Genomic DNA, 254,297 nt, shown 5'->3' with positions numbered 1-254,297 from the left:
CCCTTCATACTGAAGCGCAAACCCTGGCATGTTCAGAAAACCTAACATAGTTAAACGTATCTGACTGCCCACTTCTCTACCTCTCATTCCTCATCACTTACCGTACTCAGTAAACAGGTACAGTTGACCCCTGAACACTGCAGGGGTTACTAGGAAGTAGGGGCACTGACCACCGCACAGCTGAAAATCAGCGAGTAACTTGACAGGGGGCCCTTGGTATCTATGGTTCTGCATCTGCAGATTCAGCCAACAGTAGATGATCTTGCAGTACTGCGCTACGTATCTTTTTTTAAGATTTATTATTTATTTATTTATTTTTGGCTGCGGCTGGGTCTTAGTTGCGGCACCCGGGATCTTTGTTGAGGCGTGCAGGATCTATCATTGTGGTGCGCAGGCTCTTTGTTGTGCTGCACGGGTTTCCTCTTCTCTAGCTGTGGCGCACAGGCTCCAGGGCGCGTGGGCTCTGTAGTTTGCAGCACGTGGGCTCTAGTTGAGGCGTGGGCTCAGTAGTTGTGGCTCATGGGCTTAGTTGCCCTACGGCATGTGGGATCTTAGTTCCCCGACCAGGGATCAAACCCACATCCCCTGCATTGTAAGGCGGATTCTTTACCACTGGACCACCAGGGAAGTCCCTGTACTATGTATTTAACAAAAAAATCCGGGTGTAAGTGGACCCATGCACTTAAAACCCTTGTTCAAGGGGCAACTGAATTTTTTTTTTTTTTTAAAGCCTGGTGGGATTTTTTTTTTTTTTGGCTGCGTTGGGTCTTCATTGCTGCACGCAGGCTTTCTCTAGTTGTGGTGAGCAGGGGCTGCTCTTTGTTGCTGTGCACGGGCTTCTCGTTGTGGTGGCTTCTCTTGTTGCAGAGCACAGGCAACAGACACACGGGCTTCCATAGTTGTGGCTCACAGGCTCTAGAGCGCAGGCTCTGTAGTTGTGGTGCACGGGCTTAGTTGCTCTGCAGCATGTGGGATCTTCCCAGACCAGGGCTCGAACCCATGGACCCTGCATTGGCAGGCGGATTCTTAACCACTGTGCAACCAGGGAAGTCCTGAACTGAATTTTTTTTTTTTTTTGGTCTTTTTGATAAGTTTCATGAGAGCAGGGACTTGGTCTGTTTTTCCTTTCCTATTTGTTCACAGTGCACCCTGTAGAACTCTTTGAACACAAAGACTTTTTTTTACAATAACTGTATTTTTTCTTTTCAGATTTAAACGTGCTTTTCACACGTTTCCTCCAACAGGCTGCATGTGTGAATGTGCTGACCGTTCTTCTTCCGCAGTATGCCTGCCGCTGGATGGAAGGGCTAGAGTCTTGTACCCCTGGCTTCTTTATGTAAGAGCATGCAGGCTTTCCACTAGTATAGCCTCCCTCACATTTACCATAGGTTTTTTTAAAAAAAGCATAGTTGCTATCTTTTTTACCACATGGTATTAGAAGTCCAGAAACAATAGTCACCTTTTGTTGTTGTTGTTGTTTTATTTTAACCAGACCTCAGTCTTTGACTTGTGAAATTGTTTATGAATGTATCAAAGTGCTTTCAGCTGCAAGAAGCCAAAATCCAAACTCAAAGTGGCTTAAGCCATAGGAAATGTGTTGACTTATGTAACTGGAAGCCCAGAGGTAGAGTAGACCCCAAGGGTGACATAATGCAAATCTAGCTCAGTTACCCTCTGCTTTTCGTGCTGTCCTCCCATTTGTTGGTTTTATCCTCCAGCTGGATCTGAGATGAGTCCAGAATTTTCAGGACTGACATGCATTTGTGACCATGTAGAGAAGAAGAAAGAAACCATCTTTCCTCTGGTGTTCTAGGAAGCTTTCCTGCAGAGTCCCCAGCCAACTTCCTCTTGGTTTCATTGGCCGACATTACATCGTGTACCCTATTCTCAAACCAGCCAATGCCATGCACTGATTTACTAGGCCTAGCTTGAAGGATCAGTCATCGGGGAGGGTGGGGTTGGTAGGATTAATGTGATTGGCTTGGACCAATTGTTTTAGAAATGATGGGAGGTGCTGCTGGCGGTTAGTGGGCAGGGCCCATAGATGTTTTATGTCTTACAGAACATGGGGCAGTTTAGCACAACAAAGAATCATTCCACGTCCCACATGATTCTTTTTTATTTTTTTTTGCTGTACGCGGGCCTCTCACTGTTGTGGCCTCTCCTGTTGCAGAGCACAGGCTCTGGACGCGCAGGCTCAGTGGCCATGGCTCACGGGCCCAGCCGCTCTGCGGCATTTAGGATCTTCCCGGACCAGGGCACAAACCCGTGTCCCCTGTATCGGCAGGCAGACTCTCAACCACTGTGCCACCAGGGAAGCCCCCCACATGATTCTTGAATGTTCTGCTGGTCATTCATATGGGTGGTTTTTTTTTTTTTTAAGTTTGTTATCCGCGCCTAAACCCTAACTCCATTTTACATTTTAAAGTATTTTTTCATACGGTTTTAATATACCCTGAATTTTCTAAGAATACAACCACAAGATAATTGAGGGGAGATTCTACTTGATTTTGTTCAAAGCTTGACCAGGAATTATACCTCTTCCAAGAAATCTTGTCATTGAAGGCGGTGTTACTGATGATAATTGAGTCCCCCATATAATTCTCTGTGTGGCTACTGATGACTTCATTGTTTATTCTAGTGTAGCTGTGCCTGGGTCTTCACATACTGAAATGCACACTTTGTTATCAATTACTTTCCCTTTATTTTTCCTGTATATTACATGATTTATATTAAATCATTTTATTTCAGCAGTTGTTACTCACTTTTATCTGGGATGTATACTAGAGCTTCTTTTAGTCATCTTGGTATACCTTTTCCTAGTAGTTTATCTTGGAGGGTACACCAGGAAGTAGCATTTCTCAAAGTTAATAGAACACTGGGGAGAAGAAAAGTAGCCAGCATCTGGTTAAACCTTTTAAAATTGTTCAAGCTGAAACAATCCCAGCTGTGCTAGATGAAGTAGGACTTTGGGATCAAGCCCATTCCTTTGAGCTCTGAAGTCGATTCAAAACAGTTTTCTAGGGAGGATCTTGGCCTTGTTATGGGTACCTCCTTGGCTCCCCTCAAAGTGCAGATAGGCTGGCACTCTGTTCAGTCGCTCATGTGTTCATTCTGTTCATTTTACATCACAAACGGACAGCTCCACATAAGGCATAGGGGTCTACGCTCATTAGGCAACAGAGGTTTGGTCACGCTCCAGTTAGATGTCAAGGAATAATAAATACAGTGTGGAGTTCCTTGTTGCCTAGTAGGCATCAAAAACTTAGCTGATAACAGTATTAAGAGAGTATTCCTTGAAAGCTCTTTTAGGTCAGCACTGTCCAAATTTTCTGCAGTCATGGAGATTTTCTGTTTCTGTGCTGTCTGGTGTGGTAGCCACTCATCATTGTGGCTACTCAAATTAATTTAAATTAAATTAGAAATTCAGTTCTTCATTAGCACAGTTATCTGAGCCTGAAACCCCACTCCATTTTACATTTAACAAAACTAGCCACATTTCTAGTGTTCAGTAGCCACAAGAGGCTGTTGTATTGGACAGCATTTTTGCAGAAACTTCTTTTGGACAGCACTGTTCTCAAATCTACCTTGGGCTCGTCGGGTCTGGGTAGAGCTAGCTACGGAACTGTATTAAGGCAGTTTCCACCGCATTTGCTTTTACTGAGCTCTTTGTTATCAAGTGGTAACACTGTAACAGTGCTTATTAACTCACTTAATCCTCAGCACATTGCTGTTGTATCCCCACCTCACAGGGCAAATGAGGTCACCCTGAGGCAGGTTGGAAAAACGCCCCAGGTCACACAGCTATTAAGTGGCAGAGCTGGGGTTTGAAGTCTGACAGGATAGGACTGGAGTCTCTTCTAACCGTTGCGCTGTGATGCCTCCGTCTGCTTAGTTGTGGTGCCGTCATCTTGAAGTACGAATCATCTCGAGGACTAGCCCAGTGTGTTAACCATTGCATCTATTCTAAGGAAAGTTACTGAGCATGCTGTTGGCACAGTTCTTCAGTATGAAGACCCCGATTGCTTTTTACAACCACAGATAACTGCATTTCTGCTGAGCTTTGCTTCCATCTTATGTTCTCTATGAATTATGTAGTTGATCAGGTAGAATCTCTCTTTCACATCAGATGCTGAAAAGCTTAATGCCAAATTTGGGTTCCACCAGAAGCAATTGTAATATTGGTCATTATGGTGATTTATTAGAACCTCATTCCTGGTTTATTTTATATCCTCATCTTTAGTTTTATTTTCCTATTCTAAATGTTCACTCTGAATTTATGCTATTCTGTATTATTTAAGCCCCCTTAAATCATTTTTGGATCATGATGGGGGGATGGATAGTTAATTAGACAGTTATGAGTTTGGATTGAAAGAACTGCCGCAAAACTACCTGTCAATTTCTGGAAACTAATGACAGAAAATGCATTGACCTTTTGCAGTTGGAAAAAATAGTTTGTGGCCTCCTATTCAGAATGCAGTTATGGTTTTTGGCATGGCTGCAGTTGTTAGTTTACCTCATTTATATATCTCTCCTTGTTCTGAAAAGGATTTGAGTTCAGCTGAATAAGCAGGTATTAGTCTAAACTTTGGAAATCAGATGTCCTAGTTCTATTCTAGCATTTTGGTGAATCATTTGAGTGAAGCCTGAAAAGTCAACATTAACAAGTACTATAATCATAGAATTTTAGAGATGGGGGGCCATTAGAAATCATCTAGAGAGGGTAGAAGACCAAGAAGAACTCAATGACTGTGGTCCCTCAAGTAAGAAAGGGGCAGAAATGTTAGGTGAATCCACTCTATCACTCTTACATCAACTACAGTGCCCCTTACTCACATGGTCTCCATCCCTCCAACCCCCACATGCTATTCTAAATGTTATTTTACAATGTGAGTATCTGGCGTTAGATACGTAAAGATAAACCTTGCATTGTGTTCTGTGTATTTTAATAATTAACCAAAATACTGACCTGTTTAGTAAGCTGATGCTGTTATGAGCCAAGGATGTATTTTCCTGTCACCCAAGTCTCCTTTTTTTTTATGAACAGGAGAATCACCATAAACTATCATCTTCTCTTGATAAACATTTTAAGTGAGAAATCTTTTCACTTCTCAAAAAAAAAAAAAAAAAAAACCTGCAGCAAATAACGGACTTTCTCTGTAAAGTGCCTTACACCGTGGAAATGCTGTGAGGAAGCTAAGTAGAAAGTTCCAGAGTACTACTGTGTCCCTGGTAAGTCACAGTACTTCTTCTTTTGTTGTTTGTTTGTTTGTTTTGGCCACACCACATCGCTTGCGAGATCCTAGTTCCCGGACCAGGTATTGAACCTGGGCCCTTGGCGGTGAAAGCGCAGCGTCTCAACCCCTGGACCGCCAGGGAATTCCCCACAGTACTTCTTACTAGAACAACTATTTCTTCAATACTACTGTCTGTAACATACTTTTCATTCAAGTTAGGAGATTGATGGTTACAGGACCATTTGTAAACTCAAGCCCTAGAGTTATAACATGCCCTGCCTGATGGTGTTTAACAAGGCCATTCGCTGCCTGGTTCCCTAGTGTGTCAGGGATGTCTTGTGGGTGTTAATTGAGCTCTTCAATAAGTGTTCCTGTGTGTCCTTTCCCACATCTTTGGAAGCATCTCTAAGGAGAGAAATGTGTGAAGATAGGAAAATAACCCACACCAGGATAATGCTATCACTGTATCTGCTTAGGAATCACTCATCTTAGGGGTATTCACTAGACTCTTCTCCCCCCTTTCTTTTCCCGAAGGATTTGTTTTGTTTTACTTCTGGGCTACTTTTTTCATGTCCAGTTAGTCTGAGGATCAACTTAATAATAAGCTCTGACCAAGGATAATTCCAACTTGAAATGTGCAATAGTAAATCTATTCCTGAGATTTAAAAAAATAATAAATGGATAATTTTTTTATCTGCTGGAATCATTACAAATTAATGTATGCATAATATATTTCAGCAAACTTTAGTTGTTTTCTTTTTCTCTTTTTTTACAGTACCCCTTGATGGGCTTTTAAAATTATATGGTATGCAGTGTTAGCACTACAGAATGCTTACGTTTTGTGTGTGTCCATAAGCCAAATTCCTTTTTTGGAGGTTCAAGGATAATTGCTAGCCTAATTCTCTTGCATCTTCATGCTATAAATTGCAAGTATTTAGAAGTGCGGCATTGCAGAGATAGTTGTTTCTTCCTATAATTGGGCTATGAGAAGGTTATTCTTTGTCACAATAAAAATTAATATTCCCTTTCTTTGGGGATTAATTTCTAAATTTGAAGACTCTGGGTCGGAGTTGGCTGGACTGTTGCACTGAAATTTCAGCCCCTAAGAAACAAAAATAGGTTTTGAAATAGTTTCTAGGTTACTGGCACAGAAAGCTGGCTAAAAGCTATAACTTACTTTGGATAGTCCTAGTTAGTACAATTCCATCAGCACAGGCTGTTCTTTTAGACTCTGACTCAAATTTAGGAGAAAATAAAATGTAAGGTTCCCTAAATTCTTATTCTGTATGTTTAGGCTTGGGTGATTCTCCTTTATTTTAGTAGAGCCCCTGATTTGGGGAGGGGAGACATTTAATCAGATATCAGTTCTGTATTTCACCTTACTGAACTATCCACATTCATTTGTTATTTTAGTTTAAGTTATAGTTTGGATCAGATGGTGCAGGCTGTAGTTATACTGGAAAATGTGTAGTCTTGGAGTTGCAAGATCCTATCTCTACTTGATATGGACTGACCTTGCTCAAATAATTTAGGTTTTCTGAACTTTTGTCTTTATCTGTAAGACGGAAATAATACCCTCCTCAAGATACTTATAATTAATAATAATAATAAAACTGTCTTCTTTGAGTGCTGTGTGTTTGCATGTGTACTAGGCCCTACAAGGGTTGATGCTGTTGTTATCCCCATAAAGAAGACAAGGCTTAAAAAGTTAAGTATGCTTCCTAAGTTCATGGAGTAGACCAAACCAAGATTCTGTCTAATTCCAGTGATTTTGCGTGTGGCCATTAGAACATGGTGCTTCTCCTATTAAGTGAGTTACCACATCTGAAAGTACCTGGTACTTTATAGGGACTCAATACAAGTTACTTCTTTTCTCTCAGCAAAATAAATTATGTGATTTACTGACTGAACTCTAGCTTTTTCTTTTTTTAAAAAAAATTTATTTATTTATTTTGGCTGTGTTGGGTCTTCGTTTCTGTGCGAGGGCTTTCTCTTGTTGTGGCAAGCGGGGGCCACTCTTCATCGCGGTGCGCGGGCCTCTCACTATCGTGGCCTCTCTTGTTGCGGAGCACAGGCTCCAGATGCACAGGCTCAGTAGTTGTGGCTCACGGGCCTAGTTGCTCCGCGGCATGTGGGATCTTCCCAGACCAGGGCTCGAACCCGTGTCCCCTGCATTAGCAGGCAGATTCTCAACCACTGCACCATCAGGGAAGCCCTGAACTCTAGCTTTTTATGAGCGAATGATCTACACATTATCACACAATTTCTGATAAGGAAACTTTAATAACTGCTTTATTAATTACAACCCTCATCCATTATTTTTCATACCAGTGGCCTTATAGAACCTTCCATGCGTCATCTCATTAGCTCTGTTAGCCCCTCCTCAGTAAAGGAGCCTCTCGGCCATCAGTAGAGCCCAGAGACCTCTCCAATGATAGGGAGAAGGGAAATGCCCTGGCTTATAACCTCTGAACTGTGTCATCTCAGGTATACATTGGGAAGGGAAGTACCTTTATAATCACCTGTGACATTTAAAAATTCCAAATGCGCACCTTCTAAGACTCAAGAGGGTGATTTCCACTGAGTTCCGTGAGAAAAGATCCAGATGTTAGTGGCCATATTTGCTAAATTCTTTTCGAAGGGATTCCTCTAATAGAAGTGCTCTTGTTGCTAACTTGGAAATGAGAATTATGGAAGCTTATATTTTCTTTCTAACTGAGCTTGTTTTCTGTTGACACTTTTCTCTCCTGGTGTTTGTATCTGTGATTATGGTGGTGCTGTCATGACACCATCTTGCCTAACTACACAAATGTTTTCTCGGCTGAGCTTAGAAACCCACTACACTTCTTATGATCTTCAAAATATATGTGTTGGTCCATGGTATGGGAACACACTAGGTCCTCAGTCAACAAACCTTCAGTCATTCTGGAATTCCCATTCTGGAAAGTGGCAGCCCCGGCCTCCAACACAGAGAAGCAATGCCCTTTCTTATTTCTCCTTTGACAAACCCTATACCTTTCCAAGGCCTGCCCTGCCCTAGTCTTGAGCTGTAGTTAGAGGAAAGAGAGATTGAGACTTGGAAGGCAAGCAATTATCTTGTTCTCTGGTCCTGACTCAGATAATGCTATGAGTAGAAGGGGCCCGGAGCTTCCACTCCCCAAAATTACGATTCTCTTTCTACAAACTAAACGTCTACTCCTGCTTAGAACACAACTTCTATCAAATCAAGAGGCTTGTTCTTATTGGAAAGAAATTACTCCAATTCCAAAGTTACGTGGCTGTCCCCTTTTTCTCCTGCTGGTTGAAATTCTTTATTGTCTTTAATGGAGTCCTATGACCCAGACAGTGGTCCAGTTTTGGCTCCCTGGCTTACAACTGCTCAAGTAACATTCTCAGCTGTAGAATAAATATGGACTGTCAACTTATTTTAAATGTCAGCCTTGGGCTTCCCTGGTGGCGCAGTGGTTGAGAGTCCGCCTGCCGATGCAGGGGACACGGGTTCATGCCCCGGTCCAGGAAGATCCTACATGCCGCAGAGCGGCTGGGCCCGTGAGCCATGGCCGCTGAGCCTGTGCGTCCGGAGCCTGTGCTCCGCAACAGGAGAGGCCACAACAGTGAGAGGCCCGCGTACCGCAAAAAAAAAAAAAAAAAGTCAGCCTTTTAAAATATGTATGGATATATGATATTTCTTGATCATTTAATTCAGGTAAAATAAGTTGTAACAGAGTCAACATTGTGCTTCCAAGTGGCAACAATGGATATGAAAGGAGGAGATGAGGTGCCCCACCTTCAGCACCCAAGGGAGAGAGAGGGAGAGGGAGAGAGACACACACACACACACACGCACACACACGCACACACACACAGAGTCTCCCTGCCCTACCATTTATCAGATTCATATGAAAACAAAATAAACAAGGCACACCTTTGCACAGTCAGCTTCTTTTTGTGACCAGTAGGCAAAATGGTGTGGTGGTGAAACACCTGGGCCTTGGAGTCAGGCAGACCTGGTTTGGATCCCAAGCCCACTGTTAGAACTGGGTGGCCTTGGGCGGGTTACCCACCCCCTCTCCCAGCCTCAGGGTCATCGACTGTTAGCTGACAATAGTAACAGTAACTGGAGGCTGAAGGAGACAACGCATGTCAGGGGCTCAGAGTGGGGCCTGGTGAGCAGTGACTCTCAATTATAAGCATAATTATGCGACTGCCTCTCCTTTAGGCCAACTGCTACCTAGAACTGTGGCAGCCCCTGCCCTCCACTTTCAAAAGCTTTTATTTGCAGAAAGAGAGGACAACTTCTGTTCTCTTGTGATTGGTCAGGCCCTCAGGTGCTGGCTGATTGGGTTCGCAGATGACCGGATGGCTTCCCCTCTTCTCTGAGCTTTCATTAAATAATACCTTCCTTCTTAGCTCAAGAGGATGTGGATCACAGTCGCTGCCAGTCCCCCCAGAACCCTCCTGTAGGGTTCTGTAAGGAAGCCAAGGGTCTTGTAGCTGAGGAACTGCAGAACACTTCCCTCTGAGTGTTGAGAGATCTGAGGGCAAGAACAAAATAGGCCTGTGCTTTCCAGGTCCACACACTTATTCTTCTCTTGTTTGGTCCAAGAGCATCTCTGTAAGGTAGCAGAACTGGGTTTGTTTGTTTTTTTTACCCTCCCCACCTTTACAGAGGGGGAAACTGAGGCTTAGAAGTTCTGCAAGGCAAAACGGAAGCTGAATCTAGGCCACCTAACCCTCCAGGTCAGCTCTCTCTGCACCCGGCTGCCGTCACCAGAGCATTGGAGGCTGAGAGAGGAGGGACACGGGCTAGTGTCCCTGGCGGGTGGGGCTGTCCCCGGCACGACTTATGGAGCAGCATCTCTGCAGTTAGAGAGACCTCCCCACCAGGCCCTTCCTGTCCAGGCCCGCCCTGCAGGCTGCTCAGCGCACCTGCCACCCTCCTCCCTGCCAGTTCCCCAAGGCGAGCTCAGGGGACCATCCCCTCCTCTGCCAGGGCAGGATGTGAAGACCTCCACCAGGCAAATCACATCCATTTGATATTGAATAAAAGGCTGCTACGGTGTCTGAAGGGACAACTCCCTGGTGGGTGATGTCACGCTGTTTTGTTTGTCTCCATGAACTGTGGGGATCCGATTTCAGTTGTGAAGAAAATAGTCTGGGGAAAAAAGTTACTTCATTTGGAAAATTCCAAGAAGCCATAAATACAGTTTGCAGCTGATGAAAGTGCAGTCACAGGCGGACAATGGCTTTGGGATGGAAGCAGAGCTCCCGAGAGGCTGGGTCCTTCACCCCGCCACTGCCATCAGCAGCCCTGCTTCCCTGGTGCTTCTGGCAAAATCCCCAGCAATCCCCTCTCTGCTGAGCAGACCCCATAACCCAGCGGTGAGCTGCCTGGGGACGTGTTTTCCCTGGTCTCCATCCTAAATTGCCTCCTGCCCAGTCCATCCCTGGAGTACCCGGCACAATGGGGCCTGCTTCCCTCTCGTAAATGGTTGACCTGCATTTCTGAGTTGCTGTTAAAGCAAATTAAAAAGAATATCTTATTTTGTTGTTTTCCTTTCTTATACACTTTCTAGCCTTGCAATCTCTTGCGAATCCTTTTTGCTTTTCATATTCTTCTTTTTTCCCCCTACAGTTGGCACAGTGAGTGAGAGAGAGAAAAGAGAGGATGAAATTCTACTTTGCTTTTCATGAGAAACTAAAGACTGTAATTCCCAGTCCAGATCCCCAGCCCTGAGTCAAGTAGGAATAACCACTTATAGCCAGGCAAGACCAGAGGCAGATTGCTTACATCCAGGGGCAAGTTTTCAGGAAATGCATCTCTCTCTCTCTCTTCAATTATATCAAAACAATATGGCAAGATTACAGAATTTTGGAAGACAGGAGACAGTCTCCCCTACTCAACCCCTCCTTCCATCCTTGTGTCTACCTGGCGCCACGTCCCTAGGTCACTGAGCCCCTTACACTGTCTTCCCTGTCACCCCAACCTCCAGTTTTGGGACATCCTCCGCCTGGGGCCTGGCCTCCACGGTACTCCCAGGCTCTGGGAGCTAGTCTTCCCTGACCCTTGCTCACAGCCTCACATCTCTGTCCCTGAATCAGTTACCAGCAGCACCGGGCCTCTTGTGCTCGTGCTGATTACAGGAGCCCTTCCCCTTGGCCTAAGGTCCCAGCAGCACAGGTCTGCCAGCCTGGATGCCCACAGTGGCGGCCTACCACTGCCATCCTGTAGGTGTGAGCGGGGGGCCACCTCAGCTTTGACATTGCCCCAGGCACAGCAGGCGCCTGCCAGGCCACAGGGTCAGGGCAGGGGCTCTGGGACAGGGCGTGGAGCCGGCCCTCCTCTACCTCCCAATCCCGTCCTGTTCCACCCTGTTCCTGGACACGTGGGACTTCAGTAAACATCTGAGGAACCACAGGGGAGGGGGGAGACCTGTGTGTGTCTCTGGGAGGGCTTTCAGCCCCTCAGGCAAAACATAGCCAGATGATAGAAAAATAAACACAAAGCCAAGCTTCTTTAAAAGTCCCCATTAACCCAATTAGTCAAATCCTGAAGGGGCCTTTGTCTTAATGGAATTCTACTATATTTCAATATGACTTGAAATAAAGGAACCGTCAGTTTGCATTTAGGAAGTGTGGATTTTCAGGCTCATGGGATTTGACTTCTAGACATGAGTAGTTTTTCCTCATAGATCAGGCTGTCCCATAGAAATACAATGCAAGCCACTGAAGGAATTTTTAATCTTCTAGTAGCCACATTTCTAAAAGGTAATAAGAAATGGGTGAACTTAATTTTTAAAGTATATCTAACCCAGTACATCTAAAATAGTAAGGTGGAATCAATATTAAAAAATAATGAGCTATGTTACATTCTGTTTTGTACTAAGTCTTTGAAATTTTACCCTTCCAACACACCTCGGTCTGGACCGGCCATGTTTCAAATGCTCAGTATCCACATGGGGCTAGTGGCTACTATTGCTGAACAGTGCAGTTATAGACAAATGTCACCTATCCTGGGAAGGTTCCCTTGAGATACGACCCTAGGAAGTGGGCACTGGCTCTGAGAACACAGCTGCAGCCCAGCAAACCAGAGGCCCTACTCTGAGATCTTAGGACACAACCAAAATCAGGAGGAATCCAAAGCCTCCCCCAATTTTCGCAGTCCTGACATGGGGTGGGGTCCCTCCAGACTCATCTTTTCTCTGTAGTCTCTTGTTTCAGCCTCGTCAAGTATGGGTTGATAGGCCAGGAGTGGGACGTTTTCTCCTTCTGGAGAAACTTCATTAATTTACTCAACAAGTACTTCCTGGGCAGCTTCTATGTGCCAGGCACTGTTCTAGGACTTGGGATACAGCAGTGAACAAAATAGATTCCTGCCCTTGAGTAGACAGACAAGAAAAAGTAAACAAAATAAGCAGATCGAAGGGTATATTAGAAAGTCATAAGTGCTATGGAAACAAAGGAAAAAATAGAACAAGGTAAGGAAATAAGTGCCGGGATGGGGCAGGTTGAAGTATTAAATTTCATGGTCAGAGTAGGTATCCTTGAGAAGGTGAGTTTTGAGCAAGTCTGTATGCAAAGATTTGAAGGAGGCAAGGAAGTTGGCCACTAGAGCATCCAGACAGAACAACTAGAGCAAAGACCCTCAGGTGGGCAGGAATATACCTGACACTGTTGTTCGGGAAACAGCAAAAAGACCAGTGTGTCTGGGGAGGAATGGCAAGAGGGAGAGTATTAGGAGATGAAATCACAGGGACAAGGTGGTGAGGGGCTAGATCACGCAGGGCCTTGCAGGTCATTGCAAGGACATTGGCTTTTCTGAGAAAATCATTAAATAGAGTTTTGAATAGCATTGCTCTGACTTAAATTTCAACAGGGCCACCCTGGTTGCTGTGTTGGGAATAGAGTGGAGGAGGGCAGGAGGAGAGGCAGGAGGGCTAGTTAGGAGTCTGTTTCAACAATCCAGGTGAAAGATGATGGTGCTTGGACCAGGGTAGTAGCAATGAAGATAATGAAGAAGAATGTTTTCAAGGTAGAGCCAATGGGAGAAGGAATAGTCAAGGATGACTCCTGGGTTGTGGGTTTTTTTGTGGTTTTTTTTTTTTTTTGGTTGCACTGGGTCTTAGTTGCTGCTCACCGGCTCCTTAGTTGTGGCACACGGGCTCCTTAGTTGTGGCATGAGAACTCTTAGTTGCGGCATGCATGTGGGATCAAGTTCCCTGACTAGGGATCGAACGTAGGCCCCCTGCATTGCGAGCATGGAGTTTTATCCACTCTGCCACCAGGGAAGTCCCGACTCCTGGGACATTTTTTTTTTTTGCGGTACGCGGGCCTCTCACTGTCGTGGCCTCTCCCGTTGCGGAGCACAGGCTCCGGACGCACAGGCTTAGCGGCCATGGCTCACGCGCCTGCCCGCTCCGTGGCATGTGAAATCTTCCCAGACGGGGGCACGAACCCGTGTCCCCTGTATCGGCAGGCGGACTCTCAACCACTGTGCCACCAGGGAAGCCCTCCTGGGACTTCTGATTTGAGCAGATGGTAAGATGTCAGGGCCATCGACAGAGATAAGAAAGGCTGCACGTGGGCAGGTTTGTGGGAGACCAGAAATTCAATTTTGAACGTGTTGAATTTGACATGTCTGTTCAACATCCAAACAGGAATATCAAGTAGGCAGTTGGAATTATGAGTCTAGAATTTGGGAAAGAGATCAGGGCTGGAGATACAGATTTGAGAGTTTCCAGCATATGGGTGGAATTTAAAGCCTTGACTCAATGAAGTCATCTGAGAAGTGAGTACACAAAAGAGTATTCCAAGACACTCCAACATTAAGATGTTGGGAAGATAAGGAGAACCAGCAAAGGGGATTGAGGAGTAGTGAGGAGGAAAACCAAGAGACTATTGTGTCCTGGAAGCCAAAGGAAGAAAGTGCTTCAAGGAAAAAGGTGAGAACTGTATAGAATGCTCCTGACAGGTCAAGTAAGATGTGACTGAGAAATGGGATTTGGCCATTGGATTTAGCAACATGGAGGTCACTGCATTCTTGATGAGAGCAGTTTCCAAGGCACGACAGGAACAAAACCCTAACTGCTGTAGACTTAAGATAGAATGTGTGGGACAGAATTGGAGACAGTGAGTACAGATAACTCCCTCAGGAGTCTTGCAAAAGGGTAGCTGGCAGGGTAAGTGAGGTCAAGAGAAAGCTTCTTTTAAAAATCAACTTCAGGCAATTCCCTGGCAGTCCAGTGGTTAGGACTCGGTGCCTTCACTGCTGCGGCCCAGGTTCAGTGTCTGGTCGGGGAACTAAGATCCTGCGAGCCGTGCAGCGTGGCCAAAAAATAAATATTGAGGCATAATTTACATTTAACACATTTGAAGTATACAGTTCAATGGGTTTTGACAAATATATACATCCATGTGACCACCACAACAAACAAGGTATATAACACTTTGATCAGCCCCCCCCCAAATTCCCTCGTGCCCCTTCATGGTCCTTGTCACCGTAACTACCCCCGTCCCCAGCACCACTGATCTGCTTTTTGTCACTGAGATTAGTTCTGCCTTTTCTAGAATTTCATATGTTAAATCATACGTGAGGTACTCCTGTGTCTAGCTTCATTTGCTCAACATATTTTTGAGACATAGCTCCATCTTTTATATTGTTAAGTGGTATTCCATTGTATGGATATATCACACTTGATTACCCATACACTCGTTGGACATTTGAATTGTTTCCAGTTTCTGGCTATTACGATTGTTTTGGCTATGAACATTTGTATACAAGTCTTAGTTTAGACATAAATTTCACTTTTCTTGGATAGATATCTAGGAGTAGAATTGCTGGGTCATATCATAATGTATAATTTTATTTAAAAATTACCAAAATGTTTTCCAAAATGACTAAATAATTTTACATTTTAACCAGCGATGTATGAGTTCCAGTTGCTCTACAGAGTTACCAAACACTTGATACTGTCAGTCTTTAAATTGTAGAGGAAGTTTGGTTGGTTTGTTTACAGAGAGTTCTGGTATACTGTTGGCCCAGCTTTCCCTAATGTTACCATCTTACAAAGCCATGGTATATTTGTCAAAACTAAGAAATTAACATTGGTATGAGGGGCTTCCCTGGTGGCGCAGTGGTTGAGAGTCCGCCTGCCGATGCAGGGGACACGGGTTCGTGCCCCGGTCCAGGAAGATCCCACATGCCGTGGAGCGGCTGGGCCCGTGAGCCATGGCCACTGAGCCTGCGCGTCTGGAGCCCGTGCTCCGCAATGGGAGAGGCCACAAGAGTGAGAGGCCCGTGTACCGCAAAAAAAAAAGAAAAAAAACATTGGTATGATACTAATAGCCCAACTACAAACTCTGATCAGATTTCACCAATTTTATCACCCATGTCCTTTTTCTCTTCGACACCACATGGCATTTAGTCAGCATGTCTCAGTCTTCTCCCATCTGTGATCATTTCTCTGTCTTCTCTTATTTTTCATGACCCTGACAGTTTTAAAGAGTACCAGTCAGGTATTTTATAGAGGGTCCCTCATTTTGAGTTTGTCTAAGGTTTTCTTATGATTCAACTGGGGTTGTGGGTTTTAGGGAAGAACACCCCAAGGGTGAAGTACCCTTTTCATTAGATCATACCTGGGGGGTACATGGTAACCACATGGCTTATCACTGGTGGTGATGTTACCTTCATTACTTGGTGAAGATGGTGTCCACCAGGTTTCTTTCCTATAAAGTTACTGTTTTTCCCTTTCCATATTCTACTCTTTGGAAGTCAGTCACTAAATGCAGCCCACACTCAAGGAGAGGGGACTTAAGCTCCACCTCCTGGAGGGGGGAGTAGCTACATGTATTATTTGGAATTCTTCTGTAGAAGAGACTTTCCTTTTTTATTAATTTATTATTTATTATCAGTTACTAATACTTAACAATTTGTTAAATCATTTATTTAAAGAGAAAGCTTTCTTTATAAAAGATGGGGAAAATAACAGCCTGTCTGTATGCTGCTAGAAATGATCCTGTAGAGAGCTAAATATTGTAAGAGTATCTGGCTTCTTCAGTAAGTGTTGAAAATTTTTTTCACTCTTAGAGTCTCTGCCATTGCTCATAATAATTTCACTTTTACCCGTAGTTAATTTCCTTAGGCTCTATTGGAAGTCAGGCGACCTGAAATCAGGGCGGTTTGCCCAGATGACCCCATGCTGGCTGAGAGCTCCACGGAACCAGGCGTCAGGTCTGGTCATCCAGCAGAAGCCCTTGGTGCCTGTGGGAGCGGGTGGCCTCTCTCCCAGGCTCCTCAGCCATCAGGAGCGCAGTGCAGCAGGGAATTCCAGGGCTGGGGAAGAGCCCGTGTTTTCCTTTGGGTAGGAAAGAGCGGGACATCTGCCATGGGGAGCTGGAGCAGCTGGAGCCCTCTGGAGGGGACCGTGAGGGAGAATTCTAGGAGAAGGAAACAGCAGATGGAACCCCTTGGCTCCAACTCAGAATCCAGAACCATGGGCCCTGTGTGTCTTCCTTCCCCTCATTGGAAGGATGGAGCTCTGGGAACAATGGCCAGGGCTCCGAGCTCTGGCTGGGGGCTCAGAGAAAAGGGAAATCTGAGCACCCCAGGGCAGGGGATGAGATGGGCATGAGCTTGGAGGCTCAGGCTAGAAACTCGGTGAGGGAAGAGACAGCCCGGGAGAGAGAGGCCCGGGACAGGCCCTAGGTCACTGCCAGCCAGCTTACCAGCCCCGCCTCTGCAATCCCTGCCCTCAGAGAGCTCTCCTCTGGTTCCAACTGGGGAGTTCCAGGCCCACACGCCTGGCACCGCAGGGTGCAGGGGTGGTGGAGAGAGTGCGGGGGACAAAGGTGACATATCCTGGGCGGCAGAAATGACCTCCAGGCATGTGTTTTGCAGAGGCTAGCAGTATGGTGTCTGCACAGATGCGTGTATCTGTAGATGAATCAATCCACACCCTGCCGTGACACCAGCACTGCCACCATTGAAAGAAAGGTGGTACATCCCCTCTCATTCAGAGAATACCTCTCTTTTCAACCAGCGGCCCACGGGTTTCTCATCAAGATAGTAATTCATTGTGCAGGGAAGGGAACTTACCATGTGGAAATTCCCACTTCCTCCCCAGAACAGCGCATGCAGTGTAAACCTCAGTAAGAATCCACCCCACTGCCCCCATGCCTCCGAGGGCAGCTTTGCTTTTTGGAAGACCAGCCACCCTAGGTCTTATCCAAAGTCTCAGCCCAAGTCTGAAAAATGCCTGAGACATACCTAGGAGCCAGTCTCCCAAGCACCAGTAACCTGATTGATTGGAGCAGGTATCTAAGGTGCTTTCTGCTCTGCATCTCCTTCTTCTGACAGCAGCACTTCGGCTTTCCGTGGGGAGCGCTCTTCAACCTTCTCTGTTCCTGTGCTTCTGTAGCAGCGCGTGGCCCAGGCCCCAGGGGTGGAACCAGAACCCAGGCTGGGCCAGTCAGAGGCAACTTCAGCAGGCACTGCTAGACTCGAGTTAGGGCACAGCCTGCCCAAGAGTGGAGCTGATGCTGAGGGAAGGGAGGCCGAGAGGAGGGCAAAGTCCTGAGAGCATCCTCGGAGCTCCGGCTGCAGCTGGTCTTTTCATTAGAGAACCAGGCAAGTTCCTCTCCATCTCTCCCTCCCCATCTCCTTCCTTCCTCCCTCCTTTCCTCCCCTCCTCCCTCCTTTCCTCTCCTCCTCCCTCCTTTCCTCCCCTCCTCCCTCCTTTCCTTCCCTCCCTCCCTGCCTTCCTCTCCTCCTCCCTCCTTTCCTTCCCTCCCTCCCTGCCTTCCTCTCCTCCTCCCTCCTTTCCTTCCCTCCCTCCCTGCCTTCCTCTCCTCCTCATTCTTCTTCTCTCTCTCTCCTACTTATTTTGCCACAGTCCAGTTTGAGTTTGGTTTTTGTCTCTTGCACTAGAATTGTTCCAAAAGATACTCTAATGGCATTTCCACCTCCTGTGCCAGCAGAAGCCCCTCTCCCACCTTCGACACTTACGCTCAGGTTCCATGAGGCTACTGAACCATCACCAGCCCACAGCCCCTTTTGTCCCCTACAGTGGGAAGTGAGAACATATTTTTAAATTGAATACACGTATCTTTCTATTATACCAATAATACAAACATTTATTTTTTTAGTTAGAGAAGAGGGGGAGAATTACTCATAATCCAGCTACTGTGAGCATTTTAGTTTATTTCCTTACAAAGGTTTCCCCAGACACACTTACATAGTTACAGCCCAGCCCACACACAGTATATGCTGCTGTTATCACTGTCATCATCATCATACAGGTATTATCATTAGCATTTCTCTCTTTCTGTGGTTTTTCAAAGTCTATTTTTATCGGCTTCCCTTCAGTTGTTGTAAGATTGGAAAGTAAGTAAATCACAATGTAAACCCAGTTGTTTAGGTGAGAGCTCTTAACTATAATTAACCAGTCTTTTATTGTTTCCGGGAACCTGGGTTTCATCACCTGGAGTTTTATACTGATGCCTGGGTCGCACCCCTAGAGATTCTGATTCAGAAGGACCCAGGGTGGGTTCCAAGAATTTATATTTCCAAGCAGCTGCCAGGTGATGCCAGTGCTCAGGTCTCAGCGTGTGAAACTCACTTGGGGCTACAATGCATTTGCTATTCAGTTGATTCACAAGCAGATTCAAGCATGAGAAGCGCAGATACAGATGAGTCCCAACTTTCAGGCTGAGTCATTTACTAAACCACTAACTCATGCACCTGTGGTCTTTCAGAAGCCTACGATTTCTTGGGGGCCAAGTTTCCAAGGGGGGTATGACCTAGAGCTTCACGCCTAAAGCCTCTGGGATCCCCCAGTTTCACAGAAGCTGAAAAGGGGAAACATTTGTGAAGGGTTTCTTTCATTGCTCTTTTCTAACCTTCGCCCAGTTGGTTAGAGGTTAAGGGGCAGCCCACAGCCGTGGAAGATTGGAGCCTTCAGTTCACTTTCCTATTTATTTAGTGTGGGGGACTCTTCAGGGGATGCGATGATGAATAAAACATGGTTCCGGCCTGTAGGAGCTGATGACCAATGGAAAGATGAACACAAAATAAATAAATGCCATGTAACCTGAGAAAGAGTGAGGGTCGAGCAAGGCAGGGTTCCCTGGCAGCACAGAGAAAGGCACTCGGGCTGCCTCAGGGGGGCGGGAGGCTGAGCTGAGTAAGACTTAGCAGTTGACCCTTGAAGGGAGGGGGAAGGGCACCGTGGCTGATGGAACAGCAAAGCCAAAGAGGTAGGAAGCATCGTGGTGCTGTTAGGTGAGGGGTGCTGAGAAATGGGGCTGGAGGACAAGGTGGGGCGAGGCCCAGACAACCTCAGCTGGAGGGCGGTTTGGAACCTCTCATGTTTCTGGTCCTTGAGCCCAAGAGCCCAACGTGGAGCTAGCATGGGACCGTTTGAGGATTTTCAACCAGTCTGCTAAGTGGAATGACGTGGTTCTCCGCTCAAAATTTCACCTCGAAGGCAACACATTTGGTCAACCGTTCCCTGAGCTCCTGCACACACCCAGCCACCGCAAGGCCCCGTCAATAGCTTCTGTAGTGGGAACCACATGTCCGTCCAAGGACCAGGTATTGGATTGGCTTGCTAGTAATAGAGAACCAAATAGCAGTGGCTTAATTGAAATACAGGCATATTTTCTCTAGAAAGCAGTCCAGGGTTCACAGAGGGGCCCTGTGGTCAAACTCAAGTACTTCTGCTGTTGGAATCCACTGTCCTTGACTGCCTTGCTACTCAAAGCATGGCCTGATGCCCAACTGCGTCAGCATTGCTGGGAACGGGTTAGAAACACAGATGTGGCCTACTCTGTAGCCCAGAACCACAGTCTGCCTTGTAACGAATTCCCAAGTGATTTACTTGAATAGCTGTAGTTGAACAGGTTGGCCTAATCACTTACTGCAGCCCAAGTCCCCAGATGGCTCACCCTGGGAACTTGGGCTTTGGTTAGGGGAATTTGGGGAGGGTCCAAGAAAGCAGGGGTTTGCTCTGGATTGGGTGCTGTCAGGAAACGGGGCAATTCTATGGTCAAGTATCTTAGTAAGTCTTATCTGTAAGGAGGGCAGACCAGATCAAAGCTAAAGTTACAAGTGGTAAAGAAGCAGCTGTCATTCATATTAGCCAGGAGAGGGAGATGTTCAGTATTTTGTGGTTGTTTTTGTCTGTGTTTGGTAAAATTATGAAGTGGTCCATTTGACTCACTTTATTACAGTCACAGAATGACCTTGTCTGACATTGGTGTTCTGTGAGATGGTTTATGTCTAACAAGAGACATCTAGGGACTTCCTTGGTGGTGCAGTGGCTAAGAATCCGCCTGACAGTGCAGGGGACACAGGTTCAAGCCCTGGTCCGGGAAGATCCCACATGCCGTGGAGCAACTAAGCCCATACGCCACAGCTACTGAGCCTACACTCTAGAACCCGCAAGCCACAACTACTGAGCCCACGTGCCACAACTAGTGAAGCGCACGTGCCTAGAACCTGTGCTCCACAAGAGAAGCCACTGCAATGAAAAGCCCACATGCCGCAACGAAGAGTAGCCCCTGCTCGCCGCAACTAGAGAAAGCCTGCGTGCAGCAATGAAAACCCAATGCAGCCAAAGATAAATAAATAAAATGAATAAATTAAAAAAAATCTAGACCAGGTTCTAACAAAACTAAGGCCTAGCTGAAAGTGTCAGGCCAGTTTTCAGATGTCAGGGGCTGCTTTTTTCTTTCTCGACTTCAAAGACTGAGAACCAGTGTTTTTGTTTGTGGCTTCCTTTTTCGAAGTTGCCTCATAGTCCAAGATGGTTGCTAGAGCTCCAGCTATCACATTAGTGTTCTGGGGCAGAAACAGGGGAGGGGAGGGTGGAGAGACATTTCCCATCTCCCTTAAAGAGGTTTTTAGGAAGCCCCACCCAACCCCTTGCATTTATACCTCATTGGCTGTCCCTAGTTTCAAGAGAATTGGGAAATACAGTATTTTAGCTGGGTGTGTGGCTGCCCCTCCCCAGTCAGTTACTTTCAGTAAGGCAGAAGGGGAGATGGGGTATAGAGTAGGCACTGGCAGTCTCTGTCTAAGAAAGGGAGGCCTGGGCTCTGGATGGGGAAATTCTAAGGCCTGGAGGGTGACGAGATTTCATCTTCTCCTCCTTATCAATATTTAACATTCCTGCTACTGGTTGGCCAGAACCTTCACATTAAAGAAGAATAAGCCTGTCTCCAGGGTCAGCAAGAAATTCTTGCAAAGTAGAATTTGCTTCTCAGGTTTTCCATACCACTCGCCGGAAGAGCGGGAGGTGTGTAAATACACAAGTTGGAACTCCCCCCGCCGCCACAGGTGGGAGAGCTCTTGGAACCGGAAAGGAGATCTCGGAGAAGAGTTGTTCTGCTCTGGCCCATCCTTAGGGAGGATGAGCAGTGGGAAGAAGACAGCTGGAAACAAGGTATCGGAGCTGAGGAGAAGGAAGCATGCCTTCTTTTTTATTTCATACACCAGCACAAGAGTGGGCATCCCAAAGGTCAGCCGTCTGCATACACAGTGGTGTCCTAGTAATGCCCACTCACAGTGACGCACCCCACCTCCACCACACAGGTAACCACCAGCTCAGGTAGAACTCCACTCCCTTCAGAGTGTCCCCAGTCATTTTCCGGAAGCCCCCAAAGGGACTCGTCACCCGTGTCCCTTTATTGCCAGGTTTATTGCCTCATTTAACAGAAGTTTACTGAATGCCTTCCGAGACACCAGGCCCTGTGCTAATGATGTCATATGAATGATTCAGGTGTCAACGAGAGAGATACATCACAGACGGTAGAGGGCTGACAGCTTACTGAGGGAAGACACAGAATAATCTAAAAAATATACCCTCGTAAAGTATGGAAACGCTGTGATGAAAAAAATCTGACAGTGACCAACAGGAGATGGGGTGTTCCTTAAAAATACCCCAAGCATCCGTGAGTGTTCCCGCTTTGGGGCACAACTTCTTTCTGCAGGAAGGAGTTTCCCCCTACACATGCCCGTGACTCACTTCCTTCAGGTCTTTGTCCAAATGTCACCTTCTCGATGCCGCCTTCCCCGGCACCCACCCCCAGCCCCTGACTCCCTAGTTCCCGTCCCTGCTCTATATTCTCTCTAGTTTTACCACCTACCATCTAACATCTTATATCCTGGTTTATTGATCATCTCCCCTCCCCTCCACTAAAACTTCCTTCTAAGAGATGAGGGTTTTTGTCTACTTTGTCACTGCCCCCAGGGTCTAAAAACAGCACGTGATAGGCCTTCAGTGAATGTGTCTTGGATGAATGAATGAGAGAGTGCATGAATGCGTAGCACAGGAAGGGGTCGCCAGGGAGGATCCCTGGGACCACGATGGGGAGTTTGTTTTTGCCTCCTTGGGAAGCTGATGAAGCAAGGGCAAAAGTGATTTGGTTTGTGCCTTATCACTGCTCCTCTGGCTCTTTTGGGCAGAATGGCTTGGAAAAAGCCAAGGTGGAAATGGGGGCGTGGGTCAAGGTGGGCAGCCATGGCAGTGGCTGAGGCAAAAAAACGGCCCTTGGATAAGACGGCTGGACGTGGCGCTGGAGGACACCGGGCAGATCAAGGGACCGTTTGGAGGTGGGTGGGACGAGATTGTGCTGAATGGGACGGGTATGGGACAGGAGTGGAACCTGACCCCTAGAATTCTGGTTCCAGCTGCTTGAGACACGCAGATGGGAGGGAGAACAGGTGGGGGCAAGTCAGGAGTCTCCCTTGGGAGGTGTTTTCCCTCTCCTGCTCTGCCCCCCCCCGTCAACATCTGCATCCTGCGAAGGGGCATGGCCAGAGTCTCAGCGCAGCCGCCAGGATGGTGCCCATCGGGGGGTCCTACAGCCGTTCAGGTGTGCGTGAAAATGTTGCCTTGTCACATCCGTGAACCAAGAATGTTGCCCTGTGGCCGTCAAGCCGGCAGCCAGCCGCCCCCAGCTGTGCACCCTGAGGGGATTCGCGATGGAGAAAAGCAGGATACCGGCCCTAGATCGCTAAGGTGCACATCAAAGGCACGATTTCAGTGAGCCCAGACTCTTGTAGCTTCGCATACATTAGGAAAGCGCTACATTCATTAACTTGAGATGTCTGGTTTTCTCTAATTAACAGTAATTTTTTAGTGTTCTGACTACCTAGTTTTTGTTGCAAAAACTCCTATATACTCTGGCTCCTCCCTTACGCCTTGGGAGCAGTCCCTCGGGGCTATCCAGAGAGGCTGTCTTCCAGGCTTAAGTCCTCAGTTGTGTCTGCCAAATAAAACATAACTCTCAACTTTTAGGTTGTGCTTTTGCTTTCAGGCTGGGCCTTGACCCCTGCTGAGGCAGCCATACTAGGTTCCAAGCAGGGCGGGGCTCTGCCCATCCCCCCACCTCTCTGACCCTCACCCCTCTAAGGTCCAGGGCTTCACCCCAAACCCTGTCCCCCTCCCTCTTTCCTCTGCAGCGTCCCTGCTCCAACCCAACCTACCTGGCTCCACTGACGAGAAAGACCTGCTTTACACGCCAGTGTCCCAGGGACAGACGCCTGGCCCATCCGCTTGGGAGCTGTCCAGATAACTCTCAGCCCCCAAGGCAACCGCCAGCCAGCACTGAAGACGGTGCAGGAGTCAGAAGGAGTAGGGAGAACTTGCCAGAGCCAGGAACCCCCAGGTGACACACACTCCAAGGGCCCAGCCTCCTCCCAGGGCTCTGTCCCCCGTTCCAGGGGGACCAGAAGAGGCCTCTGATGAGCCCCCGTGCCACAGAGCTGAGTCCAGTCTCAAGGTGTGCACGTTCTCACTTTCTCCACTTTCCTTCCTGGCCCTGCCTTCCGTTCCCCAGAGACGCTCCCATCCCATCCCCACCCCACCTCCTCCTTGTCCTTTGTCCGTGTTCTCCTCTGGGTTCTTTGGCCTCTGTATCCTTATTTCAGAGTTTGGGGCTGTGTGTTTCATCTCCTGCTTCTTAATTCCTACAGGCTGGAGGGTGTGGGTTACACTACTACAGAGTGGAGCTGGCGAGCACAGACTGCAGCTGACAGGCCTGCGTTCAAGTCCAACCTGCTTCAGTGTGGCCTTGGGCAAGGAAATTAACTTCTCTGTGCCTCCCGAGAAGTGAGGACACTAATGCCTACTTGAGAGGCTCCTGGGAGGGTTCAATGAAACCCTGTTTGCAAAGCACCCAGCCTGGTATCTGGTGTGCAGTAGGGACACAGCTATTATTCTAGGGTGACAATACTCGACAGCACACCAGGTATTCAGCAGGTGCACAGTGAGTGCTCGGTGGCCAGATGGGCTGAATCTGGGTCTTTGGTTGCCTCTCGGGGATTAGGCACTAGAGCATGTGTTTCCATTTTTCTCTGGACCTGTCTCATATCTGCAGGTGTGGAGAAGTACAGGCTGACCTCTCATTTCCTCAGAGCCTGAGCCGGCAAAGACACAGCGGGTCAAGTTCATGGGTAAGTGTAAAAACTGACACTGGCCCCTCTCAAGGGGTGAAGAGAATCTTTCTCACAAAAGTTTTCACTATTCATCCCATGCTTTTTCCCCCTAAAAACATCCCTAAAGCAAGAACAGGCTTTGAGGCAAACTTCTGCCTCAAAGACAGATTTTAGACAGATTTTAGAGACATTCTTTGAAGATCTTTCTGGTCCCATGTGACCTGTTGCAGTGACTGAGGCCCTAATAAAGAGGAGTGAGCATCTCCATAGCAGGTGGTCATCATGACACCTCCCTGATCGACCCTGACCTGGGCACCAGGTCCCGGACCAGCCCCAGGCATATTTTATATCCATATATATCCTCCTGTCATCCCCATGATAACCCCATTCTACAGGTGAGGAAACTGAGGCTTGGCAAGGGCACCCAGCTGGTAATTAGCAGAACCAAGTAGTGCAGTCTGTTTGACCTGTCCCAGCCCACACTCCTGCCATGGGGCCACTCCCTTTTGTAATGGGGTGAGCACTGGCCTAGAATCTGAGGATCCAGCTCTGAGCCAGTGACACATGCTCTCCCTGGAACCTCAGCTTCATTACTTTCTAAACGGGGAGAGGAAAGGCCACCCTCCCACTGCCCAGGTGAGGGTTCTGGGTGGGGGCAGGAAGAGAGTAGAGTGAAAATAAATTTCTTTTAAATTTATAGCTAACCAGATTTTCTCTTGCAGCAATTTATATCTGTTTTCCCTAATTCAGGCAACTGTGAATATGAGAAAAGCATTCAGCCGTTTGAAGAGTGCTATTTAACTCATTACAAAGAACAATTCTTCTGAATCTCTGAAAATTTTCTGGAAGTCACATGTCATTTTCACTTTCACCTATTAAAACTGAAGCTTACATTCAGCGTTTTAAAAAGCGTCCCGGTGCAGAGGCAGCCAGTAGCTGGCGGCACAGGCTTGGTCTCGGGCCGAGCCAGAGGTCATCCCTCCCTGGGAGCACAGACCATCTCAGCAAGTTGCCGTCTTAGGCTAAGACCTGAACTTATTTTGAGAGAAAGAAAGACCTGAAAAAGGTCACAATGAACCAACAGAAAATCTTCAATGTCTGTCATTATCTTGACTCACTGTGGGCTTGGGAGTGGGCTGCACACATTCCAGCAGCCCAGCAGGAAAAAGCTGGGCCGTGAGGAAATGGAGTTCCTGGGCTGGAGTGGAGCCCAAGGCCTGTATGAGATCCCTTCACACATCTGCTTCCCTCATAAGGGATCCCTAACTCCCAGGCTCTGCCAGGTAGAAACCAAACTAGCGCTGGGCCAGGAGCCAGAGCAAGGGCTTACCTGGTAGGAACATCTGCTAAGCTCTGAACCAAATGCAAAAGCTGCTATTTTAATGATCATAAATTCCTACAGCAGGTTCCCCCAGTACCCTGGCTACCATGTTAATGGAATCATTTTTCAATTTACTGGGTACAGAGGAGACCCAGTGCACAGGGCTGAGCAGATGTGTGTGTGTGTGTGTGTGTGTGTGTGTACACGCCTGCATTTTTCAGGAGTAAGGATATTTGCATAACACAGATATCATTGCAGATACCAGATAAACAGGAAGTTTCAGAACCGATGCTGCTTCCTTTTGCTGTGAATCAGCAGCCTCTTTCTTCGCATACAGAAATGGTGAAAATCACAGGGTATGGCTCTGGAATGTGCAGTACAGGAGAAAGAGCACAAAGGTTTCCAGTCCCCTTTTTTGGTGGAGGGCTTCCCTGGACACCCAGCCCTGCGCATGCTCCTCAGGCCCGCACTCTCCACCTGCCTGGCTTCCTACAGCGCTTCAGGAGATGCTTGGGTGCCAGCCCTAAACACATTAGCCAAACAGTGTCCAGCTGCACAACAGTCGTTTCACCAGTGCTTGGAAGAAGCCCAGCCAGGAGGGTGAGGGAGCCCCTACCTCCTGGTTCCTGGCCCCAGGTTTGTGTCACAGGCCATGCGGAGTAAGGAGCACGCCCTGGACTTGGCACCAGAATCCCTGGGTTCAGACCCCTGCTCCAGCCAGAGAGACCTTGGGCCACCCACTTTCCCCTCTGAGGCTGGGTTTCCCTATCAGTTCCGTGGGGCTGATAATGGCCGCCTGCAGTTTGGGGGCTGTAATACATGTGAAAAGCAGGAAATATAAAGCAGCAAATAAAAAGCACACGTTTTGAAGTCAGATGTCTGAGTTCAAAACCCAGCTCCATTGCGTTCTGGCTATGAGACTTGGGGCAAATTACTGAACTTTTCCAAGTCCATTTGCTCATCTATGAAATGGAGATAATAAGAATAGTCTAACGGAACCCTCGTACACTGTTGGTAGGAATGTAAATTGGTGCAGCCACTATGGAAAAAAGTATGGAAGTTCCTGAAAAAACTAAATATAGGACTAGCATATGATCCAGCAATCCCACTCCTGGATACGTATCTGGAAAAAACAAAAACACTAATTCGAAACATTACATGCACCCCAATGTTCATAGCAGCACTGTTTACAATAAGCAAGACATGGAAGCAACCCAAGTGCACATCAACAAATGATTGGATTAAGAAGCTGTGGTATATATATACACAATGGAATAATACTCAGCCAAAAAAGAAAAAGAAGAAATACTGCCATCTGCAGCAACATGGATATACCTAGAGAATATTATGCTTAGTGAAATGTCAGAGAAAACAAATACTGCATGATATCATTTACATGTAGAATCTAAAAAAAGATACAAACAAATGTATATGCAAAGCAGAACAGACTCACAGAAAACAAACGTGGGTACCAAAGGGGAGAGGGAAGGTGAGAGGGACGAATTAAGGGTATGGGATTAACAGATACAAACTACTATGTATAAAATAGGTAAGAAACAAAGATGCACTGTACAGCACAAGGAACTTTAGCCATTATCTATCCTGTAATAACTTATAAGGGAGTATAATCTGCAAAAATACTGAATCACTGTGCTGTACACCTGAAACTAACAATATTGTAAATCAACTATAATTCAATTGAAAAAAAGAGAATAATCTACCTGACAGTCCGTTGAGAGGGTGAAATGACATATCACTTAGCACCCAGCACAGGGTCTGGCTCACAGGAAACTCTCCACTGTGTGAACCAGTTTCCCCACTGCCTTCTCCCCTTCCTCCATCCTCCTTCCGCCTGCCTCATCCAACACTGAAAGACCCGTGAGCTAGGGACCACTGCTGAGCTTCACCAGTGACTGCCCAGCACCTGGCTTGGCATGTAATAAGGCTTAACAAATCAGTTGAATAAAAGAACAGATGTTCCTGGTTCATAGCAGGTGCTGAGGAAATATAGAATATGTATGTATGAAAGCCACAGACTGCATCATGCTCTAGTTTTGAAATCCCTAAAAAGGGGCCAGTATAGAATAATGATTACAGGCATCACAGGCTTATATAGCAGTCAGATCTGGTGTGTCCTTTAACTTCTCTCAGCCTCACTTTCCTGATCTGTAAAATGGGCACAGTAGTAGTAACTCACCCACGCTGAGTTGTTTTAGGGTTAAATGAGATAATACATGCAAAATACTTAACACAGCGCTCTGCACATAATAAGCATGTAGAGGAATGTGTCGGAGAAATCGCAGCTTCAAGACCCTAGAGGAAGATTCAAAGACTTGACTTTTTTCCCCAAGAGGACAAGCCTTGGGCCTGGCAACCCTCTTGCCTCGTTTCTCTTCATTCCCTCCTTCCCAGCAGTATCTCTCTTCCACCTTAGGCCTGGTGGTCTTTTCTTGTTGAAGAGTTGGTACTTCTGAAGCCCTGCTCCCACCACCCCTGTGGGATTTCTGCACAGGACAGCGAGCTACGCCTCACTGACCCCACTCTGCTACTCTGTGCATGTGTGTGTGGGTGCATGGGTGCAGGGGTTTGGGAGGCTTGTCTCTGCAAGGAACACAGCACGCTGATCCAAGTATTTACTCTGGGGCTTGGATACATTGGACGCAAGGGCGAAGCACCAAGGTCTGTACTCAGATAGCCTGACTTTGCATCAGAGCTCTGCACGGACAAGCTGTCTGATCTCAGGCAAGTCTGCTACCCTCTGTCAACCTCAATTTCCTAATCTGTAAAATGGGGATGTTAGTTATAGGACAATGAGCACAAAGCCTGGCATGTTAACATCTCACTTGTTCCCTCCATGAGCCCCATAAAGTAAGTACTATTATTGCCCCATTTCACAGATGAGTAAAAGGAGACCTGGGACTCCAGCTCAGATCGGCTGCCCCCAGAGCCTGTGAGCTTCCCCACTGCACCATCCAGCCTCCCTTGTCAGCCCTGCTCCTCTTCACTCATCTCCTGCCGGGGGAGGCAAGGGCCAGGGGGCTGAGGAACCCACGGCCAGTGTGCGGGCCATTGAGTGGGCCAAGCTCCGGGATGCAAGCCCTGCTGGCTCTCCTGGCAGGTCAGAATTCTGGGGCTGGTGTCCTACTGCCTCCTGCCAGTCAGTGCCAATGAGGGGTGACTCCCCGTAGCTCAAATGAAATAGTCAGGATGACTGCTGTCAGCTGCACTGACGGCTCTGGATTAGCCACTCGAACTATTAGATTGACACCTTGGGAGCTGAAATTAGAGGACCGAGGACTGAACAACCTTAGCAGCAAACACAGAGCTCTGCCATATCCTTCTGCCTTGCCCCAGTTTCCCCTATTATTATCACCTTGCATTAGTGTGCCACATTTGTTATAAATGATGTAACAGTATTGATACATTATTACTATTATTATTATTTTTTGGCCATGCCACGCGGCTTGTGGGATCTTAGTTCCCTGACCAGGAATCGAACCCAGGCCCTCGGCAGTGGAAGTGCGGTGTCCTAACCACTGGGCCGGCAGGGAATTCCCAATATTGATACATTACTATTAACTAAAGTCCAGAGTTTACATTAAGTTTCACTCTTGATGTAGTACATTCTATGGCGTGGACAAATGCCTACTGATATGTATCCACCACTACAGTACCGTACAGAATAGTTGCACTGCCCCCCAAATCCCCTGTGTTCTACCTGTTTATCCCTCCCTCTCCTCCAGTCCCCCACCTCTCACTTCCTGCCCCAATCCCTGGCAACCACTAATCTTTTTATTGTCTCCATAATTTCACTTTTTCTAGAATGTCACATGTAATAGTTGGAATTGTACAACATGTAGCCTTTTTAGATTGGCTTCTTTCACTTAGTAATATGCATTTAAGATTCCTCCATGTCTTTTCATGGTTAGATAGCTCATTTCTTTTATCACCGAATACTATTCCTTTGTCTGGAGGTACCATAGTTTATCCATTCACCTACTGCAGGACATCTTGGCTGCTTCCAGGTTTGGGCAATTATAAGTAAAGCTGTTATAAACATCGGTATACAGGTTTTTATATGAAAGTCAAGTTTTCAAGGAGAACAATTGCTGGGTTGTATGGTAAGAGTATGTTTAGCTTTGTAAATAGTATTTTTAACTTAATTTTACTTTGGATATTATGTGTTTTAATGGGAGTGCTTAAGTTGTTCTGGGGATTTGCAATTCTTGCAGCAGGAGCAGGAGATTTCTCACATACAGAGGTCTAGCTCTCCATCCTCTCTCCTGTCCCCACCTCTCAGCCCCTCTGTCCTTCTCCACTCTCCGGGGACACAGACAAATCTGCTCTCAGACCCACCAAGCTGGGGTTCCATGCCAAGGCCTGGTTCGCACCTTCTCCAGGACAGGGAAGTAATTGTACGGCTTTTACAAGCAGTTAAAACTCAGCTTCTGCTGAGTGTACACAAAGATGTCATTTATGTCAAGCTAAATCGTTTAGAAAGTCAATAGGATTTACAGTAAATTTTTGGCATAATTCTGGAATATAACTGAACTCATTGTACACACATTATTAGGTTCTTGAATTTTAATATATTTCATTTCTCTTTCCTGAATGTTTTCTTATTGAATTGTTCCGTCTTCTTGATACACATACCTGTACTTTGGAAAATCACACTCATTTTTTACTAGCTCAACAGGGCAGGAGGTAGGCCTTGTTTGTCTTCGTAATGCCTAAGTAAATATTTATTGAATGAATATTTTGGAGAAAACTATCTTGTTTTTTCCTCCAGTTTGAAAATGTCTTTCCATGGGAGTCAGTCTTTACAGATATATGTATGCATGAGCATCATTGCAATGTCATTCACATACTGATTTAACATGTTTTTAAATGTCCTCTTTACTTCCCCAGGTCACAGTCTTAGAGGAGACAGTCAAGTCCATGATCAAGGGCATGAGTTCAACCTCAAGGGCATGTCTCTCGGATTTCCAAGCCCCTGAGTCTCAGGCCTTTCTCACGAGGTTCTGCTGCTGTCAGGGTCCTTTACACACAGTCCCTTGGGGCCCCACTGGGGCCAGCTGCTCCTGACCCCACTGAGGGTCTCTGTGTTCACGTTCTCCAGTGGTGCCCTTGGGGGACCAATTTATAGCGGAGCCCCTGGTACATTGAGCCATTGGTACTGCAGTCACCTGTAAGCTGACAGCTCTTCCTTGGGTTTTCATTCTTACCAAACTCCTCAAAGGAAGCCAGCTGCGTTTGATTTGTTTGGCTGGTTTGTTTCACCTCTGGGTCCTTCCAATGAAGAAATGGACCCTAATTTCCAGAGAGCGTTTTGAATGACTGTCACACTCAAAGTGTCTCCTCCTACTGTCCCAGGTGTGGCCCAAGAAGAGCCCTGCTCACTGAGACCCTCCTCCCCGCTCAGGAGGGGGACAGCCCACCATCCCCTGCTTTGCTCAGGGGTCCTGCTTCTGGTGTCCCGGGTCTTGATCCTCAGCCCCAGTGTCCCTTACGTCTTTTCCCCGGAAGCCCTGGGAGTGAGCTCTCATGAAAAGCAACGTTTCTGTGACCCTCCCTCCCATTGCAGAATTCCTGTGGTGGGCATGCTGATTGGCCCTGCTTTAGTTAGGGGAGGCTGAACCGCCCAACAACTAGACCACCAAATGCATTGACTCAAATACGACAGAAGTGTATTTCTAGATCAAATAGCATCCCAGGGCTATAGTCCAGGTCAACAGGTGGCTCTAAGCCACATGGCGATTCAGTGACCCAGGGTCCTTCCAGCTGCGGCTCCATCATCCCCAAGGGCCCTGAGCCCGTGAAAGGGGAACAAGAACAGAAAGGAGTCACGCTGCTGTCTCGAAAGCTCCGCACACTGCACTGCCCGGAAGTCAGTCTTACAGCCGCCCCACCTGCAGGAGGGGCTGGGAAATACTGCCCGGCTCTCACCCAGCAAAAGCGAGAGAGAGATGGGGTTTGGTGGAAAGCCCACAGCCCCGCCACAGGCACCGTTCCTCTTCCCCCATTCCAGTCCACCCTCCTTTGCCTTCCTGCTCTCGCCCCATGTGCCACCCTTGCAATGTGACATATTGAAAATGTTACAACCTAGGAACTAAGACAATCAAGAGTTGGCCACCTACGGCTTCTAAGGAGCAGATAATAGAATCTGCTCACACATCATTGCTGTCTTAGTAACACACGCCATATCACAGCACTGGTCTGCATTAGCATTCTTGGAGTTTTTACTTTGTTTGCTTTAAAATTTATTGTCTGTGCTGTTATTCATTATCCCCAGGCCTCACTGATGTGTACCAGCTCCAGGGGAAATAAAAACCAAACATCTTCCCTGAGCACAAATGCATTTCAGAGCTTGGAGCTCAGCATCAGTCTTGTGATATTAACCTTTGGATAAGTTCTCAGGATCCCATTCAGACACATTTGCCTTCATGATACTGTTAATGGAAAACCGGACCAGACTTGGGGTTACAGGCCTTGACACCTCCACCCCCATTCCAGCTGAGGCTGGTTCCTCCTCTACCAAGGTACCAGAGAAGTCAAGTCAATTTAGGGGAGCACTGGATATTTATTGGGTGACCTGTGGAATAATGTGCTCTCTGGGCTTGGAGATGGGGGAGGGGGGAAGGGGGGATCCAATGTGGCACCTCCAGAATCTGTAGTGGTCCATGGGAATTTGTCCAGCTGGAGGTAGCCATCTGCCTTAGGCGACACTCACCAATTTTTTTTGTCACCTTAGGCTCCCTTTTCTCTTTCTAATTGTTCCAAGTGTGAGTGCATCCCAGCCGGGCCCGCCTTTGCTATTAATCCGCTGACTGACCTCTGCTTGTCCTGACACCCATGCCTCACCGTCTCAGGGCTTAAGAACTTGCTGGCACTCTTCCGTGCGTGACTTTGGTAACCACACCCCACCTTTCCAGGTTCCGCCCTCTCATCTCGACTGCCCCCTGCCTGTATCTGTGCCTGAATTCCCCCGTGAGAACTTCCCGATGCTGCCCCTCCCCCAGGCCGGCCCTCAGGGGAGCCAGTGCCTGGACAGCAAGCGGACACCTGAGGGCGTGGACATCGCTAGAAGCCACCCTCCTCCCCCTCCTCCTCAGTCTGCAGAGGGATTAGTTCTTCTAGCCCCAAAACTCTCTGTTTACTGTCCTCTTCCTGCCCCACAGCCAGGGGCCTCCTGTGTGTGCTGCGTGACCTTGGAGCCTGCACAGGTAATGAGGGTCACTCCCACCTCAGAATCCTCTTTCCTGCTGTTTTTCCTAGCCTGGAATTCCTGATCTGTCCCTTTCTGCCCGCGTCCTCCAGAGAGCCCTCTCTAATGAGCTCACCGAGATTTCTCGAGTTCTAACTCTGCTCAGGTAGCTATTGCTGAAACCGCACAACTCAGAAGGGACTCGAACCCAGCCAAAACCCAGACTGGGACTTGAACCCATGGGCTGGGACTTGAACACACTGTCTTTTTTTTTTTTTTTTTTTAATTTTTTAACATCTTTATTGGAGTATAATTGCTTTACAATGTTGTGTTAGTTTCTGCTGTATAACAAAGTGAATCAGCTCTACATATACATATATCCCCATAGCCCCTCCCTCTTGCGTCTCCCTCCCACCCTCCCTATCCCACCCCTCTAGGTGGTCACAAAGCACGGAGCTGATCTCCCTGGAACACACTGTCTTTTAATTGAAATCGCACACCTGGTCTCAGGAGTTAATGAGGCTCAGGTTCTTTGTGTCTCAGTGCAGAAGGAATTCAGTGAGAGGCAAAGTGAAAGGTAAGAAGAGGATTTATTTAGAGAGATACGCAGTCCATAGACAGAACTCAGCCTGTCTCAAAAGGCAAGAGCGGCCCTGAAATGTGGCGTGTTTAGTTTTAATGGGCTGGGTAATTTCATAGGCTAATGAGTGCGAGGATTATTCCAACTATTTCGGGGAAGGGGCAGGGATTTCCAGGAATCGGGCCACTGCCCATGTTTTGGCCTTTATGGTCAGCCTCTGAACTGTCGACACTGGTGGGTGTGTCGTTCAGCATATGCTAATGTATTACAGTGAGGGTATAATGAGGCTCAAGGTCCACTGGAGGTTGAACCTTCTGCCATCTTCGGCCTAATTGGTTCTAACCAGTTTATGTCGTGTCCACAATGGCTTGTTTTAAAAGTTCTGCCCTGCCCCCTTCCCTCCTGTTTCACTACCAGGCCCAGGTGAGCAGGCCTTAAGCAGAATCCTCTACTGGGGCAAAAACTCTAGATTTTCTGCAGGAAGAAACTACTGGAATTATATCAGAGACAATCAACTGCCCCTCCCTGTTAGTTAACAGAAGAGTTTAGCCACAAAAGGGTGGAAAGCACACCTTGCAGTGGTGGAGAGTGTAGAGGTACCAGGTGAATCCACTCTCTAGTGACTGTGGTCAAAAAGGAGTAATCCCTCCCTTTGTTTTGTGGCTGTGTTTGCAGCCTCAGTCAAACCACGCTGCAGATGGGACTCGAACACAATCTTCCAACTGAAACTGCACAACTTGTCTCAGGACTTAATGAAGCTCAGGTTCTTTATGTCTCGGCACAGAAGGAATTCAGCAAGAGGCAAAGTGACAGGTAAGAAGTAAATTTATTAGCATCATATGCTTTGTAAAGAGGTTGTGGGAAAATGGGGCCTAAGAGTGAGACAGGAAGGGGGCAGGGCACAACCTTTAAAAGAATGACATGGCGGGCTTCCCTGGTGGCGTAGTGGTTGAGAGTCCGCCTGCCGATGCAGGGGACATGGGTTCATGCCCCGGTCCGGGAGGATCCCACATGCCGCAGAGTGGCTGGGCCCGTGGGCCATGGCCGCTGAGCCCGCGCGTCCGGAGCCTGTGCTCCGCAACGGGAGAGGCCACAACAGTGAGAGGCCTGTGTACCGGAAAAAAAAAAAAAAAAAAAAGAATGACACAGTCCGACGACACGACATTGGACAAGTCGACCTCCACTAGACGTTGAGCCTCAGTATACACTCACTGTAATACGTCAGCATGCTAAATGACACACCTGCAGGCACCGTGACAGTTATGAGGCCGACCAGGGAAGGTCAACAAGTGGGTGGGGCCCAATTCCCAGAAATCCCCACCCCTCCAAACCTCCTACTCATTAGCCTATGAAATTACCCAGCCCTATAAGAACCGACAACCCCGTACCCCCGCTCTCTTGGCTTCTTGCCTCTCTCACCTTCCGAGATGGCCCACGCTCTGTCTATGGAGTGCGTTTCTCCCTGAATAAACCTTCTTTCTCTTTCCTATGGCTCGCTCTCGAATTCTTTCCTGTGCAAAGCCAAGAACCCAGACTCGAAAGCCATCCCAGGGACTTGGACGTGACCTGGGATGTGCCCATCCTTCTCACCCCACTCTCTCTCCTGCAACAAGAGAATGGTCATGTCCCAGGTCTCAGGCGAGTTCCTGGGACGGGTGCCAAGTGAGGGTCCTTGGCTTCGAGCGGGAGAGAATTCAAGAGTGAGCCATAGTAAAGTGAAAGCAGAGATCCACATTCCACAGGCAGAATGCAGCCCATTTCAAAAGGCGAGAGCGGCCCTGAAATATGGAGTGGTTAGTTTTTATGGGCTGGGTAATTTCATAGGCTGAGTGGGAGGATTATTCCAAATATTTTGGGGAAGGGGCAGGGACTTCCAGGAATCAGGCCACTGCCCACTTTTTGGCCTCTTATGGTTGGCCTTGGAACTGTCATGGTGCCAGTGGATGTGTCATTAAGCATATGCTAATGTATTACAATAAGCGTATAATGAGGCTCAAGGTCTACTGGAAGTCGAATCTTCCACCATCTTGGAGCTATTGGTTTTAACCAGTTTATGTTGTATCCTCAATAACTATGTCATTCTTTTATTTTCTTTTTTAAAAAAATTTATTGAAGTGTAGTTGATTTACAGTGTTGTATTAATTTCTGCTGTACAGCAAAGCAATTCAGTTATACATGTACATATTCTTTTTCATATTCTTTTCCACTACAGTTTATCACAGAATATTGAATGTGGTTCCCTGTGCTATACAGTAGGATCTTGTTGTTTATCCATTCCATATATACTAGTTTGCATCTGCTAATCCCAAACTCCCAATCCTTCCCTCCCCCATGGCAACCACAAGCCTGTTGTCTACACAGTAAGTCCCCTACATATGAACAAGTTCCATTCTGAGAGTGCGTTCATAAGTCCAATTTGTTCGTAAGTCCAACAAAGTTAGCCTAGGTACCCAGCTAACACAATCGGCTATATAGTACTATAGCATTTTTAATCTTACAGTACTGTACCTTGAAAACTACAGTAGGACAGTACAACAGCTGGCATACAGAGGCTGGCAACGAGAGAACAGGTAAGAAGAGTTACTGACTGGAGGAGGGAGAGGAGGTAGGAGATGGTAGAGCTGAAGGATCATCAGCAAGAAGATGGAGGGCAAGCTGCAGTTTCACTCACACCTGACGTAGATGGCAGAGGTTCTGGTTCTTTGCTGGAACCAGATGCATGTTCGCATCTTTGAAAGTTCTCAACTTGAAGGTTCATATGTAGGGGACTTACTGTATCTGTGAGTCTGTTTCTGTTTTGTAGATATGTTCCTTTTTGTCATATTTTAGATTACACAAATAAGGGATATCATATGGTATTTGTCTTTTTCTTACTTCGCTTAGTACGATAATCTCTAGGTCCATCCATGTTGCTGCAAATGGCATTATTTCATTCTTTTTTATGGCTGAGTAATGTTCCATTGTATATATATATACCACATCTTCTTTATCCATCTATCTGTTGATGGACATTTAGGTTGTTTCCATGTTTTGGGTATTGTAAATAGTGCTGCTATGAACATAAGGGTGCATGTATCTTTTTGAATTATAGTTTTGTCTGGATATATGCCCAGGAATGGGATTGCTGGATCATATAGCAACTCTATTTTTAGTTATGTCATTCTTTTCAATGTTGTGCCCTGCCCCCTTCCCTCCTGTCTCATTAAGAGGTTTGGGTGAAATTTTTATTCCCGATGCCTCCAGAGGGGAAAGTGTCTCTGGGTGTGGTCCTTGGACCACCTGCCTCAGAACCACCAGTGGCTCTAGTTAAAATGCAGATTCCTGGTCTCCCTCCCTAAGACCTGGTGAACCAGAGCCTCTGAAGGTGCGGCCCTGGGAGTCTGCATCTGTATCAGGCGTTGTCTCAGCTTGGCTGTAGCTAGCTGTCTGGCACAGGGTGCTGTCGCCTTGGCCCTTCCACCCCAGGTAACTTGCAGCATCCCCTGGGATCCTAGGGCCTCCTGTTTCCGTAGCTGAGAACTGGTAGACCCACCTTAAAGCTCCAGGCCAAGATTCACCTCTGGCTTTGGCATATCATCCTACACAATTTTGCCTAAGTGAGCAATCTATAAATATTTGCTGAACTGACCTAGGACCTTTGAGGGCAGGGTCTTGTCTCCTCTATTTCTTTGGGGCCACCTCCTGGCACATAGTAAGTACTCAATCTATCCCTGACAGTAGGTTGATTGATGAGGTCACAGATCCAGGACACACCTGCAAAAAGACATGGAAGAGGAGACAGTAGCTGTAATTAATGCTGCCCTCTCCACTCCTCGGAATCTTTCTAGAGGAAGAGGAAGCTGCGTTGCTTATGCTCACAATCCACAGATTTGCAACTGGGCAGGGACTCTTGGTATGAGTCAGGAAAGGCAGACATCAGCACAGGTGTGTTTTCTAAGAAAAAACCAATACTGGTGAGTGAATGAGGTTGACCTCAAGTGTCTTGACAATGGCTTGGCCAGACTGAACTTGTGTACACAGTTTTGGGTTTTGTTCTCTGGGATCAGGGCCATGTTGACAGTCCTTGGTGTGCTTCCTGGGTCTCAGCTTAAAGGGAGAAGACAGAGCCCTGAGACATGCAGGGAGGGAGCCCACCAGTCATGGACATGGCTGCAAGAACACTTAAACTTTTATGGGTAAAACAAGTTTGCTCTTAAGCTAAAGACCAAAAGGAAGTTGGAGAAAGCTTAAGTGAGCCCTCAGACAACAAGCTAAGAGATAACCAAAGGTGAATGGACTCTTGTTGTAGCTAGAAAATGCACATAAACACACATGGGAACAAGTGGGAATTATTGGCTCATAAAGATTGTTCAGGCTTGTGGAAAGCAAATTACCTTTATTAGCAAGTATTTACAGAGCAATATTACAGACTAGCCTCTCTGCTGGGATACAAGAGGTATTCGGAACAGCCCCTACCTCAGGGGATTTACAATCTGGATGGAGAGCTAAACTCTCTGGAGAGAACTACACAAAGGACCTCAAAAGTAAGCATGCCTGTCTAAATGGCCAGGAAAATTCTTGAAGGGACAGATTCTGGGTCTTACGTTGAATCCTGAATCTTTAATTTTTTAGTATCTTAAACGCTTGTATAGATCACCTCTACTTGTCTTAGGCTACATAATTGCAAGCAACAGAAACAAACTCTGACTGGTTCAAGAAGAAAAGAAATGTAGAAAAGTATAGTTGGGAACTAGGCTGATAAAATCAGCAGAAACCACAAGAGGCTGGAGAGTGGGAAGTACAACTGTATAACCCTATAGGAACAACCTGGTAAGGACACCACTGTCACCACTGCAAGGCTAGGATTCTAGGGCTTCCAATTCTAAGTCATGCCTACCTTCTAGCTGCAAGGGAGGCTGGAAGGTTCTGAATTTTAGTGGGAGGTGGGGACTCATGCATGAGATGGGGAATTCCCCAAATATTGGAAGGGGGTTCAGCTTCAGGGCAGCCAAAACAAATGACAGATACTCACCATACCTTCCATATCTAGTACAGGAACAGAAAGTATGAATGTGAAAGAATAAACATTTCCAGTTTTAAAAAAGGAATACTGCAGAAAAGGAATCATGCAGGTTACCAATGCAATAAGATTCTGCTCAGCGGGAGTTGGGAAAGTCTTAGGAGGAAGGGGAACCTTAAAGAGTTTGGAGGAATGGAATAAATGGGGAAGAGGTAGGGAGGGTTCCCAGGCTGGGAAACCATCCAGAGGTCAAAATTAGCTACATGGGTATGGGGGTAGGAAGGAGAAAGCCCAACCTCCCTACCAAGCCAGCCTTCTCCAGGCTCAAGGTCTGACATGGGAAGACCCATCTCATCCAACATCTGTTGTAGATTCTTCAGCATCACCCAGAAGTCCTATTTATCATAGTTATATCATTTATCAAATAACATCAAGATATTAATTATCGTGAGAGTGGCATCACCAGTACTCTGACAATCTTTCACTTTTAAGTGAATGTTTAGTCAATTTATATTTAATGTAATTAATGTATTGATGTGGTTATTTGTTATTTGCTTTTAGTTTGTCCACTCTATTTTTTATTCCTCTGTTCCTTTACCCTCCTTTCTTTGGAGTTAATTGATTTTTTTTGAATTATATTTTAATTTATCTACTGGCTTTTTAGCTATCCCTATTTGCATTCGTTTTCTCTCTCTTTTTTTTTTTTTTTTTTGGCTGCGTTGGGTCTTCGTCGTTGCATGTGGGCTTTCTCTAGTTGCGGCGATAGGGGGCTACTCTTTGTTGCGGTACACGTGCTTCTCATTGGGGTGGCTTCTCTTGTTGCGGAGTACAGGCTCTAGGTGTGCGGGCTTCAGTAGTTGCAGTGCATGGGCTTCAGTAGTTGTGGCTTGTGGGCTCTAGAGTGCAGGCTCAGTAGTTGCGGCACATGGGCTTAATTGCGCTGCAACGTGTGGAACCTTCCTGGACCAGGTCTCGAACCCGGGTCCCCTGCATTGACAGGCGGATTCTTAATCACTGTGCCACCAGGGAAGCCTCTGCATTTGCTTTTCTTTTTTTTTTTTAAGTAGGTGCTCTAGGGATTATAATAAATATCCTTAACTTTCCACAATTTACTTAGAGTCAATATTGAACCACTTCACAAAAATGTAAGAATTTTGCAACCATATAGTTTCATTCGCTGCCTTTTCTACGAGCTATAGTTGTCATATGTACTATATCTACATATGTTGTATACTTTACAATACAATGCTATACATTTTGTTAAGAGAAAAATAGACTCTTACATGTACCCACATATTTAACGTTTCTAGTGGCCTTCATTACTGATGATCTGAGGTGTTATCTGATCTCATTTCCCTTCAGCATAAAAGAACTTTCTTTAACATTTCTTGTAGTTCAGGTCTGCAGGTGATTAATTATTTTATCGATAGTTTTCATTTATATGAAATTGTCTATTTAGCCTTCCTTTCTTTAAGTGTATTTTCTCTGAATATAGAATTCTGCTTTTTTTTTTCCTTCCGGTACTTGGTACACAGGGTTTTGGGCAAAGTTAATTCTCACCATTTTACAAAGACTGAAGATGCCAAAACTATAAACAGAAGTCAGAAATTATGGCTCCAGGCCTCTTGTTCTTTGCTAATTTACTCAGTTGTCATCTTCCCGTCACCACCCATCACCCTACTCCTTCAATGAAATGAGCTTGCCTAAGAAAGTGTATCACGAGTTACGTATACTGGGCTGGGAGGACCCCCCACCCCCAACCTCTTGTTAAATAAGGACATCCTGTTACGAAGCTTTTTTTTGTCTTTTATTTATATTTGAAGGGCTACAACCTTCCCGTTGCCTAAGAGGTTTGGTTTATCATTAACAATGTTCTTTAAACTTTATCTACATCTTGGCTGGCGCAGCTGGAGGCGGCAAGGAGTGAGAGCTGGTGTTGTCGAGCCCTCAAGCCTATATACACCAGGAAGCTTCTGGCACCTGCTCCACTCAGACTTTTCCTCTCCAGCGCCCCCCATACCAACTTTTTAAAAAGCCACAGTGGTGGGTTCTCCTTAAAAAAATACCCCTGCCTTCTGATGAAACTGTGAGAGAAGGTTGATTTTGAAAAGAGCTTAGTTTCATCAGGGTTATAAAGTTGGCCTGAAGGCTGCATGGGATGTACTTTTTAGACATTTGAATTCAAATGCTTTTAGAAAGGACAGGCACCACCCATCTCTATCAGGTTTTGACTGGCTCCTGCAGGCATTTAGGTTTGTAACCCTTGTAGCAAGTTCTATCTGGGGGCATCTAGAAGAGGACAAGGCACCCAAGATTTTGGCTCAGCCATTGGCACCTGAGTAAAGGGTCCAAAGACCAGAGAGCTCAGCAGTAGTAGGTTCGTATCTGAATATAATCATCAAAGACATAGAAACACACTCCCTAGGCCCCAAGTACCAGCCCACCAGTTCCAGGCCCAGCTGCTATCTCAAATTATTTAAGTTCCTCTTTATGGTTACACAAGATAGAGTTGGAAAAATCTACCTGCACAGCCTAATTTTATATCTCAAAACTCAAGCCTAACACAGTCACATTTGTAGTCAATTATCATGAAGAACAAACTTGGGTACTCCTATACAAGTCAGGAATGTATTTAACTGAGTATTCAGTATTTACTTGAATGAAGTGAAACTGAGCTGAGTCCTTGGAACTTCAGAGGAGATCTTTGAAATCCAACGGGAGCTGCTAGAGCCACAGACCCAGGGTTGAATGTTGGCTTTTTCAGCTTCTAGGGACCACCTGTATTCCATGGCTTGTGATCCCCTCTTCCATCTTCAAAGCACATCACTCCAGTCTCTGCTTCTGTGGTCAACCTACTTTCTCCTCTGCTGAAGTCAAATCTCCCTCTTGAAGGACACTTGTGATTATATTTAGGGCCACCCAGGATAAACTCTCATCTCAAGATCCTTAGTTTTATCACATCTGCGAAGTCGCTTTTGCCATATAAGGTAACATTCACAGGTTCTGGTGATCAGGATGTAGACGTATCTTTGAGGACCCACCAACCTGGCAAATGCCCATCAGCCCTCTGGGTTCTGCTCAGACTTTCTTTTTCTCTTCTGAGAGGCCTCCCGCATGTTCAGGGGTCAGACTCCCTAGTGTAACATGTCACACACCAGCTTGTAATTGTCTTTTTGTCATTCTTCTCTCTCTTCTGCTTGAGAGCTGGGATCTCACCCATCTTCTTCCTCTTGGTACCCCTAAGGTCTGGCACATAATATGTGCTCAATATATGTTTGTAGGAATGAAAGTGCCCTCTGACAGAGAACTCCAGGATGAACAGCCCTGATGAAGTGGGTACAGAGTTCCCCTGGTCAGGGTGATAAAGGGCCTGCAGAAAGCAGGCCCATAACTGGGTGTGCTGGCTGGACAGGTCACATTATGCTCTGGAGGGGCACCCCTTGTGTTTGGAGCTGAGAGCTCTGCATAAGGCGTAGAACAGTTCACCAGCAGTAGAGCTCTGGGCTTCTCAAGCCACGTGTGCTGATCACTGCAGCTTTCCTGTTGCCCTGACCCCAGGAACACAGCCCCTGGGAACAAGCGCTCGGAGGCCAACTTCACCGCACGTCCATGGTGGTCTGTGACTGGCTCCTTTAGTCATTGATTAGCTTTCCAGGGAAATACAGTCATTAGGTAAATTCCACCCACCTATCAGGGAAGATATAAACATAAATAAACATTAACCTAGACACATGTTTACAACCCACAGCTGCCCGTGGGTACATGGGCGGTGCCAGCTGGCCCTGGCTCCCCTAGCTGCTTGGTTGAATGAAGGGAAGCTGACCGTATCATGCTTTCAGTTTACTCCAGCAGATACGGGAACGTGACACCTGGAATGTGGATTTATACATCACCAAGCTTTACCTATCTGCGAGAAACACACGTACCCCCCAAAGCTACAGGGTAGCACAGCTGCCCACGTTTATTTCTGACAAGGCTAACCGAGCTTTCGTTATTTATGAGAAAACTTATAAGCCAATAAAAACGTCCTGCAGAATGGGGGTGCAAAGGGAAAGAAGTCTTGGTAAGCTGAGACCTTGCTACAGCAGACATCCTGCCCTTAACTCTTGCCGGCAGCAAGCTGGGGTGTTTACTGGTGCCTTCTTCTGCTGTGTGGTTGAGATCGAGTGGGTGTGAGTTTCTCCTTTGGGTGGTTAAGAGTGGAAACAGGGCTGGGGAGTCTGGTCAACCCCCAAGAAGCATACAGCTTTTGGAGACCACAAATGCCAAGATGGTGTAGGACTGACCACCCACTTCCATTTAGCCCACCAGGAAGCCATCCTCGGCCCCTTTGATGTCTGGGTGCTGGTGCCGGGACATTCTGGAACAGACAGTCAAACTACTGGTCCTCTTGGAAGCACAAAATCATCATTCCAGGATGACCCCTCAGCTGACCCTTTCTAGACAGTTCAGAGAACGTTCTCTCTCCTTACTTCCCCAAGAAGCTCCTTTCCACCCTCGACTTTCCTCCCTCCTGCCCTCTGCTCCATCTTTAAACTACTCCTTCACTCTCTCATATCCTCCATTTGGAGTCCTGTGCTTGCTGGCATCCTGGGCAAGGAAGAAAGACAACCATGGGAGAGGGACCTTGGAATGAACCAGAGCTGTGTACTTGCTTCTGACATGTCACACAACTAGCATCAGTGATAACACTGGGATTTCTTTTCTCTTTCATCAACCCTGACTTGACAGGCAGTTTAAAGTCATGATTAAGGTCATGGATTTTCAAGTCAGAAATACCTCGGTTAGTGGTGGTTCTGGCACTTATAAGTTGTATGCCCTTGAACAAGCTAGTTTGCCTCACTACTCCTTAGTTTCCCCATCTGAAAAATGGAATAACAGTGATACTTACCTCACGGGGTTGTTATGAGAACTAAATGAGATTGTGCACGCAAAGGGCTTAACAATTCCTTGCATATATAGCAAGTTATCAATAAACATTAGCTATTGTTATTATTGGCACTTATAAGATTGTGGGTAGCCTATGAGCCACATATAGAAACTTTGATTAGACAATGCTGGTGAATCAACCACTGTGGCATTTCTATCTTATATTCAGGACAAATGGTGGTATGTATGGCAGGTGGAAAGCTTTTCCAAGGGGTCAGGTCATGTAGGATGGAATTCTAAATGTCTGCTCTCAAATGCTGCCTGGATCTCTAAGCTAATGAGGAGAATCATATCTTGACCCTTCAGTGTTTTTGTTGAGAATCTGGCCCACAGAAAAGTATTTCAACAGAAACTGTCACAAGTAGGGTTAGCACCAGAGGAAGAATGCTGAGCCACCCTCTAGGCAGGAGCTGGGCCATACAGCTTTGTATCATAGGTCAGAGAAAAGAAGAAAATGATTCAGGGATAGCTTTACCTCCTGAGCCAGCAGCCTGATGGGGTCAAAAGCTACTTCCCACAGGTATCAGGCCAGAATCTTGAAAGAAGGAATTTCTCAGGGCTGAAGTAACCACAAACAGATCCAACTGGTTCTTGTGGCAGGTAATGTTTGTTTAACATTACATCCAGATGTCTAGATTGTGAGACACAGACATTGGCATCAGAAAGTGTTTATAAAATTCTTTGTTGAACTCCATACTGGGTTAGATACTGGGACAAATCAAACTGAAACCAAACTGCAAGCCCCACGCTTATGAGGAAGTGCTGGAACTGGTCCCAGGTTTCAAAAAAGCGGACAAGAAACCAAAAGACGGGAATCATATGAGCAAGTAGGACTTGCCCGGCATTCTTAGCTGTTTTCCAATTCCAGGAAGAATGCTAAGTCGTGAACATGGCAAAGTAATCAGGGGTTGTCTTAGGATCTGGTTTCCTAGGTGAGCCCAGGACAGTGAGAAAGCCCCCTCCCTGGGACCACGTGGCTTCTTCCCATTGCCCGGCAGCTAATGAGCTACTCTCCTTAGCAACCTCCCCGAGAGGGTGGGAAGCGACTACTCCGCCCCACCCTCACCCCGAAAACTGGCTTAACTGTGCTGGGTTCCTTTTTCTTGGTCTTTCTACCAAACTTTTTGTTGTTGTTGTTAATATGTCCAAGTAAAGTTTATTCCAAAGATGCAAAAATTGTTCCAACATTAAAAAATCAATCAGCGTCATTCAGTTTCTACCAAACTTAAGCATCAACATTCTCTATTGGGTGATGATTTCCTGTTCTGGCAAAGAAGTAGAAATGGTTTTAATAGTTGTTTTTTATGTTTGTTTTTACCCTGGTGTTGGCTACAAACTTGGGGTTTGTATTTTTACATTTGAATTTGGATAGCAGCAGAGAAAAGAGTGAGACCAGGCCAAGAGCTCCAGCACAGAATCACCTCAGGCCAACATTCACGTGGCTTCTGGGGGATGTTCCCAGTGTACTGTCCTAAGAAGGGAAATGTCCATAAATGTCCTTCCTGTGAAAAAAGAAGAGGTATAGATAAGAGATTTCAGATAGGGGGCTCCATCAACTTAATCTCCACAGAGTCCAGCTTACATCTGGGCCTCAGAACAACGACAAAACCTTTCTCCACAAACATACTATGTTTGAAGCATCTGAAAAATCATTTAGTTGTAGCTCACTATCAAAGAGCTCTATGACTGAGAGGCTGTTATCTTTAAAATAGTCTATACATTTCATTCTTCCTTTGGTGGATATGGGGTGAAGCGATTGGAAAACAGAGGAATCAACCTCACCCTACACTACTCCACTTCCCACCAATGTTTAAACTATTCAGGCAAACTTTCTTAGGCAAACTTTCTTTGGCAAACTGAAGATAAGTCTGAAATAACCAGAGTAACTGAGACAAAGTTTTCCTCCTGGCAAATTAAAGCAAATACTTTTGCTGTCAAATCTTTACCACTGAAGTCACATGGCAATCCAGAGCAATTTTCCATCGAAGAAATTGCAAAAGTGGGTCCAATGTGCTTAGAGTGAGGTTAGAAAACAGAATATTTGACTGAAAAGATAAGATAGAAAATTGAGTCTTTGCATTCTGTTGAAGGAGCACAGAGAGAATTTTCTAGATAATTGGTTTTTAAAGATTGCGTTTGTGTGAATGGGGCATGCCAGGGTATAAGACTAGAGTAATATCCTAGAAACAGTGAGTCTCGCTGGGATATATAAGTTCTCATGGTGCCTCCCATTGGGTCTCAAATAGGTGCTCTGAGACTCAGAGTGAAGACTGGATATTTTGGGTGATAATAATATTTGAGTATTTGTTCTCATACACAGATATTCGAGGGGCCCCAGAAACCCTCCTGTCTACCAGATGCGGAGCACCCAACGGTTAGGGCTGCGGGCTCTGGCGTCAGCTGGACCGGGTTACAATCTGGGTACCACCATCCACTAGCCAATAATTTAATGCCTCACATTCTTCATCTGTTCAAATGGAGATTATTATATGACTAATATCCTTCAAGGGCCTTGGAGGATAAACGAGTCTATGCATGCAAACATTTTCCTGTGAAATCAGCCACACACTAAAAGTGACTTTGACATGAGACTCTCCACAATCTCCTGAAGGCCATGTGCAAGGGGAGGATGTCATGGGAGGCCTGTGTTTAATTCACAAGGGCATTAAAGACCAGTTTCAAGCAGGCTTGAGACCAAAGATGTCAATATGCAGGGTTGCCCCTCCATTTTTTTTTTTTTAAAACGAGGTGATTTGCAGACAGTAGAGATCTGGGGGATCTTCCTCGAATAAAAATATCTTAAGGGTCAACAAATTTTTATTAGGGGTGGTGCCAAAATTGTCACAAAGGGGTGACCCATTTTTCTTCCCTATGGCCTTATATTGGACCTCCCTCACATGGCTATAGGCTTCTAGAATAGACGGGTAGAAAAGTTTTGTGTGTGTGAAACTCTCAAGACACGACAAATTTCCAAAGTCATATTGCTTATTCCTACCACTGTGCGTTTTAGACTATTATCCGGCAGAAGGTTTGCAGTATAAATAAATTCATTCATTTATTCATCATTTATTCAACTGCGATGTATTCAGCACCCTGTGTGTGCCAGGAACGGTTCTAGGCACTGGATAAATCCGTCAGGGAACACTTCCCTGTCCTCGTGGAGTTTACATTGTGTTAATACTTCTAATCAGAGGCAAGCAGAAATCACCTAAGTTAGTGGGCATTTCTTTGGATTGTCTCATGGGCTAGTGGTGAATTAACTAAACAAGAAGAACTCAAAGGCTCTGTGAATGGAATGATGGCCAGGCATTCAGAAGCTGAATGGAAACCCCAAAGTGGCTTCCTTTAGGGAGCCATTCTAGAGGAGCACCAGGCCTCTCTCTCCAGGAGCGAGGGACTTGAGTCTCTCTAAGGACAGGCTGGCTCTTTGAAAACAGGCTGAGGACAACTCACGTGGTCACATGGGGTTTAGAGACCACTTCTGCCCCAATGTGTTTCCCCATAGCGTGGCTGTTAGCTTGGCAATGTGAGAAGACAGGTCCAAAAGGAAAGTATGGGAGGCATGGATCTTACAGGCAGAAAAGAAATTTGCAGAGGGAAAGGTGTGAGGAGGGAGACTCCCGAAGGTCTGGCTGAGACCCCCGCTCCTTCTGCGGCTGGAGATCTCGGGGCCAGAGCGTCTGCGAAGAGGAGGAGTAGACTTGGTAGTTGGCTGCTGAATCCTTTGGGGCCCTCCACTGTAAGCCACAGAGGCTGATTCTGGTCATCAAGCAGAAGGAGTTTATGAAAAGGAAGTCAGCTAGCTCACAGAATCGGTGGGAGCCTGGAGAACCAATCTCATGGAACAACCTCCAAATCTACACTACAGAACTGCCCTGATGAAGAGGCTGCTGCCTTGTGGCTGCCCCACCAAGAGGCAACAGATATTGCCAGTCGACTGACACTATTTCTACCCCATTTCGTCTTAAAAAAAAAAAAAAAACAAAACAAAAACCCTGGCCGCCCCATTCCAGCAAAATGATTTCCACCCAGAGCCTTTTTCCTTAAAGTCCTCACTTCCAAGTCAAATGTAACTCTGATTTGTGGAACCCAGTTCATATGTCTGCACTCTAATTGCGGAGGAGTTGGGGAACTGATTTTTTGGTTTCTTCCTAATGAAAGTAGGACTCATAAAGCTGGAGTTTCCCCCAAGAGCAAAGATGGGTTAAAAAGTTGCCAGACAGCCAGGGAACATTGCAATTGTCTATTTCACTCAACCCCTTAGCCAACCCAAGGCCAGCATACACCACCCACCAATGTCATGCACAAGGTCAACTACAAAATTCCCTGCCTAACGCAGTTCAGCATTCCTACGTGCAAGCTAAAACAACTCATCTGCCTGAAATGGGTATAACTCAAACTCAAACGGTAGTGGGCCCTCAGAAGTAAAAAAGCAAAAAATAATGGGAGCCATCTCATCTTTTATTGGAGAAAACTGGCAAACAGTGATGATGGTGTAAAACCTTCAGGGGGCATTTTTGTGTGTGATTAAGGAACTATCAAGTACTCACTGGGTACCTCTCCTTTCCAGCTACATTATTCCATAGTCTCATGCCGGAGAGAGGAGTATCCCAGAATCCTCTCTCCTCTAAGCCTCATAAGGGCTCAAAACACAGTTGTCCAGAACATCAAGCATGTTATGACTCTAAGCTGTGAGCGCTGACTTTTCTGTGTTGGGCAGCCCCGAGCCAGATAGTAAAGTTCCCTTTCAGGGCTCCCAGTCTCCCAATTCCTTGTTGCATCCATTTCCCCCTAAGCTACACTCTGGAAAAGGACCACAGTCAAGTGTGAGGGTCATTCATTCTTACCTGTTTACCTTGGAATCCTGGCCGCCCCTGAAGGTCCCTCAGAGAGGTGTCCTGTGACCAGTTTGAGGAGGCTGTCCACAGTCTCTCAGGAACTGACCACAGAACTGGTACTGGAATCCAGTTCTTCACTCTCCCATGATGGTGCCTCTTGCTGCAAGATATTTGCGTTTAATAGAGGACAGAGACTGAAGCCAAAGGACTGAGTTTCCTCCTGTAAACTATCAGTCACCTTTGAGCCCTCGTGCTAAGGATCACGGAGTGATAGCACAATGTTTCCCAGGAAGCCACCCGGAGGGAGGGATGGTGCAGCGAGCAGAGTGGGCAGTCCCGTGGCACCTGGATGAACGCCTGATGTCCTCAGCTCACAGGTGATTAAGAGCACGGGGGCGCTTCCCTGGTGGCGCAGCGGTTGAGAGTCCGCCTGCCGATGCAGGGGACACGGGTTCGTGCCCCGGTCCGGGAGGATCCCACATGCCGCGGAGCGGCTGGGCCCGTGAGCCGTGGCCGCTGAGCCTGCGCGTCCGGAGCCTGTGCTCCGCAGCGGGAGAGGCCACAACAGTGAGAGGCCCGCGTACCGAAAAAAAAAAAAAAAAGAGCACGGGGCTGGAGGAGGAAGGGAGCCCATCTGGAACTTCACTTGCTCTCACTCTTAACACTCAGGGAAATGCTGGCCTCCGTCCCACCAGCCCAGTTCAGATTCTGTTACCATCTCAGCTTAGCAAAGCGTGTGCCAGAGAAGGAGAATCCATGGTTTTTCAAGTTCCCTTCTGTCTAAAATAAGGGAGTTGCACTCTATGATCTTTGGAGCCCTCTGGGCCGGGCTCACAACCCTGTGAAACTGTGGGCAAAGGAGGGGTCCTCGACGAGGAACTGCGAAGATAGTTTCTGTCAGGGCTTAGACGCCTGCGGGCTGTGAGCGCATCTGGATTCTAATCAGAACCTGAAATGGGACCAGCGATCAAGGCACCGATGCCAACAGCCCAGATATTCGGACGATAGTGACAGTTTATTCATCACAACAGGAGAGGAATGATCTCAGACTCTTGGGCTTGGGGACGTCTGTCTTTGTGCTGTCTGCACTGGTCTCTGCTCATTCAATATTTAGAGCTAAGAGCAAGGCACAGGCCTGTCACCTCCTCGGAAACCTGTAGCCTTTCTCACTATATTTCTATACCTGTCACCCCAGCCGTACCCCTCGATCCCGTTACTCAGCTGAACAAATGCTGCAAATTTAATTTTAACTTAAATCTTCAAATAATCTTTTTAATCTGAATCTAAAACTAATGTCAATCTGTTATGCAAAAATGTATAATGACCCTCTTTAAGCTGTGGCCCACACGGTCCAGTTTCAGAGTAAAATCATGATGCATGAAACACCGTCAGCCACCAGGAAGCAATTCTATGTAACTTGCAGCCCTTTTCTCTTCCATCTGCTTCCTTCTTACCTCGCACGTGCTCTAGCTTCTTTTTCCTCTGAGATCCTGGGGGAAACCCTCTCCAGTACCCGTCTGGGGACTTCTTTTCCTTCTGCCCGCTTTGCTTTCCTCATTACAGAAGCTCCTGAGAGCTGGTCTGGCAACCCAGTACCCTGGGTAAGGCGAGGGAGGGCAGTGCTTATACAAGAGGACAATAGTGCTTGCACAGGATCAAATCTACCAAAGCAGATAATGTGCATTCAATGCACATGGGGGCCCACTTCCTTAGGATCTGCCTACTTTCTCGTTCTGCAAAATACTTTTTTCTAAGTTTGTTGTAGCACCTCAGGTGGGGCGCAGAAGGTGGGGTGACACCTGTGGAACAGAGGTAGAAGAAATAGCAATGCCTAGGAAAGAAAATTGTTGTGAATTACTGGCCGAAGTTGTCGGCATGAAGAGAAAACAGGAGGAGAGAGGAGAGTCGCAGTGAGGCTGATTGGCTGCAGTCTGCGTGTGTGTGATGCCAGAACAGGCTCAGGACATAATGACAGTCGTGCTCATCTTTACTGGGTTGAGGACGTGTCAGGTACTTTACACAGAATGTTCCGTTTATTCCTCATGACTCTGCAAGAGAATATCCCTCTGTTGTGGAAGGGGAACTTAAAGCTCAGAGAGGTTAAACCATTTGCTCCCGTGTTAGGAAGTGGTGAAGCTGGGATTTGAACCTGGGCAGTATGACTCAGAGACCATGCTTTAACTTCCACTCAGGCTTTACTGTTTCCTCACAAAGGAAGGTTCCATTTGGGAGCATGGAAAGAGAGAGACACAGAGACGCAAACAAGGCCACCGGCATGTGGGCAGGACTGTTGTTTTCGGCACGAAGCAAGATAGGAGCTGGGGAAAATCCCGCTCATCACAAGACACGTTGCTTTAGGAAATGCTGCATCGGCATTATCTCAGTGCAGGCCAACGGCTGCAACAAACAACCCAGTAGAGGAACAGCTGAACACAAAAGTTTACTGCTCACATCAACTCTTATCAGACAGTCCAGATCAGGCAGCCCTCCCGGGCCCAGGCCCCTGCCCATTAGTGATAGAGGGGAGAGGAGAGTGAGAGGGACACACCAGCTACTTAACTGCCAGAAAGTGCTGCATCCCTTGGGCTCATATTTCACTAGCCAGAATCAATCACCTGGGTGGGATGGAGGGCTCAGAAACGTAGTCCCTGGCTGGTCAGCTGCTTCTCAACAGCAACTCTACACTCTGGGAGAATGACTCTTCAGGGATCAACCAGCCATTCCGCTTACAGGCACACTTGGCAGACGGAGTGGAGAGTGATACGATGGCCTGGCGAATGACACTGGTGGAGGGCACTGGTGAATGGCACTGGAATTTCGGCATAATATGGGCTGCATTAGAAATGGGATGCTCCAGGAACTTACATGGGGGCTTCTCTCAAGGAGTGGATCTTGGAGGTCAAGCCCATTCTGCAAGCATCTGTGGCTGCTGAATCTTGGCCAAGCCTCTTAGATCGGGGTCTGCACTGGCTTGTGGTCCAGTGTCCCTGAATCTGACCCCCAAGTTCTGCCAGAGAGCTGATTTCTGAGAGCAAGACCATCCTTCCTGTGGGTTTAGCTAGTATCTGTTACGTCTGGTCACACGACTTAGGTTTTTTTTTTTTTTTAATAAGTTCCTATTGACAGGCCACTCTGGGAGTCCAGGCAAGAAATCTTGAATCCCAGGATCTAAATCTGCAGACTAAAGACATTTACAGAATGAATTTGAATAAATGCAGCTGTCAGAAGGGAAAGGGGCCAGAAAAAAGGGTGGACAGATCCTAAGCAAAAAAAAAAAAAGACAAAACAAAAAAACCCCCAAAACACCAGACTGTTCTTAGAGTCATATTTCAAATCCAAGTTTTTATGTCTTTTTTTCCCCCAAATTGTCATTAATTATGGATTGTGTGTCCCTTGGAAGTTTGTTAATATTATTAGTTTTGGAAAGGCGTTTCCTGCTTCTTTTCCATATGCAACTGTTTATTTAAGCAGCTGGTTCTCATTTCTGAGGGTAATTTCAGCAGTCCAGCTACAAGATAATGGGCTGAAATGTCTCAAACAAAGCTTGAATAAATAACTAACTTTGATATTGTTTTTCAGGAGTCGTTGAATACACTATTGAATCTATTGGTATGAACCTGGCCCCTCTTTAGGAAAATGTCCCTAGATGGAAATAATAGTGGATTTGAAAACTTCTGAGTTGCATATTTTCTGAAACGCCAGCACTCTTTTTGTACATCTGACACTTTGTGCTTGGAAAATGGTCTGTAACTACTCTTCAAAATACTCCTCAGAGGAAAACTGCAAAATTTCCCTTAGTTTCCAGATGAGGAAACAGGCATTTCTCCCAATGTCACAGGGAGAGCATTGAACTTGGAGATCCCGAGTCCCAGTTTCTCACCCAGTTTGTCACTCCACTCATCCATCCCACTGTTGGGAGACTGCTTTTCCTACCAAACAGCCAAAAAGACTGTAGGGTGAACTCAGACCTACTGAGGTGCTAGGAGAGCAATTCCAGAACAATTGTAGGAATTTGCCCTTGAAATGAGTGCTCAGTGCCCCAAGCACTGAAGGATGCGGAGCAGGGTGCACAGACAGTCCACGTGGGGGCCTGCATTTGACCCAGGCCCAAGGTCTCAGCTTAGCTGTCACTTCTTGCAGGAAGCCTTCCCTGATCTTGCATGACTGAATTAGCGGCCCCTCTTCTCTAGTGTATCCTCCGGCATGGGGACAAGGCCTCTGTGGCCACGCTTGCCTCCTGCACTATCATCACTCAAATTTGCTTCTTCTCCCCACTGTGGGCTCAGCAGTGACTTTGGCCTGCTCACCTGTGCGCCCCAGGGCTGGACATCCAACCCGACACATAGCAGGTCTCGAGAGCTCTACTTGGATAAATGAATGAATGAACAAATAGACACAAAGGGTCCCAGGGCAAGCAGACTGACAAAAATATTCCTGCTTCTCATCCAAGCATTTAGATTCTCACAGCCACAAGTCCCACTGAGCAGCCCGCCCTGCCTTCCTTCCTGCTCCAGGGGTGGCTGCTCAGGGTGGCGGACTGCTGCTAAGAGCTGGGCTACATCGGGGCCAAAGGAGGACCTGTGAGCAGGCCCCCTCACCCTTTTAGGATCCCCAAGGCTTTCCCAAGGGAGTTTGCATACCATCTGGAACGAGGGTACCACAGAAATGCTCCTCTCAGCAGAATGTGTAAGTAGCGGCTTTTCTTACCGAGGCCTGTCCTCAACAAGGCAGGCACTGGGGTCACCCGCCTGGCTCCAGCCTGGCCCCTCTGGACCCCCCTTCCTCACTGACACAAGATCTTCCTGCCCCTTCCAGGCCTGGGGCTGGGGAACTCTCTCGGGAGTCTCCATGGGAAACTCTAGGGGAATTCCAAGCCCCAAAGAGCGCTGCCATCTGAATTTGGCTTCTCTCACGGTTGCTCAAGAACACTGGCACACAGATTGGGAGGCTCAGCACAAAATGCCTGGGTTTTCTTTCCCCAGCACCGTCGCCCCGGCCAACCCCCAGGACTCAGAAACGCCTTATTGTGTAAGCTGGAAACAAGCAGGCCAAGCTGTCATCGGTTTTGGCACAAAGTGTAAAATCAATATATAATCACCTAACAGGCCCAAGGTCGTTTTCTATGAGTTTCACACTGCGGCTTCCATCGGGCCAAGTTGTTTCTGTGAAGCAAGGCAGGCAAAACCACAGTCACCAGGGCACTGGGCAGGGCACAATTTCCAGACTCAGCCCTTCCCAGCTGGGGAAAATCTGGGCGTGGGACGTGTACCTCCAACCTGTACTCTTTGCACCTCCTTTTCTGGATGCGAGATAGAGCAGGAAACACTGGTCAAAGCAGTTACAGTGCCGAGAGAGCCGGGCGACTCTTGTTGGCAGAGATAAAGGGCTTTGTGCTAATCTATTCTCTGGAAAACGCCGGTCAGGGAATGTTCCGGGCATTGAGGGCAATGTGGGCCCTCAGATGTCCCACAATAATAAAAGTTCACCGTAAATGACACTGTTGGTGTGAGATACAAGGAACAATGTAGCCAGAGGCTGACTAAGGCTGCCGGGTTCAGGCTGGGTGGTGACCCATCTCCATATTGCCCTTGACTGAGAACAGCCAGGCTGCGGATCAGCCGAGGAAGCTGCTGCCTTGTAGGCGTGATCTGAATGTCATGACAGGACGAAGACTTAGAGCCTAGCCCCGGTTCTTCTGCCAAGACCTGTACAAGTCCGAGGCCTGAGTAAATGGAGAAAATACCATCTGCGCTACCTCTCAGGCTGGTCACGAGGTTTAAACCAAGTGACGGAGTGTATGCGACGTGCCAGCTGTTAAATGCTATTGTTTCTCATTTCTAACCCACCTGGAGTCTATGATGTTTGGATCTACAAACCACGTTTCTCCCTTGCTGGCTGCTCCCTGTCCATCCTGCCAATGGCGAGGACTAGCTACAGGCCTGGCTCGAGGCAAGCAAGTCACCTGGGAGGCGAAGCTGAAGGCAGCACTGATCTCAGTTGTGGATTCTGCACCTGCACGACCCCCCTGAAATGCTCGCAGAGCTTCAGACTAAAGGCTGTTTCTTACCGCCTCAGTTTACAAACACACGCCTCGGCCTCACTGATGGAGCGCCAACCTCCTGAACTCTCCCGGGTAGTTGTTTTAATGATTTTGGTTTCTTTGTTCCCTCCAATGACAATAGACACGTTGCTTTTAATCAACCAGGGAGCATTCAGGGCTTCAGTTTGACTGCAGAGATTCCTGAAGGTGGTGGGAATGGGGAAGTCCAACTCCTCAAGGCAGTTGGGCCTGGGCTGAATAAAAGGAGAAGATGACTCAAGTGACCTGGATCCTGCCGCTGTCATCATCCACGTGCCCACACATGGCCTAGCTGGCCTGCCGGAGGAGGGAAAGCAGAGAGAAGGACGTGAGCAGTCAGCAAGGACGGGCTTGGAAGAAGGAATCCAATCCTTGGAAAAGGACTCAGAATTACTAAGAAGGAAAAAGAAATCACCTGGCGTTCGGAGTCTGCCAAGAGCAATCAAGCCATTCACGTGGGCATTGTTAGCCTCAGTTCCAAGGAAACCATGACTCAGTCTGGTTTAGGGAAAAAAAATCTATAGGGTTTAACGATTTTGTTCCCATAATAACGCTAAATGAACCAACAACATCTTAGCTCTGCTTGGAGAAAAACACAAACCATTCTAAAGGAGTGATGCTTAAATGTGAAACTCACTCCATTCACGTCTGCCTGCTGCGCTCAGACCTACTGCTCTAACTGATATTGACATAACAAATGCCAAATCATTAAGCTGTTGATATTACGCTCTGGGGCATCTTGGTTACAACTGCCACATGATCTTTATGTCTGTTTCATCTGAGGCCTAACCTGGGCTAGCCAAATCCCACAGATGGCAGCTTAGGGCCAGAGTACAGCACATACAGTTGATTTTTTTTTTCCATGCAAGAAAATGATAGAAACAGAACAAACGTAGTAGTTTTCAGAAAGGTTCCTTATCTCACACTGTTTAACAGGCAATTTAGAAATATACTCTCTTTGTCAGTAGTACTGTGTTAGTTTGCTAGGGCCACTGTAACAAAGTACCACAGGCTAGGTGGTTTAAACACCTAAATCAAGGTGTCAGCAGGGTTGGCTTCTGCTGAGGCCTCTCTCCTTGGCTTGCAGGTGACCGCCTTCTCCCTGTGTCTTCACTTAGCCTTTACTCTGTGTGTCTACATCCCAATCTCCTCTTCCTATATTGGACTTGGGCCTACCCATATGACCTCATTTTACCTCAATTACCTCTTTAAAGACCCTATCTCCAAATAGTACAATCGCACTCTCAGGTACTGGGGATTAGGACTGCAGCATATGAATTTGGGGGTAGGGGACACAATTCAGCCTGTAACATGTACTAGTGATGACAATTACATAAATAGTTGACACACGGGCTTCCCTGGTGGCGCAGTGGTTGAGAGTCTGCCTGCCGATGCAGGGGATACAGGTTCGTGCCCCAGTCCGAGAAGATCCCACATGCCGCGGAGCGGCTGGGCCCGTGAGCCATGGCTGCTGAGCCTGCGCGTCCGGAGCCTGTGCTCCACAACGGGAGAAGCCACAACAGTGAGAGGCCCGCGTACCGCAAAAAAAAAAAAAAAAGTTAACATTGCTTGAATGGTTACTAAGTGTTTGGAATTATACTGCACAGTCAACTTGAATTTAACCCTTAAAAACAATTTCATATGGTAGTTGCATCATTCTTCTCATTTTAAATATTAGTGATGAAGGCTTTAGGAGTCTAAGTGACTTGCCCAAGGTTATATTACTAAGAAGTTTAGAATAGGAAGTGTAAGGTATAACATAATGTGAACCCAGGTCTGTCCAGCTCCAAGGTTCAGAAGATCCTGCAACTATTTCCCTCTCTGGCAAACCAATGAAAACAACTTTCTAACCCTTAGTAATTACACAATGAAGAGAATAAGATGAAATATCTTTGAAAGAGAAATAATGTCTTGGGTATTTCAAATTTTAAAGGAAGAATATAATATATGCCATTTCTGGATGAGAACCAGTTTCACAATTGAGAAGTATTTTAAAGAATAAGCTAAAGAAAAAGAAAAGCAATGAATAATTAAACTTTATTTGTTGAAGTTCTTGGCATTGCATTAGAAAATAAATGATGATTATCCATTTTGGAGAAAACCCCAGATCTCAAGAACATACTTTGTACCATGAAATTTGAACCTTACACAAAGATAGGAACAAGAGCTAAATTGAGTAGGTAAGAAACATCTATATTTATTTTTCTCTAATTATAAAATCATGTGGCTTTATTGTTGGGCTAGACCTATCGCAAGATTATCTGGTTTAACTCTTTCATTAGCCTTACCTGTCTCAAGATTCCTATTTATTGTAATTTATTCAAAACAGTTTATCAGTGATCCAACCGTATCACTTTTTTTTTTTTTTTTGCGGTACACGGGCCTCTCACTGTTGTGGCCTCTCCCATTCCCGGAGCACAGGCTCCGGATGTGCAGGCTCTGCGGCCATGGCTCACGGGCCCAGCCGCTCCGCGGCATGTGGGATCTTCCCGGACCAGGGCATGAAACCGTGTCCCCTGCATCGGCAGGCGGACTCTCAACCACTGTGCCACCAGGGAAGCCCCAACTGTGTCACTTTTAATGTAATATCTATTTTACCTATTTCTTTGCTCTCTGCCCCTGCTATCTGACCCATCCTAGCTAGATATTAACCAACTAATCTTAACAGGAAGTAAAATGAGTAAATACGATCTGAAATGATTCTTGAACTGAATATTTCAAACATTCCAGATAAACCTAAATTGGGATTCAAAATGTTAGAAATACTCAGCAAATGTGGCTGGTATTTGAATTAACTAGTTAATGTCAGCCATAGTTCTGTAATTAGCAGCAATGAATATGCAATTATCATTACAAAAAGTATACATTCAACATCTGCATATGATTTTTCAAAGTTACTGTAAAAAGCAAGATGGAAAGATTTAGTTTATACCCTTAAAGAGTCAATAGAGCAGTATTTTTTAAAATAAATTTATTTATTTTATTTCTTTATTTTTGGCTGCATTGGGTCTTTGTTGCTGTGCATGGACTTTCTCTAGTTGCGGTGAGCAGGGGCCACTCTTCCTTGTGGTGCACGGGCTTCCCATTGCGGTGGCCTGTCCTGTTGCGGAGCATGGGCTCTAGGCAAGTGGGCTTCAGTAGTTGTGGCACGTGGGCTCAGTAGTTGTGGCTCGCCGGCTCTAGAGCGCAGGCTCAGGAGTTGTGGTGCTCTGGCTTAGCTGCTCCGCGGCATGTGGGATCTTCGCAGACCAGGGATCGAACCCGTGTCACCTGCATTGGCAAGGGGAGTCCCAACCACTGTGCCACCAGGGAAGCCCTAGAGGCAGTATTTCAAGATCAATAAAGTGCCTTGTATATATTCTGGTTAAAGATCCAAATTGGCATAAATTGATACTAACCTGCTAACCTTGAATTTATCCGCAAAGAGGGTCTCAAGACAGAAACAGAGAGAAAAAAAAAACATAATTCTTAACTGAAATCTTCAGTGTGATCTGAACATAAATCCACTTAATGCTAAGTTCCTAAATACATAATCCAAATTGATATTAACCTGTTAACCTTGAATTTATCCACAAAGAGTGTCTAAAGACTGAAACAGAGAGAAAAAGAAACATAATTCCTAACTGAAATCTTCAATGTGATCTGAACATAAATCCACTTAATGCTAAGTTCCTAAATACATAATGCACAGTAGCTAATAAAAACATTTGATAGAAGGATTAAGTGACCAGAGTCAGTAGTGGCTACATTAGGACTTTAATTGCCACAAATGTTAATCTACAAAACTCTCCGAGGAGAAATAGTCCCTTTATGACAGAATCAATATTGCTTTTTAAAATCATAAATAATGCAATGTAGGGTCAATGTCTCTGAGGAGAAATAGTCTCTTTATGACAGAATCAATATTGCTTTTTAAAATCATAAATAATGCAATGTAGGGTCAATGTCTCTGAGGAGAAATAGTCTCTTTATGACAGAATCAATATTGCTTTTTAAAATCATAAGTAATGCAACGTAGGGTCAATGTCAACATCAATTTTACCACAAAGATACACACACACACAGACACAGTTTCACAATTTTACACAACAAAAATACCATTCTGTTCCCGGTTTCTATTGGTCGGGAGGGGGGTATGTCGCAGTTGGCTCTATTTGCAGGAGTAGCTTGGAGGTGTACTGCATACCCCATCCTCACCCCCCGCATGGAGAACCCCCCTCCTCAAGCACATTCTAATGTCCAAACCCCTTCTCCCTTCCTTTAACTACTCCCACTACACCCTATAATTCCCAAACACTTCTATTTTTCTCTACAACATGTGGGGTTATTATCTCCTCCTTGCTACACTATAAGGTCTAGGAAAGCAGTTGGAAATTGTTCTGTTAACTTTTCTAGCTGCCCAGAACTAGTAGTCCTTCCATAAATGTTTGTTTAATAAATGAATGAATTAGTGTCTTTTTTTTTATCACATCCAATCCCTCCAATCTCTTGTTGGAAGCATATACCTTTACACCAAAATATGATTTCTTTCCCTGGTAATAACATTTCTAATGACAAAGTATATTTTAAAAATGCATCTTCTTTGTTGATAGAATGATCACTGTACACATTCAGCTACTTTGCTGAATATTAAGCTGGCTTATCAGAATAAGATGCAAGTAAACTAAAATTAGATTTTTTTCAATAATCTAGAGTGACTAAGTCTCTCTAGTATTTAAAGAAATGGACTCAGCAAACAAATATTCTTTTTAATTTTTCCAAGAAGAAAACTTTGGGGGACACTGAATAATTACTCTTGCATCTTGCTATGTTACTCAGATTTTAGGAGCAATATGACAGAGTGGGAGTAAAACTGTGGGAAATCCCCCAAAATGGTACTTGTGGTCCAGCCCATTGTGAAATTCTGTGGCATGGCATAGACCTGTTGCTAGGCAGCCCTGATGATGAGACCATGACTCTCTGCCTCAACAAAGCTGTGCTCCAGCCCAAGTAAACAAGCCTGCTGCTTTAAGCAGGCAAAGGGCTGTCAACAGAATATTTTCACTCAGCTCTGAAAACCTACCAGTTCCAGGCTTGGAGGGTACACAGTGCTCTCTTACTAAGAGGAATCTGCTACTTAAAATAAGATGAGACATATTTAAAAGCTAGGAGGTCACAGACCATATGACTCTCAGGGCCAAGTGTTCAGAAAACAGGATCACCATTTTGTGCTTGAGTAGTTGTTTTTCTGTTGAGCCCAAGTGAGGAATATTGAATACAGGTGTCCACATTTGCATATGTACCTCGCATGTTGCAATTCTGTTTGCCAGTGTCATTGGCCTGTTGGGTTGTTTCTAGTAAGCAAGGGAACTGTTTGCACTGAGCAAAGCTAACTGGGACGCTCTGCTCAAATCGCCTGCTTTTAATGCAAAGTCCTCCCCAGGACTTGAAATCCTAACTTATGGCAGAAACTTCTGAGGGCAAGAGAGTGAAGGGGGCAAAATCAGACCCATTTTATGCCCTCCTCTCTCTGTCAGTATCCTAGGAGATAGATTTTAGATGTAGCACTCCTTGAGTTAGGGAATTGTTATATTATTGGAGTTCCCTTAAGCTGTTTTTGAGTAATTCTCCAAATAAACCAGGAAGCTCCCTTTCTTCCTTTTCTATTGCACACACACACACATACACAACATATGTATTCTCTACCTTCAATTCTGCATAACATTTTTCTTTTTTTTTGTAAAATAAGTCAGTACTTCGTGTGACTCAGATAATTTTAGGGTTCAGGGGGCTATTTTGAAGTAGGCACAGTGCTATGTGGTGGTTTTTTTTTTTTTTTTTTTTTTTTTTTTTTGCGGTATGCGGGCCTCTCACTGTTGTGGCCTCTCCCGTTGCGGAGCACAGGCTCCGGATGCGCAGGCTCAGCGGCCATGGCTCACGGGCCCAGCCGCTCCGCGGCATATGGGATCCTCCCGGACCGGGGCACGAACCCGTATCCCCTGCATCGGCAGGCGGACTCTCAACCACTGCGCCACCAGGGAGGCCCTATGTGGTGGTTTTAAAACATATTCACAAATTCTTTGGCATGCCTCCCTTCAAAAGGTAAAACCTAATTTCTCCTCTCTTGAGTATGGGCCAGATTTAGTGACTTGCTTCAAAGGAATAGAATGTGGCAGAAATGATGCTATGTGACTGAGTTTTGGTCATAAAAACAGTAGCTCCTGCCTGGCACACTCTTGGATTGCTTTCTTTGGTGGAAACCAGTTACCATGTTCTAATGACACTTAAGTGACCCTATGGAAGGGGCCAGGAAGAGAAGGGCTGAACCTCATGCTAATAGCCAGCATCAACTTCTAGCTATGTAAGTGAGCTTTCTTGGAAATGAATCCTCCAGCCTGCCAAGGCTTCAGGTGATTACAATCCCAGCTGACACCTTGACTGCAACTTCATCTGAGATTTTAGAGCCAGAAACACCCAGTCAAGCTACTCCCATTTTCCTGACCCATAGAAATTGTGAGAGTTGGTAATTGTTTGTTGTTGATTTAAGCCACTAAGTTTGTAGGTAATTTTTTACACAGCAACAGATACACACACTGACACTCCTTCCTCCTATGCCCAGGACAAATAACACCAATTGATTATGGAACTCTTGTCCCCTGAGCCTGGACATAGCTTTGTAACCCTTCACAACTGCATCAGGCAGCCACCACCAAAAGAGATTAAATTAATTTGCCAACATGTGTCTAGGGGACCGACTAGAACTGTTGACCATTCAAGCTAACATTTTAGAAAGTGTCATTTTACTATTAATTGTAAATGAAGATGAACTTTAGCAACCCTTCTCTTGCAATGTAGATACTGTTACATAGTATTTACAACCGTGCACAGGTAGAAAGTATGGCCTGTGGAGACTGATTTTTAAAATTTATTTCTGGTCTGTTTCGCATGGCCTTTTAAACTTACTCTACAAAAAGATGGTGTCATACACCAGTTCAAGGATTTGGTCAAAGTGGATTTTGTGAGTATAACCCAGTTCCTCAGGCCACAGTAATAGAGAGGTAAAAATAAGATCACTATCAAAAATATAGCTGGGGAGTGATGTCAGCAACATGGTGGAGTGGGTAGTTGCAAGCTCCTGTTTCCCCACAGAAACACCAAAAAACAAGCTGAAACTCTCAGAACCAACTTTGTTAGAACTCCAGAAAGCAGTCAAAGTTTACAGCGACCAAGTAAATGCTGAATCGAGAAAAAAGCAACTTGACAATGGAAAGTCTGTGGCATGTTTACTTGCCCTTGCCCTATTCCCTCCCCAGTGTGAAGGCAAGTTTGAAGAGATGGCTACCTGTGTTCCCAGTGTGGTTCCAGAAGGAGCAGGGCAAATCTTGTTCACACATGGGGTTACCTGTGTGCCTGTTCTAACCTCTCTGGGGGCTACCTGTGTGCCTGTTCTAACCTCTCTGGGGGCTACCTGTGTGCCTGTTCTAACCTCTCTGGGGGCTACCTGAAGGTGCTTGTCTCAGTTTTGCCTAGCTCAGACCTCAAGCCAGAAAAGCGTTGGACATTGCTTGAAAATGTTGGTGGGTAAACTAACAATCTGTAGAAGTCTAGGGCAAAAGATTATGGTCCAGAGATACAATAGATTACCTAAGGCCCAGGAGGAAAAACTGGGGAAAATTCTTTGGGAAATTGGGACATCCCCAAAGCACCTGGGTATACAGAGGAATTTAGAAAGCCATGCATATGCTCAAGGCAAGATTCATGCTCAGAAAAGACCGGAGAAGATCCTAAGCTTTCACCTTGTGCCAATCCCTAGGCTCAGTATAAGCCTGACTGAGTTGGAACAACCCAACAGAAAGCCAGTCTGTGAAGAATGGGAGAGATGTTTGCTTTCTTGTGTTTATCTTTTTCATGATTTGTGTTTTATTTTTGTTTTGCATTAACTTCTGGCATTTAAGGAAACTTTGTCAAACATTAGCTGGACGTAAGCAAATGGAACAGTGACCACACATGCCAAGGAATATTATTTGCAAAAATAGTTTGGAAAGTCACTAAACAAACACGCAATCATAGCCTTCAACAATCAGCAAAAAAAAACGCAACAACAAAAACAGCAAATCTTGGGGAAGGAGAAGATTCTGATTTTCAGAGTTATGACAGTATAATATTCAAATGTCCAGTTTTCCAAAACAAACACAAAGCATGCAAAAAACAGGAAGGTTAGGCAAATTCAAAGGAACAAAATAAATGGGCAGAAACCATCCCAGAGGAAGCCCAGACATCAGACTTATGAGACAAAGACTTTAAAACAACTGTCTTAAATATGCTCAAAGAACTAAAGGAAAATGTGCACATAGAACTGAAGGAAATCAGGAAAACGATGTATGAAATAAAATGAGACCGTTTTAAAAAGGAACCATTCTGTAGCTGAAAAATACAATACCTATAATGAAAAATTCACTACAAGGGTTCAATAGTAAATTTGAAGATGCAGAAGAAAGAATCAGCAAACTTGAAGATAGGACAATAAAGAAGTATCCAGTCTGAGGAGCAGGAACAAGGAAAAAAAAAAAATCAGAGCCTAAGGGACCCGTGGGACATCATTAAGTGGACCAACATATGCTTTATAGGAGTCCCAGAAGAAGAGAGAGAAAGGAGTATAGAGAATATTTGTAGATTAATAGCCACAAACTTTCCAAATTTGATTAAAGACATGAATCTACATACGTAAGAGAAAAAGAGAGCATCCCAAAAGCAGCAGGAGAGAAGTGACTCATCATATGCAATGGATCCTTTATAAGATTAATTGTTGATTTCTCATCAGGGACTGTGGAGGCCAGAAGGTAGTGGGATGATATACCTAAAGGGCTGAAATTAAAAAAAAAAAAAAAGTCAACTGAGAATTCTATATAAAGCAAAACTGTTCTTCAAAAATGAGGTAAAAATTAAGACATTCTCCGATAAAAAGTAGAGTTATCAGTGTGATAAAGCCCACAGCTAATAGCATAGTCAATAATGAAGGACTGAAAACTTTCTCCCTAAGATCAGGAACAAGACAAGGATGGCTGGTTTCACTGCTGCTATTCAACATTGTGCTGGAAGTTCTAGCCAGAGATACTAGGCAAAAAAGAAATAAAAGGTATTCAGATTGGAAAGGAAGAGGTATAACTATCTTATTTGCAGGTTACATTATCCTATATGTAGAAAATCCCGAAGCATGCACAAGGAGGAAACATACTAGAGCTAATAAGCAAATTTAGCAAAGTTGCAGGGTACAAATCAACACAAAATATCAGACCCTTACCTTACACCATATACAAAAATTAACTCAAAATGGATCAAAGACTTACACTTAGGAGCTAAAACTGTAAAAGACAATAGGGAAGACATTAGGGAAAATCTTCATGATTTAATGCCACTGAGTTGTATACTGAAAAGTGGTTAAAATGGCAAATTTTATGTTATATATACAGTTGACTCCTGAACAACATGGCGGTGAGGGACACCAACCCCCTGCATAGTTGAAAATCTTCTAATCTTTGTGTAATTTTACAGTTGGCCCTCCGAATCCATGGTTCCACACCTGCAAATTCAACCAACAGTGGATCGTGTAGTACCATAGTATGTATTTACTGAAGAAAATCTGCATATAAGTGGACCCATGCAGTTCAAACCTGTGTTGTTCAAGGGTCAACAGTATATATTTTACCACGATTTTTAAAAATGAACTTTAAAAAAGTATAGCTGAGATAGAGGAATAGGATCTTTTGCCCTCCCTGAGCACATTCCCCTAACGCACTGCTTTGGCAGCATTCTTTTAAAGGGTAGCTGTTGACATAGCAATTGTTAAAGCCACAAGGAAAACCCAGTAGAGGAAAACAAGACAGGTCTGCTTGCTTACCCACCAACCAACAGGGCAGGCCTCAGTTCCTTGGGAGAACCCCCATTCTCATGGCCCAGCTTCCAGGCTATGCCTCAGGTGGCCACTCAGTAACACACTGAGGTCTTCAATAAATGTTTCCTAAAGAGATCTAACATCCCTAGAAAAATGTCCCAGGTGTGCCTAGGTAATCCCCTCAAGTACACATGGCTGCTGTTTCCCTCCTCTCCTTCTCTCCCTACGGCAAAGCCTGCCTTGTAGGTACTGCAGTAAGATACCTTCTCAGTTCCTGGTGCCCCGTTCTCCAGACTCCAGCAGACACCCTCAGGGGGCGGGGAAGGGAAGTCCCCTTTGTTCCCCTGGTGTACAGCAGGTTAAAAGGTTACAAACCAGACTGCCTAAAGCTCTCAAAGTCTAACAGAGATTTTAGGAAATGGAGTTTTAGTTTTGTCACTCCCTCCCCTAGTGCTCAGGCAGGAGTCCCCGAGGACTAGGCAGAGGTCAGTCTATGTGACAGACACAGGGCTGTGCTTAGAAACCTACTTTGACCTACTGCCGCTGATCTAATTTGGGAACTTCAAGTCTCTTCCTTTAGCACAAATTCTCTCTCAGGAGTAGCCTCAGATCTCCTGCAAATACAGCCCAAGTGGGCTGCACTTCCCGATCCCCTGACTTGCTCGGACAAGCCTGCATCTTAGGGGGTGTCCACTTATTATTAATAGTTAAGGTTCATGCTGCCTTTCTCTGTGCCAGGCACAGTAGTAAAAGCTTTAGACACACTAATCTCCTTACATTTTTTTAATTAAAAAAAATCTGATTATGTTTTTGATATCTACATGTTTTGGAAAATGTGCAGTGTACCAAAAAATATATAAGATCATTAAAACTTGCCCTTAATCTTGTTGCTTATTATTTCATTTAATCCCCACAAAAATGCAATGAGGAAGATCTAATTGTTTCTGTTGTCCAGGCAAGGAAATCTAAGCTTGAGGAGATGTTAGGGCCCTGGCCTGAGGTCACACCTAGGAAACGGATTTGCACTGGGAGAGCCAGAGCTCCTTCCCATGGACCACACTGCCTTCTCAAGCTGAGACTGCAGCTCCATAAGTTAGTGCACAGATTCCCTCATGCTCAGAGGTTCCTTTTACAATATTCTATACCTGGTCCTTGCTGAAAAAAAATGGAAGGGAACCCCAACTGTTGCTAGCCACAGAAGCAGCTGCTAACTATGGACCTTAGGCAAGATGACTTCCTAAACATTTTTTAACTGCAAAATGATTACCCCCATAGTGTTAGCTAACACCTCCATAATGTCATGTAATTGCTATTTCTTTTCTATGGTGAGAACATTTAATATCTACTCTCTTAGCAACTTTCAAGTATAAAGTACAGTATTATTAATGAAGACTTCCTAATCTTAACTGCGAGAGTTGGAATAGTCCAAAGACCATTAGAGATAACATGTAACAGGCCTAAAGAATTGCTTGGTATTAATACATTCTTAGAAATTTTGGTTGCACGAATAAATGAATGTCCCTTACAGGACAAACGTTCAATGACTGTTCCACATTTTGGTGTCTGAACAACAATTCTACCCGGATCGCTGATATTAGGGTCAAATTGAAATGGGAAACACCCCATTCACACAGTCTGACATCCTGAAAATTATAGGGGAACATCCCACCTGGGCCATAGTTAAGGTAGGAGAGGTAGTTCCAAGAAGAGCAGTTATTTTGCTTCTTCTAAATTCTACAATGGTTCCTTTTTTTTTTTTTTTTACCATTTTGCTATCTATCTCACCAAAGCCAGTTTCAGGTTTCTTTCAACTCTATTGCACTCAAGGGGTTTGGGAGTTCTCTCTGAATCATAGGCATAAAGATTTGCCAGAAAGTTCCTGAGTTAGCTTGGTGATGAATTCCTCCCGCAAATAGTTTTAAATCTTCTCCAGGTGCCACTTAGTGATTGTGTGACCAGCCCACAGAATGGAGTGCCAGATTTCTTCTGCGGGTGAGACATCCTGGCTTTGGCCATATCTGGTGAAGGACTTCATAAGTTCTCGAAAGTGGATCTTTCTTCCACAATCCTCAAAGTCACCTGCAAGCATTGGTGAAGATGTTTTTCCACTTAAAAGTCACCTCCCCTCCCAAAGTTGGCTTGGCGTCCCTGCTTCATGCTGTCACCATAAGAGAAAAAAACCCAGCTTCAGGTTGAGTCCACACCCAGCCCACTGCTTCCGTAACAATACAGCTGGCCTCTGACTCATCGTCACCTTGTGAATGATTCATGCACACGAACAAGCTCCGTGCATTCCCCCACCCCCGGCACTGGAACTCTCCTCAACAATACTCTACCACAGCCAGAGCCACCAGCGCCCTGTCCCCCATTCCGTTTCCTCCTCTCCACCCTTCTTAGGGCTCAGAGGACCTAAATCTTGGAGACGTCCTCCCCAGGCTCTCTCAGCAAAAGTCACTGATACCAAAAGGCAGTAGGCGAAAGTTTTCTGCAGGGTTTTGCATTCAGGCAGGTCATGGTTCAAGTTTGAATTCCTTCAATTGTTGGCTGCACGGCTTTAGATACATCCATTTATGTATCTCTAATCCTTGTTTTCCTCATCTGCACACTGGGGAGATATCTGTACTAATTCCTTAGGGGGCTTATGAGGATTGACTAATATGAGGCATGGAAAGCATGTAGCACGTAGGAAGTGCCTCGTAAGAGGTAAGTATTATTATCGTCATTAGTACCCAAAGACGCAGCTCCACGCAGAGGCGCTGGTGGCTCAGCCCGCGGTGGACAGCCCTAGGCTCGCATCAGTGATCTGCTCCTGCTATCTCACACCTCATCCCACTTGCTCACTCTCTCCAGCAATTTCCCAGAACAAGCCATCCTCCTGCTTGCCTTAGTGACAGGGCACCGCTGCTTCCCTCTGTCTATAACACTCTTCCTCTTCTTATCTCCTTTGTCCCTTTCCCCTGGCTGACTTCTCATCACTTCCCGGGGAAGCCCTGCTGAGCTCCCCCAACACCCCTAACCAGATGTGATGAAGTTCCCTCTAAATGCTGTTAACTGCCACACCTCTGTGGAACACTGTCTACAATTATAATTATTTCACTACAAATGTAACTGTTGTTGTGTGTCTATCTCCCCCCACCCCAGACACACACACAAACATAAGCTCCATGAGGGTAGGAGGGTAGGAATTGTGTTCATTGTGGTATACTCATCACCTAGGAAATGGCTTGACACAGAATGCAAATGAATGAGAGAGAGAAAGAGAGGGAGAGAGAGAGAAGGGAAAAAAGGAAAGGAGGAAGGGACGGAGGAAGAGAGGGAGGGAGGTGATTGATTCTTGGCCACAATGTGAACCACCCAAGTCATACCATTAGCCACACTGGCTCAGCTCACAAGACTGGGATTCTGTATCAACTTGCCTAGACAACCTGAGGCCCAGTTTCTGGATCTCAGCCATCACTGTGGAGCCTAACACCAAACCAAGCTCTTCCAGACCCTTCCTTGGAGTATTAGATGCTGCTTTCAAAAGCACAAGGTAGTGCCTGAGGTTGTGCGGGGTATAAGATAAACCCCTTGAAGCATACCCCAGCCACCTGCCTGCCTTTGCCTATTTCCTTCCACCTGATCCTCACTGTGGTGCCCTACCCCCTGGTTAGCCATAGCCATGATGGCCGCCTGGACCTTGGCTAAGTTCCCACACGTTAAAGACATTAGACGCACCCCCAGCCCCATCCTGCAGTGAAGCCGCAGGTCTCTCTTCCACCGCCGTGTGGCCGAAGCCCCAGCAGGCCTCATGCTTCTGATTCTGGACTCTGGGGGAGACAGGGTTCAGGGTTACCATTAGTACTTCTAGGACAGTTGAGGAACCTAACTCTCAGCGTAACATCCAGGGAGCATTGCTCACCAACTTCCCATGGAATATTGTAGAAACCTGACATTTCTATGAATTTTTAAAATAACTCATTTGAAAAACATTATTTTTTTCAAAAAAAATAATGTAACCACCTAAATGGGAAAAGAATTTGAAAAAGAATAGATGCATGTGTATGTATAACTGAATCACTTTGCTGTACACCTGAGACTAACACAACATTGTTCATCAAGTCTACTCCAATATAAAATAAAAAGTTTTAAAAAAAGGAAAAATCGTATTTTTTCATGAAGCTTCTAGGTTTCATGAAACTTGCTTAGGGTTTCCCTACCACAACTGCGTTAAAATAACCCATGTACCAGCCTGACCCCAGCTCAACACACCCATATTTTAGTCTTATTCCACCTATGCTAACCCCCATGTCTAGCTTTGTTTCTATGGGAAAACGCATGCTCAGAGCCAATCAACCACTCTGAATACCAGTCTTGGAACCTCAATCCTTGGCAAGTGGAGGATTGGCTGCCTGTCCACCAGAACATAGGCCTCCCTACAGGTGGGAATGGGAGAAAGTCCAGGAGGGGTATAGTTCATGTTCAACTTTAAATTAATGAGACTGGTTGAGGTACATGTCTGGGGAAATGGATCACTCGCCAAGTGGCCCTCTTTTCTGTTCCCCACCATGTGGCACCATCCCCCACCCCCACCCCCAGTCTTTGTTTACGCTGATGCTCCTCAACGGGATTCCTTCTCCCTTCCCCTCCACCTGGTTAGACTCAGCCCATCTTCTAGGTCTACCTTGAAGCTTCCTGAGACTTCTCCAGACTGTACCCACCTGCCCTTCTGAACTCTTAGGTACTTAGCACACATCCCCGTCTCAACTTGTTCTAGAATTGTCTCATAAACATTTCTCCCAATCACATTATAAACTCCTCAAGGGCAGTGCCATGTCTGATGCATCTCCACAGGGTGAGCTCATATTGATTCTCATAAACCCTCGATCCTTTCATGGAATTGGAGCTGAAATCCTGGCCATCTCCTACCCGTCTCTACCATACATTTTCTAGCTCTCCAACCTCACAGGAAAGGGGAGGATGAAATATGACCACCCAGAACACCCCGGTGTCATGTATGTCAACTAAAGGTGTGGTTGTTTATATCCCCCAAAGATTTCTGTTGTGAGTGGGAAACCACATGCTTTCCAGGAAGGAAGGACATCCTATCAGTTCAACAAGCTCAGCTATTGTGTTGTGTGGGGGTGATGGGTACAGAGGACAATCAGACAGGCCAAATGATTCTGTGTAAGAGAAGCTGAGGGAGCTACCCAGGTGAAGGAATCTTCTAGGGAGAGGCTGGAAAGAGGAGGGAGCTGGAAGGAGAGCCTGTGTGGCTGCAAGTTTGAGGAGAGAGACAGGACCTGGAAGATAGAGATGGAGAAGGCAGCCGGAGAAGCCAGTGCAAGGGGCGAAGCTGTGGGGTAAAGAAAGATATGTTAAAGGTCAATTTTAAAGAAGGTCATGCTGTGTGACATAGTATATATACCCCCACTCCCCTCCCTTGGAAACCTTCAGTAAAAATCGACATCATTCCTTGAAATTTTTAGAATCAGATATATGGAGTTTGGGCTTCATTTTTTCAATAAGGCCACAGGAGTTGTCGTGGTGGGAGGGGGTGAACGCAAAGACTTCCAACAAAGCCCAGCTTGGGGACAAATGGATAATGTATTCTTTATTTTTTTCTTTTTTTTTGAGAGTGTCAGAGTCATCCATCATTGGTACAAAGACTAAATAAGAAAAGTACAATTTGTGAGAATAAAAAAGAAAAAGTTACCCTGAGTCCCACCAGGTTAATAAAATTTTTCCTTATTTTTTTTTTTCAAATCCTGATTGAACCTTCAAGAAACGCGTTTTTAACCCAGGTCCTGGGGAGAACTGAGACAAAGGAGGATCTCCATCTTTGGCAACCTATGTTGTGCCCATGGACAGCTGATTGCTGGTTATGGCTCAGTTAGCAGGAAAACCCCCCAAATCCAACAGTTCTGAAGAACGCTTGGCTGTCCCTTCTCGGGGAAGCCCCAGGGCTGAGCAGGAGCTCCCCACCTTTGGGGGAGAGCATTTGGCCCCAGCAGCCGAACCCTGTGGGCTACAGAGCATGCTCACGCCTATCATTTTAATTCCAGAAACTGGAGCAAGCCAAGAGCAACAGCCTGTGATCTGTGGGTGTCAAACACAGCAGAAAGTGGTCAGCATGTAGGTAACAGATGGGAGGGGAGGTATTCCTTGGCTGTGTTGGGGGAAGGCTGAGGGCCTCTTCCATTTTGGAGCCTGTGGTTTTCTCTGTCGAGGACAGCTGGCCACACAGGGGCAGCCTTTGGGAAAGTCTGCCCCTCAGGCCTCTGCTCCTATAGGTCAGGCGTGGTTACTTTAAAAATAAACTCTGGTGACTGTAACCCTGGCTCAGCTCATGCGTTTGTGGTCTTGGACTCAAGACACTGGCTGCAGCTATGATTTGCATTCACCAAAATTAGTCATTTCAGCATGTGAGAGTGAGCTCAGGAAGAAAGAACCAGGTTCAACTGCTGACTCTTGCTGCTGTTTTTCTCTATGGAACCAAACAAAACACCTCAGTCCTCCCTCTTCCCTCTTGCTTCAGCCACACCTGCTCAGGCTTAGCTACCTTCACTCGACAAAAGTTTATTTTGGACCATTTCACCACACCAGACACTGCTAGACACTGGGAATTCAAAGGTGAACAAAATAGACATGGCTCCTGCCCTCAAGGGCTTTAGAGTCTTATTGGGTGTGTATTAGTTTTCTGTGGCTGCTGTAACAAAGACCAGGCATGCGGTGACTTAAAACAATAGAAATTTATTGTCTCACAGTTCTGGAGGCCAGAAGTCCAAAATCAAGGTGTTGGCAGGGCTGGGCTCCTTCCAAAGTCTCTACTGAAGAATCCTGCCTTGTCTCTTCCTAGCTTCTGGGGGTTGCTGGCAACCCTTGGCATTCCTTGGCATGTAGATGCCCCATTCCAATCTCTGCCTCTGTCTTCACATGGCCTTCTCCCCTGTGTGCCTCTGTGTCTGTGTCTAAATGTCCTTCCTCTTACAAGGACACCAGTCATACTGGATTTAGAGCCCACCCTAAACCAATATGACCTCATCTTGACTAATTACATCTGTAAAGACACTCTTTCCCCATAAAGGCCACATTCTGAGGTTCCAGGTGGATATGAATTTGGGGGGAGGGTGGCAGACACTGTTCAACCCAGTACAGGGTATTGAATGGTAAATCAATAAGCACAGAGATAAAAAGATATGGGGCACTATTATATGGTAAGTATTAACCTGGTGGTTTTCTGTATGTTTCTATCTCCATCCTCCTTCTCACTAGTACACCTGGTCATTATACAGCAATGCAGGAAGATGCTGGGATGCATGAAGCTTGTAGAGTCTGTTTTCCTCTCCTGGATAAGAACCCGGATAAGCCAGGGCCTGGAGAGAGGACAGTGAGAAGACAGCATGGCAACAAAGAATAGGGGCAGTGGGGGGAAGGGGAGTGGGGCAGTGGGGGGAAGGGGAGTGAGGCAGTGGGGGGAAGGGGAGTGGGGCAGTGGGGGGAAGCGGAGTGGGGCAGTGGGGGGAAGGGGAGTGGGGCAGTGGGGGGAAGGGGAGTGGGGCAGTGGGGGGAAGCGGAGTGGGGCAGTGGGGGGAAGGGGAGTGGGGCAGTGGGGGGAAGCGGAGTGGGGCAGTGGGGGGAAGGGGAGTGGGGCAGTGGGGGGAAGCGGAGTGGGGCAGTGGGGGGAAGCGGAGTGGGGCAGTGGGGGGAAGGGGAGTGGGGCAGTGGGGGGAAGGGGAGTGAGGCAGTGGGGGGAAGGGGAGTGGGGCAGTGGGGGGAAGCGGAGTGGGGCAGTGGGGGGAAGGGGAGTGGGGCAGTGGGGGGAAGGGGAGTGGGGCAGTGGGGGGAAGCGGAGTGGGGCAGTGGGGGGAAGGGGAGTGGGGCAGTGGGGGGAAGCGGAGTGGGGCAGTGGGGGGAAGGGGAGTGGGGCAGTGGGGGGAAGGGGAGTGGGGCAGTGGGGGGAAGCGGAGTGGGGCAGTGGGGGGAAGGGGAGTGGGGCAGTGGGGGGAAGGGGAGTGGGGCAGTGGGGGGAAGGGGAGTGGGGCAGTGGGGGGAAGCGGAGTGGGGCAGTGGGGGGAAGCGGAGTGGGGCAGTGGGGGGAAGGGGAGTGGGGCAGTGGGGGGAAGGGGAGTGGGGCAGTGGGGGGAAGCGGAGTGGGGCAGTGGGGGGAAGGGGAGTGGGGCAGTGGCGGGAAGCGGAGTGGGGCAGTGGGGGGAAGGGGAGTGGGGCAGTGGGGGGAAGCGGAGTGGGGCAGTGGGGGGAAGGGGAGTGAGGCAGTGGGGGGAAGGGGAGTGGGGCAGTGGGGGGAAGGGGAGTGGGGCAGTGGGGGGAAGGGGAGTGGGGCAGTGGGGGGAAGCGGAGTGGGGCAGTGGGGGGAAGGGGAGTGGGGCAGTGGGGGGAAGCGGAGTGGGGCAGTGGGGGGAAGCGGAGTGGGGCAGTGGGGGGAAGCGGAGTGGGGCAGTCTTCACATGGAGAGGAAGGGCTGCCTTCTGTGGGGAGGACTAGGGAAGGGAGTGGCTGGGCTGTCCTTGAGGGCCAGTCCCCCACCACACACACACACACACACACACACAACTCCCCACCTCGTCAAGCATCCCAGGCACTTGGAGACCCATCTAAACCAAGGGGAGGAGACTTGGACACCGCTGTGGAAATGGAGTAGTAGGAGGAGCTGAATAGAACCAGCTGGATTTTCTGTCCGAGCTGAGGCCACGGTGGACACAGCACCACTGTCTAAGTAGTTGCAGATGGCAAGAGGAAGGCCACAGGTGCGCGGACAGAATAACAGAGGGGGCTGCTCTCAACTGAGGGCCAGAGAGTTGCTCTTCGAGGAAGTGGCTGCTAAGATGGGACACAGGATAGGAGGAAGTTCACGGGCAGAGGGGCAGGGGTGGGGGCTTGTCTAGCAGAAGGAACAGCTGTGTGCAGGTCCCGAGGAAGCAAAGTGATGGGTCCTCTCAGTCTTCTGTATGGAGGCCCTGAGCTGGCGGGAAGCAAGCAAGGGAGAGAGACACTAAGTGGGGTGAAGAGGGAGGCCCGGGCTGGAGCCTCAGGCCTGGCAGGTCATGGTAAGAAATCTGGAGGTAAAATCAACCACAAATAGAAAAGGAATATATTTACCTCATGGGCTACTGTGACAACTTTATGAGATTTTATATATAAAATATATAAAAAATTTTAATATATAAAATTTATGTATAAAATCTCATAAAATATACATATCTATTTGTCTGTCTGTATGTATGTATATAAAGTACTTAGTTCAAGGCCTGGCATAGAGGGAATGACTGTTACTGTTACTGTTTGTTAGCAAATAGCCCTGGAATGCCTGTCTGACCCACACACTGAAGAGACACCCGAGTCCCACCCTGGTGATTCAGGAATCTTGGCATGAGGAGGAAAACTGTAGCCTTTAGGGGTCACACAAGTGAAGCTGACCAAGCCAGGACCTGGAACCATGCCTCTGAGCCCCAAATTATAAACTCATGGCCACTAGCACCACCCGTCCCCTGACCCCTCGGTCCCCCTGTCCTTGCCCCGTCTCAGGCTGCCCCAGTCACCTGACAAGTAGCCAAGGCCTGAAATAGCCACCATATCCCTTGGTCTGAAAACGCTTTCCTGCCTATTTGATATTTTTGTCACTGTGAATGCCTCCTATTCTGCATTTAAAACGTGAAAACACTTATTCAGGCATCAGCAATGTACTAGGCCATGTTCTCAAGGTGGGGTCCCTGGACCAGCAGCATCACCTGGAACTTGCTAGAAATATAAGTTCTCCCATTCCACCCAGACCTATTGAATCAGAGACTCCAGGGGTAGGACCCAGCCATCTGCTTTAACAAGGCGTCCAGGTGATTCTGATGCGTGATAAGGTTTGAGAACACCTGCAACGCTGCGCTGGGCGTTGTACCAGAGGTCAAATGCAGGCTACCCTCACCAGGTGGATCGCAGGGCTCATTGGGAATGAGCTTACTACCCTGTCTCTTCCTCCTACTTTCTGTGTGGTCAGTCACACAGGATATAAGGCTTATTAATTAATTAAACAAATACTGAGAGCCTATTCTATGCCAGGGACTGAGCCAAAAAGTGGGGTATAGTGGGGAACAAGCCACTTGGGGCCTGGCCTCACGAAGCTAAGAGAAGATTTTCAACAGATCATCACCCAGTAAGTAATAGCTTACAAGACCTGCAGAGTGTTTTTTTTTTTTTTTAAATCAGGGCTTCTCAAACTTTAATTTGCATACAAGTCACCTGGGATCTTGTTAAAATGCAGATTCTGCTTTGGTAGGTCTGTGGCGGGGCCTGAAAGTCTGCATTTCTGGGTTTTTTAAAATTTTTATTTTATATCGGAGTTGATTAACAATGTTGTGTTGGTTTCAGGTGTACAGCAGAGTGATTCAGTTATACATATACATGTATCTATTCTTTTTCAAATTCTTTTCCCATTTAGGTTATTACAGAGTATTGAGCAGAGTTCCCTGTGCTATACAGTAGGTCCTTGTTGGTTATCTATTTTAAATATAGCAGTGTGTATATGTCAGTCCCAAACTCCCAATCTGTCTCTACCCACCGACACTTCCCCCTGGTAACCGTAAGTTCATTCTCTAAGTCTGTGAGTCTGTTTCTGTTTCGTAAACAAGTTCGTTTGCATCACTTTTTTTTAAAGATTCTGCATATAAGTGATATATATTTGTCTTTTTCTGTCTAACTTATTTCACTTAGTATGATAATCTCCAGGTCCATCCACGTTGCTGCATATGGCATTATTTATTCTTTTTAATAGCTAATATTCCATTGTATATATGTACCACATCCTCTTTATCCATTCATCTGTTGATGGACATTTAGGTTGCTTCCGTGTCTTGGCTATTGTAAACAGCACTGCAATGAACATTGGGGTGCATGTATTCTTTCAAACCACATTTTCCTCTGGATATATGCCCAGAAGTAAGATTGCTGGATCATATGGTAGCTCTGTTTTTAGTTTTTTAAGGAACCTCCAAACTGTTCTCCATAGTGGCTGTATCAATTTACATTCCCACCGACAGTGCAAGAGGGTTCCCTTTTCTCCACACCCTCTCCAGCATTTATTGTTTGTAGACTTATTGATGATGGCCATTCTGCCTGGTGAGAGGTGATATCTCATTGTAGTTTTGATTTGCATTTCTCTAATAATTAGTGATGTTGAGCATGATTTCATGTGCCTCTTGCCCATCTGTATGTCTTCTTCGGAGAAATGTCTGTTTAGGTCTTCTGCCCATTTTTTTGATTGGGTTGTTTATTCTTTTGATACTGAGCTGCATGAGCTGTTTGTAAATTTTGGAGCCCTTGGAGTCTGCATTTCTAACAGGCTCTCAGGTGAGTCTGAGGGTGCCAGTCTGAGGGCCACACTTTGAGTAGCAAACCTCTTAAGGCAATTTTGTATCTGTTATCCCATTCTAGCCCAGCATTTCTGTGATAGGAAAAAGTGGCAGGAATTATGATGCTCATTTTCAAGTGAGAAAAACCAAGGTCCTAAGACTTCCTTACAACAAGGGCTTGCACCCCAGAACCCAGGAACTCCTCGGGCCTCTGCCGAGTTATCAAGAGGTGCTGACAGACCAGACAAAGGAGGAAGGCAGCTCCCTGATTAGCTCCCAGCTCTCGTTTTATCACAGAACCGCAGAGTTCCCCCTGCACCCGTCCTGAAGTGGGGGAGAGAGCTGCTGCGTTCTCCCTCCTGTCCAGGACTTTGATAAGAAAACAGATGCGAATTTGCGATGCCTCCAGTCAAAATGAGCTCTCGGGCCAGCGCTGAATGATAAGGAAGGCGTACTCCCCAGTCCTGAAGGAGGAAAAATAACACTGGCACTTTGCAGCCCCTCTCACTCCCTGGCTTTGAAAAATAAAAGCCTCCCAATCTCCTTCCTACAGCGAAGGGAAAATGGGGCGCAGGCTTTTCTTGGCTTGTTTCCAGTCGGGGCAGCTGGAACCTATTGGTCATTCAAGCAGTCAATCTTTCCCACGATGGGCTACCTGGATAACTGCTGTGTTTCATTTGAGAATGCTATTTCCCCTCTTGGGCCTCCCCACTCCAGGCTGAGGGGTACCCCATCAGGGTCACCCTTTACCTCTAGTGACCTGGCTCTGTTTCTTGCCTACACTGAACTTTCTCAAGATTTGGGGAGGTGGTGTGATTCCAAGGGGTTTTAGGGATTCTTCCTTTTGGAGACTTCACCCCACATCATATCGAACATAACAGAAAACATCCACATCTCATGTGTTCAATATCTGGCCAATTCGAACAAATTATTTAATATTTTGGCTGTAAAAATATGATAATGACTTTACTAATTCTGCTTTTGAAATGGTTTTGCCTACAAGGAATAAGTTCAATTTACGATGGGCCATGATTTCTCAACAATCATTATGCAAACTAGAAAATCTCTGCAAAGTAAGAAAAGCAAGCCTTATTGTTTTGAAGCATCATGAATTTTTTATGAATTCCAAATTTAACTATTCATGAAGCTTAGCATGATTTTTTTGCAGGCATTTAATCGAACCTCCATTTCAATTTTGTAGTTTTCTTTTCTTCCTATGGCATTCCCTACAAATTTTTTAGAAGAGCTTTAAATATTTCTGTAGGCTCTTGAGGGTACTTAATGAGGTAGGGTGAGGCTGGTGAGAATTTCAGTGGATACCCCTTGAAGGAACCACTTACCGGCACAGCGGGTCTTCAAGGCGCTTCACTTAATTCCTGCGTTTCTTTACCTCCAGGGATCCAGTTTCATCTAAAAATCTGGTTGCCATGGTGCCGGGGAATCTCAAACTGTATGGAGAAAACTAGAGGGAATCATCAGGTTCAGGGGCTTTGTTCAAATCGACTAAATTTTAATTATAGAAAGTGTGCTGGGCAGTGGGTAAGGGAAGTACGGCCCAGTCTGGTTTGAGAGGGGCCACCGAGATGGGGTGGGACAGGGTGGCAGTGGCTGCGGTGCGGGGGACAGCTCTGTGATGGTCCTGCATGTAGAGTGTTACATATACTGTCCTGTGGGCCTGGATGTCAGATGGAGTTTCAGTCCTGGCTTGTCTTCTTTATCATGCGACCCTGGGCAAATAACTTCCCTTCTCTGCCTTGGTTTCATCTGTATAATAGGATAATAATTGTAATGCCTGCGTCTGAGGGCTGTTGTCGGGATTAAATGAGATACGGCATGTAGAGTGATTAGCATAGTGCTTGGTAGATACCAGATGCTCAAATATTATTTTGCTCATATATGTGTGTATTTATGTTTATTGTATTCTATCAAAATAATGCCTATTATATGATTTATTATTTGTATTATATTTTTATTATTTTTATTGTGGGCGGGGTCCCTCTCAGTGTCTCTGCCCTTATATAGTATGACATGACTTAGATCCTAAAAAATGCTTTTTTTATTCTGATCACTCCAGTGCACGTTAGGGCCCACAGACACCCACAGCTCTTATCTGCTCACAGGTAAATCCAATAGCAAACACTGGCTGGAGGAGGGTTTTCTAAGAGAACATTTAAAGGACCAAAATAACATTCCATGGTTGTCAACCCCCCAAGAAACATCAAGTCAGGTGATCTTGCTGTAGCCAGGGCAACGAGGCAGCAATTAAAATCAGTATTGATTGTTGGTGGTTCTCAATCCCTCGGGTCCATTGGAATGTTCCCGGGGCCTCCACTGGATCCTGGGAATGGACAGGAAGGGAGGAGGATTTCGAGGGCAGTATTACGGGCCAGGCTTAGAGGAGACTGGCATTGCTTCCTCCCCCATCCCTTCGGTCAGACTCAGGCACATGCCACCTCTGAGTGTGAGGGTGACTGAAAAACGTGTCAGTCACGTAGCCAAGAGGAAAACCAGCCAGTCGCTGCCACAGTGGGTGACCTTAATACACAGTTAAGTTCAAAAACTGCTCTCCTGGGGCAAAAGGCAAAGAAAATTGAAGTTTCAAAAACTGCAGAAAGAGAAGGAAGCACACAGAACAATATTTGATGGTGGAAGAGAGACTTATTGTTTACAACATTATCACAAATGCCCATTCCATGTCCCAGATAAGGTGTCACAGGCTCCAATGCACCCTTCAAAGTCCTACAGCCCGTGGTCCAGGCTTCCCCTCCCCTACCCAGCACACTCTGGTTTATGGTGTGCCTGCACGTCTCCTCCAGCATACTGTAGGCAAGGGTTTCAAAGTATCATCCCTGAATCCCAAGTGCCTGGCACAGTGCTTGGCACAGAGTAATCAGCGTTGGGTGAACGTGGTTGCATAGGAGATAGTTGGAAAATAAGAAAATGAGAGACAGATTCTGCCGCTCAGTAGCTGGGTGACCTTGGACAGGTCTCAGCCTCTCAGTGCCTTGTTTGTAATATAGGGTTCATAATTGCACCGACATCGAATGCTTGTTGTGAGGATGAAATGAGTTCGTATATCCAAATGTGCTTATAAAAGAGTGTCTGACTCATAGTTAAGTCCCGGGTAAGCACTGTTGCTATATTTGTTAGTAAGACAATAAGAAACCCCACAACTGAAAGGATGTGGGGGCAGAAATGAGCAATCACAACAAGAGGGGCTTGTTTGCACACAGAATGGGGGGGTGAGGGGGAGTTTGATGGAGACAAAAGTTTCCCCAGGTACCATGGCTAGGAAACTTCAAAGCAAGTAAACATCAGAGGGTGACATTTAACTTTTAGCAGAGTAAATGGAACATCACCGTTCCGCCCCATGCCAGCTGGGGCAGGAAATGGGGCAGGCAGAGCTGAACGGTTGGTTGACACAGGTGAATTGAGGAGTCCCATGGTGCCAAGTCGAGGCTGGTGTTTTGAAGGGGATATGAGCTCGGGGGAGGTGTGGGAGAGAGATACACCTGGGGTATCTGAGATCTACCAGATAATACTTGACACTGTGGCAGGCAACAGAGAAGCTTTATTGCATTAAAATTTCCATAATTCAAAAGATGTATTACAGTAGCTACATGATAATATTTCAAAGATTTGAAGGAGACTTGAAGATATATTAGGGAAAAAACCCTGCATGGTAAGACTAAGAGGGAGGTAATGCCATGAATTTCAGCTTAGTCATTCAAGGTTGAAGTTTCTTTCTCATGAAAATGGAACACAGACCACTTCTGATGACAGCAAGAAGGGATGTCTAATTTGTGGATTACCTCGATCCTGCTGGCTCTTTTTCCATTCATCAGCCCCTCTCAGTAGGTGATCAAGAGATGGAAAACATGGTGAGATACCAATTATCCAAATCTGATAAAAATGAAGGAAATAGTTTGAGCCTGCCCTCCAGAAGAGCCTGGGTGATGTGGGCTATGGCCCAGGGAAACTCCAAGATCCCTGCTGTTCTTAAGACCCTAGGATTCAAATCCTGAGGATGGAGCTGTGGTCCCCCATCAGGAAAGTAGGCACCAGGTGCTTACTTGACTTCCTTGGAGATAAGTCTGATCCTTTGTGAGGTGTGTGACCAGAGTTGGAAGAATAGCCCATGATTAAAGAATGTTCCACCAATTCTCTCCTACAATTCTGTAGTCAGATAATCAGCCCTTGTCTGCAGGCTTTAACTACCATTACAGGGCAAACTCCTGGGAATGTCTTCTGGCCTCTTATGATTGAAACTTACTTTGAGGGCTTCCCTGGTGGCGCAGTAGTTGAGAGTCCGCCTGCCGATACAGGGGACACGAGTTAGTGCCCCGGTCCAGGAGGATCCCACATGCCGCGGAGCGGCTGGACCTGTGAGCCATGGCCGCTGGGCCTGCGCGTCCGGAGCCTGTGCTCCGCAGCGGGAGAGGCCATAGCAGTGAGAGGCCTGCGTACCGCAAAAAAAAAAAAAAAAAATGAAAAAAGAAGAAACTTACCTTAGAAATTGAGGGACCTGAGGAGAGGAGCTGAGAATATGGTGGGGAGGTGAGGATGAGGGGGAGACAGGAGAATGAACACCTTGGAGAGGAGTGAAAGGGAAACCAGAGTTGCCAAAGTCCTTCCTCACGTCTCTAGTCTGTTTAAATTCCTTCTAGCTCTTTACTGCCCTGAGAATGAAATCCACACTTTCCACCATGGCCTTCAATCCCCTGCGAATTCCACCTCATCCTTTGCCACTTCCTGTTCACCACTCTGAAGCTGCACTGGTCTATTTGCAGTTCCTTGAACATAGCGAGCTCTTCCCCACCCCCTTTCCACATGTCACAGCCTCTGCCTGGAAAACTTCCTGCTGCCCATTACACAACTGACTGCTCCCAGGTTTACCCTTTTTTTGAGAGGAGGGGACATTTTCACCACCAGAAGGGATCTTGCTGTCTTGGTAATCTTTGTACCCCTGGCACCTGGCACATCTGTGCAGTCACCATTCGAGTGGTTGTTGAATGAATGAACTTGTTTCACGGTTTGGTTTGGTTGGGCAAGTCCCATAGCTTGGTTCCCAGTAGGATCAGACTTGGTGAGTGGGTTGAGTTTCTATAAAAGTCTTCCTCCTAGGTTCCAGTTTTGGTGAAGCTATCTTTGTAGGCACGAATGACTGTGTTCACCACTCCGATTCATGTCTCTAATACCCAGCTGTGGACAGGGGAGCTGTGCCCACAGAAAAAGGCCTGGTCCTACACTCACCTTTCATCTCCTTCAGCCGGAGGCACAGTGGGGTGCCACCTAGTTAGAAACCCTAAGAAACAGGGCTCCTGTAGATGGTCAGGATCTCAATGTTACAGATGATTAAATATCCTTGACTCATGCCTCCGTTGTTATATTGAGAGTTCTAAAGTTAGATTCTGAGCATAAAGAGTAAAATGAGAATAAGAAAGCTGCTAAACTTCTCACACAGAAAGCAGTTTTCCCCTCCTGGGACCCGGAAGCACTTTCTACCGTGTGAATCCTGAAGGTAGAAAACGGGGCTGCTATCCTAGGGTAGAGAATGCCGGTAACCCTTATGTAAGATGTGTGACACCCAGGTAGGAGTGAGCCTAATTAAGAGAACCTATAAAGGGGACTGTTTGCCTGTTTTTGCCTACTCTGGGTACCAGAATTTTTATAATTAAAAAAATTTTCATATATAAAACCACCATTAAATCCTCTTGTATGTATATGTATATATTTGTGTATGAATATATTCGCGTGTGTCTGTATATACATGTATACATAAAATATGCAGGAGAATTTAACAGTGGTTATTCGTGACAGGTGGGGAGTACAGGTATTTTTCTTTTAATCTTAGCTGGATTTTCTGAAGTTTCCTAAATGAACATGCTTATTTCTGGAATAAGGGAAAAAAGCAATGAAAATAATTTGAAAAAAATAATATGCTCTCATCAAAGAGAAACATTGGAAAATAAGAGTTACAAAGGAGGAAAAATTACTCAAATCAACTACTCTTCATATTTCTGGTTTTTTTAATTGTCTTTTTTTAAAAAGTAAACTATTTTGTCTTAGCATAGTTATAATCACACTATATGCAAAATATTTTTGGCTTGCATTTTTCAACTTCATTATTAACCACTTTCCCTGTTATTACTTAGTCTCAGCACCATTATTTTAACTTGAGAATAATATTGTAACTATTAAGATATTATAGTTTGTTTCCTCATTAGGGAACATGTGTGTTTTTTCTAATGTATTACAAGTTACTGAGTATAGTTCCCTGTGCTATACAGGAGGTCCTTGTTGTTTACCAATTTTATATATAGTAGTATATATATGTTAATCCAAAACTCCTAGTTTATCTCTCCTGCCCACCCCCTGCCCCCGCTAGATTTTAAGCAGATGAGTGACAGTTGCATTTCCATTTCAGAAAGATGCTCTGGCTGACTCACCTGCAGGGTGAGGCCGAAGGTAGGCAGAACACAGAAGCCAGGGCTGACGTGGAAACCTCCTTCATCTCTCATTTCACAGAAATCTAAACCCACAATTCCATTCCTGCCTTCACTTTACACGGGGTTATAAAAGTTAGGGGCACTGTGGAAATTTAGGAGTTCAACTTTCCCATTTTACAGATGGTCAGAAAGGCTCGGAGTTTGTGACTTCTCTAAGGTTCCATAAAGATCTAGAGGAAAACTGTAACCAGAACACAAGACTTCTGATTTTAGTCTCATGTCCTTCTCTATAGAATACTGTAGCAAATAACATACCTTAAATGTCCTTTGGATACTTGGAACTGGGTTAAATTGAAGAGGGGTTTATAATTATGTAGAGAAAACAGGGCTGCTCAATGACAGCAGTGGTGACGGCAGTGATGATGGTGATAATTCTTTTTTTTTCTTTTGAATTTTATTTAACTTTTTATACAACAGGTTCTTATTAGTCATCCATTTTATACACAAACTGGTTCATTTGTACCATTTTTCTAGGTTCCACATATATGGGTTAATATACAATATTTGTTTTTCTCTTTCTGACTTACTTCACTCTGTATGACAGTATCTAGATCCATCCACATCTCTACAAATGACCCAGTTTCGTTCCTTTTTATGGCTGAGTAATATTCCATTGTATATATGTACCACATCCTCTTTATCCATTCATCTGTTGATGGGCATTTAGGTTGCTTCCATGACCTGGTTATTGTAAATAGTGCTGCAATGAACATTGGGGTGCATGTGTATTTTTGAATTATGGTTTTCTCTGGGTATATGCCCAGTAGTGGGATTGCTGGGTCGCATGGTAGTTCTATTTGTAGTTTTTTAAGGAACCTCCATACTGTTCTCCATAGTGGCTGTATCAGTTTACATTCCCACCAACAGTGCAAGAGTGTTTCCTTTTGTCCACACCCTCTCCAGCATGTGTTGTTTGTAGATTTTCTGATGATGCCCATTCTAACTGGTGTGAGGTGATACCTCATTGTAGTTTTGATTTACATTTCTCTAATGATTAGTGATGTTGAGCATTCTTTCATGTGTTTGTTGGCAATCTGTATATCTTCTTTGGAGAAATGTCTATTTAGGTCTTCTACCCATTTTTGGATTGGGTTGTTTGTTTTTTTGATACTGAGCTGCATGAGCTGCTTGTAAATTTTGGAGATTAATCCTTTGTCAGTTGCTTCATTTGCAAATATTTTCTCCCATTGTGAGGGTTGTCTTTTGGTCTTATTTATGGTTTCCTTTGCTGTGCAAAAGCTTTGAAGTTCCATTAGGTCCCATTTGTTTATTTTTGTTTTTATTTCCATTACTCTAGGAGGTGGATCAAAAAAGATCTTGCTGTATTTATGTCAAAGAGTGTTCTTCCTATGTTTTCCTCTAAGAGTTTTATAGTGTCCGGTCTTCCACTTAGATCTCTAATCCATTTTGAGTTTATTTTTGTGTATGGTGTTAGGGAGTGTTCTAATTTCATTCTTTTACATATAGTGGTTCAGTTTTCCCAGCACCACTTATTGAAGCGACTGTCTTTTCTCCATTGTATATCCTTGCCTCCTTTGTCATAGACTAGTTGACCATAGGTGTGTGGGTTTATCTCTGGGCTTTCTATCTTGTTTCATTGATCTATATTTCTGTTTTTGTGCCAGTACCATATTGTCTTCATGACTGTAGCTTTGTAGTATAGTACAAAGCTTTGTAGTATAGTCTGAAGTCAGGGAGTCTGATTCCTCCAGCTCTGCTTTTTTCCCTCAAGACTGCTTTGGCTATTCAGGGTCTTTTGGGTCTCCATACAAATTTTAAGATTTTTTTGTTCTAGTTCTATAAAAAATGCCATTGGTAATTTGATAGGGATTGTATTGAATCTGTAGATTGCTTTGGGTAGTATAGTCATTTTCACAATATTGATTCTTCTGATGCAAGAACATGGTATATCTCTCCGTCTGTTTATATCATCTTTAATTTCTTTCATCAGTGTCTTATAATTTTCTGCATACAGGTCTTTTGTCTCCCTAGGTAGGTTTATTCCTAGGTATTTTATTCTTTTTGTTGCAATGGTAAATGGGAGTGTTTCCTTAATTTCTCTTTCAGATCTTTCATCATTAATATATAGGAATGCAAGAGATTAACAAGTCTGTGCATTAATTTTGTGTCCTGCAACTTTACCAAATTCATTGATTAGCTCTAGTAGTTTTCTGGTGCCATCTTTAGGATTCTCTATGTATAGTATCATGTCATCTGGTCCTGGACTTCTGTTTGTTGGAAGATTCTTAATCACAGTTTCAATTTCATTACTTGTGATTTATCTGTTCATATTTTCTGTTTCTTCCTGGTTCAGTCTTGGAAGGTTATACCTTTCTAAGAATCTGTCCATTTCTTCCGGGTTGTCCATTTTATTGGCATAGAGTTGCTTGTAGTAGTCTCTTAGGATGCTTTGGATTTCTGCAATGTCTGTTGTAACTTCTCCTTTTTCATTTCTAATTTTATTGATTTGAGTCCTCTCCCTCTTTTTCTTGATGAGTCTGGCTAATGTTCTATCAATTTTGTTTATCTTCTTGAAGAACCAGATTTTAGTTTTATTGATCTTTGTTATTGTTTTCTTTGTTTCTATTTCATTTATTTCTGCTCTGATCTTTATGATTTCTTTCCTTCTGCTAACTTTGGGTTTTGTTTGTTCTTCTTTCCCTAGTTCCTTTAGGTGTAAGGTTAGATTGTTTATCTGAGATTTTTCTTGTTTCTTGAGGTAGGCTTGTGTAGCTATAAACTTCCCTCTTAGAACTGCTTTTGCTGCATCCCATAGGTTTTGGATCATCGTGTTTTCATTGTCATTTGTCTCTAGGTATTTTTTGATTTCCTCTTTGATATTTTCAGTGATCTCTTGGTTATTTAGTAATGTATTGTTTAGCCTCCATGTATCTGTGTTTTTTACATTTTTTTCCCTGTAATTGATTTCTAATCTCATAGCGTTGTGGTCAGAAAAGATGCTTGATATGATTTCAATTTTCTTAAATTTACTGAGGCTTGATTTGTGACCCAAGATGTGATCTATCCTGGAGAATGTTCCGTGCGCACTTGAGAAGAAAGTGTGATCTGCTGTTTTTGGATGGAATGTCTTATAAATATCAATTAAATCTATGTGGTCTATTGTGTCATTTAAAGCTTGTGTTTCCTTATTAATTTTCTGTTTGGATGATCTGTCCATTGGTGTAAGTGAGGTGTTAAAGTCCCCCACTATTATTGTGTTACTGTTGATTTCCTCTTTTATAGCTGTTAGCAGTTGCCTTATGTATTGAGGTGCTCCTATGTTGGGTGCATATATATTTATAATTGTTATATCTTCTTCTTGGTTTGATCCCTTGATCATTATGTAGTGTCCTTCCTTGTCTCTTGTAACATTCTTTAATTTAAAGCCTATGTTTTCTGATATGAGTATTGCTACTCCAGCTTTCTTTTGATTTCCATTTGCATGGAATACCTTTTTCCATCCCCTTACTTTCAGTCTGTATGTGTCCCTAGGTCTGAAGTGGATGTCTTGTAGACAGCATATATATAGGTCTTGTTTTTGTATCCATTCAGTGAGCCTGTGTCTTTTGGTTGGAGCATTTAGTCCATTCACGTTTAAGGTAATTATCAATATGCATGTTCCTATGACCATTTTCTTAATTGTTTTGGGTTTGTTTTTGTAGGCCCTTTTCTTTTCTTGTGTTTCCCACTTAGAGAAGTTCCTTTCACATTTGTTGTAGAGCTGGTTTGGTGGTGCTGAATTCTCTTAGCGTTTGCTTGTCTGTAAAGCTTTTGATTTCTCCTTTGAATCTGAATGAGATCCTTGCTGGGTAGAGTACTCTTGGTTGTAGGTTCTTCCCTTTCATCACTTTAAGTATATCATGCCACTCCCTTCTGGCTTGTAGAGTTTCTGCTGAGAAATCAGCTGTTAACCTTATGGGAGTTCCCTTGTAGGTTATTTGTCGTTTTTCCCTTGCTGCTTTCAATAATTTTTCCTCGTCTTTAATTTTTGCCAATTTGATTACTGTGTGTCTCGGTGTGTTTCTCCTTGGGTTTATCCTGTATGGGACTCTCTGTACTTCCTGGACTTGGGTAGCTATTTCCTTTCCCATGCTAGGGAAATTTTTGACTATAATTTCTTCAAACATTTTCTCTGGTCCTTTCTCTCTTCTCCCTCTGAGACCCCTATAATTCAAATGTTTTTGCGTTTAATGTTGTCCCAGAGGTCTCTTAGTCGGTCTTCATTTCTTTTCATTCTTTTTTCTTTATACTGTTCCACAGCAGTGAATTCCACCATTCTGTCTTCCAAGTCACTTATCCGTTCTTCTGCCTCAGTTATTCTGCTATTGATTCCTTCTAGTGTAGTTTTCATTTCAGTTATTGTATTGTTCATCTCTGTTTGTTTGTTCTTTAATTCTTCTAGGTCTTTGTTAAACATTTCTTGCATCTTCTTGATCTTTGCCTCCATTCTTTTTCCGAGGTCCTGGATCATCTTCACTATCATTATTCTGAATTCTTTTTCTGGAAGGTTGCCTATCTCTACTTCATTTAGTTGTTTTTCTGGGGTTTTATCTTGTTCCTTCATCTGGTACATAGCCCTCCACCTTTTCATCTTGTCTATCTTTCTGTGAATGTGGTTTCTGTTCCACAGGCTGCAGGACTGTAGTTCTTCTTGCTTCTGCTCTCTGCCCTCTAGGTGATAATTCTTTACAAGAGACAAAATGCTTCCATGACTGTGAAAGTCATTTGGTCTTCAAAATACCTGAAATAATAGTGCCCATGATTTACTTCCAAGCTGGGCAGCATGTGAGATATTTTATAGACATTATTTTATTCTGTTGACACCATAGCCCTGTGAGATTGCTATCAGTCTTCCCATTTTATAGATGGGGAAACTGTGGCTTAGGGAAATGAAATGACTCACCCAAATAAGTGAGGAAGCTGGAATTAGAACTCAGTTCTTCTAACTGTGAGTTCTATCAGGATTTTTTCCAGGATTAAACATTCAGACAATACTTCCTCTGGCAGGTCATTTAATCAAAGTATTGAAAGGCATGGCTGAAAAGAAGAGAGGCAGACTGGCTGGCCAGGCCAGGTGCATGGCTATTGAGTATAGGCTGGCCACCCCTTCCAAGGATGACACCTCCTCCAAAGAATATACAAGACAAAAGTGGAGTTCCACACAGCAACCTTATCCAAGAACAACTGGCCGTAGCTACAGAGCACCAAATAAGCACTGAACTGTTTTGTTATCAATAAGAATGCCATCTCCAAACTCAAGGTGTATAGGATATGACAGGAACATGAGTTGCTAGAAGACAGAACTCTTGTTTTAACATTGAAAACCTCTAAAAATTTATCACTTCTTACAGCCTCCTATATCAGCCTAAATCTAAACACTTGTTACAGACAACAGTTCGAGTTTGTGGGTCAACAAAACTGCCCAACACAGATAAGCTCTGGAAATGTGATAGCAAAATTCATTATTGGGTTATTTCAAAGTGAAATTATTTGAAACAACTATACCTTGTTCAGGTACATAAAAGCAGCTCAAAAGTTACCATTCATGATTGATTTACTGGGAAAAATGCAGGGCACCAAGAGAAGAAATGTCACATTTGTCTTTATTTCCTGGCATAAACAAACCATAAGTTTAATTGTCTGCCTCTACTGTGCTGGAGATATTTATCCTCCTATAGCTTAGGGAGATGGAAGGATAAGTGTGATGATTGCCGAAAGCACTAAAAGTGAGAAAACATAGCTCCTTCTTAAAAACAAAAACAAAAACAAAAACAAAAAAACCCCTCATCCTTATTCAATGAAGGAGAAAATCAAGGACCACCTGGAGCACTTGTCTGTATTTCAATTCAGTCATTATTACAAACTGGTTTCCCAAAGTCACGGGTTTTGCTAGCTGTGCAGTAATGGGTTTTCTCTTCCCCATCCCACCCCCAGTTGGCAGCAGGAGCTCTCTACTCAAGTGTCACCTTCCCAGTTCTCTATCTAAAATCACACAAAATCTTTATGTCTAAAATCAAAATCATTATCTAAAATCCCCTCAGCACTACCTATTCATCCTTCCTGTTTTTTAGCTTCTTAGCATGTATTACTGTTTTACATGCCTTGAATTTTACTCACCTATTTTGTGATGGTTGTCTCCCCTACTAAAATATAAGCTCCACAAGAGCAGGGATCTTTGGCTTTCTTTTGTTTCCCCAAACAAACACAGTGCCTAGCACATAGTTGGATACATATTTGTTGAACAGATGAATGAAGGAATGAATCCATTTCTTCAATAAAGTTGTTGAGAAACTACTAAGAGCTGTGACTAAGGAGTAATGGACAAAAATGTCTCTTATTCAGCCTCTGTTATCTACTGGGCACTGGCTAAGTGCTTTCCATGTCTAGGGTAGAAAATTCAATATGCTATTTTGAAAGATGGCTATAAGTTGTACCCCTTGCTCTAGGGGGTGGGGGTGGAACCCATCCTAGGGTTGAAACTGCTCTGATGCTGAGCAAAACATTCAGTGGCACTTTGGCTATGCAAAGGGGCGGGTAAGATGGGTTGAGGCTGCGCTTCATAAATGAGGTAAAATCATGATTATGATTTCTTTGGAGGGCGTTTTTGTGAGGAAATTTTCAGTTTTCCCTGACAAATGTTTGAGCTGAGCTGAATGTGGGTGGGGGGTGGGATTCTAGACTTGAGAGTGGAAGTAGATTTGAGAAGGAACTCAGTTCTGAGGGAAGAGACCCCAGAATCATGGCGGCTAGCTGGTCCCTGAGGAGAGAGACCACCAGTGAGGGGTTCCTTCCAATGGGGCATGACTGATAGGCTTACAGTCATGTTTGAGACCTAATTTTAAGTTGCCCCAGCAGTATCTTCACTGCTTCAGCAAATCTGTTGCACAAGACTAGTGAGTACATACAGTATAGCTATACTAGGTGTTAAAATATTATTAAAATATTGGTAAATTAGCCTCTGTCCTGAGCCTTCTCTCCCAGTTCCCACCAACACTGCCTTGAGCACCCAGGCTCCCAGCCCCAGGACCCTTTAACCACCCCAATGATCCAGACACTAATGGACTCTGCCTGACACAGCCAGGATCCTTTAGGATTGACTGGCTATGCCCTGGGCCAGAGCAGCTGTTAAATATGTTGACTCTCATCCGTACCTCCACACATACCAGCTTGGTTTTGGAGGTGAGTGGGGAATAAATGAGGGGGCTGTGTCCACGCTTGTGTGGACAGAGATTAGTAGCATGGAAAAGAGTGATGGGACAGCCATTGACAGAAAAGCAAAAGGTGCCATGGGTGGGAGGTGGGGAGTAATTGACATGCAGCACCTGGGCATGCAAGCACTTGCCAACCCCCTCAGAAATATCCAGAGGGGACTGGTTTCCAGCAGTCATGCAAAACAAAGATTCAGGCTATTAAATTTGGGTATTAAAAAGAGGAGCTTACAGAAGATCTGGAAACATGGGGATACTGAGATTATGTATCAGACAGAATATGATAATTTCAGCTTCATATCAAAGAATAGTTTGTGCCAGCAAAGAACAGGCTGAAAGAAAACAGCATAATTCCCCTTGTATTTAATCAGATGTTCACCTGCACAGGGCGTACACGTGGCCCTGGCTGGCTCCACAATGCCAGTTTCAAATATGACACGTTCCCCAGGCATGAGCATCCCGGGGAGGAACACGGGCACCTGCTGTTTATTAGACTCTCTGCTCAGCTCCAGCGATCTTGTCTTTTCTCTTAATATCAGGAAAATTAATGGGAAACTATGAGCAGAAATACAAGCAATCATTTTCAAGAGGTCCAAGAAAATGTTGAGGGGCCGGGGGAGAGGGTACTGTTCTACCGTCTTCAGCACTCCACCCTTTACAGGCTTTTTGTCTTAGAGTTCTCCCTCCTCCCTTTGTCCTCCACACTGGATCTTTCCTTTTCTTCTCATAGTAGCATCTTTACCTTATTGATGAGTCTCACATCCCACTCACTGACAGCACAGTTGGCCCCTTGCCAGGCACCGGGGACAGACTCTGCCCTGGGCTTGCACAAGGCACACAGATGTTCCCATCTCATTGCAGAAAAACCAGCTTAGCCCCAGGAAGCCAGAAAGTAAAAATGGCACTTCACCCTGATAGCTAGCACTCAAGAGAAAGAACAATCAAAAAGCCTGTGAGGGGCTTCCCTGGTGGCGCAGTGGTTGGGAGTCCGCCTGCCGATGCAGGGGACGTGGGTTCGTGCCCCGGTCCGGGAAGATCCCATATGCCGCGGAGCGGCTGGGCCCATGAGCCATGGCCGCTGAGCCTGCGCGTCCGGAGCCTGTGCTCCATGGCGGGAGAGGCCACAGCAGTGAGAGACCCGCATACTGCAAAAAAAAAAAAAAAAAAAAAAAAAAAACCTGTGAGAAAAGAGGGTCCCTTTGTCCCCCTTGCCCTACAGGACGGTAAACACTTTCAAGAAAACATCTTTCAGACCCAAGAGGTATGTCCGCCGTGTCGTACAATATTCACTCCGAATATTCCAGAGCAAAATATCTTCTCTGTCGCCTCTTGGACCTTCTCACCTACAACTCTCCCCTCACTGCACTCTGGCCGCACTGACCTCCCCTTGGTTCCCGGGATCTGCCCAGCGTATTCCTACCCCAGAGCTCTGCACCTCCTGCTGTCCCTGTCTGGAACACTCTAGAGGTCAATGTGATACCCTCTCTCACTTTCCTAAGGTTCCCACTCAAATATCACCTTCTCAGGGACCCTCCAGGATGACTGTATGACAAATAACATATACCTCTAGCACTTTCCCCACCAGACATATCTGACATTTGTTTAATTTCTGTCTCTCTCCACACAAGCTCTAGATATAAGGCACGTGTCTGTTTTGTTTGTGGCAGAGACTTCAGTACCCAGAAAAGAAGTTGACACAAAACAGATGCTCAATAAATACTGTTGAATGAATGACTGAATGTTCCCCCCAACTCTTTTACCACCAAATAATGTTTTATTACCAACTTTCCTCCCCAAAATATTAGAAATTCTTATTATATCACTGAAAGCCTGTCTGAGCATCTATGAAGCAGAAACTAACTGACGTGCCCTCACTCACTTGTTCTAATTCCAGCCACGAGGGTCTTTAGTAGACCTTGTTAGCTTCATCCCAGGTCAAAGAAAAATTTATATTAGCTTTTCCAGGCCCCAACACCCAGGGAACAGGAGTGCCAGGGCTGGGAACCGCTACTTCACCCATTCAGTAATATCACTTCTTCCCACTAAAGGAACACACAATGTCCACACACAGTGTGTGTATATACCTGTCGACACCCTATTCAGACTCTACAAGTACTGGACTACAGAATATCCCATTTGACCTTCCCGTTTCAAACACATATTTTCCAGGCACCTGCTGGATGCTAGCAATGCAGCAATAAATAACAGACCTGTGGAGCTTACGTTGCAGAAATTAGACAGTGAATGCTCTTTAACTTGAACTAAAAGTGACCTCGAAATCTAGAATCTTCAAGACATGAACCCACGTTAAAATTTTTCATTCTCAAGGTTCTGGAAATGGATCGTGCTGGTGGTTGCACAACGTTGTGAACGTACTTCATGCTACTAATTGTGCACTTAAAAATGGTTAAATGGGGCTTCCCTGGTGGTGCAGTGGTTGAGAGTCCGCCTGCCGATGCAGGGGACGTGGGTTCGTGCCCCGGTCCGGGAAGATCCCATATGCCGCGGAGCGGCTGGGCCCGTGAGCCATGGCCGCTGAGCCTGCGCGTCCGGAGCCTGTGCTCCGCAACGGGAGAGGCCACAACAGTGAGAGGCCCACATACCGCAAAAAAAAAAAAAAAAAAGGTTAAATGTATATCTTACCAAAAAAAATTTTTTTTTCATTCTCTTCCCAAGGATATGCCTTAAATGTGTCTTGTGGTGTGCGAACCTGTACTCCGCTTGCTTAAATTTCTTTGGTTAAGTGGGAAAGGAGTATACTCAAAGGGCACTGGGCAGCTCACAGAATTGTCAGGAGGACTGGAGGTGTTCCGAAGGAGAAGCATTCACAGCCAGGCTGCAGAACTGTGCTGTCACCATGGCCACCAGGCACTGGTGCTCCAGTTGGTAATGTTGCTACTTAGACGGGGAACTTACTTTAGTAAGTGCCTTTAGTAACGTACTTTGGTAAGCAACTGCCTTCAGCACCAGTGGCACTTCTGCATCAAGAACTTCACCTTTCAGCCACTGCCACTGCCCCAAATCCTCTCTACCATCTTTCCCAGAAAATAGATTCTAGATGGTGCTGGCCTTCTTACATTGCCTACTTTCAAAGAAAAGTTTCAGGCACGTTTGGTGGCTGATTGGTAAAGGCAAGGTCACATGCCTGTGCATTAGCTGCAAGGGAGCCTGGGAAAATGTTCCATTCTGGGATCCAGGGCTCATGAGGCAGGACCTTCTCCAAACACAGGAAGGGTTTTCAGTAGGTGCTGTGCATGCAGCCAGGAAATGTGACAAATGTCCCCTATGGATAGGCTCTCATTTTGCTCTTCTTTTTTCCTCCTAGCCACATTTTCACCTCTCCAAAGCTTCACTTATACTTTGCTTCTTCAGACCCCTATAGAGAGACACTAGAATAGTTTGGAGCCTCCCCCAAATTTCTCTGCGTACAGATGCACAAAGGGTCTTGGGCTTACTGTAGGCTGGAAGAAAATCAGAATACAGAGTAGCTTCTCTGCAAGCCAAACTCCCAAAGTGCTTAGTCTCTAGGCCAAATTCAGAAATTTGGGACAGACTGTAGGATGCAGTAGATAGACAGAGGTAGAATGGGCTGGATGACAATTCTTACCCTGGAAAAATGTTGTCAACCTAGCAGGTAATTATGAAGTACCTCTATTCTATGTTCATTCATCAATCCAACATTTCACATTTATTGATTGAACAACTTTTGTGCTCAATGGGTCAAGCCCTGTTATATGTGCTGCGGATTCAGCAGTTGACAAAATAGACAAAATTTACCACCTTCATGTACATTCTAGTGGGGGAAGACTGGCAAAAAGAAATAAAAATACAATGCATTAGATAGTGGTAAATGCTGTAAAGAAAACCAAGCAGGAAAGGGGTATATTAGTCTGCTAGGTCAGACTGGGTGGCTTTAACAATAAAAATTTGTTTTTCTCACAGTCCTGGAGACACACATCCAAGATTAAGGTGTTGGCACATTTGTTTCCTCTGAGGCCCGTCTCCTTGGCTTGTAGATGTCCATCATCCCCATGTGTCTTCATGTGATCTTCCCTCTGTGTGTCTATATCCTAATCTCCCCTTCTTATAAGGACATTAGTCATATTGGAGTAGGTTCCCACTCATATGACCTCATTTTACCTTAATTACCTCTTTAAAGGTCCTGCCTACAAATAAGGTACTGGGGCTTAGGGCTTCAACGTATGAATTTCTATGGGACACAGTTCAGCCTATAACAGAGGGAGAGTATTGAATGTTGCAAATTTGTTTAATTTTTTTTTTTTTTTTTTAAAGAGGAATTCCTGTCTGAGAAGTTTTAATTTTCTTAGGCTTTTTTTTTTTTTTTTTAATTTAATTTATTTATTTATTTATGGCTGTGTTGGCTCTTCGTTTCTGCGCGAGGGCTTTCTCCAGTTGCGGCAAGCGGGGGCCACTCCTCATCGCGGTGCACGGGCCTCTCACTATCACGGCCTCTCGCTGCGGAGCACAGGCTCCAGACGCACAGGCTCAGCATTTGTGGCCCACGGGGCCAGTCGCTCCGCGGCATGTGGGATCCTCCCAGACCAGGGCCCGAACCCCTGTCCCCCGCATTGGCAGGCAGACTCTCAACCACTGCGCCACCAGGGAAGCCCTAATTTTTGTTTTAATAATGTCTATTTGGGGTTTTTTTCTTAAAATTTTTATTATGAAAATTTCTAAGCATACTCAAAAGGAGAAAATACACACACACAATCAACTATTAATCACCAGCTTCAACAACCACCACATTTTGCCAGATTTATTTTACCCTCTCCCTCTGCTTTTTTTTTTTTTTTGCGGAACGCGGGCCTCTCACTGTTGTGGCCTCTCCCGTTGTGGAGCACAGGCTCCAGACGCACAGGCTGAGCAGCCACGGCTCACAGGCCCAGCCGCTCTGCGGCATGTGGGATCTTCCCGGACCGGGGCACAAATCTGTGTCCTCTGCATCCGCAGGCAGACTCTCAACCACTGCGCCACCAGGGAAGCCCCTCCCTCTGCTTTTTTTTTTTTTTTTTTGATGGTTGTTTTATTTATTGCTGGAATATTTCAAAGAGATTCCAAATATCATGTCATTTCATCTTTCAAAACTTCCACATGTGTCTCCCTGAAAGGATATGTCCCTATATAACTATAAGGCCATCATCACACTTGCTAAAATTAACAATTAATTCCTTAATAGCATCTAATACCAGGCCATATTTAACTTTTCTCACTTATTGAAATTATCTTTAGAGTTGTTTGCTCAAATCAGGATCCAAATAGTCCATCCACTGTGTGTGGTGTTTACATCTCTTAATCTCTTTTCATTTAGAAGAGTCATCCCTGCACATTTCTTTACAAGTGATTGACTTGTTGAGGAAACCAAGTCAGCTTCTCTGGGGTATCTTACATCCTGGCTTTCACTGATTCCTTTTTCATGATGCTGTTTAACATGTCTGTCTCCCCACTTGATTTTCTATGGCCTGGAATTTAGAATTAATGGCTGGACTTGGCCCAAATTCAATTTTTCTTCCAAGTACACTTCACTGGTGATCCTATTTAATTCATTTTACGTCCTGTCTGGAGGTATACAATATTCGGTTGTATTTTTAGTGATGCCAAGATTGCTCAGTGACTTTGGCTGGTAATAGCTTGCATGCTCTGTTGTAAAGTTCCTCATCAACCTCTACTTTACCCTCTATTGATGATCGTCACTTGTTTCACTTTTTCATTAGGGTCTGCAAAATGATCATTTTCTAACTGTGTCATTTCCTTCATAATTCAATTCCTCCATAATTTCAACATAGAAAAATCTTCCTTCATTTACTAGGGTTGTTTGGTTACTCTGGAATTTGGTTCATAGTGAAAATGCAGGACAAATTCTGGGGATATTCTGGAACAATCCATGAAATCAATGTTTTCATTGAGTTACATTTTGAATGCACTAAAGGAGCTGGATTTTGAAAGGATATCTGCATCAAATCTTTGAAAAAATAAGCAGATGATTCTTTGGTATTCACTTAATCCCCAAATATCAGCTTTGAAAACCTGGATATACAGAATTGGTTTTCCTTAAGTGAAGCACAGAGTTTTCAAACAAGAAGACCCTGGATAAATACTGACCAATATACTGATGGAATGACAAATAGATAATCTAGTAGAGTGGTTCCCTGTCTTCTTTCTATTATAAGACATGTGACCAAGGACAACCAATACGTCCAAAGAGATGACAATAGGGTAGCACAATTATGCGCTAGGCACTGTGCTAAGAGCCCTACACACATGAACATATTTAATTCTCACTACAACCTTCTAAGATACACTTATAGCCTCCATTCCACAGATGAGGAAATTAAGGTAAAGAAGGTAAAGGTAGGGACTTCCCTGGTGGTCCAGTGGTTAAGACTCCACGCTTCCAATACAAGGGACTCGCATTCGATCCCACATGCTGCACGGTACAGCCAAAAAAAAAAAACAAACCGTAAAGATAGTCACACAGATAGCAACCGGAGGAGCCAGGAGTTAAACCCATGCAGGGTATATGCTGATAAGCACACTACACCACAGCGTAGCTCACCAAAGCTGATGGTTATGTATAATTCCCAGAGAGTTAACTACGACTAACTTTCTCTACTATTCAGAGAACAACTTCAAATCCATTCTAATTTAATTATATTTAAAAGACATAAACCAGTAGAAAATACGTACTCTTTGAACAGAGAAGAACTCATTGCAACATATATTACATTGGTCATGACAAACTGGTGGAGACTGATTTACAGAAGCTTGGGGAAGATGGTCCCTTCTCACAGGCTGATGCTGTCCAATTCCAGGTGCGTTTGGGGGCGTCTCCAGAGTGAATCGAATTGCCTCACAGTAATAGCTATTATTATATAAGGCTGGATGCTGATCTAAGCTCTTTAAACATATTAACTCCCTTATCTACCTAAAGGGCCTCCCCCACCCCCAGTGGACTCCAGGCCATGTTCCCATGTACCTATACCTTGAGAATGCCCCCAGGAGACCATGGAGGGTCTGTCACAAAAGTTGTGTTTATTCAGTTTCTTGAAGGACCTGTCAGCCAGCCCTGCCTCGCAGAAGTCAGTTCTGGAGGGAACAGTCTCAAGGACACCTTGGTGGGCTTCCCTGGTGGCGCAGTGGTTGAGAGTCCGCCTGCCGATGCAGGGGACACGGGTTCGTGCCCCGGTCCGGGAAGATCCCACATGCCGCGGAGCAGCTGGACCCGTGAGCCATGGCCACTGAGCCTGCGCGTCCAGAGCCTGTGCTCCGCAACGGGAGAGGCCACAGCAGTGAGAGGCCCGCGTACCGCAAAAAAAAAAAAAAAAAAAGGACACCTTGGTGAGCCTGAGGTGGCCTCCAAGAAGGAGAGAAGGTCATTCCCCCTCCCTGAAGCAGCTTGCCCACTCCCCTCCCCACCCAGGAGGGCACTCTTTGATTGACGCTAGGATGCTTCCAAACAGCCATCTGCACACTGCTCCATGCTCTGTGGCATTAATCAAAGAACAAAAAATCCTGGCGACAAAGCTGACAGGTGTGCCTATTCTGACTTCACAGCGTTCATGTCTTTGTCAACCTGTCTTTCCCTATTTAGGAATCATCATAGCTCCAGCTTTCCTCCTAATACCATGGTAAACATCCATCAGTGACTCAAGCCAGATATTGGTTGCTACCCAAACTGCTCCTATGCAGGTTCTCTTGTGATCCCTGAGTCATCATCTCCACCTGTCTGACGAGGCCTCCCCTTCTCGTGGCTTCTTGCCAAGGCCGCTCTTAGCCTGAGCTAATTAGCACCCTCCACCTACACCCCCTCCTCTGCTCTCCCACCCACTCGGGCAGGCTGGAATTGAGAGGGAGAGTTCAAGAGCTGTGAAAAATGAGCAAAGCTTGGAAAACAGGAGAAACTGCCAACCGGGAGCCCTCCACACCACTTGTAGGGCAGCCCCTCCCTATTATGAGAGCCATAAAAAAATAGCAATTTATGCATTTAGAAGCCAATGGTCCTTTCATCTGGAGTGGCTGGTGAATGCAAAGCACACTCCACCGCTGAGGGCTCCAGCCTGAAGTGCACGCCTTGCTGCAGCAGAGAAAGGGCTGCCTTGCTGAGCCACTCCTCATAAAGCAGCTGGAAGCAGCGTGATGGAGCAGAAAATCGCCTGGTGAATGCGAGATTTCAGTCTCCACTTTTGTGTCCTGAGAATGTTCCCTTCCAGGGGGCCTGCTTCGGGGCCCAGTCACGGGAGCCTTAAGTATAGCCTGACTGTGTGATAGATAAAGAAGGACAGTGAGAGACGGTGATGGCGGCACTTGATCACTGGGATCATCAGCAGGGATAAGACTGGAGATTTGCTGTCACCAGAAAAAAATGACCTTTATCAATACAGTGGCCACAGGAGGCAACTCCATCCCCTCAGTGTGGCTGATTCTGAACCAGCTAGGTTCTGGCTATTCCAGCGTGATTCAGAGACCATGTTAGCATTAGAATCGCCTGTGAGCTTATTAGAAATGCAGCTAGTTGGGTCCCACCCAGAGCTACTGACTCCAACTCTGTATTTAACCAGACCCCCTGCTGATTCTCCTGCACACCCTGACTGAGCGGGGAGATGAGCTCTAGGCTCCCCTCTTTGCTGTGAAGAGAAAGCGAGAGAGCTGAGCTGTGATGCTCAGACTCTTTTCTTTGCGGTCCTGCATGTAGGCCAGGGAGAAAGTGGGCTGTGAGTAACTAGCCAGCCCTTGTTGCCTGCGGGGAAACTCGCTGACAGCCTGACACTTCAGCGGTGAGTCACTGGCACTCTTCTCTTTCTGAGTTCTACCGGGTTCCTCCCCTCTCCAGCGAGGTGAAAACCAGAGTGAATGACCCAAGTCCTTTCTTTATGCAAACTTCTTTATTCTCTTTCGCCTGTTGGAAACCATGTTCAAAAAGCATTCATAGAGGCTCCGACTGCATTCAAATGAAGGGCGCTCTGCCTGTTCAAGACCCTCATCACCACCCTCTTTCCAGGCGCAGGCCTCATCCTCAGCCATCTGAGACTAGCGGGCAGGTCGACCCTAACCACAGAGGTCGCTGGCAAACTTCCATAGACGGGGGCCCCCCTTTCATTTTCCCCATGTAGCTCCCCACCAAGTGCGAGGAGCAAAGAATTATATTACAGAATTTATTTTAAAGGAAAACCTCCCAAGCATTTTTTAAATCTTGTAACTATTTCAGGAATGTCTGTGCTGTCAAGGCTGTGAGGAATGTCTGCTTCAGCATCCATCAACATCCTTTTAAAAATCCACCTCTGATGTGGTGAATGTGAAAAGTAGGGTCTATGAAAGAGAAGTGGGGCTTTTCTTTTTTTAACATCTTTATTGGAGTATAATTGCTTTACAATGGTGTGTTAGTTTCTGCTTTATAACAAAGTGAATCAGTTATACATATACATCTGTTCCCATGTCTCTTCCCTCTTGCGTCTCCCTCCCTCCCACCCTCCCTATCCCATCCCTCTAGGTGGTCACAAACCACCTATCTGATCTCCCTGTGCTATGCAGCTGCTTCCCACTAGCTATCTGTTTTACGTTTGGTAGTGTATATATGTCCATGCCACTCTCTCACTTTGTCCCAGCTTACCCTTCCCCCTCCCCATATCCTCAGGTCCATTCTCTAGTAGGTCTGTGTCTTTATTTCCGTGTTACCCCTAGGTTCTTCATGACCTTTTTTTTTTTCTTAGATTCCATATATATGTGTTAGCATATGGTATTTGTTTTTCTCTTTCTGACTTACTTCACTCTGTATGACAGACTCTAGGTCCATCCACCTCACTACAAATATCTCAATTTCGTTTCTTTTTATGGCTGAGTAATATTCCATTGTATATATGTGCCACATCTTCTTTATCCATTCATCTGATGATGGACACTTAGGCTGCTTCCATGTCCTGGCTATTGTAAATAGAGCTGCAATGAACATTTTGGTACATGACACTTTTTGAATTATGGTTTTCTCAGGGTATATGCCCAGTAGTGGGATTGCTGGGTCGTATGGTAGTTCTACTTTTAGTTTTTTAAGGAACCTCCATACTGTTCTCCATAGTGGCTGTATCAGTTTACATTCCCACCAACAGTGCAAGAGTGTTTCCTTTTCTCCACATCCTCTCCAGCATTTATTGTTTCTAGATGTTTTGATGATGGCCATTCTGACCGGTGTGAGTTTGATTTGCATTTCTCTAATGATTAATGATGTTGAGCATTCTTTCATGTGTTTGTTGGCAATCTGTATATCTTCGTTTCTTTTTGTAACGAAAACCAGTGGAGTACACATGTTCATCTCTCCTTACATAGAACATGCTGCTGGCCCCAGTCCCTACTAGCCTTGCCCTCCCTTCTCTGTTTGCTTCAAAGAGGCAGTCAGGATGGGAATGTTCATTTATTTGAGCAGAGATGTGTCAAAGTTGGATTTGTTTTTAAACAAACGTTGCTGATGAGAAAGGTATATGAACATTATCTTTAAGCCAGCTGATCGTACAAAAAGTTTGGTCATTTTCAAGTACGTATTAGGTGTTTGACAGAAATGGGACACTAGTGTCCTAGCATGTGACATGGAGGATCTCATGCTATTCTCCATCCCCAAGCCCAGCACAGTCCCTGCCACAATGTAGGCCCTCAGGGAATGTCTGTGGCCACAGGGGGCAAAGGAGTGGGAGAAACACAGCAGATACTAGGCAACACATCTCACAGGGCCTCACCTGCTTCTCTCTGCAGGGCAATGTCGGGCACCAAAAAGACTGAATATTAAATATAAATCGAGGATGAAATGGAACAATGAAGATTTGCCATAACAGCCATCTGTCCTCCTGGTCTGTAGAACCCCACTGGGGTTGGGAGCCTGCCTTAGGCCGGGTTCCCTAGAATAGAACTTGAGACAGGGATTCTTGCGCAAGTGATTTACAGAGGGTGCTCCCTGGACAAAGAGGGAGGGAGGGGAGAAGGAATGGGTGGGGAAGGGGGAGCTAGCAAGGATGTAGCCTCCCCGAGAGCTCAGGGAGCACAAGTTATACTACCAAGTTGACCCCACCTTGAGGCAAGGGGCCATCAATAGTCACTGAGTCATTGACAGGGCGAGGAAGAGTTGGGGAGGGTGAGGAGGAGGAGGGTACACCGGCCCTAAAGGGGATCTGGGCGGGGCACCAAGAGCATCCACTACATTCCCTTCAAGGTGCAGCTGCGCTCACCTGTCAGACTTGTAATAAATACGTAAGTTGATTTCTGTGGCTACATATAATTTAGGAGAAATTTTAACACCCCTCCATCCTGACCCCCTTACCTTGTTCTATTTTCTTCCCACCACACGTATCACCATCTATCATGCTATATAATTCACCTATTTTTACATTTACTAATAGCTTATTTATTGTCTCTGCTCCCACACACTAGAATGTAGGCTCTATGAGGATAGGTATTTTTCTCTCTTTTGAATGATGTGTCCCAAGAAGAGTGCTTGATCCATAGGAAGTGCTGGGTGAATACGTGGTAATGAAAGAGTATTCTGAAGAGTGTATTCTGCCTGCCTGATGTTGTTCAGGGACTTCTGCAGTGATTCTTTGGGTCCAAAGCAATCAAATTCTGGCCTGCATGAACAAGCAAGGAACTATAACATGTTGGAGGGGGACTGTAGAGTCCCATGATTCTCAGATTTCAGTGTGTTTAAGAACCACATGGGAATCTGGGTAACAGTGGGATTCTTGGTCCCCACCCCCAGAGATTCAGATTCAGTAGTTCTGGAAGGGGCCCAAGAATATGCACTTTAAAAAAGTATAGGGGCTTCCCTGGTGGTGCAGTGGTTGAGGGTCCGCCTGCCGATGCATGGGACATGGGTTCGTGCCCTGGTCCGGGAGGATCCCACGTGCCGCGGGGCGGCTGGGCCCGAGGGCCATGGCTGCTGGGCCTGTGCGTCCGGAGCCTGTGCTCCACGACAGGAGAGGCCACAGCAGTGAGAGGCCCGCGTACCGCAAAAAAAAAAAAAAAAAAAAAAATATATATATATATATATATATATATATAACCATTGATTTTGATGTAGGTGACCTGAGGCACATACTTTGAGAAACACTGATGGAGTCTGAAACACTGGCTCAGACAATTATAAATAGCTTCCCAGACCTCCCAGCTGATGAGCTGCAGAGCTGGGGTTAGACCTGGCTCTTCCAACTCTCAGCACTGCATGTTTTCCACTCACAGGCCCTCTTAATATATGTTTACAAGCTTTGCATGTACATTGGTTACCATGGGAACATAAAAGCCTGATGAAATCCTACAACTATAACTGGGCTTTGAGGCAATGGTTAATAGCTATCTTCAGAAAAATTCAGCTCCACAGTTTATTGTGGCTTGTATTCCCCTATGTTCCTGTAGATTCTTCTAAAATTGTAAATGTGCTTTTGTGATGTGCTGATGCCATAATCATTTGACAGGAGGGAACACAGTGAGAGCCAGGAACCAGGGCCGTTGCTCAAACTGATTTGGGGGTGGACTAAAAAGATACAGGGAGGCAATATGGAGAAACTGGAATGAAGCAGTATGATTTAATGTATGGTGAAGGACTTCGAGGTGGCCATTAACTGATTGAATGAATGAATGAATGAATGAGGGTTGGCTTAAAGGTATTTCGATGAAGAATATTTCATTCATCATAAACCCTCTGGCTGAGAGCATTGACCATCCTTAGAAGGAGTGTGCTTGGGGTAGAGCTTAGATCCCACTTATCAACAGTGGTTGATAAGCCACCTCCCAAGAGTAAATCGTTAAAGTAAGAACTATATTACCAGGTGTGGCATTTACAGTGTGCCAGGGTCTACGTTTTATATATTATCCCTCTTGACCCTCGTAACAATGCTCTATGTAGATACTATTATCCTCATGTTACAGACGAGGAAACAGAGAGGTTAAGTAGGTTGCCTAAATTCTCACATTTACAGAGTATCAAGCTAGGTCTCGACCCTGGCAATCTGGGTGCAGACCTGCGCTTTTAACCAATCACTGCTGTCTGATGGAGCTGAAATAGAACAGGCAGAACTTCCGTCTTCTGGAGCATTGCCCTGAGGGTTGATGAACCATTGTAAAATGGGAGCTGGGACAAGACTGAACTGCTTGTATGGTGGGGGACAGGGAGGGGAAGATCGAGGAGGGAGGGTTAGGCTGGGGAGAGGAGAGGGAAGCACTGGAAATAAACCTGGGAGAACAGAAATGTCCAGGGTGGATTTCAAGCCGTTGATTCTGGAATTGGAGGACATTCTCTCCTCCTCTCCTCTTTGACATGAACCGGAAGTCTGCCATGCTCGTTACTGCGTTCGTCACGTGGATTCTTTTCTGGGAGAGGAGCTCAGGGAAAGAGCAGCCATTTGACTTCTGGCTTCATAGAAGAGGGACACCACTAGGTGGAAGAGTACAGAGTTTCCCTCGACCATGGTGGGGCAAGTGGTGCGCCCACCCAGACCAGGGTGCACCAAACAAGGGACTCACGGAAAGAAGAGCGGTCTGCGGGGGAGGGGCCCTCCGCGGGGCCGTGGCTGGAAGGCTTCAGGAGGAATCGTGTTGCCTTGGCAATAGAGGCTTCAGAGAGAAAAGAGCGAGTGTGAGATTGGACTTGAGGGGGAGGGGCGGGAGGAGGGGACAACTGTAGTCCAGAAACGGAAAACAGAGCTGGTGACAAAAGCTGGCACCAAACCTCACACCAGAGAGGAACATGATTTTCATGTCGTTTGCCGTCAGGGAGAGGCCCTGGGAATAGGGATTTTCCCCAGAATTCATCCGAAATGGAGACAGGCTAGAGGTGGGAGGGAAGGAAGTGGGTCTGGGTCACGTGGGTGCAGAGCTGCTCCCCAGCCCTTGACGCTCCTTTCCTCCTGTGCTCCTTCCTTCTCCTCCTCCCCGGCCCCGTCCGCCTCCCCCTCTTCTCCATTCTCTGTCTCCCTCCTCTGTGCTCAGCTAAGGTGTGATGAAGGCAAATGAAAGAAAGGTATGAAAAACGGTCACTAGGCTTAACCTTTAACTCAGGAAGTATTTACACCTGAAACCAAGTGAGTTTTGTTAGCCCTAAAGAATTTCTAAAGTGCGATATGGCTGGATGGGTTTGGGAGGGGCGGTGGTAGTGGACAGGGATGAGTGTGACATGTGAGGCGGCTCCTTACTTCCTCCGGAAGCCTTATGCATCCCCACCGCCATCGTGCCTCCTTGTCACATGGGCCCTGAAAATGTAGTCGGGACAATACTTCGGAGAAGGCTGCCTGAGCCGGGTGTGAAGTGGTAGAGAGAGCAGGTGAAGGAGGTGCTCCCAGTGCCCTGTGCCTGTTAAAGCTAGAGGAGGGGGAGGCCACTGCGGAAGATGCGGGAGCATCGACGTCTTGGGTAACCGTGTCAGGCCCTTGTTACGGGAGCCCTTGCTCAGTACTGGTGCTTCACTGTAGTCTGACATTAATACCCACTAATGTGCCAGAAACAGTATATCCTTGGAAGACTGGCTCGGTGTAGCCGAGACCCTCTCACCTCCCGGCACCCTCTCCAAGCCTAGTAATGTTCCAATTTTAATGTTACTGTGGCCTCTTGGGTACCCGCGGCCTAGGGAGGTCCAGTGATATTCGCGTTACGCAACAAATATATGAAATACTTTTGCCTTGTTATTTTAAATTCAAACACGTTCCCTGACCTTTTTTGGTCGAGGCACCTCTAATACCTGGGTGAAACACAGCTGAGTACAGTCACCTCCCTGCCCCTCTCAGCCCGGCACTAGTGTTTGGTGGTCTGACCCCTCTGCCGCTTGAGCCTCCATGCCCTGCCGGCCACACTCACCACGTCATCGTCGCAGGTCAGTGCTTTCCACCCTCTGCCCTTTAATGGTGGGCAGGCCACAACAGATCTATACAACGGTTGTACTTTAGGCATAAATAATGCAGTTTATTTATTTATGTTTTGGTTTGGTTTTTTTCAAGTTCTCAGTTTATTTTTGAAGACTGAGATTGATTTTTTTTTTTTTTCCATGAGGCATGACATTGAGGTTTGGAAAGGTTTTGGGTCTGGGAAATCCATAACTGACACGGAAAAGTTTATCAAACCTGATGGTGAGTTTTGGCCCTTGAAGGGCGTGACTCGGGAGGGAAGAGGAGACCTCCTGATTCCAGGAGAGGGCCAAAGTTACTCAGGAATAAAGGCTGGGGCCGGGGACTCTCTGGAGGGCAAGAATAGTCAAGCAAAGGGGAGGGCCGGGCACTCCCAGCAACTCCCTTAGAGGGAGACTCAGGGTATGACAGGGAGGGGAACACGAGGAGAGCACAGTACTGCAAAGCATGTTGATAACTGACCTGCCCACCCCTCTCGTGCCTGTGTGTTCTATGACCTCTGGTAATTGTAGGTGCCTGGGTTCTGCTTGCTAGCCTCATTTCTCACCTTCTGAAGGGTGACCGCTTATGCACAAGTTAAGGGCGAACGTCAGTGTTTCAAGGGGAAATTGCTCAAACAGAGCAGAGCTGACAATCAGCAAGTCTACACCAGTCTGGAGTCCCAGCTGTTAAACATCTTGGCCATCAGTCCTGTCAGAGTGGAGACCCTTGAATGACACTCAGTGGGGAGATGCTGGCACTGTGAGAGGCCAGCTGAGGGACTTGGTCACTCAGTCACCCCCTAAACTCTCTGCGGGACCACCCTCAGCATCCACATTATTTCGATTGTTATTTTCTTTCTCTTTCTCTTCTTCCTCCCTCTCCCCTTTCCTTGCCTGTACTGTTGAATACAAAGTGAACCACATGTGTTTTTGATGTGTCTCAACTGCATTTCCTCTTGACCTTTATTCCTGCTTATGTCTGGGTCTGGGCTTTCCTGATGGTTGATAATCTTTGGCTCAGCTCAGACCCCTGTCTTCTTGCCACTCACCCACCCATGAGCGCCCTGTTAACACCAACCTGTGACACCTGTTTTGGAAACAAGATTGGTAGCAGCATCCTCAGACTTTATCTGTAACATCTAGGCCCAGCCAGGGACACCTATCGCCCATTCACCAAAACAACAGACGTTTCATATCCTCTCTGTGAACACAGTGTTTCACCATCCATCACTAATGCATTTTTGTTACAAGTAGGATTGCCAGATTTAGCAAATAAAAATACAGGCTGTCCAGTTAAATGTCAGTTTCGGATAAACAACAAATAATTTTTTAGTATAAGTATGCCCCATGCAAAATTTGGAACATGCTCATAAATTTACAATTGTCTTTTGTTTATTTTAATTTCAAGTTTAAGTGGATGTTCTATATTTTATCTGGCATCCCCAGTTGTAAGTCATGCAACACCAACAATAGCAGTCTGGAACTTACTGACTTAGCAAACTGAGGCGTCCAAGGGCTGGGTTGGCTTCAGCACAGCCTGACACAGGGGGCCTAAATGACGTCACCAAAAACATGACTTGCTCTTTCTCCGCTGTCCAGGTCAGCCTCCCCCAGGTTGGCTACATTCTCGGATAAAGGTTTGACCTTGTGGTGACAAGATAGCTGTGGTCTTCCAGACTCATATTCTGTTTTTTTTTTTCTTAAATTTATGTATTTATTTAGTTTTGGCTGCGTTGGGTTTTCGTTGCTGTGCGCGGGCTTTCTCTAGTTGGGGCGAGTGGAGGCTACTCTTCGTTGTGGTGCATGGGCTTCTCATTGCGGTGGCTTCTCTTGTTGTGGAGCATGGGCTCTAGGCGCGCAGGCTTCATTAGTTGTGGCGCGCAGGCTCAGTAGTTGTGGTGCACGGGCTTAGTTGCTCCACGGCATGTGGGATCTTCCCGGACCAGGGCTCGAACCCATGTCCACTGCATTGGCAGGCGTATTCTTAACCACTGAGCCACCAGGGAATTCTCCAGACTGATATTCTTAAGGTTCAGTGTTGGTAAAAAGATGTTTTTCCAAAAGCTTTTCAGAGTCATTCCAATTAGATCAGCTTAGATCACATGTCGACTACTAACTCAATCTTTGTGGCCAAGGAAATGAGATACACTGATTGGCAGGGGCTGGGACCAGCTTCTGGCCTCAGAGCTGGAGTGGCACATCCACCCAGACCCACGGACCAAGAGAAGGCTATCAGGGGACCTAAGAGTTGCTGCTGAAGGAGGGGAAATGTATACGGGGAAGGCAAACAGTGCATACTCTCCACTCACTTGAAATTAGATTGTGCACTGGGCAGTGCTCTTTGAGTTCCGCAGGGCTTATGAAGGCCTGGAGAGAGAGAAGGCAGGGGCAAGACTATGGCAGTGTGGGGAGGCAGGTCTCCCCCTTTCAAACAGCAGTGCCATCAAACTACTATCATCAACTGCTTCCTAGAGTTGAGAAGCTTCACTCTCTGGCCCCTCTTTCCAATTACTTCCCAATTTGTCATATTTGAGGCAACACATGAGACAGTTTAAGAAGGTTATGGATGGAATTTCTATGTCCCCTCCAAATTCATATGTTGAAGCCCTGACCCCCAAGTGGCTGTATTTGGAGATGGACCCCTAAGGAAGTAATGAAAGTTAAATGAGGTCATAAGGAGTTAAATGAGGTCTAAGGGTGGGCCATCATCTGATAGGATTAGTGTCCTTTTAAGAAGAGACACCAGAGAGCTGCCTCCCACCTACACCCATCCCTACCACCAGTACACAGCAAGAAAGTAACTGTCTAAAGCCAAGAAGGGAGTTCTCACCAGAAACTGAATTTTCTGGCACCATGATCATGGAATTCTAGTCTTTTCTTACAACTATGAGAAAATAAATGTCTGCTGTGTAGGCCACCCAGCCAGTGGTCCTTCGTTATGTAGACTAATACAAAGAGTGTGGCTGAATCTCAGCGATACAACTTCATTATCACATACCATTACAGGTAGAAAAGGCTTTTAGGATGTGTAATGACCTGGAGAGACATGATCTATCAGATGGCTTTTCTGTTTATCCGTTTGCAAGGGCAAATGGCTTAGAATGCTGTAATGCCCTCAAGCAGCTCATATTCTGCTGGGCAGAAACAAGCACATAAATAGATAATTGTAAAATAATGTGTACTGACCAAGCTATACACAGCATATTATGACTATACAAAGCATATTCATGAAAAATGGTTCATTTTGAAAATCTTGCCTTCATTGAAAGAAACCTAATACAGAGTGTGTTATATAGTTGAATATATGCCAACTATGACCCCACTAACATAAACTACAAAGATGCTTTTAAAATGAACAGAATTTGCAAATGTTAATATATTCCACATATTTTAAATGGTAATATGACTTTACCACAAATTCATCAGGGCAGTCAGAAGAAATGTGATATTCAATGAGGAAAGACTTAGTGTAAGTCACTGAAAGATAAGTTATTATGTAACCTAGTGCTCAAATTCATGGAAAATAATTTTTTTCAAATACATGTGACATTTAAATTGTTTAATAAGTCTTTTTGGATATAGCAGTTAGTCCAATGCCTAGAACAGAAAGCATTAATGAATGAATGAATGAACAAATGAGTAAAACAATGAAAACCAATAAGAACACTTGCGTTCTAATCTTAGCTTTGTCACAGAGTAACCAATTAGGTAAGTCAATTAACTTCCCTAGGAATTTCTTTCTTTTTAAAAATAATTAATTAATTTATTTATTTGGCTGTGTTGGGTCTTAGTTGCAGCACGTGGGATCTTCGTTGCAGTGTGCAGGCTCTTTGTTGCGGTGTGTGGGCTCTCTAGTTGTGGCACGTGGGCTCAGTAGTTGTGGCGCACAGGCTTAATTGCCCCATGGCATGTGAGATCTTAGTTCCCCAAGCAGGGATCAAACCCACATCCCCAGCATTGGAAGGTGGATTCTTAACCACTGGACCACCAGGTAAGTTCTGGAATTTATTTCTTAACCAGTAAAATTAGGGGGTAGAATTTATTGGAGGTTTCAATCTTTAGCCATATCACTCTTTGTTCACATAGAGTATTATTTGGAAGATGGCTGTCAGTGGAGGGGTGTGTGTGTGTGTGTGTGTGTGTGTGTGTGTGTGTATGTGTTTGTTATATGTGTGTTGTGTGTTGGGGTGCATTCTTGGTTCCTTTTCATCTTCCCCTCCCCTGGTGATCCGAGAGTCACCTCCTCCAAAGAGTAGAGTCTGAGAGCTACTGGTCTGGAGGATCCCTGAAGTCATTTCCAGCTCTGACACTGGATAATCCTATTATTGCCAACCATTTGGCCACAGAATACTAGTTGAGGAAATGTCAGAGAAAACTTAAGCCCATCTGTGGAGAGAGAATGGGGAAAATTGGGACATTTTGAACTGACCAAACTTGGTAGCATGTCTGAGAAGCCAGAAACAAAAGACAGAGCAGCTTTTTATTCTGATTCACTTTTAGATTAAGTTCTTAAATGGAGAAAATATAAATTAGCTTAGGCCCAGAGTCAAGCCTTCCAGAAGGATTCAAGGGGCAATTTCCCCAGCACAGTGAGGTGGCTTTTCTCAGCCCTCTCTGTTTAATGCTCTCAGCCAAAACATCACAGAGGAGAACTCCAGGCTTGAGAAAGTCATGCTATTAATACTAACACAGCCCGCCCTACTGATAACAGATGTGGTTATAATGGGAGCTGAGTGAACAAAAACACATTTCCCCAACTCCAAGCCTCAAGCACATTTTCCATCCTCTGTAACAGATTGAAACACTGGCTCAGAGCAGATGCTTTTCCTTGCTCATTTGTGGGCATTGCTTCATGCCCTCATGGAAAAGGAGAATCTGAGGTCTCTACTGGCAAGTATCTGCAGGAATTGGCGGGGCTGCAGAGAGTCCTTCTCCCTTGCTTATAGGAACTGCTTTGGGGCTGGTGCTATGAAGGCCTTTTTGTCTGCACACTGCATCTCTGAGATAACACATTTCTCAGAGAAAGGCTCCAGAAAGCTGAGCATTGCTGAGCTGAGCCTTCACAGTCTTATGACTTACGCCTTGGCCAAAGCCACCTCCATAATCCTCTGCCGTGAACTTCATCCTGTGTTAGTGCAAAACCACATGCCCTCTGGAAATAGCCTTGAGGAACTCATGCAATAATAGACCGAACCCCAAAACTTTACCCTCCCAAAGCCAGGCCACCACAATTGATCACTTTGTCAACCCTGAAAGTTTCTCTGGGAAAAGTGACTGAGAAATGACGATGTGAGAACTGTATACTATGTCAGCAGCAGAGGCCTGATTTGAGCTTCTGGCTTCCAATCTTGCACTTAATAAATTAGTCCAGCCACTTCTTTGTACAAATTTACTTCTGTAGACTATGGGGAGAAACCATTGTAAACAACGTGCATTTTATAGACAAGTTCCAAACCACATAGCCTTTAATTTTTCTCAACACAGCCCTCTGTGTGGAATGATTAGCTGTGGCTCTCTGAATAGCCTTCATCTGAGCATCTGGCAGGAAGGAATCTGATTTTCCAATGGATCAGTATTAGCTAAAATGTTTGTCATTATATATACCCAGAAGTTCTGTATGCTTTGTTAGGTCAGCTCCTGTCCTTTTAGGCAGTAGCCTCAAAATCATTGTCAGGGAGCTTGGTTTACACTACTGCCGTGAAATCACCCAGGAAAGCTCTTGTTTAGACTGGAATTAAAGCCCTTCCCTTTCTCTTCCCTTTGTCCAAACTCTCAAGGATGGAGTGCCCTAGCTAGTGCCACAGCACATCTGTATTATGTCTACTAAAGATGAGTTTTAGTCACCCAGAGCAGCATCCTTTAAATATTGTGTAACCTGGCTACCCAGCAATGTCTACTGTATGATCCATATTTGGTTATAATATATGTGTTAAGACTGGAAGGAAATTCCCCGATCAATAACTGTCTTTCTCAGGATGGTAAAAATCTATATGATTTGTTTTCTTCCTCCATCCTCATATTTTCCAAAATGTCTACGAAAAATGGTACTACTCTTTTTGTTTTAGTATTTATTTATTTATTTGGCTGCGCCGGGTCTCAGTTGCGGCATGCGGGATATTTCACTGCGGCATGCGAAATCTTAGTTGCGGCATGAAGGATCTAGCTCCCAGACCAGGGATCGAACCCAGGCCCCCTGCATTGGGAGCATGGAGTCTTAGCCCCTGGACCACCAGGGAGGTCCCAGAATAGGTATTACTCTTACAGTAGGAAAAAAAAATGTGTGTGTGTTCAGTGTGATATGGCTGTGATGCCATAACCAGCATAGAGTTTGCTCTCTAGAGAGCTCAAGCTCTCATACCTAGACTGTTTATTGAATTCCCTAGAAAACTTTCTTAGCCTCTATCTTTCAGGAACTCAGGAAACATTTCAGCCTTCTACTTCACTTCAATTGTAGAGACAACTTAGGAAACATTGATAACATTTTCAGCATTCCCACTAACTAGGATGGAACCAGCAGAAAATGACAGGACCCCAAATCAATAACTTAATCTTTAAAATTTTTATTTGTATAAATGCGTATGCTTAATTGACTATAAAACATACTTATTATCAAGGGGGTGGCCATGGCTGGCACTTTGGTCTATTTCTCTTCTTCCACTGAGCTGATGCTGAAAGTTGCTCAGGACAATGACTCCAAAGTGCAGGCAGGGCCTGGGAGGTTTCTTTTCCAGTTGTCTAGACAGGACCTTGAATGTCATTCTTGCTCAGCACCTCAGGGGGACAGGAAAAGGGCTGCATGATTTTGTCTTCGAGCCTAGTTACCTAACTGAAAGGAAAAAAAAATTGTATAAAGCTGTCCAAATAACTCTGATATGTGCCTAGATTCTGGTTTATCAAGATCAATAAGCTGGTTTTGAGATGCTATATGAACAAATAATAAAATCATAACATGCAGAGTACATTGATAGATATAAGCTAAGACTACGGCCAAGAGTATAGCAGAGGGAAAACCTGGGGAATCTTTCACATGGCACTTCCAGGTTCCTCCAGTCATTGAGTTCTTAAGAGTGCTGACTTCTGGAATCAGCCAGTATGGACTTGAACCTGTTTCTGCCATTTACTTGCCATATGGCAGTGAAAAAATTTGCTAAATCTTTCTGGGTCTCAGGGGACTGACCCTACCTTCCACACTCACAGGGTTTTTAAAAGAATGTCTTGAGATAAGGTCAGTAAAGCCTGTAGCCCAGTGCACAGCACACAGGGAGCATTCCTGGGGGGTCTGTGGCATGACCACCAGGCTCCCCACCACAGCAGCTCTATCCCTCCAGCTTCCTCCTCATGGATCCTGAACTGGAGGCATCTCCAGTCCTCAGGGCTGAGAACTTGGAAGTGAAGAGGGAAGCTCTGATATCTCAACAAGGCTACCCAAGCATCCCTCACAGTTAGCTGGGGGATGAAGTGGACACATCCCAGAATTCTGCTTCCACACCTGTGCTCATCCTGGGTGGGAGAGAGAGGCAGAGGCATATGGGAATACTACAGTTTTGAACATGACTAGGCTACTGTAGGTTTGGGAACAGACACTAAACCTTGGCCTGGCTTTTGCCTCCGTTGCAAACTTCAAGAACAGGTGATACCACTGTTGAGTGCTACAGCAAATGCAAGCATGGGCATTAATAAGCCAATTTAACCCTTTTGCTAGCATCATTCTACCTGGACTGCACACACAGTACCACCTCGTTTGTTCAGATGGAAGAGAGTGGGGAGGAGAATTGATATTTTGGTGCTTCGATACATTGGACACTGGGTAAGACACCTTCACAGTGGCTCATGGAACTGATACAACCATCCTGTGACGTCTGTGAGCCAAGAACTGGGAAGTCCTCTAAAAGGCAGCTAAAGTACATAGCATGGACTTTCTGTACTAAAGAAAGTATATTTTATTCATAAGTAATGCAATCTCCCAGGACCTTGCTCAGAGGATTTCGTTTTCTTCAAGTAGCAGGAGAGATAATGAGTTTCCTCTGTGATGTAAGTAAATCTCATTGGCTCCCAGTGATGCTTTCCAATAAGAACAGTTTAGTCCGGACACGTCTTTTGGACCGCTTAGAACCTATTTTGTCTTGATCTCCCCGACGCCCCACCCCACCATGTCATCAAGAATTAGGATCAGGGGCTTCCCTGGTGGCGCAGTGGTTGAGAGTCCGCCTGCCGATGCAGGGGACACAGGTTCGTGCCCCGGTCTGGAAAGATCCCACATGCCGCGGAGCGGCTGGGCCCGTGAGCCATGGCCACTGAGCCTGCACGTCCGGAGCGTGCTCCACAACGGGAGAGGCCACAACAGTGAGAGGCCCATGTACGGCAAAAAAAAAAAAAAAAAAAAAAAGAATTAGGATCAGAAGAGGATAGTTTTTGAGCTCTAGTTCTAAGGATACAAGAGAAAAGGTTTGTCTTCATTCCCAAGTCTAAAAATGAAGAAATATGGTGGGAATGTAAATTGATACAGCCACTATGGAGAACAGTATGGACGTTCCTCAGAAAACTAAAAATAGAACTACCATACATCCCAGCAATTCCACTACTGGGTATATACACTGAGAAAACCATAATTCAAAAAGAGTCATGTACCACAATGTTCATTGCAGCTCTATTTACAATAGCCAGGACATGGAAGCAACCTAAGTGTCCATTGACAGATAAATGGATAAAGAAGATGTGGCACATATATACAATGGAATATTACTCAGCCATAAAAAGAAACGAAATTGAGTTATTTGTAGTGAGGTGGATGGACCTAGAGACTGTCATACAGAGTGAAGTAAGTCAGAAAGAGAAAAACAAATACTGTATGCTAACACATATATATGGAATCTAAAAAAAAAATTGTTCTGAAGAACCTATGGGCAGGACAGGAGTAAAGCCACAGACATAGAGAATACTTGAGGACATGGGGAGGGAGAAAGGTAAGCTGGGACGAAGTGAGAGAGTGGCATGGACATACATACACTACCAAATGTAAAACAGATAGCTAGTGGGAAGCAGCCACATAGCACAGGGAGATCAGCTCGGTGCTTTGTGTCCACCTAGAGGGGTGGGAGAGGGAGGGTGGGAGGGAGATGCAAGAGGGAGGGGATATGTGGATATATGTATATGTATAGCTGATCCACTTTGTTATACAGCAGAAACTAACACACCATTGTAAAGCAATTATACTCCAATAAAGATGTTTAAAAAACCCAAAAAATATAAAATAAATTTAAAATAAATAAAAATGAAGAAACAGTTTAGTGAACTCAAATGTTTGGATATGAGGCCTAGCTGAAATTTACACTTGACTGGAGAATCCCTGTGTAAGTGAAGCCTACTTAATCATTTACTGGGAAGATGTTCTCTGAAAAATCACAAATGTGATTTAAAAGGAAAAAAATATATTGTTTTATTTTCCATTTCTAAAAGAATTTATGGCAATTCATTTTGGGCATCAGATCAGCAAAAGTGTTTTGAAGCAATGGAATCATTCCCAATAATATCAGAGAAGATGGGTTTGAGCACTTAGAAACACCAGTCCCATCATAATGGTGAAGAGTAAAGCCTACCATGATACAACTTAAAAAGCCAACAGTGGGTTAGGACAGGCACAGCAACACAGCCTAGAAAACCAAGACTTGATGGGTTAAACGACTCTGAGAAGCAGAGGTTAAGAGTCAGCATTTTTAAGATGTCCTTGTATAAGTGTAAGTAGGAAGAAAAATTTTTTTCAAAAACAAGGGTTCATAGGGTAAGTTTTAATAATTTAGGCAGCTAACAAAGGAACTTTATTAGACTCAAAATTGGCATTAATCAGAATTTTCCATTAGACTCACTTTCCTTTCCATGCAACACTCAAAATCTCAAAATGCTTAGACATTAACCAGTTGTTATGAGGACTGCATGTTCGTTATTATTTTACACAGGCTGTGGGGTTATTTTTCACAATAAAATTTTAGAAGTTTATAGTTGCCTGATAAAGATTCGGCCTTGCCAAATTTGGCATGCCTTGTTTCAGCGCCCTTCCCAGAGCGGATCTTTATTAGGATAATATGCTATAATGATACTTTATGAGAGAGGAAGTTTGCATGAGACATAATTTTGGAAACAGGCCAGGATACTCAGATGTGCTATCTTTGAATTCCTAAATCCTTTCTTGTTTTGACACCACTTGATTCTAATAGTTATTAAGTAGCCCTGGAAGAAGTGCCAGAGTTTTCTTTAGTAATTCATAAATCATACACATAAATGCCAAATCCCTTAAACAAAAATTAGGATAGAAGGGTAGGCACAGAAACACACACACAGACACACACACAGGGAACCAGAAGACAATGTGGGCAGAAGAGATTTTTCTGAAATCCCTCTTTGTGAGCATAGTTGTGGAGTTGTGAAAGGGAAGCCCATTTCTTTCTATAACAATGGTATTCTCTTCCCATAAAGATGTTTCTAGCAGTGATGAATCTAAATGCATTCATCCAGGCACTCCAATCATATATCTTTTATGACTAAAGAATATGTTTTTGCAAGGTGACTGCCTGAAATAGAGATGGAGAGGGGAAGGGGAAGGTAAATGAGCAGTCTGTAGCCCCAGAACAGGAAAATGCATCTTCTTGACCTTAACAAGCTACACACTGGCCAGAATAACCACTAGTTCTTGATGTCCCTGTTCTGGCCAAGAGACTCTGTGACATATTATTGGGTTTATAGATAATGTGAGAGAAAAGCCATGCTCCCTAAGCCAGCATCTCCTTTTTGTATCCTGAAAGGGCCTAAAAATTTTCATTTTGTAGTCACTTGAGCAGGGGTGAAGATTAGAAAGAAAACATATATTAGAAGAGCACTAGTGTAAATGGTTGAAAGCACAAAGTCCCAGGCCAGACAGCTTGGGTTCAAGTTCTGACTACCACTTAGGGCTGCCAACTTTGGGCAAGCTTCTTTTACTTCTTTGTGCCTTCGTTTTCTCATCTGTAAAGTGGGGGATCATAACACTACCTGCCTCACAGAGTTTTTGAGAAGATTAAATAAAGTGATATATATATATATAGTGCTAAGTCTACAGGTATCGTATGTGTGTTATTATATATTGAATACCCAGTAGGTGCCAGACTCCATGTTAGGTGTTTTTATATAATGTTTTATTTAATCTTTATAGCAAATTTAAAAGGCAGGTAATATTATTTCCATTTTATATTGATAGATAAAGACATTGAGGCTCAGAAAAGTTCAGAAAATTGCTCAAGTATACATTGGTAAGAGGCCCAACTGGAAAGTATCATATCCAGGTGTGTCTGCTCCAGCATTATATCAAACACCATTAGTGATCCTGGCTCACTTCAGGAGCTAATTGATAAATACCTACATTATAGTCTAGACCATTACATTGCTAATCAATTTTATTGATTAGAAAATTATTATTCTCTGCATCATCATTTGTCTAACTCATTAAAATTAATAGGCAGCATTGGGAAATATGTTTGACACCTGAAACTGAGTCACTCTGGACCTTGGGAGAAAGCCCCATGTGTCATGGTTTTCAATGCAGTTGGAAGGAAAAAGAACAGTTGCTCCTTCCTTCCCTCCTGCACCAGACAGGAAGGGCTGGCAAATGTACAGCTGCCTCTCAACAAAGTGACAAAGCCCAGGGCAGCCTTCTTTCCTGAGCTGGGCAGCATCTGCTAGCTCAGTTACCTGGAAGTCATTCTCAGATGGGTTATCCTCTAGGGGCCCCAAAGCACTCAGAAATTTGGGAACCGGGCTTTCCTCACCAAGAGCACTCAAGCAGGAGGCTGACCTTCCTCACAGGCTGCCCTGCTCAGCTTCCTGGTTACACACAAGGAAGAGAGAAGAAAATGCAGTGGAAAAACACTAATCAGAAAAAAAATAAAATAAAAAGCCCACAGCAAGCGACAGTGTTGAAATAACACAGTGATTTAAAGTTTGAGTTTATAGGAGATGTTGTAGTCCTGGCTGACATTTATCATTTTTATCTGCCAAATGTTGACAAAGTCCTTTGGAAGCTTCTCTAGGGGTCTCCTGCTTGGGCAGAGGGGCTGGGGGTGGGAGAAGAGGGTGAGTATTGCTGGAGCCCAGAGAGGTAATACCTAAAAGACCCAGCAGACAGGACGCTATGACACCACCATCAGAAAGAGGCTTACAAGGGGTTGGTCTCTGTAGGGCACATGGGCTGGTCAGGGCCAGAGAAAAAACATAGCTCGTTGATACATCCAGAGATGAGCTTGTGACCTAACCAAAGTTACTAACTAAAGCTTTACTTTAACACATCCAAACTGGTGTTTAAGATGAAAATAATGGATAGGCAGAAGGGGCCAACTTTCTCTGTTGGAAAAATGCTCCTAGACAACTTCTTTATACATGTGCCCTCTTTGAAGGAAATACAATCTATACATATTTGGATGCATAGAACTGATTAGCTTTTATTCATGTTACAAAGAGTTCTTTTCTTTACAAAAATTATCTTTCTGTCTTCTCTTAAATAGCAAGTTCTTTTAAAAATACGTGCATCTTTCTAGGCACACAACCAATACTCCTTGCTTAGCGCCAGTGATTCCCAAATAAGAATCCTACATGGTTGCATCAGAATCATCAGGGTGTTTATTAAAAATAGATTCCTGAGCCCTTCCCCAATCCTACTGAATCTGAATCTCTGGAGATGGAAATCTGTGGAATCTATTTGTGTGTGTGTGTGTTTTAAAATTTTCTATTAGTTATAGTCTTATTTTCTTCCATTTTATTGAGATAAGATTTACATACGTCACTGTATATGCTTAAGGTGTACAGTATAATTATTTGACTCACATACATCATGAAATGATGACCACAATAAGTTTAGGGGAATCTGTATTTTTAGGGTCTAGGTGATTCTGATGTGTGTGTAGAGCTGGATATCAACTCTCACACAGTAGATTTCTAAAGTGTTGCATAATTTGAGTTTGGGATTAAAAAGAAAAAGGCAAAAAGAAAGAGGTATAGAATACCTCTTTATTTTACTCTAATTGTTTAAAGTTTACCTAACCATGAAATATTTGAAACATATGGAAGAGCACAAAACATAATAAGAGATACTTGTGTATCCACCAACTCCATTCCTCATCCCTTTCACTGACTTGCTTCCCCACCACTGGTATACGTATTGCTAAGTCTACTCTCTGTACTCGGTTATTTCCATTACGGCACTTAAATGGCTTGATGTTATCTTATAAATTTGTTTGCTTTATGAGATTTTTTAGACAGGCTCATATTTTGCACTAGATTGATGTTCTAAGAGGGCAGAAATCATATCCATCTTATTCATTCACCATTGTATTCTCAGCATCTAGCACAGTGCCTGGCGCATAGTAGGTAGTCAATAAATACCTGTTGAATGAATGAATAAGAATATACCCATCCCAAATGACATATTTTTTTGGTGGCAGGAAATAAAGAAATTTATAAAATAATGATAATAGTAGACAGTAGTGCTTTTTAATGATCTTGGTTGGCAAAATTCAACAGACTCCAGAGTTCCAAAGTACTTTTTATCATGAAAGTGTGTTGAATTTGTAAACAGCTTTTTTCTGCCTCAATGGAGATGATCATGTGGTTTTTTTCCTTATCTTGAACTATCCTTGCATTTCAACAAACTAGGCATAGAAAGAAACTACCTCAATATAATACAAGCTATATATGAAAAAGCCACAGCAAATATCATACTTATTGGTAAAATGAAAGAGTTTCCTCTAAGACCAGGGACAAGGCAAGGATGTTCCCTTTCACTACTTCTATTCAACATAGTACTGGAAGTTCTAGCCAGAGCAATTAGGCAAGAAGAAATAGTAAAAAGCATCCAAAATGGAAAGGAAGAAGTAAAATTATCTCTGTTCACAGTTGATATCTTACATGTAGAAAACCCTAAAGATTCCACACAAAAAATTGTTGTAACTAATAAATGAATTTAGCAAAATAGCAGGATACAAAATCAACACATAAAAATCAGTTGCAGTTCTGTACATGAACCATGAACAATCTGGAAAGGAAACATATAAACAATTTAAAACAATTCATTTAAAATAACATCAAAAAGAATAAAATATTTAGGAATTAACTTAACCAAGCAGGTGAAAGACTTGCACAATGAAAACTACAGAACATTGCTAAAAGAAATTAAAGACATAAATACAGTAAGTCCCCTACCTACGAATGAGTTCCATTCTGTGAGTGTGTTCGTAAGTCCAATTTGTAAGTCCAATTTGTTTGTAAGTCCAACAAAGTTAGCCTGGGTACCCAACTAACACAATTGACTATATAGTACAGTACTGTAATAGGTTTATAATACTTTTCACACAAATAATACATAAAAAACAAACACAAAAAATAAAAACATTTTTAATCTTATAGTACGGTACCTTGAAAAGTACAGTAGTACACTACAACAGCTGGCATAGAGGGGCTGGCATCGAGTGACCAGGCAAGAAGAGTTACTGACTGGAGGAGGGAGAGGAGGTGGGAGATGGTAGAGCTGAAGGATCCTCAGCAATAGGAGACGGAGGGCAGGCTGCAATTTCACTCACGCCTGACGTTGATGGAACGCACGTTTGCATCTTTGAAAGTTCACAACTTGAAGGTTCAAATGTAGGGGACTCACTGTCATTCAAAATGTTTAAAAACTTGTACATGGATCTTGTGCCTGAACTCTGACCTCAGATTTGCTACCCTGGTCGGAGGCACAGAATTGGACTGAATTGAGGGAAGGAGGTGGAAGCTGTGAGAGAAGGAAGGAGGCTGTTTGGCTCCCAAAAGCACTTGACCCCAAATAACTGGGTTCTGGAAAGGCGGGGTAAGCCACTCTCACTTTGAGGCACACCTCGAAGTTAGTAGGATCTCTGCCAGGGCTGTCTGCATGCTGTGTGAGGACCAGAAAGTTGAGGCCCAGAGAGGTTAAGTGACTTTAGAGTTACTAGGCTCCTGATTTTCAGCCCACTGCTTTTTCTACCACAATGTTCAACATCCCAAAATATGTACTATTCCATCTTATGTGTGCATTAGTATAGTCCTTATTTATTTTTTAAATAAATTTAATTAATTAATTAATTTATGTATGTATGTATGTATGTATGTATGTATTTATTTATTTATGGCTGCTTTGGGTCTTCGTTGCTGCCCGCAGGCTTTCTCTAGTTGCAGTGAGCAGGGGCTACTCTTCGTTGTGGTGTGCGGGCTTCTCATTGCGGTGGCTTCTCTTGTTGCGGAGCACGGGCTCTAGGTGCGTGGGCTTCAGTAGTTGTGGCTCGCGGGCTCAGTAGTTGCGGTGCATGGGCTTAGTTGCTCCACAGCATGTGGGATCTTCCCGGACCAGGGCTAGAATGCATGTCCGCTGCATTGGCAGGTGGATTCTTAACCACTGTGCCACCGGGGGAGTCCCTCATCATTTATTTTTTTCAATTACTTCCTCCCATAAGTGGGCTTTAAAAAAAATTGAGGTATATGTCACATAGCATACAATTCATCATTTTAAAGTGTATGCTTCCATGGTTTTTAGTATAGTCACTATGTTGGCAGCTACCACTGCTTTCTAATTCCAGAACATTTCCATCACCCCAAAAAGAAACCCTGTACCTATTAGCAATTACTCTTCATTCTCCATTTCCTCCAGGCCCTGGTAAACACTAATCTACTTTCTGTCTATGGATTTGCCTATTCTGGATACTTCATGTAAATAGAATCATATGACCTTTTGTGTCTGGTCTCTGTTACTTAAGTGTGATATTTTCAAGGTTTACTCATGTGGTAGCATGAATCAGTGCTTCATTCCATCTTATTAGCTATATTTATGGGATTTTTTTTTTAACAATTAGACGTTGATTATTTATTTATTTATTTATTGACTGCACCACGCAGCATGTGGGATCTTAGTTCCCCAACCAGGGACTGAATCTGTGCCCCCTGCAGTGGAAGCACGATATCTTAACCACTGGACCGCCAGGGAACTCCCAGAGCTCTCTATGGGCTTTCTATAGCGGATTCTAGACTGTAAAAAGAGTAAGAGTCTTTCCCTCTGCAGATATTTTCCTGGAGGTAGAACTTAGACGTATCTGATCTGGGGAGCATGCAGCCCTTTTCTGGCAGGCAATTTCATTGCATGCAACTCGCCATGTGGACTTAATTTTCTCCCTCTTTGTACACACTCTTCTATTCAGCTGGAGAGGCCTCATAACAGGAAGCATGCTTTCAAATTCAGCCAGGATACTGTGACCACCTTGTCCAGTCTTTAGCAGTAATGTAACTCAGAGGTGCAATCAGGCAAGTGCTGCCCTGTAATTAATTCCCTTGCTTAAATATAATAAGATATCACAGAGGAAAATTCTGCTAGACATTTTGCCTAATTGTACCTGAACAGAGCCCAAGATTACTGAGCCAATTCTTCTCAAGCACCGTTCACCTAGCAGCATACCCAGACGAATACATAGCTGGAATCAGAGGTAAACCAGCCCTATTTAAGCTACAGCTAGATACAATTCACTGCCTTGTTTCAGAGCTTGGGGTGGGTTGGGGGTAGGGGTAAGGTGGTGGGGGGAGGCTGGGCTGCCATTCACTCTTTTTCATCAGGAATATGCTATGCTTTCCTGGTATTATAAAATATCCCCCAAATGTGAAGGTTCTATAATTGGGAAAGCAGTAGTACCATTGGATCCATTCCAGGTGGATTTATCATCTATCATAATATAAAAGGGGAATTTGGCTTTATTTTTTAATGTTCAAATTTCTTTTAATAGGTTATATTGGGCATTCAGAATTTTTGGATTTTGTGATTGTCTTTTTTAAATTTGATACATTCTAGAAATTTCTTTGCTAGCTGATTGTCAAAGTTCTTCCTTGGAATAGGTGAAATGTTTCAGAAACCAGGAAGTCTTTCCTCCGCCATGTTCGTGGATAATTTGGTGTGTTTTCTTAGGAGGTTTAGGTAGGATTTCATTATGAGTATTTGAATGTTTGAGATAGGGAGGAAGTCACTACTTGATGGCAGGACGAAATGGGAAAGTTCAGCATTATTTTTCTCTAAAGCATGAAGTCCTACTCATGTGTCTCACACGAACTGAGAAAAGCATGTCGTGTAGAATTATTTGCCTTCAGAAATGCATTGTGAGAAGATCAAGAGGGCGTGGGTACTACAAGCCATCCACTCTTCCAGCACCTGTTGTTTGGCTGACCCACCTGTGGGCCCTTCCCATCTCCTTTTGCCCGTCTCCAATCATTACGTGTTCACTTTCTCAGCCTCTGTAGCTAGGAAAGTCCATTTGACACAGTTACATGGAGAATGCTTTTGCTTTTCTGATAAAAGAGGAAAGTATTGTCACTGTGACCCACTACTCCTTTTCTTCCTTCCTTGAAAGTGGTATAATGCCTGGAGCTACAGCAGACTTTGGGGGCCGTCATCTTGTTAGGATAAAGAAAGGCCAAGAGAACTGCAGAGATATTAGCACGCATTACATCACTGAGCTGATGAACCGACATCATTAACTGCCTACTTCTACCCTTTGTGTGTTTGGAGAAATGTAAACCCTGTTTGTTGAAATCACTTTTAGTCAGATTTTTGCTACTTGAATGCACTGATCACTGATACAATTTATGGAAAGAACTTCATTACATACCCATCCTCTGCTTTACTAATATTTATTCTAACACTTCTTCCTAAATATCCATCATTTGCCTCTTTTCTCTCTCCTGTGGATTTCAGTACTAAAGTCTGTTTTTATTGTCCCTGCAGGTTCTTCTCACAGAGAGGTTTAAGTTTTAATTTTTTGCATGTGGTGGGGGGAGATTTACAAAATCAATTTTGAAAGAAGTACATTCATGAGTAGTTTTATTTTCAAATCTAATGTGTGTTGTTCCATTTAGATTAAAGTGTTTCCTGAGGCAGTTGCAACCCACACGTGGCAGAACCAGTTGGTGTAGAACCAAAGAGGGAAACTGTGACAGGTCTGTAAGCACAAAGCCGTCTGACTACAGGCCTGTTTGTGCATGAAGACAATGCTTTCAGAAACCCATAACCTTTAGCAACCTCAAATGCCAAAAGCAGAGTGTGAAGTAACCAGAGGCAAAAAAAAAAGAATGGGAGCCTTATTATCGAACTTTGTTACAGTACTATACCTTTAAATTTTTATTTCTTAGAAGAAAATAAAAATCTCTATTTTTAATCATTTTCAATTTAATGCCTTGAATATGTGCAGCTGGTCTGTTTAAGAGACTCTGAGTAGCTGATACATTGTTTTGTCTGTCAAGGATATTGTCCATTGTATCACATAGTTTCCTGTTTATCAAGGCCCTTGGAGAAATTCTTCTGTCTGATCATAGAACTGAGAATATTTATAGCTGAGAAATAGGTTTATTTTTATCTCATGAATTGTAGCTGATTTAATTGTCAATGGGCTGCTGATTTTTGATTTATTGGATGTTTTGAAAAAAGGTATCCAAAATGGTGCACAAGTCTCACAGTGTTAGTTTCTATTTGAAAAAAAATGAGTTAGGGCTTCCCTGGTGGCGCAGTGGTTGAGAGTCCGCCTGCCAATGCAGAGGACACGGGTTCGTGCCCCGGTCCGGGAAGATCCCACATGCCACGGAGCGGCTGGGCCTGTGAGCCATGGCCGCTGAGCCTGCGCGTCTGGAGCCTGTACTCCGCAACGGGAGAGGCCACAGCAGTGAGAGGCCCGCGTACCGCAAAAAAAAAAAAAAAAAAAAAATGAGTTAGGTCAGGTTTTGATGTAAAGGGCAAGAATGACTCTGACCAATCATATACCCAACACCTCCACTTCATGTTTCCCATTGACTCAGGACGTGCAGTGTTAACTAACATATGAATTTGATTCATCACTATCACCAGCTTTAAGGATTTTTCACTCTAATGACAATTAACAAAGGTTAGTGGGCATTTAAGTTAACATAACAAACAGTTCCAAAAATACATAATTGCTTTAACATCATGATTGAAGTTTATTTTTCACTCAGGTCAAGTCCAAAATGGATGCAACTTAACTTGAAGAAGAGACCAGCCTGGGAATCATGAGACCTTGTGTCTAGTTGGAGTTTTGCCACTGATTCACCAGGTGACCTTGAGTGAGATAACCACTTTTCCAATCCAGGCCTTGCAACTCATGGCTCTACCATCTTTAATACATAGCTTCCATGATTGCCCTGCTGCTCAGCATCAAGCCTGCAGAAGAGGAAAGATCCTAGATGATGGAGCCTGGGGAGGTTTTATGGGGCAGGCTACTCATATTTCATTGGCCGAAAATCAGCCCCATGGCTACACCTAACTGCAGGAGAAGATGTGAAATGAAGTCTGGCTCTGTGCCCAAGAAGAAGAGGAAACAGGTGAGGTGAGGACCCAGCCAGTCTCTGCCACAATGAAACAGATAATGAAGTAAAAGATACAAAGAGTTCTATAAACTGAAGAGGGATGGAAAATTCAATTAAATCTAATCACTTGGTGAAAAGATAGGCTACACCCCAAGGGGGACTGCAGAATTCTATCTACCCAAATCATGTGTTAAAAAGTGAAAGAGGCTATGATAAAATTAGGATAAGGGTGAAATTTGAAAGACACTCTGGGATGCATGACACACTCCCCGTCCGGTGACACAGTAGACAGAACCAATCCAACTATGAACAGCAGCTCAGTGTGTTAACCCGTTGCTCAGATAGGATCATCCAAGAAAAAAATCCTAGTCTTGTATTTCTTACTGAGAATCTGTATGGCAGTTCTAAATAACTCCATCCTGCCTGAATTGCCTTCCTGCTCCCCTTGGCTGGTTAAAGTGACTTTACTGCCATGGAAAAGATGTAGAAAAAATATGCAGATGGTGAAGCCAATCAAACTTGTAGTATTATTACTTCCGTGTTAAGTTTTATGAGTTAAGTTTGTGTGTGTTATTTAAGGAGTTTGAAATGTTTAAGAGAATCTAACCAATTAGCCTTGTGATTTTATTTTGAAATGATAAATTGGTACTCCATTTGTGATTTTCATTTGAAAGTTGTAAAATAATTGAACGTGTTCGTAAATAGTGTTTGAATGTTTAAGAGAACCCAATTTACAGCAGGTATAAGTTAGTTTTATCAGATTTGTAAGAGTTAATTGAGATGTAGAAAGATTTTACTTGCTGGGTTCTGTAAGTGTTGCCCCATCAGGCGTTTGAAATATTTCAGAAAGTCAAATATATCAAATTTGTAAGGGTAGTTGAAAAATATTTTAGGAAACTAAATTACATGTGTAAACGTGGTCAGTTGAGGAAATTTAATCTTTTAAAATATATAAGTTAATTGAACACTAATCAAATAACAAAAAAGCAGTCATTCTCATTTTTACATTAATCACTGTATTTACAAAAAGAATTTATAAGTTAGATTTATAGGTTAAGTTTGAAGACTTAAAAAAGGTAAAATAAAGTGTTCAACTTTAATAAACTGAATATTAGTTAGAGTAGATATTAGTAGTTCCTTTTGCTCACAAATCTCTCGCATTTAAGTAGGTAATCGATAGGAGTAAAGAAAGGGAAAGAGAGAGAATGATAGGCATTTTCTAAAAAGCAGAACCAACAACACTTAAACAAACTGGTTTCTTTCAAAGAAAGATATCTAAAGTAGTCAAACTCCTAGAAGCAGAGAGGAGAATGGTGGTTGCCAGGGGCCGGGGCACGGGGAAAGGGGAGTTGCTGTCCAACTGGTATGAAGTTTCAGTCATGCAAGAAAGTTCCAGACACGTGCTGCACAATACTGTGCCTATGGTTAGCAATACTGTTTTGTACACTTAAAAGTTTGGCAGGAGGGTAGATCTCATATTAAGTGTTCTTACCACAAGAAGAAAAAAGATAGAATGATTTGCTTGTACTTAAATTTTTTTTCAATTATTTTTCTAGTTGGTACATTGGCTTACTTCTTCATGTTAATAATTAATATATGTTTACCATTATAAATCTATTTTTAATGCATTTAAACATAGGTATGTTACTTCTCTGGGGTTCTTAACATTCCCGTTGGAAAACCGATTTTGTTTAAACCACAGAGCCCATTATGTTACTTAAGTTACCTAGTGGTAACAATAAGAGGCAAAGGGTATAGAATGGTGGAGGAAAGCACAAAATACCTTTAACATCTTCCCCCAAATACCAGGTATAATAGCAACATTTCAGAGGAAACTCTGGTTGGATTAGTAGGGTAAGATTTTGATGGATCTGGGAGGCCAGGCCAAGAAGTTGTTTTAAGGTAGTGGGCACTGGAGCACCATATGTTAGTTACATGGTGAGCACAGTTCCATGTTGTCAGCAATACCCTCAGAAGATTCTTCAGGCATTGGTGGGCAGGGTGGACAGCAGAGGGGAGAGATGCACTAGGATGGGCTACAATACAAAGTAAACCAAGGGAGTTGGCTGCTGGAGCTCAGAACCAAAGGAACGCAGTGTGGCAATTACTGCAAAGCTGTGTTTCTGAATGAGGACAGGGTTTCCATGAGGCTCACGCTGTTGGTTTACAGTTCACTGAATTTAACAATGTAATGATGATAATGGTTTTATTTTCCTTTTAAAAGTGACTCTGAGAAAGAGTTAGTAAGCCAGGGTCATAAAGACCTGGACAAACCAATGCTCTCACTGCTTTAGACAGCCTTGGCCATGGAGTAAAATCCTGATTATTATGTCTCAAGGCTAATCAGCTTTAAGATAAGATTCTAGGATGGAATCTTCACTTTAAAAATTATTTTCATTAAGATCTGGAGAATAATTTTCAGCTATTATGAAGATACAACCTCTTAGCCATGCTTTTTTAAAAATATATTTTTTATGACACTGTGGCAGAGAAAACAAGAGAAGCCCCTATATCCATTTTAAAAATCTCCTTCAGTAACAGAATCCCTCGTTTTTCAGCTGGGGATATGGGTTCTCAGACACCACACCTTATGTCCCAGCTTCCCTTGCTAGATGTGGCCCTGTGGCTAAGTTCTGACTGACGAGATGGGGACAGAAGTATCATGCGGCAGCGCCTGGGAATTTTCCTTACAAGACACCCAGTGTCTGCTCTTTGCCCTCTTTTCTCCAGCCCCTCTGCCAGGACCCAGCCATCCTGGGCCATGAGGAGGCTGACCACTCTTAGGGATGACAGAGTGGGCAGCCGAGGGGGCCTGGGGCCTTGAGGACTTTGAAGCGCTTTCCACACCAGCCCTGGGTCGCCTAACTGGACCATCCCAGGAGACAAAAATAATCTCATATTTTGTATAAGCCTCTCTTTGGGGGATTTTCTGTTACTTGAAGTCAAACTAATCCTCAGTAATATAAAAAATAAAATTCTGTTCTATTTTCTCTCACTCACCCTGTTAAAAATATTCTTTATCTTCTCTCCTCCTTCATTTCATTGTCTTCACAATTTGTTGAAGACTTTCTTTTCCAAAGACTACACTGTTTCCTAACGTAGCTTTCTCCATCATTCTCCTTGGTATCGTTCTCTGATGGTGTCTTGTCTGATTAAAACATACTCAGTGATTGAACATCCCCAGGAGTACATAATGTCATTAGTTAAATTACTTTTGTTTTTTTGTTTTTTTGGTTTTTTAGTTTTTTTGCGGTACGCGGGCCTCTCACTGTTGTGGCCTCTCCCGTTGCGGAGCACAGGCTCCGGACGCGTAGGCTCAGCGGCCATGGCTCATGGGCCCAGCCGCTCCACGGCATGTGGGATCCTCCCTGACCGGGTCACGAACCCGTGTCCCCTGCATCGGCAGGCGGACTCTCAACCACTGCGCCACCAGGGAAGCCCTACTTAAATTACTTTGATAGAGCTTTATGCAGTTCTAATTGTATAGCTGATACCAGATTTACTTCTTAATTACATCCTCTGTCCAGCCCAACCAACAGTCCTTGGCCTCATCTATTCTGTCACTGAGGAATAAGGTCCTACTATCTGGGTCAGGTCACGTCCACACACTCAGGCCAGACTACACTACATACGGCCCTGGGTACTGGAAGTCATGGTCCTCCCCTAATTTCCTGCTCACATAAACTTCCCCAAACTCTCTTTCCCCTTTTGTGAACACACACCTCCAGTCAGCTCCCCTACTCTTTTCTTCCTCCTCGCCTGTTCCTAAAAGCCCTTCCCAGCAGTCATTCAACCTGCATCGAAGCACAGTGCTCTCAGCTCTCCTCATTTCCAACGGTTTCTTCTGTCCAACAGACCGTTATTGGTATGCACTCCCTCATGCCAAGCCCTACCCTATGCTGTGGGGATATAAAGAAGATTAAGGCATGGTTTCTGCTCTTGACAGGAAGGGCATATAGCTTCCCCCTTTCTTTTTATATACTTAACACTCCTTCAATCATTGGTCCACACGGATAGAACATTTCCGAGGAATCGCCATGTTTTTCAGGGACGGGGGCTGCACCACGTGACCCTACTGTTCAAGCCAACAAAAGACATTCAGATGAATGTCTGTCAGGGGAAATAATCTATCTTTCTCATTCCTCTTTCCTTACTCCAACAAATTTTTAAAGATATTTATTTATTTATTTGGTTGTGCCGGGTCTTAGTTGCAGCAAGCAGGCTCCTTACTTGCAGCACGTGGGCTCCTTAGTTGCGGCTTGTGGGCTCCTTAGCTGTGGCATGCGAACTCCTAGTTGTCACATGCATGTGGGATCTAGTTCCCGACCAGAGATCGAACCTGGGCTCCCTGTCAATTTTGCATCAGCAATGCCTAATTTGACTCCTCCTATATGCTGCAGGTGAGATTTGGGAGGGAAGGGACTTGCTTGTTGCTTTTTTTTTTTAATAGGTTTTTTTAAAATATTTATTTATTTGGCTGTGCCGGGTCTTGGCTTGCCAGCATGCGGGATCTTTGTTGCCTCGTGTGGGATCTTTGTTGCGGTATGCAGGATCTTTTAGCTGCAGCATGTGGGCTCTTAGTTGCAGCATGCGGGATCTAGTTCCCTGACAGGGATTGAACCCGGACCCCCTGCGTTGGGAGCGTAGAGTCTTAACCACTGGACCTCAGGGGAGTCCCTTGCTTGTTGCTTTGAGACAAAATGAAACTTGGGTCTAGAACACTTAAACCAGTTGATTGGCTCCTATTGTTTCACCCTAACAGGATTATCTGGGTAACTTGCATGACAACCTGGTAAGTAGAAGGTCCACCATCAGGGGGAAAAAAAAAAAAAGAAAGAAAAGAGTGATGGAATAGGGTATACCAGTTGTCCCGAGGAAATCTAAGACAGAGGATTGGGAAGAAAACTATGAGAATATAAATCTGTGAAACGTTGTATTTCCCTTGCTTTGATTCCTCCCATTCCCCCACAACTCCTGGGCTTTCCTCCTTGTCTTTGATCTGGAGGAAGTATCTGTAGCTCTTTTCTGGGGAGAAGGAAGTCCACTGTGGAGTCAGTGTTACTACTTCTCTAGCTAGGCCATCTCCACACATGGTCCCCTCTTCACTGGTGGCACTCCCTAAAGATACCATCTTCTGGTTAATCTCTGCAATTAGCACCCACTAGGTCTTTATTATACTTTTTAAATGTCTCTCTTCTTTCCTATTTTGAGTTTCATTACAAAGCCTTCCTCTGTGAACTTAGGGCACCATGCCTGATCCTGGCCTTCCCCCATTAGCCACATGAGCATGTGGATGGGGATGGGGGCATCCAGGACAGTCCACTCAAATGAGAACTGACAGGAAAGATGAAAGTCAGGGACAATTACTACTGGAGACTTTTGAGATTTCTTGAAGTTTTTTTGCCTCCCCAGTGTTTGTCTTTAGGTATATGTGTATATGTATGCATGTGACTTTAGTTCCACCATGCAGTAAAAACCTTTAAAAATAAAAATGAGGGGCTTCCCTGGTGGCACAGTGGTTGACAGTCCGCCTGCTGATGCAGGGGACAAGGGTTCGTGCCCCGGTCCGGGAAGATCCCACATGCCACGGAGCGGCGAGGCCCGTGAGCCATGGCCGCTGAGCCTGCGCGTCCGCCACGGGAGAGGCCACAACAGTGAGAGGCCCGCGTACCGCAAAAAAAATAAATAAATAAAAATAAAAATGAGATTGTGTGCTTGTCTCACAGTCACAGCAGAGGATGAAACTGAAGGGTGGGATGCATGCCTCTACACTATTCTGAAACTCAAACTAATCAAAGAAAGGGGCTCACAGTGAAGAGTCGCCAGAACCCTGGGAAAAAGAGGTAAGCAAAAGACATCCTTGGGACTTGTGTTATCAGTAAGAAGGAAAGGGTTGAGAAAGGACCCTGCTTGGGACTGAAAAGAGAGGATTTTCATCGAAAGAGAGGCCCAGCTCCCCAGTATTTCTGTGGCATGATAGTAGGTTTTTGGGATTTCTGCACATTTATAGAGTAGATGAATGAGAGTCCAAGTACTCTAAACTCAGTCGCTGGGGCTTTTTCCTGGAAGCACCACTGTGTTTCAAGACAGAAGGCCAGGATTCAAGTCCTGGCTCCTGAGACCCCTAGCTGTGTGATCATGAGTCTGCTCTTATACTCTTTGGCTTCTCTGTTTCTTCCTCTGTGAGAGGGATAATAATACCTGCTTACCTACTGCCCAGTCAACAGGTATCTATAGAATATAATTACACTCCAGGTACCAAGCTAGATGCCTGGAACCAGCAGCCTCTCGTAGCTTACATTCTAGTTTGAAACTGGACGTGAACAAGTAATTGCAAGTGTGACATTGTTACAATGGAAAACTTCCCAGACGTATGGGCACATTCACCAGGGCACCTCACCTAGGCTGGGAGGTCAGGGAGGTTTTCCTTGAGCAGCTGTTTGAGCTGAGATGCAGAGGATGAATAGCAGTCAGACAGATGAAGGGGGAGGTGAGAGCTGGTCACGGTAAAGGCACAGCGGTGAGAAGACTCAGTGGGGGAGGATGTCGTGTGTTGAACCAAGAAGAGGACAGAGTGACCAGGAGCACAGAACCACATGGGGAAGGTGGAACAGACCATGCTTAGCCTCATGGGCTGTAATAGATGGATTCTAAGGGAAACAAAACGATAACTAAATGTTAACATTTCTTGGGCCAGGTGGCCTGGTCCTCACCTTATGGGTATCATCTCATTTATCTCTCCCAACAGCCCCAAGGTCACATAACTACTTAATGGTGGAGCCAGTACCCAAACGCAGGCAGCCTGTCCCAGCCCCCTCCCGCTGTAATGTGCTTTGTATAAAAACTGCAGACTCGAAGGCAGTGATGCCACTGTCCTATATGGACAGTTTAAACCCGAAAGGAATCGTTTCTCCTTAATCTCTTTTGGATAGCTCTATTTTTGTAGAAGGTGTTTCCCAAGGCCACATAGAATGTGAAAATAAAGAAAGAAATCAGCTTCTTTTTAAAGAAACTCCTGAGGAACAAATGATTCTTAGTCAGGCTGTTTCTCTCTCTGGTCAACATCCTGGCAGGAAACTTCCAAGCAAAGAGACTTGCGAAGGAAGGAGTGTTTTCCTCGCCTATAATTTGACTTCCTGTTTTGCTTTCCAAAATTTGCATAGATTTTTTTTAAATGCTTTTAGGAAAAGTGGGTTGTTTTTTTCACCTTTTCCATGAGACAAGATTGATGTTGGTGAAAGATCAGCCACAGAAATTGCATAGGACCAGCTAGCTTGAGTTGCCTGGATATAAACTCGGCCACCTCCTCTTTGAAGCCTATTCTGTGTCCCTTCACCTGTTCACTTAGAAATACCCACTCCTTCCTATGTGCTCTCACGCTGGCCCCTCGTATTCCTGTGGCACGTGGTCAAACTTATCTGTTTATGTGCCTGTCACTCTACCAACTGTCAGCTCCTTGGAGGCAGGAGCTGGCTGACTCATGTGTTGATCCCAATGCTTACCCAGTGCCCAGCACACAGCAGCCACTCGATAGATGCTTATAGAATGAATGAGCAATGACTGCTTGAAGGGTTGCAGCCTCGAGTTAGCGCCTACTTTGTGACAAGCACTATGCCAGTCATTTGCATGCATCGTCTCTTTAAATTCTTATGAGTCTGCTAGGCAGTTTCTCTTATTCCCCACCTTTCAGGTAAGGAAACCGGGGCTCAGGGAGCTAAGTAAATCACACAGATAGTAAACAGCTGAGCCAGGAGTCAAGCTCAGTTGTTCTTTCCCATTACATCTCTTTGCCTCTTCCCCTAAAGTGGCAGATGAAGGAAGTCAGCAGTTCAGAGCCTTTGCTGATCCTAACAGATACTGATGCGTTTTTACAAGCTGTCTCCTATTTAGCATGATAAAGCTTGCTTTTGGGAACTCCAGCAGGACGAGACTGTGGACACAATAACTGCCTTGATTTTCTGAGAGCTTTCCTAGAAGAGGCTGCCTGGAGTGGGGGACGGAAGGAGGCTGTGGGTCAACCAGCCAGGGTTCAGATCCTGGTTCTGTCACCAGCTGTTTGACTTTGGCAAGGCGTTCAGCAGTTCTGTGTCTCTCATAGAGGGACAACCACACCTACTGCACAAGAAAGTGAAGAGTCCATGAGAAGTTTCAAGCAGAGCTGCCGGCGCCTGGTGAGTGAGCACTGTATAAATGGTAGCTGTGTTTAATGTGAACATGCCCAAGAGGTGCCGATGTCACTGCATCAGTGGCCTCTGGCTAGCCCTGTCCTCTAGCTTTAGCAGGCACAGGGCATCAGGCACACCTCAGTCCCTCTGCCTGGAACACCCTCCCCCTTATCAACTCGGATGGCTTGATCCTCTACAAGACACCTTCCCTTACCTCCTTTGACCCTGCTGCATGGTTTGTTGTTTATTTGGTAGTTGATTGGTGGTTGGTTTCTGGTTGGTTGTTAGTTGACTGGTATAAGGGGGATCTTGGAATCTTGACATAAGCCAGGGGATGACAAATTAGAATCTGCAGGCCAAATTTATCCCTCCCCCTATTTTGGGCCACGAAATAACAAAGGTTTTTACATTTTTTAATAGCTGAAAACATTTTTTAAAAGAATACCATTTCGTGACAAATGAAAATCACATAAAATTCAAACTTCACTGTTCATAAATAAAGTTTTACTGAACTCAGTCATGCTCATTTGCTTACGTATTGTCTACAGCTGCTTTCCTGTTACAACGGCAGAGCTGAGCAGTTGCAACAAAGACTGTATGGCCCCTAAAGCCTAAAATATTTCCTGTCTGGCTCTTCGCAAAAAAAGTTTACCCATATCTAGCATAAGCAAATAGCAGCAGAAATACCCGACCAAACCTCTTCCCTTTCCCCCTCCTCACCCCATCCCCCAAAACAGCCTCAGTAAAGAAATTCTTTCTGATTAAAAAACTGCAAATACTGCCTGAGAACTTTACAGAGTTCACACCATTCTTCACACTTTGATTTTTATTGGGCGTAATCACACCTGAGCTCAGCGTAGAGTAGAGAAAACAAGGTGGAAGTAAATGAGGAAGAGAAAGAAAGAGAAAAAGGGAGGCAGTGAGAAGACTAAGCAAAGTCATAAAGAAATTTGTTCCAAACAAGCAATAACGCCAGTTAGAGACGATGATTAATTGAGCAAATGTTGTTGAAACAGTCTAGTATTTACTCAACTGAGGAACTGACCAGTTGACAGAGATGAACTCAAAACTCCTGGCAAACTTTGCCTGTTCCAGCACATGAGGTGAGGAGTGAGGTCTCTCTACAAGAAGTCACTGAATCCCTTATAAAGAAACAAGCAGCAATTTCAGTGGTAAAACCTTAATGTTAAAAGACTATAATAATCAACAAGGAAAGCCTACATGGAAAAAAGACGAGGATATTATTTTTAAAAATAGAAATTAAGAAGTATACACATTCACTTGATTAGCATAAATCTTACTTTTTTGAGAGAAAGAAAAACCCCAGTGAAGGTAACACCAGAGAAGATCTGGTTTTATCCTTGGAGCCTAGGGACCTCATAGCAAGATTTCTAGGCACAGGCATAGGGGTGGTTAAAATACCAGAATAAGCCTAGCAAGGCATTTCTCCTTTTTAAGATGAAGACCAGAGATGAAGACGACAGGAGCACAAGTGTTTGCCAAAGTCGAATCCCAGTGGGCTTTGTTTTTTCCGAGTATGCACTTGATACAGAGGAGAGATGTAAACTAAAGAAGACTCACTGTGAAAATCTGAAAAATCTCATTTCCTCACCTCCAAGGCACCTGCTAGTAACAAAAGAAGATAAAAAAGGAGAAAGCAGAAAAGCAAGAAGCAAAGCAGTGCAAGCAAAAAGATGCATGCACCCCAATGTTCCTTGCAGCACTATTGACAATAGCCAGGACATGGAAGAAACCTAAATGTCCATCAACAGAGGAATGGATAAAGGAGATGTGGTACATATATACAATGGAATATTACTCAGCCATAAAAAATGAAATAATGCCATTTGCAAGAACATGGATGGACCTAGAGATTGTCATACTGGATGAAGTAAGTCAGATAGAGAAAGACAAATATCATATGATATCACTTATATGTGGAATCTAAAAAATGGCTACAAGTGAACTTATCTACAAAACAGAGATAGGACCACAGATGTTGAAAATAAACTTATGGTTACCAGTGGGTAACTGGAAGATTGGGATTGACAAATACACACTACTGATATATAACATAGATAACTAATAAGGACCTACTGTATAACACAGGAAACTCTACTCAATACTCTGTAATGGCCTATATGGGAAAAGAATCTAAAAAAGAGTGGATATATGTATATGTATAACAGATTCACTTTGCTATACACTTAAAGCTAACACAACATTTTAAATCAACTCTACCCCAATAAAAATTATAAAACAAAACAAAACAAAAAAAGGTGGTACAAACAAGAAGAATAGTATACCAGTTGCAATGCTGTCCACACCCTGGTTCGTTCAGCATTTGCTTGTGCTCCTGGCTCTCCCAATCCAGGGGTCCTTCATCTCCCATTTGGAAGAGTTTGTTCACAGGTTTATGCAAAAACTGTAAAGGGCACCCCAATGGTTGATTTCCACCAATTAAATAGCAAAAGGGGAAGAGGAAAATTAAAAGGAACCATTCTAATCAGTACTCCTGCAGACTGTCAAGGTGACAAAAAAACAAGCTAGTCTGAGAAACTGTCACACACAGGAGGAGCCTAAGAAGCCATGAGAACTAAATGTATTAGTGTCATGGATGGGGTCCTGGAACAGAAACAGGATATTGGGTAGAAACAAAAGAAATCCAATTAAAGTATGAACTTTGGTTAATAACATATCAGTATTGATTGATTGTGACAAATCTACCACAATAACAGAAGATGCTAATACAGGAGAAAGCCTTATGCAGGGTATATGGGGACTCTATGCGTTAGCTTCACAACTTTTCTGTAAATCTAAAGCTGATCTAAAAAAATAAAGTTCATTTTTCCACAGAAGGAATTATTCATTCAGTGAACATTTAGCAAATGCCTACACGTCAGGCACCCTACCATGAGTCTCACTTGAAGTCTGGAGTTTCCGTGAATTTGCATCCTCCAAACTTCCTAACTGTCTCCCTACAGAAAGGGTTAAAGGAGTAAACTGTCACCTTGAGCTTGCAGTAACCAATGTCAGTGTTTTCCAAAGGTAAATAAATTCACTGTGAGATTTAATGGGTGTTAGAGAGAGAGGGAGAAGAGGGGTCATCTCTGGTTCAACAAGTTTCAGAGAAATTAGATTAAAACAAATTAAACACGTTTCTTTATTATAGCACCTCTCAGAGCCTTTATTTTGCTTATGCATATTGCAGCTATCCAAAAAAGATCTATAGAATGCAGCATTTCCCCAATTTATTTAACTATGAAACTCTTTTATTGCAGAACACTTTGGGGGATTAGCTTCCTCCTGAAAATACTTTGGAAAACACTATGCAATCTAAAAAGAGGACTCAAATAGCTGAAAACTACTAAAGGAAAGGCCTGATACAGTGAGTTTAAAAGAAACACGATGAAAATGATCTCATTAGTCATTACTGATTTTTAACTGGTTGCCTCAGGGACTTCAAGAGCCAGAAATTCTGCCAAACTAATTGCTGAAAATTTTTCATTTTATGCCCAAGACCTTAAACAAGAGCCTAATGGACTGTGTATCTTGTTAAATGTAACTGCTGGAGGAAACTATTAACATTAGGCTCAGTTGATATACTTTGTGGCTGAACAAAAGGCATTTGTATCTCAATCCTTTGAAAAGTTACACAGATTTGGGTGGGCAATGCATATTCGGTCGAGATTGGTTAGTGCAGAGATGAATAAATCATCCCTATCTTGGGGAACAAAGACAATTCAGTTTGCAAATAGCTGCAGACACCCAAATGTACCTTGGACAGCTAGAATCTTAGGAACTCATTTATGGAAACTGTACATTTTATTCCTTTAGACATGCAACTTCCTGAATCTAAATTGCATTTTAATTTAATCAGTTTGGGCAGTTGTATCTCTTCAGCAGAGATTAAAATAATAATAGGCTCAGACCAGGCGGTGGTGGTGGGGGGCGTTGGGTGGGGGGGGTCCTACAAATTTGTTTCAAAATATAACAGATGACAGGGGATAAGACTTGACTCTTGACAACACAGGCTTTGTTATGGGATACAGAAGTAGCATTTTTACCAACCTCTGACTGCCTTTAGCACAATCCTTGAAGAATTGGAAAAATCTTGCTTGAGATGCATTTAAAGTAGCAGAAAAATAATTGTTGAGGAAACAGAAGACCTGTGATAGCAGAATAGGGTAAGGAATCAGAATTCAGCAGAAAGAGTGCAGGCTTTCTCGAGGGTGAAAGAGGTGGGTTTGAATCCTAGACCCATCTGCGTGGAAGCTGCGTGACCTTGGGCAAGTGACTTTTGGAAACTCATCTTCCTCATCAGAAAAATGGGAACAATGATATCACATTTGCAAGGTTGTTGTAACAGAGATAGTGTTTGCAAAGTGCCTTTTATGGTACTAGACACCTACTATACCCTTAGTAAATGTTTACTCTAATAAGAAAGTACCATGTTCAATCTTAAACAGCAGAGTTTAGCAAGGATTCAAGCAAGTACTGGAGCATCACCACAGAACAACTGGAAACCATGTTTATAAGAAACAGAGGAGTGGGCTTCCCTGGTGGCGCAGTGGTTGAGAGTCCGCCTGCCAATGCAGGGAACACGGGTTCATGCCCCGGTCCGGGAAGATCCCACATGCCGTGGAGCGGTTGGGCCCGTGAGCCATGGCCGCTGAGCCTGCATGTCCGGAGCCTGTGCTCCACAATGGGAGAGGCCACAGCAATGAGAGGCACGCGTACCGCCAAAAAAAAAAAAAAAAAGAAAAAAGAAAAGAAACAGAGGAGGGAAAATTCTTTAGGCCAGCTAAAAGTGAATGCTGTATGGAAAGAACAGCTTAATTTGCATCAGCAGGGTTTTGGAAGGCCGGCAAGACTAATAAACTTTTAGCCATTTGGCATAACTGAACTCAGTTACAGTGGTTCTGCTTAAGTCAAGTTTGTCAAATGGGCTTCTCTGTACTTCTCAGAGCAAAACCTTCTAAAACTAGTAACTTCCTAGACTCAAATAAGAAAACTATTGGATCCTCAAAAATGATACAGTGAAAGGGAACCAAGGAAATGTTTCCTAAAGTACATTCTGCATGTTATTCAGGGGGGGAAATCATGGAATTATATAATTTAGGAGCTGTTGGGTTAAACAAAGTTAAACCAGTTTCTAGGCTTCTTTGAAAAGTAATACATATATATTCAACACACGATAAAAATTCAAGCAGTAGAAAAGCACATAAGTTGAAAAGTAAGATTTCTTCTCACTTCATCTTCTGTCCCCCAGTTCTTCACAAAATCAAGAATTGTACCAGTTTCTTGTTCTTCCAGAATCATTGTACACATTTATAAGCATCTTATTTAATCAATATGTAGCTAGATATAGGTAAATAGCTTACATAAGTGGTAACACACTAAACACACTTCTGCATCTTTGTTCACTTAATATATCTCGGGGGAAATATTGATTCACTTGGATCCGTAGTTTTCAACTGTGGGTGATGTTAGATATATCTTTGATTGTCACATCTTGGGGGGTGTGGCTACCACAGGCAACTAGTGGGTAGAGTTCAGGGATGCTGCTAAATATCCTACAATGCACAGAACAATCTCCTACAATAAAGAATTATCTAGCCCAGAACAGCAATGGTGCCGCTGAAATCTTGGTTTAGATCTATATTATTCTTTTTAATGGGCACATACTATTCCATTATATGGATGAATCATAATTTATATAACCAGTGCAATATAGTGGTCGTTTAGGTTGTTTCAAGTCTTTTATTAGAAAAAAAAATCTGAAATGAATATTCTCATGCAATTGCAGAAGCATATCTATAAGATAATATTCTGTAAGCAGAAGGGGGGAGTCAAAGTTTGTGTGTATTTTTATCATAAATATTGTCAGTCGTCCTCCAAAGATAATATAGCAATTTACATTGCCTTCAACAATGCATGCAAATTCCTGTTTCCTCATAGCCTACCCAAAACAGTGTAGTAACATAATTTTCTTTATTTGCCAATCTGGTTTAAATAGTGATAGTTTTAAATTTTGTGTTTACTTATAAATGAACTTGAACTTTTTTTCATACATTTAAAATCCATCAGTTATTTTTGTAAACTATCTGATCAGTTTTATTTAATGCAACACTTCTCAGAGACTTTAATATGATCATCTGTATTGTGACTCTCCAAGAGATAGTGTTCAACATTTCCCAACTTTTATCCTTATAACCTTATTTTTATTTATTTATTTATTTATTTATTTATTTATTTATTTATTTATTTATTTATTTATTTATTTTGTGGTACGCGGGCCTCCCACCATTGTGGCCTCTCCTATTGCGGAGCATAGGCTTCGGACGCGCAGGCCCAGCGGCCTCGGTTCACGGGCCCAGCCGCTCCGCGGCACGTGGGATCCTCCCGGATAGGGGCACGAACCTGCGTCCCCCGCATCAGCAGGCGGACTCCCAACCACTGTGCCACCAGGGAAGCCCTATAACCTCATTTTTAATAAATCACTTTCAGTAAACATGGTTCTATAAAATACTCTTTGAAAATTACTGAAAACAAGATACCAGAATAAAATTGACTTGTGAAAGGACTTTGAAAATTGTCCAAAGAATGTGTAATAGTGATAATTATTTGGTGGCATTTTTAGCAGATCTGGAAACCCCTAACTCATGGTTAGAAGCAAGATCAATGAAAACTTGAGTTTTACAGACCCCTGTCAGTACTCATCAGGATTCTTTTCCTTGCGGACTAAAATCTAGTTGACTGAAACCCAACCAACTCAAACTAAGCTAGGCAAAAACCAAACCAAATCCAAACAAAAAAATTTGTTTGCTCATATAAATAAACTTTGGGAAGGTCTTCGATTAAGCTGTGCCTCAAGTATAAGAGGTGCCAAGAACTCAGAATGTGAGGTTTTCCTCTCTTGCTCTCTCACTTTTCCCTGCTCCTCTATTCAGCTTTATTCCTTCAGCTGAGACACTAGTTGTTTCTATACCCAGTATTTCACTACTTCACCATCAGAGAGATTGAAACACTTTCTCTCAGGCCCCAGGTTCAGAAGTACCAGGGAAGAGCTGGCTTATTGCCCATCTCTGAGCCAAACAGTGGTCCCAGGGCCAGTAACCATGAGGAGGCTGAGCACCCATTAATTCGTGCCTCGTGATGGCAGTAGGGGAGGAGCTTTACTGAGAAAAAGAACAAAGAGCGGTTCTCTTTCACCAATAGATGACATGACATCCTCCATGTTAACAGAAGAGACTGAGAAACATCCCTGGAGAATATAATCATCATGAACTAAGTGAAACTTGGCAAAGAAATTTAAAAGAATTTAATATTCAATGTCCTTGTGCAGCTTGTACAGATTTGCTAATGTTAAAAACAGCATCAGACACTGGCAAAAAGGTTCTTAATTCACTGGATTTGGACAGGTGAAGTAACAAATAACAAAAGGATTGCCAGCTGTGGTCCTTATGTAGATTTATAAGCAAGCCTTGCAAGATACAGAAAACCAATTCTCTGCTTCACATTCAAACGGCTAGAATAGTACCCAGTGGGGAAAACTGGACTACTCAGTACAATAGTTTGAGCATTTATAAGTTGTATTAGCTTTCTGTCTTCCCCGCCCCCCCCCCACTTTTTAAGTTGAAGTATAGTTGATACTATGTTAATTTCAGGTTACAGCAAAGTGATTTAGTTATATACATACTTTTTTTTCAGATTAATTTCCATTATAGGTTATTACAAGATATTGAATATAGTTCCCTGAGCTATACAGTAAGACCCTTGTTGCTTATCTATCTCATGTATGGTAGTTTGTATCTGTTAATCCCATACTCCTAATTTATCCCTCCCCCCTCCCTTTCCCCTCTGGTAACCATAAGTTTGTTTTCTATGTCTGTGAGTCTGTTTCTGTTTTGTATATAGATTCATTTGTATTCTTTTTTAGATTCTGCATATAAGTAATATCATATAATATTTGTTTTTCTCTGTCTGACTTACTTCACTTAGTATGAAATCCTCTAGATCCATCCATGTTGCTGCAAATGGCAATATTTCATTCTTTTTTATGGCTGAATAATATTCCATTGTATGTGTGTATCATATATATATATACATATATATACATATATATATGTAATCCTCTTAAACTAATTGTCTGTTGATAGGCACTTGAGTTGTTTCCATGTCTTGGCTACTATAAATAGTGCTGCTATGAACACTGGAGTGCATGTATCTTTTCAGATTAGAGTTTTCATCTTTTCCAGATATATGCCCAGGAGTGGAATTGCTAGATCATATGATAACTCTATTCTTAGTTTTTTAAGGAACTTTCATACTGTTTTCCATAGCAGCTGCATGAATTTACATTTCCACTGATAGTGTACGAAGGTTCCCTTTTCTCTACACCCTCTCCAGCATTTATGATTTGTAGACTTTTTGAAGATAGCCTTTCTGACCAGTGTGAGATGATACTTCATTGTGATATTGATTTGCATTTTTCTAATAATTAGCAATGTTGAGCATCTTTTCCTGTGCCTGTTGGCCATCTGTATGTCTTCTTTGAAGAAATGTCTATTTAGGTCTTCTGCCCATTATTTGATTGGGTTGTTTGGTTTTTTTGATATTGAATTGTATGAGCTGATGGTATATATTGGATATTAACTTCTTGTCAGTTGCATTGCATCATTTGCAAATATTTTCTCCCATTCCGTAGGTTGTCTTTTCATTTTGGTGATTGTTTCCATTGCTGTGCAAAAGCTTTTAAGTTTGATTAGGTCCCATTTGCTTATTTTTGCTTTTATTTCTTTTGCCTTGGGAGGCTGATCTAAGGAAATATTGCTACAATTTACGTCTGAGAACGTTTTGCCTATTTTCTCTTCTAGGAGTTTTATGATGTCATGTCATATTTAGGTCTTTAAACCATTTTGAGTTTATTTTTCTTAATGGTGTGAGGGAGTGCTCTAATTTCATTGAACAACATGTAGCTGTCCAGCTTTCCCAATACCACTTGCTGAAGAGACTGTCTTTTCTCCACTGTATATTCTTGTCTCCTTTGTTGTAGATTAATTGACCATAGGTGTTTGGGTTTACTTCTGGGCTCTCTATTCTGTTCCATTGACCTATATGTCTGTTTTTGTGCCAGTACCATGCTATTTTTTTTTTTTCTTAAAGTGTTTTTTTTTTTAATTTATTTTTTGGCTGCGTCGTGTATTAGTTGTGGCGCACAGGATCTTTCGTTGCGATGTGTGGGCTCTTCATTGTGGTGCACAGGCTTCTCTCTAGTTGTGGCACGTGGGCTCCAGAGCGCATGGGCTCTCTAGTTGTGGCACGCGAGCTCAGTAGTTGTGGCGCCCTGGCTTAGTTGCCCTGTGGCATGTGGGATCTTAGTTCTGTGACCAGGGATTGAATGGGTGTCCCCTGCATTGCAAGATGGATTCTTAACCGCTGGACCACCAGGGAAGTCCCATCATGCTGTTTTAATTACTGTAGCTTTGTGGTGTTGTTTGAAGTCTGGGAGGGTTATGCCTCCAACTTTGTTCTTTTTCCTCAGGATTTCTTTGGCAATTCTGGGTCTTTTGTGCTTCCATATAAATTTTAGAATTATTTGTTCTAGTTCTGTGAAAAATGTCATGGGTATTTTGATAGGGATTGCATTAAATCTGTAGATTGCTTTGGATAGTATGGCCATTTTAACGATATTAATTCTTCCAATCTAAGAGCATGGGATACCTTTCCATTTCTTTGAGTCACCTTCAATTTCCTTTATCAATGTTTTATAGTTTTCAGCATATAGTTTTCAGTTTTATAGTTAACTCTTTGGTTAAGTTTATTCCTAGTTTTTTTGTTGCTGTTGTTGTTGTTGTTGTTTGTTTGCTTTGCTGCAATTTTAAATGTTTTTTACTATCTTTTTTTGATATTTCATTTTAGTATAATTGTAAGAAATGCAACAGATTTCTGTATATTAGTCTTGTATCCTGCTACTTTGATGAATTCAGTTATTAGTTCTAATAGTTTTTGTGTGGAGTCTCTAGGGTTTTCTATATAGAGTATCATGTCATCTACAAATAGTGACAGTTTTACCTCTACCCTTCCAATTTGGATACCTTTTATTTCTTTTTCTTGTCTGATTGCTGTGGCTAGGACTTCTAATACTATGTTGAATAGAAGTGGTGAGAGTGGGAATCCTTGTCTTGTTCCTGAATTTAGCAGGAAGGCTTTCATCTTTTCACCATTGAGTATTATGTTGGCTGTGGTTAGTCACATATGGATTTTATTTTGTTTAGATATGTTCCCTCTGTACCCACTTTGGTGAGAGTTTTTATCATGAATGGATGTTGAATCTTATCAAATGCTTTTTCTGCATCTATTGAGATGATCATGTGGCTTTTGTCTTTTCTTTTGTTAATGTGGTGTATCACATTGATTGATTTGCATATGTTGAACATCCTTGTGACCCTGGAATGGATCCAACTTGATCATGGTGTATGATTCTCATGTCTGTTGTTGGATTTGGTGGGAGTTTTTTAATGTCTTATTATTTTCAGTGGCTTTAATTATATATTTAAATTAGAATCCCTGATTCTTAAAAACCTTAATTTCCAGTGACAACCAAGAGGCAAGTAATAGTTACCAAAATCTGGAGAAACTATTTTAGATGATTTTTAGAACATAATTATTCTTATGGTTTGCCTAAAAGCTCTTATCTCATTTATATTTAAAGTTTCATCATATCAAGTTATTTTTCTTGCTGACAAATTTGCAACAGATATAACAAGATTTCATTTAACTTTTATTACACCTAGGTTCAGTGAAATTACTATACTTAATGTTGATGGCTCTAAAGACATGTCTATATTAATTAGATCAACAAACTTAAACATTAATACCAGGTATTAATTTAATACTATGTATTTCACAGTCCACGTGAACCTGAAACTCATTTAGCTTAATTTTTCTTGTATTTAGAATTGTTTGGTTTGTAAGCGCTTACTTTTCTTTAAGCCAATTAAATAGAGCTCATTTACAGATTAACCTCAGCAATGTTATCCAAAGACACAAACACACATAAATACACAAACAAACAGAGAGACATCATAGTTCTCATTTCAAAATTTCATCCCTGAGTCAGGTACAGCAATGTAAAACCCATCAGTTTACAAAAGAGGTTGGATTAAAGTTGGTTTTCTGGCAGATGGAACAAATCAAGCTCACTTGTCTAGATGGCTAAACCCTTTCTACTAATATTTATGGAAAACAAGTCAAGTTCTAAATTACTGTACCCGCTTTTTCAAAATTTGCATTTTAAAAAGATGGCAGAGGTATGAGAAGACCAGATAGGACATTTGTATCTCAAAGATACAGGCAAGTTTCTCCTAGGATGACTTTGTTTCCCCTTTGTTTAGTATTTACAAGCCACTTAAGATCTCCCGTATTTATTAGAAAATCAATCAATTTGTTCCCCACTGTCAATGTTACCCGGCCCCCTGTGGGGAAATCAGAATCGGACGCCTCAAGTGCAAAGAAGTCTGCTGGCCTCTTACAAGATATTGGGGCAAGAGAAATTACCCTGCTGCATAAGTGGCTCCCGGTCCAAATTGAGTGCCCTGTCTGGTCGTAGATGGTGATACTAAACCAGGTCCCTGTGCCCCGGAGGTTATCAGAGAAACTTCTATTTGATCCCCTTGGGTAGGGCAAACAGGAGGCAGTGAATATGTTGGTGGCATGGGAGGGGGCAGTTGGAACAACTGCCAGTGCAGCCAGCTCAGCCACTGGGGAGCTGGATAGGCTGGAGGGGAGTTTCAGTTTTGAAATAACATGTCCCCACTCTCATTTTTTTCTATTCACTTGTAGAACAGGTTTCCCCTTGGGTTTCCTTTCAGACCCCTGCACCATAAGGTGGCAGCCCTCTGACTTCTTTTCCTCCTGATGCAATATAGCATAAATGCTCCTACATATGGAATCTCATCTCTTTTCTCTCCTCTTTTTTTTAAAAATAAATTTATATATTTATTTATTTATTTTGGGGTGTGTTGGGTCTTCATTGCGGTGTGCAGGCTTCTCATCACGGTGGCTTGTCTTGTTGTGGAGCACAGGCTATAGGTGCGCGGGCTTCAGTAGTTGTGGCACGCGGGCTCAGTAGTTGTGGCTTTCAGGCTCTAGTGTGCAGGCTCAGTAGTTGTGGCGCACAGGCTTAGTTGCTCTGTGGCATGTGGGATCTTCCTGAACCAGGGCTTGAACCCATGTCCCCTGCATTGGCAGGCAGATTCTTAACCACTGCACCACCAGGGAAGTCCTTCCCTGCTCTTTTGCAGAACAGTTCTAACTGCGAGATTGTGTAATAATTGAGTGAACCATTCAGGGGCCATCGTTCTTCTGATCCTAACATATATTGGGTCCACACCCTATTACAATAATACATCATGTCTTTCTTAGTCTTAGGCTCACGGGTATGTTTTGCCCATTTATCTAATATATTCCCCAAAGGGCTCTCCTTCAGGATAGATATTTTAAAAGTTTGATAGGGCTTCCCTGGTGGCGCAGTGGTTGAGAGTCCGCCTGCCGATGCAGGGGACACGGGTTTATGCCCCGGTCTGGGAAGATCCCACATGCCGCGGAGCGGCTAGGCCCATGAGCCATGGCTGCTGAGCCTGCACGTCCGGAGCCTGTGATCCACAACAGGAGAGGCCACACCAGTGAGAGGCCTGCGTACCGCCAAAAAAAAAAAGTTTGATAACACCAAGACAGAAAAGACGCAGACAAATTCCAACACAAAAGACACAAATTCTAGCACTGATGCACACAAAATCAAGAGAAAACCAAGACAGGACCAACGAACCAGTTCCCAGATCAGGTAGACTTACCCTACAAAACCAACGAACTAGTTCCCAGTGAACCGGTTCCCAGAATCAGGTAGAGCCCAACAACAATTCCCCCCTCCAGCAGGGTACCCCCACCAGATTGGCTTTCCCATAAAGGAAAAACCCAGACTGAGGGGGAAATATGTTCCTAGCGTGCATGCCGGAGTGACTTACCCTCCAGAATTGAATCGAGTCCGTCGACTTGTAGCCCCAGATGGAACCAAAGTTCCCCAAATGGAAGTGTGTCGGTTCCTTGCCTCAACTGCCAAGTGCGGGGGTAGCTGGTGCCGCTTCAAGGGAACTTTGAAGGGAAGATCCTCAGGACAATGGTCCTGGCAGCTGCTAGGGCCCTGCCCCAATATTCCCTGAGCGGGCCGGCTAGCCATGAGCAACAAGGCTCTTGGCTGGCTAAGCCAAATTTGTTACTGAATCCAAGCTCGCTCTGCTCGCTGGACGACAGGCTAAGGAATCGGAGATGAGGTGTTGAGGCAAAGGAATACAACTTTATTTGGAAATCTGGCAGACTGAGAAGATGGCAGCCTAGTGTCTCTGAAAAACCATCTTATCTGGGTCTGGATGCCAGTTTCTTTTATAGAATCAGAGAGGGAGAGGCGGTGAGGAAGTAAAGTAAAAGGGCCATCGGTCTTGCAAAACATCTCCTGGAATCTAGATGCGGTTTTGTAATAGCTTTCTATTTGCTGCTGTAACATTACCACAAGCTTAGTGGCTTAGAGGATACAAATTTATCTTACAGTTCTGGAGGTTTCAGCAGTACAAAATGGGTCCCAGTGCTAAAATCAAGGTGTTGGCAGGGCTGCATTCCCTTCTAGAGACTTCAGGGGAGAATCTGCCTTTTCCAGTTTCTAGAGGCTGCCCACATTCCTTGGCTCTGGTCCCTTCCCCCCATCTTCGAAGCCAGCAGGTTCAGCCTTTCTCACATCACATCATTCTGACTCACTTCCATTGTCACACTTCTTTCTCTGACTCTGTCTCCTCTTCTGCCTCCCTTTTCCACTTTTAAGGACTCTTGTGATTGCATTGTGCCCACGTGGATGATTCAGGATAATTTCTCTATGTTGAGGTTGGCCAATTAGCAACCTAGATTCCAGCTTCAATCTTTTTAAAAAATTAATTAATTAATTAATTAATTAGGTTGCTCCAGGGCTCCTTAGTTGCGGCAGGCAGGCTCCTTAGTTGTGGCTCGCAGGCTCCTTAGTTGTGGCATACGAACTCTTAGTTGCAGCATGCACGTGGGATCTAGTTCCCTGACCAGGGATCAAACCCGGGCCCCCTGCATTGGGAATGTGGAGTCTTCACCACTGCACCACCAGGGGAGTCCCCATCTTCAATCTTAATTCGCCTTTGCCATGTAATGTGCCATGTTCAATGGTTCTAGGGATTAGGATGTGGACATATTTGAGGAGGTGTTATTCTACCTACCACACAAATTAAGAACTTAAAGACAGCATCAGGAATTTACTGGGACATGCGCATTCCTGCCGAAGGGGGGTGAATTTCCCAGCTCCAGGAATTTGTGGCGGAGTGGGCAAATAACCACGGCTCTCCAGGAGCCCCGATGCTCGCACCACGTCGAGGCGCCAAGCAGGTGAAACCTCAACACATCACCTGGGAGGAGGACCAGGGCAAGCAGCAGCCACAGCAGGGGGCCCTGGAGCGTGCAGACATGGCCCCAGCGGCTCCAGCGGCGGGGGAGCTGGGTGCTCCAATGAACACCCCAGGGGGTGGCGATGACGTGACTGTGGACCGAGCAGGCATAAAGAGGCCTCAGCGGGAGGAGACTCACATCTGTGAGAAACACTGTGCCGAGTTGTTCAGTTTCTCAGAGTTCTTAGACCATAAGAAAAATTGCACTAAAAATCCACCTGTCCTCATCATGAACGACAGCGAGGGGCCGGTGCCTTCAGAAGAGTTCTCCGGGGCTGTGCTGAGCCACCAGCCACGCAGCCCAAGCAGGAAGGATGGTCACAGAGAGGACGGTGGCAGCTCAGGGGACACGAAGGAGAAGCTGGAGAAGCTGCGTGGCCAGAGCCAACTCCCTGAAGACGCTGGGCAGCCACGTGTCCCAGCAGGCTTCGGCGGCCGTGGCTCTACTCAGCCGGAAAGCGGGGAGCCCAGCTTTGCCCCCTGGACACCTTGAAGCCAGCCAAGCTACCTCACACCAGCATCCCTTCCGTTGCCAGCTCCGCGTCCCCGGCGCTGGTGCCCTTCGCCCTGAAGCCAGATGGGACCCAGGTGCTCCCCAGTGTCCTGTCGCGCCCCTTGGGGGTGTTGCTACCTCAGGCCCCAGACTCTGTGCTCTTCCAGAGCCCCTTCTCCACCATGGCATTAGACCCGTCCAAGAAAGAGAAAGGAAGCCACGGAGTGTCTCCCCGGTACATGTCAAACCCAAGGACAAAGTCCTCTACAAGCACAAGTGTAAGTACTGTAGCAAGGTTTTTGGGACTGATAGCTCCTGGCAGATCCACCTCCGCTCCCACACCGGAGAGAGACCCTTCGTATGCTCTGCCTGCGGCCACCAGTTCACCACCAAGGGCAACCTCAAGGTGCACTTTCATCAGCATCCCCAGGTGAAGGCAAACCCCTAGCGGTTTGCCGAGTTCCATGACAAGATGACGGCAGGCAGTGGCCTTCCCTATGCGCCCTCTGGCCCTGTCTCCGTAGATGAATCTCTCTAAGGAGAGCCCGTCTTTGCGACAGGGACCCCCAATGTAGGGCTACCTCAGAATCTCTCTTCGGGGACTAACCCCAAGGACCTCATGGTGGCCCGTTGCCCAACGACCTGCAGCCCAGGCCTTCTGCGGAAAGTGAGGATGGATCCATACCACCTGGGGTGAGGTTAAACCATAATTCCCCGAGGGTTGGTGGCTTCCAAGGGAGTGGGACACCTGAGCCGGGGTCAGAGACCCTGAAACTGCAGCAGCTGGTGGAGAACATCGACAAGACCACCACCGATCGCAACGAATGTCTCATATGCCACCATATCTTAAGCTGCCAAAGTTCCCTCATGATGCATTACTGCACCCACACCAGGGAGAGGCCGTTCCAGTGTAAGATCTGTGTTCGAGCCTTCTCCACCAAAGGCAACCTGAAGACGCACTTTGGGGTGCACCGGGCCAACACGCCCATAAAGATGCAGCATTCGTGCCCCATCCGCCAGAAGAAGTTTACCAACGCGGTCATGCTGCAGCAGCATATTCGGATGCACATGGGCGGTCAGATTCCCAACACGCCTCTGCCGGAGAATCCCTGTGACTTTATGTGTCCCGAGCCAATGATGGTCCGTGAAAATATCAGTAAAAGCATTGTCTGTCATGATGATGTCGAGAGCATCGATGTAGATGAAGTCTGCTCCCAGGAGGCCCCTGGCAGCTCCTCGAAGGTCCCCATGCCCCTTCCCAGCATCCACTCGCCATCACCTACTCTAGGGCTGGCCTCGGTGGCTTCCCTAGATGCCCCGGGGAAGGTGGGTCTTGCTGGTCTTGTCCTGCAGCGACAGAGCAGCCGAGAAAATGGTTCAGTGGAGAGTGATGGCTTGACCAACGACTCTTCCTCCTCAGTAATGGGGGACCAGGAGTATCCAAGCTGAAGTCCAGATGTCCTGGAGACCACGTCCTTCCAGGCAGTCTCCCCAGCCAATAGCCAAGTGGAGAGTGTCAAGTCCAAGTCTCCCGATGCTGGTGGTAAAGTGGACAGCTCCGAGAACAGCCGCACTGAGATGGAAGGTCGGAGCAGTGGCCCACCGACATTTATCTGAGCCCAGCCAACATATGTCAAAGTTGAAGTTCCTGGTGCATTTGTTGGTCCTGCAACCATGTCCCCAGGTATGACACCCTTGTTAGCGGTCCAGCCCCAAAGACAGGCCAAGCAGCACAGCTGCACAAGGTGCGGGAAGAACTCACCTGCGAGCGCACTTCAGATTCACGAGCAGAATCACACGGGGGAGAAGCCTTTCATGTGTAACATTTGTGGGCGAGCTTCTACCACCAAAGGCAACTTGAAGGTCCATTATATGACGCGTGGGGCCAACGATAGCTCGGCACGCCATGGCAGGAAGCTGGCCATGGAGAACACCATGGCTCTATTAGGAACGGACGGAAAGAGGGTCGCCGAGATATTTTCCAAGGAAATCCTGGCCCCTTCAGTGACTGTGGACCCTGTTGTGTGGAACCAGTACACCACCATGCTCAACGGTGACCTGGCCATGAAGACAAACAAAATCTCTGTGAGGTGGCATTCCCACCCTCCTGGTGTCGCTGGGGGCCAGATCTGTGGTGAATAACACTGCTACCTCCAAGATGGACGGCTCCCAGTCAGCCATGAGTGCCGAGATGGGGAAGCTGGGAGCTGCCGACAGCGTCCCCAAACACCAGTTCCCTCACTTCCTGGAGGAAAACAAGATGGCCACCAGCTAAGCTACAGGAGAGCGCACGTCGAAGGAGCAGTGCAGTGACCTCTCTAGAACTGTACCTTTTTTTTTTGTTTTCCTTAAAGACCCCCATCTCCTCCAGTTTTCTTCCTGATGTGCAAATAATGTTTTGAGTTGTGACCACCACCTCATGGCCACCAGCTAAGCTACAGGAGAGCACACGTCGAAGGAGCAGTGCAGTGACCTCTCTAGAACTGTACCTTTTTTTTTTGTTTTCCTTAAAGACCCCCATCTCCTCCAGTTTTCTTCCTGATGTGCAAATAATGTTTTGAGTTGTGACCACCACCTCAGGCACATCCTACAATCACAGTGTTGCTATGCTGCTTTGCAAAAACAAACAAACAAAAAAGAAAAAAAAATCATACTAAAACAAATACAGACTAGTAGTTGTTTTTTAATTTTGGAAAGAAGCGTGTCTTGCAGCGTACTTTTGTTACTTGCAACAAACTATATACATAAAACCTTTGTACAACCTAGAGTAACTGTTTCCAGACTGTCACCTATTTCAAGTTGGAAGGTGTTGAACCACCATGGAGAAGACAACTGTTTTGCCTGTTTGGGGGTTGGGGGAGTGGGTGGGTGGGTACTGTATACTTACTTCTGCGGTGACTGTATGCGGGTAAATGGACGTCTGTTTAGGGACCTGTTTTGTATTCTCCCAAACCTACACCCATTTTTCGAATGTACTTTTTTTTTTTTTTAAACCAAGGTTGTAGAATTCCAATTTTTTTTTCAACCTTGGAACCTTAAGTAGAATGCCCTCAAGTGGATGGATTTTAGTCCTTAGAGAGTCAACATGTGTGTTGCTGCTTATTTAAATGCAGTTCAGTTGGAGCCCCAAGAATGCCAAGGTCCTCCCTATGCTTTCCAGATGCCCTTCTTCTTCCTAAAACCAGGAGAGGTGAGCATCTGAGCAGGGAATCTCAGGTGACTTAATTTAGCTCACCAGTGCCTGCTCTGAAGAGCTGGGTATCCGTTCTTGAAGAAACAAGCTCACCAGAAGGGCGTGTTTTCTTATTATATACTAATAACTTCTTATACTAATTTGTACCAGAAGTTCCTTGATTGTGACTTATGCCAAGTAATTATGAAGATTATTGTTTTTTCCTGAGTATTGCATGAAGGCTACCAAATTGGAACAGGCAAGTCTTGGGTGTGAAAGCTTTAATTTATCTACATCATTCATATGTTATTTTTGTAGCTATAGTCTCTATTTTCTTATTTGATGACCGCTGAAGTGTGTCTAGGCCCTGTTGCAAACCTAAGAGTTGATGTATTCGTGGAGCAGCTGGAAGTACAAGAAGTTGTTGTGATTCTTTTTTTTCTTAATCCCCCTTTTGTATATGTGATATTAAGCAGACAATGAAGCTTTACTCTTGAGGATTTAACAAGGTAGGAGAAAGAAAGACCCACATTTCTGGGTAAAGTCTTTGCCCCTCAGTGTGGAAAAGTGGATTGTGACTGTTCTCAAGTCTGTCTCTCGGTAATTGCACCTGATTTTAGGATCCAAAAAAAATTTTTTTTGTTTTGCCAAGTTGTGCCTTTCCTTCTGGAATTGTAAGTGAACACAGTAATAGGACCTCTTTACACTGTGAAGTGGATATTGTTACAGAAAATACACCAGAGGCTTTCTCACTTGTTAAGCTAATAATGCCTTGTGAATGTATTATCTCAGGGAAACCCCTGTAGTTTTTACCTGCTGATGCTGTCTGTCTGTTGGAGAATAAATTTTGGATGTTTCTTTTTTTCACCAAAAAAAAAAAAAGACAGCATCAGCATTTTCTCCTGAACCATCAAAAAGATGATTGACATTTGACATACTCCAAATGTATAAATTCTAAAGTTTAAATGTTTGAAATGCTCAGGAGACAGTTCACATGGGCATGGAAAGGTAAGTCTCTCTGTAGGCTAACCCCTAATTTAGAGGCAAGAAATTTATTGGAAAAAAATCAGGTTATTTTTACAAACTGGCTATTTATTTTTGAATAATTCAGGAAAAATTCCCCATTGCTTAATTTCAATTATATCCTCCCAGCAACAGTACTAATGTTATACAATATAACCATAGCATTCCATAGTACCCATGTATTAAATTTTGAAATGTAAAATACCCATAACATAAAACCAGAGGGGGAAAATTGTTATAAAGCTTTTTAAAATCAGCAAAGCATTATCCTTTTCTTAGCCAACAGGGAAGCTTCTTCATAATATCACTGAGATTACTCCCTCCTTCCCTAAAGACAAAGTTATGCTTAAAGCTGCCCAAATATGTAAAGACAATGATGAATAGAGTTTCCTGCAGATACGTCACCAAATGAGAAAAAGGGTGAATTTTGCAGTACATGAGTTATGGTATTGAATTATATCTCAATAAAGGTGTTACTAGGTCTTCCCTGGTGGCGCAGTGGTTGAGAGTCCGCCTGCCGATGCAGGGGACACGGGTTCGTTTCCTGGTCCGGGAAGATCCCACGTGCCACGGAGCGGCTGGGCCCGTGAGCCATGGCCGCTGAGCCTGCGCGTCCGGAGCCTGTGCTCCGCAACGGGAGAGGCCACAACAGTGAGACGCCCGCGTACCGCAAAAAAAAAAAAAAAAAAAAAAAAAAAAGATGTTACTAAAAAAAGTTCAGAGACTCATAAGTGGTAGATCTTCCACATTTAAGTAAAACTAGGCTTTTCAATAACAGTTTATATGTACTGAGTGCTTATTAAGGACCAGAATTTTTCTAAGTATTCTCTTAGAATACTCATCTAATCCTTTCAATAACCCTATAAGATAAGCACCCCACAGATAAAGAAACTGTGGCTTGCCTAAGATCACACAATAGTAAATGGCAGAATTGGGATCTGAACTCAGGCCATCTAAATTCAGAGTCAATACTATTTCTTAACCAATTCACTGCTTATGTTCTTAAGCACTATACTATGCCATACTGCTTTCTTTTTTTTTTTTCTTTTTTTTTTTTTTTCAGTACGCGGGCCTCTCACTGTTGTGGCCTCTCCCGTTGCGGAGCACAGGCTCCGGACGCGCAGGCTCAGCGGCCATGGCTCACGGGCTCAGCCGCTCCGCGGCACATGGGATCCTCCCGGTCCGGGGCACGAACCCGTGTTCCCTGCATCGGCAGTCAGACTTTCAACCACTGCGCCACCAGGGAAGCCCCCATACTGCTTTCTTGAATGTATGGAGTCCCTTACTAGAACACAGTTATTTGGAACCCAATTCAAATACTACTAGATATTCTAGCAAAGAACTATGGTATAAGAGGAACTTATTATTGCACTCTAAATAGCTGTATATTTTGGCAGAACTAAATAATATAATCAAGAAGAATCAGCCTACAGTCAAACCTGGTTTGATAAAATATGAAAGGTTATAAAGTAGAGCAAGTCATCATAGACGAAAACCCCTTCCTCCCAAGTCCAATAGACGTTTGTTATTCTGCTGTATGCCCATTTAAATCTTTATCAAGAAGAAAAATGATGCAATTAGAGAAGACCATATATTACACATCCCATAAACATTTTCTTTAGTAGTCTAAACAAAGTGGTTTGACATCAAGATAAAATATAAATATCTTCAATAACCACTTTGATGTATAACTGCCATTAGAATTTCTATGTCACATAAAAAAATACCTTTTTCTTTTGTTTCTATTTCTGTTAAGTTATTTTGGTGGGGAAAATTGAAGTCTATATGAGAAATGAGGGAAGATTTCAATAGAATTTGTTTTTTGTCTTCACAAAATAAAAGGCATACATCTGTTAAACAGAACACAAAAGGATAAGGTAGTAATAGTTCATGCTTTATAATAAAGGTGACATTTCTTTGATCTTTTGTTTTAAAATTAAGCTCAAGGGTCCTGCTTGACTGACTAACATTCACAAACCTAATGTTTTGTGCCTTATAGGCTGCACGAAGTATAGTCTTTTCAGAAACTGATGGTGCTGTTTACCCTAAAAGTTTCCTGCGTACAAAGGCATATTATCACTCTCACCCTGTGCCAAGGTTTCACAGGATACTAGGACAGGGGGGTGGAGTAAAAACTGCATCAGAAGAGCAGGCTGGCTGGCTTGGATGTGTGCCTGTACTAGAATTCCCATTACAAACGTGAGCAGTATGCCTGTGAGCTTCTCTCAGAGATGTGGAAAAGAAGAAAATGTGGCAACTAGCTACTTACTGATTGAACTTCTTCCATTGCTTTCTTCCATGTCTCTCTTTTTTTTTTTTTTTTTGCGGTACGCGGGCCTCTCACCGTTGTGGCCTCTCCCGCTGCGGAGCACAGGCTCCGGACGCGCAGGCTCAGCAGCCACGGCTCACGGGCCCAGCCGCTCCGCGGCATATGGGATCCTCCCGGACCGGGGCACGAACCCGTATCCCCTGCATCGGCAGGCGGACTCCCAACCACTGCACCACCAGGGAGGCCCTCCATGTCTCTCTTATCCAAAACCCCAGGCTTCATCTCCATCAAGATGCCTTTCTGATGCCTTCCGACATCTGTTCTATACTCCACCACCGCTGAGTCTTTGTCCAAGCTGCCCAGATCCCTGGAGAAATCGTCTTCTTTCTACTAAACCCAACCTCCCCATCACCACCTGCAACACATACACACATACACCTATGCTTTTTCTTCTTCAACTCACCACTGAACTCACTTAATTCCAGGAATTTTTCATTATCTTTCTCATTCATTCATTTGATAATGTTGTTCAACCAACATCCACTCATTTAGAACAAAAACTATGTGCCAAACATTGCGAAAACAACCTTTAAGTGACATTTCTTCTAAGCAATTTTGCAACTAACTAGTGCATGTGTATATTTATGGGATAATTCTGTCTCACTCTCTGTGCTGTTGCTAGATGGGGGCTTGCTGGATCTTTGTAGCACTCTGGACTCTGGCATACTACTGATACTCAATAAATTCTAGTTAACCTACTAAGAGACTGATGCTGCCAACAGCAGCTATTCTAGCTACACTTCACAGTAAGAGAAAGTAAATGCCCTTTGTCTCACATTTCTGAGCCACGCTGCTCCAGCTGACTTTTGACCCATCCTCCTCCCTCCCCCATCCTCCTCACCAAAACAAACATGGAATATTTATGCCCAATAAGTAACCACATATCCCATTCAACTTTGGCCAAAAACAGGAACCCTGAGGTCCAGAATCCTAGTTTGTTGTTTAAAATACTGCTCATTATCTGTGAATTAAAGTGATGTCTTAGAATACAGACACAAGGAGACAGGATTTGAGTCCCAGGGCTGCCACAAATCAGCCGTGACATCCTGGGCAAGCCACAAGTTTTTGGAGGTTTAAGCGTCCTTATCTGTAAGACAGAAATGCTGGTACCTGCTTTCAGAGGCTTCTTGGGAGCATGAAATAGGGATTGTATAAGAGGGTGCTTTGGGGACTTCCCTGGTGGTGCAGTGGTTAAGAATCTCTCTGCCAATGCAAGGGACACAGGTTCGAGCCCTGGTCCGGGAAGATGCCACATGCTGCAGAGCAACTAAGCCCGTGTGCCACAACTACTGAAGAACTATGGTCAGAGTTCTGCATCTCTCTCTCTCCTCCCCAGTGGGCTTTCCTTATTGACAAGGGCGGGGGGAGTGCAAGTTTTGATTTGTGGTTTAATTACATACTGGCTTTTGAATTTCTGAAAAAGTTTTCTAAGTAACAAATATCTGCTAAGCCTTTTTTATACATTATCTTAGGAGGAAGATTTGAATTTATTATTCTGATTGGGAGTAAAAAGATAGAGTAAAAGATTATATAATAGGTGGTTTTCAGATCAACGGATTGGGGATGATACAGTTTCCCACAAACTATTCATGGCATGGGTTTTCCAACTTTGTAAACTTCTGCCTGACCCAAATGGACCCCCTGCTTCAAAGTGGGGCTCCAGACCTCAAGGTCTTACAGATGGGGTCTATTTTACTCCTAGATGTCTAGGGAACCAGTATCCCCCCTACAATTCATGCCCACCCCAATGACCCTGCCTAGTGAACATGCCAACCCCGGTGAAGCATTTCTTTTTTTTTCTTCCATATCCAACCTGTCCATTTGCTCTGCTACATTCCCGGAACACCTTCTAGGTGTTCCTGTTGCCATCAAACCCCTGCCTTCTGCCCCAGAGAGAAGGAACATGCCTGTAGTTCCATTCAGGAACTAGAACCTCAGATGCCCCCAAAGAATATGTGACGGTTTGATAGGGTCGTTTTGAGTCTGTCTTTTGATGCTATCCATATTTTCACATTTGCCTCTCTTTTATAACCCTAAAAGGTAAAACATCTAACTTTTGGCCTCGTTTGATTACTAAACAATGTGTCCAATAGATGAGGCAATCCCATCTCTGTGCCCCTCATCCCTGACACCCATCCCCAACACCTGTCCCTTAGGAAGCCACACCATTCTTCATGAGAAGTCCAGGTCGCCCCTTACCACTCGGCCTGAACTGGGGTGAGGCTTCTTCTCACAGCCATGCTATTTGGTCCTGTGCACCCTGCTTTACTCCTCTTGAAGGAGGAAGTTTGGCCCTCAAATCAACTCTAATACTCCACCGCCTACTGCTTCCTTCTCTCCCTCCAGCTGCTTCCTCTCTTCCCCCAGAGGAGCTCTCTGAGCTCAGTGAATAAATTCAGCCCCATGACATTTGCCCCCTCTTTTTTAGAGTCTCTCATTACAGTTGCACTTTGCCTAAAGTTACACAACAAAATCGTGGCAAAAAATGTCACGATAATCCAATTCATTTGCTCCCAGGAGCTTTCTCCAGCAAGCCGACTCTGTTGAATTAACTGAAGAGCCCTGTCTGTCTAATGTATATTCTTAGACTATTGGTCCATCATAGTCAACTCCTTTGTGCTAGTTTTTTATTTAAATTGCAGGCATAGCTGCCAAAAGATCAACAGCAACATTGAGACATAATTTATCTGCCAGCCACAAAGGAGGCTCATAGATAAGGAAGACAGACCATCAGGAAAAAGAAACGTCTGTGGATAGACTTGCTTCCACTTTGAGAACAGTCTGAGTCAGAACAGACAATTACAAGCGTGTTAACTGGGGCACCAGCAGGACGAATCTCCTTCCATTCTAATTCACAAAGGTGTTTATGCCCCAGTTACCATTGGAAACTTTTAGTTATTTCTTTGGGCTTTGAGGTCTATGACCTGGTTTTCAGTTTACCTTTTCTACTTGGCCTACAGCCTCCATATTCGAAAGCACAGAGCAATTCCATTTTATTCGAGGCAGGAATGATCTTTCAGGACTACTCCTGAATGAGAGTCAGGAGCAGGGGAAAGATTTCTCCTCTCTTCCTCTCTCATCTCCTCTGCATTCTTCCCCACACAGCCCCAAGGCCCTCCTGACTGAACTCGAATTCTCCTGTCAGCTTTTCAGCCTTGAGTGTAGTCAAATGGGTTTTGCACTAAGTTAAACTTGAAATATCATGAGAAGAGATACACATTAAGTCTTATCAGTCATTTGCATTTTGATAAAAAGTAGTTGATTGTATCTCTTTTCCACTTTCCCACAGGGCAAGTTTTAAGAAAAGGGAAAAGAGCAAATGGGTCATGGACACTGAGGGGGAATAAGGGTCATGGAAGACTCTAGAGTCCAAGTGTCTACATCACAGTCTAGCCAAAAGCGGGGTCAATAGGGATTCCTATTTCCAGTTCTGCCACATCCCCTTGGGCCCATGTGGTATCCAAAGGCAAACAGCTCACTCCTCTCATCACTAGGTAAGACATGGGAGGAAGAAAAAGTAAATGGATTGCAAGTGGGGAGCCAAAAAGAGATCAAGTCAGTGGTTTGGGGTGAGGTGCGATTCCTTAAGTTTAACCTTATTTTCTTGTTAGTCAGTACCCCAGTGCAAGTTCAAGTCTTCAACCGATCTTTGTTTTCAGAGTTACAGGAGCCAGGTGATGTACAACAAAGGCATAATGATTCTTGGAGTCAGATGGCAAAGGAACCCAATGGCCATCATCTTGGGACATTGAGTCTGATTTTTGATTAAAAACTTGACCCAGAGATTTCTGAAATGTGAATGGAAAAATAGCCATTTCAAGACTGCAAGCGGTTTTCAGTCTTATGAGCAAGGACATCTATAAGGGCCAGTCAAGACCAGCTATATTATGTGTAGGGCCCAGTACAAGGTGAAAATGCAAGGCCCTTGTTCATAAATTTGTAAAAATTCCAAAATGGTGACCGCAGAGCCCTAAAACAAAGGCCCCTCCTAAGCATGGGCCCCTGCGGAAGTGCACAGGGTGCAGCCACAGGAAACCAGCCATGGGGCCATTTAATTACTCAAGTGTGGAGTGTAGAACCCCTTCTCACGTGGAAATGGTTGAGACATGACTCCAAGGAGCTAAACTGCTGTTTAAAAAACATGACTTTTGTAAAGACAAGAATCTGGACTGTTTGACTTATCACCATATCAGTGAATACAGAGCAGCTGCTCACTAAATATTTGCTGGGGGAAAAATATGAATAAACAAGCATATAATAACGTGTGCAGTAGGAAGCTGTGTAGTTACAGACTTGTGCCTGCTTCCAAGTTTTCTCTGTAGTGACCAAGAGACACATGAAAAATGCCCAACATCACCAATTATTAGAGAAATGCAAATCAAAACTCCAATGAGGAATCACCTCACACTGGTCAGAATGGCCATCACCAAGAAATCTACAAAAAATAAATGCTGGAGAGAGTGTGGAGAAAAGGGAACCCTCTTGCACTGTTGGTGGGAGTGTAAATTGATACAGCCACTATGGAGAACAGTATGGAGGTTCCTTAAAAAACTAAAAATAGAGCTACCGTATGACCCAGCAATCCCACTACTGGGCATATACCCAGAGAAAACCATAATTCAAAAAGACACATGCACCCAATATTCATTGCAGCACTATTTACAATAGCCAGGTCATGCATGGAAGCAACCTACATGTCCATTGGCAGACAAATGGATAAAGAAGATGTGATACATATACAAAGGAATATTAGCCACAGAAAGGAACAAAATTGGATCATTTATAGAGACATGGATGGACCTAGAGACAGTCATACAAAGTGAAGTAAGTCAGAAAGAGAAAAACAAAGGTAGTATATTAACGCATATGTGTGGAATCTAGAAAAATGGTACAGATGAACCTGTTTGCAAGGTAGAAATAGAGACACAGACATAGAGAACAAACGTATGGACACCAAGGGGGGAAAGGGGGAGTGTGATGAATTGGGAGATGGGGATTGACATATATACACTAATATGTATAAAATAGATAACTAATGAGAACCTGCTGTATAGCACAGGGCACTCTGCTTAGTGCTCTGTGGTGAACTAAATGGGAAGGAAATCCAAAAAAGAGGGGATATGTGTATACATATGGCTGACTCACTTCACTGTACAGTAGAAACTAACTCAACATTGTAAAACAACTATACCCCAATTAAAAAAAAAAGTTTTCTCTGTAGGAAACTGACCCTTAAGTGCAGGTAAACCATTGCCTGTGCTTATGAAAATATGAATATTCTTTAGGAAGCATTTACTCGAGAAAACCAAGGAGCTGTTCGCATTAAAGGGCTTGAGAGGATCTGAGCACATATGATACCCTAGAGTTGAGAGGACTGAGTGTAGCCCCAGTTGGGAGCAGGCCCTTCTTATCACTCCTGAAAGGAACCCAGAGCCTTTCTTTTACCTCAACTGTTAGAAGCATCAGGAGTGTGTCTTGAGGCATTAGGACAAGCAGTGGGCTTAAGACAATGGGCACTGCCATCAGACTAGCTTCATTATTACCTTATTGGGCAAGTTACTTAATCTTTCTGTGTCTTAGCTTTCTCATCTATAAAATGGAGGGATAATATAGTATCTGCCTCACAGGGCTGTTTAAAGGATCAAAGGAGTTTTATGTGTCACGCCCTTAGAACAGTACCTGGAACATGGTGCGTGCAATATAAGTATTTGCTGCTTATTATAACCCTCTTTGGAAGGACCCCATTGCCTGTGGCAATAATGAGGCCCCTTCAAGCACCTTCCCAGACAGTAAGCATTGATGAAGGGAACAGTAACAGAAGAGAAGGAAAAGGCTGGATGCTGCCAACCAACAAGTGTGTGAGCACTTCCATGCCTCTTCCCCTACCTTAGCAAGTTGCCCAAAATAGCCAGGGAAGGAGGGTTCTTTACTTGGTGGGGCCTTGGGGTGAGAGGGTATTGGGGGTTGACAGCCTGCAGGCACAGGAACTTCAGGCACCAATGCTATGATGTGACTTGACACTTTTTATTAGAGGCAGGGTTGCACAGTGGCATCACCGCATCTTGATGGATATAAGCAAGGGTTCTAGAGTCAGACTGAATTCAAGTCCTGGTCTATCATGTGGTCAAAGCTAATCTAATGGTGTAATTAGAACTCAACCATGAGTGATAATCTTTCTAAAAGGGCAAAGTTGAACTGGGGATTCTAAGTCCTCCTAATTTCTCACAGAAGACCAAATCTATGTTTGAATAACCAAAAAGTCTGCTAGCCCAATAGGCATCTATGTGCCAGTCAGGAAAAGTCTTCATTTCTTGAGCCTGACAAGGCTCAAGCTGGACTTTACTCCCAATTCCCCCTCTTTCCAGGAGCCCTTGTTCAGCACCTAACCTTAACACATATAATCTGAGCACAGTTAACCAATGTAGTTACTATTTTAATTTGAAGGAAAAAAAAACTTGGAAGAAAAATGTCATTTAATTAAAAAATAACAAAGTCTATGGATTTTACATAAATTTTTGCAAATATTCAAGATCAGGAAGACCGAATCCTGAAAGCTAGGGCCAGTCTTACTCTTGTAAGAGAATTAGGATCCTAAGCAGAAAACAAGATATATGATCATTCTTAGACAGAAGTGTTAGTAAATGGTTTGCCAAACAGAGATTGGAATTGAAAACTAATGGTTACTCTCACCATCATATATGAAGCATAGCAATAGTAATAAAACAATTTTCCTCATGAATTCTTTAAGCAAAAAATCCTAAGAGTAATTTGAGAAAGTTGTATAGTAAATTATCTCTGCCATTTTGAAATAGGGAGAAAGCAGATACATTAAAATATCCTCTACATGTAATTTACATATAGCTGCAAGGTATAATGAAGTCAGTAGTAAGAGATGTGAAACCCTTGGATTAGGAGAGAAGAAATGATTTAAAATTTTCACAGTTACCACCGATTTTGTGTATTTTCCTGGCTTGTATTCTCCCGTGATCTATAGAACAGTCCTGTCAAGAAAGCTTCCCAAGACTGGAGATTTCTTTCCCTGGTGGTATGGAAGGATGAGGGCTGGACTGAGTGAGGATATGGGAGTTTCAGTTTGCACTTTACCACCAATCAGCTGGACTGCATGAAATGACCTTCTTTTCATTCTCCATCTGGGAAACTCCTACTCATCTTTCAAAACTCAGCTCAAGTGCTACTTCCTCTGGGAAGCCCTCAAGGACACCCCCAGGGAAAGTCTCTGGGTTCTTATACACTTTGCTCAGTCTCTTTTAGAGTATTTTTTGCTGTTTCAAAATTTTGGTTTACCATACATGGTTTTCTGACTAAAATATAACTTTCTCAAAGGCAGGCAACATGACCTGCTATCTTTATTTCTTGGGCACCTAGCACGGTATTTGACTAAATGAATGATTAATTGAATTAATGTCCCTAGGTACCTCATGCAAACTCTCTGGTACTGCATTTTCTTCATCTGTAAAAGGAAGGCATCCATCTGTTTTCTCAAGTTCCCATCCAGTTCAAACGCTCCTTGAATGTATAATATTTAGTTACAGATATTCCATCCAGATCTTTTCTAGGGGTAGGGCAGACAGAGTTACCTCTGGGATTCTGCCATCTCCTCTTTGTACCCTCTCCATGCATCTGATTCCCCTGCACATCCTAGATATGACTCTTTTCCACAGGCCCTTGCACTCAGCTACTTGTCAGTAGTGTCAAGGTTAAGAGCACAGATCCTGGAAACAGACTCTGAATAGAAATACTGGCTCTAGCACTTATTAGCTATATGACCTTGGGAATGTTATTTAACCTCTCAATTCCCTAATTTTCAAATAGGGATGGTGATGGTGATGATGACAATGATGGTAATAATAAATTGCATCTACCTCATAGGGTGTCTAAGACAGGTTCTGATCAATCAGAATGAATGCCAGCCTTCCTGGACATAGGACTCTACCCCACCCCACGCTGAGTATGTTGTGGTTGTTGACTGTTTTAGAGAATGGGAAAAATAAGGTTTTAGTAAAAGATACTACCATAGATATTTTCAATAGGCAAAGTGGGAGGCATGATCCAGGTCAAGTCCAGGCCCTAGAAGGCTCACCCCAAGACAGGTTTCCAAGCTCTGTTGATTTCACAGGCAATAAATAATGAGACCAGGCTGTGGAACTTACTCTTCCTCTGTCCACTTTTTATCAGAAAATCATATTAGGTGGTTCTCAAGAGTTACGTTTCTCTGATCATATCTGCAACTTAAGAAACTGTTATTTTTAATAATAGTAATTAATAGTAGAATAACACTTTATTTTTTTTTCATAAGATTCTCACAAGCCTGTAAGATGGGTAAAGAAGTTATTATCTGCTCTTTTAAAAGAGTGATCACTAATCTATTGTATTTAGGAGTGTTAAACTTGTAAGATTTTTGGCAATGCTTTGGAAACTTACATGGATATTGATGAATCAGCAGAGTAACTCAGATTTTCTCCATCAATTTCCTGGAATCTAATTGTAAATCTTGAATGATTTTAGAGTCTTAAGTATAATAACTTATATTAAATGGATCCATAGCTTAGAAATTGTTGCTGTCACAAATAATATATTACTTTACTTACTCCAAGAATACAAGGTAAGTAACTTTTTAAATTCACAGAGCAAACTAGAAATAGACGTGCCAAATTCATAGATTAGGTATAAAGTGATGTAGCAGCCTACCTTTGAAATACAAATCTATCAGGAGCTCCATAGACCACCTCTCCTTTATGGAACTGAATATGGTGTTTGGTCACAAATTAAAATTCCACTTGACAGAATACATGGTGCAGAATGAATAATCTTCACTCAAGCAATTCACAATTAGACTCCCAATCCTCTCTCATTGTTCATTATATTAATACAGACTTGACTTTTAAGGGAATGCTTGACAAAGGTTAAAACTAATGCCTTAAAATGTGAGATTGGGTATAGATGTAGATCTATGGAATAGATAGTAGTATATAATAGCTGGATCTTCTGTATTGAATTCTAGATGGGTATTTTTTTGCTGGTAATCTTATTTGATAAGTCCAGAGAAAAAGAATTATATCAACTCATCACTAAATGCAATTCCGGCAATGCTTTCTTATTCCTGAGAGCAAGTGAGGTAAGCAATCTTTTTTTTTTTTTGCGGTACGTGGGCCTCTCACTGTTGTGGCCTCTCCCGGCTCCAGACGCGCAGGCTCAGCAGCCATGGCTCACGGACCTAGCCGCTCCACGGCATGTGGGATCTTCCCGGACCAGGGCATGAACCCGCGTCCCCTGCATCAGCAGGCGGACTCTCAACCACGGTGCCACCAGGGAATCCCCAATCTTTTTTTATCGAACAGATTGATGGAGTAATATTTTGGGAAAATTATAGGGAGTAAACAGATGGGAAATGGGAGAAAAGCCACATGGGTAAGAAAAATCATGAGTTTTCACTATATAACTGTAAAATATAAAGGACAATTCTTTTGGGAACTCCATAGGTCACTTGATTCAACAACAGTGATATATTTTCATTTCAGCAAAGCTTCTAAACTTGGGGAGTTTTATGACATACGGCTCTCAGCACCAGCTGTGACAGAGAAAAAGGGCTGTTGATAGAATAATTCTGACTAAGATAATGAGATCCTTGGCTGGCCACATTTAATAGCCTCACAGGAAATTTTAGGGTGGAAGTCAGCCAACAAGCCCATCTTCATTTGCCCTTTCCTTAGAGTTGGCATAAACAGTACACACTTACTTATTTCTCTGAAAAATTAATTCCTTTAAAAATTTTTAATGGAGTCATTTCACATGGTAGTCCAGCCTATATTTCAAATTAGGTAAAAGCTTTAAAATAACTCTGTATCTTACTGGCTTGCTACATCCCCTTCTTGTCCGCATTATGTCATCCTGGGCATTGTGTCATGACTACGAAAGGTGGAGGGAACATTCAAGACCTGGAACCATTTGAGATGGGAGTGCAGGAGGGAAATGCCCCATAAGGAGCTCTGAATCCATGTAGAGAAGGATCTTAAATGGCTAGGATTAGACCACAGATGATTTTTTTAAATTAATTAATTTACTTTTGGCTGCATTGGGTCTTCGTTGCTGCTCGCAGGCTTTCTCCAGTTGTGGCGAGCAGGGGCTGCTCTTAATTGAGGTGCACAGGCTGCTCATTGCAGTGGCTTTTCTTGTTGCAGAGCATGGGCTCTAGGCACATGGGCTTCAGTAGTTGTGGCGTGTGGGCTCAGTAGCTGTGGCTCGCGGGCTCTAGAGCACAGGCTCAGTAGTTGTGGTGTGCGGGCTTAGTTGCTCTGAGGCATGTGGGATCTTCCCAGACCAGGGCTCGAACCCGTGTCCCCTGCATTGGCAGGTGGATTCTTTTTTTTTTTTTTTTTTTTTTTTGTGGTACGTGGGCCTCTCACTGCTGCGGCCTCTCCCGCCACGGAGCACAGGCTCCGGACGTGCAGGCCCAGCGGCCATGACCCACAGACCCAGCCGCTCCGTGGCATGAGGGATCCTCCCAGACCGGGGCACGAACCTGCGTCCCCTGCACCGGCAGGCGGACTCCCAACCACTGTGCCACCAGGGAAGCCCCGGCAGGCGGATTCTTAACCACTGTGCCACCAGGGAAGTCCCGCACAGATGATTTCTAATTAAGAGTGCTATGGATTGAATCATCGTGCCCTCTCCAAATCCATGTGTTGAAATCCCAGCCCCCAGCAGAATGGAATTAGGAGGTGGAGACTTTGGGAGATGATTAGGCCATGTGGTTTGAGTCCTCATAAGCGGGATTATTGCCTTTATAAAAGAAGCCAAGAAAACACCCTTGCCCCTTCCTCCATGTAAGGTTACAGGGAAAAGGTAGCCCTTAATGAGACAACAAGCTCTTACCAGACACCAAATCTGCCAACACTATGATCTTAGACTTCCCAGCCTCTAGAACGATGAGATATAAATGTTTGTTGCTTAAAAGCCATCAAGTTTATGGCATTTTTGTTATAGCAGTCCAAATGGACTAAGGGAATTTGGCATAATCAGATTTGTGCTTAAAAAAAAATCACTCTGGTGACAATATGGAGGACAGATTGGAAGGGAAAGACATTGGACTTTGTGATATTACTTGGAAGATTCTAGAAATAGGCTGAGGGGAGAAATGCTGAGAAACTGAACTAAGACAGTGACTCTGGGAATAGAAAGGAGAAAACAGATTCAAGACTAGTCATCAGGTCTTGTCCTTTCTCTCTCTGAAGTACCTCTACCAGTTTAGTCAAATGTCTCAATAATGCCCTTTAGAGCATCTTGCTTTCCTCCAGTCCAGAATCCAGTCCAGGATCATGTATTGTATTTGGTTGCTGTCTCTTTAGTCTCCTTTAATGGGGAAACATTCATCAGTTTTCCATTATCTTTCATGACACTGACATTATTAAAAAGTACAGGTCAGTTCTTTTATGGACCGTTCCTTAGTTTTGGTTTGTCTGGTGCTTGCTCATGATTCGATTCAGGCTATGCATTTCCAGCTGGAATACCACATATACAATGTCATGTCCTTCACAGGGTCACATCTGGAGGCCACATGATGTCTGCCTGCTCCTCATTGGTTATATTCATCTTGATCACCCGGCCAGGGTGTTGTCTGGTTACTCCATTGTACAGTTACTGTTTCCCATTTTGACCAATAAGCAATCCGTGGGGAAATACTTTATTACCATATAAATGTTCAGCTCTTCGGCAAACGTCCCTCCCTGGATTGAGCATTCTCTTTTTTAAATTAATTAATTAATTAATTAATTAATTTTTGGCTGCGTTGGGTCTTCGTTGCTGCGCGCGGGCTTTCTCTAGTTGCAGCGAGTGGAGGCTACTCTTCATTGTGGTGCATAGGCTTCTCATTGCGGTGGCTTCTCTTGCTGCAGAGCATGGGCTCGAGGCGCACGGGCTTCAGTAGTTGTGGCACGCAGGCTCAGTAGTTGTGACGCACGGGCTTAGTTGCTCCACGGCATGTGGGATCTTCCCTGATGAGGGCTCAAACCCATGTCCCCTGTATTGGCAGGTGGATTCTTAACCACTGCACCACCAGGGAAGTCCGATTGAACATTCTCTGATGATTCCTGTCCAGATGAATTTTTACCATGTTGGTTGCAAAATGGTCATTTTTCCAGAAGCTCCTTTTTTAACTAGACATAATGTTACCTGAAATCTATATATATATATATGAAATATATATATGATATATAGTTGTGGTTTTGTGACTAAATTCTCATAGAACTGTTCTGTGGCACTTCCGGGAAGTCTCCTTAAAAGCACAGGGGTCGGGGGTGAGGGGGTGGCAGGTGTTTATCTCCCTCCCTCCTCCTTCCTGCTGCGTATAACACAAACATGATAGCTGGAGGTCTGTCAGTCAACTTAGACCACCTTGTATCTTGCAAATAAAATCCTCAAACAGGATTTTGAGGATTTTGAGGATGCCATAACATCCTCAAAGAAAAGAAACTTGGGTCCCTGTTGACACTGTGAAACTTTCAACCAGCCCTGGACTGCCTACGTCCAGACTTCTATCTTGTTTAAGCCACTATTTTGGGGGTCTCTCTTACAGATGAACAAAAGCTTCTAGCTAGATACATACTTAGTAGTTGAATCTTTGAGAAAGTATGGGCAGCTTCCTAGGTAGAGCATGAAGTAAGAAGAGAGAAGGGTTAAGGATTAGGGCCCTGAAGAATACTGAAAATTACTGAATAGTAAAGGAGCCAGTGTAGAAATCTGTGAAAAAATCAAACATCAGGACAGAATGGTGCTTCCAAAATCAAGGGAATAAAGAGGTTGAAGGGAGAATGGCGTGAACAGTTCAAATATCATAAGAGTTCAAATGAGATAAAACTGAAGAGCCTCCACTGAGTTTGGTCATTACAGGTCTTTGGTCACTTACCAAGAAGAATTTTATTAAAATAGAGGGGGAGCATTAAAATGCTTATTTTCAGTGGTTTCCAGGAAAAACATTTTACAAAAATGAATAAGAAAATTCTCTGCCCTTAGGAGCTTACTGTCTAGAAGGAAAACAGAAATTCATAATCACGATATATAGCATATTATAGGACTTAAAAATGGTACATGATAGAAGCCATGAACAAAGGAACTAATTTCAGCTTGATGTACTAATTGGAGGATATAAGGTTTGAGCTGAACCTTGAAGGATGATTGGAATTTCCCCCATGAAAAGGACATTCCAGACTAAGAAAACAGAAAAAGCAAAGATTCAGAAGTTATAAAGTATAAGATTTACTCTTGAAACATCTCAGTTTTCTTGTGGTGGTAGGATAAGGTTTTAGAGACTTGGGTGTAAGGTGATAGGGCTTCAGAGGTGGGCTGGGACCTCACTGTGGAAGGCTGCATAAAACAGCAGAGAGGATAGACTTTCTTCTGTAAGCAATGGGGATCTACCACAGGTTCTTAAGAGGCAAGTGATTACTATAAATGTTTTATAAGGGTGTGACTAGAGGCCAGGTGTAGGGGGAAGAAATTAGTGATGGGGATTACTTAGAAGATTTTGCCATGGTTGTAGCTAAAGAGCATGAACATAAATATGGGCAATGGCACTAGGAAGGAAAGGAAGAGGATGAATTCAAGAACCATTTCAGAGGATGGTGAAGGGAAAGTGTCCTGAAAATATTATTACCATAGGATTCCTGTCTTTGTAAAACATTACCCCTAAACCAGGCTTGGGAGACCTAAACAAACCATGGAGTGATTCCTGCTGCTGTTGGTATAGCTTTCCTCCCTAATGCCAGCTGGAGTAGCCTTCTGCTAGCTATGATAACAGTGAAGATCAGTCTGTGATCATCAGAAGTCATTATTCTTTAGAATACCCATCTAACAAAAGCTTGCTACCATTTATTAAGTACCTAAGTGACAGTCACTGCATTAGCGCTTCATGTATTTTACCTAGAGATCTCTACAACAGTACAGTAAGGAATAATTTTCCCATTTATCAGGTGTGGAAAATGAAGCCCATTGAAGGGAAACTTGCCCAGGGTCACTCAGGACTTTCCAAGTCCAAGGCACTTAGCCTGATGGAGATGATGACCAAAATGCACAAAATCTTTTGAACCTTTACTAAAACATTTGCCTTTTCAGGATAGCTAAATTTCTGTCTTTTCCCTTTACTTAAAAAAAAAAATCCTTCTATCTAATCTCTTGTCTTTCTTACTAATATACATCCAAATACATTGCAAATGTTTCTGAAAAAATGATTTCAACATTTCAACATTAGACCTTCCATGTACTTGACTTTTTTTTTTTTTTTTTTGCGGTACGTGGGCCTCTCACTGTTGTGGCCTCTCCCGTTGCGGAGCACAGGCTCCGGACGCACAGGCTCAGCGGCCATGGCTCACGGGCCCAGCCGCTCTGCGGCGTGTGGGATCTTCTCGGACTGGGGCACGAACCCGTGTCCCCTGCATTGGCAGGCGGACTCTCAACCACTGCGCCACCAGGGAAGCCCTACTTGACTTTCTTGACTTCAATCTACTGTCATATATTAGATGACACTCCTAAGTTTCCTCCACGTGCTGAACTTGGTTTCTTTGTGTTCCAGCTAACAAATGATTATTTAAGGTCGGAGAGGGAAGTTGGCTGGTAGGCAACAGTCTGCCTCACACTGTTTGGACAAATATTTGAATAGTTTACTGCATTTTTCCTTTATTAAAAGAGTATAAAATATAGATAAAAGCATTGATAATAGGAATAAGAAGCATTGGTCTTATAAATTTAATACAACCATGACAGTCAGAAAGGAGCAAATCTTCAGCCTCCTCAGATGCTTTTTAGACTTCAACTGATTAATTTTTATCCAGTTGTGATGGAAAAATGCAAAATTGAGAATATGAGTAAAGTGCTAGAACCACATTATCAAAGATTACATGTATGCACACACACAGGAATAAAATCCTCCCTTATAATATATAATTCTATTATTTAGCTTTCACACATTTTACTATAACTCACATTTTCACAAACTCATATATGAAAAGGGGACTCTCTGCTTCTCTTTATATTCATAGTTCTCAAATCTTGTGGGCTTTTTAAAATAACTTTTCTCATTTCTTCCTAACACCCACCTTCTTTTACCCTTAACAGAAGTCTAATGCTGCCATTTCCCTATGTTTAGCTCGAACTTTTCCTCTCTGTTCTGAACTGCAACCCTCACACCTTCATTCCTTTCTATCAGTTGCACTTGCTTTCCTTTCCCCTAAAATGTTTCCTAAATGTCTGGATGATTTTTCTTCCCAAAGTGATCCTAAGTGCCTTTAAGCAAAGAGATTAGGAATACAGTCAACATAAAGAAGAATTAGAAATAGAAATAACTGATGTATTGGCAGTTTCTTAGTATTTTATTCCATGTGGATTATTTCTTGATTGTGCACTTTAGACCATAAGAACTATTAGAATTCCTCTGCTTGGCACAGTCTTGAGAATCCTGTTGTAAGTACCACATGTAATATTAAGAAACGAAATGTAGTGAATAGTGCACACAGAGGACCTAAATTCCAATTTAATGTCTGCCTTTTGTATAATAATTAACCCCACAAAATCTTGCTCATTTTAGACTTAGTAGAAGGAAAAACAAATCTAAATTCATGAAAAATGTGAATCAGGGACTATTTTTAAAAGCCAAATCGTTGTGTTATTTTCCTAGACCTAGAGTAACTTGAACTGCTAAGGAGGGTTTTCTAAGCTTTGCCTACTCTAATGATCAAATAAAACTGTGGGTAGTTAGTAGGATCAATTTAAATATAAATAGCAAATGCATGTATCGCCTTAAAAACCTTTCTTCTTTTACGTAGGCTAGCATCCTAACCACACAATCACTGTCTCACTTAGGGGACTAATTTGCTCTTGGGATAGCACTGAGACTTAGTCCTTCCAAGAATGGTTTCATTAGAGATTTACATTTTATTTTAATCTCAAGAATTAGGGTTACATCTCTGACAAAATTAGAAAGGGTTAGAAAGGGGTTCACTGAATGAAATAGCATATGTGATTTCAACTGTGAGGGACAGGGTCAAACACTGTCTTAAGTGGTAACCCCCAGACTATCACTTTCCATTTATCATAAATAATTAGGTGGTAGTTTTGTTATGTCATCAAGTGCATGGGCCTTGGAGTTAGAAAAACAAATCTGGATTATACTGAGAATTTGTGGATTTTGAAACACTTAGATACAGCACTTAACTGATGCCACCCCATGGCCCCCCACCCCCCAAATTCTTGGGGACAAAATAAAGGGACAGCAAAGTACCATTCAAAACCCACAAGATTTAGAGTAAAATGACCAGTTTGTATCTGGAGCACATAGCACTGTGACTTTAGACAAGTCCTGTAACCTCCCTGAGCCTGTTTCCCAGCTACAAAATGATACTACCACCCTCAGAATGCTGTTTTGAGTATTAAGTTCAATCATGCATAAGAAAATGCTTGAAAACTGTTTAGTATCATTCAAATGCTAGAGTAAAAATGGAGGAACATTTAATTTGCATTTGATTGTTTTTAAAATGAAACTGTTCTTGTTTTGGCCAGGGAGAAAAATTTCCTCCAACACTTGGCATCTTTTGAAAAAACAATAGTTAACTCTTCCACCCATGATTGACTTGTAATCATTTCATACTTTTGTGAAAAGAAGGAAACATGGTTTCAAAAGTAGTGATTTTAGACAAATTGTCAAATCACCCCTACATTTGTGACAACTTTTGGGTCAGGAAAACATCTCCATGTAGATGCAATGTGGAGTTTAAAGTGCTTTTTCACAGAAACATCAACAACAACTTTTAGCTACGTTGTTAAAAAGTAAATTTTCCTTATGTTTCATTTAACATGAACTAAAGTTTTACAAAGAGAATCCAGTAATAGGATCCTGAGAGATGACAGGCAAGCATTGAAGGGAAGAATTGCCTTTAATATATTTTGTATTTATACATGAAGGAAAACCAAGATAGTGACTTTTGACTAGGCTAGATCATCTAACTCCAGATGGTGAAGGTAATATCATCAACAATTTGTTTATTGTTAGCAGGACTCTAAGCACTGGATGGAGAATAACAAAGAAGAAGAAACATAAATATGTAATAACACATCACCTATCAGAGTTCAGAAATATAGAAATTTCACTCTGGCTGAAATGCCAATCATTTTCCCCCTGCCGAAGTCTCCTCAGAGAGCCTGTTGCCTGCAGGCTAGAAGAGCATTCTGTAAAGAGGAGGGCCCTGCCCTGCTCTCTGACCAGCTAATTTGACCAGGGACAGATACTTGGCCCATACTGAGTCAATCAGATTTTCAGAGACGGGAAGGCTGAACTGGAGGGTGCTGGCATTGAAGACGCAAGGTCATGATGCAAGGTCACGCATTGCCAAAATCGACAGCATGGCAGCCCAAAGGCAGTGTTATGAAGGAAAAGAAACTAAAAACTCTACAGAGAAGCAGAATAACTAATTTGCAGAGAGGAAGGTGGAGCAGATGTGAAACAGGACAAAGAGATTAGGGAACCAAGTAGCTAGAAGGAGAAAGGGAAAGAGAAAGAGAGAGAAGCTCTCCGACCATGCATACTTCCTTCAGTTGGGTTCTGAATAATGTCTTAAAATAAGTCTCCTTTCCTTTCCTTGTACAGTCGCCAGTATGTTTTGGTTCCTGAGAATCGAGGGATACTTTAATAAGCCATTCACTGATTGGACTAGAGCCAAAAGTAAACAAGAAAGGCATCTGAACAGTCAAATTACATTTGGAAAATACTATCTACTAAAGTTCACGTGAAACTAAAAGTCTTTCATTGCTTATTTAATTTCTTATAACAGCTTTATTAAGATGTAATTCACATAATATAAAATGCGCCCTTCTTTAATTACCTGTTTACTTTAAATTTGTTTTAATTCCACCAAGCTTCCAGATTCCATGTCTAACTCTATGAGTAGCCTTAATAACGAAGAGAGAGTGACTAGCAGAAGCTAGCACACTGCAGCAATGAAGTAAGTTGACAGCCTAGCAGCAAAGGAGGAAATAGAAAAACTGTAAATAGGAGAATAATAATTCCAAACGGGAAAAAAGGAGCAAGCTGGGGCTAAGTAGAGTGTTTTCGTCAGGCTTTTCTAGTTCCGAGGAACAGCTCAAGTTACATCTAATATTAGGGGAAGGAGTTGTAAGGAATGAAGAAAACAAGGATCTCAACTCCTCAGGGCCTCGTGGGAACCACCAAGGGCCAAATCACCAAGCCTCTGGAAGACCAGGCGCTGTAGCAACGCCAGACCTCAGGAAGACTGGGACTAGGACGCCATCGAGAATCCAAGGTTACCCCAGGACTTGAACATCACACATCGTCACCTCAGTGGTCAGTTATTTATGGCCTCGGCTCTCCCCTCTGGCTGCGCTTAGCAGTGTCTTGCGTCTTCTCTGTCTCCCCTGACCCACTTCCTCAACCCCTCTTTGGAATTTATAAACTGCCAGCTCTTGACCTATTGCAACCTGCAGACTCATTCTGTTTGGCCGGTGTGGTGCCTTCACGTTTAGAATTCCAAAGTCTTAGGGTGGGGCATGAACTTGGCCGTCACCCGAATCTTTGCCAAGCCCGGCTACCTTTGCCACGCCCCCTTCTCTCATTTGCATAGCCCGCCCCGCTGCTGAAGGTCGGAGTCGGTGATTCCTGCTCTCTACCTCTTTTCTACCTCACAGCTTGTGCTTAGCATCAGACTTGCTTCCTCATAACTTTGGCTTATTCTACCCCATTGGCTCTCTGTGTACATGGTTTTAGCTCCCACTGTTCACCAGTAATTCCCAGCTCAAATTCCCCAAAGGGAGAATCCGAACCACACCACCCAGTTGTGGCTAAACTTTTTCCACTGGTCCATGTTGTAGACTGCTGGCCAGCTTTAGGACAGGAGTCCACTCTGTGTTATCAGGTGTGGCTGTGGAACTGCAGGGCCTGCGGAGAACAGAACACAGTTGTCTGGGGCTGACACCTCAGCAGGGCCCATGAGCAGCACAGGTACCTTTAGCTGGGGCTGAGGGAAAGGTGTCTGCAGTAATTGTCCAGCCCAGTGAAGTCTGAGGGACCTAACTCTGCCAAACCTTAAAAAGACTGAGAGAACCAGGTTCCATCTAGCGTCCTCAAAGTCTATGATCCTAACATGGAGTCTTTAAGAAAAGGTTAAATTGTGTTCAGTGCTCTCTGTCTAAGGAAACAGTGATGTGTATAGTACGCTTTGGAAGAATTTTGAAAATCATGAAAGTAAAAATAATGGAAGGTATTTAATGTGTATTCAGATATTTGAGAAACCTTGGATGGTAAAAACAAAACAAAAACAACAACAACCAAAAAACTTCATTTTCCATTGAAATAGGAAGTAGTCCTACAAAGTTAAGAACAGAAGCTTGGAAAGTTTTCTAATCCTGGCTCTGCCACTTACCAGCTAGCAAAATCTTTAGTAATTCATTTCCTCAACTGCCTCGTCTATAGAATAAGGATAGTAATAGTACCTATCTTGTAGAGTTGTCAGATTAAACTAAATATTCCAAATAAAAACTTTAGAATGGGTACCTGGTGCATAGTTAGTGCTAAAAATTAATTATTATTATTGCTGCCATTGTTTTGTTATTATTAGACTAATAAGGGAGTTATGTACTAATACATTAGTAGGATTTTTATAATGGTTGATAACTGTCGAGATTTTCCTCTTTGTACATACATATTCTCTTTAACATTTTGTTCTAGCTCTGTCACACAAATTATGTGTTGTATTTCCACACGAAACAAATTGCTTCAGTTGACTTGCTATACTCTGTAACAACAGTGTTTTGTTTGAGGGGACCTGAGTTTAGTTTAACCCTACTGCTGGTCTGTCTATCCATTAGCTTATCTTGGTGCCTAGACTGAAAGGCAACGCTGGCAAGGCAACCTTCAGAGCAGGCCCCTACGTGGGTAGCTGTCAATTCAAAAGTAAACACCTTTGAAAAACAACAAAGGCTATAGCTGAGGCCAAAGGATTTATCTAAAGTCAGTCTCTTTGGCGTCTCTGGCCAGTTCTAGGTTGACTTCCTGCCTGGAAATAAGACAGGAAAGTGCTGGAGTGGGTGCACGCCAAAAGGGCTGAGGCCTGAAAGAAGTAGCACTCAATGTAACCATTAGAATCAGTGAGGGAGCTTTAGAAAACATATCACTGCTGGTCCCATTTTAGACCAGTTAAATTCTAAATCTCAGTGGTAGGGCAGGGGATGGGAGAGGGCAAGCAGCCATATTTTTTAAAATTAATTTTTATTGGAGTATAATTGATTTACAATGTTGTGTTAGATTCACAGCAAAGCGAATCAGTTATACATATACATATATCCACTCTTTTTTAGATTCCTTTTCCATATAGGTCATTACAGAGTATTGAGCAGAGTTCCCTGCAAGCAGCCATATTTTTAAAACTCCCCAAATGCTTATAACGTGTAGCCAGGGTTGGAACCCCACTAGGGCTTCTTCTAATTTTCTTCTGCCACTGGGCAGGCTCTCCTCAGAAGAGAGGCTTCCGGGCAAGAACAGAGGAAAGGAGAAAGAAGACCTTGCCCAAGAACCTGCTCATCATTGCAGCCACCTCAGGCGTTGGCCAGGCCTTACCCTCTGCTCAGCACTGGGTAGAAACCAAGTGGGAGGAGACGAGAAGATGGTGGTTAGCGTTGCCTGCCTTCACAGAGCTTTCAGAACAGTTGGGGAGTCAATATTAGCACACAAGAAATGGTCACAGAACTGTGAGGCATTACTTTGTGGCTGTGATTGAAGGGGCATGCTCTGAGAGTTCAGCCAAGGGTGAGGTGAAGGTCAACATGGAGGAGGCAAAAACCTCCTGAGGATGAATCAGATCTGGGCACAAAGGGAGCCTGGGGAAGGCAGTTACAAGAACAGTGAACAGAATGAACAAAGAAAGGGCGTGGGGTGGCACAAACAGTGACGAGACCACTCTATCGAGGATGCAGGGTATTCCTGGGGAGTAGTCGGAAATGCACTTGGATGATTTAAGTAGACTGGGGCCAAATTATAGAGGGCTGGTGTATTAGCCTGAGTAATTTAAATGTCATGAAATAGGAATGCTGTCCTGGGGTCTTCAGTAATAATAGGCAATGTTTTTGAGTAATCTAACAGAAGATTGGAGGAGACCAGAGATAGCAAGACTGAGTAATATTGATTGTTTCAATAATCCCAGTGTGGAAAAGAAAACACTGAAGGCCTGTTGGTTATCATAGAAACAGATGAAGAGTAAATCCTAGAAATAGCTGTACGTTCCTTTTGTATGTGCTTATTTTGATTTTTATCAGATTATGTAATATATGCACATTATAAAACTTGAGAAATCACAGAAAAGTAAAAAGGAGAAAAATGCATAATCACTCTAAATACAAGCAACCACTGCTTTGACATATTTTTTCCACTTTTTCATATATCTTTATGTGGTTTTGATCTCACTGTCTAAGCAATTTTGTATCCCATCTTTTTTTTTCTTTTTTTCTTTTTTTCTTTTTGCGGTACGCGGGCCTCTCCCTGTTGTGGCCTCTCCCATTGTGGAGCACAGGCTCCGGACGCACAGGCTCAGCGGCCATGGCTCACGGGCCTAGCCGCTCCGCGGCATGTGGGATATTCCCGGACCGGGGCACAAACCCGTATCCCCTGCATCGGCAGGCAGACTCTCTACCACTGCGCGATCAGGGAAGCCCTGTATCCCATCTTTAATATAAAATGTGCGAGAATTTTTCTACATCCTTAATAGCTTTAAACTTTATTATTACATTAGCTGTGTTGTCTCTATTGGTATGGATGCACTGTGATTTATTTGTAGGACAATAGATTTCAAATTTCTTTCAATTCTTCCCATGTTAAAACAGTGCTGAGGACTTCCCTGGTGGTGCAGTGGTTAAGAATTCGCCTGCCAATGCAGGAGACCCGGGTTCAAGCCCTGGTCCGGGAAGATCCCACATGCCGCGGAGCACCTAAGCCCGTGCGCCACAACTACTGAGCCTGCTCTCAAGAGCCCACAAGCCACAACTACAGAAGCCTGCGCACCTAGAGCCCGTGCTCTGCAACAAGAGAAGCCACCACAATGAGAAGCCAACGCACCACAATGAAGAGTAGCCCCCCGCTGGCCGCAACTAGAGAAAGCCCATGCACAGCAACAAAGACCCAACACAGCCAAAAATAAATAAATAAATTTATATATATTAAAAAAAAAAAACAGTGCTGAGTAGAAGTATATGTCTATACATTAAATGTGCCCATCTTGGTGGTTATATCCATAAGATAAATTCCTAGATATGCCATTACCGAATATAAAATTTTTTTTAATTTAAAGCTGTTGCTACTTACTGAGAATTTGCATTTCAAAGTATTGAACTAATTTGCACTCCTGCCAACAGAATATAGCAATGCTGTTTTCACTCTAATTATCTTTCCTAATTTGCTAGAGTAAAAAAATGAAATCTAATTTGTATTGTCTTAATTTGTGAGGTTGAACTTTTTTTTTTTTTTTTTTTTTTGAGGTAAGCGGGCCTCTCACTGTTGTGGCGTCTCCCGTTGCGGAGCACAGTCTCCGGACGCGCAGGCTCAGCGGCCATGGCTCACAGGCCTAGCCGCTCCGCGGCATGTGGAATCTTCCTGGACCAGGGCACGAACCCATGTCCCCTGCATCGGCAGGCGGACTTTCAACCACTGCGTCACCAGGGAAGCCCGAGGTTGAACTTTTTATGCGTCTCTTAACCACTTGTATGAATGATTTGTCCATTCTCTTTTCCCATCTAGAAATAGTAAGAAGAAACAAATTTTAGAATTAGTAATATACTGAGGATGAAAAAGAGAGAAGATTCAAAGTTCTTGGCCAAAATAAACAAGAGAAAGCAAAAAAAAAAAAACAAAATGAAAGGTCAGATAGCAATCTAGAAAAAAATTGCAACACATATGGCAGAAAAAATTCTTTCCAAAAAATACAAAGAGCTTATACCAATCAACAGGTTAACAATCTAATAGAAAAATGGGCAAAGGACATGACAAATAGTTCTAGAAAAGGAAATACAAGTGGATTTTAAACACAGACTGATACTCAGCCTCACTCCCAATAAAATATGCAAGTTAAAATGAAAATGAGATAGCATTTTCACTTAGATTTGCAAAGACCAAAATGTGTAATAACAAACTTTCTCAAGGTGTTGTTGGAAAACAGGCTCTCATCCACGGTTGATATACTGTTCATTTATGTGATCACTTTGGGGGATAATTAGACAATAGATATCAATGTGGAAAGTAGACATATCCTTTGACCCAACAATTCTACTTTTGGAATTTATCCTACAGATAATTCACAATTTGCACAAAATACTATATAACCCAGATAATCATTGCAAATTGGTTTATAGGAGCATAATATTGGAAACAACCTAAGATACGTCAATAGAAGATTATTTAAGTAATACATGGTGTATCTGTGCAGTTGAATATTATGCATCCATTAAAAAGAACAGCGTGCCTTTGTGGGTACTGATATAGCATTTCTCCAAGGTATTTTGTTGAAAAAAAAGTAAGGTGCAAAGACTACCACTCTGTAAAAGGGGTGAGGGTGGGCAGGATAGATATTCATTTGCTTGTATGTGCACAAACTTGTTTTGCATTGCTACATGAGACACTGACAAGAGTAGTTGCATGGGGGAGGGGCATTGTGGCAACTGAAGGGCAGAGGTTTACAGAGAGAATTTTCGCTCTGTCCTTACGCTCCTTTTGAATTTTGTGTCATATATCTACAACGGGAAACTGTGACTGTTAGGAGTATGGCTTTTCTACATTGTGTAAAACCAAGGTTCAAAAAGGCAGCTGCTTGGATTCTCTCCAAGTTGTGATTTGGAGTAAGCTGTATTGTTAGCATTCTACCCTGGACTGTAAGCCCAAGTTTGCAGTGGCTGTCAACGTTGACTTCCCTGTTGAATCACCAGCATCTAGCCCAGATGGGAGGTGTTTAATAAACATGTCTTAGATGAGTTCCAGGATTCTAATCTAAAAAACAGAAAGATGAAGCTGCCATAGAAAGAGGTCAATGTGAAAGGAAGAGTCAGAGACAGAGGCATTTAGGAGTGTAAAGAAGATACCTGGCAACAATGTTGCAAGGGTATCAGACTTCAGAAGGAGTGGCTCAGGGCCAGCCTGCTCCGTCTGTACCAGTGCTGTTGTCCACAGCCATGTCCTCTGTGGAGAGGAAGCTGGAGAGGTGGGCGGGGCCGAATTGTGACGGGGCCCTAGACAGGATGCAATGGAGTGAGAAGAACGAATGACAGAAGTCAGAAAGAAACTGAAAGCCCAGACGTATTGTTCAGACTCCTTTGGCTTCAAGAAACAGATAGAAACCAAAGAGGGACTTTATTGGCTCATGTAACTGGAAAGTGCAGAGATTTGACAGTATCAGTTAGGATATTCTTTCTTTCTCCACCCCGCACACCCACCTTGCTGTGCTGGATTTATTCTCTTGTGGACTCTTTACACGTGCTGGCTTCTGACAATTCCAGTTTTATAATTAACCAGTAGGTGGTCCCAGTAGTTCCTAACAGTTCTAGTAAACTCTTAGAAATGATACTTATTGGACAACTTGAATCGCATGCCCATCCCTGAAATAATCCTGTTCAAACTACTAGAAGACCAGGCAAGTGTCATACGTTCACCGCTAAAGGGTTAACACCACTCTAATCTTATGAACCAAGAGTGAGGGAGGGGTAGTCCTCCAAAGAAATCAGGATGCTGTTTCCAAACACAAAGTGCTGAACAAGTAAAAACAACAATAGCATTCCACTCCAAGCAAAAACAAAAGATCAAATGAATATTGTTCCGTTCTTTAATAATAAAAATTGGAGAGCATCTTTGGAGGGAGAAAAAGTCAAGATGCTAGAGATGGTGGGAGAAATTGCGGGAGCAAACTCTGGAAGAAATGGGAAGTGAGGGTGTTCAGGTGGAAACACTGGTGGTAGAAAATAATTATGGACTCATAGGGCTGGGAAGGATCATGGAGACCACCTAATGCAGCTCCCTTACTTCTCTCCTGCGAGCCTCCACACATGAATTAGGCTCCCTTACAGGACCATTCGAACTCTACTTGAACATATTCGTAATGGATAGCTCATGATTTCAGAAAGTATTTAATTTCATTGTCATACAGGTTTGATTCTTTAAAATACCTGCTTTTCATTGAGCTGAAATCTAGTTTTCAGTTTGCCTTCTGGGTTAACAAACCTCAAGGCTACTCTTTTCATCAGACGATCCTTTAAGAGTTGGAAGACACTTACATTCCTTCCCCAGTCTTTTCTCTTTCGGCCAAGCACAACCAGTTCTTTTGACCACATATCAGGCAACGTGGTTTCCAGCTTTTTCTACAGCCTAATTGTCTTTCTCTGGATTCACACTGATTTATATGTGTCTCTCTATATCTTTATCTTTATCTTTATTGCCTCCCTTTATCTGGACACTATACTTTGCTAATGCAACTTAAGATTTCATTGGCTTTTTTTGCAACACTGCACAAACTCTCCCATTTTGAGCTTGTTACCAATAAAATCCCCAGGTCTTTTTTCTCATGAATGTTTGCCAAGTCAGGTTTTGTAACTATGCAAGTGGTATTTTTTTTGAGCCAGAAGAATGGAACTTCCTAATTTTTTCTTTTCAGCCTCTTCTTTTTGTTTCTTTCAGACTCCACCCTGTTACTTCCCTGCCAAAATGTGACTCTTTATAACCGGGTGGTATAAGGCCTATAGACCTTGCTGCAAAAGAAGAACCCTCTGGCATTCCATTAACCCAACTGGTCTTTTGGCTTATGCGTGGGTCAGTTCTCATGCCTGATTCCTAAGTAATCTGATGATCTGGTTTCTATTCTTTGCTGATGACTTGGTCATATGTTGCACCACTAATAAGTGGGCAGCCTTTCTAGCCCATAGTGTGTGTGTGTGTGTGTGTGTGTGTGTGTGTGTGTAACAGTTGATGAGCTTTGACCTGTGTTTCAGGTCAGTCAGCTTTGTTCCAGCTGTTCTAGATGAGCAGATACCGGTGCCTATAACTGTCCCCTCCCCGACACCCATGGCCAATGAAACAGTAGCAGCCAGGTCAGCTCCAGAAAGATTTAGAATTAGTCACATCTGGCCTGTGCTTTAAAGCAGAGTTGTGAGAGGCCTAACTAACCATCACCCTGTAGCCAAACTGTCTGATGAGTCTTCGTTCGACCAAAGTCCCAGATTCCTAGATGTCCCCCAACCCTGCCCCAGTCCTTACTGGAACTAAAGCCCTCTTTACTTTTGCTGTGTCATCTAAGGTCCTGATTCCGTTATGAATCCCTCATCTGGTTCATAGAAGACACTTTTCAAGGAATGATACATCTGCCCCCAGAATTTGGAAAGGCCTCTTTGATCTAAGATTTGCTCACCACTTATTTTTTTAAGAAGCTAATATCTAGAAGCCTTTTCCTACACATCACCCCAGGCCCCCTGGACTAGACCCTTTGCATATAGACCCTCCAAAGTGAACTAGCATTCACCTTGCTCCTTGGACTTGTTGATTTTGACTGCTGACCTCTCCCTGATAGAGGCTAGCTTGCCTCTATCAGGGAGAGGTTTAATTCATCTCCACGTTTGCTTTAATTCATCTCCACGTTTGCTTTAATTCATCTCCATGTTTGCTTTAATTCATCTCCACTGCTCTCTCAGCCTCAATACCACCCTCCTATCAGCTTGAGCCTGCTTCTGCACCAGGAGGTGCTAAGTACTTGAGGCTCTGGGAAAGTGCCCATTATGATAACTAAAGAAAATGTGCAGCTGTGACACTGAGGGTGTGGTCAAAAGTGGAGCCTCTTCTCTGACCCAAAGAAGGAGGGGGTACATTGTGCCAGGGGTAGATACCAGCTGCCCTTTCATCCTGTCCCCTGTAATGCATGCATTCAAGACCCAGTGCAGTCACCCTTAAAGCAGAAGGACTGAGGTCTCAGACTTGCACTACAGTATAGGATTCACACCTCAAACATTTGAAGGGCCTACCTGTTTGCTAGGATTTAGTTCTCAGTTTTCCCACAAATCTCTATAATAGCTCATTGTCAGACTGTATCAACAGCAATAAAGAGATGATATATTTGTGCTTCTGGCTCACATATTCTGTGTCCCTGATGAAGAAATGCTGGCTTGAAGAGCAATGGCAAAGCAAAACCATCAGTGATGCTCTCATCACCTTTCCAAACTTGTTTTGTGTGATGCCCTTTTTGTATTACTTTAAAAAGAAGAACCAGTGACAAAGCGAAAGAGAGGCATGGACATATATACACTACCAAACGTAAGGTAGATAGATAGTGGGAAGCAGCCGCAGAGCACAGGGAGGTCAGCTCGGTGCTTTGTGACCGCCTGGAGGGGTGGGATGGGGAGGGTGGGAGGGAGGGAGATGCATGAGGGAAGGGATGTGGGAACAGATGTATATGTATGACTGATTCACTTTGTTATAAAGCAGAAACTAATTAAAAAAAAAAAAAAGAAAAAAAAAAAAAAAAAAAAGAAGAACCAGATGTTTTCCTAAGGGGAAATTTCTAACACCTTCTTTCTGAAAAATAAGACACTGGAATTGTGAGACCATACACTCGGGATTTTCTAGATTATGACCACAGTAAAGTAATGGATGACATCACCTATAGGAGAGAGGTTTTCATGAATCAATGAAAGTAAATAGAGTATAAGAAGTAATTGCTAAATCTAAAAGGAAATTTTCTAGTTCCTAGATACTGGAACAATCTTCCTTACCAATCCAAAATTAGTAGATCAGAAAATTAAAATAATTTTTCTTTATATTTACTAGCCAGTCTAAGATTAAAACTGAAAAACCAAGCTTAGATGTGTGCAACTTTTTCAGAGCAAAATAGAAAGTACCTGGAAGGCAATCCAAATAAAATCATTTAAAAAGAAGTAATGCTGACATATCTGCCGAGGAACTGTTCACCAGAATGTTTAGACCAAATCCAAGAATTTCAATCCCCTGGCTCCTATGCTGATTGTTTTGGGACAGAACACAAATTTCAAAAGGAAAAAAACACAAGATAGCATTCAAAGAAACTCTGCCAATCCTGAATTTGAAGATATTAGCAAATGTACTCAGTGTTTTTTCATCAAAGTACAGCTTTGTATTTAATACAGACTGTTTAAAGGATTTAAGAGAAATATCATTTGTTTCAGAATAAAAAATAATGAGAATGATAGGGAGTAGGTCTTAGAAGAAGGAAGAAGGGAATGAATTCAAGGACTCATGGGAAAGGATGTAAGATTGGCTCGTCTTCTGAGACAGGAGGAAAAATAAGAAACACTTGAGTAAGAGACAGAGAGAAATGACATAGAGAAAGGGAAGATGAGAGGGTTGATGATTCCCTAAAGGCCTGGATGTTTCCAGTAAAGTAATAAGGGCAGGAAGCTACCTTTTTCCCTCGCTAGACTGTAAGATCTGTTAGGGCAGGGACAGGATCTGTTTTGTCCCCTACCGTATTACCCCGCCACATAGCACAGTGCACAGCATATTGTTGATTCTCAATTAGTATTCGTTGAATACAATGAATGAAAGAGTGTGGGCACTAGGGACTTAGAAGGGTGGGACATGCTAGGAATGGCTATGTTAGGAATCAACCAGAAATGAATAATGCGGTTGCTAATCTGAGGTTAGGTGGTATGCATTTAAATTGAATCAGCATTTCTCTGAAATTCAGAAGCAAGAACAGAAAAGCAGACAGACGGGAACTGGCTAACCAAGAGAGCGGAATGGAAGAAGGATAAGAGGGTCTAGTATGCCTGCGAGAGTGCTGAAGGTCAGGCTGGAAATGGGATCAAAGGTGGAGACAGACTGAAAGCAACAATAGATTGCCAAGGTCACAAGATTACAAATACTTCTGAGTGCTTTAGGCAAAGAGCCCGTTTAAAACACCAGTGTAGCATATAGCTTTGTAACAGGCTGAGCATCCAGCTCAAATTTTGACTCTAAATTCTGTGAATATTCAGACATGAATTGTGTCTTATAGCCCAAATTCTTGTAACCCGGTGTGTTAATTAAATGAATAAAAAAGGGAGGAGAAAAAGAAGACATGATTGACATGTGTTATGTCTATTAAAATTATGAGCTACTCAGATTTTTTGTGTCTATAAATGTATATAAGTATTTGGGGGTGTATGTATAATACTGTTCACAAATACACATTCCATCATAAACATCCCCAGATATTTTCTGCAGTATTGGGGTTGATAGCAATGATTGGAAAATCTGTCAATTAGTTGAGTTCTGCTCTATCTTCTGTGTGGTAGGATGGAGCCAAGATCTGGTAAATACTGGGCTTGAAGACCCAGGGGACAGGCTGGAGATTTGGAATTGCTGAGGACAGAAAAGCAGAACCCAATTCCTTGTCCAGAGCCCAGTTACTGAAAGGAAAGAGCCTAGAAATGACACAGTTTCACCAGGATCAAAACCTGTGGCACCAGCCAGGTCAAACAGAGGGACAAATTGGAAGGTACCATATAGAAAGTCAAAATCCAGAACTCCTGTGTATTAGCCTCTTTGGAAGGCCCCAACGTCAAATCCTTTGCTAAAACCCGTCAGCTGTTTAAGTTCTCTGCCTTCAGTATCAAACATATCAATATTTTCCCTTCTAGGATTTTCTATTTAAAAGGTGAATCTTTGGAATTAATTTCCTTATCATCTCTTCTTGAAATGTTATTATAAATTCTTTTAATTTTGTTCATGTCGTTTCTTTTGCAAATACATGTACTCATATACTTAGGATTCTCAGGTTGGAAATTCTTCACTTGTGAAATATCAGTGCAAAGGTACATTAGAAGCCTAATTAAGAGAAAGAGTGACTCACTGTCAGATGGGAGTGAGGTGGGAGAAGAGAATGAAAGGAACTTCAACTCTCCTCCAGATATCCTAAGTCTTCAAAACTTAGGAAAGTTTTGAATGTTTCAATGTTTCAAGGGAATCCATTGTTCATTTAAAAGGAAAACAAAAACTCTACACTTGTTTTCCTATAGGATCTATAAATTGGTAAAATATTAAGGTGGAAACAAAAGAAATACCTCTTTGCAATTGATCATCTACTTTAGTCATACAAGTCCTTGTATTTGATTGTGTTGCAGATTTATGCTTCTAAAAATAGTATGTCTCAAGTATTCTTTCTAAATCCCAAGGTGCTTGCTACTAAATTATTTTTCCTCTATTCAATGCTGAATCACAGAGAAGATAATTTAAAAGAGTTCATGTGACGTATGGAGCCAACATTGTACAAAATCTGGATTGGGCACCCTCCTGTTCTTGTAAAAAATGAATTATCATACAACTTTAGTGTGTGGGAATTTTTATTTGAACAAAGCCATCTCAAAATCACAGCACTGTAGCAATTGTTTAGTTTCCCCATCATGTCCTTGAGATATATTGTTTAAAAATTTTGCTTTTATCACAGGATATAAAACCCCTAGAAACAATTTGAGATTGAATACAGATCTCTGGCCCTGAGACTTCAGATATTTTTCTCCCTCGCTCAGTTATCCAACTGGTTTCAAATCTTATTCTCTTTGATCATGGACAGGAATGTTGGCTTGGCACAGTCATTTTAGCTCCAAACTTGTGATTTTTTGTTGTTGTTGCAAACTCCCAAGTATGAATTTCAACAAGTTAACAAAGTTAAATTCTCCTCTCTAGCCCTAAATGTCAGTTGATGCATTCAAGGTATGACATGTCATCTCTTGTCCATCTTTTTATATCGCATAGACTTTTCAATTAGCCATTTTGGATTCCAGCCACATTTGCTAGGAAATAACTGTTTAAATACGTCCTCTCCTAACACATTTCTGATGGGATTCCCCTGGCAAAGGTAGATGGGATTTTTAAAATTGGAACCATACTAGAAACAGAATTGTTTTTGGTAATTGCTGATGAGTTTCCTGGCTAGCATACATGGAGCTAAAGTGACAATTCCATTGAACAGCATGGATGGCAGAAAAGGGTGAAAGATGGCACCTGCAGAACAGCTGTCCACTCCCAGTAGGGCTTCGTTCGGACTTAGTTGTCTCTCCCCAGTGTTTTCTCCCTGCTTAAATGTTTTGTATCTTCTTACTGTTTCAGTGCTGAGATTCTGCCAAAAATACTAAACACGATTTGAAAGGAAAAGAAAAACACAGAGATAAAACTTCCCAAAATGGTATTACAGGGAGGAATAACATTTTCTTTCTTCCTTACAATTCTATTTTCCTATGCCAGACTATCTTCAAATAAAAGCCACTGAATCCAATATCCACTCATCTTAAAATAATACTATTGATAACAGCTAATATTTACTGAGCTATTACTAAGTGCCAGGTACAGTGCTAAATACTTTATTATTTCATCTAATGCTCCCAGAAACTCTAAGAGAGAGATATTTTTATTACCCTCATTATAAAGATGAAACAGATATAATGGAACCTTGATCTATGAGCATTTATCTGCCTGTACTAGTAATTTTAGACCTTTTATTGGAAGGGCTCTGAGAATCCAAGTGCACACATGTATTTTTTCACCCACTGAATATTAATACCTACAAGTATAATCAAAATGGAAGGGGGCCACAAGATGGGTTATAGTATTTTTAAACTTTTAAGCGTATCTTTAGTAATTCTGCTTCTACGTATATACCCCAGAGAAACTCTCCCATTATACAAAAAGAGATATGTATAAGAATGCTCATTTAGGGCTTCCCTGGTGGTGCAGTGGTTGAGAGTCCGCCTGCCGATGCAGGGGACATGGGTTCGTGCCCCGGTCCGGGAAGATCCCACACGCCGCAAAGCGGCTGGGCCCGTGAGCCATGGCCGCTGAGCCTGTGCGTCCGGAGCCTGTGCTCCGCAACGGGAGGGGCCACAACAGTGAGAGGCCCGTGTATCGCAAAAAAAAAAAAAAAAAAAAAAAGAATGCTCATTTATATAGCAGTTAAAATGAATGAACTAGATTTTCATGTATCAACATGGATAGATCTTGAAAACAATGTTGTGTAGGGAAAAAAAGACTATAGAATGATATGAATTTATAATACCATTTATGTAAAAAAGATAATATCATTTAGTAAAACTGATGTTTGGAACATAAAACAACAGAATATGTTATTTGGAAATATGCATTTTTATAGTAAAAGGATAAAAATGTGAGCCAGAAAGGTAGAACTTTCAGGATAACAGTTACCTTGGGAGGAAAGGAATAGGATGGGGGGAAGGAACAAAGTAGGCTTCAACTCTATGTCTCATTTCTTTTGCTTTAGAAAATAATACAAATATGAGAATATGTTAACATTTGTTCTGTCAAGAACTACATGGGTCTGCTACCTTATTTTCTGAAAATTTTTTATATTTTAAAAATAATTCCATCTTAAGAAACACAAATAGGTATATTCACACTGGAAAAGGGCAGGGATCACTATACAGAGCACTATCTCCATAATTTGGGGGTAAAATTTTTCTGAAGCAGATTTAACTAGGTGCCCAATTTATTCATAAAATAACTCAGTATACCATCCATAGAACAGCTAGCTTTGAGTCTTATAAATTCAGTGCAACCTCCAAACTAAACTAGTTATAAAATATATTCTTCAGTAATTTCATTAAGGTGAATTTTGTGGTTTTATATTAGCTGCAAACCTCAAGGAGCCAGCCCCCAAGACCCCTGCAATATTATCAAGGCCAACAGAAAGAACAGTTGTCTGGGGACTGTTAGGGGCTACACGCTTCTGGCCAAAGACTCCTCTTCGTGGGTCTTCATTATTACCTGGACTGCACATCCCCAAATCTGACTCCCTGGCCACCCCTCTTCCTTTCCCTTTCTTCATCTCCAACAGCACAGGATTTCACTGTGACGGTAAATACTCCTGATTGCTATCTAACTAGGCCGTGTGGTTTCGGTAGTGAGCGTTCTTCATTATATGATTTGGTATAAGGTTCTGGGTCATAGCTAAAAATATTTCAGCTTGAAAATTAATCGAATCTCTTGTTTGTTTTCTTTTGTTTGGAATATTTTCACTTTTTAGACAAAAATGTAGTTGAAGAATGCTATACCCAGCATTACTTAAAATGCCATTTATTTGTTAACATTATATTTTGTAAGTGAGAAAAGTATTCCTTGTGTACATTTAAAAATAATCCCCTTCAGTTATATAACTAGCAATCAGTACCAGTTTGTTTGTGGGCATGTGTTCATATACATTTTTTATACCTGCCTTGCTTCAAATAGCATAAAAGCTGCGTTACAGACATAGATAGATGATAGATAGGTAGATAGATAGATAGATAGATAGATATAGATAGATAGATATAAATAACACCAGAAAAATTAGATCTGAATTCAGTGAAGACGTGGAAACAGAGGATTTAAGTCAGGAGTGAGTTAAATATGTAAAGTGCATCCTGTTCAATATTATACACAGGCCGGAAGGATGCCTCATACATGGCTCTAAGCTTCCTCGCAGCCAAGGAAAATACTGTCAGTCCCACAACTGGGTATCCAGAAAACAAAACAAATGGGGATAATACACAAGGGAAACACAACTATACCAGGTGCTAAAACTAAAGAAAAACATTTTCCAGATATTGTTAGAGTAAATATAGCAATAAATTTCATGGTGCTTTCTTATTTATTTATTTTTTTTGCGGTATGTGGGTCTCTCACTGCTGTGGCCTCTCCTGCTGCGGAGCACAGGCTCCGGACGCGCAGGCCCAGCGGCCATGGCTCACGGGCCCAGCCGCTCCGCGGCATGTGGGATCCTCCCAGACCGGGGCACGAACCCGTGTCCCCTGCATCGGCAGGCGGACCCTCAACCACTGCGCCACCAGGGAAGCCCCATGGTGCTTTCTTACAAATCCTTTAATATAGGCCCAAAGTATGATACCAAAGTAAGTTCATTAAGAAATCAGAGGGGGCCTCCCTGGTGGTGCAGTGGTTGAGAGTCCGCCTGCGGATGCAGGGGATACGGGTTCGTGCCCCGGTCCGGGAGGATCCCATATGCCGCGGAGCGGCTGGGCCCGTGAGCCATGGCCGCTGGGCCTGCGCGTCCGGAGCCTGTGCTCCGCAACGGGAGAGGCCACAACAGTGAGAGGCCCGCATACCGCAAAAAGAAAAAAAAAAAAAAAAAAAAGAAATCAGAGGGAAGAAAGGAACCATGGCATGGTATTGGAGGCTGGGAAGGTAGGAAGGGGGTAGTATAGGCACAATCCAGGGGCTATGGCATTGCAGCTGTTGGTCTTGACATGAGGCTCATTACCAGGATGACCATATAATTTATTGTCTAACCCAGGCCCCTTTGAGAGTGAAAGGTGGTACTATTGGGACTTCCCTGGTGGTCCAGTGGTTAAGACTCCACGCTTCCACAGCAGGGGGCACGAGTTCAATCCCTGGCTGGGGAACTAAGATCCTGCATGTCCCACAGCATGGCCAAAAAAAAAAAAAAAGAAAGGTGGTACTATTAATTAAGCCCACACACAGGTATAAGCCTGGAGTGTCCTGAGCCACCTGGGACATATGATTACACTAAGTCCTTGTTCCTCACCCAGTGAGATCCTGCTCCCATTGCAGCCCACCACTGTGGACCTTGTCAGCCAAACTCATTCTGTCCAACCTGGAGTGAGTCTAACCAGCTCTAATTATAGGGGACTCTGGGGGTTTCTGGCCCAGGTCACCAGCATGGGGTTGGCTTGCTCATGAGTCAGCCAAAGAGGGAAGGTAATCAGGAAAGACTGGAGTAAGCAATGGGCAATGGTGCCCTGAAGATCAAGTCTCCAACAAGCAAAGGTTAAAGGAGATATCACTTCTGGGTATGGGTAGGAGGGAGAACGAATCAAGTTTTAGGTAATTGAATGGATACCATGAAGAGGAAAAAGATACACTTCTTTCTGAAGGGCCCAACAAGAGATCTAATAGAAGAAAACTGCTTGAAGTTGGGATTTTGTCATAATGGCTGAAGCACTTAAGCTATAGTTCTCAAACATGTGATATGAATTACCCAGGAATCTATCTTAGTAAGCACCCCAGGTGATTCTAGCAATGATGCTTCTAGCCTATGCTTTGAGAAATACCACCCTAAAGGCTTATTAAATAGCCCTTCAGGGAGCCTAACCTTCCTACAAGGAAGAGTACCTTGGGTGGGCTTTGGGGAGGATACAGTGCCAGTTCCCCTGTGCAAGGTCAGAGCAGTGGGATAGGTGGATCAGAGCCACTCAGCCTTCAGCTACCTGAATGACTTTTCCATTGAGAGGCGTAGGTTCTCAATTTGGAAGAGAAAAGGTCTCTCCTCTCCAGATTCTCTATATGGTCCTAACAATTAAGAGAACCACCCAAGCCGGGACACAGATGACCCCATTTTTTAAAATCCTAGCTGGAATATCTCCCACTCTAGTGAGCTTCCTTTTACCTAGAAATAGTAGATAACATTTACTGATGATTTGCTACATGCCAAGCCTAAGTGTCGTATCTGCATTTACTCCTTTAGTTCTGAGAACAACCCAATGGGGGAGGTACTATTTTCACCCCCATTTGATGGTGGTGCATGTTGAGCACACCCAAGAGGCACTGTACACAGTGTGGTCTCTGTCTGAGACACCCTTGTGGTAATGCAGGCCACAACCTTCACAGTCTTACACACTGGGCCCAACGTTGTGGGTCATAGAAGTTTGGTAAGTTTCCCAAATTCCCTCAGCTAGAATCCAGGCTCTGAAACCTCATAGATGAGAAAAAGGAGGGAACTGGCTAAGAAGACATTTCTATGACCTGCCAGGAAGGGAACTGGACCAATTTGGGAATCAATATATGTAATCACAAGAGGACAGGTAAGAGTGAGCAGTTAGGAAGTAGCACATTCCAGTGAACCAATTGTGGCAACTGAGAATCTCCCAAGTCTTCCTGGGTGAGGTCCCAAGACTGCCTCCCCAAACCGTGTTAAATGATGATGGTGAAAAAAAAAAAGCCCCAAGCTCCCCTTCCTGGTTGCATATTTTCCAATGAAACGACCCTAAGGCTGAGCTTCTTGCTTCCAATATCCTGTCTGGTGTTCCTACAACATGTTTTTATCACACTTTTGGCCCTTGTATTAGAGCGATTTTCTATGTGTCTGTTTCCTTGCCAAGTTTACAAGCTTCTTGAAAGCAGGGACAGTACTTTACCATATTTGTATCTCTCATTGCCCAGGGAAGGCATGCCCCATGTGCATGGCTAGGCATCTTTGATTGATTCCTTCTTCTCTTCCTTATGTGTCAGGATTAAGCTACTTGACTTCAAAGTGTAGTGGAAAAGACCTACAAAAATAATGAAGTGCTTTACACAGAAAATTATAGATAGGCCCAGGATTGCTGTGGAGCCAGAGAAGATGGGCTCAGCTTAGCCTGTGAGGGCCAGGCGAAGATTGATAAATTGAGCTGGACAGAGAGAGGGGAGGGGGCGCTCTAGGCAGAGTAGATGGCATGTGCAAAGAAAAGAAGATGTTCATGTGTGAGAGAGAGAAGAAGGAGAGGAAGGGAGAAAGGAGAGAGGATTTGTGGTACTGAAAGCAGCTTTGTGTGGTTGAAGAAATTTTCACTTTGTGTCACCAATGGAGGGGGCTGGGGTAGGGATGGGAGAAGGGTAGGAGCTCTGGAGCCAGACAGCCTGCGTGGTCCAAATCCCAGCTCTGCCACTTACCAGCTATGTAACTTTGTGCAAATGACAACCTCTCAAGCCTCAGATCCTCATTTGTTATTGGGATAATAATAGCACCTACCTTTTGGGACTCATAATTAAATGGCCTAATACTTATAAAGCACTTAAAACAGTGCCTGTCACATAATATGTATTCATTAAAGAGTAGTTATTATTGTAACCCCATTGCTCTCCTTTTCTCATTCCCTACTTTTACTCCATTCCAGGCAAATCTTATCAATTCTTCCTCTAAAACAAATACCAAGAACTATGATTTCTTTCCTGGATTCTTGTAGTAGCCTCCTAACTGCTCTGCCTGTTTCTATTCTTGCTCTGTTACAATCTGATCCACAAAACAATTAGAGTGATCCTTTTCAAAGGTAAATTGGGTGTCACTCCACTTAAAAATCTATTGTTCCTCATCACACATCATCCCAACCACTTAGAATTCTTATCATGACTTTAAAAAGGTCTTAAATAGGGCTTCCCTGGTGGAGCAGTGGTTGAGAGTCCGCCTGCCGATGCAGGGGACACGGGTTCGTGCCCTGGTCCAAGAAGATCCCACATGCCGCGGAGCGGCTAGGCCCGTGAGCCATGGCCACTGAGCCTGCGTGTCCGGAGCCTGTGCTCCGCAACAGGAGAGACCAGAACAGTGAGAGGCCCGCGTACCAAAAAAAAAAAAAAAAAAAAAAAAAAAAGTCTTAAATAATCTAGCTGCCTCTTACCTCTCTAAACCTACATCATATTCCCTCTTACTCACCATGCTTCAGCCTCTAGTTGTCTTGAACTTGGCAAGTTTGTCTTGCTAGAACCTTTGCATCTGCTGTTCCCTCTGCCTTCCCCACCCCGTAACTTGTTTGCCTCCTTCTTGTCTTGTAGTGGGTTGGCCAAAAGGTTCGTTCGGTTTTCCCGTAAGATGGCTCTAGTGGCGCTTAGTTGTCTTTAACTTCATTTGAAACAATTTTGTTAGATTTTATTGTGACAGCTGTCATATCAGCGTGCATTTTTAAAAAAAGACATCAAAATGGGTGAATTTTTGTGTAGCAATTTTAATATTGAAGATGGAAGAAAAAAGCAACATTTTCGGCATATTATGCTCTAGTATTTCAAGAAAGGTAAAAACGCAACTGAAATGCACAAAAAGATTTGTGCAGTGTATGAAGAAGGTGCTGTGACTGGTCGAACGTGTCAAAAGTGGTTTGCGAAGTTTCGTGTTGGAGATTTGCTGGACGATGCTCCACGGTCGGGTAGACCAGTTGAAGGTCACAGCAATCAAATCGAGACACTGGTTGAGAACAATCAATGTTATACATGTGGGAGATAGCTGACATACTCAAAATAACCAAATCAAGCACTGAAAATCATTTGCACCAGCTTGGTTATGTTCATCGCTTTGATGTCTGGGTTCCACATAAGTTAAGCAAAAACAACCTTCTTGACCATATTTCCACGTGCAATCCTCTACTTAAAAGTAATGAAAACATTCCCTTTTTAAAACAAATTGTGACGGGCGATGAAAAGTGGATACTGTACAATAACGTGGAATGAAAGAGATTGTGGGGCAGGCGAAATGAACCACCACCAACCATGCCAAAGGCTGGTCTTCATCCAAAGAAGGTGATGTTGTGTATATGGTGGGATTGGAAGGGAGTCCTCTATTATGAGCTCCTTCTAGAAAACCAAATGATTAATTCCAACAATTACTGCTCCCAATTAGACCAACTGAAAGCAGCACGCGATGAAAAGCATCCAGAATTAGTCAACAGAAAACGCATAATCTTCCATCAGGATAAGGCAAGGCCACATGTTTCTTTGATGACCAGGCAAAAACTGTTACAGCTTGGCTGGGAAGTTCTGATTCATCTGCTGTATTCACCAGACATTGCACCTTTGGATTTCCATTTATTTAGGTCTTTACAAAATTCTCTTAATGGAAAAAATTTCAATTCCCTGGAAGACTGTAAAAGGCACCTGGAACAGTTCTTTGCTCAAAAAGATAATAAGTTTTGGGAAGATGGAATTATGAAGTTGCCTGAAAAATGGCAGAAGGTAGTGGAACAAAAGGGTGAATACGTTGTTCAATAAAGTTCTTGGTGAAAATGGTCTTTTTTTTTTAAAACTTAAAAACCGAAGGCACTTTTTGGCCAACCTGATAGAACCCAGCTCAAATGTCAGAGGAGTGGACTTTAGTTTGAGACACCAAACTGAAGTAACAGGCTCCCTGGTTTCTATATGTTACTCTGGTAAATTTATTTCCTTTTGTTTATGTCTCTGTTGTTATTTACTCTGCCTTCCCCAACTCTGTGCCCCAGAATATATGTTCTATGAGAGCAGAATCAAGGCCTGTCTTTTTCATTGCTGTATTCCCAGTTTCAATAGCAGCAAAACTCTCTGCCTGAACTAGGCACCCAATAAATATTTATTGAATTGATATTGAATGAATTACAAGAGAGTAGGGAAAGAAAGGAGAATGCCACCAAAAATGAAGGCACCTGGGGCCAATTATGCTTTTGCAGTAATCTGGTGAGAAATGATGAGGCCCTCCAGTGGTTTTCAACCTTGGCTCTGCATTGGAATCACCTGGGGAGTTTTAAAAAATACTGACGCCTGAGCATCATCCTCAGCGCTCCTGATTTAATTGGTGGATGCAGCCTGGGCATCAGGATATTTCTTAAAGCTCCAGAGGAGATTCTATCATGCAGCCCAAGCTGAAACCACTGCCCCAAAGGCAGAAGGGGGATATAGAAGAGAGTGCAGGGATGTTTAGGACATGCAATAAGCAGGACTTGGTGGTTAACTACAAACTGGAACTGATCAAAAGGAGGGTGCCTAGGAAGAATCCTAGATTTCTGGCTTGGGCCTGGGTAAAAAAGAGAGGCAAGTTTTGAGAAAAAGATAACAAATTATGTCTTGGACAGGCTAAGTTTGAAGTGCCTGTGGGGATTTGAGTGGAGATGTTCAACAGATATTTCTTTAATAGATTTACGTTGCCCTAGTGAAGAACAGGAAATCCCTCTCGTTCTTAAGATGACAGGAAAAGGCATCTCCAGAAATTATGACAGAGTACAAGACCATTCCTACTCTGCACAGACTCTTTACTCAAAACTCCCTTCCAAGACAATGCCCCATCTGTTCTGAAATGTTCAACATGTTGATAGATTTACAGGAAGGATATTATGGATGGGTACCATTCTATAAATCCATTTAACTTACTATTCTTGTACTACCTGTAGGCTTAAATTGCTGATTAAATTGCTGGCAGCCTCCAAATAGCATTTAAATAGCATTTAAAGGAATATATAACAGCTTTAAAACTTCTGATAAATGAAAATGAACATACCCATCATTACTTCCTTTAAGAGTTGTGGTCAAATATACTTAGACCTAAACTGCTTAGAAACCTTGTTTACTTTTCAAATTGGTAAATATTTACTGGGTTACCAAAGATACCAAGTACCCTCTGAAAGACCATGGCTCCTTGGTTTGTTTCTAATTTAAATTAGATACACTAAAACAAGGATTGATAGGGGGATATATTTAGTTAAGTAACAGATGGCGAAAGGACATTCTGTCCAGCATCTACCACATTCCTGTTTCTCAGTATTCCAAAGAGTGACTAAATCTTGAAATCAACTAGGAAGGAATGGACTGAATGTGTTTATTCAACGAAGATGAAGTGATGCCCAGTCATGCGTAGGTTAAAAAATTCAAAGGGGGTATGGCTGGCTTCAAGGATATGGGGGGTGGAACGGATAAAGCGGATTAAAGAAATTCAGAAGGTATCAAACATAACTGAAATATGAATTCTGAATTCTTAAGGGACTCTGTGTGAGATCAAGTGGGAAAAAAGAGGTGAGTGGAATATATTCTCCGAACCCTCACACAAGGTGTTCAACTGTGGCTAAGGGCTGCTCCTAGCAGCCCCTGCGGAAAACTAAGGTCTGTTAAAAGAAGGGGGCGGTGGGGCGCCGCCACCCTGAGGGAAGGACATTTCCTCCCGGAGAGGTTTGAAACTCGCTGCAGCACCACGGCCCCGCTCTCCCTGGGGCTGCCAATCTAGCAGGTGAACCGTGAGAACACAAAGGAATGAATAATGGCGTGCGAAACGCCGAAAGCCAGGCTCCCCAAGTCCAGCATCTCCCTACACCTCCAGCCACTCCCACCCGTCCTTGGAGGAGACACCTGCCCCACAGCCCGGCCCGCTTCGGGGAAGCCCTGCGGGATGATGGGCAGAAAGGGCCGCTGACAGCCCCGGGCGGGGAGACAGGCGGGAGGGGCCACACTCCCGGCCGCCCGAGTCGCTGGCGGGGAGCTCCCGGGCGTGCACGGAGCGAACACGAGCGAGCAAACAGCCGCGTCCCAGAGCCGCCCGCGACGGGCCAGGTGGGCGTGACGCCAGGCACGCGGGCGGTGCGCAGGGGCGGGGCGGGGGCGGGAGGAAGGAGTGGGAGGAGGGGGTGGAGACAGCGGGGGCTGAGGGAGGGGGAGAATGGCAGTTGCGGCGCTGGTTCCCGGGAACAGCAGTCAAGACAGAACTGCGGAGGAGGAGTCCGGGAAAGCGGCAGTCTGGACCCCTCCTCTCCGTTCCCCCCGCCCCAGCTGAGAGGCGCCTTGGCGGGTCTGAGGAACCCTCCTCCGTACTTCCTTTGGCTGCTACCGCCGCCAGGAGATGGGCCTGCTCGCCCGCAGCCCTGCGCCCTGCGTCTCCCTGAGTTGAAGGTACGGGCGGGTACGGGGGGAAGCTGCGCCCGGGAGCCAGAGGGCAGGGGCGGCTCCAGTTTCCGACACGGGGCGCTCCGGCTGCTACCCTTGCGCCCCTCCCCGGGACGGAAATGGATTCGGAAATCCCACGGGAAAGGCGCCCCTGCTCGTGCTCGGCGCGGGGCCGGGGCGGCCCGGGGGTCAGGCCTCGGGCTGGTTCCGCGTCCCCGGCTTGGCCCCGGCGCTGGCGTCGCCTCGGCCGCGCGCGCGGAGGGGAGGCGTGGGATACGCCCCAAGCCCTGTCCTCCTGGCCCGAGCAGTCTGGGGCGAGGGCGGCCGACCCGGCGGTGTTGTGACGGGCGGAGGCGGCGCTCCCCTCCTGCACTTCCCCGGCCCCTGGAGCAGGCGACGCGGAGGGCGGCCGCGGCGGGGAGGTGGCGGGGGCGGAGCGCATTCCTGATGGGTGAAATCGGCTCTAACGGGACCGATTTCCGGGCCTCGCTGCAAATTCGGAGCCGGGGCCAGCGCCCCCCACCCCCGGCGGCTGGAGGCCTCGGGGAAAAGAGAGGCAGGCCCTGGGCAACGTTCATCCGGGGGACTGCCACCCCCTGCAAAAGCAGAAATTAAACAGACTAAAAATGGTGGGGTCTTAGGGTGAAGTATGTCTTAAGAGGGGTCCTCCAGGGTTGTCTCCCTCACGCTAAACCTTCAGGGAGTTCTCAGTCTTCATCCAGCCAGTAATGCCACTATTTTTAATTTCCAGTTTTTCCTATCATTTGGCTTCCCCTCTGCTGTTGCCCTCCCCCCCCCCACCCTTTTCATTAATGGGAAGAAGGAAAATAAGTTCAGGGTTCATTAACCTCGCGACAAAGGGCAGTAAATAAAAGAGGGGAGAGAATGGTTAAGGCTACATATGGGAGAAAGAAAGGTCTTATTTTTTTCCCATTAGCTCTTGAAGGTAGAAATATATGAAGGATGTTTTATTCTGGTTAATATTTACTATTCAAAATGTTGCGGAACGTCCTGTTGGGTGGACATTGGAAAGAACAGCATTTAAATGCCTCTGCAGTTTTCAAACCCAGGTGTTGGCTGCAAACGCTAGTATTAAATGTTAGTAAACGGTGGAGGAATAAAGCAGTCCTTTCCTCTGATCGGTTGCCTTAAAATGTTTGTGATTTTTCCTTAGCATTCCACTTTTCTTTTCTTTTCTTTGTTTCTTTCTTTCATTTTTTTTGGTAGGAACATGGCTGTCTTTTTATTTATACATATGTATATTTTATTTTAACCTAATTCCTTGACCCTTTTTGTTATGTGAAGTCTGACGGTATGCCCAGGTTTCATTTTCGGTTTTGCCATTAACCATCTTAATGAGCATCTTTATAAGTCAAGCTGTTATTACCATATTGGCTTGTTTATGCTTCCTTAACACCCAACCGTCAGAACTGAATCAAAATGTAAATACTTCTATTTAGAAAATGGCGATGATCTATTGTTGACGCTTATTTTCAAATGTTCTTTGCTTGCTATGTGCAATTCCATGGTAAAGATCTAGAATTAAGTCTTGGGACCTAAACCACATTATGCAACAACAACAACAACAAAAACCCTTTTTATTTGTTAGTTTTATTCCCCTTTCTATTATTGTATACATTGTAACTGAAATTTAAATTTCATGTGTCCTCAGAAACTATTTTAATGTCACCACAAGGTGTCTTTCTGAGGAAAAAATTACATTTGGCAACTAATGTTAGTGTAGTTTTTCAATATCTGTGACTTCCAGGAGGATTGCAGTAAGATTAACTTTTTAAACTGTAACATTATTTTAGAAATTGAAACACAACTCAATTTTTAGTCTCCAGATAGTAGCTACTTGAAATATTGTTCTTTCGTTTGAATGACGCCTCAGTTGATCATTAGAGTTTATATAAAGGATGGTCCATTTTACTGTCTTCAGACCAGTATTGGAATTTAAAAAATTTTGGTGGTGATTAGTAGAATTTTGGGTGCCTTTTAACTTGATTAAATGAAACTTTTTTTCTACCTAACATGAAAGATACTAAGATTATTGTCTGTTTTTAAAGCTACTTCAGCATTTTAGTGGAAAATAAATGCACTTCACACATTTGAAATAGAGGAAGTCGTAAGGTCATATTTTTGCAGTTGTGAATTAAGACACTTGGGGTCGCCTCTCTTCAATGGGATCAGATTGAAAGATTATTCTCACGGGATTGTTAGATGGAATTAAATATAGGTAATTTAAAACAAACTCTTTTATCATTTGAAAGACTCTCTTGTATATTATGGCAGGTTCTGATTTTATCCTTAATACTTCCTTAGATTTATCACAGAAATTCTTTGGTTTCTAATCATCCCTGCCCACACCACACCACCCCCACCCCCACCCCACCCCCAATCTGGCGGGCGCTGAGGATTGAAAAACGTAGTTTTCTGAATTTTTCAAGGAGGAGAAGGAAGACAAATATTTGTGATAACACGTCAAAATCCCTGGTCAGGTGCTGGGCAGAGAGTAAGCTAGGGATACATTTTGTTGCCTTTATATCTGAATTGCCTCTTTCTGTTTCTTCCCTACTCGGGTTATAAAGGAAATCTTAGAGAATTGTTATTTGTTTTTCTGATGCTTCTAACAAGTGACAGTTGATTGTCAAATGCAGGCTGGTTTCGTGTTAAGCTTTATGATCTTTTATCATTTTAGGCCCGTGTAAAAATTAGGCCATTTTGGGCTGAAGGCCAAAAAAAGGTTGAATTTCTAAATTTATATTTGATTGTATTGACATTGTGTTTGGCAAACTAGCACTAGTAGTTTAATGATGGTCTGAAAGGACCCATGGTCGTACATGAAGTACTTTAGCTTAAAGGTTTTGGTTTGATCTTTTTTTAAGAAAAATGTTAATCTGATTACTTATGGAGATCACCTAAATTTTCCTTAAGTGATTTTTTTTCTTCAGTCAGGAGTAATTATTTTTCTTTGGCTTTTTAATTTTTAAGTCATGAGGTACCAGCTTTTGTTAGCTTTGTATAACCCTGAAACGACTATATATATAACCACACCTGCACAGCTAAAGACTGTGGGATACTGTTCCTTTGCTAAACACATCTGTATTTCAGATGACGGTAGGAAAAAGGCAGTGAAATCATTTTGGGTGTTTAAAATTTGGATACTTCGTTCGTTTCTCAATAGCTGTCATATGTCAGTAATACTTTCTGTATTAAACTGAGAAAAATTAGCATCTTTTGATAAAGTAGTTTTTGTTTGTACTGCTCTCTTTGTAGCTGTCAATAAAACCTGAACAATTAATTTATTAGTGACAATTTCTCGAAAGCTAGGATATTAGCCTAAAAAACATTATACATTCTTGTTCTATTGATGTTACCTACTATTTTCTTTTAAAAGTCATTTACTTGAGAAATGCTACTTGTTAATTTGTTTTTGAAGTCCTGCTTGGTAGAGTTTCCTTTTTTGTGTGTGAGTATACCAGCATTTTTTTTTAACATCTTTATTGGAATAAATTGCTTTACAATGGTGTGTTAGTTTCTGCTGTACAACAAAGTGAATCAGCTATATGTATACATATATCCCCATATCCCCTCCCTCTTTCGTCTCCCTCCCACCCTCTCTATCCCACCCCTCTAGGTGGTCACAAAGCACCGAGCTGATCTCCCTGTGCTATGCGGCTGCTTCCCACTAGCCATCTGTTTTACATCTGGTAGTGTATATATGTCCATGCCACTCTCTCACTTTGTCCCAGCTTCCCCTTCCCCCTCCCCGGGTAGAGTTTTCTTCTGTGAAATCCTCAGTAGGATAAAACTAATAAGGAGTTATTTTAGCCCTCAAATAAATTTGTGCGTTGAATTTTGAAGCAAAATCCTCAGAAATCACCGTAGTTTGTTTAAGCTGAAAAGAAACTTCAAAACTCAGCCTTGGGTTCAAAAAACTGAACTTAGCCCCTTAAAATTACGTACACTTAACATTTTCGACCTCTGTCCTCCTCTGGAGACCCCTGAAAGTATAAACAGCCCTGCTGTAATGTGAATAGCAAGCAAGGTTGCCAGTTGTAGAGACTTCTGGTAGAGATGAGCCGTAGGAGGGAGCAAACTAGTTAGAGGGAAGGAACAAGAAGCCAGGAGAAGCTATAGGGAGTGAGATAGTGTTAGGCTTCCAGATAAATCGTATATAGCATAATAATATAACTAATATATCACAAAAATAGATGGCCATTACTATAAATCTACTGATGATTTATATTTTGTGATTTCTAAGTCAGGTATTGGCATTTGCTCCCCAAGTGGTGAAGTACTCTAAGTTATTCTTATGCATATGAGATAATACATATGAAATGTACAGTAGAAGTGTAAGAGATAATGTAAACTGTATGATGCCAGGGACCATTATCTTTGTTCACTCTTAAGGTCTCAGCACTTAGCATAAGGCTTGACAATGATAGGTGTTGGATAAGTATTTGCTAATTGAATAAAGTTATGTATTGTAATGTAACTATTTCATAACTCTATAGCAGGGCTATCTAATAGAAATATAATGTAAGTCATAAATTAATTTAAGATTTCCTGTTAGCCACATTAAAAAGTAAAAAGAAACAGGTGAAATTAATTTTCATAATATATTTTATTTAACGCAACATATACAAAACATTATTGTCTCAGCATGTATTAGTGAATGACTTTACATTCTTTTATTCATATCAAGTCTTCGATCCACCATGTGGTTACACTGGACAGCACAGCTCTAGGAGTATTTTGTATGAAATGTTTTTTCCTTTCCACAGAACTTCTTTTGTCTTTTTTGATAGTCTCTTTCTAAATGTCCTTTGAGTCCAAATACAGAAGCACATATGTCATTGAATTGCAGTTACTGAGTTGGATTGAAAGTCAGGATACCTGACTTCTTTCGTTTGTACAACTTTCCCCAGGTGGCTCTGCCTCACTCTCTTTCCCTGTTTGTAAAATGAGGGAGAATGTGCTGTCATCTGTTTCATTTGATTAGTATAAATTATGTCTTTGAAACACTCTTAACTACTCAGACAAGGCTATTACAAAATAGATTTTTAAATTATTAGTAACTTGTCATAGCAAATCTCAGTATAAAAACAGAAGGAAAAAGTACCAATGAGACTACTGGTGTGGAGGTTCTGTTACCTCCCACACTGGAATAAGTTACAATGAATGAATCAATACAAGATGCTCTTGTAACATCTTGAGTCAGGAGAGGTGACTAGGTCTGCTCCAGAACCAGATTTTAAACCTCTGATCTATTTAACTATTGCCTTAACTAATTTATCCTTCAGTTTTTGTTTGCGTGAATAACCAACACTTCTTACATAGGCATCCTTAAATCAAAATCATGAAATAAGGTCCTTTGGAAAGAGAGGGTGGGGACTGATTAAGTGCATTTAAGTGGGGAAAATAAAGCAAACATTTAGAAAAGTCTATCATCACATCCTATAGTACAGGATATGTACTATATAGCACAATAACTGATTCTTTTATCCAAACCAGGGGTTGCAGTGGTTACCTGATAAGCAGTTACACATAGCCAAATATAGCTAAATCAAATACATAGCCAAATCAAATAGGTATCTCCTTATAGCCATATCCTTTCATTAAAAATAATAATAGGGCTTCCCTGGTGACACAGTGGTTGAGAGTCCGCCTGCCGATGCAGGGGACGCGGGTTCATGCCCCGGTCCGGGAAGATCCCACATGCCTTGGAGCGGCTAGGCTCATGAGCCATGGCCGCTGAGCCTGCACATCCAGAGCCTGTGCTCCGCAACGGGAGAGGCCACAACAGTGAGAGGCCCGTGTACTGCAAAAAAAAAAAAAAAAAAAAAAAAATAGTAACTTAAAATTATAGATGAACATCCTTTGGCTTTTTGCATAAACATAACACACTTTACTGATGACCTTAGCAAAAATTTCTGGAGTCATGTAGTAGATTGTGTGGTGGCCCTCAAAAAGATGTTCACATACTAATCTCTGGAACCTGTGAATGATACCTTATTTGAAAAAAGAGTCTTTGCACATGTAGTTAAGGATCTTGAGATGAGGAGATCATCCCAAGTTATCTGAGGGGTCCAAAATTCAATGGCAAGTTGTCCTTATAAGGGAAAAGCAGAGGGAAATTACAGATAGACAGAAGAGGGGAAGATGCACAGAAGAGGTGGAGGCAATGTGAGGCATGGAGGCAGAGACTGGAGTGATGTGGCCATGAGCCAAGGAATGCTTGTAATCACCAGAAGCTGGAAGAAGCAAAGAACAGATTCTCCTGAACCTCCAAAGGGATCCTAACACTGCTGGATTTGAGGCTTTCACCCTCCAGAACTGTGAGAAAATAAATTTCTGTTGTCTTAAGTCACCCACTTTGTAGTAATTTGTTAACAGGAAACTAATATACAGTCAAAAGTAGAAAGATCTGTGCTTACCTTTGTTTTGTATCATGCATTGTGACTCTCAGAGACCAGACAGACCTTCCTTTAGAATTCTTATCCATTCTGAGAAGTATCAGAGGAAGTGTCTTAATACCCTCAAGTCTGAACAGGCCTAAGAAGTAGCTTATATCATGTAAGATACATTGTTATTGTCTCTCAGGTCGTTCTTAAGATATAGTTTATATTTAGGGGAGAGGGCAAGTGTAATACTGATGGGATAGACCAAGAGGTTTTGTCTCATGAGGGTGTGATTCCTTCCACCTTCCCTATCTCCTTTACTGGAGCCTCCTCTTCTACCCTGTATCTTAAAGTTGGAATGCCACAGGGCTCAGTCCTTACCCTTCTTTATTTATTCCTCTGGGGACTTCATCCATGCTTGTGATTTTACCCACCATTCGTATAACAACTCTTCCCAAAATTTTATCTCTAAGCCAGACTTTTTCCTGAGCTCCATGCCTGTCATGTGGGTATTTGGCTGTACATTCTCACCTAAGATTTAAAGGCATCTCAAACTTAAATGTCTGAAAATGAGCCCCTGCTCTTAGCTCCTCCCTAAACTTGTTCTTTTCACAGCCTTCTCCATTTCAGTGGACAGCAGTTTCAGCCTTCTGGTTAATCAGGGCAAAATCCTCTTGGAAGCCATCAGGAAATTCTGTCAGTTTTAGTTTCAAAAGATATCCTTATGCCCGTCATCATCTCTCTCCTAGAGTATTGCAGTAGCCTTTAAACTCTTCTCCATGTTACTGTCCTTACTTCTTCCTTCTCATTCTATTCTTAACGCTAGAATTATCCTTTTAAATTATTCAGATTCTAAACTGTCTCTGTTTAGAAGCCCCCTAAGTTTTCCCATCTTGCTTAGGATAAAAGCCATAGTTCTTACAGTGGTCTATAAAGCCATACACAACCTGGTCCCATAACATTCTGACCTATCTCGTATATTCTTTGTTTTGCTCATTTCCCTCTGGCCACATTCTGGCCTCTAGGCTGTTCCTTGAGCATACCAGGCACATTCCTACCTTAAGGCTTTGCAGTAGCTGTTGCCTTTGCCTTGGATGCTCTTTCCCCAGATTTCCTCATGGCTAACTCCCTTCAAGTCTTAGTTTAAATGTCATCTTTTCAGTAAGCATCTGATCACCCTTTAAAAAATTGTAATCAGTGCCACACGTACACAGACTCTTGATTACCTATACTCTGCTTAACTTTTTTCCCACATCCTAGCAAAGAATCACAGTAAAATATTTAGGTGAAGTATTAAGAAAATTGTAAACTTCTATATAAAAGTATGAAACAATTTTTAGTAGTTTATCTATAATTACTGACCTAGAATGATTTGTGGAAATAAGGTTAGAATGATTTGTGGAAATAAGGTAGGTGTTGGGCCTTGAAAGAAGAGTAGGACTTTAAATAAGCAGAACAGAGAAGGTGGAAAAGAGTATTCAGGCAGAGACAAAGACATAGGAAACATCATGGAGGTGAAACTATGTTTTGTTAATATATTTAACAAGTAGACCAGTTGGCTAGAGTGTGTTTTTATGTAGGAGAATGGTGAGAGACTAAGGTAAGATTGCGGAATGCCATGCAAAGCTTAAAGTTTGTTTACCTGTTGGAAGCAAATGGATGTTTGTAGGCAGAACTTAACACAAGGCCAACGTGATAATTCAGAAACCAGGTGATTAATGAAGGTCTTGTGGAGGAAGTAAAGTAGTAGAAAGAGGACTGAGACTTTGGCTCTGCCACATTAGCTGTATGGATAAATCAAATAATCTCCAGACCAGCACTATCCAATAGAACTTTCTGCAGTGATGGAAACATTCTTTTTAATACTTTTTATTAAAAAACAAACAAAAAACAGCTTCCAGAAAAAATGGTAAGGAGAAAATTAGCCCAAACACTTAATATTTGTAATTGTACAAATAGTAGAATTATTCAGATTAGTGATGAAACTGGTAAAATTTAGTTTGCAAAGATAATACTCATTCCACTGGATTTACTAAGACCAAAGAGTACACCAACACTGTACAAAATTTGGAGGTATTTTTAAAAGAACAGAAAGAAATATTAATTGTCCACTTTTAACCCTAGAGTATGGTATGTATTACAGCTGTCTATATATTTGTATATTAGAATCATAGTCTTTTAGAACTAAGGGGCCTTAGACATTACCTCATCCAATCACTTCAGCTTTCAAATAAGGAAGTTGAAATTCAAGAAGTAGACAGACTTGACTACTATCAGACTAGGTTAATATTTCCCTTCTGTTGGTGTATAGCAATGAGTATTTTAACCAGTTCAAAAAAATTTTTTGACAGTTGGATATCTTTTTTAAACCTATTTAAAAACTTTTTCATGTCTCTGGGCCCTCTTAGCATACCCATCGTTTTGCACCATGCTTTTCCTACCTTTTCCCTATTGGTGTATTGTTTGCCCTTTTGAACAAAGAGTGCCTGGAATGGACTAGTCAAAATGTTTTAAATCGTTTTTCTTTAATTGGAAAATGGAATGAATAATGCTTTTTCTTTCTGCAGCAGCTTATTTTTGTAATGGATTGAGTAATGAGTATTATTTGTAATGAGTATTATTAAAACCACATAGTACCATTCTATTCTACCTCCCAAACAAGAATAGGCTTAAATAGATAAATGTAGCAGGTGTATGTTTGTGAAGCTGTTTAAGAACTATCTCTTTGGGGAGGCTTTGTGGCATATGGGAATAGTTTATTCTGAATTTTTGGTTTATGTTTCTAGGCGATCATAGAAATTATGTTAAGGATAGAGCTCAAGGTAGTATATTTGAGTCTTGATAAGCATTCACGTTCCAAAAAACTTGCTGGAAACTGATATGTGCCTATGTTAATACTCTGTTGAGTTACCTCCACCTCCCCCATATATAAAAGTAGTTAAGTTGAAATTATTTACTCCATTTTTAATATTAGATGACTTGTCATAGTTTTGTAGCTGTATAAACATAGCAAGGCTGAAAACTATATTTATGTTGGAGAAATTCGTGTACTATAATGATGCATTCCAAACTTGCAAATGGCTAACTATTCTGATGACATTAGACAAGCCATTTCAGAGCCAACAGTTTGTTTCATTTTATTTCTAACCTTAAGCATGATAATCTCTTTTTAAACAGTTTTATCCAGTAAATGGTTCAGTTACATTTGTGCCACCTCCTCAGATATTTGTAATAGTTATAGCTAATATTTGTTAAGTGATTAATATGTCATGCTGATGCTGGATTCTTTATATATTTTATTTAATCCTAGTAATAATCTTGTGGACTGTAGATTATTTATTATTCCTACTTTACAGTTGAGTAAACCGTCTTAGTAATTTAACGCAATGTCACACAGCTAGCTAATAAGTGACAGAATCTGAACTTGAACCCAAACTTTGTGACTCCAAAGTCTGTGCTTTACTGTCTGTATAAAAAGATGCTATCATTACCCCATATTTGTAAAGTATTTTAAAAATTTCCCGTCCAAGCTACTCGTAAGTTATTCCCTCATTTTATCTTATCTTGGGTAAGATAGTTGTGTCTGAAACAGACAACCCCAAAATCTCAGGCGGAACACTATAAAAGTTAATTTCTCACTCACACAGAGAACCGTGTGGATGACTCAGATATCCCAATTCCTTCCATCTTGTGACTCATCTGTCCCCAGAGGCCTACTTGGAGTCAATCACTAAAATTACTATATTCAGCCAGCTAGTGAGGGAAGAGAGAGAGCTCAAAGGATGATTGAAAGGATGATTTAGGGGCTAGTCCTGGAAAGGGCGTACATCATTGTACTCACATTGCACTGGCCAGGACTGGATACATGGCTGCATCTAGCTGCAAATGGAAGGAAAATGAAACAGGTGGGTATAAAACATCATCTCTGCCACAGATGGTACAGAGAGGTTATTGCTGAACTAAAGCCACAAAACCACTTGGTAGCTATCTATAGAACCCAGATTTCTTAGATCTTCATATAATAGGCTCATGTTTCTGAGGAGACATTCCAGTAATTAAAAGGCTTTTCGGTTGTATTTGTAGCACCGTTGCTGACTCTTTCTCATTGGGCATCAAACATTTTACTTTTTTGTGCCTGTTACATTTTAAATAGGAATATTGTTATTGGCTTACCTTATAAGGAATGATAAACTTAAAAAAAAGTTTTCAGTGGTAATTGCCATTTTAAGTGAAGATGACATTATTGCTTTATAATATCTTTATATTTATACTCAATTGTCCTTTGAATATACAAGTTAGCCTTTACTTGTTAGATTTTGTTTTTTAAACATGTGATGGGTTATTCTAGGCTATCTACATACCTTATATTTATTCTTGCATTCTGAATCTGAGACATTTGTTTAGGGATGAATGTTGTTTTTTAATGTTCCCCCAAACTTTTTTGGAAGGAACTGCAACTTCAGATCTTAAAGGAAAAGAAGTATGTTCTAACTGAGCTAATAATTATGAATATTGTACTAATAATGTAAATTAGTGAGAACAGACACAATTTACAGAAACTGATGGTAACTTTTACTGGCAAATTAAATTCTGCCATCTCAGCAGTAGCAGTTAACCGTTTGTTATACTTTAGACTCCTTGGAGAATCTCTTGAAAGCTATGGATTCTATCTCTAGAATATACCTATATTCACAATTTAGTATACAGTTTTAGAAATTTCATGGATTTCTCTGAAGCCTACCCATGCATTAGCTGCTATTTTTAAGCATTTTTATCCTTCTCCAGAAATTTATTGTCGTGCCTATTATATTTTTACTTTAACAGACTGTATAAAGAGATGTTTAATAAGTCAGAGTTTTTATAAGATTTATAAGGCGAGTCTGTCTCCTTAATATTATTTGGACAGCAAGAATTATGCCCAGAGCCTGCACTGCTGCTGTAGCTGAATTTCCAGCTATATTGGGGAATAGATTTATTAGAGGAAAATATGACATTTCCACATTTGACATTGACAAGATGAATGACATAACTTAAAATAACTTTAAACATTTAAATAACCTTTTTGAGCAACATCAAACTTCATTATAATGAACTTTAGTGATTTATCACTGTTCAGAGAAAGCTGTATATGAAAATCCAAGTAATTTAATGCCTCAAATTTCTCTTAATGTACTTCTTGTTCAGATGTACAAAGGTCTGTTTATTTGGGGCCAAAATTAGCTTGTGTGCAGATACATCATTTCTAGTACATCACTTCTAGTTGTGGTCTGATCAAAGGATGGCTTATGATAATTAATTCTGTTTTTTGGTAATCAACTACTACCAAATTGTACCTAGGCATATTTAAATTTGTTATGTTGTTTGCAACTCTGTATATAGGAAATGTTATGGAAGATAAATAGTTCCTTTTTTCAGTGCCTTTGGAACCTTTATTTAACACTAGAGGAAGAGCAAGGCCAAAAAAGTGAATTAAGTTTCAAGGATATCCCCCACTGTTTATTTACCATATTTGTTTCTGAAGTTATGCAAAGTGAGCTAAATTAATTTTCTCTGTACTAGATCATTTGGTCAGATAATTAGTGATTCTTCTTTGTACAACTTAAATTGTCTGCTATTTATTATGCTAGAAAACCATTGTCACTGTGAAAAATAGAGTGCTGTCAGAAGCACATATGTATAGTCTTTTAGAAAAAAAGCTTTCAATGGGATATTGATAAATATTTGTTCAGATTATGGGACTATTATATATGCTCAAATATAAAATCAAGTCTTTTTTCTTTCAAAATTGTGCTTATGAAAAAAGGGAATCACTTCATTATAATTTTTTTTTTTTTTTTTTTGCGGTACGCGGGCCTCTCACTGTTGTGGCCTCTCCCGTTGCAGAGCACAGGCTCCGGACACGCAGGCTCAGCGGCCATGGCTCACGGGCCCAGCCGCTCTGCGGCATGTGGGATCTTCCTGGACCGGGGCACGAACCCATGTCCCCTGCATCGGCAGGCGAACTCTCAACCACTGCGCCACCAGGGAAGCCCCTATTATAATTTATATCCTTGCCAACTCACTAATATTACTGTTTGGGGAAGACATAGTCTGAAATGTCTTTATTCAGTGCTTGGTTAGGATGCACTAGAATGAAAGTTCCACAGAACAAGGGCCTTGTCTGTCTTGTTCACTATTATATGTCTACCACCTAGAAGAGTATTTGGCACATGATAGGCACTGAACATATTTGTTGAAAGAGTAAATGAATTAATGATTATAAAGAATAATGAATTAATGCATGCTTAAGCTAAAATTTCCCATGACAGCATCGTATACAGATTCAAGAATACTGTATCTCAGATCCTTTGGTAAAGGTCTCCTTTGGAAAACCGCCAAATGTTTTCCCCCCAAAGTGTATACAGCTTTCCTCTTGAGGAAAAGTTCATGCAGCACAGGGCAGCTGAAAATCAAGCAGAAAACTAAAGTCTTACTGGCCTAAGGTGTCAAGGGATGGAATTTGGGACTGCCAGAATGGCTGGAAATTGAGTGGATAAATCCCAGAAAGGAGGGAGTTGTAGTAGGATAGCCCTAAAATCTATGAAAAAACTCCCCTGAAATACCCAGGTGACCCCTGAACTCTGCAGAAAGATTCCAAGGAGCTCAATGGAAAATAATAGCAGTTAGGCTGAAAAAGCTGACTAGAGATTTCACCTGCTACTCTCTGCAGGGGAGACAATTTGGTGTTTGATTCCCACCAAATTAAGGGGTTTTAAACATTTGTGCCCAGAGACCCATTCTAAAACATAAAACCAGCCTCCACAAGTTTGACTTTATTAGCCAGTGATTTAACTGCCAGGTATAATAAAAATCCTCACTTTTAGGAGCAGATAAGAAGCTGTAAAAGTCTCTACTGCATAACATCCACAAAATCCAGTTTATACTAGACAACTACTAGACACGTGAAGAATCAGGATAACGTGATTTAATGTCAAGACTATCCACCCCAAAATGGTAGCTGACCCTAAAATTAGCAGAATTAGCAGACTTTAAAGCAATTGTAATATATTCAGTGACCTAAAGGGAGATGCATGATCATCATGACTGAATAGGTGGGCAATTTCAACAGAGAAATAGAAACTATAAAGAAGAATAGACAGTCTAGAACTGAAAAGTACAATATCTGAAATAAAGATTTTACTGAATGGATTTAACAGCAGATTGGAGAAGGAAGAGGAAAAAGTTGATGAACTTGAAGCTAGATCAACAAAATTTGCCAATCCAAAGAATGGATAAAAAGATTACAAAAAATGAACAGAGCCTTGATGGCCAGTGGGACAGTATTAAAACTAACATGTGGGGCTTCCCTGGTGGCGCAGTGGTTGGGAGTCCGCCTGATGCAGGGGACCATGGGTTTGTGCCCCGGTCTGGGAGGATCCCACATGCCGCGGAGCGGCTGGGCCCGTGAGCCATGGCCGCTGAGCCTGCGCGTCCAGAGCCTGTGCTCCGCAACGGGAGAGGCCACAGCAGTGAGAGGCCCGCGTACCTCAAAAAACAAACAAACAAAAAAACTAACATGTGAATAGCAGAGAGATAAGAGACAGACATAGACAGACAGTAGGGTAAAAAATACGTTCATTGAACCCCAACTAGGATAAATAAAAGGAAAACCACATCTAGGCATATCTTAATCAAACTGCTGCACGTCAGAGATGGAAAGAAAATGTTAATGCAGCCAAAGGGGGAAAAAACCCACATTACTATAGAGGAATTAAAATATCAGTGAAGGATGACTTAATCAGAAATGATTGGAGACCAGAAGACAATTGAATGACCTATTTAAAGTTCTGAAAGGATAAAGCTATCCACCTGGTATTCTATATTCAGAACAAAATATCCATGAAAATGAAGGTGAAATAAGGACATTTTTCAAATAAACAAAACTTGAGAGAATTCATTGCTAGGAAACCTGCAACACCAAGAAATGCTTAAGGAAGTTGTTCAGGCTGGAGGGAAATGACATCAGACGTCAGATGAAACTTGGATCCACAAGAAGGAATGAACAGTACCAGAAATGGTAAATATGTCTATAAATAGATTTTATCCTCAGAAAATACTTTGTAAGCATATAAAGCAATGAAAGAAGAACTTGGTAGATGTGACTAAATAAACATCTTAAACTTCAAAAATCACAACATTAAAGGGCAAATATTAAGAGGAAGTAAATATGAAAGGTTTAAAATCAAAGAGGACCATTAATGTTCTAGTGTTAAAATGGGTAAAAAATATGAACAGATAAATCATTGAAAAAATAAAGAGGGCTGTAAGCGTGAACAAATGTTCAATTTGTTTAGTAATCAAAGAAATGGAAATGAAAGTACTTACTTTTTTTTGCCACTTAGAAAAAGCTATTGAAATGATATAGGGTGTTGATGAGAATTCAGAGAAGTAAGCACCTTTCCAGTTGGTGGGAGCATAAATTGGAATGAAACAGTTCGGTAGTTTATTTCAAGAACATATTTTGGAAGTCCATACCACCTCGGTAGCAAGAAATTCATACACCAAGAAGTAGCCTACCAAATTAGGTCAGAGGTAGGTAGAAAGGAGATCATTATTCAATAATTGGTGTTGAGATAACTAGCTAGCCATTTAGAAAAACTCAAATTTTGATCTCTACTTAGTCCTAACATGAAAATAAATTGAAATGGGTGAAAGATGTAAGCAATAAACAAAGCATAGAAGTACCAGAAAGAAACATGAGGGAATTTTAAAAATATAATCTTGGAGTGAGCAAGATGTTCCAAGACAGATATAGAATCCAAAAGTCATAAAGAGAAAGATATGTGAATTTGAACACACACACACACACACACAAAATTTTAAATTCCTATGTTGGAAAATTACCATACAGTTTAAAAAAAATTATTTGACACATAATAACAAAGTTCCTTTACACAAAAGGCCTTATACCAACAGCAGGATATGAACATGTGGTTAGTTCACAGAAAATGAAATGTGACTTGGAAACATTTGAGAACCACATATAATACCAAATATATAGTCATTAAAATTTTTTCTTTATTCCTCATTTTCTCTCAACCTCTCAACATAAGTATATATGGCTGAAAAAGTTTAATGGCCTGTTATGCTTTTGTAATATAAAATAGTATTTTAGTAGCATCTAAAATAGAAAGTCTCGTTTCTTTATGTTCTTGATTCTCACTTAAGTATGAGATAGCTCAGGCTTCACTAGTGATCAGAATTAATGATCAGTAGAAACAGTGCTGGGAATCTCTGTACCTATTCCCTCCTCATTTCAAACAAAAACAACTTTATACTTAATCCTCTTTCCGTTCTCTTCAACAGTGCTATTAAGTGTTTTTGCATTCTACTTTTATTACATTCATGTTTTAGAGGTGCTGAACATCTGGGTGTCAGACGTCAGTAAAAGAAATTGAAATCAGAAACTGTAGGTACTCTTTGCTCTTATACTTAGCATTTATCAACACAAAATTATTGGATTTTCTCCGTCTTTTTACCTTTGTGAGAAGTAACAGAAGAAACCTAATTTTAGCTGTATAACAGAGGCAGAAACAGATATTCAAGAGTATAATGGGATTTTCTCTTGGTAAATTAATTTCTTTATTGTTTATAAACTTTATTTTGCCTAGCCTTCTATCTCCAGAATACCCTTTCATGAGTCTTAAATCACATAGGCATGTGGGTGGTTAATAGATGCTACTAAAACATTTGTAGTTAGGAGATGTTTATTGGTTGAATATTTTAAATCTGTAATTCTTGAAGTTGTATAATGTCAAGATATTCACCACGTCTTATTTATCCTGTAGCACAAGGGTCCCAACACCCCCAATCCACGGACCACTGCCAGTGGCAGCACAGCAGGAACCGGGCAGCACAGCAGGAGGTGAGCAAGCGAACCTTCATCTGTATTTACAGCCACTCCCCATCGCTCGCATTACCGCCTGAGCTCCACCTCCTGTCAGGTCAGTGGCAGCATTAGATTCTCATAGGAGCGCACACCCTACTTTGAACTGCGCATTCGAGGGATCTAGGTTATGGGCTCCTTATGAGAATCTAGTGCCTGATGATCTGAGGTGGAGCTGAGGCAGTGATGCTCACGCTGGGGAGCGGCTGCAAATACAGATTATCGTTAGCAGAGAGGTCTGACTGCACAGAGACCATAATAAATCTATTGCTTGCAGACTCATATCAAAACCCTATCAGTGAGTGGCAAGTGAAAATGAGCTCAGGGTTCCCACTATGCACTATGGTGGGATTCTGCACTATGGTGAGTTGTATAATTATTTCATTATATATTACAGTGTAATAAAAATAGAAATAAAGTACAATAAATGTAATGCACTTGAATCATCCCGAAACCGTGTCCCCACCCCCATCCATGGAAAAATTGTCTTCCACGAAACCAATCCCTGGTGCCAAAAAGCTTGGGGACCGCTGCTGTAGCACTTGTGGGGTAAAGATTCTTTTCACAGTTTAAAAGCTGGATGTAGTAAGGTTGTATCACTTAAAGAGAATCTTACAGCAATAACAAGCCAAAAGCAAAGATATGAACAGAATCCTCAGTTCCTCACTTCCACTTATGTGTGTTCTGCATCATTATTTATCCAGTGTTTATTAGGCACCTACAATGAGTTACAAGTTGTATTAGGTACTAGAGATACAAAGCTTGTCTTACATTTCACTTCAGCTAACATTTAGCATAGTGCCAGGTTTTAGCACGTGCCAATTTCACTTTCTTTTCATAACATCTATTTGAAGTAAGTGGTATCATCCATATTTTGTAGTGGAGATCACAGACTCAGGAATGAACATTATCTGAGATTTTATAACTAACAGTGGCTGACCAGGTCTTAACTCCCAAATTCTCTTCTTTATACATCCAGACTGGGTGTTTTTTATTTGCCCCTCCAGATCCACTCCTCATCCTTCCTTGACTTTCTCTGTGCCCCAGAGGAGGTTGACCTAGTCTAAGGACTGCCTCACTTGGGCTCCTTTGTTGGTTTCTGATTGGATTTAGCCAGTGTGAGGCATTGGTGGATATTGGAGATCCAGAGGAGAAGCTGGGTATTTATTCTTCCAGTTGCCATTGGACAGCTCTCTCCCTGCTCCTTCTTTCAGAAGGCTGGCAGTGGCTTCCTGAAGACTTGCCATCCCTGTTGGTTCCTTTAACCCTACCCACACCTTTGTAAATGAGCCCTTCAGTTATCTCTTTGAAACTGCTTTGTTTTTTTGCCGGGACCCTGACTGATACATACAGGTTTTCAAACATGGGCTACTATTTTGTATGGATTTGAGCTTTCTAACTGTTTTTATCTATCCTGTGTTTATAAGTTGAACATTTAAAATCTGCAGCACATTTTCATGTCAAACAATATTGTAATTGTTTATTAGGTGCTTCACCTGGAATGGTCAACTTCCATAATTTTTACGAAGAATAAAAAATAGCATGCTGCCAAATTAGATGTATTTTATGATGCGTCAGTACGAAGTTATCAGCTCTTCTACTACATCTTTGGTCCATAAAGCTTTGACATGTGGTAGAAATACCTTTGTTGTGGGCTATTCCTATTTCTTAATTCCATATTCCTCAAGAGGTACAAAAAAGTTCGAATCAAAGAGATCTTGACTTTAAAGAGGTATAAACACTGTGGGCTAGAGAAGGTTAGGTAAGCAGGTTCACGTCTTTGTCCTTCATACCAGTCTCAGGTGCTGGTCTTCAATTTAAGTACATAAAAAGGTCAGGAGGTGGGGCTCCTTTGCCAGTGATAAAAACTAATTTTTCAACCAGTTTCTTCAGGGGGATGAAAGTGTGTAGCAGCAATTGGCAGAGAGTCTTCGTTACTTGTTGGAGTTGTGCTAGACTGGGAAAGAGGGGAAAAGAGAGCCATTTCTCATATTTTAATTAGCAGGTGATTGGAATTTCTTGTGACATTGGTGTTAAGAGAATTGCCTCCTATATGATTTTAGATACTTGGTTGAAAATACATAATATGGGGTCTACTTGTATTTTACTCTCCTTTCTGTTTCACTAAGCTCTTCTAGCATCTGCAGTTACAGATCTATACTTTTATTTAGAGGGGAAAGGTATCCCCACTAAGCCAACAGCCATAACATCATGGAGGCCAACCTCAGTTATCTTTTTCCCCCACTACTTTTCTTCATGTTATCGATGTGTTGTACTTCGACAAATCCTTGTGATAGTAAATCAGTTTAAAGAATATCCAAAGTTGGGGATTATTAGGAGTTGTATTTACTGCCTCTCCTGTTCCTACTCTGAAATGATGTAAACTACTCTAGGTTTTTAATACATAATTTATTTTGCATTTGATCCAGTAGACCTCATATTTGTCTTTGTAAACTTGGTGTGAACTAATTGGACGTTTTAAAAAGTAGAACATGTATATGCCTAGGAGGCATGACAGTGAAATAACAAGATTTTTTCTTGTGCTTATGAAATGATATCATCACTTCAGTGACATTGTGTCATTTTAAGAAATACTCATTTGGTATTTATTCACAGTGTCTATGTTCCTGACTCCATCTTGGCTGTGTGTGGTATTAAAGAAATCACAGATATTCAAGTTCTACATTTAAAACCTTATTAAAACATTGAAGGTAATCAGGGCAGAAAAACAAGTGAACACTGTAAAAATTTCTTATCTGAGTTATAAAATGTGAGTACAGTTTAGTTAGGAGGAGAGAAAAGGGAATGGCTTGAATAAGGCATGGAATTGAGGGATAGTTAAGACCAGCCCTAGATGATATGTAAAATATAATTGTCTTTTGTTTTCTGAGACAATTTTTGATATACTGATAGTGACTGGAGTTGTTTCATGAAGGCAGCTGCAGACAGATGATGGTACTGAGGCTGAGATATCAGAAGACCTGAATTTGACCCTGAACCCTGTTATTTCCTAACTGTGCAATATTTACCCTCTCTGCACTTCAGTTTTCTCATCTATCAAATCAGGATAATAATACCCATTCCATAGGGCAATGAAGTTTAAATCAAAAGTGCTTTAAAAGCACTTTAAAACTCTACTGTGTAGTGGTATTATTATATACAACGTATTTCCCCTTCTTTTTCCAACCAGGAACCCAGCTTTTTGTTTTAGAACTCAAATAATATTTTTGTCTTAATGGTGTGTGCATTTATGAGGCCGAACATAACAATAGTACTTACAGATTGATACAGTTGATAGTTTAAAAAGTTGAGTTCAAAAAGAATAGTACTATATTAAATGATGCAAATAATAGATTTTTATTTTTCATTGGAGAATAAAAGCAGCTTTTTCTAAAAATAAGTTTCTAAATCACTGAAAGTTTTTTTTTTAATAATTTCACACATTTTTGTCATCTGTTCAAATTGGCAGAATTTCTGTAGTGCTTTTTTTGGTTTTTTGGTGGTTAAGGGTATAGTCTCAGAAATCCAAGTTAGTTTACTAGTTTCTAAATGTTTATGCAAATAAACAGTTTGATTAAAAACTCTTTGTTGTGGGTGAACCATATAATCTTAATTTCATATACCACTAGAATAATTAGGTTTAGTTCTTTACTTAATACTCTTGAGTCTCTGATTTCCCATCTGCAAAGTTAGACTAAACTTTATGTATATGGCTAAAACTTGTATATTGTAAATCACTGAGAGGAGGGGAAGGAGGTACGAATATGTCCACACTTCGGGGTGGTGGGGTGAAATATTGACTATATCTTTTGAATCTGCTGTTATGCAGGGCCTCTTATTAATCTTGTAGGTGGCTTGCAAGATGGCTTCCTTTCTTTTTAAGATGAATTCTGTAATAGCCTATAGTTTGTCATAATGTCTGAAAGACTCCCTCTAAATCTGGTGAAAATGGACTCGGCTGTTTTCAAGTTGTAGTAACAGAGACAAATTTAATATATATAAGTTTATAACTATTGGTTTTGTGATACATATTTCTTCTCCAGACATATCGCATTGAGTACAGAGACCCATGTCTATCTTGTTTATGGTGGTAACCTCAGGGTTTAGCACATGCTAGGCTTAGACTTTAACTTTGAAATTAAGCCAAAGTCCCCTTGATTGAGGCATTCCCAATACTGTTGAGTCACATGCTTTTAGACACCTTTCGTGGATTTTTTCTACAGGATAGTCATTAATTTATGTGGGTTTTTTTTAAATGTCTCTCTTATCTCTATACATAGGTTTTTAAGTACTACCTCACTATAGCCCCATAGGCTGAAAATGACTATAAACTGAGGGTTTTTTTTTTTTAATGGCACTTTTATTTTTAGTACCTAAACTAATGAAAAACAAGGAGCCTTGTTTTGGAAGCCAAGCCTATAGAATTCTGTTTTTAAGTGAAAGTGTTTAGCAGACTCTCTTTAGAATTAGTGGTTCTTGACCAGCGTGTGCAACTAAATTACTGAGGAACATTTTTGAAATATACAAGTTCTGGACCACATCCTCAATTTGATTGGGTAGCTCTAGAGTGGAATATGTTTTTTGTTGTCGTTTGTGGGATTCAGTTAACTGGTTTTTTTTTAAACTATACGCAATAGATGCTCATGGTACAATTGTAAACTATGCAGAAAGCAGAAAGTGAATACTAAAGATTATTCTCCCCAAGGTAGCCATTGTTAATGGTTTAACATTTTTCCAGAAATTGTGTAGGTACATGTAAACCTCTGTGGGTGCGTTTGTTTCCACATATGGATTCATACTATACATACTATTTTGCAGTTATTATTGTTCACTCAGTATTATGTAGCGAGATCTTTTCCTTATCATTACATGTAAATTGTGGTTGGTTCCTTTATTTTTACCAGTTCCCTGTGGGACAGAAGTTATTTCCAGGTTTTGTGTGGGGCTTGTTTGCCTTGTTTTGTTTTGTTTGCTTCTATTAGCTAGGCTGCAGTGAGTTTCCTTGCACAATATTTCTTTGCATACTTGTGTCATATTTTCTGAAGGATAAATTTTACATGTAGGATTGCTGGTCAAAGAACAGTTCCATTTTGAAGTTTAACAGATAGTGCCAAATTGGTTCCCCAGAGTTGTGCTGATTTGCAGTCCTCCCAACAATATGTGAGGTGCTTCTTTCAATACACATTCACCAACTCTTTCAACCTTTGTCAGTCTAATGTGTACAGATGGTGTATCTAGTGTTTGAATTTTCATTTCTTTAGTGTTGTTGAACACTGTTTCCTATCTTCCTAATTTTTGTAATTCTTTTTCTCCAAACTTCCTCCTTATATCCTTGCTCATTTTACTACTAGGTTGTACATTTTTTTCTTACTAATGTGTAAAAGCTGTTTGTATACTAAGGAAATTTGTTCATTGTTATACATGTTTTACTAATTTATCACGTCATCCTACTTTATAGTATTTTTTGCCATATAAAAATATTAAATTTTTTAGTATTCAAATTTGTTTCTTTTCCTTTGATGCCTATTTGTATATTTGCAGAATGTTTTAGAAAGTCTTCCTAAGTGGGATGACCATATGTTCTAGTTTGCCCCTGTTATCCTAGTTTAAATATTAATAGCACCTCCATTCGCTCTTACTAGGTTCTTTTTTAGATAATGAATTATATGGGTATCAAATTTCTAAAAGTGTGTTTTGAAAAATTCTCCAGCTGGTATTCATTAAATACCACTGGTTTAATGTTTTAAATGATAAATTCTTAGGACAGAATCCCCAAGATAGATTCCCTCTACAGTTCTGTTCATTGATACATATATTGAACCCTGGAGTACAGAAAGCATTTTGAGATGCAAGAGAAAATAATAACTATAAAGAAGAAAATATGCAGAAATTTTCAGTTCATTTACCATCACACTCTATATTTCCCTCAGAATTAAGGGAATATGCTGCAGACGATGGGAAAATATAAACTGATAGACATGAGTAAAATTTGCCTGAGTGAAATATGTGTGGATATCACCTCAGGGAGCTTGGTTGTTTTTTTTTTGACCTTTAATTGTGGTATAACAATCACCGAGAAAAATGTATTCATCATGAGTCTGTGGGTCAGTGATTTATCACAAACTGAACATAGCTTTGTAACCACTATACCTGTGCCTCTTCTTTTGTGCCTCTCCTCAAAAGGTAGCTACAGTACTGACTTATAACATCATAGATTAGCTCTGTCTGTTTTTGAACTTTATTTAAATGGAATTGTACAGTACAGATCCTTTTATGAGAGATTCATTCTTGTTTTATGAGTAGCAGTATTTTGTTCATTTAATTGCTTTCTGGTATACCAGAATATACCAGAATGTGGAATGAATATACCACAACTTGTTTATCCATTCTACTGTTGATGGAAATATGGGTTGTGTCCAGTGTATGGGCTTATTATAACTAGTGTTGCTGTGAATGTTGTTATGTAGATGTTTTGGTGCATGTATGCATTCATTTCTCGTGCATTCATGTATAGGAGTATAAATTGGGTAATAGAGTATCCATGTGTCCAAATTTGGTAGATACTGTTAAACAGTTTTTCAAAGTAGTTTTCTAAACTCCTACCAGCAGTCAACGTCTTTGCTAACACTTGGAAATGTCAGTTGGAGTTTTAGCCATTTTGCTGGGTGTGTAGTGGTCTCTCAGTGTGGCTTTAATGTGTACAACAAATGATGTTGAGCACTTTTTCATATTCTTTTGTGAAGTGCCTGTTGTGTCCCTCACCCATTTTTCTATTATATTGTCTGCTTTGTCTTGTTGACATCTAAGTATTCTTTCCATATTCTGGATACTGGTCCTTTATTAGTTTTATGTGGCAAATGTCTTCTCCTACTCCCTTAATACTGTCTCTTCATTTTATTGTAGTCCAATTTAACAATCTTTCATTTTATGGTAAGTACTTTAGTATGTTTTGTTTAAGAAATCTTTTCATTGAAATATTCTCTTCTATCAACTCCTAGAAGCGTTATGATTTTACTTTTCACATTTAGATCTATGAACCATCAATTGATTTTTATGCAGGGGGTTAGCTATAGGTTAAGTTCCTTTTCTCTTCTCAGATGGGTAACCAGTAAAACAGTACTATGTTGTTTTTGTTTTGTTTTTGACAAGGCCATTCTTAATGCTCAGCAGTGCCACTTTTGGCAATAAGTCAAGTATCCATGTGTATATGTGGGACTTTTTTCCTGGACTGTGTTCTGTTCCACTGGTCTTTGTATCCATCTTGGTGATGTACCACACTGTCTTCCTAATTACTGTAACTTTATAATGAGTCATTATATCTTGCAGGGTAAGAGCATACCCCGGCCCACCCCACACACACTTTGTTCTTCACGATCGTGTAAGCTCTACTTAGCCATTTGTATTTGCATGTCCATTTTATTGTCAATTTTTTTTAAACTCCTAAAGGCAGTGGGAATCATTGAGGTTTGAGTGTGATAAAAATCAAAAGTTTTGTACAAGATTTTAAGAATAAGGTCAGCTCAAATCTAGACTCTTAAGATAAGTAATATCCTTGTTATATCAGCATTGGTTTTATATTCTCTTGTAGACTACTCAATAAACTGGCCTTATTTAAAAAAATCAAAACCAAAAACTAATGGTTAAAGAACATACTTATTTGAAGTTTCATAGAGGGTTTGTAAGTTTATTAAGAAACATGCAATTAAATAATCGTGGTGTTTTTGTTTTCTTTTGTTTTTCAGAACATCTGTGATAAGTCTACCATAAATTGAACTCTTTCAAGAATTCTCTGAAGGAACCAAATAGGATTTTCTTACATCATGACTTAATCTGAATGCAAGAACAAGAAACAGGTTTTATCTCTAAATATAATGAAGGGCTGTGTGTAAACACAGACCCTGACTCAATTCTAATGAGCATTTTAGACATGAGTTTACATCGGCAAATGGGTTCAGATCGAGATCTTCAGTCTTCTGCTTCATCTGTGAGCTTGCCTTCGGTCAAAAAGGCACCCAAAAAAAGAAGAATTTCAATAGGCTCTCTGTTTCGGAGGAAAAAGGATAACAAACGTAAATCAAGGGAGCTAAATGGCGGGGTGGATGGAATTGCGAGTATTGAAAGTATACATTCTGAAATGTGTACTGATAAGAACTCCATTTTCTCTACAAATACCTCCTCTGACAATGGATTAACTTCTATCAGCAAACAAGTTGGAGACTTTATAGAGTGCCCCTTGTGCCTTTTACGGCATTCTAAAGACAGGTTTCCTGAGATAATGACTTGTCATCATAGATCTTGTGTGGATTGCTTACGACAATACCTAAGGATAGAAATTTCTGAAAGTAGGGTTAATATCAGTTGCCCAGAATGTACTGAACGGTTTAATCCCCATGATATTCGCTTGATATTGAGTGATGATGTCTTGATGGAAAAATATGAAGAATTTATGCTTAGACGGTGGCTCGTTGCAGATCCTGATTGTAGGTGGTGTCCAGCTCCAGACTGTGGGTAAGAAGATTTTGTTTGATTTTTCTTGAGTTAATTTTTTTCTCTGTGGATAAAATAAGAATTTGCTGACTGTTACTCAAAAGAAAAATCTTAACATGCCAGGTAATTCATTCATTCAGTAGACAAAAATATGTTGAGTATGTACCATGTGTCAGGGACAATGTTAGATATTAAAGGCAGGAATCTTGTCTTACTCATTTTTATATTGTCTTTGCATCATATATTCACTTAAGACTGTTTTCAGAAGAAAAGGATAAGGTGGTAGAGTGCAGGATCTAGTCCTATTGATTTTCCCCATCCATTTGGAGAATTTTTATTTTGTTATAATAGATGAAATGATCAGACATTTTGTTTGTTTGCTTTTGGTGGGGGAGTCACTTGTATAAACTTAAAGACCCTTTTGAAAGGCACCTTAATGGGTGCCACAGTATGATGTGTTCATGTGTTGATGTGTTCTTGAGACACAAGATCTAGAGGTTATGTAATACTTCATTTGCCTCAAGTTTTTGAATTACAAATACCATTTTCCCAATATTTAAAGTAAAATAATTTTGCTTGTATATTTGGTTATTATGTTAACAGCAGCTCCTGTTAATAGAGTATTTACCATGTATGGTTGTCAGAACTAGAAAAAAATAGTCATATGCTTTTCACGAATAAGGAAAGCCATAAACCCTGGATGAGTTTAGCATACCATTAGTAAGCCAGAGATTATAAATAAGAGTTTGGGAAAACCCAGAACTTCCAAGATTATCTGGGTATAATCAGAGACAAGGCTGAAATGTGAGTTTGATTTATCAAATGACAATTTCAGGACTCTGTCTGATCAAATCCATTATTAAAAACTTATTGAGCAGCATATTTTCAGATTGTATTTAGTCTATGAATTCCATAATTTTAAGTGAGAAAGGTAATAGTATGTTTCTAGCCTGTGCAGATTCCACCAGTTTTCCCAGGTATCACTAGCACTTGACTGTCCACCAGGGATTTCTGTGAAACATAAAGCATTAAAAATATTAGATTATCTAATTATTTAACATTTTATGAATTCATTAGTTGTGTGAAGGACTTGGAGGTACTGTTCAGTATCACATTTGTATTATGATCTCCTATATTGCAGGATGCTTGTACTGTAACATAAATAACAAAATAATATATTAAAGATACTATCTAAACTGGGCCAAGGTTGGCTGTGCTTCCAGGTGTATGGTAGAAGCAGACTCTGGACCTGTGAAGGGTTAAATTCTCAAGAAAAAGATGGGGAGAAAAAGGGATAATGAACAGTGCCTTTAAATAATTTGAGCTAGAGAAGAGCTTAGGTACGATTGTATCACTCTTGATCCTGTGGACCCCTGCAGAATATTTTTACTAGTGCAGGTGTGCACATTCATTACAGTAGATTTCAAGTTGATTACAAATTTTAGGTTTAAAAAAAAAAGCCTTTTGCAAATCATTATAGCAAATATCCCTATAGCAAGAGTTCAAACAGAAGTATTTTGCATTTCATCTGGACAAAGTGTGATTTTCTAACTGTCTTTCATGGAACCCCAGGATAAGAGGTGTTTCACAAGTTCCTTTAAGCATTTAATAGCTTTAAAAGAAAATGTGTGAAAATGATGGAACAAATTAAAAGGAGGCTTTCGTGTCAGAATCTGTGAACAGGAGAGATTGAGAGAGTAAATCCAGGGGCACAAGCTTTCTGGTCACTAAATAGGTATGTTCTCTCGTGCTGGGTTGATGGATCATGTCATCATAGTGGATAATATCAACACTATCAAGCTAATAGAACACAATAGATAGGGCTGACATAGATTCTCACTTGTATAAGAACTTGATTTGGGGACTTCCCTGGTGGCGCAGTGGTTAAGAATCTGCCTGCCAACACAGGCAACACGGGTTCAATCCCTGGCCCAGGGAGATCCCACAGGCCGTGGAGCAACTAAGCCCGTGTGCCACAACTACTGAGCCTGCGCTCTAGAGCCCGCGTGCCACAGCTGCTGAAGCCTGTGCACCTAGAGCCTGTGCTCTGCAACAAAGAGAAGCCACTGCGATGAGAAGCCCGCACACTGCAACGAAGAGTAGCCCCCGCTCGCCACAACTAGAGAAAGCCCGTGTGCAGCAACGAAGACCCAATGCAGCCAAAAATAAATAAATAAAATAAATACAATTTATTAAAAAAAAAAAGAACTTGATATGGGGGGAAGAATGCCAAACCAACTGGGAAAGGATTGATTATTCACCATATAGAATTGTGAAAATTAGCTATTTGAGGGGAAAAAATTAGATTGTCACCACATATAATAAATTAAAACAAAATCAAAACAGATTACAGAGGTAAGTTATATAAATAAAAGGACAAAATTAAACTAAAAGAAAATATAGATTGATTAGCTCACTTACTGCTATATTATTTAGTAAAATTGAACACACATTTACCCTATAACTTAGAAGATCCACTCCTAGTTAAATGCCTCAGAGAAACTCTTCACTTGTGTGCCAGGAGACATCTAGTTAAGAGACATGTTTAAGAATGTTCATAGGGCTTCCCAGGTGGTGCAGTGCTTGAGAGCCTGCCTGCCGATGCAGGGGACGCGGGTTCGTGCCCCGGTCCGGGAAGATCCCACATGCCGCGCAGCGGCTGGGCCCATGAGCCATGGTCGCTGAGCCTGCATGTCTGGAGCCTGTGCTCTGCAACGGGAGAGGCCACAACAGTGAGAGGCCCGCATACCGCAAAAAAAAAAAAAAAAAAGAATGTTCATAATAGCAAAGAAACAAACAAAAAAGTTCATTAACAGTAAAATGGATAAATACATTTAGTTTCATGGTTACCTCTTGTGAGGAAGAAGAAGGGATGTGAACTTCAAAGGGGCAATCAAGGAACTTCTAAAGCCACAGATAAACAAGGTAACCATAGGTTCTGGTTTGCCCAAGATAGTTCCAATTGATGCTTATTGTACTGGTGTAAATTTTAATAGCATTACCTTTCTTTTTCAGTAGTTCCAGTCAGGTTGTGAATTATATGATCACCCTACTGATACTATTCTTAACTTGTGTGGTAGATTCAGGGGGTATTCATTTTATTATTCTTTATAAATCCTTTGGTATATATGACATTTCTCAGTAAGTTTAATTTTTTTTCATAATCTCATACTCTTAGGTATTTTGCACATTTTCTTATTGAGACATCATTGTTAAAAATAATATGGCTTAAGTATTCTAAGTATTTTGGAGAGGAAGACATGAATGTGAACTCAAGTATAAAATAATCTTAAAATAATAGAAACACCTACTTTAATATATTCCTTTATTATGAAAACCACTTGATTGTTACATAAGTTTAACAGAGAATTAGTCATGATTAATTTGGCTATAAATTAATTTTTGGTTTTGGTGGTTGTTAGCCTTACGCACAAAGGACAAAGAAAACATGTCACAGAGATTAATTACTTTATGTATTTTCATTTGTATTCAATTTATGCTGGCTCACTAGATTAGTAAGAGCATATTTTATATACTTGATTACGTTATAGGTTTTATGGTTGTGTTACGTGGAAAAGATCACCCTCTGACAAAATTTATACATATGCTTTGAAAACATAGAATACTGCATAAGACCTCATTACAAATTACAATTGTACTTAGCATGAGCGTGGACAGACCTGATTTTGAATCTCTTATCCTATCATGTTTTAAGGATTGAGAAGGTTTTTAATGTTATTGCTAGCATAATTCCTAGCACACAGTAAGGTTTTTATAGTTCTTATTTATCATTCCTCATCTCCATTTCTGAAGTTTTGTTTTTTTAAATCAGACAGTTCTTCAAATATTTACTGCACCCGTGTGTGAGGTACTGGGGATTTTTAATAACTAACAAAAGATGAAAATCTCTGCCCTCTTGGAACTTATTAAAATCTTTGGATTCACAGAGAGAAATTTCTTATTTAAACTATTTATTACTGAAATCTGGCACAGGGGATACTGGTAAATATCTGACTGTTTGACAGTTATTCATAATGCATAGCCAGTAAGTATGTACTAGGGCCACAGGCATGCGTGTAGTATTTTAATCCCTTTCATTGTACAACACACTTGAAAGACTTTTTTCCAGAAATGCTAAATGTGAAATTATGTTTTCCTCTTGCTTTTGATACTTACCAAAATGACCATTTTCTGTATCTGACACCAATTTTACTTAAACACGTAGTTTAACACACTGAGAAATATTGCCCTTAACTCAGAGTAGAAAGAAAACCTGACCTGGTTTCTATTTGAGACCTCTGAGGGTTTCTGACCTAATAGTCTTTCCACTCTTCTGAGGGCCAGGGCAGATTAAGCTTGTTTAAAGGACAGTATGTGTTTCTGAACCCCTCTTGTGAAGGGGTCTGGGAGGCCAAACGTGTGTGCTGTGATTTAACCAGGGTGAAGTTATCTGGACTGCTTCTAGAACATGCCAGTCTATACAGGTTCAGAGAAAAATCTGGCCATGGCTGAGGAAAAGAATTACAGTGAGGGACATGTAGGAGGGGAAGCATAAGACCTGTCTTGGATAAAAATATCTATTACCTCTGCCTAGGAGGCTTAGTTTGTACATTGTCTAGGCAGATAGCAAAAACCTGGCATCTTGGTTTCTGTCATCACTTGTTTCAGTTGGCTAAGACTACCCTTCTACTAGCACACATTATCCATGTCATCTCATGTGAGTGCTTCTGACTTTACTGGGGAGCTTTGAATATGCAGGAACATTTATTATACTAGAATATAGGTAATGATTTAATATCTGTGAGCCCCTCAAGAGTAAAAATAAAAAGTATTTTTTTCTTTATAACCACAGGTTAACCGCATGCTCAATAAAGAGTTATTGAATGAACAAATCTGAATATATGTCATTAATGTAAATCATATGTCTTAGGAACAGTTAATAAACCGTTTTTAAGCAGTGTGCTCAACTATAATCAGGTTTGTTAAGCTTTGAGCTGATTTACTGACATTTAAATGGCTCTAAATAATAACTTACTCTGGTGGAAGATACTGTTCATAATGGATACTGTTCATAATGGAGTGGCACCATAGGCTTAGGAACTAAGGAACATGTATTTTTAGAATTTTATTCTATCTATATGACTCTCATTCCCATCCTCCAAAGAAGGGTTTTAGCCATAACTTGCCCGTCTTTTGACATGCTGGAAATGCTTTTGTAGGCTAACCTTTTAGAGCAGAGAGCAGGTCCAACTTTGATTTTCTCCCGAGGAAACAAGTACATGTGTCTGAGAAAACAAGAGCCGAGTTGATACATAAGACCCAGGAGACATATCAGCTTTCTTTTACTAATTAGCTAAAGAAGTTAGCTTTAGATATGCATCCCAAATGGCCTAACACTCCACCCTGAAATTAGACAGACTTCTGCAAATAATCTGCAAATAATTCTCTACAACCGTCGGCCTCCCCTCCCCTACAGCATGTACTGGAAAGCAGAACAGAAAGCATCCTCTCTAGGAAAGGAGATCCTGAAAGGGGGAACCAGGAGATGAGCCTCACTTTGTCTAGACCGTCTCTCAAATATATTAAGTCACTCCTTTTCCACAGAATAATAGTAACTTCTTGCTAATGGAATCATGAGCCTATTGATTTGAATATAAAACTTGACTTTTCCCCTTAACTGGATCAAGTAATTTTGGTATTTCTGATTATATTTTCTTTGTTCTTTAAAGGTTGTGTTAAAGCTTTGTGCTTTTGGGGGAAAAGTTATCTTGGACTCCTGGATAATCTTTCTTTTCTTTTTTCTCATTTTTTAATTAAAATTTTTATTGGGCTTCCCTGGTGGTGCAGTGGTTGGGAGTCCGCCTGCCGATGCAGAGGACGCGGGTTCGTGCCCTGGTCCGCGAGGATCCCACACGCCGCGGAGGGGCTGGGCCCGTGGGCCATGGATGCTGGGCCTGCGCGTCCGGAGCCTGTGCTCCGCAACGGGAGAGGCCACAGCAGTGAGAGGCCCGCGTACCAAAAAAAAAAAAAAAAAAAATTTTTTATTGAGACTATTATATCTTTCTTAGGATTCCATTTCATGTTTGGTGTAGTTTGTTCTTCTTACTTGTTCCTTCAGGAGGAATTTGCTCTAGGCAGAGTATACGACCCTAGTTGGTATTCCTACCTCCTCAGTGCTAATTTGTGGAACTCTAGTACTGTGAAACACTCCCAGGAAATACATGTCATGGTCAAATAAATTTGGAAAATAATATTTACTATATATGTACATTACTGGTATGTTAAAAATTATTTTAGCAAATCCTATAGTAAACAAACAAACAAAAAAGTACTTTAATTTTGCTTAGCATGTCCCTAACTTGACCATTGAGTTCTTTCTTAGTATGTTTCACCTATTAACAATCCAACAAATAGAAAATATTTCTGGAAAAACTGCCCTGTTTCAGTCTCTTTCTGTCTTTCCCACTTTCTTCCTTTCCCTCCACTGCTGCTAAGTAGAAAGGTTTAAACATTTCAAGTAACTAGAGATCTTCAGCTGAAAAATAGAGACAGAAAGTAAGACCTGAGTTAAATAAGGGATCATAGAAGGAAATGGAACTATCTTCTGAACCAAGATTTGTGTACTGTTTAAGCCAGAGATGTTTAGTTAGCCAACTAGTATTATTCAGTTATTTCTGTGACCTTCTGCTGAGCCTGTTATTTTCTCAAATAATACCTAATGCATTAGAGCATTGAAATTTTTCTTTAAAGCAAATATTTTGTATTTAATTTAGTTTTACCATTTGCTTCCATTATAATTTGAGATTTATAATTTCCAGTGGAAAATAAGTTTGGCTCTCACACAATGAAAATCATCTTCAAGAGTCCTGGCATTCTGTTTTCAAAATATGTGAATGCTAGGTACATTTAATTGCTCAATATATTATATAATAGAATGTGCTTAACACAGTTACTAAGATTGAATGTGTATGAAAACGGAACACTTACATAGTAAACTCTCAATAATTGTTAGCATAAGAAAAAAGTTCTAGACAAAATACCCTAACTTCTATAGTTATCAAAATTCACAGTCATGAAAATATTTGGTTAGTATTGTTAAAGATAATCCTGTTTTTCTTTGGAATTTGCTTAGATTGAATGGGACTTAAATGTTTAGCTCTGGAGTAGGACATCTTAGCTTTTCTATTTAAAAAAATACTGCAGAGTAGCATAAAACAAGTTTGATGTACTTTATCTCTAACATTTGAGTACATATGATGTGCTGTAAACTAATTCTCTCTTTTCCTTCCCTCTCTCCTCTCTCTTTCTCTCTCCTCTCTCTTTCTCTCTCCTCTCTTTCTCTCCCTCCCTCCCTACACACACACACACACACTCACACACATTGTTTTATTTAAACAACATAACTTTTTGTTATTACTAATTTTTTTAAAATTTAATTTATTATTTTTGGCCGCGTTGGGTCTTCGTTGCTGCACGCGGGCTTCCTCTAGTTGCGGTGAGCAGGGGCTACTCTTCGTTGTGGTGTGCGGGCTTCTCATTGTGGTGGCTTTTCTTGTTGAGGAGCACGGTCTCTAGGCGCGTGGGCTTCAGTAGTTGTGGCTCGCGGGCTCTAGAGCGCAGGCTCAGTAGTTGTGGCGCACGGGCTTAGTTGCTCCGCGTCATGTGGGATCTTCCTGGACCAGGGCTCGAACATGTGTCCCCTGCATTGGCAGGCGGATTCTTAACCACTGTGCCACCAGGGAAGCCCTATTACGTCCTAACTTTTGAGATACATCAAAACCTACATTTTCACAAAAGCCAAGTGGCCAGATGTTTAATCAGTATTCAAGGTCAAAGTCAAATATCACCAGTGATGAACTTTTGAGATACAGGAATAAATATAAAATTTTATTTTAAGAATTAATTTTTAAAAATTAGCCATCATATTAAATGTTTGACATCATGATGCGGGAATGGTAATTAACTAATTAGCTAACATGTCAGCTGTTAGTTTGCTCCCGGTAATTACACTGCATATTTTAAAAATTCTAAATAGATATCTATAAGCAGTCATTTTCAACAAGCTTAAGTCTCTAGACTCAAAACTTTAAGTAATTTTCATCTTAAAGCAGTTTATAAAGCTCTTTGGAAATCTGTTTATTGAGAAGAAAATATGAGTCCTCAGTTTTTTCACCATAACCCTTCATGTTTTTATGAATATTTTGCCAAATTTTGGAACTTGTGAAATTTTGAAATGGCAAAATTGACATTCTGCTTTTAATTCTTCTTGTCAAGATGTGAAGAGTTCCCTAAAAGGGCTTTTTCTTGAAAGGCTATCTCTAGATAACCTAAATCACTAACTAGAAATTAAGTCAGTTCTTAAAAGTTTCGCTTAGTGATATACTAGTACACTGAACAGCCTCTACAAAGGTTAGAATTACGATATAGCCAAATTTCTGCTAATCTACCTCATATATTTTTATAAATATTTGTTTTCTCAGAAAGGATATTTTCTTCCTAGATTTATCTAGTTAAAGCAATCTCGATGTTCATATTTACTGTAAATCTGTTTCCCTATTTAATTATTTGAAAGTTCTTAAGCTTGTGTCTAAATTTGGCTTTCACAATCATCACTAAGAATTACTGCATTTTATTCTTGCAGCACGGTGTACATTTATACTTCAGTTGTCAAGTAAGATTTCACCATATAAAGCAGTAAGATTTTTACTTTATGTCTAGAAAGGCTATCGGTGTTTATTTTAAAATGAATATTCAGATATTAATATTCAGTCTAAATGACATACATTATTTAAAAAGATGTAGAAATGGTAATGGTCATTAATCAAGCATAAATGCAGAGGTACTAGAAATGTCATTGAAGCAGTCATTTGCTTATTTGGCCTTCTAAAGGTCAAGGCCAAAGCTGAAGCTGTTTTTGGCTGAATACTGAGGCTAAGCCAAACTTTAGTGAATCCCTGTTTTATGTTTGGGAAAACTTAGTTGTAGGGAGATTGTGTAACTTACATAAAATTATACAGGTAATAAGTGGTAGAAGTGGAGTTTGGTAGTCTGAACTTTTCTTCTGCTTTTATAAATTGTGACTGACTTAAAAAAATAGTTGGTCTTAACATAGTCCCCTACACACACACAGGTTTCCCCATTCTGTCTCTCGCCTTCCCTCCTTTTTTCAAGAAAAAGTAGGATAGAGAAGAGGTTTAGAAGAGAATGCCATTTCCTTTTCACTGAAATTACTACTGTTATAAAGACTGCTTTAGATTATAACTTGGGAGAAAATAAAGAGTCTTTCAAGAATTGTTTTCTTTTTATTGAGACTGCAATGAATAAGCTGTCAGGGAAATGGAACTTTTCTAGATTACCCTGTGTTGGTTTAAATTGCCTTTAATTCAGTCGTGTTTGAACACATTTATGATAGACAATGGTAATTGGAAAATGGCCTATCAAAAATAAATTGGAATTTCATATGTAAAATTTAAGTTTAAAGGGTGAGAAGGAAGCAAGAGGTCCAAAAATTGGAGAAACTTCCTTACTCTTAACACTTTGCACAATTTAATAGATTATCTTGAAATTCAATAAAAATCTCTATTACAACTATTATTTAAATTTTATTCCAGTAAGAAGAGGAGCCCTGAAAAACTCCCCTAAATTTCTAGGCAAAATGTTTGATATTTACAAAAGCCTCTTATGCATAGATGACTTGTTTGTGTCTCTTTCAAACACTAGGCTTTTTTAATTGAAAGTTTTATTGAGATGATTGTAGATTTATATGTAGTTGTAAGAAATAATACAGAGATATTCTGTATATATCCTTCAAACAGTTTTCCTCCGTGGTACCATTTTGCAAGGCTATAAAGCAATATCACAACTAGGATATCGATATTGATACAATCGACCTATCTTATTCAGACTTCCCCAGTTTTACCTGTATTTATTTTTGTGTGTGTATTTATATACCATTTTATCACCTGTAGGTTTGTGTATCCATATCCACCACCGTAGTCAAGGTACTGAGCAATTCCATCACAACAAATATCCCTCATATTGCTCTTTTTAAATACACCCCTCGCTCCTGCCTGCACCTTGACCCCACCCCATTCCTAACTGCTGGCCACCACTGATCTGTTTTCCATCTCTAAAATTTTGTCATTTCAAAAATGTTATATAAATAGAATTATAGGGCTTCCCTGGTGGTGCAGCGGTTGAGAGTCCGCCTGCCAATGCAGGGGATATGGGTTCGTGCCACGGTCTGGGAGGATCCCACATGCCGCGGAGCGGCTGGGCCCGTGAGCCATGGCCGCTGAGCCTGTGTGTCCGGAGCCTGTGCTCCTCAACGGGAGAGGCCACAACAGTGAGAGGCCCACGTACCGCAAAAAAAAAAAAAAAAAAAAGAATCATAAAGTATGAGACTGACTTTTTTCACTCAGCATAATACCCCAGAGATTCATCCAAGTTGTTAAGTTTTATCAGTAGTTCCTTTTTGTTGTTGAGTAGTACGCATGGTATATATGCATCATAATTTGTTTAACCATTCACCTGTTGAAGAAGAACATCTGGGCTGTTTCCAGTTTTGGGGCTATTACAAATAAAGCTGCTGTAAACATTTGTATACAGGCTTTTGTGTAAACATAAGTTTTCATTTGTCTGGGATAAATGAGTGCCCAGAATTTATTCTAAGTCAGAAATTCTTAAAGTGCCAAAAATATTAACTCAGAAAACAGATATTAGTCACAAATCTGCTGTTCTCAGTTTTTTTTTCTGAAGCAAAATAACAAATTTCCTGATGGAAAACTAAAGTTTGTATACCTTTTATTAGGAGATTGGCATCAAAGACAACTTCTGCCATGCATCTTAAAAACAAAAATAGGAGAATTTATGCATAAACACAAGATATTCACAAAATGTATGAATTGGCCTCATTTGCCATTAACTGATAGGTAGAGCTGATCCATAGTTATTATAATTTTAAATAGGTAATTTTTTTATCTTTCTGATTTTAGCGTTAACAAGTAGTTGTCAAAATTAGAAATATGTAAGTATATAAAGAAGAAAAAAACCTAATACCAGGGAAACTACTGTTAAGACTTTTGGTATATTTCTTTTTAGTCTTTTCTATGTGCATATAATACTAACTTAATAGAATTTTTATAAAATTAGGACTAGGCTATATATACAGTTTGGTGTCCTAGTTAGAAGTTGAAAGTTAAGCTGAAAATTAAACCTTAATAATTTTTTTAGGCATTTATATGTCTTCATTTGTGAACTATTTATTTCTTCCCCATTTTTATATTGATGAGATAGATGGTTTTAGGGTTTATGACTGTTAGCTCATGCATAAATAGCAAACTTTTTCAGGAATAGCATATAAATTGGATAGTATTTTTCCTTAACGAGTGCCTCTTCTTTTACATCACAGTTTAAATCTTTTTTCTTGTTCTTTGAAGGTATGCTGTGATAGCATTTGGATGTGCTAGCTGTCCAAAATTAACCTGTGGGCGAGAAGCCTGTGGAACAGAGTTCTGCTACCACTGTAAACAGATTTGGCACCCCAATCAGACCTGTGATGCTGCTCGGCAGGAGAGAGCCCAGAGTTTACGTCTGAGAACCATACGTTCTTCGTCCATTAGTTATAGTCAGGAGTCTGGAGCAGCAGGTATTTACAGCTAACTTCTTGTAGTAAATATTTGACACATATAGAACACCAGTTATTTTAATTTAAACATGCAATATCCAGTCCCTGTATCCTTTCAGTTTTCAAAAGTGTTCTACGTGTTAGCATTTCTGTCCCAGAAGCACTCATGCTTTCTGTAGAGGAAAGTGGTATTGAGTTGGAAAGATTTTATTGTCCAAAAAAAAGGAAGAAAGGAAGTGGCAGTGATGATTTCTATAGCTGATAGCTGAAGATGGTCTGAAACTGATGTTTATAAAGGTGTTTTATGCAAAGCTTAGCAACTATTGTAAAAAAATATATTAATTTTGAATATATTACCCTTAGAGATTATTTCTCATTGTATAAATATCACCCAGTTACAGATTTAAAACAGTATTTATTTTTGGAATCCTTTTCATTTACGTGTTTTGTGAAATACAATTTTTATTTACAGATATTACCAATTCCAGGATCAGGGATTCAGAATCATACCTTAGTGAGGAGTACACTAAGAACTTTGTGTCTTTGGCTAGGAATTTAAAAATTACTTGGAGGGGCTTCCCTGGTGGCGCAGTGGTAGAGAGTCCGCCTGCCGACGCAGGGGACACGGGTTCGTGCCCCGGTCCGGGAGGATCTCACATGCCGCGGAGCGGCTGGGCCCGTGAGCCATGGCCGCTGAGCCTGCGCGGCTCCGCAACGGGAGAGGCCACAACAGTGAGAGGCCCATGTACCGCAAAAAAAAAAAAAAAAAAAAATTACTTGGAGATCTATACATGAGCAAACATATACATCTCATAAATCTTAAAAAATTTTTTAAAAGTCTGACCATCTTAATGTTCTTTGAATAAAAATTCAAAAAAACTAATATTTCACATTCATAGAATTTTCACTGTTTATTGGAACTTCAGTCATTTTTAGAAAAATATTAACTTTTTTCATTGATTATAAAAGGAAAAAACTTGGAAAATACAGAAATTTATCAAGAAAATAATTTACATTCCTACCAGCAGTGTATTAAAATAGTCATGTACTTTATGCTACTAGAAAAAAAAGTCTTAATATTTAAAGTTGAATTTAAAATTAAATAAACTTTAAATTCAACACTTAATATTTTATACAATGGACATGGATTTTCTTGCTTGTTCACTGATTGACTTGTTTTATTTCCTTTCCTAAAGATTTGGGGTAGAACTCCAAAGGTATTAATAATAATCTGTAGGTATTGGTTCAGAAGCAATTCAGAGAGGACCTGAGTATACCTAAACTGTCCTCTGTAGAGTCAGCTATAGCTATTAAGTGGTCCCCTTGGAAATGATATCCCTCTTCTCTAAGTGGGGATGGATATTTGTCGCTTACAGGACACACAGACATATAGAGTAGGAGAGTGGACTCTGGAATCATCGTCTAGATTCGAATTCCAGCTTCTTCACTTATTCTCTGTGTGACTCTGAGCAAGTTATTTGCCTCATCTATAAGATAAAGATACTAATAATACTTAAGTCCATAGGTTGAAACATTTCCTGGCTCATAGTAAGTGCTCTGGCTATATGAGATAGGAAAACTTAGAGAAACCACAGTCCCCTGCTAGAGATTTGCATATATCTGAACCATCATTAAAGAAAAAAAAAAAGAAAAGAAATGACTAAGAGATGACTTTTGTTATTAATTTTAAAGTAAACATCATGATTTAGTCACATCCCAATGAATGTTGGTCTTCCTTATAGTCCTCGTGGGGGATTTTATGTTTATTTAGCAGTGCTGTCCTGGAATGCCATACTGGTCATAACCCTTATACATTCACTTAAAGTTATCCCTTTAATGTGAGTTTGATTTCTGGGGATAACCAAAAGTTCCTTTGCAGCTAAGTTTAACACCTAGTGTAACATACCAAGTTGAATCACTGGTTTGGTATGGATCCAAAGTAAGATGTGCTGATATGATCATGAGTGTGACTTTTTATATATATAAAGTAGCTTTGAAAGTAATTATGAAAGAAAAACTTCCAAATGATTTGGGTTAAATAGTAGCATTGCTGGAATAGCCTCCCTCCCAAGGTGATTATTTTAAAAAATAAACTTCATTTGGAATTTTTCCATGTTGATTTAAAAATCTTATCTCATTTTTCTGAAAATATAAGGTACATGCATTTCCACCTACAGTGTTCCAAAAATAAAGCCTCTCAGAACAAAAGTTTAGTGGTAGTTTCCTTGATGTAATCTATAAAAAAAATTAAAACCTTGAACTTGGCTTTTCACTGACTTGTGGAAAGACCAAGAGGAAAGGAAACTACCATCTGAAATAGTTTTATTAATTCCTGTTGTTCTAGGTATTGTGGTAGTTTTTGGTCTCTCATTATCATGATACATTAAAAGATAGTCTGCACTTTTAATAATAATTGCTTGGTATAATAATAATAATTGGTTGGCTATTTCTTTCTAATCAGTTACCTGAAGTTAAATAAGTATGCTTAATTATATGGTACATTAAATAATTTCTATTATGATTATATTTGTCTTTAAACTCTGACAGTATTGCATCTACATGAGACTCTTATAGCTACCAGGGAGTTAACACACTTTGAGTTACTGAATTTTAAATGAAACACATATTTTTCATTTTTGTTACCATGTTTCTCCCCCTTTATAAAAATATATTTAATTGGCTCAGCTCCCCACCTACCCCTATCCCCTATTACTACCACCCCTAAAGATAATCACTGTTAACATTTTGTTGTAAGTCTTTATAGGCAATGTGGCAGGGGCAGGGGAGTTTTAAAACAAGTTTTGAGAACATAATATTTGGTAACCCAGTGTTTTTTTCTTAATATGACAGTGGCACATATTTTAACAACAAATAGAAATATAGTAATTTAAAAAGACAAAAGCTTTGCCAAACACTTTAAATAGAAATGGAAAACTTTTTTTTTTTTTTTTTTTTTTGTATAAAGGAGCTGTGGATTAATTGATGCTTGGGGAGTGGGGCATCATTTGACCATCTAATCATTAAAACAATTTTATTTAGGATTTTTGCATTTAGAGACTATTTTGAGAGAAATACATTATATAACGTGCATAGTAAAAAATTTTTTTCTGGTTTGTTGTTCCAGAAACGAGACAAAGCAGACAAAACAGCTTTTTGTAGACAAACAAGTATACAGAGAGTGAAAGCATGCAAGTACAAATATATAAAGAGACACATATCATTAGATTGCTTATGGTGTTAATTCTCTAACATGTAATCTTAGCATATTAAAAGGCTCTTTTATGTTTTTAGAACCATGAAGATGAATGGGAATATCACCTGTCAGTTTGTTCTGAAGATTGCATATGTCAGAGCCAAAGCCTGAGTCTTTTTACTCTCACCTCTGATTAGGATATTTACTATTTGAGAACACTCTGAAATGAGGAAGTTTATCAATTAATATGCCACTTAAGCAGAGTATTAGCATTTCTTTAATTTAATGTACTAGCTATTATATTAGCTATAAAAGCCACCCGTTTTTCATTCATGCCTAGTGTTAAAAACATTTTCATGCAGACTTTGTGTTCTTTGGATCATTTAAATCATGACTTATGGATTTTTAAATTTTTATGTTCTAGTAATTATGTGTTTTGGTCTGGCTGCATAGAGTTGTCAGTTTGCTCAAAATTGTTTGAATCGTTAAAACAGTAATTGTGAGCATCGACCAGTTCTTAAGTTAAAAAACAGCTTTGGCCCTAAATGAAGCACTAAGGAAACCTGAATTCACTGATAAAGCACAGGTAAAATTTGACCATAAAACTTGTAGAAAGGAAAATAGAATATAGCTTAATGCTTATCGTGTAAGAAATTGAAAGAAATACTTGAATTCAGTGGCTTGCACTATACATATCTTTTCTTAACTGTCTTATGTGTAGTTCGAAAATACAGGTGATTACTAGTAACAGTAAATAATTACTGGTTGCTATTTAAATAGATGCCAAAGTTCAAAATAGTTGCATAATTTGAGATAGCTCTTATTCTCATTCCTAAAGTTATGTACCACTTGATTGTAACTTGGCATCTTTGTGCATTGTAACCATATTACTGTACATGAAGCATACCACAGCATTTGAATAAATGAATAAAATGGACGAAGTTAACTAATTAAAAACGGTCATGAGCATAACCAACAAATGGTTGCTTTAATTCTGAAACTATTTTCCATTAAGTGTTTATAACCATACAACCCTTACTTAACCTCTTACCTCCTCCCTTTTATCTGAGTTCTGATTCTTTGCAAGGCCCATCTGTCTGTTGTATGAATTAAAATATGAGAAAAAGGCTGCTTTTCTACAGATACCTGTATTATTTTTACAGTGCCTATAGTTGATGTTACCTAGAAGAGAGACGTAAACTCATAGTGCTTTTTTAATGTAGTGCTTCAGGTTACTATCGAATTGTCACTTCCTGTTAGTATTCATTCACTAAAGGAATAGTATACAGAATATCTACATTTAATTTAAGTGGAGATGGTTAGAAAAGTCCTAGAACTTGAAGTGCTGCTCATTGAAGACAGCTATGGGGTAGGGACAAAGACAAACTTTATATAGTTCCCGGTTTGCCTAGAGCTGCCCTTGGTTCTCATTTCTCTTTTTATTATTTTGTTATTCTTTATTCTCATTGTTCTGCTACTGTTGGAAAAATGTTTACAGTTTGAAAATTTAATGTAAAATATGTTCCTTTCCTTGGAAGGGAAAAAAAAAAGTGCTTTATATACTAAAATTAGCAGGCTAAAGCTATCGGTTAACAAACTATACATGTTAAGATATTTTGGCAGTGCTATAATTGATTATCTACTAGAAATTGTTATTTTTAGACCAGTCTTGTATACTAAACATGTCTATTTTCCTAATAGCTGATGATATAAAACCATGTCCACGGTGTGCTGCTTATATAATAAAGATGAATGATGGGAGCTGTAATCACATGACATGTGCTGTCTGTGGTTGTGAGTTTTGTTGGTTGTGTATGAAAGAAATCTCGGATTTACATTATCTAAGGTAAGCTTATAGAAGGGCTATTTATATCTAAATGTAATTTTATATTGTAAGACAAAAGGACTGTTTTTGGAAACAGCATTATCCTTAGTATTTTTAAGCTTGGAATTTATATGATACTTGAAGAGAGCTATTTTATTCTAGCTACATAAATTTAACAGGAACCCAATTATTGTGCCAGTCATTTGAGATTAATAACTAGTCAAAAATAGGAAACGGAAATTTCTTCTTTTTTTTTTTTGTTTGGCTTTGTTTTGTTTGTTTGTTTTTTGGCTGCACCACGCAGCTTGTGGAGTCTTAGTTCCCCGACCAGGAATTGAACGTGGGCCCGACAGTGAAAGGGCCAAGTCCTAACCACTGGACTGACAGGGAATTCCCGGCTTTGTTTTTTGTTAAACTAGAAAGTTAGCATTTAATACCCCATGTAATTATGGTAGGTCATAAGTATTTCCATTTAATTTTCTCATAAATTTCCTCATTTAGGCCACAAAGTGAGTTTATGATATAATCAGATAATTATGTGCCTAAAACAGGGATAAAATAAGCATATTTTGCATTAATTTACTCTTCAAAAACTAACCTAAGGTTTTGAGGCTAATGGAGGACTAGGGATAAATGTTTAACCTGAATCCCAGTTATCAGTATCCTTTTAACGTAATTTATGGTGGTTCTTGCCTTGATTTTTTAGCTTTTAGTAAACTCAGAATTCAAAGAAAGGGGAAAAAAACCCTCATTCCTAAATTTGAGAATTCTTTTATAGTTATTGCTGAATGTATTGTAGTAAATTGTTACTGTGATGTTTTGCAACAGTTACTTTACATTGTAATTTTTTCCTTTAGTCCATCAGGATGTACTTTTTGGGGGAAGAAACCCTGGAGCCGAAAGAAGAAAATATTATGGCAGCTGGGAACACTTGTTGGTGCTCCCGTAGGAATTGCTTTAATAGCTGGCATTGCTATACCTGCCATGATTATTGGCATTCCTGTATATGTGGGCCGTAAGGTAAAATGCTTGATTCCTTGTTAATTTATTATCTTATTTTAAATCTTTAGATTTAGGATTGATGGTTTTGCTTTGTGTTTGTTTTGTTTTTTTATTTGTTTATTTGTTTTGAAAGACAAAGGTCATTTTTAGTATCTTAAGTGTAAAACAGTTACAATTTTTTCATAAGGTAATAAATTTTCAGTGTTTGGCAAGCTTATATGTATGCATAAAAAGTAGACTTGCTTTAAAATTATCTGAATCTGAAAACTTAAGTACATTTGCATTATAAACTTTACATATAAGATATTAAAGAATCCACACCTGACATTTTCTCTCATGGTTATGTCCTTGTAAAGTCAGATCTATAAGGTTAATAGAGAAATAACATATGCCCTCAGGCAAAGAATAATTAGCCAATTCCTGAATTATTTCCAACTTCAATTCAAAGCTTTTTTTCTTCAGATTACTGCTATTAGTAAATACACTACTTTGTAGATTACAACAATTTTGTGAAAGTCCGAACACCCGATACTTGCCACTGGCCTGAGTGATACTTCATTGGCTAAGCAAATAATTCTTTTTTGAAAGATTAAAGGGATAATTTACAAAGTGGCTGAAAAGTCTGCTGCTGCCTAAATTAGTAGAATATCAGAATTGAGAAGTAACCTCAGAAATTATCTAATCCCAACCGTGTACCCAAGCAGAACAAAGTATAGGAATTTTAAAAAGGGGAACTAACATTTGTTGAGTTCTAACTGTGTGGTAGATGTTTTATATACTTTGACTCATTTTAACCTCACAGCAATTTATATGTTAGAATATTGAAGTTTAGGAAAATTTATGTAATTTATCTTTAGTTACACAGGAAGAAGCAGAGCTGGGATTTAAACCCAGATGCACAAATTCTTTATATAAGATCCCTGATAAATTTCAAGCTATCCATTTGGGCACTTCAGTGATGGGGAAACCACCTACTCATGAGGCAGCCCATTCTGTTGCCAGGGAGCTGTAAGTGTTAGAAAATTCTTATGTTGAGTCAGAATCCATTTCCCTTTTAATTGTTTCATTTAATTCTAGTTCTGACTTTCAGGACTCAAGACAAGGCTGATCCTCTTTCATACAACAGCCATGTTATTTTATGTTCAACACATATTACTTTTATAATCAGAAATAACAGTACATACTATTTTTTTAATTAGCTTGAGACTGAGGACAAACAGATATTTATGGGCCAAATGTTTATTTCAGAAGGTAATTGTTTAAAGTCCCAAACATAATACTGATTATAATAATTTTTCATAAGTTGTCCAAAGCAAGGTTTTGCCGAAAACAAAACTATTCAGATACTTAGAAGTAGAAGGGAAAAAAAGACTGTTGTACTGCATACACCTACAAATAATTTATAGAGGAGAGATTATTTACCTCATTGTTCAGTCTTAGGTGCAGTAACAAGTCTCCTTTTCTCAAACCTGTACTCAAATGGTTGCAGGTTGATGAATTAGTTTTCCATTGAAACAGTGTTCTCTGGGGTGTGTAGGGTTATAAACCAGCCCAGGAAAACCTATTAAATTGATAAAGTACCTAAAAGCTGAGCCTTTCTTTACAATAACAAATAGAAAATGTGGCACAAAATAGTAAAACAGAAAAAATTAAGTTGAACCAGAAGTGGTGGGACAATATGATCACTGTAATTGAACATTGGTGCCTGAGGATGCAGAATTATCTGGAAGACTCTTTCTCCTGGCAGCCTGCCTTTGCAAGTCTGCTCCATCAGTTTGTAGCTTTGTCTTTTTTTCTGCTTCAGTGCTGAGTTTTGTAGGAATGGGGGTGGCGAGGAACAGGTATTAGCTAGAGTACTGAAGGATAATGAAAGGTACTTTGGGAAGGTCTGCCATCTCTGCCTGTATGGACTATTTAGGAAGTGTAGAGACCCATTCCCTGGAACATACAGTCAGTTCTGGGAAACAGAATTCTGACTAGGAAATAGAAATGTTCCTTGTCCCATGCATGTTTTGCCCACCTCCCCATCCCAGCTTTTTCACTGTTTAATACATCCCATAAGATTGATTGTACTTTACAGCCTTCAAAATAACCACATAATAATGATAGGTTACTTTATTATGCCTCATCTGTAATATTGTTTTTAAGTCAAGTATTTTACTTTAGAGACTACCTGTACACTTTTGAGGCTGTTTTGAATCTGTCTTGAAACAGGGGGAAATGTACTTTATTAGCTTTAGCCCTTGAAAATCACAAGAACAAAGATACTGAGCTATTTCCTGAAGTTCATATAATATCTCACAAGTAACTTTCAAGGTGATATTAAGTTCTGTTTATTAACAACATCTGTACTCTACAAAGATGCCAAGTAGATCTAACTCCTGTCCTCTGGCAACATTATTTGTTCTTTTTTTCTCTCTGTACCCCTTACTTTGAGCTATAAATGAGAGCCCAGGATCCTGAGTCATTTGATAACATTTTTCTTCATAAAAATGGATCTGAGAAAAAAATTGATTCTACTTAGTGATGTTTGCTTATTAGTACTGCTTTTTAAGGTCAGGTTTTTTTTTTTTTTTTTTTTTTTTTTGCGGTACGCGGGCCTCTCACTGTTGTGGCCTCTCCCGTTGCGGAGCACAGGCTCCGGACGCGCAGGCTCAGCGGCCATGGCTCACGGACCCAGCCACTCCGCGGCATGTGGGATCTTCCCAGACGGGGGCACGAACCCGTGTCCCCTGCATCGGCAGGCGGACTCTCAACCACTGCGCCACCAGGGAAGCCCTGTTGTTTTTTTTTAAAGACTGTGTAAACCTCTCCTAGGAGCCAATATTTACTAATTAGGGATCCTTATTTAGAATTCTGGGGAATGATACATTTCTTAGAAGTAATCCTGTTGATCAGACATCCAACTCATAACTATGTTGAAAATAATGTTCTTAATTCCTTCTTCTTTGCTCAAAACATGATTTATACTGTTCTTGAATAAGATTATAAGGACTACGTTTACTCAAGATTGTTTAAACACAGAGTAAAATCTATTAAATCACTGTCTTCTGTAACCAAATTATTATTAAGGAGCAAATTATGTATAAGAATATGGTTTAAGAACAATAATATGTTTACCTTGAATTTGGCATCTTAACTATGAAATTTATAAGGTAAATCACTTTAAACTTCTAACAGATGTAGGTCTATTTCATTTAAATTAAGTATGTAATGTGTTTTTTCTTTAACCCATCACCCCCATTTTTCTTTCTAATTCAAGATTCACAATCGATATGAAGGCAAGGATGTTTCAAAGCACAAACGGAATTTGGCCATAGCAGGTGGTGTAACATTGTCTGTAATCGTATCTCCAGTTGTAGCTGCAGTGACTGTAGGTAAGAAATGCTTAAAAATTCTAATTACCTCAAATTTTATAGAATTAAAGTTTTGTGGAAGAATTTTGAAAAACAGCATTATATTGTTGAAGATAAGAGAGTTACTTTATTTATTTATTTATTTAGGGGCAGTTTGAGCCTGCAGAAAGCCTCTCATTCTGTAACTATATTGGTTAAAAGTAATATAAACTCAAGAGCCTAGCCTTAGGGAGAGTTGGTAAATTATTAGTGGTTAATATCCCTTCCTCCCCACCAAAATACCGTTTAGAGCCCTGGCACTGAAAAAGAAAAAAGATTTACATCTTTTTTTTAACCTCATATGTGTCACCTGAGGCTAGAAGCTTTGAATCTGCTTGCATCCTTTAATAGTTGGGTAAATCCGCTTTTGGCAAGAGTTGCAGAACCCTAACACTTTTCTCCTGTACACCTTCTCTTGAAAAGACTTTCTGAAATGTGTGTTTCTGTAATTTATTTTTTGGTTTGTAATGACCAATTTAATTCCTCTTTAGGTATTGGTGTTCCTATTATGTTAGCTTATGTCTATGGTGTTGTTCCGATTTCTCTCTGTCGAAGCGGAGGTTGTGGGGTCTCAGCAGGCAATGGAAAAGGAGTCAGGATTGAATTTGATGATGAAAATGATATAAATGTTGGTGGGACAAACACAGCTGTAGGTAAGTCCTTTCAGCAAAGGAAGAAAATGTACTTACTAGTAGTAATAGCATAAGGCTGTAGGTAACATGCAAGTCAGAATTCCCATTCCTCTCTTACTAGCCCTAATAGTATTCACCCAGAAGTACATCGGAGAAATGAGCTGCTGAGGAAAGGTGAATGGATGAAAGAGGGTGGAATGGTTCTGGGTACCTATAACCTCCGATGGAAATGTAATGTCTTAGAAATTCTAGACTTTTAATCTTTAATTTTGTGTAAAATGTTACAAATCAGTAATAAAAGGACAGAAGAGAACTGCAGTTCATAAAAGAAGAAATGCAGATGCCCAATGAGTAGAAAATATCTTTAACCTAATGTTATTCAAAGAAATAGGAATTATAATAAAAACTGGAACATATAAAGGCCCTCATAGACTACCATTAGGAGTACAAGTTAATAAGCTTTTTAAAATGTGCATGTTCTTTTTAAAGAAATTCCCACAGTTCTTGTTAAAGAAATTGTCTTAGGGAAGTACAGGCATACCTTGGAGATGTTGTAGGTTTGGTTCCAGAGCACCACAATAAAGCAAATATCACAATAAAGCAAGACATGAATTTTGGGGTTTCCCACTGCATATAAAATTATGTTTACACTGTACTGTATATTAAGTATCTACCTTAATTTAAAAATACTTTATTGCTAAAAAATTTTAATCATCATGTGAGCCTTCAGCAAGTCATAATCTTTCTGCCAGTGGAGGGTCTTGCCTGGATGTTGGTGGCTGCTGACTGATCATGGTGGTGGTTACTGAAGGCTGGGGTGGCTGTGGGAATTTCTTAAAAGAGTGCGCACATGCACTCCTCATCACTCTCACTGCCTTTTACTCACTCCCCTTTACTCTGCTTTATTTTTTCTCATAGCATTTATCACCATATAATTTTATTTATTGCTCTCCCCAACTAGAATGTAAGCTTTCTGAGGGCAGGTTGTTCGTCTCTTTGATCCACTGTGTCCCTAGTACTTAGAAACAGAGTTGGGTTATATAATAGGAACTCAAATATTGGAGCAAATAAATAAATCCTCCAATATAAAGCCTGTGAAAAGTACTGTAAGATTGGAATATAGTGGTATCAGGTCTTGAAATAGCTTGTAGACAGTCAGAACTGTGGAATATATCAAGAAGTCAACTTTTGGCCCATTCTTATTGACCTAGAGAATACTAAGCTCTTTAAATGACACCTGTATTGAAAACTGTCACATAATTTTTCTCAAAGTCAGCTAAATTCTTCAACCATCAGGTTCTTTATAGAATTCCTAAATCTTCTCGATTTTCTTATAAAGTACAGGCATACTTCATTTTATTGCACTTTGCAGCTAATTGCATTTTTTGCAGATTGAAGGCTTGTGGCAACCCTGAGTTGTCAGATGATGGTTAGTATTTTTTTTTAGTAATAAAGTATTTTTTAATCACTGTATATACATTTTTTTAGACATAATGCTCTTGCACACTTTAGTATAGTGTAAACATAACTTTTATATGCACTGGGAAACCCCAAAATCCATGACTCACTTTATTGTGATATTTGCTTTATTGCCATGGTCTGGAACCAAACCCACAACACGTATCTCCAAGGTATGCCTGTAGTGACCATTTAAAACTGAGGGCATCCTTAATCCAACTTGACCCTGTGAGATATTACCCTTTACTCTTATCCCACGGTTATGTTATGTGTCCCTGACTCCAGACACCTTTTCTATTCCTGTGTATGTTTTATACTTTATATGAAAATATGTCCTATCTGAAATCATGACAGACTTTATGGAGAGGGAAATCAATAATCACACTTATTTAATTTCTTTGAAATATTTGCATTTAGACACAACTTCAGTAGCAGAAGCAAGACACAACCCTAGCATAGGGGAAGGAAGTGTTGGTGGTTTGACCGGCAGTTTGAGTGCAAGTGGAAGCCACATGGATCGAATAGGAGCCATCCGGGACAACCTGAGTGAAACGGCCAGCACCATGGCGCTTGCTGGAGCCAGTATCACAGGGAGTCTGTCAGGAAGTGCCATGGTAAACTGTTTTCATAGGTAAGAAAACTATGCTTTGTTTTGTTTTGTTTTGTTTTTGCCTGAACTACAAATTATTGATTATTATAGATGAGGAGGGTTTTGAACACAAAGCATGATGATGTCATATAATCTTACTGTGTCAGGGTTGAAAACAGTAAGGTTTCAAAAACTGAAATTTAGTGGTAAACAGTGAGTAAGGAGATTTGATGAGGTAAAAACCAAGTCTAAGGGATAACATTATGCCATTTTTTTCACTGCACTTGTCAGATTTTATGTTATGAGTCAGTGCTGGAGCTGCTTCGGTGAATACTGTAAAGGCAGTGATTAAGCTTGGATCTTACCTCTGGAGGTGGCCACAGCTGTTAGGAAATGAGACGCTGGCTGAAGCCTGGGGGGAGCAGGTGGAGTCAGGATATCCGGAAATGCATGAACTGAGGCCGAGAGAGTCTGCCTGGGTCCTTTTATGTATTAATGGTTATTTAATTCTCACGAAGTCTTTTACCCAAAGCCATGTAGATAAGTAGGATAAGTTAAAGCATTTTTATCTTCTTCTGTTTCCTCTTTAATTCACTTTTCTTTACTTCTGTTTATTACCTTTGGGTTTTTTTTTAAACGTAGGGGAGAGCACATGAATTAAAAGATAAATCAGTTATATTTATCTTATTTTTAGGTAGTGTGCTTTTAAACACAAACTCTTAAGTTATAGTGGTGTATATTATGTCTCTTTTTTTGGATACATTTATTTATTTATTTTTGGCTGCATTGGGTCTTCGTTGCTGCACAAGGGCTTTCTCTAGTTGGCGGTGAGCGGGAGCTACTCTGTTGTAGTGCACGGTCTTCTCACCGTGGTGGCTTCTCTTGTTGCAGAGCACAGGCTCTAGGTGCACGGGCTTCAATAGTTGTGGCTCGCAGGCTCTAGAGCGCAGCAGGCTCAGTAGTTGCGGCGCACGAGCTTAGTTGTTCTGCAGCATGTGGGACCTTCCCGGACCAGGGCTCGAACCCGTATCCCCTGCGTTGGCAGGCAGATTCTTAACCACTGCGCCACCAGGGACATCCCTATTATGTCTTTTTTAAAGAGTCAGGTGTTAAATTTGGAATCATTTTTAATATATAGATGCCCAGGATTTTTTGAGTCACTGATTTGTCATGTAGAATGGTTTTTAATGTATTCCGATTTGGTGTTTTGAATTGAAATGTGGCAAGCAAAGCACCACATGGTAAGTAAGAATATTGGAGCATGTTTAAGTTAAAATCCTTTATGTTCTTTTTGTATTACTTTGTTATTACCTTACTTGGCAGACAGCTAATTTTACCATTTTATCTGGATGGCTGGTACTGTTCAATGTGCTGCACTGCAGTAGAATTTGAATAATCAAATAAAAGGAAACTTAAAAAAATAATGTTTATAGTTGTTTCTAAAATAGCTTCTTGTTACTAAATTATTTAAAGATACATTCTCATATTATAGTAGTGTTGATATTATATGTAGTTTTTTTTTTCTAATACCCCTCTCTTTAAGGTTGGAAGTACAAGCAGATGTACAGAAAGAACGGTACAGCCTAAGTGGAGAATCTGGCACAGTCAGTTTGGGAACAGTTAGTGATAATGCCAGCACCAAGGCAATGGCAGGATCCATTCTGAATTCCTACATCCCGTTGGACAAGTAAGGAAAAAATTGTTATAAAGTCAGAAGTATTTTTTAAATTAATTTGTAAAGAATTATCCCTATCATTAGGCAAAATTATTGTGAATAATGGTTATCTACTATTAGGTTCTCTGGAAAAAGAAAGTGGTGGGATGTCCAGAATAGGCAGATCCGTAGAGACAGAAAGTAGGTTAGTGGTTGCTAGGGGTTGGGGGGAGGGAAGAGTGGGAACTGGCTGCTAATGGGTTTCTTTTGGGGATGATGAAAATGTTCTGAAGTTCAATAGTGGTAATGGTTGCAAACTCTGTGAATATACTATAAACCACTGAATTGTGCACTTGAAACAGGTGAATTTTATGATATGCAAATTATATCTCAATACAACTGTTCTGGAAAAAAATGGAGAAGGTAGCGTAGTACCTGGAATAGCATAAGCAATGAATGTAGTTGCTTCTGTTTTATATATTTTATTTTATTTTATTTTATTTTTTTTGCGGTACGCGGGCCTCTCACTGTTGTGGCCTCTCCCGTTGCGGAGCACAGGCTCCGGACGCGCAGGCTCAGCCGCCATGTTTTATATATTTTAAATTGAAGTATTATTTTAAAGATAGTCCTCTTATTTCAAGCAACTTTTTTCTATTAGTAGAATGTATCCTGCATTAATTTGTTCTAATAGCTTTTATATAGTCTTTGATGTTTTCACACAGAAGCCTCTCCCCCTTTGCTGTCATTTGCATTTTTCTTTTTAAAAAGAGGAAGTCAAAAATTTATATGTGTTACTCTTATGTTCCAGAGAAGGCAGCAGTATGGAGGTTCAGGTAGATATAGAGTCAAAGCCATCCAAATTCAGGCACAACAGTGGAAGCAGCAGTGTGGAGGATGGCAGTGCCACCCGAAGTCATCCTGGGGTTTCATCCAGTGGCTTGCCTGAAGGTAAATCCAGTGCCACCAAGTGGTCCAAAGAAGCAGCAGCAGGAAAGAAATCAAAAAGTGGTAAATTGAGGAAAAAGAGTAACATGAAGATAAATGAGACCAGAGAGGACATGGATGCACAGTTGTTAGAACAACAGAGTACGAACTCAAGTGAATTCGAGGCGCCATCCCTCAGTGACAGTATGCCTTCTGTAGCAGATTCCCACTCTAGTCATTTTTCTGAATTTAGTTGTTCTGACCTAGAAAGCATGAAAACTTCTTGTAGTCATGGTTCCACTGATTATCACACCCGCTTTGCTACTGTTAACATTCTTCCTGAGGTAGAAAACGACCGTCTGGAAAATTCCCCCCATCAGTGTAGCATTTCTGTGCTTACTAAAACTGCTTCATGTTCAGAAGTTCCACAGTTGAATCATATTGCTGAAGAACATGGCAACAGTGGAATAAAAACCAATATTGATTTATATTTTGGCAGTGCACTAAAGGAAGCAAATAACAACCACTCACATCAGACCATGGAATTAAAAGTTGCAATTCAGACTGATATATAGACCTATAAATGCTGCAAAATAATTACCACTTGAAAAACCTTGTTTGGAGCTGGTTGAACTGCACGTGACTATTTTAAGTTTCAAGTTGCCAGCAAACGCTGGGTTGCATCATCATAATGCAGATACATTTTCTGTGTTCAGCAAAGCATTGTGTTTCATGTGGATCTTAATTACCAAACTATGAAAGGAAGGCTTTAAAAGTGCATTATTGTAAGGACAATAATTCTTAAGAGAATTATGTTTTGTGTGTTTGCCACAAAACATTGCTTGAAGCACATACTTGTGTATTTAGATAGAAATTTGGCTTAATTTATAATCAATATAAAATACTAATGCAGTTCTACAGCATTCTTATGAAGAGAACTTGAGGCTTAGGGCTGAGTGGTTAGTGACATTTTATTGAAACCACTAAAAGATACTGTTTAAAGAACCTTGCAGGTTACTCGCAGTATATGATACACTTTGTAACATTTCTATTCATAACTGGGCATAAATTTCATTTTTTTCTTCATATGCAGTGTGGATATATACAGCTTAATGCAGCCCATTTGCTACCATTTGGATACTTAGACACTTTGAGCAAGATTGTGGCAGTTTTTGCACAACTTTGAAATAGAAATACCTGGTACCCTATATATCTTGTATATTGTTGCCATCTTAGAAGAAAAGTGTAAAGGTAGGTAATACTGTATACTGTATACTGACAGCACCAAATAAAATATATAAAACTGCAAAATAAAATTCCATTAGTTTATAAGTATTACAAAAAAGTCACCTTTCACTAAGGGGAAGTTTGCACCCCACTGATTCTTGGTGCCTTCAGAATAGAGTAGATTTTAAGCGCCTACTTGTTTGAGGGTTTTGCTGTATTGTTTTCCATAATGTCCTCTCTAGCCACCTTGGATTATGTAGAAAAATACAGTATAGAGAAACATAAATATGATTAACAATAACAATGCTGAAAAAGTATTAGCCTACCAAAGACACACTCAGGCTTTAGTGAATAACTTTACATAACCTCAGTTTTTAGCACATGTATATCTTCTCCAATCATGAAATCAAAGCATGGTGCAGAGTTTGTACCAAGTACTAAGGAGGGGTCTGTGTATGGCTGGCTTTATTTTCCTTTGCTTTTGTTTATGGAAGATGTTCAGCTGACATAAACAGAAGTTGGCCAAAATATTGCCTATACTGTTAACTTCCAATATAATTCACTTAAATAAAACAGGCTAACCTCAGTGATAGCAGTTAAAATATTCCATCTTATGTGTTTCTTTTAAGTATTACCATTATGGTGCTACAGAGCTTTTTCTTCTGATAAAAAGAAAAATGCCATGGGCTGCAGTCTTCTTTCATCATTTTTCTCACCAGGCCCATTAATATGCTTATAACACTAGTGCCAGTTATTTTATTTGATAATGCTTATTATGGTATTTGTATATTTGTCTGCATTCAAATTTTGTTCAATAGTGAGTGTGTAAACTGCATACATGAAATAAATGTAAATACTAATGTATCGCTGCCTATGGTTTGTGCACTGACGTTTTTATAAGAACAGGAATATTCATTTGCCATGTGACAAATTCGTAAATATTGCAAGCCACTGAGAGGATTCTGCATTCTAGTCTCAGCCTAGAGGGAAGCATCTGCTGAACTTCTCAACAAATAATGTTAGAAACTATCCTTTCTTCATGTCGAATACCTGCCTTCTCCAGAAAGAAGCTGCTTTATTCATCAACATAAATTCATTTTTTTAAAGTATGTTGGTTGAAAAGTAAATAGATCTGTCATTTAAATTGTGAAGAGATAAGCATTATAAATCCTCATCTTAAAAGAAAAGTAGGGTTTCCCTGGTGGTGCAGTGGTTAAGAATCCGCCTGCCAAGGCAGGGGACACGGGTTTGAGCCCTGGTCCAGGAAGATCCCACATGCCGTGGAGCACCTAAGCCCGTGCACCACAACTACTGAGCCTGCACTCTAGAGCCCATGAGCTACAGTTACTGAGCCCGTGTGCCACCACTACTGAGCCCGTGCACCTAGGGCCTATGCTCTGCAACAAGAGAAGCCACTGCAATGAGAAGCCCGCGCACCACAACGAAGAGTAGCCCCCGCTCCCCGCAACTAGAGAAAGCCCATGTGCAGCAACGAAGACCCAATGCAGCCATATATAAATAAATTTGTAAAAGAAAAAGATTAAAAAAAAAAAGTAAAAAGGTCTTAAAAGACTGTTTTAAGAGATTCTACTCTGGCAACATTAGATTATGGAACTAGAGCCATTTAAATTCAAGCTAATAATTGTAATGAAATGCTTTCTATTCTCATAGCCTCTATAAAATACATAGATGCTTTTTCTGTTTTCCTGTTACATAGGTAATACTTCATGAAAATAATATGTATGAATATGTTGACTGCCTTCTTGACATTTCTGTAAAAAGCTAAAGAGTAAATGGAAAGCTAAATGATCTTAGGAGGAATACAGCAAAGGCGGTGCCGAGTTAGGAGGCCTGTGCGTTCAGTGCACCCCGTCCCTCTCCTGGTTGTACCCCAACCAGTACTGCCTCAGTCTCACTTTAAAAATGGTCTAATCCTTTCAACTGACTTAAGTTCCTTCAAACTTGGATTAATTAAGGACCAAACCAGATTCCTCTGGAGCTCAACCTTGGGCTACCATAGCGTAAGAGAATACTCCACAGTTCAAGACAGGCCTTAACACATCAAAATCTTTTAAAAGCCCTTTACACTTTGCTTTCTTTAAGGGGAAAATCGCATAGTAGTGAGAGAAGGAATACACAGATAGTGATCGTATACCCTACTGTTCATTGTGTGGGCTACCAGTTTAACTGAATTCTCTTAAATGTATAAATTTCCAGCTTCAGAGCCACTGAATTAGTAAGCTTTTTATGTTAAATATATACAATTCATCTTTCTTAACTTATTTTCACCAGAAATTGGGTTAATTTGTAAATATGTAAGATTTTCCATAGCATATTGTCTAGTTAAATACAAATTTTGGAGAACTTCCCCATGATGATGGAGAAGGAAGACTCTCAACTCACCTCCTCCCACGGGCACACACCAAAATTACAGTGACGTACAGAGTAATTATCTATGAAAATGACCCGAAGACTAGCAGAGAAGATTTTCCACAACTAAAGATATAAAGAAGGGGCCACAACAGATGCGTATAAGGGGTGGAGACTCGGTATAGTCAGGACTCACACCCCCAGGTCAGTGACCCACAAATGGGAGGAATATCACAAGCACAGAGGTCCTCCCCAAGGAGTGAGGGGTCTGAGCCCCATGTTGCGCTCCTAGCCCAGGAGTTCTGCACCAAAAGATGAGCCCCCCCAGGACATCTGGTTGTGAAAATAGGGCTTTTTAAAAACAGGCTGATTCTTAAAAGCAGAGCTTATGTTTGAGAGCTGGAGGGCTATAGGATAGAGAGACTCTGCTCTTAGAGGGCACATGCAAAGTCTCACGTGCTCAGAGTCCCCGTGCAGAGGGAGAAATTCGAAAGGAGCCCAGGTCCTAGACCCACGCGCTTTTGCACAGCAAAGGAAACCATCTATCAAGTGAAAAGGCAGCCTACTGAGTGGAAGGAGATATTTGCAAATGATATGTGTGATAAGAGGTTAATATCCAAAATATATAAAGAACTCATACAATTGAATATCAAAAAAAAAATTCCGTTAAAAAAATGGGCAGAGGAACTGAATAGACATTTTTCCAGAAAAGACATACAGATGGCCAACAGGCACATGAAAAGATGCTCAACATCACTGTCATTAGGGAAATGCAAATCAAAACCACAATGAGATAGCCCCTCACATCTGTCACAATGACTGTAATCAAAAAGACAACAAAAACAACAAGTATTGGCGAGGATGTGGAGAAAAGGGGACCATCCTGCGCTGTTGGTAGGAATGTAAATTGGTACGGCCACTATGGAGAACAGTATGGAGGTCCCTCAAGAAACTGAAAGTGGAATTACCAAATGATCCAGCAATTCCACTTCTGGGTGTTTTTCTGAAGAAACAAAAACACTAATTTGAAAAGATATATGCACCGCTATGTTCATAGCAGCATTATTTACAATAGGCAAGATACGGAAGCAATCTAAGTGCCCATCAGTAGGTGAATGGATAGAGAAGGTGTGTGTGTGTGTACACACACACGCACACACACACACATGTTGGGTTGGCCAAAAGTTCATTCCGGTTTTTCCATGTGAATATTAGCCATAAAGAAGAATGAAATTGTGCCATTTGCAGCAACATGGCTGGATGTATAGGGCATCATGCTAAGTGAGGTAAGTCAAAGACAAATATATGATCTCACTTATATGTGGGATCTGAAAAAGCAAAATGAAAACAGACTCATAGATAAAGAGAACAAATGGGTGGTTGCCAGATTCGGGGGAAGGAGGGTGCTTTGGGCAAAGTAAGTGATGAGGATTAAAAGATACAAACTTCCAGTTATAAATGAGCCCCAGGGATGTAATATACATCATAAAGAATATGGTCAATAATATTGTAATAACTTTGGAGACAGATGGTTACTAGATTTATCATAACGATCATTTTGTAATGTATGTAAATGTCAAATCACTATGTAGTACACCTGAAACTAACATAATATTGTATGTCAACTATATTCAATTAAAAAATAAAAAAATAAACTTTGATCACCAAAGGATAAAATATATGTTGAAAACCATCAGAGCTATTAATTCATATGTAACATGAGCAAAATACCTAAACTCCTACTCCTTATATCATTTTGCCAATTTTAGAGTCAATTAAGATTTTCAGCTACATTTTATATGGCTCTTTTAATGGGCTTGTTTCATTTATTTCCCTTAATTAAGTATGAGATATCATTGCTTAAAGCCAGTATTTACATACTGGTTGTTTCTGGATGCCCAAAATAGTATTCTAAACCTGGGGAGAGTTATAGCATTTTGGTAGCCATCATTTAATATATGAATAGTGAAGGAGAGTTTGCAATTTATAAGTTTAGTTCAAATTTGATCGCTACATTTCCTATGCCAGTGAGAATCTTTGTGATTTCTGCCAATTTATTCATTCAACAAAGAGTAAATCTGGAGATACAGCATTGTACTAAATAAACATTCTCTGGTTTCAGCAAGCTTATAGTCAAGAGAGTGACATAAATAAAACATATACACATACCTTAAAATAATGTCAGATAATGGATGCTATGAAAATACGGGATGGGGGGAAAAGTGACCAGAAGTATTGGGTAGTGCTGTTTTATACAGGGCAAACTGGAAAGATGTCTTCTTAGGTGACATTGGTACAAAGATCTAAAGGAAGTGAGGGAGGAACTATGAAGACATACCTATTGGATGAGCATTCCTGAAAGAGATCTTCCCCCAGGTGAGTTAATGGACGAGTTAGACATCAGTCTTGGAATTTGTTTGATATCTAGAAATATGTTGGCCACCTTGTTTTTCTTGGAGAGTGTCTTGACTGTTCTTAGCACTTTACATTTCCTTGTTTTTCTTGGAGAGTGTCTTGACTGTTCTTAGCACTTTACATTTCCATAAACATTTTAGAATAACCTCATTGCATTCCATCAATTTTGGTTGGGATTGCGTTGAACCTATAATTATTCCTCTAGAGATCTTTCACATCTTTTTTTTAAGTTTTATTCCCGGGTACTTGATTTTTTAGGTATCATTTTCTGTTTGTTAGTATATAGAAATGTGGCTAATTTTTATGTAATGATTTTGCATCTAGGGAACAGTTCTCTTAATTCCAAGAGTTTATCTCTGGATTCTTTGAGATTTCTCTATACACAGTCATCATCTGTGAATAATTTTTTTTATTTAACAAACACTTTTACAGTGCTTTGTAGTGTCAAACACTTTCTATGTACTTTTAAAATATTCTTGTTTACTCTTTAGAACAACCCTGTGAAGGAGGTACTCATTATCCCCATTTTACAGATGAGGAAACTGAGATACAGAGTTAGCATTTTGCCCAGAATTACATTGCTGGTTAGTGGCAGAACAGGGATTCAAATCTTCCTCTTTGATCGCCGCATCATATGTTTCTTTTTCTGGCCCATTTGGACTGGCTAGGACTTCAAGTGCATAATGCTGAATAGCAGTGGTTTTGGGGGCATTGTTAACTCGTTGATAATCTCAAAGGGAACCCTTTTAACATTTCAACCATTAATTATGATATTTATATTTCAGTTATATTTGTAGATATATTTGTAGATACACTTTATCAAAATTATTAAATTCTTTTCTAACTCTTAGTTTGCCAAGAATGTTTACCTTGGTAAATATGCTGAATTTTATTGGCTGCTATTTTGGGGGGAGGGTCATCTATCATGTAATTGTGATTTATTCCTTTAATGTGTTAACATAGTGAATTTGATTCTTCAAATGTTAAACTAAGCTCCTGGGATAAACTTCAATATCAGAGTATGTAAGACTGGAATTATGTCTTCCTTGAATGTTTGGTAGAAATTGTTATTAAGGCTGTCTGGACCTTCTGAATTTTTTTTTTTCTTTTTTTTATACCGCGGAGGTCCACATTTTCAGGGTTAGTAAGCAATTCCTTTTCATTTACATAATAGGAGCAGCAAGGCATGGCAAGCTCTTTCCTCTGTGATCACAGAGTTTGCTAATCCTAGAGTGTGGCAATTTGCTGGTTGTCTGGTGCTGACATATTCCTGCTTTTATTGTTTTTCTTTGCAGCTTTTTGCCTAATAATGTTGGACCACCTATTTCTGCTACCTTTTGGCCTGCATGAAGGAGGTAAAACTTAGATATTTCACAACCCCATGTGTACCAGGTGCCTCCAAATTCTGAATTCAGGATACTAGGAAACCAGAAACCTTAAAAAGAAAGAAACTGTAGGCTCGGAGGCAAGAACCGTATCTTTACTTTTTCCTGTTTGTGTGTTTAATAAGTACTTCATCTACGGAGAGGGAATTGAGGATAAGCTTGCTATGACGGGACAGAACAACTGAGCAAAGACATGAGAATATTTGTGGACCAAGGCCTCAGAGTTGGTGACCAGTCACTTCATTACATTGTCCACTAGAATACGTTTTGAAACAAGACAGTGGCTGAAACTTTTAACAAGGTTTTATGCCAAATAGGTTAATTCATAAATATTCTAGGATGTATGACAGCCACTGGAACATCTTTTTTCGGGGTTGGAATAGCCAAGGCATTTTACTTTTGTTTCCGGGGGCTTTTTTTTCTGTTTAAGGAAAATGTAATACATTCAGCTAAATAAAGAAATCATCGTTGCTTTAGAGGTAATGTGCAAACTGATGTTTTAGAGACAAGTACTACTGAGAGTTTAAATAAACTGTGCACAAAAGACTTTCTTTCCCCTTCCCCCTTTTTCGTTTCTCTTTTTTCTTTGCTCCCCCCTTCCCTTCTCTACCCTTCTTCCCACATTACCTTCCCCCATAACCACTGCAAATGACCAAGTATGTGTGATAGCATAGCTTTCTCTACATTCATGTAATCTTACACAGTGTGTATATATATTGATTATTGTCGTGATTTTCTCAATATCTCAGAAATCAGTCCAAGTCACGTGATATAGCTCCAGTTCATTCGTTTTGATGGCTGCATGTTCATGGGTATTCACTTTGTGTCTCTTTTGTTTTCCTCTCTACAAACACTG

General features: G+C 42.2%; 1 protein-coding gene, 1 long non-coding RNA gene and 1 pseudogene across 4 annotated transcripts; 2 read left to right on the top strand and 1 right to left on the bottom strand.

Moving 5' to 3' along the window:
- The first annotated feature begins 34,222 nt into the window (after nucleotides 1-34,222).
- Nucleotides 34,223-248,135, top strand: RNF19A (ring finger protein 19A, RBR E3 ubiquitin protein ligase). Of its 2 annotated transcripts, none has more exons than XM_081258378.1 (10): nucleotides 34,223-34,593; nucleotides 219,002-219,767; nucleotides 231,185-231,393; nucleotides 236,267-236,411; nucleotides 237,248-237,410; nucleotides 240,655-240,769; nucleotides 241,279-241,440; nucleotides 243,295-243,508; nucleotides 245,010-245,153; nucleotides 245,929-248,135. In XM_081258378.1, exons 2-10 carry the CDS (start codon nucleotides 219,094-219,096, stop codon nucleotides 246,617-246,619), a joined length of 2,517 nt encoding a protein of 838 aa, XP_081114504.1. In that variant the 5' UTR covers nucleotides 34,223-34,593; nucleotides 219,002-219,093; the 3' UTR covers nucleotides 246,620-248,135. The 2 variants fall into 2 exon arrangements, with proteins under 2 accessions (XP_081114504.1, XP_081114503.1); XM_081258377.1 differs by lacking the exon at nucleotides 34,223-34,593 and adding an exon at nucleotides 211,099-211,238.
- On the bottom strand, nucleotides 39,247-55,628 carry LOC308629969. Its single transcript, XR_014017751.1, has 3 exons — nucleotides 48,556-55,628; nucleotides 44,184-45,210; nucleotides 39,247-42,466 (listed from the first exon to the last, which is right to left on the bottom strand). It is a non-coding gene; the product is annotated as an uncharacterized lncRNA (long non-coding RNA).
- On the top strand, nucleotides 146,797-149,797 carry LOC308630025 (sal-like protein 4; annotated as a pseudogene). The gene has a single exon. The product of its transcript is annotated as a sal-like protein 4 (transcript).
- Nucleotides 248,136-254,297: the final 6,162 nt, after the last annotated feature.

This window comes from Mesoplodon bidens (genome assembly GCF_964165515.1).
Source record: "Mesoplodon bidens genome assembly, chromosome: 16".
NCBI classification, from domain to species: Eukaryota; Metazoa; Chordata; class Mammalia; order Artiodactyla; family Ziphiidae; genus Mesoplodon; species Mesoplodon bidens.
Note: the sequence above shows the minus strand (reverse complement) of the source record. Positions and strands in the feature narration are given on the sequence as shown.

What these genes read in the sequence shown, in the direction of transcription:
- RNF19A (XM_081258378.1), top strand. Translation starts at nt 219,094, where the DNA reads ATGCAAGAACAAGAAACAGGTTTTATCTCTAAATATAATGAAGGGCTG. An exon ending in TGGGACAAACACAGCTGTAG is followed by an intron (nt 241,441 to 243,294) that starts GTAAGTCCTTTC and finishes ATTTGCATTTAG; the next exon opens with ACACAACTTCAGTAGCAGAA. An exon ending in ATGGTAAACTGTTTTCATAG is followed by an intron (nt 243,509 to 245,009) that starts GTAAGAAAACTA and finishes CCTCTCTTTAAG; the next exon opens with GTTGGAAGTACAAGCAGATG.